Raw genomic sequence first — 206,514 nt, 5'->3', positions numbered from 1 at the left:
CTACGATGTGGCATAGCACAGCGCAGCACGGGCTCTGGTACTGGCTGGTTTTTCAGTCTTTCGTAGCCACCTGGCCTTATTTTTCACCCGGCCAGTCATCATCACCTATGACTCCACAGGTCATCTCCAAGTACAGGAGAAATCTGTCCCTGTTTGCCGTGCACACCCTGGGGATGAGGAAGGAAGGAAGAGTAGGGGAGGGAGGAACAATAGAGCGGCTGCTGTAGCACATCCTCCCTTACATTACACTCACGGCCAAACAAGCACATAGAATAACACGGATGCGCGTGCACCCGCTCTCCCACACAGCACTCTGATAATGATCCACGCAAAGCCGAACAAGTACTTGCCTACTTCAGCTTGAGAGCCCCGGCCCAATACCAATAGTGAGCCCAAACGCATTGTAGAGAGCCTCTCATTCTCTCGGTGGCCTGATTTTTTTTCAGCATGGTTAAGCCTACAATTGCACCATCCCTGTTTTATTTTCATTTCTCTGTTCCAACACCAGAATCATATCAAATCAAAAGGTACCTGCACCAACAGGGGTATTCTCGGAGTTGTCTGCGATTAAATCTTTTTTGTGCACTACACTCTGCGAGTTGACCCTAAATTTATTGAGTTTTTGATCTGTCAACATTCAGCCAGCGTCTTCCACTCTAAGCCCAATGTGTTTATTCCCATTCGGTTCCCAGAAAGAAAAAAACAACAACACCAACAACAAAAGTGGTGTTTAGTTAGTTCTGTACAGTGACAACGACATTAAAAAGAACAAAAGGAACCAGGAATACACAAGAAAGACTTTTTAGGATGAAAAAATAAATAAGTGGGGACAGCAGTGTTTGCTCAAACTTACTCATTATTTAGATTTGTAGTAGCAGGTATAGCAGGTGACAAGCAGACAGAAAAGATAATGGTCCAGAACAAGAAAGGCAGGAAAGAGAGATGTTTCCCAGACACAATAGAAGCTGGGAAGGTTTGTCCGGTGATGAATATGAATGCCTGAAAATGAAATGCCTAAGTCAATATAGAGACAGCGCAGGGACTCAGGTGACAGAGGAGTGCAGTGCTACACCCACCCTGAGGGTATAGACTGGTTATTAGGCCAGACTTTAGCTTCATCCATCTTCAGGGGACTGTGTGCTGGCCATTGACAATATGAGTACAGCGCTGGTGCTGAATACAGATGTGCTTTGGACCAGTGTTCTCCAAATACAGGGTCAGGACCCACTGCGAGTCCCAGGCACAGTTGTACTTTCTGGGTCACAGCTCAAGAGAGGAGATGGAAAATCAGCTCATTGTAGGGGATATATGATGGCGGCTAGTTTTGCCTAAAGATGTATTTTTTTAAAGGCTGCCCTGCCAAACTTCAGTCTCTTTGGAAATGTACTGAAAAATACAAACAAACAGTTTTTCCCTGAGGTAATTGCAGATAGAACTGTAAAAAATATAATATATTTATAAGTTAAATAAATAAATAAATTCTTCTATTTTTTCCTGAGTAGAACGACTCTCTGGCAGTAGGTCAGACAAGGACACGGGACTGTATCTAAATACAGCACTCTCATTAATCTGCCCATGATGCCAAATCTGATGGTACCTGTCCCCTGCTATCAGCACACAGTCTCTTCAGAGATATTCATTACACTTTGCTGACGAAGAGCACAGACACACAGACAGGCTGCAGAAGTGGAAACAACCAAACAAACCAATGCAAATGGACACGACAATACCAGTGTGCACATGCAAGATAGACATAATAAATATTTAGGCTATCGTGTGAGAATGTGAAAGAGATACAAGAGATCTGTTTCTCCTCCTTGGAGAGGCTGCAAAGACGGTGTTGCTGTAGATTGACTCATAAGTCATTAGCTCACATCAGTTCTATTCAAGATTCAAGCACGTTGTTACCATTAATCCAAATAACACAATGAGGAGATTGTACTCAGCATTAAATGAGTAAGAGCATCATCACATTTTTCAAGTGTGTGTGTGTGTGTGTTTATACAAGATTCAGTGAGTCAATGTTAAAGAGGATGTGTTAATGAGAGTTTTACCTGTTATGCTTTATACATTCAGAGAGAACAGATTTTTAAAATGAAAGCATAGAAATAAATAAATTCATAAATTCATAAATTAAAACCGAGATTCGTCTTTTTACAAGTAGTGATTAGATTACAAGTTTCACCTGCTCTTTCACTTTTGGTGGAAGTCCAAGAGACATGTGCAAGCCACAGATTAGCAAACCAAATTTTGGGGTTGAAAACTTCATCTTTTTTTTTGGAGTGCAGTGTCAATAGTTTTGCCCTTAATTCTATTTTTTTTAAAATTGCTGCATAAAACAGACAAAAGAAACTCCATATGTATGCACACTTAAATCTGCACATGTGGAGTGGCTGATTGCAACACACCAAACCACACACACATGCAAGCGCGTGTGCACACACACACACATGTAAGCACAGAAGCACAAAAAAAAAAAACCCCATGTGAAATCCAGTACCATCCAAAATCATGTACGTGCTTGATAATGATTCGCTGATTAATTGTTTTTTTCTTGATGGCCTTGGTGATTAGGATGCATTCATTTGCTTGTGATTAGGGGTCTCTAATCACAGATAAGGTTAATGGGGTTCTTCATTCACTCCCCTACTTTGTTTCTCTTGGAGCATTTAAGAAGCTTTCCTATTAACCGTATGGCCTCAGCCCCCTTCTGTTGTAATACACCTTTCAATTTATGCACCAACCTTTCCCACTGCCGTCAAAAGAGGCGCCTTGACAACAACAACATTTGACACATGGTAGATTGTGTTTTGTATCGCTGAACATGTTATCATGGGGCACTCAGCCAGAGAGGATCATAAAGTAGTTTTCTGGCTACAAATGCCGCATTTAGGAAAAGGACTTCTTAATGAGGAAAAACAAAACTAGACTGACAGCTCATCGCTTCATGTCAGCGCCCAGTGACAGGCTATCCCACTTGTTTTTGTCGAACCGTTTCTCTCAATAGGACACTATCAAAATGCAGCCCTCTGTCTCCTCTGACCTGTCCTTTTCTCCCTTCCCTGGCCTGTGACAGATAGTTGAGTACAATCTATCAACCTCAGTCTGCCTTGGTCAGGGCCAGTGCTTTGTAAGGCTAGGCATAAAGAACAGACATACACACACCACACACACACACACACACACACATATATACACATTCCTGAGTCTGTCACACTAAATGGGATAAACATCCAGTGTTGGAGAGAGACAGAAAAACAGAGGTCAAATCAATCTGCCCTCCGTCTGCCATACACTGATCCCTGTCATAGGCTGACCTCTCCAACAAATGAAACTCCAGTGATGCATTTGAATACCAAGACAGCAGCACTTCAGTCTGGCTTTAACACAGACGATGGGAGTGAATGAACTCATTGCTGGTGGGTCTTGTTTAGTCAGATGATCATTTACTGCTTCTTAAGTGTTGCCCCCTCAGTATGCTGGAACAGGTAATATGACACGGGTTATTATTCAGTTTAATAATTATATGCTCCATTAAAACAACAAACACTTTGATACAAAAAGCTCATTAGATAATAAACTTCCTTATTATTGTAAAACCAACAACAACAACTTCAACGACAAAAAAAGAGAATTTACTTTAAATACGTGGTTTATACTCAGATAACAGCATTTTTTGACATTTTCTCACTTTCTTTTGTTCGTCTCGGCCCTAAAGACTGAATGTGTTGTCCTCTTGTGCTACAAATAGGAGCGGTGAGGAGAACTACTCCGGCAGCAGTACTTTAGTTGCCTGTTTTGATCTCTGTCTCTTGAAAGAGTTCGTCAGTAGAACAGCAGTACACACCATAGTCACAAAACAGATGTGTGGATGAGAGGAAAATAAATGCTGGAATTGAGATGGGTGGAGTGCGAGCCATAATTACTGAGCAAAGGGTGTGAAAAAAAAGAAGATAAAAAAAATTATGTTTGAGAACAATGTTACCCAAATTAGTATTCAACGTATCTCTTCCTGTATGTTCTGGCTTTCATACCACCTCTCCATTCCCAGCATGAAATCGTATGGGGAGGGATTTGTCACCATAACATGGGGAAATATTGTGAAAGAGTCAATTTTGCCCCAAGCTACGATTTTTTTTCTTGTATTTTGGATGCCTAAACCTCATTTATTAACAACATGACACATAAGGTTTTACAGCCAATGGGAAATCTTTTCAGTGGTTCTAGTGTTATAAGCTGTTAATGGACCTCCTGTTTCATGCACTCTACAGTGCAATCTTTCAGAAGTAAGTCCTAAAAAAAACATCAGATATTTTAGTTTTGATTTAGCTTTCCTGCCTTCCTACGAGTCCATTGTTTTCTTAACCACTTATCCAGCTCAGGGTCGAGTCGGGGCTAGCCTATCCTAGTTGTCATGGAGAGAAGGGCCTGAAAACTCAGGAAAGTGTTGACAAGATTGCTTCAGTCCATTTTATGATCTTATGCACAAACAAATGGATCAATACCGCAGAAGTTCTAGTTGACATAAAAACAAAGGGTAAAGCAAAGGACAAGTTGGATGGTAGTTCTGGTCCAAGAAATCAAAGGTGTCATGGCTGTTGTGATCACACTAGAACAGTGGTTGTTAACCTGGGTTCGATCGAACCCTAGGGGTTCGGTGAGCCGGTCTCAGGGGTTCGGCAGAGCCTCCGCTGCGACATGCACGGCTCATTTTGTGCACCATTAAGAAACATATGTATGGCTTGAATTAAAAATAAAATCTTATTTTATTTTTCACTAAAGAGGGGTTCAGTGAATGCATATATGAAACTGGTACCTCCGAAAAAGGTTAAGAACCACTGCACTAGAATATAGTCTGGGGTTCTTCTTTCCCACCAGGGGGTCATCTGATTGTTGGGGTTTTCTGTCTAATGCTGTGGGGTCTTTGCTTTACAATCTTAAACACCTTGAGGTGACTGTTGCTGTAAATTGGCACTATTGCATAAATAAAATTGAACTGAATTAACCTGAATCAGGCAGTCAGCTTCAACAAGGTTATTGGCTGGAAAAAAATGGAATCCTCCTTTGGGTTGGGGAATTCAAGTATTTTGGAATTTTATTCAAAAACTGGGAATTACTAGGAGTGGAGTGAAAACTTGATGCAGCTGCATTGTATCTTGTAGATTAGGGGTGTCCAACTCCAGTCCTCAAGAGCTACTGTCCTGCAGCTTTTTGATGCATCCCTAATCCAACACAGCTGAATCAAATGGTTGGATTCTCTTCAGCATGCCAAGTTTGGCAAAGGCCTGGTAACAAGCCACTCATTTGATTTAGGTGTGTCGGATTAAGGATGCCTCTAAAAGCTGCAGGACAGTAGCTCTCGAGGACTGGAGTTGGACACCCTGTTGTAGATGATACGAGAGCTGAGCATGAACGTTCCAGCTCTTATCTGTGACCACAGGCTGTGGGTGGTGACCAAAAGAATAAGTTTGTGGATACAAAAGTTGGAAATGAGCTTCCTCTGGCTTAGAGTGGGTCGGGCTAGAGCCACTATTCCTACACATCTAATGGAGCAGTTGAGGTGCGAGATGTTTCAGACATGTCCTCTGAAAAGGAAACAACATGGCATGTTTCTTGGCTGGCTTGGGAATACCGAACTGTCCTACCAAGAGAGTTAGACAAGGTGACCGGAGAGGAAAAGTCTGAGTAAATCTGCTTAGACTGCCCCAATGACCTGAATTAGCAGTGGAAAATGGATGGTTGTCCTTGTCAAGCTCAGATTGAAGACAATATAATGAAAAATGAATGATAATGAAAAATGAACAGCCTTGCGAGATGTAAAACACAAACTGGTCATGTGAAAAAAGTTTCTTGTCTACCAACCAAACACTTTTAAAACTGCTTTTTAGAGCTGAACTCTATTTACGTGTTCATATTATAATCTGGTTACAGAATACTAAATACCCAATAGCTGCTATAAATGGAAATTGGATCCAAAAATTCAAAACAGACGAGCTTTTAGGCATTTTTGCCTTTTACTAGAAACCTCAGTGTTCTATCACTATAAGTCTAACAAATGTCATTATCTGAAACTGATTCAATTTAATTAAAGGTGCAATTGTTTTGCTTCGAGATTTTGCATTGTCTTTTCTTATTAATTGCTCTGCCAGCCAAGGGTTGCATTTTGTGATTGAATTTTACCGTTTGGATTTGTTGTTGTGATTTTGCATTTCCTTTAGAGCTACTTTGAGAGTTTGTGCCACACTACGAGGTCAAAACTCTAATTAAAACAGATGCACCTACATTCACATGTTAAATGCTTTCTTAGTATGCATGGGCTGTATTCACACAAGCAGGTTCACACATAGTCTCAGCGGCTCTGTGTGTGATCTCTTTGACACGAGTGACAAATAAAACAATTCACAAGAAGGTACACAAGCCATGAAAGAATATCATGGCAGCAGTCCTTGTAGCTGTTTTTGCTTAGAGAAAGTGTAAATCGGTAGCTGCCAACAGATTCGTTGCACATTTATTATTTAGATAATGACCTTATTTAAGACATGCACACTACACAGCAGATATGTAATCAAGTACACATGCAAATAAACAATAGAATTAACACAATGACCTCCTGAAATTAACACTGACCTTTTGAAAGCAATATTTTCATCCCAGCATGGATCATCAGATCAATAATCATTGCTGTTAGGTCATGTTCAGGGTTATATTGACCTGTTGCATGCTCTCTCTCCCTCTCGCTCTCTCTCTCTCACACACACACACACACACACACACACACACACACACACACACACACACACACACACACACACACACGCACACAGACACACAATTCCTAAATGTCAAAAGCTTGTGCTGCATATGAAATGTGTGCGATAGCAGTAATTACTATTGTAACCATTATTGTACCCACGTTCGGAACACACAGCACTGCTCAGCATTGACTTCTTGACTATAACTAATTGTTAATCAGCGTTGTGTATAATATAGTTATAAGCACTGAGCACAGGTGAGAAAAGCAATTAAGAGTTCAATTTCCATCTCTCTCACCATTACTCCTTAGCATTTTGCAGATCTTTTACTCCAGTTTTGCCCTATTCAGTTTTAGCTGGCATTTCTGCCACATGAATAAAAAAAAAACATGACAACTCAGTTATTATGGATTGTTTCAGGTCACAGACTATGGCTAAATCTTACTGGTTGTCAAATGTCAACTGGATTCATTAAGTGTCACTGGGAACTGCTTCAAGCTGCTGGAAAACCGAGTAGACACTGTATCATTCGTGTTAATTATATATTTGTGTGTTTTTTTTTTCTTTGTTCACTGTGTACACAGCATGCCTGTTGGTAGAGCACTGCCATATCGCAGCACCGAGAACACATCCTGTGGTGCTGCACAACACAATATACTGCAGTGCTGAGCCATATGGTGAGGCCACAGCACAACCTAGTTACCAAGATATGGCACTGCAGTTAGTGATGGCTGCACATGCTGATCTTTAACATTCAACAAACTCTCTGTCAGTGAGGTAAGAAGTATTTGAAACAGTAACAGGTTTCTTGACAAAATGAGATGGAAGTCTAATAATAGTGTCTACTCTATGTGGTGAGCAAGTGACATAGACAAATGGCTGACTTTAAGGTCGGACTCTTTCTGCTTTTGTTTGCTCAGGACTGAAGATCCAAGAAACATTTCTGTTTGTCGCATAGTGACCTCATTGATATGGGTTTGGCTTTAATTCAATTTAATATCAAACATATCCTATGATGTTCAGAGATGCATAAAGATCATAAATGTTTACTGGGGTAGATGGCTATGCAGCAGATTTAATACAGTCAGCATTCCTCAGCCATTCTTGTAAAATAAATAGGAAAATCTGAAGATTAAAAAAAATACAAGACTAGGAAATTTATTTTGGAGGTCCAGAGATTTTCCTTTTTCTTTTTTTTTTTTTAAAGTGCAGCATGTTTATAATTATCTTTGTATTTTTCCTTAGCATTTATCTCTAGTGTTCAGGGTTTCAGGGTTTGATTTCCTTATATTAATTAGTCTTTATGATTTCTTAGATCCAGGTGTTGATCTTTTAGTATTTTCTCTTTAGTTTCATATTTTTCTCTCTTTAATTTTTTCTCGTTTGCTATGCTCTTGGTTCCTGGTTACAGTTTGTTTTCTATGAGCTCTTGTTTCAACAGATTGAATCAAGTTCTCTGTAGTCTTTCAGTTACTCACTTCCTGTTTTACTTTGATAGTCATTTGTCTCCTGTGCCTTGTATTCACTTTTACTTTCTTGTCTCATTTAATTCGTTTCAGCTGTGTCTCTAGCCTTCTGCATCCACTTCCCTTGGTTACCTGAGGTGAGTATTTAAGACCACACTTTGTTTTACTTCTTTGTTGTGTGGTCCTATCTATTGGCTCTGTTTTCCTGATGTGGTTCCTGTGTGACTGCCCAAGTTATTCTGGGTGTTTTATGTTTCTTTTGGTTTAGGTCTCTGTTTCCTTCTGTTTCTTGGTTTATTGTTGTAGATTTAATCAGCCTTCCTATTGTTCCTTATCTTTTTGTAAAGCTTTGAGGTCTGTTTGGGCTTGTTATCCTGCTATAGTAGCACATGAAGTGTTTTCCATGAAGATGAAAACCAGAATGTGTGGTTACTTGTCATTGGTCAGGCTGTAGTTGGCTTGGTGCAGTTCTAGAGTAGACAAAGCCTGAAATTTAAATATTACCTCCACCACAAAGTTTGCCACTTTGACACAATGCCTTTTACCACTTGCTGTCCTGTCTCCTCACATTGATACCTGACAGAAGTGTAAAGCTTAAATTCATCAATAAATAGAAGGGTTTTTTCCCTCTGCACTCCTCCTCTGATTTCTCTGAGGCTCTTACTCTCCGGACAGAACTTTTGCATACTGGAGTCTTGTATTTTTTATAAAGCAAGTTCTATATCACTAAAGAAGTTGGATTTAAAACTCACCCTGAATAACATTTGATCTATCAATCTTCTGGTGGTATGGAAAGTTTGGCTTTCCTTGTTGTGCTTTGGATATGGCTGAGACAGTTTTACGTGCACCTTTCCTTGATCTCTGTTCCAATCTTGTTTTTATCCCCCAGGTTATGAAATGTATTTTATTTTCTTTTTTTTATCAGGAAAGAGCCAAGAAACAGTAGACAGCTTCATGGATTCAGTTCATTATGGTTAGATAACAGCAATACACTCCACCCTTGCCTCAGACAAATAACAACCTTAATAAACTTCCATCCATTCAATCCAAAATACTGTAGCCAACAGCAATGTCCAGTATGAAAGAACACAACCCATCAGTTATTTAAAAATAGAAAACAGACCCAAAAAAGACATTTTTATGTATATGTATATATATATATATATATATATATATATATATATATATATATATTTTTTTTTTTTTTTTTTTTTTTTTTAATTTTTTTTTTTTTGTCCTTTGCAAATTATCTGTATTTTATCTTTAGCCCAACAAAACAACCAATAGTGTTGTATTTTGTCTATTTTGTTCCGTAACAGCAACGCAGCTATCACATTTTACCATAAAACGTGTTGGTTTTTTTGCTTTTTGTTTTAGACCTAAAGATCTGCACTGAATCTAATGTGCTGCTAACAATCTTTCCTCCATTTTTCTTCCTCAGCAGCAGAATCAGTGTGACAGCTTGTTTACTGAGACACTTCAGTGCACTCCTCTGTGTGTGTGTGTGTGTGTGTGTGTGTGTGTGTGTGAGTGAAGGGGAGAAAGAGAAGGAATGCACATTAAAGATTAGGCATGTATTCATTTGGCTGTATACAGACCATTGATGTATTGTATCTTACTTTTACCCCTTGAGCGGCACTGGAGTACCCTTAGCTATTTTGATAGTATCAGTTACATTTCATTACATCCCTTGATTTTTATCGTAATTAAAACCAGTATTACTGATCTCTGCATGTGGGTTTGTTTTTGAATATGAGTATTTGTTATGAAAATGTATCATTTCATTTTTCATGCCTTTCTAGAAAACGTGTGTGTGTGTGCGCGCGCGCGTGCGCGCGCGTGTGCGTGCATGCAATGCTGCACTGTCAAGATTTGTTGAAACAGCTCTAGCCTTGGATTTCCTGTAAATGCTTTCAGAGGAGTGTCATTAAGAACAGAAGCCTTGTGAAAAGTAACCAATAAACCAGGCTAACACTTGAATGTGATAAGGCAACACTGCCCCTTACTGGTGAGAAACATTAACACAATCCATTCTGAAAGAGTACTATACTGCGCAAAAGTCAAGTCACCCCTCATTTCTGTATATTTTGCACGGAAAATGGGAATTGGGTGTAGAGTGTTATTGAAACGGATGGAAATACAGTATGTAAAGTAAAAGGGTTCAACAATTCTAATGATCTTGAAAATCTTGAAGGTTCTATCCCTCAAAACAGTCTGACTCTTTTAGGCAAGCTTTCTTGTCATTGCTTTCAGTAGTCTTCAGGAATAGTTCTCCAGGTTACTGAAGGACATTCAAAGCTCTGGATGCCTTTCCCCCCCCCCCCCCATTCTCTCAGTGATCCCACACTGCTTCAATAATGTTGAACATTGGGCTCTAATGTTCTGTTGAGTGTTTTTCTACCTAGGTATGGTTTTGCTCAACTGGAAGTGTGCTTAACATAACTGTCATTCTGCTGTTGCCAGTCATATGCTTACTAGATGGTTTTACATGGTCTATTAAAATCTGATGGTGTTTTTCTGTATTCTTAATTTCAACAATTTGGACAAGATTCCCCAAAACACTGGGTCATAGATTTAAATGAAGACATGGAAATTTATTTTGTTTTTAAATTTTTACATAAGGCTTTAAAGTATGTTCTTTGGATTGGGATTAGGATTAACAAACAAAAGACTATTGTTCTGAAAATGGTCAGGTACAAAGAGTGAACTGAAAATGACTCAAAAAAAAGCAAGAGAACGTCTAAAGAGTGAACTTTCTGAAAGACCTTCAGAAAGCCTTAAACTATTGAATGGGACTTTCACCTTCTGCTATTACATGATCTCAAAAAGCAAACAGAGAAACAACAACAACAAAACCCCTCCAGTCTTATGTAACCTAAGTTAGAAACAGGATTCCACACATAAAAATGTAGCATCTATAGATGCTACATTTTTATGTGTGGAATCCTGTTTCTAACTGAGCAATTCAGCTAATATATTAGCTGAATTGCTCAGTTCTGATTGTGCCACAGATGTTCCACATAACCAGCTATTTATTTCAGGATCAGTCACATAGGCCATTCAAGCAGATGACAAAATGCGGATACAGTGGGGCAAAAAAGTATTTAGTCAGCCACCGATTGTGCAAGTTCCCCCACCTAAAATGATGACAGAGGTCAGTAATTTGCACCAGAGGTACACTTCAACTGTGAGAGACAGAATGTGAAAAAAAAATCCATGAATTCACATGGTAGGATTTGTAAAGAATTTATTCGTAAATCAGGGTGGAAAATAAGTATTTGGTCAATAACAAAAATACAACTCAATACTTTGCAACATAACCTTTGTTGGCAATAACAGAGGTCAAACGTTTACTATAGGTCTTTACCAGGTTTGCACACACAGTAGCTGGTATTTTGGCCCATTCCTCCATGCAGATCTTCTCGAGAGCAGTGATGTTTTGGGGCTGTCGCCGAGCAACACGGACTTTCAACTCCCGCCACAGATTTTCTATGGGGTTGAGGTCTGGAGACTGGCTAGGCCACTCCAGGACTTTCAAATGCTTCTTACGGAGCCACTCCTTTGTTGCCCGGGCGGTGTGTTTTGGATCATTGTCATGTTGGAAGACCCAGCCTGGTTTCATCTTCAAAGTTCTCACTGATGGAAGGAGGTTTTGGCTCAAAATCTCACGATACATGGCCCCATTCATTCTGTCCTTAACACGGATCAGTCGTCCTGTCCCCTTGGCAGAAAAACAGCCCCATAGCATGATGTTTCCACCCCCATGCTTCACAGTAGGTATGGTGTTCTTGGGATGCAACTCAGTATTCTTCTTCCTCCAAACACGACGAGTTGAGTTTATACCAAAAAGTTCTACTTTGGTTTCATCTGACCACATGACATTCTCCCAATCCTCTGCTGTATCATCCATGTGCTCTCATGGCAAACTTCAGACGGGCCTGGACATGCACTGGCTTCAGCAGCGGAACACGTCTGGCACTGCGGGATTTGATTCCCTGCTGTTGTAGTGTGTTACTGATGGTGACCTTTGTTACTTTGGTCCCAGCTCTCTGCAGGTCATTCACCAGGTCCCCCCGTGTGGTTCTGGGATCTTTGCTCACCGTTCTCATGATCATTTTGACCCCACGGGATGAGATCTTGCGTGGAGCCCCAGATCGAGGGAGATTATCAGTGGTCTTGTATGTCTTCCATTTTCTGATGATTGCTCCCACAGTTGATTTTTTCACACCAAGCTGCTTGCCTATTGTAGATTCACTCTTCCCAGTCTGGTGCAGGTCTACAATACTTTTCCTGGTGTCCTTCGAAAGCTCTTTGGTCCTGGCCATGGCGGAGTTTGGAGTCTGACGGTTTGAGGCTGTGGACAGGTGTCTTTTATACAGATGATGAGTTCAAACAGGTGTGTTACACCCCGGCCTAGGCAACCGGGGTGCAACGTAGAAAAACAAAGATAAGGAAAATAAAACCACGAAGGCCCTCCACTAAAATCCCAAAACGAAGGTGTCTCAAACGAAAATATTAACAAACCCATTCACAACTATTTACAACAGACTATTTATTTACAACAAACACACCAAACTATTTACAACAAACACACCAAACTATTTACAACACGGGGGAGATCGCGACCATGACACACTGAAACACAGGGTTTAAATACCTAGAGGGAGCAATCAGGAAAATGGACAACAAGAGGGAAACACAGCTGGGGCAACTCAGAACTGACGAGACAGGGAAACGTAAACTGAAAAGACTAAGATAACACAGACTTTCAAAGTAAAACAGGAAACACATAACAGTCACGCCAAAAACAACACACTGACAACACCGAAACGTAACAGTTCCCCCCACCCAAAAATCAAACATTTAACACCAAGTGAAAAGTTTGATCCAGACAGACGAAGCCGATGAAGGCTGGAGCGGTCCCACTGACCCTCCAGCAGACGACGAAGGCTGGGGCGGTCCCTCGGACCCTCCAGCGAAGGCGGATGAAGGCTGGACCGGCCCTCGGACCCTCCAGCGAAGACAGACGGCTGAAGCGGTCCCTCCCTCGGACCCTCCAGCGACGGCGGACGGAGGCCGAAGCGGCCCTCGGACCCTCCAGCGATTGGACGAGCCCCCATATGTTACACCCCGGCCTAGGCAACCGGGGTGCAACGTAGAAAAACAAAGATAAGGAAAATAAAACCACGAAGGCCCTCCACTAAAATCCCAAAACGAAGGTGTCTCAAACGAAAATATTAACAAACCCATTCACAACTATTTACAACAGACTATTTATTTACAACAAACACACCAAACTATTTACAACAAACACACCAAACTATTTACAACACGGGGGAGATCGCGACCATGACACACTGAAACACAGGGTTTAAATACCTAGAGGGAGCAATCAGGAAAATGGACAACAAGAGGGAAACACAGCTGGGGCAACTCAGAACTGACGAGACAGGGAAACGTAAACTGAAAAGACTAAGATAACACAGACTTTCAAAGTAAAACAGGAAACACATAACAGTCACGCCAAAAACAACACACTGACAACACCGAAACGTGTCGCTGGAGGGTCCGAGGGACCGTCCCGGCCTTCGTCGTCTGCTGGAGGGTCCGAGGGACTGCTCCAGCCTTCATCCGCCTTCGCTGGAGGGTCCGGGGAACCGCTCCAGCCTTCGTTTGTCTTTGCTGGAGGGTCCGAGGGACCGCTCCGGCCTTCGTCTGCTGGAGGGTCCGAGGGACCGCTCCAGCCTTCGTCGTCTGCTGGAGGGTCAGTGGGACCGCTCCAGCCTTCATCAGCCTTCGTCCGTCTTCGCTGGAGGGTCCGAGGCAGCCTTCGTCTGCCTTTGCTGGAGGGTCCGGGGCACCGCTTCAGCCTTCGTTTGTCTTCGCTGGAGGGTCCGAGGCACCGCTCCAGCCTTCGTCTGCCTTCGCTGGAGGGTCCGAGGGACCGCTCCAGTCTTCATCTGCCTTCGCTGGAGGGTCCGAGGGACCGCTCCAGCCTTCGTCGTCTGCTGGAGGGTCAGTGGGACCGCTCCAGCCTTCATCAGCTTCGTTTGTCTTCGCTGGAGGGTCCGGGCACCGCTCCAGCCTTCGTCTGCCTTCGCTGGAGGGTCCGTGGGACCGCTCCAGACTTCATCCGTCTTCTGCTGGAGGGTCAGTGGGACCGCTCCAGCCTCCACCAGCCTTCATCCGGTTTTGATCAAACATTTCACTTGGGGTTACATGTTTGATTTTTGGGTGGGGGGAAATGTTACGTTTCGGTGTTGTCAGTGTTTTGTTTTTGCGTGACTGTTATGTGTTTCCTGTTTTACTTTGAAAGTCTGTTGTTATCTTAGTGTGTTCTGTTTACGTTTTCCCTGTCTCGTCAGTTCTAATTTGCCCCAGCTGTGTTTCCCTCCTGTGGTCCATTCCCTGATTGCTCCTTCTATGTATTTAAGCCTTGTGTTTCAGTATGTCATGGTCGCGATCTTCCCCCCGTTGTAAATAGTTTGACGTCTTGTTGTAAATAAATAGTTTGTTGTAAATACTTTCGTTTTGGGATTTTGGTGGAGAGCTTTAGTTTTTTCTCGTGTGTTTTTTCCTTTATTTTAATTTTTTTTCGTGTTGCACTCCGGTTGCCTAGGCCGGGGTGTAACAAGGTGCCATTCATACAGGTAACGAGTGGGGGACAGAAAAGCTTCTTACAGAAGACGTTACAGGTCTGTGAGAGCCAGAGATTTTCCTTGTTTGAGGTGACCAAATACTTATTTTCCACCCTGATTTACGAATAAATTCTTTACAAATCCTACCATGTGGATTCATGGATTTTTTTTTCACATTCTGTCTCTCACAGTTGAAGTGTACCTCTGGTGCAAATTACTGACTTCTGTCATCATTTTAAGTGGGGGAACTTGCACAATCGGTGGCTGACTAAATACTTTTTTGCCCCACTGTATATCTCATGCTTTAGATACAATGAAATAAAACACTGTTTACTTTTTTTTTTTTTTTTTTTTTTTTTAAACAAATCGGTTTTATCCAAACACATTATGTCTGGATGGATGGATGACAATGATAGTCCAAAAATGACTCATAAATGTTACAAACAATAACATATCACAAGAGTCTTTGGGGGAATAACAGTTGATGGATATTAAAAATGGGGATACATTATTTTGAGTTATGAAAAATAAAGATATCAGGCTGGCAATAGGTAGGATGATGGAACAGATTTTGAAACTGAGGAGAAGCTGCTCTCAAATTCAGCTGGATGACTCATACTGAGTCATACTATAAGGAGTATACAGTGTGACCTAACGTGGTTGTCATTCACTTAAAGCTGAAATGGCTTTTTTCATCTCTACAGCTCATTCCTCATACTATAAAACTGCAGAGGAAGAGTTTTAAAGAGTTCCGCTTATTCTGGTGATAACTTACAATTTAAAGTGTAACAGTGCAACAGTGTTCCCACTGTTGAACGGTGGATCTCTCCACCCCGTTTAAAGAATAAAAAAAATAAAATGTAATAAACACTTTCTTCCACTTGGCGGCAGCATATACTGCTGTACTGTAAAATCTGAGCCTGATGTGTTTGTGAGCTTTATTTAGTTTCGCTCAGCTCATATAAAGTCGTCTGACAGAGGCGATGAGGGGAAGCCCTTGATCTTAAATACAAGTACTGATTTAAAAATAACATAACTCAGAGAGCCAAGTATGAGGCCCACTGGAAAAGTAGGACAGCGGACGTCTTTAGTTAAATCATAAAAGAGATCAAACCGAGAAAAAAGATGAGTAAATCTGACTAACAAGCCATAAAACATTCGCCAGACATTGCATTTTAGGTCATGTAGGAAAAACAAACCCAAAAAACAAATAGAAAACTGCCTGTGTTTTTGGATAAACTTCCAGACTGGATAACGAGGTTTATAAGTTACAAAAGTTTCTCTCCAATGATTTTATGACTTGTTGGCATGAAAACATACATATAAATATGTGTTTGTTTGTTTGTTTGGTTTTTTTAAAGCTCAAATAATTGTGATTAATCACTTAAGAAAATGACATAACGACTCCCAAATGGTGTTATTTTAAACATTCGTCTTTTAGATCGTGACATGAACATATTTGATGTGTTTGGCATTGTTCCCACTGCACTTGCTGCTGGGAAAATAATATAGAGATCCAATTTGCTGTAACTTCTACATGAGATGCATTTCTTTCACGGCTCCTCGGTGAGTTACATGCATTTTTTTTTTTTTTTTACATACCAGTACAGTCATAGGGAAAGAGTTTTCCACAGGACTGCAGAGATTCCTGTGGAAAACTAAGTTCATCCCATGATTCAGTAGCTTGTAGCTTGTAGAAACACATTTAGCAACAATAACTTGAAGTATTTAATTTCATTTTAGTAATTATTTAATGACTTCTATCTATCACATTATTGTGCAGGAATTTAGTTGGCTTCACATTTGACTGCAGAACACTTTGGCATACAGAGGAATTAATTGTCGACTCAACGCCTGCAAGGTGGCCCAGGTCTTGTGGCTGCAAAACAAGCCCAAATCATCACCCCTCCACCACTGTTCTTGACAGCTGGTATGAGGTGTTTGTGCTGATAGTTTGTGCTGTGTTTGGCTTTCTCCAAACTTGTCGCTGGGCAATGCCATGCTGTTTTTTTTAAATAGTAGAGGCTTTCTCCTTGGAACCCTTCCAAACAAGCTGTACTTATTTAGTCTTTTTCTAATTGTACTGTCATGAACTTTAACATTTAACATGCACACTGATGCCTGTAGACCCTTAGATGTAGTTCTCTGGTTTTTTTGCAGTTTCTCTGAGCATTACACGGACTGACCTTTGGGTGAATTTGCTGACGTCCACTCCTGGGAAGACTGGCAACTGTCTTGAATGTTTTCCCCTTGTAAACAATCGTTCCCACTGTTGAATGATGGATTTTAAATTGTTTGGAAATGACCTTATAAGCCTTCCCAGATCGATGGGCAGCAACAATTACTTCTTTCCTGCTTGAAATTGTGTTAACACACATCTGAATGCTCCAGACCAGCAAACTGCCAAGACTTCAGCTTTTATAGAGGTGCTCACACTCGCCGATGATCAATAAAACAAGAGCATTTGTTTAGCAGCATCTGGCTGATACTTATTCTGTTAGTGCACTTAGCAGTTAGGGTGTACTTGGTTTTTGAGGACAATATAAACACTTGAGCTTTTCTCACACGAGCCCATACATCTGTGGCTTCATGAAGGCAAAGGTACGTGTATTGAGTTGAGTAGACTTGTCCCATTAAGCTGATATTTAACAATCATAAAAGTACAGGGAAGGGCAAACGGAAAGCCAGAAGAGTGAGAACAGTGCAAGTATAGTTGGGCATTTTTGTGCGCTGTAAGTAGAGTGAATGATTGACAGATACTGATTGTGTTTGAATCACAATATAAATGTTTCTGTCTACTGAAAAGAAACTGCAAAGGGTACTAATAATTTTGTGAAATGATTCCCAACATACTTGGGAGTGTACACTGGATAGCGCTTTAGAAATACTTAAATATTGCAGCTCCTACCCGATGGCAAGTTCTTCTGTTTCTCCAGTTTCACACATATATAATTTGTAACTTAATGAGCTTAAGACATGGAGACACCGCACAACTGCACTAAGCTGTTACCTTCTGTACGTATATTATTATAAGCACTTTGGTGTATGTAAAAAGGGTAGCTTTACAGACTCTCATAGGATAACCCTCAAGTATGTGTTAAAATCATCCTGAGGGAGCTGGTTGTTTATCGTCTACACACCGAAACAGGACAAAGCACTCAGTGTGCTCTGAACAGTTCTTCCTGTGTGGCAACACTAGACAGCAGCTGTCACCTCTGACATCATCACCAGAGCCCATTGGCTCTTTTCAGGTGTCAGTGTGCCCCGCTGCACTCTGACAAGACAACTTAGGTAGATGGTTCGATCAACTGGGAGACCCAGCACTTTTTTTCCTAGCTCAAGCTGAGCGATGACTGTGATGGAACACACCAACCATTAAAGAAAAACAGGACACAAGACTGTTGAAAATCTTACAATGTATATAATTGACACAAGATTTCAGGTACAACAGCAAATGAGACATTTTAGATATTTTTCAACCTCTTTCTGGCTTCCATGTTCACCACAAGAACAAACTCTCTGTCGATAACAATGAAACGAAAGTAAAACAGGAAAAATAAAAGTATTTTTGTCCTCATAAACTGGCACCCTTCAGATGTGCCTCCAAGTCTCAGCTCAGTGTGGAGTAAATCTGTTTCGTTTTTCTTCTCTTTTTTTTTTAACGGCTGGATAATCAGCTTTGCATTATTGCCACCTACAGTGATGAACGAAGGCAGGATTGAGGCATACACACTGATTTGAGATCAGTGCCCTTGACAATCTGTTCTCCTTCCTCTCACACTCGGGGGCTTAATGTTTACACTGTTTCACCATACTCAGACAGGAGACATCTTGCCGGGCCATATCTACGTACACACACCCCCCCAATCGATAGTTGTTTCTGGAAGGTGTCGACTCACATATTGATCAACCATCTTGTGATGTCTTTGTGCAGACAATGCCATTTATTGGCCTCATAAAAGTGCAGGTTTTTATAAAAGGGGAGGGGAGCGTGGGGCTTTGAACAACAAATTAATGAGATCAAAAGGTCAAGAAGGAGTGGGCATGGGGAGGGGTTGTGCAAATTTCAGCTAATGACATTGTGAGGCTGTCATTGAAACTGGAGATGTGAGCCTAAAGTTGTAAATCATCTTTGAACTGGAATGTCACCATCACAGTTGAAGTACTTCCTTTTATTATTACAGGGCTGCATGCGCACCTTCACATTCATATTCAGATCTTTTCTAGAGAGTCTTAAAAAGAGGACCTATGTGGCGTGCTTGCTAAACGGTACTTTTGAAGTTGTTGTTTTTCTCCTCACCACCAACATCTTGCATCATAGCATCTCTCTGTTTAAATCTTAAAACTGATCTCAAAGTATCAAAGGCAGTCACAGGCAGATTTCTTAACCAGGGACTAACAGAAAGACAGACAGACACACACGCACACACATATTCACACAGCAACAAATCGTTCATTAATAGAGCATATCAAAAAAGAAGTTACCATTAAAATAACCTGTCATGTCACACATAGGGCAACAACAACAACAACCCCTTTTCAGAGCAGAAACTAACCAAGTATATATCAGATGTACTTCTAAAACTCTGACAGCACCCCACGCTATCCTAAAGCATTCGGAGTATTATCAGCAGGGAGTGCATGTACTGTAAATGATTTTTCACAACATGAATTATATAGAGGATTGTCCCAATGCACAGGTGAAGTAATGACGTACTTTAAAAATCATGTCCACTTGACTCCTCTGCATCCTGTCTCGCTGTTCCATGAAATAAGATTCCATCAATACATATGATCATTTATTACAGTGAAAGTTTTGAAAATGCAATTTCTGAAAAACGAGTTGTATTAAGCTCCTGTTACTGTCAGTTTAATAGCACTCTGTCACACCGTGTTAGTGCAGTACATTTTAGTTCATCTCATTTCTGTGTCATCCGAACTACTGTCGATTCAAAGAGGCGCTATCGTCAATCCCTCTTCTGCGCTTTCAATCAAAGACAAGTACACGCATTCACACGCAAACGAAACACATACGCGGGCATTGTCCCATCATCCTGCACGCAGCACTCCTGAATGAGAACGCTGGCATTGCTTTGAACTAAATTGTGGTACATGTTTTCTCCCTAGCAAGCATCAAATCGGGCGGGGGGAGAAAGCCTTAAACTGTGTTCCCATAACATTCCCAGTAAGGTTGACACATAATGAAGCACTGTGTCATTGTCATATTGCCTTGCTACAACGCAGAAGCACGAGGAACGCTTTAAAGGTCATTATAACTGATGAGTGGGGAAAAGGGCAGAGGAGGTTGGCAAAAAATAGGCACCGATATAGAAATGTTTCAGATAATGAAAGGCGGACATGGATACTGACAGATGATGAAAAAATAAGCAGTAAGAGCACACAACGATCTTGCTTTTGTCAAATTTTGGGAACTAAAAGCATGTTTTTTTTAATTTTTTATTTCCCCCTTCTACAAAATGGCAAAGAAGCAATCAAAAATATAGACGTGCACGGTGTGGCTTTTACTGTTATATGGATCACTGCGGCAATCAGTCATGAAAAAAAAAAAAATCGATGATACTGAAATTATGATGCTAATCACAGGAACACTGGGCCATTGCGGGGAACCCACAAAATTTTATGCATATTATATTTTTGCTCTCCTGTGAATGTAAAAGGAATACTAAAAGAAGTGCAGCAGGACAGCGGAGCCTCTGCTTTTGTGTGCATTTCTGCTGTGCTACAAGACTCCAAGATCATTTCATTCAATCCTTTGTCACAGGGGTCATCTTAACGCGACACCTCCTTTCCACGTAGCACACTCTATAGCGAAAAGCTGCTTCCATCTGAGACCTGTCCCAGCCGAGCACGTGCTTTGCTTAAACCAGAATGTTGAGTTGATGCTACACTGCCAGCAGGTTCTGGAGAGAGGGAGGGAGGGAGACAATCTCGGTGGGGCCGGGGGAGGAGGGTGGGATGGGGAGTGTAGGAATAAGTGGATGGATGGAGTAGAGGACAGACCGTGTTACTCCTACACCGGGCGATCGTGCCAGTGTGACTGTGATCACGGCTATTATTACAGATTACATGATGAAATGGCAAAAGTGCTGACGCTAAGTGCTCTCAACCTCACTGTGTGAGCGAGTGCATACAAGTAATGATACTGTGAGGCTTAATGCATTAAGAGGTTTGATGGGTCATGCTGTCCAGATAATTCTCCTTTTAAAGTCAGCAGATATTTTTTTCTTTTTCCTATAAATATCTAAATGTGATTAAATCATTTTGGGACAAATATAATCATAAATAAACAATTCCCACGGTCACAAGTGGAATACCGACACGTAGTATCTGGGTGCCACTGCAAAAAGCTCGACTCTCCCTCTCCCTATGGTGTCAACACCAACATACTGTTAGCAATACAGTCTCGCACACGCTTTAGGAGCAGATATAACCTCAGAGAAAACCAAACACCAAAAACAAAACATTAGAAGATGCAAAAAAAAAAAAAAAAAAAAGACCAGCTCTAAAGGTGTCATAGTATAGGAAGAATAAAAGATGAGAGCAGAACAAAAAAACCAAAAACGTTTATGAGTACTCATATTTCCATTTTGCTCCAATCCAACACCAAAAGGAAGTCCATCCATGTGATTTATTGTTGTTGTTTCTTTAGATTTCTTTAGTTTTGGCAAGCTAACTAACCCCCAACTTCTCCTCCCTCCCCTTTTCAACTCTCCCCAACCCCCGGTGCCCCAGTCTCAGTCCCAGTTGGCAGATTCCACCTCGTCAATTATCGCCGGAGCAGCAAAATGAGCAGTGTAAGCAGGTAAATGCTGATGGAGGGAAGGTTCTGCATGGCTGAGCCTTTCACCCTCTCGTTTTCTGGAGGGTAGGGAATGGCCACAGGTCGGTCAGTGATGGGGAGAACAAGGCGTGTATCCCGGGAACACATGTCATCCGCACACCCGCTTCCTGAGCCGCTGGCGTCATCACCTATAGACACAGGGTACGGACATGAGCTCACTCTTCCAACAGGAATAAAGCTGTCACTAACCCTATTAACCATACAGTGCACATAAAGTGTTTGTTTAACTGCCAGTAAAAATTTGGCATTGACTGTTCAGGGGCAAAGAGAATACGGCTATGAGTCAACATTGTCATGAGTTACTTAAATTACGTGGTATGAAAAATGAAATCAGATAATCAAAAAAGGCATTCCTGATTTTCACAGGTTTAGTTGTTTTTGATTAATCGTCAATGGACAAAGATGCCCTAAAAAAGCTTTCAGCATAGTGTAGTTGTTGTAGGGAAAACAAGACACAAGACACCTGCAGCTCATGTACAGGAAATGTAAGTTGTAACAGGATATTTTATGCAATCATGGGTATTTTCAGTCTAAACCAAGTGAGTAGCATAAAAGAGTTAAAAAATCTACACAGGAAGCATAGTAGGAGTAGAAGGCAGAACAGACAGGGTGAGTTGCAGGTGAGGTGTGTCTGTTTCTTTATTTTTTATTCTTTAATTTGAGAGAAGTTACAATAATGTAATCATGAGTAGGTCATCTGATTTGAGGTTTCTTGTGGGCTGAGATGATAAAGATTACTCACTGGTGTCCTGAAATTCCACATCCTGGCCATTTAGAGCATTCTTCAGGCGGTGAGTCATAATCTTCAGCTGCATTATTTGTTGGCGTATTGTCATGTCTGGTTTGGTGATGTCAATTTCCACTTCAGGGTTGTTGATCTGACTGGCTAAGCCGTCATTCATTAACTCAGGAAGGTACCTGTGAACAGTTAACAGCCAGCGTGCTCAGCACCAGGTGGAAGTGTGCACAATCAAGCAATTCGTTTTCTGGATTTTCCAGGATTCTGGAGAGTCGCTTTCCTTAAAGATGTCGTCATTAGCTTAGCAGACTCAAGATGAGTGTAACGCAATTAGCTCTTGTGACAAAATGTTTCAAAACAAGAAGAAAGCCATACTTTAAGCTAATGCAACAGGACCACAGAGCGACTGGCATACAACAACACTGTGCATATAGCACCATGGAAAGTATTCACCCCCCTCCCTGATTTCTTAGTGTTTTTGGATCTTTGTCACACTTACATGTTTCAGATTATCAAAGAATTTTCAATATTAGACAGAGATAACCCAAGAAAATAAAAATGCAGTTTTTAACTGATGATTTTGTTCAAAAAAGGGAAAGAAGCTTTGGGGAAATTTTGGCCCCCTCTCCTTTGCAAAATGATCTCAATTGAGCCACATTGGAGGGTTTTTGAGAATGAATGGCCTGTTTAAGGTCACGCCAAAGCATCATAATCAGATTCTCTTTGAGCTTCAGGGTATGAACTGATGGCCAAACATTCTCCATCAGGACTTTCTGGTAGAGAGCAGAATTCATGGTTCCATCAGTTATGGCACGTCATCCAGGTCCTGAAGCAGCAAATCAAGATCTTTTTTGGTAAATGTGAGACAAGAATTTCTGTTCTTTTTGGTAAACAGTGGTTTTCTCCTTAGGAATCTCCCATGGCTGCCATTTCCGCCCAGGCTCTTTTTTTATTGCTGAATCATGAACTCTGACCTTAACTGAGGCAAGTGAGGTCTGCAGGTCTTTAGATGCTGTTCTCCTGTGACCTCCTGGATGAATCATTGTTTAGACCTTTAAGCCTGCTTCACTTTGTCAGACAGATTCTGTATAAGTAATTTCTTGATTCAGCAGGTCTGACAGTGGTTAGTGAAATTGAACTCAGTTTTCCAGGGAATGTGGTAATGGTAGTTTTGGATAGCATTTTTAATTTTATTCAGTATTAAAATTTGTTTGATCATCTGAAACATGTAAGTGTAAAAATATGCAAAAAAAAACAAGAACAAGAAATCAGGAAAGAATAAGGAAAACTTTTTCACAACATTGGAATTCTGTGTTGAAGTAATAATTTCTTCATGGGTTCATATTCCCTACCTGGCACGGTTGTTGCCATTCCAACACTTGTCTTCGGACCCTAATCCAGTGGCCACTCTGTCACTGCAGATGAGATTTGGGAGAGAAGTCCAGTATGGCCTATTGTCCCCCAGTATTATTCTTACATCAGACACCTGAGGCAAAGTTGTTGAGAGCACATTCATGAGCATTTATACTTTCCCCCCCCCCAAAGTCACAGTATGCTGTCACACACCAACAATAAGAAACACTCTGGGTCCCTCAATAACCAACTGCAGTGTTCAGTCATCTGACACATTTATCCTTCCAAGCATTCATTCCCGTCTAATCACTTCATAGTTATCTGTGCGTAGGTGAAATTGAACAGCAAAAGTGGTTCAATTGGCCTTGATGACCAATGACTCTTCCTTTAAAAAACATCACTATGAATGGGACAGATTAGGCCATCAGAGAGCAATAACAAGGTGCCAATTCAGTTGGGTACATACTAACCAATTTTTCGATTTTGTCAGAGCTGGCTTCCAACCTGTCCTCCACTGTAAACGTCCCTCGCTTCATGATTTCATCATCTGTGCTGGTGGTTCCTGCTTCCTTGGGTTTGCCACATGTCTGGAAAAGCTGGGGAGGAAAAGGCAAATCGAAATGTTGAATGAGAAGATAAATGGCATAGCCGTTAATAAACAGCTGAAACAGTCCTAACAAAAAGAGGGTTTCTATTCTTTTTTGTGTGTGTGTGTGTGTGTGTGTGTGTGTGTGTGGGGGGGGGGGGTATGTATTTACTATATCTAATATTAAAAAAAATAAAAATAGTAAAAATAAACCAAGAATAATAACTTGTTTTGTTTATGTGCATAACCTCGTGAGTCAATGACAGCATCACTTTAGCAGAATGATTCACAACTCGGAAAGTATTACTCGTCCCTAGGGGCTTTGGATTTTATAAATGCTACTCAGGGAATACAGTAAAAACTGCAGTCAATCTGTCATCCAGTCTGGCCTGCTTAGAGGAGCCTCAAGACTTTGAACCTTCACACACACTGTAACTATTAAAAAGAAAATCCTATCTTGAGCTGCTATTAATTTTATTATGACTCACACAACATCAAAAATTAATTGATAAACTCCTTGTTTCAGGGTTTGAGTAAGCAGCTTAACAGTTTGGCTTTGACTCAGTTACAGAGCAGTGGCATATATTTCCATATAGGCTACACAGTGTAATATCTGCATTTGGCATAATTCGTCAGGAAAGCTTGTAACACAACATATGGCTTTTGACATCAGTCGATTATGTATGATAGGAAATAATCTATCCAACACTATAACTCTGCGCGCCATATTACATGAAGATCAGAGGCTGAAGCTGTGTGTGATTACATACAGGACCAGGTCAGCGGCAGACCGCCAGTCCACTGCTAACCTCAAGGGAGCCAGCCTCTTAAACAGCTAACCAGCACAGAGGAAGCTTTGTCTTTCCTCTCAACGTCCACGCCGTTTCCCACCTTTACCAAACTAATCAGTCAGTTTTTCAGTGCTGCCAGTTGTTTTTAAGGCTCATATAAAACTGTTACCCAAGCACCATTAAAAAGTTAAGTAATTGCTTGGCCTGAAGGCTCTGTCATGACTCACATGCCTTCATTTGAAATCAAATATCTGGAGCATGATAACAGCATTAATGTAGTGGGAGGAAATGTGTTAACTGCATATACAAAGCAGGGCAATGAAGTCACATAGTGACCCAGCATGTGAACTCAAGTCCAAATGTTCTTTTGGAGGGAACCAATTTCTATTAGTTTGTGTTTTTTTAAGAGATTTCAGATTCTTTTGATTGCTAACTACTATTTTTACGGCATTACCAAGTGCTAAGGATCTTTAAAAAGCCAAACGTCAGCTACCAGTGTTTCTTCACTGACTTTCACCCATATAAAAAAAGCAAACAATGCTTCAATTCACATCTATGTTTTCAAAAGTTTTCCAAATTAGTAATTACATTGTTAGCAGAAACTAGAAACAAGTAGGACCACCTGAAAGTTAGCTTAAGTGTTCATTTCAGTTGTCGATGATGGTTTTAAGACTGTGGCTCAGCTCACAGTATCGTTTGATGTCTTTTTTGAGGTGCACAGTAAATGCTGATCACATCGTTTCGACCTGTATGCGTGTACCAGTGTGTGTTCTGACCTTGCTGTTGATGCTGGCTATATTCTCCATCATGGTATTCATAGCTTCTGATATGTAACTGGGAAGGGAGAGGATCACACTTTCCACACCAGCAGGGTCATCTAAACGGTCAGCCACCTGGATCATTGTATCTAAAGAGCCATGAGGCACAGTTAGTGTGAAGAAAGTGCGAAGTGTTTCATATGTAGGGCCTCAGTGTGTTGATAGCGTGACTCCCCTTTATTAGAATCAGGTGTGGGTTGAACGTTTGAGCTGGGCATATGGTTAAACTGGATTCATATGAGGGAGTGTATGTGCGCCCCACCTGCTAGGTGCCTCCACTCTGTGTCGAGGTCAGCCTGGTTGGCCAGACAGCCCTTCATGACGTTGGTGCAGTAGTTCAGACAAGGTCTAGCAGACGGCATCCCACGGCAGTGGGGACAGTAAGTCATCTTCATTATGGCTCGCATGCACTCCTGGCTCATTGGCACCTGGGTAAGACAGAGATATAAATAAACATGCACCACTTTGATAAAAGAAAAAAATCAAGTCAAATACTGTTTGGTTAAGCTTACATGAGAGACAAAACTTTGCACGTTTGACTATTTAAACTGTTAAACTGCTTTTGTACAGAAGACATGAATATGGAAAATGATCTGTTTTAATAAGATGTGAAAATGTACATTTTGTTTTAGCTACACAATGACAGTGGCAGCAGTAGGAGGTCACCTCCCATGATGACCTTTTTTTTTTTAGTTTGCACCAGGATCTCGTTCATCACAGTTTCCTTGGAAACTAGTTAGCAAGAATTAGCTTTTTGTTTCAAATGTGATGAAAAGGTCCTGACATTCATACAAGTATTTTCAGTCTCTCACTCTATCCTTCCTGTCTCTTGCACTCTTCCCTCTATCCCACAAGGCTGTTCCCCCAGGAAAAGGCCTTCGTGCGTGAAAAGTGAAACTGGGTTAATACCAGTAAGCTCTGTTCACAAGAGAGTACAGCTATGCATACAAAACCTAAGGAAGTGTTGGGTGTGTGTCTGTGTGTGAGAAAGAGAGAGAGAGAGAGAGAGCAACAGAACGAGTCCAGCTACGCATACAAAGCTTCTCTAAGCCGACATCTGGGCCAGCCTAATGCTTTTCCGGGAAACTGCAGTTCCAACAGCAAAGTCATAGTTAAAACCAGCTTTTAACAAATATACAGTGAAAATAGGACAACAATAGGGTTCATGTGTGAAAATAATTCAGATATTTTTCTACAGATGCTTGTTGATATCAGGGGAAACGAAACTGTTCTTATTCATGCTAGCACTGATTTCTGAAGTCCATAGCACTGTTTCCTAAAAACAGCTTCCGAGCAACATTTATGGGTGTGTATTTTAGTACTATAAGTAGTCAGTAACTACTTTAATGATAATATCAAGAAAGATCATTGAAATTTAATCAAAGATTTGACTTGCAAAACTTTATTTTGACACTTTATCAACTCTACATAAAATCTTAAACCACATTAAAAATAAAACAAGCACTGTAAATTAGTTAACACTTGTGTGTAAAAAGGGATCGATAGAATTTGGTAATTGGTCTCAGTTACACACGGACAGCAAAGAAGTGACACAGAAAAAGAATAACCGTGTTCCCAGGCCTGATCTCAAGTCATTTGAGACATGAGTCAGATCCTCGTCCCTGCCCTCCTTTATTCCCTTCCTCCCATCCGTACTCTAGTTCTTGTTAACCAGGGATGAGTCAGAAAATTGCTTTTTTTGGTGAAAGAGAAGAATGGAGTGTGCAGCGAGGACTGGGGAGAATAACTGAAAATGAGAGATACAGATGTTAAAACGCTATTAGATTAACTGAGGGGAATTTAAAAAACAACAACAAAAAAACAAAAACTGGGAGATGTTAATGAAATCCTCCTGAAAAGAGATTAATCGAGTGTTTCCTACATCATCCATGCAGTGTCAATACTGGGAATCACTGGCACTGCACAAGAGACGTGAAATGTGCAGTTCTGCTGTGTTGCTTGTTAGAGGTTAATGTTGACAACTTCCCAAGGCTGGCAGCCTGGAAACTGTGGCACACCTGGCTTTAGGAAAGTAAAAGCTTTCAAATTATAAGTAGTAATACAACCCATATCTTATTCCTACTGGAGTGCAGAAACCCATCTCGGTTTGATAAAGTTCGACATATATTCCTTGATATTTTTCGCACATGCGGATCCTCAATGTCTCTTTCATACTCTAAGTCGTCCTCGCTTCACCCTCACTGCATGCTTCCCATACCTGTTTGTACATTGCCCACAGCAAATGTCCATGAAGACACACCGTCTTTCTTTCTGTTTGTCTCTCCTCTGTAATTAGTAAGGATATATGGACAGCCTCTCCTCCCTTGTGTTACAGAACAAGCTGATCCCGACTCCTTGCCTCCAGAGTGAGCAATTCGCGTGGCCTACTTCCTACTCTCCCCTTACCCGAGGGAATAAAACAGTCTGCAAAAAAAAGTTAAGGACACACGTAACAACTGGTGCAGCCCAAAGCGAAGCAAGGGAGGAATTAATACTCAACCAGAAAGCCAGACAGACCTTCCTGCTGACACCTTTTTTTCTGTCTTATAAAAACATCTCTAAAATTATCACTCTCTCTCTCTCTCTGCTTTACTCTATTCACAGCATCCTTTAAGGATACTCTTTCATCACCTGCCACCACAGCTAAGGCTTATCGGGAATTCATTTCATCTTTCTTATGAAAACAAACTTCTGTGGAGGACTACAAGGATTGGAGGCACACACATACACAGAGGGAATTTTGTCTTATCCTGCCTTAATACCTCCTCCAGCAGCCTACAGTAAACACCTTCAGTTACTGACCTCTTTGCAAGTTTCAGTGCACATTTTTTTTTTCTAAAAAGAGAGGCTGCCTCATTAATGCACATGCATTAATCTACTGCTAATAGAATTTCATTGGAATGGAGGGGAAAGCTGAAATTAATTTATATACAAGATACAGCCACAGACAGAGAACACAGCAGGGTGTGGTTGTGGGAAACAAACAGAAACTACTATTCACAATTTACAAGGAGAAGAGCTGCAGAATTTAAAGACAACACACACACACACACAAAAAAACGAGAGAGTAGGAAGATAAGGATACGAGAGGAAGCTGGATTTTGTCAAAGCTTTCCTATATCTGCCCCCCCCCCCCACACACACACACACACACACATTTTTCTCACTGTTTTAATTTATTCCTATCAAGCGCAGTGCTGTTCCAATCTGCATAAGTACAGCACAACTGTGACTGTGTGCTGGGAGGACAGCGACACAGACAAACGCACAAATTATACATGTGAAGTTGAACAGTTGGCTGATGTCTGCACCTCGTCCAGTCAAATCCTATCAGAGAGGCCTTGACTCGGAAGAAACTTGGCCTTGCGTGTTTTTTAAAACACGCCAAAAATTCTCTTTTAAAACCAGACTGACCAAGTGTGCCCATCGTGACTATTCTTGCACTACAGAGTGCTCTACTCTAAATAGGACAGAAGGCACTCCATGACCTCATTCAGAACGCAGCAGCTCCAATACCCTGGCATTAGCGCTGAAATGACATTCTGTAATTTTGTTAAAAGCTGCGCTAATTATTTACTCGTTTTCCCCGAGCCACCCTTGTTCAGTGAACTCATCACTCACTACTCTTCAGCACTGGCAAAGTGGTCGAGGATCATGCCTTAAAAAAGGCGTAGTAACTCCGGGAGAAATGTGTGTGCACATTTTTAGTACCTTTCAACGCTGGGGTTCAGTCTGTATATGAATATGTTTGTCTAAAAAAGATGCTCATTAAAATAGCATTGATGGATCATGAATAGGAATTGCAACATTCCCCACATGTATTCTGTTGTTTACTCCTCCACCTACTTGCAAAAAGGTCAAATTGTTTTTCTGCATGTGGTACGTTAGTTCAAGAACCCCGGGTCTTTGTACGTCTGACAACGCCCACAAACTAATCACATACATTAAAGTGACAGGAAAGAGCATCACATATATTTGTTTCCTTTGCATCCAGATGTGTCGCACAGTAGTTCTCGCCCTTTACCCTTTCGTGGTCATTCACAGCACAAAGTTATCAAAGAAATACCTGTAATATTCATACTTTTTTACAGGATCTGTTTCCTCAAAGCATTTTTCACTGAACCTCATCTCTCTCCACTCTGCTTGCCCACTGTCTGACAGCAGATATTTTTCACAGGGGCATCAATACCGGCCACCTCCCTGAAATTATTTCTCAGTCTCGCTCTCATCTTAACCTTACTCTTGCCTTTTACAAAGAGGGGATCATTTCTCTTGGGGGAAATTAACCTGCCTCACAGCCTAGGGAGACATTTTTCAGCGTGGAGAGGGAATTAACTGTAGTTGCAGGGGCAAGCTGAGCCCGAGGCCATGCTTCGCAGAGTGTCTTGCTTCTGCGAACGCTGATCTGAGGGGAAAAGAATCAAAACTGAACCCTGTGGAAAAGTATTTTTAATTTTTCTTCTGTTTATTTACTCACACACACACTCCCCCCCCCCCCCCCCTTTTTTTTTTTAATTACATAACTCTGTCATTATACAGTGAATGTGACTCAGGCAGATCTGAAATATGCTCGATTAATTTCTGGATCTCGCAGTAATGTTGTTCGGGTGTCACTGAATGCTACTCGTTATTTTGCAGAAACATTAGTAGAGCTGCTGATGTTTGTTTGTTGCCAGCAGCATTTTTTTTGCCTTACATCAATACCTACAGCGCTGTACCGCACAGAAATAATAAATGCTTCTGAAAATCTGTCGTGATGTTCATGTTTCCACACAAGGGGCAGCGGTTTTAACTTCATTAATTATATCAGCCAGGCCTCTGACAAAGAAGATGCCCCGAGTTCTTCCACACAGCTGACAGCTCAGCTTCTCTGGATGAATCCTGAGCTCCACCAGAGCTGTCGGTACATTTTTATTAAGATGCCCGTTATTATGTACAAAACTAGATTTCGCTGTTTAAATTATGCATTGGGCCTGGAACTGCAGAGGTGAGGGCAGGAAAACAGAGCTGCTGCTCAGTCTAAAGGATCATGCAAGATGAGAAGAAATAGTTTTACCTGGGATACTCTGCGTACGGCTTCGCCCGCAGTCACCAGGCCCTGAACAAACGAACGTGCAGCCACAAGCGTGCGCGTGACTTTCATCTTCATTTGACGGGGTGTGTCTCCAAAAGGCCGCAGTGTGTCTATCTGCTTAGACACACACTCCAGGTAGTCCTCACCTGTAATCAGCAAACACATCAAACGAAATCTTCAAGTAGAAAATCTCACCACTTCTCAAGGTTTTGGGTTAACCCCTGAAGGCTGAAGCTAAAATGATTTAAAAGTAAATAATAAATCATTTATTTTATTTTTTACTCAAAAAAAATCTTACACGTGCATCGGACCTTTTAGCAGTTTCTTTAGACCTGATGTGTTACATGTGTTGCTTTTGATATATTTTAGCCTGCTTCACTTTGTTAGACACGTTGTACTTAAGTGATTTCTTGATTCAACAGCTCTGACAGCAAGCAGGTCATCAGGTGAACAAAAGATGTGGGTAATCACAGTTGAAAGCAAATTCTCAAGAAACTAGAGCTGCTAGCTGCTGCAGTGTGCCAGGTTCATGGTATTACTGTAATAAACCATGCATCGACCAGTTTCCAATATGGTTAACAGAACATGAAATAATCCCAAGCCAAATAAAATAAGTTATTTTTTTTGTTTTTTTACTGTAGCAGAGAGCCAGCGAAAAGCTTTTAGCTGTTATGTGCGTCCAACAAGTGAACTAAATGTACCTATGACATATTGCCCGTTTGCCTGGAAAAAGAGCTTCTCCAGGAGCCTGATCCAGAAGTCATTAAGTGTTTCTTCCAGGTTGATGTTGGCTCCTCGGTAGTACTTCTTCAATTCTGTGTATAACTCGGAGAAAACATCCGAATTCTTGTTGTATAGAGAGCCCCAAGTTGAAGTGAAAGTCTCTTGTAGGTTCAATTCAGAGCGGTTCAGCAAATCTAGAAAGTGACCTGAAAACAACAAAAATTTAAACAGCTGTTATAATGTGAAATATTTGTATTCTCGTGTTTTATTACTTTGCAATGTGCTGCTCCATGTAGACCTTAATGTTACCGTTTCAAAATAAGTCAGAGCCATCAATACAAGATGCGTCAATACAGTACTCTTTTGCAAAAAAAGTCACTTATTCCAACACAAAATTCCACTTATTTTTTAAATGCTTTGTGCTGCATGCCAACAGCCTCACACTGTCAATGAACCTTAAGTTAAAGTATGCGAGAATGCCTCTCTAGGGCATGTCAGGGAACTGACAGTGCTTGGGGGTTTGGTTATATACTGCTCCAAGTGAGGATTTACAGATATGGTTAATGGGCACATGCACACATTCAAGCGCACAAGCAGATAAACAGAAAGAGTCAACTAGGCAGGATGTCACACTTGGAGAAAATCATACAAATTCATATCCAACACTAATGTTGTATTGTTTCACAATACAATCTAATACAGCTTCACCAATAATTACAGACTAAAACATTGCAAAAACTCATAGTAGTATAGACGTACATAATGTTAAGCTTAAGATTGATTTAACGTAAAGCTTTTAGATAGCAATATACAGGAGTAAACAAGAGTATCAGATGAGACAGGTGTAACGGGTAGCTCATTGCTATCCTTGGGCTTGTGTTGAGAGGTGTGCACATTTTCAGTTTGCTTTCATAAATCCCACATTTTCTGTGGCCAGTGGCATAAACAAGTTTACATCCATTTTATGTATGAACTCAGAAATTCAGCCCTGTTTCTGCAAGATTATGACAACAGAAAGTTCAACACGACAACAGTGTGCCTTAACCATCCATCCATTCCAGCCAACATTTGCATTTCTTTGTTGACTTTAGTTACAAATAGGGTTGGCACCTTAGTGAATTTGAGTGTGTGTACATCCTTGTGGATATGGTAAGTGTCTGTGTGCTAGGGAGATGGAGACTGTAGTCTGCAGCAGTATTTATTTTGCATTATAGGTGTCTTATCTTTGGCAACAACCACCCACAGTCGAGAGGCACTGCAAAAAAGGGGGATGCTGCAGCCCCCACATGGGACCCCTTTCCTGGGGTTAGCTTAGTCCCCTGATGCAGTTATTTAAAAAACAAAACAAAAAAAGCAACATCACAGCACTCACAAACATCCATCTCCCACACTGTCTTGCATATTTAAAGAAAATACAAACACACCCTGCCTTGTAGGAAAAACCGTTCCGAGTGATACGGTAGCAAAGCTATAACACCCACATGAGCAGAGCCAATCGGGGCACAGTAAGACAATCACAGCACTTGGTGTTACATAACATGTTAATATGCTAAGTCCATCCTGACCCATCTGTGTAGCATTATCCAAGCTCTGGCCTTGTTGGATACTGTATCTCTGTTCTGCCTTCCCAGTCATTAATAAACCCTAGCTGACTTTGCTCCATAGCTGCTGGTCTTTGCTGCTTTCTGGTAAAAGAAATAAAAGTGTGAGAGATTTGCTCATTTTTAAACCCTTTTTTTGTCTTTCATTCTTCTCGCAAACACTCTGAGGCTTATACTTTTCCAGTTTTGATTTTCCTATTTTGGGTGGTGGTTTAATCTTGGGAACGTGCTGGGATATTTTTCTGTTTAAATCAAGCTGATTTTCTACTTTGTTTTGGTTTCTAAAACGCCATTCCCTGACGCAATAGAGACCATTATCACATTCTTGTTCTCTGCCACATTTAATTGCCTCCTGGAAATGAAAGACAGTGTAAAATGTGGTTTTGGACTGCACGTTTTGAAGCTTCAACATTAGTGTTTTTAGTCTCTGCCATTTTTTTTCCAAGCCAGAAATTACCTTACGTGGATGTAAGGATCTAATGCTAACTCATCAGCTAGTCCCAGAGGCACTACAGTTTTCGCCACATCTGCCTTGGCCTCTTTTTTAAGCTCCAGAAGTTGCCCCTTGCTTCAAACCCAGAATAATGGCAGGTCAGATTGTTTATAGTATGCTTCATGCTCAAACCCTGATGATGATTTCTTAAAACTGGCAGAAAGCAAGCAAGTCAAGTAATTATCTAATTTGAGGGCTTACTCCCTGATGACAACAATGGTAGACCAGGTTAAACTTTGTAATATATAATACTTTAGATAAATGGGGGGTTGAGTAAAACACTGTGATGATTAAAGGCTGAAAAGGTTGGTGCAAACTGCTTCAGCAAGTTACAGAAGACATTGCTAGCGAGCTTCTAATTATAACTACAGACTTCATAGCACAGAGAAAATGTCAACACATCGAATGCCATCTTTGTGATGCAAATCACTTCTTATATTGTAATGCTTGGCGAGATAAATGCTTCTGAAATGTAGCAGCTGTATATCCAGTATTTATTACACAGCAGCTGCATGACACATCGCTCCCCAGTTCCCCAGCCTCCTGTCACTCAAACTATCTGCAAACACAGCACTGGACCAGACTCCACATACCAGCAGAGCTACATGCATGATAGGAGAACTCACATTCTTATATATATAAATCGAATCAGCACACAGAGAAAGCAACTTCCAAGTGACAGCGCATTCATATGTACACAGTGAAGGATCACAGCCCCCGCACGAACACACACACACACACACACACACACACACACACACACACACACACACACACACACACACACACACACACACACACACACACACACACAATCCAGAGTACACAGCAGCAGTCAGACAGACAGAAGGGAAGCTGCTCTGACAGGTGCAGATTTACTTTTAATCTCTATTAGAAATTATTCCTGCTGTGTACTGTCAGCCACACTGTAAATAAGTCTGGCTAAATGAAATGGCTTTCAGCAGAATAGCAAAGGATGTTGTTCAGCTGCTGAGGAGAAGTTGTTTTCGCCATTCAATGCACAATCTGCATTTCTGTTTACAGTTTTTTGCTTGGGGCATGTTTTAAGTGCTCACATGTGGAGGGCAGATCTCGGTAAATGGTACAGTGTTGTACAGTTCTCCTCTGCCCTTTAACTCAAGTGAGTAATAGCCATCATTAGTATGACACAAACCCTCTGTGCATGTGTGTGTGGACGCTCGCTCGCTTGGGCTATTGTGTGTGAAAATGACCTTTCTCATTCTTCATCGGTTTGCATCTCCATGACATAGGGAGTCATATGACTTCCCTCTCTATATACGCCCTTTCTTTTACGCTCACCCACAATCCTCCGCCATCCCTCAAAGCTTAACCTCTACACTTTCTCCCCCGGTGTCTGCTCTCTGGGGGAAAGATTGATGGGAAAGGATGCTTAATTGCCTATATCCCAGCACACCGGGTGTGGAGGGGACAGACGGGACGAATAACATCAGAAACAGCTGCATGCTATTACATGTGTTTACAGTAAAGCTATACATATATGGCGAATGCTCATGTTAAAAATGGAGAAAGATTCAAATAATGAGGTCAGCAAATTTACAAGTAATCCCTATAAGCCAGAAGCTCAGCCTTCAGACCGCTTTAAACACCAAGTTTCTGACAGTGTTTGGCGTACGATGTGTATGATATCGTTAATGCAGTCTTCTCAGGCACACGGCTCTGTCTGTGAGAACACAGCAGCCCTATTTGCAAGAGGCAGCCAGTCAGAAGAAATATCCTAATCTATTTAAAAAATAACTGTTGCTGTCAAGACTTACACATTTATCGGGCAAGAAATAAACATTTATCTGCTGGGAACCTAAAAAGCCAACCTGGTATATAAACTCAAACTCTAATTTGATTGACAGGTCAATACATACACGAAAAGGAGTTTCTCAGCCTCAGGAAACCGTCTGTGTACATAACTATGAGCAATACATAACACTTCATGGCCAACAGAGTGGGTCTAGCCACAAATACACCACGTGGTGCACATCAAGTTTAACAACAACCATATTACAGCTCAAAAACCTCAAATATGAAGCTCACACTTACTACTGATTGTGGCGTTTCGCGATTTGATGTCATGATAATATTGTGTCTGCTGCAAACACCAAGCACACTTAATGCATTTCTTCATAATTAACAGCTATAACTTTCTTTAATGTGACAGCAGATCAAGAAAATCGCTAACATCACCAAAGCGACACTCTACACCCGTCACATTCTTGCTTTCATTCTTTCATCTCTCTAACTGTCTAACACGCACGCGTGAGCTAAGCGAAGCATGTGTGTCTTAATGACTTTCTTCCTGCGCTGAGTGGGAAGTTAATGATTTCATTTGTAATCACTCTGAGCTTCACATCTAGGCCACCTTGACATGTCAGAAGCTTATTTTAAGTCTATTCCTACTTTCTCTTATTTGGATGCTTTGTAACCTCCTTAAATTACATACACGCACGCACACACACGCACGCGCTTTAACACCTTGTATGTCTGCGCTCAGTTATTCTACAGCCCCCTGTATTCTTTCATGCTTTAATACAGTCCTTTAAACCAGACAAACAGCCTCACCTTCCATGTGCCCTCTTCACGTGACCGTCTGTCTGGCTTTAATCCTCTCCCTACTACTCAAGTTGTGTCACTGACAGAAGATTCAGAGAAAGGTACCAGTGATGTTACCCCAGCTGCCAATCACTCTTTCTTAGAGCTTGGACTGATCTCAAATGGTTTTCTCACATCAGGGTATTAACTGACTGAGTATTATGTCACTCATACGATGGGCTTAATGGGCCTGGGAACATTTACCACAGTCTAATAAAATTGGATCTCATGGAAACCATATCACTGAATGAAAAAAGCAAAATAAAAACAAACAAAAACAAAATTACAAATAGGTTCATGATTAGGCTCATTTTAAAAGTGCAAATTCTTTTGCAGTGTGCCTATTATCACCTCCTCTCTCTCTAGTCTCCAGTAAAACTTAAGCGTTTGTTTCCTCTAATTGGAAGGTAACAGTTCCTGGCATGTGCAGAAAATGTTTCAAAGCCCTTGTGACCACGCTTGAACACTGCAAATACTTCCAATCCCAGAATTGTTTACAACAGAATAACATTATAATCGAAACAAAATGGCAAAATAATTAAAGTAGAAGTGAATTCCAATTCTCATCTACTTTAATTTGTACATACTGTACTTACAGCAGCTCATCCACTCACCCCCATATAGCTAGTGTATGGTCGTAAATAGCAAACACAAGGATGTGAAGGATGAGCTGTGTTTTGGCAGAGCACCACGTACTGACAGGGGCCGATCGGACAGATCAGTGAAGGAATGAAAAGGTAATAAAAGAAGAAAACGGTGCTGCCAAGGCAGCAATTGTATATTTCGCTCTTATTTGACAGCCTTGATTCTGTTTGTCCGTTTGACAAGTGCTGAAAAATCACATTAGCTGATGGTTCTTTGGCAGAGAAGAGAGAGACGGGGAGCAAACCATGAAGCATATGCCAAGAGAGAAGGAGGGAGGAAATCAGGTGGCAGAGATAGAATAAAAAAAATAAAATGAGAAAGCAGAGGACATTCAGTACATCTGCTATCGCTGAACACATATTTTAATACTGGAATATTTGTGTCTGTTTCTACTGCTGATGCCCTCTACATTAAAATATAAATTGATTGGTCATGCTTTTAATTTTTGTTGGTTGATGGCTGAGCATTCAGATAGTTTCCTGGGGTATTAAACACTGGTGCAATGATACAGTTGCTCCAGGTTTTTCTTCTATCCTGACCTCCAACTGACAGTGTTTCTAAATGATAACATTATTTTCAAATTATAGAGGAAAAAAGACTAAAAATGTGTTTCCCTTGGCCGATAGCCTAATTTCCACTAAATGAATCTAAATGAAAAACAGATATATGGCTCTGTGATAGACTGCTAGCTAAAAAATATCCAAATAACCAGCAAGACACACCTGAGTGATGCACTCTGGTGCTTTTACTTCCCTTCTCCTATGTATACTACTACCAATAATAATAAATAAATAAATAAATAAAACATGCATAAACAAACAACTGCTGTCTTGGGCGCAGTGAATGCACAAATGATAGTCTGGGAGCCATTAGACTGTTTATGAATCAGACTGGCTCTCCATCAATAACAACACTTATCACACACATTGTGCTCCAGGAACACTGCGAGCCCCTTAGTCAGAATTTAGATGCCGTTAAAAAGCCTCTTATATTAAACAAGCCGACACATCACATAATGCACGTCGTTTATCAGCAGGCCCTCTGCAAAAGCCTTTACTCCACTTTCTCTCTGTCTCCCCTCCTATTTTCCCTGGCTGGCATTATGCACCATTTACCCAAAGCTGTTTCTTCCTTATCCAGCTGGTTCTCTTTTTCAGACTTTTTTTTTTCTCTCTCTCCCTTGGTTGTTTCCACCAAAAGTCCATACCATTGCTTATCCTCATTATCATTTTGTTCTCTTTTATTCCCTTAATTTACTTTCCACTGCATTCCTCAAGACCATCCTTCCTCGCACATTCCTCTCTCCCTTTCTCACTTTTGTCCCTTTTTTTTTTAAATTTTATCATTCCTAGGCGTCATCGCTCCTGGTGAGTAATGTGTTTGGCATAATTAGGCCAGCCTACTCCAGGTCTCCACTGACATGATTTGCATGCAGATAAAATGAACCGATTATGGACCACAATGGGAGTAGATGTCCTTGTCTCTCATGACATCATCAGAGGTGACCCTAAAAGCAGGAAATTAGAAGGTTTTGTGGTTTAGTACAAGGTGGAAGTGAACTGACTAAATAAAAAAACATTGCAACTTAAGTGTACAATTCAGGGATTTTGTGATCAGATGAATGAACATGCTTTGGAGAACCACTGGTCCCTGACAGGTTGTGAGTGGTTCCTGGAGGTTGCTGGTAGTAGCTAATGTGAAACTGATCTCAAAGAGGTATGTGGTGCTGCATCGAAAATCCCCTTGACATTGCTAACAGGTTACCCCGGTTGTTACTAGTTTGCATGGGAAGGCAAATGTTCTCAATTTTGATTTTGTGTCGCACTTTTTCAAGTTTCCCCACAGCTCAGAGAATAAATGACGAGTTTTTGCAGACATGTTTGTATCTTATATTCTCCAACTGGATGTGGAACGCACATTTTTTCCTACGTTGCCAGGGGATCACCAGCAGGTCTCTAGGCCTGTCTGACCTTTCTACTCTACCTGAGCACTCAAAGCACTGCATAGACCTTGCCTTTTTTTACTACTCATTCACACAAGCACTTTTTTCTATGCTGAACCTTTCTATCTAACATTCACACACATTCATATTCCAATGGATGCATCAGAGAGCAACTTGAGGTTAGCATCTTGCATTTATCTATCTTGCCCAGGAATATTTGGCATGCAGACTGGAATAGCTAAGAATCAAACCACCAGCCTTCTGATTTGTAAATGACCTGCTACCTCCTGAGCTAGTAAAAGAAAGTAAATGAGGTTGTGGTCCAAAAGCACCCTAGTTTGTCACATACTTGGGTTTATATAGAACTTTCTTAGTCATACTGACCACTCAAAGTGTTTGAGATTATAAACCACATTTAACCCGACATTCTTTATTCTGCTTTATTCTACACCTTTTATATACCTCATACACGTGGCCAGTTTATCCACATTCATGGGTTTGAAAATACACCCTTTACTACTTTAAAGACATGCTTAAGCTATCAACTCATATGACAGTGGTATAAGATAACAATTCATCAGATGACCGTGAAAATTAAATAGAAGGATCTATGGGAGTTCTATTAGTTTTGGCAAGAAAGAAAAAAGAAACACTCCTTAGGTCACGGTCCAGACAAGCCAAGTCTTAGAGTAGCTCTAGTCTGCAAAGCAGCAGGATCATGACAGGGGTTTTGTAATTGTATAGAGAATGTTGTAGGGGCAGGGTGTGTCTCACACTGTACCAACAAGTTTCGTATACAGTAAAAGTACACTCCTGCATTAAGCTGTATGTTTGAGATATACAGCCAATAACACAACACACACACACATGCACAGTGTGTGCACACAATTATCCAGATGTCACTGATGACACTATTAGGCCAAACAGTGCCTGCCAGGTTTAAGGTTTCCATCTGTTAAACACACCTGGCTGCCATCTAACACACAGCTCCCTTTGGTGCCATCACTCTCTTTGTTCTTCTTGACCTTCTCCCTCTCACTTTCATATGTAATCCCATCTTGCTGTCTCTTTCTGGTGCCCCCCCCCCCCCCCCCCCCCCAACACACACACTCTGCCTTTGCATTCCTTCTCTCTCTTTTATCCCTCAAGTTGCTTCATTTCTGCCCTCATTTCTATTCTCACTGACAAGTATTTGTTTGACTTTAATTTTTTGTTTCTCCCAACACTGGTTACTCATTTAATGCTACATAAAAAAATCCCTTACAGCCAATCATAGTGACACAGAATAAATCACAAACCTGCAAACATACACATCTAAACATATAGTTGCATATATGCAGTGTACAGTCTCTCAAACCCAGAGTCAGCTGATGTGAATATGGCAGTCCTCTAATCTGCGGCTTGGTTGGTGCTTCTTCCAGAGTTCCTGAATCTAAAAAGGCCTAACTTCTCTGGGCTGGAAGAGTAACACCCTACATTTAGCCACATGGTGCAAGCTAGCCCACACCCTGCTAAACAGAGCCAGATGTGGAGAGACTGGAAGCATGGTACCGTGTCAAGTCACTGAACAAATATGGCTAAAATCTACTTCTCCTCATCTGTTTGACCATATCTCCCTTAACTTTGCAAAAATACTTCATGTTTAGGACTCTTGATCCAGACACCCCACTTTTAAAACACTCCAATGCAAAAGAAAATGTAACAGTAGCGGTTTAACCGTAGTCTGACATAGAAGTAACGTGTCTTATTTTCCACTTCACAACAGCAAAGGCTAACAACAGGATGTCTTTAGGAAAAAATTGTTTTATCCTGCCAAACTGCTGGTCATGTGGTTGCAAGTGTGACACATTATGGTCCAATTAACCCCAGTCTATCGTTCAGCTCTCTTTGAGAAGACGGCCTTTAGCAGATGGTTTTCAGGCCTCGAGGTCCCAACACACATATACTTCTCCCTCTGTCAGCTCTGCATCGCCATATGATGCTCACTGGGGTAAGATAAGGGAACACGAAAAACAGGCAGAGAAAAACAAAACTGAAAGGAGTCCGGTGGGTGGGGAACAGAGGCTGTACAAATGTTTTTACATTTGTGATCAACAAAACAGAGCAGTCTAATTAATTTACTGTCTCAAGCAACAGCAGCTATCAAACATTTATAACAGCATGTCTGGCAAGCATACACAAACACAAAACAAGCTCCAAAAATGACCTCATTGTGACAGAACACAACCAACCATGTTCGGGATGTGTGCGTCTGTGTGTGTTTATCTTAGAATTTTTTGGATGCAAATCATTACAATGTTTAGAGACTGTAGCTGAGTGCTGCTTAAATGTGTGCGTCTGTGGACTGTGTTGTTTACTGGCTCTGCTGTGCTAAATGAAGTGTCTCCCCGAAGAATGGGAAAGTTCAAGAACTGTAGGATGACGAGCTAAAATGGAGAGAATTTTGTAGGTCTTGGATTGCTTTCTGTGTGCTTGTGTACTTTTGCTTCGGAGCGGGGTGGCTCACAGCAACGGCGCCGTGAGCGAAAAGGAGGGTCCATGAGAACGAAGGACACAGAGCAATAGAAAAAGAGTAAACAAAAGTCTCTCAGCCACTAATCACTGTGATCTGAAAAGGTCAGGCTAACTAGCCAAGCTCAGAGCCTCGGCTGACAGATCCATTGTCACAGTCTGGCCAAGGGGAAGAAGTGGAGCACAGAGACACCCTTCTATTAACTGGAGCAAGTCATTACACACAAATAATTGCCTTGGTGTACCAATGCACTCATTTAATCTCTCTCTCTTCCCATCCCTCAGACTTATAACATTGTACTTAAAATCTCATACATTTTATATTATTATGATCTTATTGTATCATTTTTCAAGGTGTAGAGCAGATTTAGTGATTGAGACTATAATAATAATCTTATATAGTACTTTCCAAACCTCTAGGTGCAGTGAGTTATCGAAATGTGCAAATATAAATGGAAATACAGAGACTGTATGAATTTAATGCATTTGAAAGTCAATATATTGGGTTAATCACCTTTGTTCTCCAACTCGGTTTGAACTCTCTTGGGCACAAGTTCTTATAATGTCTTTAAGTAGTCTTCAGGACTAGTTCTCCAGACTTTTTGAAGGACATTCAAATCTTTTCTTTGTATATTGGCAGCTTTTACTCTTTTCTCTCTGAAAATGATCCCACAATGCCTCAATAATGTTGAAGTCTGGGCTGGACTGGATCAACTGAAGGACCAGGTATCTCTCAGGTCAGGTCTTTAATTTTTTCTCAATTTTTTTTTTAAGGACAATGCTGAGATACATTTTTCAGCGCTCTAGGATTCACCCTGTTGGTGCAAAAACATTACATACAAAAGAAATGGCAATAAATTATGTGTTTTTATGACAGGGTGCAAGTAAAGTCCTTGAATGCCTGAATGATTCACAGGTCAGTGTTAAGTGGCTTAAGAAACAAACAAAAAAGCCATTACTTCGATAATGATTATCATGTACAAAGGCTAGACTGAAAATGAGTGAATGCCAAAAGAAAAACATTGAAAAGCCTTCAGACAGTCTGGAGAACTGCTATTCAAAAAACGAAAAGAAAGTATGGCTCCTTGAAAAGAAAATATAAAGAAATGAAGGATGGCGCAGCTGTTTTACACTGTAGTGTATCTTAATTTTAGTCTGTTGATGGGGTATACAAGAGTGTTCAACAGTTAACATGATATGACACTTTACTTAATGATTTCCAACTGATTGAACCATTTGCATGCTGTACAAAAAGTAACATTTTTCACACATTAAATAGTGTAGAACGCTATCAACTCACTGTGAAATGTGTTTGTCTTTATCCTTTGTTTGGGCTCAGTCAGTTTCTATGAAGCATTTTAAACCACTGAGCCACCAAAGGTTTAAATGACTTTGTTCATTTTTTGTGGTTCTGACTCTTTGCATTAAATCGTGCTTTGTTTTACTGATATCAAAGCAAAAGGGAAACAAAGTTTTAATTAAAGTTAACTGCAAATTGCTCCTTTTGAAGCATGACAGCAGATCTTTGTAAACTTTGTAGACTTTGAGATAAACTATCATTGATCTCCTTCGCTTTTTGTCAGTTTGTCTGTTGCGTCAGTGAATGTTTAAAATGAAAAAAACAAAATACACAGACATATACTCTGCATCATAAATACAAAAAGCTCACCATCGAAGATTTTGTACTGTCCGGTAAGCGAGATCTGTAAGGAGCGCCCGGCATCTTTGATTACGTTCTCCACTTCGGTGCGGCTCTGCGAGGCCAGTTTGTCCTCCACGTTACTGGTACAGCAGGTGTAACCCTGAGGACAGATGCGCAGGTGCTCGCCTATCAAAGGACAGGTGGAGGCAGAAAAGAAGAAAGTGAAGGTGGTGGAGGAAAGAACAAAAGGGGATAAAAGGGGGTGACAAAGAACAGTCAAGAAAAAAAAGAAAGATGTCATTAGCAGATTCCATGAGTCAGCACTGAATGACAAAACTGAGATTAAAAGCTTTTGTGTTTCCGCTGTTTAAAATACTCTACAGTCGCTATGAACATGACAGGACTAAATTAACTACAGTGGCTGTTTTTATGGCCTTTTTTATGGTCTGCTGGCAGTCAAGGAGGTAGAGCTGCGTGTATTCGCCCCCTTGATTTCCTGGCAAGACGTGGTGAACTGTGTGGCAGTCGTACAGCGGCAATCGGCATTGAGTTTTAATGAGCACTCCTGACACGCATTCCTGTGCCTACATTTGGAGACAAGTGCATGCACACACAAATGCACAACTCTGAAAAAAAAAGGGAAGTAGGTGGAAACTATTTCAGACATTGTGACGTTCATACACACACACAGTCAAATGCCATATACGAGAATTTACTGTAAACAAGGAGGCTGTCAGTGCAATTAAAGCTGCAGTCAAGCTGCAGCTGTAATCAGGACAAATGATGTAAGATGGAAATTCCTTCAATCCAGACATAAGGCGAATGAAATTTTTGTGACGTTTGATGAAAATAGGATAAACTATTTAGTGTTTGCTGAAAAAAAACAAACCATCTGACACCCCCCCACATCCACGTCCACGTCCACGTACATTTTTACATTTCTTTTAATCAGTGTTTTACAAAAGAAATTTTAGTGAAACAGCATAATAATAGCAACACTGCATCAGGAAATGCTTGCTTGGTTAAACTGACCCCATAATGATCCATGATCCCATACAGTCATTCAGTGTGCAGAACTAGAACTAAATATATCTACTGGCCTAAAGATAACCTTAACCCAAACCTAAACCAGCCTAAGCTAATAACTTGTCTTAACCTTAAAATGTGTAAAACCAATAACAAGTCCTGAAAATCAACCCAAACTGAGACACAACTTAAAACAATTTGTGAAATAGTTATAAAGCTATTTTTTTCATTGGTGATAAAGACAAGGTGCTGTATGGAAAAGCTCCTTGTGATTGCTTTGGTTGCCATGGTCGACAGCAGTTTGCATGGAAGCGGGACTTGTCTGCAATCGCTTGCTAACTGCTCGCCAACTGGTAGTGAAATTGTGAAAACCAGAAAACTGAAACGGTCTGCCTTCAACGTTAAAGTTGTGCAATTTGAAATAAGTTGGTTGCATCTATAACACACAGCATTTAATCTCAAGGTGAACATCCTCTGTTCCTGGTTTACTAAATTTTTCAAATTTCACTACAGCTCAGAGGGTAAACAGCGAGTGTTTGCAGAAAAGTAAACACTCGCTAGTTCATGCAAACTATGTGTGACCACTGCAATCTGCAAGCAACCAAAGCAATCACAAGTAGGTTTGTGTGGTGCAGCAACCTCTTTGCAACTAGCAGCAACCAGAGGTTAAGTGATTTCTAAGCCTGTGCTACTGAGGTCTAACACAAAACACAAGAACAATATATTTCACGAAAATAATATGCGCATGACACTATGTGCACTTTTTTAAAATCTTTTATCCGCTCTATCCATCGGTGAAAGACTAGAATCCAATAACAAGTCTAATATAAGCCGATGAATAACTACGTCTTAGTATTTCGTATTAACATGAATTAAATATGTTGTCTAAGCTTTAGTCTGACAAACAAAGCTTTGCTGGTTCTGACACGTCTTGAAATGCATATTATGTCAGCTCACATGGCTGAGCTTCACATGGTGTGCACAAAGGCAAATTCAATAAACACATACTGGTGTTGTATTAATGATTAATGTCCCTCGAGCTGACATTAGCATGCATCTAGAAGACTCTGAGCTCAGGGCAACTCTATAAGCAGAACGTGGAAATCAATGAGATGGACTCTGCCATCTATTTCAACATCAGAGCCAGTGATTTCTGTGCACACTGCCTCAACAGTTACAAGCAAGTGATTCACCTTCATTTACTGTTGCTGTATTTTCAGTCGCCCACTGAGGACCCCCATCCTGTCCACAGCCTCAGTTGTGTATTCCAGCCAGTGGAGTGGGTTTGTGTGTATAACAAGAATCCTTGCATTTCACTGATTAAGTGGCAACCAAGTTCTCTGTCTTTTAAGTGCCTTATGCAGGCCAGCGCTGAAGTGAAGCAATTAAAGGCAATTGTCCCCCTCAAACGCCAAAGTGGAGAACAAGCTCTGCAGACCAGAGAAGGTGACATTGACCGTCTCTCAGCACCCTCTCACTGATAATGATGTGACTCACACCCACGGACCATAGGATAGGAGGACCTGGATAAAGTCTTCGCGATTTGTGCGAGAAATAGGAAATGAAATTTAACAAAGAGAAAGGAGAAAACCGAAGGGCAGACAGCAGACAGGAAAGGTATGCTGTTCTTTTGTGCGTCAAATTGAATGCAATCTACCAGCACCTTCTAATGGACAGCTTTATTGCACATGTGTATTAAGAGACTGCAGACTTTTCTTCCACTGCATCACTAAAAAAAGAGTGGACAAATAGATGCTGACGCACAAAACACTCACATACACACATATAGCAGGAGGTGTGAAGCTTCCAGCTAAAGCCACTTCAGAGGGTCAATTTTTTATGTATAAATTAGTGCTGTCTAAATTAACACGTCATTTTGGAATTCATTTCAAATATTTATTGTACTTTTTTAAATACAAGTGACACAGCTAAATTTGTTTAATTACTTTGAAAGCTGTCTAGAAGTGGGAGGCGCGCTTTATAGGGCTCTGCGAGTCAGGCATTTCATTATGACAAAGCATAAAGTTGTTTATGCGCTATGAACCCATGTCCTTCTAGTTATGAAAAACAGACAAAAAAGTAGACTTGAGGAGGAACTGCAGGAAGTTTAATGTCAGCACATAACACTCAGTTCTAACTTGCAGTGCATCTCTCTCTAGTCGGTCTCACTGAGCTATGTTGGAAGTGCATCTTTTGATCTAGCTGTATAGATAGACGCTTATAGATATTGACATATATAGACATTAATTTTGAGTTTTCACACTTAAATATTCACTTGCTTAAAGCTTCAGTGTTAATCGTGATTAATCACAGCAAATGGTTTGAGTATTGTTTTTGATACCAGCTGTGGTGTAAACAACATTGTGAGGATTTTCACTGTAACAACCACAACACTCGCAGTGGGAACCGACCGAGTCAAAGTCTCACAGCCCTGGAGACACATCTACTGTACAGCGAGAAAGGTCACCTGTAACAGAGCATTATGTTTCCAGTTGACTAACCTAATAGTCAGCTAATAATACAAACAAAGCACTCTCTTCCATTTGACTCAGTAAACTGGAGTGTGTGAGTGTGTGTGTTTGTTTGGGTGCCAGCAACGCTAAGCCACTCTCCAAGTACAAAAGGAAATATATACTTGACAGGAAGTTGTGGCTCTTCTCGTTTTAAAGTCGCTTAAGCACTCACACACATACGCATACACACACTCACATGTAGGCTACACACATATGCACACACACTCCCACAGCTAGAGGATACTAGGTAATCAGCAGAGGAGGATGGGCCATTTTCAAGTGGGAAGCCCCACTCATGTAGAGGGAAAAACATCTAAAGGGTGAAATAATGCTAATGCTTAAAATGGCTATTTAAAAAAAAGAAATCATAGCATCCACTTTCTGTTACGCACTCACTGATGCTGCATTTATTAATGCATTTAGGTAGTAAATACATGTGTTCACACAGTAAGTAAGACTTATACTGAACAGGGAAAATGACGGGGCCATATTTTATTAACTCTTTAATAAAACCAACAAAATAAAAACAATGCTGCTCTGTGTTCCTCTTGCTGAGGATGTGCATACCCTCATCACTGAATGATTGGCCACTGAACGGTAGGTGTAAATAGACTGCAGAGTGTTCAGTGTGGTGCTATCCACTTAGCCAGTGGTTGTTTGATTTCCCCAGTGTCTAATTTCCAGCAATCCTCTTGGCACTTAACCGCATACACCATATTGCTCTGTTTGTGCTCGGGAACCCGATCCTTGGAATGGATTGTTTCCTATTGTTAGATTTAGAACATGTTTTACTACCACAAAACCACTCTTTGTTTATTGCATTGAGATAAAATTAAACCAAACATCTATAAGATCTTAAAAACAGAAACAACAACAACAACAACAACAAAAAACCCTCAAATGGTATTTTCAAACATATGCGAGTTTACAAAGTAGGTGCTCTGCAATAATTGACCACCTTCTGCAAGGCCAATCAGTACAAACATAGCAAGCCAATAATCTGGCACTGCTTAAAATGGCTCACATGCATACACCACCCACCAAATTTATCTGTTTAAAAATAAACTAGGTGTTCACTCCACAGCAATCCCTTTTCTTTTGACAGACACGTCCGTTAAATAGTGAGCAATTCCCTGCCCATTAGCTTATCATTGTTCACCAGGGGGGAAGGGTCCTATTAAACACTAGTCTTGGAAGGCAGAATAAGGTTGTGCACACTGAGATAAAGCATGTGAGAGACTGACGGTCAAAGGCTTGTAGAGATGATGAGACACACAGAGAGAGGCCAACAGGAAATTAAGAATAATTCAAAACACCACTAGTTTGGGAGTCGGGGAGCAGAGGTCAAATTTTTTGTTCTTGTTCAGATAGGTCACCATAACTGAGGCAGTTTTCAGTGATGCTTTGTTTCCTTATGCACGTAGCCACTAAAAACATCTTAATGAGAAAAAAAATACAAATACAAATAAACACCACCACAGCCATTTGTGGCAGTGTATTTCACATAAACAGACACAACAAGTTTTGATGCTATATTTGTCCCACCAGTTGAAAATGTGCTAACCGCTGCAGCTGTTATGCTGACTGAGACACTGTATGCAGTTTTCAGATGGTACATTCAGGCAATTCATGATGTTCATGGAAGATTTAGGCCATGCCCCCAGATGCAAACTTTGGTTCCTTTGTCCTTTACACTGGTAGAAAAAATAATCATGTAAGGTAGTTTTTTTTCATTGATGCCTGCTGAGCCTGTTTTTGAACATTTTATTTGTACTGTGAATAAGCCATTTCAAATAATGTCACCTGGTACTAAAAAAGGCCCATCTTTTTTTCATAGAAAATAACATAGTTGAGGTAGTTCAGGCTTCTCTGCATAGACAGTTTCCCCCCAAAAAAGGGAAGACTAAGATGCAGAGAATGGATGGATGTAGGGATGGATGGATGAAGAAAATACCTGGAATGACATAGAATCCCTAATGCTGCATTTCTGCTCTTACTTTGCAAAAATGCAGTAAAGTCAGCGTCTGAGCATAATATGTATTCATGTTGAGAAGTCAGATCAGTGAATGTATCGAAACTAAACAATCCAAAGATTAAAGCTCTGGAGCTAAAAGCAGAATTTACAGTGAACCTAAAAGTGTTGGCTTTATTTCTTTCAGGCTTAAACTGTCTGCACTGATACTTTGGAGAAGTATGCATGCATCATCGGAATTCAGGATGCATTACATGCAGCAGTTGTTAAATCTCCCTACTTTTCTGCCAAAGCACATTTGACAAACTAGCGTGACTGCGACACACTGACATAACTGACGGCTCCAAGTAATGACCGACATTGCATAACTGATACCGTTTCAGACCACAATGCAGAATGTCAGCGCATCTGCACGCGCGCATGGGTGTGCACGCTTGCTGTGGGATCGGAGAGATTAGCAGCATAATCCCGACGGTAGTGCGAGTGTGTGTGTGTGTGTCGACAACAAGTCGCCGGTGCCGAGGAAAAACATCCATGGAACACCAGGAATCACACGGGCGCGTGCACACCCCCTCAAACACGCTTGAACAGTGGATTAAGGTTAAACAGATAAAGTACAAGAGGACTATTTGGCACTAGAGGTTGACATAATGTCTGACCCACCAACTGTACACAATGAAATTTCACATACCAACCTGACAAATGGTCATTACAGGGTGGTACCATTCTGCATGCCTACTTGTTGTGAGTCAAATAAGTCTGCTTGTCCATCTTTGTCCATACTCCTATACTTAACACATAGAGTACGACCCAGGCTTTCACCTAGACCCTAGATTCACCAGTCTGGTAATGTGAGACCAGCAGCTATATAAATAGCTTCCTCGAGCCAGACAAGGTGGCAGCCACACACAGAAAGCATTACTACTAAGGTTAGGGTTATGGAAGTTCCATGCTGTTTTTTCCTACTGCTCTCTCCCGTCAACCCAGGCCTGGATTCACTTGACTTGAGTGAGAGTCATTTTAACTGACTGTGAAAAGTTTAACCCTCTGATCATAGCTACGGACGACAGAAAAGACTCAATGGATAACGTAACATTATAATCACGTGGAGTGTGGGGGTTAAAGTTAAATTGCTCTGGCTAAGCTGTGCTAACAAAGGGTGGAAAAGAAATGAAGTGAACTAAGGACGCGGGGTAAAGGAACAGGAAGTGCAATGATACAGAAGAGGACAAGACAAAAATATGACAAAGATAATAATGTCCTATTGTCAAAAAAGTGCTAATTGTATAATGGTAGCAAACTAGATACTGTTTAGTGTGGACATTACTGCTTCTCTGGCAATCTAGCAGCACAATGTTGTACAGTGGTAGAAAATGAAAGTGGGTGAAAATGAGAGATAAACTAAGCAAACCTCTGTTTTTTCCAAACACCAATGCATTACATGAATTTTAAGCCCTACAGTGCATGCCTTCTTTATCTGCACTGTTTTGGACAGACTTTACAAGATTCACATCCTGCTTCAGTTTTCTTAGCTGTGATTTATAAGGAACATGATGGATTATAACAGGTTTTGCAATTAAGTTGATGTAGCCCTGAGAAACACTCTTGATGGCAGTCCCTTTGTCCTGGTCCTTCTTTCACTGTCTTTCTCTCTGTTGCTCTCTCACATTCACAGTGAAAAACACAAATCCCAGAGCCAGTGAATAACCTAAGAGTGTAAATGCCAGCAGCATTAAATGATGGGGAGCAACCAGTCACATTCACTTAGCACGTACAGGCAATGTGCTATCAATAATTGGTGCTTTAGCTGTTCAGCAGCCTTCCTCAAGATCATCTCCATTCTTCATCCATTCCCTCAATTTTTTCAACCTAATTTACTCAAGTTAAGAAGAAAAACTTACACACTGAACTTACACTGAGACGGCCTACACACAATGTCCAAGTACTGCTTGTTACAGACATGCCATAACTTGACCTCATCTGTGTGTTTCCTTAGTTACTAAATGTGTTTGCACAAAAAATAAGGGAGACAAGAAGTAGAAGAAATCAAATGAAGATGTAATTCTCAGGAATTTTATCTGGATCATTTCAATGTGCTCATGATATCTTAGAGACAATATATCACAGACCATCCCAAAGTAAAAAAAACAGCAGTTACACTACAGGGAGCTGACCTCATTTCCGTCTATAAAGGACTGTGTGTTGTTTTGGGGTGTGTATGTGTGGGGGATGATCTAACATAGGTCTTTGACAGCAAGTGTCTGCAGTTGACGCAAATCACGCAGAACATCTTGTCACATGATGCGGATGATAAAACGGGAGTGATGCTTCTGTGTCTGTGTTTAAATGCGCACAGCACTGCAGAGCTGGACTGAAATGTTCTAAATGTTTGACTATGTGGGTTTTTAAACACAGGTATCCACACACTTAACAGTTTTAAATTCTGCATTGGCTTTTTTCATTTTGAAATATTGTACTAATCAAATAATATGTAATTATAAACTTTTTTTATTTAAATGTACAATTATTTTACTTTATCGCATTTATTTATATTTCAGATTAGCTTCTAAATTCTTCAGATATTTGTTTTTTTATACCATTCTGTCTTTTTTACCTATTTATTATGTTTTTCTGATTTACCTTTATTTTTATTTTTTTTCTGGGATGAATAAAGCAACAGTTGGGTCCATAAGTTCTTCGATAATGATCCTTTTTTATTTTTTCATTTACCTCTATACACCACCACTGTGAATTTTAAGTCAAATAGTTAAGATGTGATTGAAGTGCAAATCTACAGTGGGTTTAAAAATGTGCTGCACTTGATGCTCAAAAGAAAGCAGCCAAACTAGAATAATCATAAATATAGATACTGTATTGACTGCCTGAAGTCACTTTCAACTGCTGCTTCTTTGTAGGTGTGTCTGCCTTAAGCTTTGTGTTCAGTAACTGATAATCATGCTCCACTCTGTGGAGATCAGGTGACTAACTTGGCCATTGAAGAACATCCTGTTTCCTTGCCTTGATAAACTCTTGGGTGTCATGGTTGGCTGTGTGGCAGGCGGGCAAGCAGGAGTGGTGGATCCAAAATGCAGGACTCAGACACAGAAGTTCAACTTAAAGCGCAGCTTTATTGCTGGAAAACCTCTTACTAACTAAACTCACCCAAAGAAACAAAAACGCTGGTGGACTAAAACACTGAAGCAGAATACTGAACTGGAACTAGAGCTAGAGCTGGAAACAAAACACTGGTAACACTGAGGCAAAACACACACACAGCTTGTTGAGGGTACGACGCAACACTGACACAGAGAAACACAGGGTCTAAATACACTGGGAAGTAACGAGGAGAATGAGACACAGAAGGAGAGCACAGCTGGGGGAAATTAGAACTGACGAGACAAGCAAAGCAGGACACATTCACATAAGTCACGGACCTTCAAAGTAAAACAGGAAGGATCACACAGAGACGCGAACTTGACACAGTGGAGACAGCAACTAAGAAACACAGACGTAAACCATAAGGCAGAGGACTCTAAGAACCGAGAGACACAGAGGGGAACTCAAACATGCAGACACAGACTTACACAGAACAGAGGGGACATAGAGAAACATGAAGGGCAAGGGATCGAAACTAGAAACCATAGAAACTCACACAAGTACAATGATACAAAAATTACAAAGAACTGAAACGCTGGGTCAAGAGACCCAGGACCCTGACATTGGGTTTGTTTTGCAGTATGCCCGAGTCATTATCCTCTGCACAGATAATTCATCCTGCTACTTCTATCAGCATTCACATCATCAATAAACACAAGTGACCTGGTTCAGCTGGCAGCCATACATACCCATGATATTGCCTTCACCACGTTTGACAGACAGCGCAGTATGTTTTGGACCATGGGCTGATTCTTTCCTTGTACATGTTGTTCTCTTTCCATTCTGGTAAAAGTTCATGTTGATTTCATCTGTCCAAAGAATTTCTTTTTGATGCTTTCTAGCAGATTCTAATCAAGCCTTCCCGTTCTTGAGAGTAGAATTTTGCCATCATGCACGTAAGCTATCCTCTCCACAGTTTTCCATGCTTTTTGATGCTGCTGAGCTGGCCAGCGCATTCCTTCATTTTAAAAGCATACCGGACTGTCTTGGTCACTTAGTTATATTTAGAGTTCCAGTGAACAGCTACTAAATGTGGGTTCGATAGGTTTGTATCAACTCCAGATCTTTCATTCAATTTATTTGTCATGACAAAAGAAGGGAGCATCTCTCCCCTGGCCATGAAACAGCTTCTCAATCAATTATCCACCTACTTTGATCCTCTGGGCAGAAAGGAGCAAGCAGTTCAACAATCAGACACACATATTTCAGGGTTTACTTGGGTGAGTATCTTTGGATCTTTACAGCTGCAATATTTCATTTGTTTATATAAATAAAAGCTATTATGACTGCAGTTGGATTAGGATGCTAAATATGTGAACATTAGGTTTCTGGGAGGCTTGATGACAAAGCACTGAAACATCCAATAAAATCAACAAACTTTCTCAGGAAGTTGAGCTTGATCAATCTACCTCAGTGGGTTTTTATCAACTTCTACTGAAGTGCCATAAACACTGTTGTCACCTAGAGCCAAGACTGCATGGAATGCAAGGACGTGCACCACGTAGTAAAGCTTGCCCATCATATCACCAGGACATACTTCCCGAACTTAAATCTGAATCTAGTAGCGTCATCAGAGACTTAACACACCCAGTCTATGATCTGTTTGTCTGGAAAGAAGGATCATGTGATAAGATCCAGGACAAACAGACAGAAACAGATTTTTACAAGAACTAAAGTTTGTGCTGTTTTCTAGACTTGTTTTTCTCTTCCAGCTTTTACACAAACATAAAACACAAATCACCACTCAAGCATCAAAATTTTTTATCTACTGCACTGCATTATTGCACTATTGCATATGCAAAATAACACTTATGCCAAGTATATATTTCTTTTAATTAGCTATTTTCATTTGTACGCTTTTGTGAACAAAAGTTTTTTCCTTTTTCCTTTACCTACATTTTTTAGAGCTATTACCTTTGAATGTGTAAATATGCTGTTTTTTCAGGTAAAATAACTGAAAAACAGGGAAAAGGAGGCCCATTTGTTTTGAAGTTCCAAAGACCTTCAAAACAAATGGGCAAAAAAGAGGGGAGCACGAACATACTTGAGCACAGGTATTTGTGCATGTGTGCCAGAGAGTGCTCATGGCTTGACTACTATACACTTGCAGCCTTCTGTTTGTGGCAGGACTGTCTCTTGATGGTGAAAGAACAAACAAAGCAGCCAGTTCCCCTCTGGCCTTTGCTGCTTAGAGGCAGAGAAGCTGACAGATAGAGGCTGACTTTTTGTTGTTGGGCCCTGTCAAAGCAACACGAGCTAGAACATATCCAGCCAGAACTGAGTCAGATACATGAATGGTGGTAAATGATGCGGCTAAGATTTTGTATGCAAATAAAGAAAGGTGAGCGCACAAAAGTAAAACAGAAAGCAGGGATTATTAGGAAACAGAGAGTCACTGAAAACAATAAGAGTGCTTGAAAATAGAAAAAAGAGCTGATGGTTAGATATTGACTTTAAGCTTAGAAGTAAATTTTAAATGAGCCAGTGCACCTGCTGCTGGTTGAAATGTCACATGAAGCATATGAAGAGGCATTAGAAGCTACAAATAGCTTTTTGGAGGCGGTATTTGGAGCAAAGCACAAGTTGTCCACAATACAACTACTAGATAAAGAGAGAGAAACAGGTGTGTATTGTTCATTTTAATTGGAACTTTTGTTTTGAAAGGCTAGAAATTTTACAGACATCTGGTAAACCCCGAAAAGCAGCTTTAGTATTCACAAGCTTTCATTCTTACAATATAGTACTATTCGGCTAGTCATTGTTGAAAGGTGAAACAATGTGTATTTGTCAGACACGAAGTTTCGGAGTTTGAAAGTGAGAGCTAGAAAAGTTTAAAAATGTTAAAATGTTTTTATTATTTTTTTTATCATTTATTATGAAGTTTTAATAGTGATTAGTGATTTTAATAATAACAATGAAAAAATCCCCCCCAGCAAAAGGTTTGGGAAACAAACAGAAAACCAAAAACCCTGATATAACCTTTGTTTTGAGTCTATTTACACATCAAAATCTTTGTCAGAAGAATGACTCTAGTTGTGCACTCCAATCACATTCACACAAGCACTTTTTTCAACAGCTAAGTGTTGTCTAAGGCTCACACTGTGGCGAACACATCAATAGTCAGCATCTTGCCCAAGGAGCAGCCAGGCATCAAACTACCAACCCTACAATTAGTAGATTGCAGTGACATCGCCGTCAGCTAATGTACAAACTTTGTACAGTCTCCTCCTCTACAGCTTATACTGAACATGCTTAGGATGGATTAAAGCAAGAGAACAATTTTCCCTTTGGGCTCAATAAAGTTTACCTTCCTTATCCATCCATGCATAATCATCAACTCTACCTTTCGATCCTGTGAAATACTGCAGCAATGACACTAGAAGAAAAGCTAACACAGATTGCTGAATGTAACATATGATGAAACTCTTAAATTGTTATTTTTTTATTTAATGCAGTTCATTTCTTTACGCTACTATGATACAAAGACCTCTACAAAAACCATCAGTCATTAGCTTAATCCCTATAAGCACACACCCCTGAGACTCCCACCGAACCATTTTCTAAATCCTAATAAAAAAATGTTGTCAAAGCCTCAATCAGGTCTTCTTTAATCCCCAGTAATGACTCATCAATGAGACATTAAATATTCCGTGATCTTATTATAGATCTCTGCTTGGAAAGAATATGACTGACACTCTCTGCCTCAGTCATCAGATCAAAGCACAAACAAGCCTCTCAGTTCCTCCCTTTGGTTCTCACATATCTCTCTCTCCCTCTCTCCTTGCCCCATGACTCCCTCACACACTCTTCCCTTTCCTTCCTTTGCCTTTGGCTGGGAATCTGGCCAACAAATCTGGGCTTCCAAAGAGCAGATCCATACTTGCCTGGATACTCAAACACTGGCTTGTTTCATGTATTGTCTAAGAGTCGTTAGCTTGGAGTTGTATCTCTGTCTATATCTTTTTGCGTTATTTGTCTACATTCAATATAAATCAAGATATCAGGGTATCATCATCTGTCGTTTGGTAAAAATGTCACGTTAACTAGTTTAAAGAGCGCCAGGTATTGGTTGTGTGGTGAAGCCGCTTCCACATACACTCACAGCATGTGGACATTTTCATAGAAGAGATTTAAATTCTGATGTGCTCCTGTTAACTGACACTCAGAAACAGTATAAAGATGGCTCTGGGCTTCAATAAAGTTCCCATACATCTATTAACCAGTGAGTCATATTAAAAGCCTGATCTGAAAGAGGGTTTGACATGTGAACCAAAGCTGTACAAGGAAAGCCCTGTTTTGGCGATGTTGTCTGTGCATGGTGTGCGTGCCAAGCTGTCTATTTTGAAGTCAGGTCAGGACAGGCTAGCACTTCAGGCCTCTCTCAGTCACTGTGAGTCAGTAAATTGTCTTGACAACAGACGGATAGACACGGCTAACTGACGACCAGACAGAGCGACTGAAAAGAAAACAAACAGAAACATGTAAGTCACATGGCAGGAAAGAAGCGATAAGAGAATTTCAAATAAAGGAGCCAGGAAGCAGACCACAAACAAAGCCTGATGGGAAAGATTCACATTCAGCACACAAACCACTGGAAAGCAACCAAATGCCAAGGCAAAGATGAAGATGTTTAGGGAATGTCAAGGCTATTAAGCCTGTGGTTTCTACTTTCCTCCTCGCCTCCAAACAAGCCGATCTGTCAAACCACCATGTCACTCCATTTTCCACAATCAGGAACCAGGCCACCAAGTCATTGTTCTATGTAGGCCACCATCAGTGATGTCACACATCTCCTGCATTTTGCAAAGCAGCGTGGGCCTTGATAATTTACACATAATGACTGAAGAATCATTCCAGCTGTGCTTGTGCCTGTTGGGAAAAACAGGGGATTTTAGGAAACTGACTCATCGGATCTACAGGATGTTAGTGGCACACAAAGATGTTGAAGATCCGTCTAGTTTACTAGTAGCCTGTTTTATAGAACCCAAACATAGACTCAATTAGATTAAGATTTAAACCTTCCTGTGAAAGAGTGGTCAGCAGTGAGTCAAATACTACATTTAGATTTTAGCAAGGTACTTGAAATGAGGTAACCAAGTACAACGCAATGGATTTTGTTCTATAGCTTTAAATTAAACATTGCTCTAAGCGATTTCAGTAAATTCAATAAAAATAAGTTGAATGTTGACCACTAGCTGCAGCGTTTGCACATAAAGACGAGGTTTTACCAGTGTCCAGACCTTGATAATAAATTAAATCTTAAGAACTGATTCAGGCTTGGACACTTGATCTCTGCCAAACTAAGAAATAAAGGAGCAACATTCTTCTGCTAATGGCCAAAATCTGCAAATACTATTGACTTTGTCATGGGGGTAGCACTTGTTAGCAAGACAGGGCAAGGCTGACTGGTAACACAATGACCCTCTAAGTGTTGGCACAAGCTTAATGATGTGAAAAAATCATTAGCTCCCTAACTGCTTACTGGGGCAGTGGGCAGATTATGTGTAGTTAGAGAATTTATGTTCTGCTAAAAAAAAAAAAAAATCCAAGCATTCGTGATGAGTAAGAACTGCAGAAAATTACTGCTACCTATAGCTGTAATGGAAATTACATCCATGAGAATTTAAAACTAATCTGCAACTCTGATGTTAAAAACTAAGTCTGGAATATACATGTATATATTTTTTAAATGGGAAACATATGCGCATGAGAACGTAGAACCGGAGATATATGAACATCACAGAAGTGTGTTGAAAGAAGAATTTAAGGCACCTTAACAAAGCCACAGAGCATGTATGGTGTTAAGATTTCCACATGCTGCCTATTAGGCCTCTAGAATTCAAAATTCTGGCATATCGCCCATATGGGAGCAGCTTCATTGTACTGCTCTGACAGGTAAATGTAGAAGATGTGTAAAGGAATGTTTCTATCTGTCACTCCCCTGTCTAATCCCCGTTTCAGTCCAGGCCTGAAAGAGAGCTTTTCATGGTTTCATCTATGAAACAAGAAAACCTAAATGCTTGTCAAAGCTGCACTCGTGAACTTGGGAGTGCAGCAGTTCTGTGCTTGTTGCATTCCTCTGACTGCCTGCCCCTGTCATTCGGTTCTTTTTTGACTCCCTTGCTCTGTCATACACTCTTTCATTGTGTTCCTCCATGAGCCTCTGTGCCTGTTGATGTCATATTTTCAGATGTGCTTCTGTTGTTTACCTTGATTTCTTGGTTTTCTTTCCAACTATACCTAAAGGTCTGTCTTGCTTGTGCTTTAGGGTATGGTAAAGTTGCTCCTTTATCAGTTTTAAAGACATCAGATTTCCCCAAAGATTGCTTTTAAAATGTGGGATTTTATTTTTACATTTTTTTTGGTCTTTCTTAAAAATTTTACTACTCGGTTAAGTGACGATTTTACTACTATCATTACACAGATGCTTGTTTCTTGTTTCTTAGCATTAGCTGTGTGATAGACTGATGACCCATCCAGGGTGGGAGAGGCTTCTGCCTTCAAACAACCTTATGTTGGGTAAGCAATTCAAATAATCAGTTGGTGCCTTGTAATACATGGGCATGTATAGTTTTAGCAGAAACTAGGAAATAAACTCCTGGAAAAAAAAACCCAATATAGCAGAAGAAATGTAAGAAGAAGAGGTTGAAGTCTGTGCTGTCCAAAACACTTGTAGTACTGTAAGTCTTCATGGGAAAATTGCAAGTAGCACACATATTAGCTAACATATATGTTTTAAGGGAGAAACAGAGAGGAATCTTATTACATTTTACCAACAGATCAAATTGTTGCTTTCTTTCAAAATGTCATAGAATTTTCATTTTCCTTCAGCTGCTCCAATGCATCGCAGTGAGTGGGACAAAGCTTGTCCACTGTCCTCCTTCACTGGAAACAGTCATTAAAAAGGAGCTGGATTGTGCTGAAAGGGTAGATGGTTATCCTCCCGGAGTGAGATGAAGGCAGAGGAGGAGGGCGGCAGAGAGATTTGGGAAGAAGGCCACAGGGAGACAGACAGGCCACAGGCTTTTGCTGAAAGGGTGGGTGGTTTAGCCATCCAACCAGAGAGGGAGGAGGAGAAAAGGCTGAGATAGAAAAAAAAATTACAGAAAGGGAAATGCTGGCAGGAAGAAAGGAGAGAATGAGGAAAGAAAAGAAATTAAAATCCTTCTCTGTTATATAGCTCATGATTTTCTGCCATGATGCATCAGAGGTCTTGACACCAGTGAAAAGCAGACATGGGTTAGCATGTATTTGGCAACATTACTGTTAAAGTTCTGTGCGCATAGCTATTAATACTCTGGGACCCATTTTCTCTTTCAATATTGTTCTATAAGCATAATAATTGGTTTCTATCGGCAAAATATTATATACAGTTTTGTTAAATAATAAGAAGACTGTGACTAAAACTACATTTTACTTTCATTTTTTAATCTAATGGAATTGTTCAACATTATGAACCGCATATATTGACTTTCTTATCAGGATGGCCCTGCAGCTTATTGCAACTTCATGAAATCACGCACACACATGGAAAAAAACTTATTAAATGCACAAAAATGCTTTATACACATCAAGCAAGACTAAAACCTTAAATGCTGCTGTTGGAAAATGTAATTCATTTTATATTGATAAACTGATTAACATTTCAGAGTAGGCTGAGAAAGAAGGACTGTTTAAGGAGGTAATATAATAAGCTATACTTTACTCCAAATTATCGCCCACCATATTATTAACGGGGAATGTAATTCCTCTTTCGGATTAGAGTGCCACCACCTGTCCCTCCCATCCAGCTGTGAGAAGGTGAATGCTCTTAAGTCCACAGGACATAAATGTGTTGAGTGAAGTCAGATCTTGCCTGACATCTGTAGCCTTTTCCTGCATCACAACTTCTAACAAAGCCCGTCGTTGTGTGGCCCAGCTTGTGCCCTCCGCCCACGCCCATCTAACAACCCAGATCCCACTGAACTGGCATCAGTCAATGGACAAAAACTGCCTTAATTAACTTCAGATCTGTCAGCTACCGCTGAGCTACGCCAAAGTAGGCATGTAAGTTCATGCCCCATTTGATCTTTATGGGGATTTTTTTCCCCTTAAATTAAAAGAGAGAAAGGTACACATATAATCCAGCAACTGAAAAAAAATCCTTACAGAAATTTGCAGCCATACATAAAACATAGGACTCCACTTTGATCTGATGCATGTGCACTTTTGTGCATTTATACAGCAGGTGTTATGTGCGTCCGTGTAAGCCTTTGATGTAGATGTCCTGATTTTCATAACAATATATCATTTGTACAGTGCAATTGTAAGAGCTCATTACCCAGAAATAAAAAAAACACTGCAATAGTTGTTAGAAAAGTCCTGAATCTGTGTGTCGCTAACGTTTAATTAGCAGTTATACAAAATCTTCTACTAGGAGGGCGAAGTAACTGGTGGCAATAGGGGAACAGCAGCTTGATTCCTAGTTAGCAGTTATCTAACAGCTGGCTGGAGAGTGTTGTCACAATGGAAGGCTGGTTTCTTTTCACCTATAGTGCAAAAAAGGAAAAGCAGAAGAGAGGGGAGAGAGAGCGGGTGTTTCCATTGCAGCAAAGCAGCATCGCTTCAGAGAGTAAAGACAGTGAACATCAAAGCTGGCCCTGGGCTAGAAAGAGGGAAGACAGAAGAGGAGGGAAGTTAGAACTCACAGACAGCGGTCCCTACTGAGAATCTTGGGTAAGGAAGAAAAAAAAGGACATGGACTGGTTGAAAAAGATGGAAAGAAAAGAGAAAGTCAAAGCCAAAGAGAAGGTCTTTTTACTTCAGAAAAAGGAACACGAACTTGACAGAACGTTATTAAGGTGGCTGTCTACAGGGGTAGTCACCACTTGACTGCCAGGGCAGATGTCTATATCGCCTAATACTGCTGGACTGCTCAACAAATGCCTTTACAAGGGCTACACAAGGCTTTAACTACAAGGACAGACCTGCTCATAAAAGCACATATCTGCTCCACAATGTTCCACACAGACACATGCAGTTCAAGAGTACAAACACACCACAGAAATGCATAGAGGTTCACTGGAAATCCAAAATCACAAAAGGCTCTGTTTGCTAAACAAGCATGAAGCGCTATCTTGCAGACAAAAAAAGACAGCCACACCTTGAACGGATCTCTACAAGGACAAACAGAGACACGTGCACAAGCTCAAATCGCTTCCATCCACTTCCTCTTTCCCGACCTCAAGCGTTTCATTAACTGTGCTGCAGAGTGAAATGATAATTTCTCTTTGGACAGACTTTGCAGCAGTTAAGGGGGCAGTTAGCCATCTGAGCCTGCTGCTGTGAATGTGTTTCACTGGGTGGCAGATGGGTTCAGATGGCAAGAATTCACGGGGATGCTGAGAGACCAGGAGTGTGTTTCCCAAGGAGCTTAATTGAAAGAGATTGGAATCTAATCTGTGAGTAAACAGTCAGAGAAGAGCAGAAGCTTTCTTCCATCCATCATTTGCTACATCAGCAAATTTGAACAGGAAATCTTGACAAGGATCCGTTCTCACTAAAAACCTCCCAAATTTAGACACCAAGTTATAAAACCTAATACTGGAATGACTTGTGATTGGTGATGACTGAATGGTGTTATAATTATCCAAATGTTTTTCCTGTTGTGGCATGATAGGAAAGGCTATTAAGAATTACAGGTGCCACAGCTTAGACTGATTAAAATATTGATTTGATGATCATAGAGAAGCAGCAGCAGGTTTATCATCACTGAAGGACAACTTTCAACAGAGTATGCACAAAAATATCATTTAGTCATTTAGGTTAATATGAAATATAGCATTTTTAAACACAATCAGTTTAGTTTGAATGTAGATTAATAATCTATACAAACACAGATTTTGGCCCCATTTGTCATTCTGTGGTGTTTTAAAAATTAGTAATAACTAATTCCAAATTACATGAATTGAAGAGATGCAAACTTTAAGAGAAAAAGGCTGATGATTTTACTTTCTAAAAAGTTATTGTGGGTATTATTTTGTAATATACACACATTTTTGTTCTTCATCTTAGTTGTTTTCCAGATAATACCCTGTTGTGTTTTATGTAAGAGCACATATTATGTGCTCTTTTAACTGTCACACTGTCAAAGAGCAGATGCAATGAGAGACTTTGTGCATGTAAATGGGAAATTATCATCACACATGAAACGGAGATCCACAGGGTTCTATGCTGGGACCTATACTTTTTACATTATGTGCATTTCCCTGAAGTAATATTATTATAAAACACTGCATACATTTTTATTTCTATATAAATGATACCCAGTTACATTTATCTATGAAGCCAGATAACAAATTCATTAAACTACAGGCATGTCTGAAAAACCTGGATGACCTGTAATTTCTTACTTCTAAATTCAGACAAAGGCAAGGTTACTGCATTTGGCCCTGAAAATGTTAAAAAACATGGTGTCTAACCAGATTACCTTGGCCTACAGTAGCACTTTGAGGACTTTTGGAGTCATCATTGATCAGGATATTTCCTTCAACATGAATTTTACACAAATAAGTAGGACTGAATAGCATTTTGTCTCAGAGTGATGGTGAAAAATTAGTTCATGCATTCCCTGCTTCTAGGACAGACTACTGTAATTCATTTTTATCAGACTGTTTTCTAAAAAGCCTTTAGTTAATCAAAAAACAGTGCAGCCAGTACTGACAGGGACTTTAACGAGAGATCATATTTCTCCTTGTCTCCAATATTAGCTTGTCTTAATTGGCTTCCTATTACTGTAAATCCAGAATTCCTTCTCTTCACATATAGTCTTTATAATCATACTCTGTCATATCTTAAAGACCTCCCAGTAGCATATTAATCTAAAAGAGCATGTTGCTCTCAGACTCCAGGCTTAAATTTGGCTCCTAGAGTGTCTTAAAGTAGAATTGGAGGCAGAGCCTTCAGCTCTCAGTCTCCTGTCCTTTGGAACCAGCTCCCAGTTTGGATTCAGGAGACAGAAACCCTCTCTGCTTTTAAGATCAGAGTTAAAACTGCCATTTTTTGATAAAGATTATAGTTAAGGTTGGATCAGGTGACCCTGAAGTATCCCTCATTTATACTGCTATAGTCTAAAGCTGCTAATTAGCAGTATGCTAACCACTCATTTAATGTCAGCAGAGTGTTTTGTATTATTATTCATCAGCCATGGAGTGATTAAATTATACAGTGTGGTTCCTGAATTTACAGAAAGGAAAACTGAAGGCAAAGGGCACATTGTATGCATCAAGGTAGTGTGTGTGAGTTTACTGCCTGCCCAGCTAGCTGAGGTGAAACACAGACATTGGCAAATAATTTAAGTTTCTATCAGCTCAGTGTCACACTCCAGTTTCCCATAGTCTGAGCCGCCTCAGTAACCCGAGGCTACACATCACTACCTCAGAGAGTAATGCAGAGGAGTTAGGCAGTGCTCCACCCACAGTTATTTAGTTATTTTGTATCCTTTGATTTTTCTGTTTCTGTTTTTTAATTTATTCATTTACTAATTCTTTTTTTTTTTCATTTTTCATTCATTTAGACATCATTCAAAGTGAGCAGGGCCAGGGAATGAGAAAGATAGCAGACCACATTTGTAAAAAATTCAAAAAAGAGTGACTTCTGGATAAGTGTGACAGCTGTGCTTAATCATGGCAAGCTAACCAAGAGAGATGTGAAGAGAGCAAAGAGTAAAAGAAGGCGAGGAAAGCTGACAAGAGGAAGTGAGAGCCTGAGGGGTGAAAAAAAGGTACATTTAATTTCTAAAGTCATATCGGAAAACACTAGGAGCCTAAAAATGAATGGAAGCTTTAAGAAGAAAGTGGCTTCTTACAGTAATAGAGTTGATTCCAGTAAAAGCACAACTCTCTTGAGAAAGCATCCCAATATGGAACACCAGAACTTATCTTTGTATTTCTTTTATTGCAAAGAAAAGTAAAAAAACAGGAACATTGCTTTTTCTTTTGTTACGTTTTAAACGGGAAAGTAATCTAAAATTGCGTTATTAAATATATATTACTATAATAACTAGTAATTATAGATATATAGAAGTTCGTTTTGAAGAACAAAAGAATTCAGTATGTAGAAGGAGAATATATGATGACCAAAATCTGCCTGGGAAATGACCTACACAAGTCCCACTTACCTCGGTTCAGCCCTTTCAGTCCTCTAGGCCCTGGCCATTCATCAGCAGACATCACATGACAAACCAAAACCATTCATCCTGAGCCACAGCCTCTTCTGCCCAAAAGGATTTGTGATTCAATTTGACTGAGTGATGCCCTGGGCCTCAGGGCTGGGACTGAGTCTGCTAGGGTTTGCTGGGGAAGTAGGGTGCATGGTATAGGGACACGCAAAGGACAGACTGTATGACAGAGCGCTGCCACTACCGCTGCATCACAGCTACATGGTGTTGCTGTTCATAACATTGTTTTTAGAGGACACACAAAGCTGACAAATACAAAGACAAACACACATTTATAAGATGAAAAAATGATACAGCATGCAACTTTTCTTTGTAACAAGACAGATAATAAGATCAAGTGGCTATAAAAGACGTGATTCTTAGTTAAAATTCAAAAAAGGCACACATAAAGAATGACATAATGAAACTGAACGTGTGTGAAAAAGTAATGATTTATAAACCCTTTGAATCATCTCTCAGCTTCTCTTTTTATCTCAGTAGGATGGTAGCAGGAGCATGAAAGATTTAAAGAGAAGGCTTTTAGTTTAAACCAGATCCTGGACTAAATACGCACACTCAGGCACAAAATGAAGAGCAGAGATGCTAGACTATCTCTGACAAAGCTTTCTGTTACAATCACCAATAATGTCACTGGATACAAACGGTGCAAGACAGTTGAGCTTCCCTTAAGGTGTCAAATACGACACTGATGAGTCAGGGATTTCAGCTGAAATACACTGCTGCAAGATACCGAACTCACTGTATCACGTTCTGCATATTTTCAGTCAGCTGAGAGTTTCAGACAGGCTGCAGAGGAGAACAGCGTAAGATGAAAGACTGTGTCTATCCTTGCCTCCTACTGCCATGCCTTTATTACATTCCAGTCAGCTTAAAAACTGGCTGTGTTCCTGTTTCTTTCAACACAACCTTTCCAAACTTCAGGTGGTCCAGAATGCTGCCGTAAGGTAAGACAACACACCATAAACAACTGTCTTTAATACATTCTTTAACATGTTTTTTACTTTACTTTGTTGACTTTTTATCTTTGTACTCATGCTCCATCATCCATCATTTAGAAATATGTCCGATTTAGCTTGAATTATACTGATGGTACAGTTATTTTATATGTAAAGCATTTTCTTTCTGCCATGTCAATAAAGCTATTTTAAAACTTTCTATTGCCACAAATTAGAAAAATGTGTTGTCTAATATGAGTGCTTATTAAAAAAAAAGAACAAAGTAATGCAAGACGAGTAGTTTTTGATAGGACAAATTGAAATACACTCGGATTTACATTTTATATGTTATAATCAGTGATTCAGGCATGCACTAAGGGTTGACAGAGTTCACTGGGAAGATTTAAAATATTTATGCAGGAATACTCTGCAGGGTGGGAAGAAGAGATGAAGACTGCAAAGGACAGGAAATAAGACAAATGAAACACTAATGAGTGATTCCAACTATAATGTTTGGTGTTACAGCTGAAGAGAAGCTGGGGAAAGCTAAATAAGTCATTGGCATTGGCAAGTTCATTTGTTCACTGTTTGCCCTCCTCAATAAACAAGCAGAGAAGAGTAAAAAGGGGGTGTTGACAGGGTACCGTAGAGGAAGCCCTTTTTCAGCATTTTGTTCAGTCATGTGCTGCCAAGTTGTATAGAGCCAAGCAGCTATAACATAGCATGAAAACATATCAGTATTTCCTTACACGTGTTCCAAACTGGCTTTCCCCTACTCTTTTATTTTTAGGCAGACAGATATACAGGAGCACTACTAGCAATTAGGTGGTTCATATGGCATGTCTATTTGGAGGTTACGATGCTCATAAACAGGCAAAGAAAAGGGAGACACACTGAGAAACTGACGAGAGTTAGTAAAATTGGCTGGTAAAGGGAGTGGACAGACGGGAAGGGGAAAAAAGAGCATGTTAAGGAAGAAGTGAATAGTGAGTCAGAAAAGTGGTGGCGGTGGTGATATGTGTGTGTGTGGGGGGGAGGGGGAGCCATAGAGGTAAAGCTTTGGGTAATAAAAACTAATCTTATACTAGCAACCAGGATGACAACTGACAGTAATTGCATATTTTCCCCCTGTAATTATGAGCTTTTTTTATGCGACCCTCTTCTCACAAGGTTTTAGTAATCCTCCGGTCATTTCCTGCTCCTCCATCCTCAGACAGTCACTCTACCTCCAAAATTAAATCGCAAGGGCTGGTCAAGCCAAATAAGCAAACCACCATGAACTACTCAGGCCTTTCTTGGTCACAAATAATGCTTGACAAATGATGTCACATGAAATCAGATCTCACTATTTAAATAGAGAAGAATGTGCTTAGAAAGCACTAAATCTGACAGAAGATGAGAGTTGGAGTGGACTCGGATTTTTTTTTTTTTTTCTAAATGGAAGAAACTGCTTTACCAGAAACTGGATGACAGAGATCTTCAAAAGACTGAAGTGCACATTTAGAAGAACGTATTTGAGTATCCTGTTTGCTGCAAGAACTAATGCCATGAAAGGCCAGTGATCTTTACAGTTTATTGCAATTAGAAAGTTGAGGTCCCAAAAATGTACCAGATGGAGAAGCAAACATGCTGTGGGATCATGGAGTTTTTGAAAGTCTGTTAAAACTGCTAAACTGAAAGTTTCCACTGTAAACACGTTCAAACTAAGAGCAAAGGAAGATGGTGCATGTAGGAAAATAGATTTACAGGAAGAATCGAAATGGCATTAATACTTTTTTTTTATAAAGAAGTCATTAATCAGCCATAGCCAGATCTTTAATTCATTTTAAAAAATCATCGCATGACCTTTATTCATTAGGAGCACACTTTGTCAGAGCCATGCTGAAAATCTAGCCTATGCATTTGTTACTTCCAAGTTGAACTAGCCTACTGTGGTTCCTTATTATCAGGATGTTCCAATAGTCCTATAAAAGCCCTCCATCTGATCTAAAACACAACTGCAGGAGTACTGACAGAAATTAGAAAAAGAGATCATTTTTCTCCCATATTAAGTTCTGCTCAGTGGCTCCCAGTAACAGTCTGAAAAGGTTTTAAAATTCTCCTCCTTACATACAAAGCCCTTAATGGCCAAGCTCCATCATATAAAAAGACCTCTTAGTACCATATTATCCCAACAGAGCACTTTGCTCTCTGAATTCAGGCTTACTTGTGGTTGTTCGAGTTTCCAAAAGTAGAATGTGAAGCAGAGCCTTTTAGTTATCAGGCTCTCCCCTTCTGTAGTACCAGCTCCCAGTCTCTGCCGGGCAGACAGACACCCTCGGCACTTTCCACTTTTACTTTAAAAAAAGGAGGAACCTATATTGTACCATATATTTATCTATTGCTTAAGAAATAAAAGGAAATAAATAAAAAATTACACACGCTTTAAAAAAAATATCTGCTTATGTGCAAGTAAAACCACCTGACTGTATTTTACACTGCAGGTGTGCCTTTTAGTTAAGGTGCAGGAAGAGCACTGGGCCACAGTAGTGTGGGGAGCAGCACCTTATGGTGTGATTGGCACTCCTCTGCGACTTTGCTAATCAGCTTCTCCCTTTTATGCAGTCGCGTGCTGGGGCCGGATGGCACACACAGTGAGACTTCACGGCTGACGCTGTGCTGTGCACTGAGCTAAGAAGACAAATTTCCTTGAGTTTTTTAAAGTTCAGTATGCAGGGCAAGCACACAGTTTCTTTTTGCTTTTTTTTTTTTTACATTTGTGTGTGTGTGTGTCTGCACAGTGGTGAAAATAACCTTTATCTGTGTCGCAGAACCCATGGTAGTGGCAGTCCCTCCTACAACATTATTGACAAAAATTTGAAATAACTCGTAAAAAATCTATACATCCTTCCAAGCTGAAATCTTCCCAGCATGCCTCTTATGTGTGACAGTTCCTATATCACTGACCTTTTGATAAATGCTACACTTCTATATATTTGACTACCAGGACCTCAAAATGAGACACTCTACTTTTCTGCTCTTTATGTATTTATATGCCATTATCCGGTCGTTAAGGACGTCACTAGCCGTGTCTGGGCCTAAACTCCGCTGCAGGTCCATATATCAAACGATCACTATGGCATTACTGAGAGTTGAAAAACTGTCTAAAGTCTTTCATCTTTAATAAAATGATCAGCGTTCTGCTCTACCAGGTGTAACAATTGAGTTTAACATCCAGGCATCCATAAAAATGGAATTTATGACATTTAACGGAGTTAGAAATTAGCAGGAAGTTAGCTTGCTAGCTTCTATCTAAATACAATATAGCATGTCCTGACTGCGGGGTTTTGGAAACAAATTAAAACGTACAGCTCTGTTATCACTTCCAACATAAATGAAGACAGAAAGCTAAACAGCAGTGACGTTTGTAGGGTTACTGAAGTTGGGCTAGCTGGTATATAATGATGTGCTACGTGACCGCTAGCGACACAGCTATATTAGCATAATATAAACAAGCTAACTTTCTTTCCACTCGATAAAAGTTAACGTGAGTGTTCTCGGTGGTCAGGAACAAATGTAATCGCATGGCAGGATGCTGTAAAAGGACCAAACTTCAGCCAGGAGAACAACTGAGATAATCCATCCACAATACCAGGTTAGTCATTCATATACTGCTGCATGGGCTGGGCTGTAGTTACATCCTAAGGATTTAAAAACTGAGCTTAAATAAATGATTAGCGGTAATAAAAGCCGAGGGAGGTCAAAAGTGATCACTGACTGTTTTAGGAGCTTTTTGAGATTAAATAGAAGAAAATACAAAACATTAAACACGTTAACAACACAAAAGCCATATTAAACGCAGACTACTTTAGACCCGGAAGTAGGATTCGTCACGTCATCACTTAACGACCGGATTGCATGTGATATGTCTTATTGTCTCTCCCTCATAGTTTCATAACTCCTTTCTAGTCATTTTTTCTTATGTGTCCATCTGCCTTTGCCAGCTAAGCTGCATGTTAATAATCTGTTATTACTGGGCCAACCCACTGTCCACCTTTTACTGTTTGTTGCTTCTAAATACACGTCTCTTCTCTCTCCACTCGCCTCTCATCAACCAGTCGAAGCACAGGCCAGGTTCTCTTTGAGATGTTAAAAAGTTATTTTTTTTCACAACTGGTTTAATTGTTGGGTTTCTCTCTAAAATATTGTAAAAGATTCAAATGAAATGTTTAAGAAAATACATGTTGTACTTCTTCTCATATTGTTTATGTATCTCTCTACTAAAGCTTGGAGGACAGACAACTCAAACGCAGCTCTTGACTTTCTATAGAGCCAACCATAGAGCCATATGGAGCCATGAAAATCACAAAAGAGCAACAGAAGCAAACCAGCTATGTTTTTGCAGCCCATCTGCAAACATGCAGTAAATTTGCAATGAAAATTAAATGAATTCACAACTTCCTCTGCAGGAGCAGATATGGAAAGAATGAGAGCGATAAAAGCTCAAAGCCAGAAAAGACTTTGGGAAAGAGGAAGTATGCAGCGGGAGGAAATAATTAGAGTAATAGAAAATAGTGTGAAACAGTTTATCTCGCTGAGAGAAAATCTTCAGGAAATTATGAATTCCCCACCCAAAAAAAGCAGTAATAGCTATTGTGTGCAGGCACTTGCCTATAGCAGCTAAAAAATCCTCCAAATGACCAATTAAATTTTTTTTTAAAAGGTCAGAGCTGGAGATTTGATAGAGCAGAAGAGAATGCGGCAACGTGTCTGCATCCAAAGTACGGAAACACGCTCCGTGGAAGGGATTACAGAGAGTGATGTTTACACCTCGGGGGAGAGGATGAGAAAACGAAGACAAAGAGGATATTCACGACTCGAGAACCACCTGGGAAGCCTGCGTCTCTCACACAGTGATTCAGAAACATGTGTACTTGCTGAAGGTTTAATAACTTGCAGTCATGTTTCTGCCCATTTTCATTCCACAAAGATGTCGCCTATGTTTTCCTCAGTGCGCTAATAAAAAGGGGGTGTGCAGTTGTGGGATATGCTGCTATACCTGTGTGTGCAATATTAATTCAGTTTCTACTGTGCATGCCAGATGTCATTGGACAAATTTTAGGTATTCACTTCTTTCTTTCTTTCTTTCTTTTTTTTTAACAACTTTTTATTTTCTCTTTTTATTCACCGGCACAATCTCTCTTAAACGCCCATTTCAGCTTTTTTTTTATATGTTTGTAGATATAAGTCTGACAGCTGTTTCCATGGATTCTTTTAATTATACTGCGTATACAGAACTGGATCTGAAGTGAAGGAAGCGCTTAGGAGTGTGCCGAAGCTTCACAAGAAGCATTAGTGAGAAAATGTAGCTGCCACACACAAATCATTTCAAACAGTGGAATACAAAGCATTTCCTAGTCATATGGCTCAACACTTAGCTGATAGTCACAAGTGCATTCTTTCTCTGCTTTAAAACTAACATCTTGGGGAGTGGGATGGTCTGTAGGAAAAAACAATAATTTGATCATCATCTTGGGCTGTTGTAATCTCTAATCGGCATTTTTTCATAGGTTTCATTGATTATTTATTTCAGGGATTCATGCACAGCCTGTGAGATTTATAAACTCAGGCAACAGGAAAACAAATCAATCAATAAAATATAAAATAAAATACAAGCTGAAGATTTTTCTTTCTTTAGAAATCACTATTTTTGAAGAAATCTGCTCCAAATACCCAATAAACAGATACATGTATCATCAAGACAAATAAATTGGTAATCACAATCAAACAGTCAAATGAATACTCCAACTTCATACATGCATTTGCATCTACTAAATTTGTTGCTGTAATGCTGTATAGGCATAGGATTTCCCCTCTGAGGAGCGTCTTAGCTGAAGTACAAAGATCTCCCAGCATATCCTGTGGTTCACACCTGCAGACGGAATATATGTGTGTTTTCTAGGGTGTGTCACATTGCAAAAACAAGAAAGAAAATCATACTGCATGACCTCAATTGAAACGGCAGTAGCCATTGGTTTGTCTTTGAAGCAGCTGGAGTAACAGAAAGAACGCTCTCATACAGCCGTAGCAAGATCCTTGACACTTCAAATTCTCGCCTAAACTAAAGAAAGCACAGCTGGAGGGGACATGAGTCGCAGCAGCATGGCAATGGTACACATGCACATTAATGTAACTGAAGAAAAAGCTAAATACAAACGTCTGCAGTCATGCACAAACACAGTTTTGCACATGAGGACAGAAAATGAAAAGAAAGCAGTTTTTAAACTCTAGGAGCCGTGCACGGTGCACACATTCACGGCACACCCACGAAGATTCACTTCTAGGCTCGTGGAGACACCGGGTACACATGTGCACACACATCTGCACCCAACCTTCCCCTTTCCCTGCTCCACTATCCCCCACTCGCTTCCACACACATAGAAACATACACACAACTAGAGACACTGAAGGAGCTTGCTGTGATGAGGGAATAATTCTCCTTTTGACACAACCAATTCCTCTGAAGACAAAAGAGGAATCATACACTGACACACTGCAGCCCTCTGAGGGAAGCAACACACAAGCCCCTGATTCCACACACACACACACACACACACACACACACACACACACAGACACACACATGCCTGATGCAAAGACCCCCTGTTATCTGTGCTGTCATCTGTGTGTCTGCTGTTTCTGTGTGTGCGTTCACATAGAGGGCTCTACATGTGAAGTCCTTCTCTTGGATTTGATAAGTGACAGTGAACATAAGACAATGGGAGCCCAAGATGAGAGAAGAGGAAGTGGTGGCTGTCAGTGAAACTCACGTAGATCAGAGAGGAAGCAGATGATGCTTGTCAAGATAGTACATCACATTCTAAAAGCCAGCCGCCAGTCTCTCAGACCACCTCAATTTCTTACCTTTTACAAGGTGTGGGAAATAGTTGTAATTTTCTGACATTAGTCATAGGAAGTGAAAACAAAAATAACAGCAGGTTGGTCAGTCTGCCAAAAAAAATGAGTCAAATTAAGTAGTTGATGCTTTCCTCCGGCACATTTGCATGTTTCTAACAGGCTTTTCGAGAATAAACAGTGATTACACAAGGACTTTTTAAAAAGAGGTTGTTTTCCTTTAACCGTTTTCCTTGTCATAATTTATCATTTTTTTGTGTGTTATATTTATTTATTTCGTTTTCTTACAGTTGGTTAAGAGGGCGGGGCAGGACAAGAAAAACCAAGCAGACCAACCAGGGCAGGCCAAGTCAGTCAGCAGTCCATCTCTCTCTCTCTCTCTGTGTGTGTTAACTTCAAACATGCTGTGGTCTGTTTCATGCTCCCTGCAGCCCATTATGGCTTAATGCTTCAAGAGGCTTCTTACTGACTTCAGCATTTAACAACTTTGGTGTTTTCAGTTGGTACACTAGCACACACACACACACACACACACACACACACACACACACACACAGAAATGCACGCTCACAAACACTCTTGTGCTACACACAAACAAGCACAGACAGGAGCCCAGATGCAGGAATTGACAGACTTTAAACTGCAGCAGAGTTATGAGCCTGCACGCTGTGATACTGAAACAACTGTTGCTTTTGCTTTAATCTGTTTGAAGAGGAAGACCAACAGAAGCATGGGGCTTTATGCTGACATCAACCTTCAAATAAGCTTCAGCTCTCTTATCTTCGAGTCAGTTAATGAGTTCCATTCATATGTAATTCTGTGTGATCAATTAGTTATCCAGCATAAGGAGAATAAGAACACCACATCAGTGGGGATAAGGGATAGAGATAGGGCTAACACTTATCTCAACACACACAGTATTTTCTATTTATGTTTAAGTTTGCTGAGTCCCTTTATCTACAAAGAGTCCTTTATAGAAAAGGGACTACACGTGTGATCATTTATCCATCCGGCTTACATGCTTGCATAACTTGTGCACTGCAGACTTGCACTGTTGGATGTGTTAGTGTTAAAGTGTAACGAAATTCAACCTAGTGAGATAATTTAAGAAAAAAACTATATTTTTTTTCTTTTTCTTTTTCTACTACGTAAGGATACTTAAGGCAAAAATGAGCCAAATACACCTAAAAAACATGTAACTTAAGACATTAGGTTGTTATATTAGTAGAATTTCAAACTCAATACAGATACCCAGAACAATACAAGCTATTTAATACCACTGTCAGAACCAAGGGAAAAAAAATGACCAGTGTGATAGCGTTAAATTGCCATCAACAGACAGACAGAACAGACATTTGGTGCCTAGCACCGACATTAACATTGCCATTTTATTATTAGCCCTAGCTGCTAGCCACTACCTTAATGATAACAGATGGCTAATGTGGCTATGGGGTAACTGCTAACAGTTAAAGAGCTAACAGTTAAAGCCGTGTACCAGCTCAGTTAACATTTATGGGAACTATTCAATACTTCAGTGTTGTTAAAACTGGAGCTTTACTGACTTTAATCTAGAATTCCCACATAAAGTGTTGTTCAGTGTTGTGAACATCAACTACTTCAGCTGGTAGCGAAGAGACAGGCCTGCCTATGTGCATTTGTGAAGTGTGCAAACTGGAAATGCTAAAGACTGCACTGCTGGTATTGGCACTTTTGCAAATGACTAATGTAATCTGATTGCCTTTTTTTTTTTAGAATCCATCAGTGTCTGAGTACCGATTTTTTTATTTGTTTTGACAATCCTGCTTGGACATGGACGTGACAAGAATACGTCCACCTGCAGTCACATTTATGCAACACGTGTATTTAAGCTGAGATGTTGCATTTAAAGCATTATTTCCACAAATATTAACCATACATCTAATCACAGTGCAATTATTTTGATGGCTATATGTATAGAGACTGAGAACAGAGTCCCTAGGACTGCTTTTACCGAGTGTGCTTTCATTATATACTTCACAGCAAAGGAAACTAACAAAGGGGAAAAAAAGTAAATGTAAAATGTAAAACTAATATTTTAATAGTGCAAAGTGCTTAACCAAGCTTGTCTTCATTTCCTGCAAACGCACTTTCATTATAGTATAGCTCTTTGCTGTTACAATAACATAATGCATCCACTTGAGAGTAAGCTAATAAGAACACAGTGGGACAATGATGTCCAAATAATCTGTAAGACTGTGGAATAATTTTTTTTATTATCCTTACTGGCATGAGAGTACATTGCTGAGGGTGCATAAATGATACGACACCACAAGCGTCTTACTGCAACTTTCCAAATATAATCTATATTTTAATAAAATACCCATTTACTTTGGGAGGCTTTTTAGCCTTTATTATGATAGGACAATTGAAAGTCCTATCATAAAAACCCCAGAGCAGATTTGAACATGGGCCTCTGCAATAGCCATACAAAAATAGTGCTGCTCAAGATAGTAAGCAATACTAGCACCCATAATTTCACCATTTACTATTTGTTTGCTGTTGTGGAGTTGATTTTGCAGCCTTTCTGTGGCTTGCCAGCTTTTTTTTTTTTTTTACTGGCAATGGACTTCTTCTACATTTAACCTCTGGCTGAAAAGAGGAGTAAGGGGAAGCAAACACTCTTAGCAGCCAGTATTTTAATATTATTAATTTAATATTATTAGCCTTAGTCAAAGAGATGAGAGGAGTAACCAGCTTTTAACTTCAGTGCTACTTTCCCCCCCTAAATTCTAAGTGAAGCTGTCGAGTTCAAAACATTCTCATACTTCTCATGGTGGGCTGCCATACAGACCAGTCCATATTTCCAGCCACAAGCCAGTCTTTAGTCAAGAAGAGTTCCTAGCAGCCTTGGTAAATAGCAGTCCTACTGTATCATTAGCCAAACACTGGTTATAATGACACTCCAGAGCACTGTGCAACTCACAGTCAGTGTGTAGCAACCAGCAACCAACAACACAAATACAGCATGGGAAAATCAATGGCATACCAAAATGTTACCAGCCTTCCTGCAGATGTCTCATACAGCTTGTCTCTTTGTATAGGCTTATGTGACATTGAGGATCTAACGCTCGGTGGCTGCCAACTGCTTTCAAAGAGTGTCTGGCGCCTCTCTCTTTAAGAGCCGATGAGAGAGAAACACAGAGAGATGAAGAATGTCATCCCCTGAAAGACAACAGGATAAGTCATCAAGACTGTCATGATGGGGTGGGACAGGGAGGGGGCAGCGCAGCGAGGAGACATAAAAATCAATCATCCATTTTTGGTAAACATGGATGAAAAAAAAAGCTGTTTCCAAAACTGATTACACTCTACAGAGCCGAAATAGCATCATCATGCTCATTTAAAAGCATCAATCAGCTCACTTTAGCCCCTGTGAACTTGTTTAAGGAGCTCAAATTATAGTTCCCCCATGGTCCGGTAAGCATTACGTCAACACAGTGATAACAAACAGCTCACCCTTAACTCAATAGCTCTCCTCCTCGTGGCTTTTTCTGCAGGGCAAATTACTTAAGAGTAGGGGACTATCCAAGATGCTAAAGGAGGCACATCCATGTGCATCTAGGAACCTTTATTCACTGCTGACTGAGGATAATCAGATGGAGCCTGTGATATGGGGTCAGATTTACTGCACATGTATACTTAATGCCTTAAAAAAGTCAAATTAACAGAAATGAACTTAGTTCAGAACTTGTCTATCTTGTTCAAATTTGATTTACTTAGATGTCCGCACTCCATGCTCAAGATTTATACATCTTAAAAAAGAAATTTAGTGTTTGGCTCATAACTGCACGAACTGCTTTCCATGCCTGAGTAATAATTATTTCATAAACTGTGCAGTGGCCATGAAAAAAGGATTTCAAAGTACTGAAAGTCGACATCATTTTCACAGTTGGAATGCAACTCTTCCTCCCAAAACTGAGTCACTCAGCATGTGACCTTGAGTCAGGCCCAGCCAATACTTTACGCTGATCGAACCCCCGTGTCACAGCAGGAAACAAACTCTGCAAATGTCAGAGATCAACTGCAGCATTCGGGCGGCTCATATTTTGGAGGAATAAATTAAATCCTTCTTTTTTGGTTTTTTTTTTTTACACGATTTTTAAAATGCCTCAATTGAGCACCTGAAGTGTATTTTATGCTAGAGAACAAAAATATAGAGACACAAGGAAAGTATTGCTGATGTGCAAAGCCTACCCATTGTCTCATCTGTCTTTTTTCTCATCCTCAGTTCCTGTGTCTCCCTCTCCTCTCTCACTGAGGAGGCATTGACCCCAAACTTAAGTAAGCTCCACGTCATTGATTGAAACAAGTGATACAGTTAATGTCGTGACAAGACAGATTCCCTCTTTAAAGCATTATGGATTACAGTCATTTAGAAGAAGGGGGTATCTCTAAGGAACCAGGGCTGGTGTTAATTCCGTCAATTGATTTATTCAATGTGTCTGTCAAGTAAATGAGAAATGTCCACTTACCACTTGGCCCTTTACTGCTAACTAAAGATAAATGGAGTGATTTTTTTTTTTTACAGTTTCATCTGCTTTCTATAGCACTGTCAAATTTGATCTTTTCAACTACCCTACCTAAGAGTGTAATCACTTGAAAGGGTCTACTTTGCGTTATCGTGCTCCCCATTCACACTCATCCTGTTGCCTCTCAGAGAGAGCTCAACATAAAGCAGAAAACTAAGAGAGTTTAAAAAGAATATCTGACTTTTCTAAACCACATCCCCCCCCCCTTTTTTTTTTCCTGCATCCACACTGTGTTGTGTTAGAACTTAACAGATCACAGTTTTGTGCAAGGGTCAAGGGTGTGAGATGCGTGACACTCTTGTCTCGGAACTGTTCAGTCTGTGCTGACCAACCTCTCAATCTTCACAGGGGAGGCGAGTTTATCTGCTGCTGCTGGCTCTCGGGACGGGGAATTGGACAGTGGAGGAAAAAAGTGTATGTCAATCTGGGATAGGAAAAGGTGTCTTTTTGCAAAATCCAAATGTAAATTGAGTAGATTGCTTTGTATGTGTTGCCATCTACTTTTTTTTTTTTTTTTTTACTTTTCTTTGAAAGGCACTTGCTGCATTCAGAGTCTGCGGAAATGGAAAAAGTTCAAAAAGAGTTTAAAAGTGAGTGATGTTCCATTTGAATCTACATAAAAAACGGGACCATGAGCATAGATGTCCTGTCCTTGCATGTGTGATACTGTAACTATAGAGCAGAAAAGTGTGTGTGTGTGTGTGTGTGTGTGTGTGTGTGTGTGTGTGTGTGTGTGTGTGTGTGTGTGTGTGTGTTTATATGCTTGAAAGCATTGCACTGAATTCCAGGGGAGGCAAACATGCAATCATCTAAACTGCAAAGGGGCTTGTGACTGCCTTACATCAGCCCCTGAATGACACAGTGAGCAGCATCATATTTGCATGGTTACAGCACATGGTCAAGTGACTGGCAATTTATAGGCTGGCAATTCCCCACAAGAGGATGACACAGTTTAAAGAAGAGGCAGAATTAGGGAGTGTCTTTAGGAGTTAGCAGCTTTTTTTTGTTTCTCTAATGAAGGAAAACTGAAAGTGAAGCACATATCATATATCTGTGTTTCCAAAATGCTGAGTGTGGGATGATTTCTCATAGTTTTGATCAGGAATCAAATAGACAGATTGCCTGGGCTGTCATACTATCTTTTCAAAGCGGTGTTTCATCTTAAGACATACAGAGCTCTTGTGCTTTACCATGTGACATGAAAGATGGATATCTTCTCTGCTTTCAGTTACACCAGAAAAAAAACCGAAAAACTTTTTGATGAAGGCACCGTTGAGTTACAATTTCCTGTAGATCCTCTGTGTGCACAAAATTAAGAGTTTGTGAACCAATGTCATTTATACACAACTTGGATATACACAGCCTAGTGGTGACTTTGTCCCAATCAGTCTACCATTCTTAGCGGGATTTTGCAAAGAGATTATGATACTGTTTAAAGCAGCTGTGTGGCTCTTACGGGTATAATTAACGTGTTTTTGCGTGTCATTTACAGTTTTAGGGGTAAAGATGAGGTGTAGTGCGCACAACACGAACAAAAGCTTACCTGATATTTCAAACTGAGGGACATCTTCCACAAGGAACCCCTTTCCTTTGTAAAACACCTTGATATCAGAACAACTCCGGGCTTTGCTCGTCCCTTTTTCCCCATAAGCTGGTGCCGTTAGAGAGCACACTGCCAGCGCCGCTATAATGAAGGAATCCATGCCGGCCGACCACATAGAGTCTAATTGTGTCTATGGACTCAGTCAAGTGCAAATCCGACCGAACACCGAGTTCTACTCGGAGTAGCAGACTCCCGGCTTCTTTAAATTGGGGTTGCTTGGCCCTGTTGTGCGTAAAATATCCTCCACCTTCCTGTCTTCCCTCTGCCCCTTCAGTGCGTCTGCTAAGTCTGTGTCTGCAATCCGCACACTGCTGCCGGCACAGGAGCGATTCCTCCAAGCGCAGAGGTCCCGTCTCTTCTCACTTCTAAAGCTGGCCGCTGTGAAGAGGGCAGGAGCTTTCTTTCCCCCCCTCAATTAATCTTCTCACGCAGATTGCCAAAATGAACGGGTCTCTTCTCTCGTATATCCAATGATTTTCTTGTCTTTTCTTTTTCTTTTTTGGCTTACCTGCTCGGAGAGAGGCGGAAGATAAAAAAAAAAAACAGGTTACCCGTTAGCCGCTTTTAAAAACAAAGAAACAAAAAAATAGTCAAAATTGCAACGTGCTGGTTAAAAACCACGCAGCTATGTTGTGTTGATTCATACCTACCGGTGACGAGCTGTGTAAAGAGATGTACAGAGGCAAGTACCGCAGCTCAGGGGTTTCTGGACGATGCTGTGCCAGCGCTACCACTCTGTGGAGTGAGAAGGAGGCGGAGAGAGAGGGAGAAAGGGGAGAGCGAGGGAGAGAGCGAGAGAGAGAGAGCAAGAGAGAGAGAGAGAGAGAGAGAGAGAAGGGGGAGCGCATAGGTTTCTTGATACTCTTCCAATTTTTGTTTCATTCTGTTGTATCTATTAGTTATTTTTGGACACGTTTCAGAGTAAACTTACAGTTTAACAGGTTTGTTTAGCTTTGTGAAGCCTCCGAGGCATCCTGGTAGTCTGTGCACGATAAGGTGGTCTGGATCTGAGTTAAAGAACGTCCTCTACGCCTCTGACAGCTTGTTAGCCACCGACCGGGTGTCACAGATGAATTGTGGGCCCGCCCCTGCGCCCAGGTGCCCACCCACAATACAGGTCAGCCCTGAGAAGCGTCTCCTCCAGTCTGCAGAGCATTTGTGTACATCACTCCTCAAGGTGCAATTACTCCGCCAGCAAGTCATTACCTGCCTTGATGCCGTTCCCGGCTTACCTGTCACCCGCTGAATGCCTTCGTTAACTTCATTTTCTGTACGTGTTAATATCAAGCCCGAGAATGAACAAGCCCGAGAATGTTTTTAAATTGCTTTTAGGCCTCATGTGACCTTTTGGGCATCAAACACGCTTTTATTATATGTCAAGTAATGACCCTTCACGTCCTATTGGTTTATTGTAGCATAGATGTCAAAATAACAAAAAGTTGAAAAGATAATCTACATTTTTAGTTTATTCATTAGATTTAATAGGATCAGTGACTTCAAACACTGCAGGCAGTGTTTCTTTTTTCCTTCCTTCCTTCCTTCCTTCCTTCCTTCCTTCCTTCCTTCCTGCCTTCCTTCCTTCCTTCCTTCCTTCCTTCCTTCCTTCCTTCGGATAGCCAGGAATAGAAAGGGCTGTTAGAAGAGTGCAAGCCTCATACCACACCTACCACATAACCACGCACGTGGGCATAAGATTAAAAAAATTTTAAAAAAAAAGATTATGGGGTTGTTTTAATGCAATAGACAACTTTTTCAAAAAGCCTTCAACTGAGTCAAGGATATGGATGTCTGGATTTACATTGTGTCACATAAATTAAGAGACATATGCAGTTACTTTACTTAAAATAATATCCCATTAGTCATTTCAGTGCGTGAAACTGAATCAGACAGTATTTAATGGTGTCACTCCCGTGGGAGATGCTTTTTAAAGGCTTGTTTGCACAAGAAGATGCCTCTGCAAATCATCTCACCGACACATGGAAAAAAAAAACTCCCGTGCAGTCCGTGCAGTAAGTGGGCATCGTCTGACAGATAGAAAAACCGAACTGAAAGGCAGAGAGAGAGAGAGAATGGGAGAGATCCACATGGCATGCACAGTCATTTCCTGCCTCTAAATCATTCTATTTATGTAGACTGACTATGTTTATGAATCCATTAGGAAATGTGACTCTATAATTAGTCTGTTCCTCATCACTGGATGAGTCCAAACAAAAAGGACAGAATCTCGGATATCACCAAATGACAAATGGCTGCGCTCGCTGCCCATTATTGCAGCTCTAAAGTGAGTGGGCATGAATTACACCTTCGCTCTGCAATGTCAAGTGTCTTCCTCATATTTGCTCATGTGTGGAGTTTTTTTTTTTTTTGGAAAATCACCATTGCAGTTAGTCTGCTAGAAGTTCAGGAATGTGCAGCTCTGTGCCACACAGCAGACCGAACCCACTCGCTAATTATGTGTAATAATGTTGCTTCACTTTTCTTGTTGCGCCAAGGGGAAAAGCAGGCAGCGCTAAGCACATGTGGCCAGAGGTTAAGTCTGGTGGGCTCAAAGTGTGTCAGCAATAATATGTCAGCCAGTATTATATATGGGTTTGTGTATGCCTGACCTTTATGTGTATATGTGTCTGTGTCAAAGGCGGTTGGTGTGTGTAATGTGAGTTTATGTGTCTGACTGGGACCCACATGTGGCCATAGGTCGGCAGAGCTGTCGGAGAACTGATTGGCCCTCTACTGTCTGGCATCAAGATTATGTAATTAATGCTCAGTAAAGCCACAGAACAGCCATGTTTTCTTCAGGCTGCCTCTCATTGAAGTTTTATTGGCTCTGACCATGAAAGGCCCCCTAATGAAGGGCAGGATGCTGGGGGAAGTTGAGGAGACAGGGGAGAGCAGATGAGGGGAGGCAGAATGGTAGCAAAGAAAGAAGAGAGCATGGGGTGAGAGGCCACTCATTTTAGCCTACTTGTGCAGTAATTATGTGGTGAGCATCTCTACAGAAATACTATAGATGTTAGACTAAATCTTCCTAGAAAAAAACCCTCGCGCTTGGTTCGAAACTGGATAGTTGTAAAGGGAAATTCTTACGCTTTCCTTCAGAAAAAAATTGCAGCAAATTAAACGTCTTTTCGTGTAAAAGACACAGCATAGTATAAATAAACTATGAAGAGAAAAGTATTGGGCCAAATATCTTAATCTTTGAATTCAGGTGTTTTTGGTCTTGTTGTCACATGATTATAAAGTCAAGCACCTAGCCGTGCAGTCTGTCTTTGCAAGCACATGTGCAAGAATGAGTCACCCTAAGAAAGCTTACCGAATTCAAGCACGGTGTGTTAATAGGATTGTGGCATCCATTGTGGCAACAAGACAGTTTGGGAAGTTTCTTCCTTTCTAGACATTCCACCATCAGCTGTAAGTGCAACGGGAAGGATTTAGGAACCACAGCCACAAAACTTTAGACCACATAAAGTTACAAAGGGGGGGTTGCCAGCTGCTGAAACGCGTAGTGCATAAACGTTGCCAATGCTCTTCTGGTTCAGTAACTGCATAGTTCCAAGCCTCATTTCACTTTAACATCAGCATGAACACTGAGTACCAGGAGCTGCATGGTGTGGATTTCCACAGCAAGCAGCTCCTGTAGTACTTTTGTTCATATACTGTGTAATAAACTGTTAATAGTTATCAATAAATTGCCCATTTAAAAGGTTACTGCAGGTTACAAGAGTATGAAGAAATCACAGTAGTTTGTATTTTTAAGACAGTTGATCCATAACAGAGTTCATTGGGACCCCACTATTCCATTTTTTGTCCACCCAGTTGCAGCAACAGTAACCCTGAACCACAACTCAAGGGTTATCTTATCAGAGCTGTTGCTGTCTGTTGTCAGTACTTCCTCTCCTCCTTTGTCATTGCAACAGATTTACAGTTGGACCATTTTGTTTTTCGTTAGGGATAGCCATGTTGAAATGTGATACTAAGCATTATTAGGCTCACCTCTGGGGCTTTAACAAGTCATTCTCCCACTGCATTGCCTAATAAAAGATCAATAAACAGAACTGTAATTTGAAGGGAAACACTGGGTAATAAATCACTTTGAAACTGACTCATTTATAGTAATTAAAGAAAATGGCTTTGCCTTGTATAAATATTCATATTTAGGAAAGGAATTTTATATAAAATGGTTTGGAATAAACTTAAATTGTAATTTTATTTCCCCACAGCAGCCTTTAGATTACTGTACAAGGTTCTACTTTCTGCCTCTTAATAACTGGACTGAAATGCGCGTGCTAGAATTCATTGCTGTCAAATGCAAGACCTCTGTGTTTTCCAATTTAGTTTCATTGTTTGTATAAGAAAAGTAATTGTGAAACCTGCACATGTTAATGTCAGCTTTTCTGGGAAATTCCCCATTGACTGTAATGCCTCCATTGCGTGGCACCTTCTGAAAATGAAAACTAAAGGAGTGGAAAGTTGTTCTTGAAACCACATCTAGATTTCAACAGTGTGAGTGCACTCGGGTCTCAAAGGGGTTAAAACATTGCTTGAGAGACAGAAAAAGCAGGCGCTGATGCAAGAGGCAAACAGTGGCAAAATCTCTTATTATGTATTGCCTATTCATTTCTTATGGCATCATTGTATTACTGACTGTGTCCATAGTTATATTGCGCTTATACAGCATGCAATTTCCATATATTTTCAAGTATGTACACAAATAGGCAATATCGTCCTTCTGCTGAAAGTCAGCTTACATATGTTACTGGCGCTCTCATCGCACCCTCTAATAGAGTTTTATGAAGACATTAAAGACAGAAAGAGCAGTTTAAAGCCAGATCTGATAAAAGGCACACACAGACACACACAAACACACACCCCTGACAAAATGTGATGTAGTGAAGGAACTGCAGCAGTGGCCAGTGTACAGGGCTCCCGGCAAGGCCTCCGCATGGTTTTTATGTAAATATAAGTGTGCTGTTTCAACAGATGTAATCGGCCTTTAGAGCGAGATCATTGTGTCCTCTCCCTAAAACCAGTCTCATCCTGGGCTCTTGCAGATAGCATCGATTCTGCATCCTCTCTGGGTTTTTATGTCAACCATTAGCCAGAGTTCAGCACATTCACTGGAGTGCTCAAGTGTGTATGCATCACTCACTTGATCTGTCTCCCTCCTTTCTTGTTTCTCAGTCAATGCCTCTTTGCATCAGTCAGTTTCATTTACATTTTCTCTCTGTTTTGCCATTTTTTTCCTTCCTTGTACGAGCGTGGCGAGTCCAAACGATCATACCTACATCCTTACACGTTTAAACACTTTAAAAAACAAAAGTTTGAGTTGTTTTAAAGCTTGTTTTTTTCTTCTTGCTAGCCATTTTGCATTGCCATTTTTGATCTACTTTATTGTCCCCTTGATCACATTTACCCAGCATCTGTCTGTGCACACGCAGCTTCCAGAAAAACCTAGATTTGCCCATCTCCAAACACGAAGCCCTCCACAGTTGCCAAAGACAGATGATGACAGAAAAAGGAGAAATGTTGATGGTTAGTGCAAAGGGTAGACAGATTATATTGTAGAGAAAAATGAGAAATAGCGAAGGAAACTGTGGAGGGGGGTGGGTGAGCTTATGAGGCAAGATAAGGAGGGGAGAGAATATGATGATGGATGACTTAGGGAAAATGACAGAGAAGTGAGCTGAGGGGAGAAAGCGGCAGGGAGGGATTTGCATTCAGAATGGTGAGGATAAAGTGCAGGAAATAGAAGAAATAGAGAACTTTCAGTGAACAGGAGCGGGGAAAAAATAATTGGAATTAAGTGAAAATGGCAAATGGTCCTTTGATTCTTTGGGTTAATCTCGCAAACAGGCACTGTCGTGGATGAGAAATGTCCCCTGTGGTGTGTTGCGTTGTGCTTTTGTATGTCTCTGTGGGCATCCTGGCACTGTTGCTGCTCAGTAATCTGAGCACATTCCAGTCTTTTCCATGCATGGAGAAAATCTTAGGTACACCCACAAAATGCTTTCCCAGAAATTACCACCGGACAGAGCGGTGTCCATGAAGTCTAATTGAAACACCACTTTCAATACCTTTCAATAATGATCACTGAACACAGTTTTGATTTTGTTTTTTGTTGACAGTATATTTTGCAGTGATATGTGACTTTATTCAAAAAAGGCAAAAAAATCTCTAATGCATACACAATGACAGACTCTACGAATGTGGCAGTGGTGTAACCTCATTCTTCCAACTTCATTCAATTACCTGCACACTATTTTTAGACGATCAGTTCTCCTTTTCTATTTCTCATATGTCTTTTCGAATGAATGAACTGCTCCTCTCATCTGTCTCTTGCTGTGAAAACTCATAAGCTTATGTGAAGAGATGACAAAATCTAAAATTTATGATAACCTCTTATGAATAACTCTCACACAAGTAATGATATATACTTTTAACCGGTGTGTTGGTAAAAGTCCATCTGGTCCTTTTTGGTTCCGATCCCTTTCATGTATCTAATTTAGGCTATTCTATGTTGTGTAAAGCTAAAAAGCATGATGCAGATTTTCCAATCTTATGTTGCTTCTGTCCTAAACTAACATAGTGGCTAACATAGTAACATTTTTCTTTGTGTGTTGATTTCAACCAAATGCAGTATTAGGAAACAAAATAGCAAGTTTGGTGGTTAATATTTTCCTGGGAATATTTTTTTTTTTACAGTGACCTTGATATCATAACAGAAGTTGAAACAGTGATTCTGGCTGCAAAACTTCAATTTTGATACATGCAAAAGGCTCAGAGTCAGCTAAGCACGCATATCTTTTAGTCTGCTTCAGATCTTTGTTCAGATTGGCAGCATCTCCCTCTGTGGCCTCGGAAACTGTGGGAGGCCACATCTCTGTGGTTCTCAGCCCCCCTATGAGAAGTCCTACATTAATTTCCCACTAGAACAACTTCTATCCTGACATTCCTTCAACATTCCTCAGGCCTCCCCTGTAATGAAAGCATTTTATCACATGGCTTTGCCTTCATTTCTCCAATTTGTTTATAAAAAGATAGATTGCATGAAAAGTGGGATGCATAAAGCGTTGCCTGGGTTTGATGAACAGACACATGTACACTAATAGACATTAAGTGCTTTTTCTTACCACAAATATAAATTGTCAGTATTCTCTCTGTTTAAAACAAAACGCTTTTGAGAGCGCCCGAGCTTTGGTCGTGGTTTGTCTTAAGCCTTTTCTCTCGCCCACACTGATCAGAGTGAAGCTGCTAATGGGGAATTGCCATTTAGATGGATTGTTCACTTAGCGTTCCCCCCTTATGGCTATGTAAACTGGACTCTAAAACAAATCTAGTCTGTAAATCTGTCAAGTGAGACACAGTCTTTCTTTTGTTGGATTTTAAATGAAGCTGTATTGATGTGTGTATACACTCCAGAAGTGGAAAAATGCTGGGTGCGTCACCACTGATGAGTTTTTCATCATTTACAGCAGCAAATGTGACTAACATATGGCTACACAGCATGTAATGTTGTCACCATCAGTGATGCATGTGTGCCCATAGTGTATTTCTTTGGGGCCATCTGATGGAAAAGAGGCACTTTTTATGTATGTCACTTCTAACTGCAAGACTATCTATAAGTACAGTTTGACAAGGAGAGTAACACGTCAAGTAAACTCTCCAATAGTTTGATTAATAGGAGGTTTTGGCAAACTTCTTCCATCTTAGCGGTTATGTATAGACCAGAGCTGGTATGTACCCAGTGCTGTTTTCTCCAATTGGGACATCAAAACTCAACTAAGTAAAAACATACAGTTCAAGTTAAAACTTTTTCAACAGGTAATCAGTGAAGAAATCAGCTATAGCACAGTTTTTCTTTAGCTACTTTTATATTTTATATTTATATTTTTTTATATATTATATAAAAATGTTGTTACATGTTTAGTTTACATTTTCAGGTCACAAATGACAAATAAATATTCAATGTGACCACCTTTGTTCTTCAGTGTATCCTGAACTCTCTTAGGCAAGCTTCCTTGTCATTTCCTTAAGTACTCTTCAGGAATAGTTCTCCAAGCTTCTCTGAAGGACATTCAAAGTTCTCTGTTGGATGTTGACTGCCTTTTGTTTCTCTGTCAAGATGATCCCTCACTACTTGAATAATGTTTAGGTCTGTGCTCTGGGGAGACCAATCCATGACTGATAGTGTGTTACATTGCACTGGCAGTGTGTTTGAGGGTCATTGTCATGCTGAAAAATGAAGCCAGTTTAGTGGATTAAAAGCTACCTGTTTTTCTTCCTTATTTGTCGATTGACAGCCACCTTTCCATTGCTGACGAGGAATCACCTCTTTAGGAATCCCCTTGATGGTGTCAACATATCATTTCATGCCTGTGTGTTGTGTTATTGTTGTCATTGTTTTAATTTCAACTAAAGAAACATGATAAATTTATGTGTTTTAAGCTTTTTGCTTTGTGTAGACAAAACACTGGTTCATCGTGGTTTTTATGCTTGAATGATTCATAGATCAATGTTGAGTGGCTGAAAAAAAGAAGAAAATCTTCAGAAAGTCCAGAGTAACAGAAAGTATTGCTCACGATCAGTCCAACAAAATACTTGAAATTGCACGATAATTGCTGTCTCTCTCTTTTGTTCCATGGGATGTTAAGTCAACCTGAAACTTATGCAAGCCAAACTCCATCTGGTATGAAGAAGCGAAGAGAGGATATGTTATAAGTATGAAGGTGAAGCCCTAGTGGCTCTACAACATTGATTTTCTGTCTCACATCTCCTGAAGAGTCACATAGCAACAGAGACCTCTGAATCTGTAATCAGATCCAATCAATGGTGCTCCTGTCCTGGGCCACACACATGTGAACCACCATATAAGTAAATTAACCTGCACACACAAAGCATAACATCTATTCTACCATAATACGACACGCTGACGTTAGATATACAGAAGACAAATGAATGAGGAAAGTCCAAACAAACTGATACAATAGTCAGCTACAATTTTCACCTCCACCCTGACAGGGACAGAAAGATGGGGATAGTGAATTGGAAAGGTGGAATGGCACCCAAGGGAGCAATGGAACATTCACACTGGTGCTCATCCATCTCCAGGACATGAGCAAGCTGGCTGCCTGTAGCATGCCAAACAGAGGACGCCTTATAGAGAATTCAACATGAGCTGTAGGCCAGCCTCGTATATGTGTGGCAGACGTCCTTTTGTACACACATACTAACACACACAGCTGCTTCTTAAACTCCTCGATCTTACATTGCACACCAATGGTGACCCCAGCGATCTAACTGGAATGGGTCTGATGCTGGTGGAGCCACATTTCTCTAGCTGGCCATTGTCACATGAAGACAAAGTTACACTGTTTTGGTAACGGCCAGACTTTCCTGTTGACAAATGTTCAAGCTTCTCTTCACCGCCTTACTAAGGCACACTACATTCTAATCATGCCCTCACCTTACACATCAGCTTAAAAACACTGATTTGAAACCTAGATTAGACAATAAGCAACCTTAAAATTAGGCTACAGCTTTTGTTTTGTTAGCTTGCTAAAATGGCACTATTATATCTAGCACCACTGCTCTAAATTGTGAGTAAAATTAACAAAAAACTTAAAACCGCCATGCTTTTATTTTAATATTATTTATTTCATTTATAAATTCACCATCATTAAGTAAAATCCAACTGAAATATATAAAATAAAATGTTTATTTATTCAAATAATGAATCATTAAGGAAAATGGGCTAGGTGTAAACTAGCTGTAGATCAATCAATTGCCTTTCATTTGACCAGATTCCATTAAATTAAACATTTTGCATTATGCTTAGTTAAGAAACAAAATTAAGGATTTGTTTTTTAAGGAGTTTATTTCAAATCAAAACCTATAAAATGCAACCACAAAGTTGAAACATTTACAGATAGCAAAGCATTTTAAGACTGGTTTAAACAAAGATGCCATGGCAGTTACAGCATCTTGTTTACTCAAGCCCAGAATTTGCATTGTAATTCGCATAAAAAGTCAGCAAATGATAATGCACGACGCTTTCAGAGCATGCTCAGTTTGTTGCTTTTGTTTGTTGCCTTTCTTAATGTTGTAACACCAGCTGCAATGAGATTCAACAGCTCTTGCTCTAGTCACAGTTCTTTCTTTTGCCTCTTCCCATCTTTCCTTGTATGATACTGAAAAAGTGTGACAGGGAGCAAGGTCTGAAAAATCTCTTCCCCTGTGGGTCTTAAGTAAGTAAGTAAGTAAGTAAAATTTTATTTATATAGCACATTTCTAGATAAAAGATCACAAAGTGCTTCACAAGGTATAAAACAAAAACAGTCAAAAGTTGACAAAATGCAATTTTAAAAAGATGTGTTTTAAGCTGTTTTTTAAAAGTAATCACTGAGTCTGCAGATCTTAAGTTCTGAGGAAGAGAATTCCACAGTCTGGCGGCCACAGTAGCTTTTGCTACTGTGGCCGCCAGACTGTCTTATTAGTGAGTGTTTAAAAAGAGCGAGCTGTCCACTGCAAGTGTGGTGATTCAAGTCTGTCTCTATTTTTCTTTCATAATGGAGAGAATAATTTGGGATTCTTATGGGATAGGAAAATATTGCAAAGCTAAATGCCTGTTCATATTTGATGCTCTTCATACACAGAATGGCTGAGCAGAGGGAGTGATCTGATAAGTACAATGTTGAAAACTTTTACAGCTCTTGACATGCACAAAAGCTTTGTCAATGCGTGCTGGCTTTTATTCTGTTTTATGTTTCAGAAATAAATTGTCTATCACTTCACAATAGCATTTTCCCACTATTGGACACAAAATGACAACATCGTCATGCTCAGTGTCAAGAAAAATACACAATTTAATGCTGTCTTCTTGCCCACTGCCAGCAGAACTGTACATGATGTGAAACACAACTGACAAGTGAGGCCAATCAGTGGTTTGGAGACAAAAACAAAACAAAAAAAATCCATTATATCCTATTGCAGATTTGATCCCTGTCAGCATGTCCGAGGCTCTTCTTGATGCAATGTTGTGTTGAAAATGATTTAATTGGACTCAATTAGTCAGCTCAAAAACTCACTGATCATAATGCTAATTGGCCTGCGGAGCAGGGTGAAAGATCAGCATCCTGCAACGATGGCATGTGTTACTTTGTTGTAAGCACTGACAAACCTCTGAAGAGAGCGAAATTGATACATTGACGAGTGAAAGTCAAGAAGGAGAGCTGTGGTTAATGGCAGCCGCAGGTCCTCCTTCGTTTCTCCTCTGCCTCACCCAACTGCCCATTTTTGAAAAGCTATTTCCAGCGCTTTCCTTCTTCCTTTGCTCATCACTGTAATCCCCTTGCTGAAAAGGTAAGACAATCTGGGGGTGGTGGTTGGGGGTACTGTCACTGCCACCCTAGTATTGCACAATCAGCTTGAATTCAGAGAACATCTGAGGAGAAAAGGCAGGTACGAATCTTAAAGCTCAGTTTGCAGTCTGTGACGTGACTGTTCTTCGTCTCTGATTGTGTGAATTAGTGTTAGATCTACTCTTTACTATGCAGTAAAGATTTCTGCATGCATGTGTGCAGTGTGTGTGTGCAAGGATGTTTAAGTGTGTTCTGGCAAAGCCAGTCAGACAGAAGCGCTGATGTGTGCCATAGTTTAAAATAGCCCCGCCAGACAGACAGCTGAGCAGCTGTGACCTCAGGTCCCCTGCCCTGAACTTTCAGTTGCACTCAGTGACCACACTGTTTCTTTCAACGTGCGTAAATACGCAATGAATCATCTATAGTCTTTATCAAAACTGCTTAATGAATAAAAGGAGTGAAATAAAAGTTCCAAGCAATTATCACACTAACTCTATTTTAGTTTCAGACTCATATTTTAGAGTCTTTCATGGCTTTGTTCATCCAATGGCAGGCTTTGGTTTTGTCAGGCAGGAACAATCCATCCCAATTACAGCTTGGGCAAAGAGAAGGCACGCTATGCACAGACAGACTGGGCACCCTCCTCTCTCTCCTCTGCAGCCAAGCAGACACTCAGTTTTATAGCAACAAGCATGAAATAGACTCCAAGGATCAAATACAGCGTGCGTGCAGTTGGAAGTGTGCATTTGCGAGACAGGGTGTGTGAATGAGATCATTGGTGTGTGTGTGCGTGTGTGCGTGACAGATGATTTTTGTGCACGTTGTGTGCTTTAGTAAGGAAAGTGCTATTAGTTATATGTTCCTGGGCTGATGGCTAAAACAGTGGGAGGTGCGGTAAGGCTTGAAGCGCTGCTGTCACCTGATGCATTGCCATTTTGCATTTTTTTAAAATAACTAAAGATCATTGTTACACTGGAGACCAGTTATACCATCAATTCTAAATCCTTCTGACACTATGTAATTATTCTGGCTACATGCAGTGATGCTAAAATAACTCCCAAAACAGCCTCAGCCTGACATACAGTTGATTTAAACCATAGCCTCACGCTATCTCGTTGGCGATTACCGTACTCTCAGCGTCATAGCACAAAAGAAACATGGGCTTCTGCACTCCTTGTGCGTGCTTTGTGTTTGACTAAAAACGATATCAAGACTTCAGGGACAAATTAAGGGTAATTAAACTCGACGAGTAGGCAAAGTTCCCCCTCAGGAGTGGTCAACAGGTCAGTCTCACATGAGTGCAGTGAGCTGACGTCCTCCCTGTCATCATGACTGACGGTGCCAAACTTATTCATGTCTTCTGCACACCGCCTTTGCCTCTATTCCTGGCACAAACACAGACTGATATGTTTAGCAAAAGGCTTCCTAGATGCAAATAGAGAAGGTCAGACTGAGACAGCTTGCCCTGCCCATGCCCTCATAATTCAATCCTTGTCACTGCTGACCAGCTGCAAGCATGAACACACACTTTATCCTAAAAGCTAAGCCCTCCTGGCTCTAGCTGGTGCACCGAGATGATAGCTAGATGATATGGGTCAAACCATTGGAAAACAAATTACATCAACCTTTTACAGGTTCAGAAAGTATCTAAAGTATTGTAACCACCCCCCAAGTTTAAAATTTGTTTTTAAGGAACCAGGGCAACAGAAGTTGAGGCAATACAAAAAAATAAAGCTCCTGATCATACACACTGGCCTTTGTATTTATAATGCAAATTGGGTTGAAGATGGATGTAGGTATGCTGAAAAGTGCATAGGACCAACAACAGGAAAGTCGGGGAAATGACCCAAGAGTATTAAATAAAAACACCTGTGTCGATGTGTAATGTGTGTTAGTCTCTAGTAGGAAGATCTGCTTTGTTCGTGACTGGTATTCTTTAAGGACAGGCTAGAGAAGCAAACGAAAGAGCAGAGCACTTTTAATAGAGCTCAACAACACTATATCATTCCCATACAAAAGAGACGAAATGAGACAAAAAACAAATGACACGTGATGCAAAATATGTACATTTATACACATGCGAGGGTATATGACTGTAAGGAACCAGTGAGTGCAAAGAACATTGGCCTGGAACAGAACATACAAGTAGGAAAACAACCAAATAAGATTACCTGACCCAAAATGTGAAACGTTTGAACTGTTGTAACCCACATAGGTGTGGTCATCTTTACTGTCCATTAACTACAATACTTTTATTGTATGTATGGCATGCCAGCACAATATAGACCTATTGAGGTTAGACACTGTGTCTGTGTAGCTTTTACATATGGTGTAGTCAGCATTTATACTGCATCTTCTTAACAGGGACCATTCATCATCCTCATTTACTGGTAATCTGCTGTGCTAGTACCAGTGGATACAACCAATCTACACAAGAAGGAAAAGATGTATAAAGAGCAAGCCACGTTACTTAGTTTTGGGAGTTTTTTGACAAATTTTTCTTTTGCTCTCTTGTCATGCATGACCTTTGGAAACATCAATACTTCAACTTCATCAATAGTTTGAGACTCTCGGTTTGTTTTTGCTTTTGTATGTATATTTTAAGAAAAAAATGACAAAAGCAAAAGAAGATGGGCTCACAGGCTACTGCTGTAATGAATCAAGCACAAGTTGCCCATAACTTTGTAAAAAAAATGATTTTGTTAAATTAGAATTAAAGCAGTCATGTTTGCTCCTGTTTTCAAATTCCTATTATTTACCACCCCAATTCCAAAAAAAAGTTGTGACACTGTGTCGAATGTAAATAAAAACAGCATCCTATGATTTATGAAAATTAATGGATTTTTGTAAATCAACATATCTCATAAAGATATATTTTTCTTACAGTAGAACACAGAAAAACATTAGGTCAAGTTCAAGTTGATGGCAACCAACATTTGTCAAAAATCTTGGGACACAAAAGGCTAGATAAGTAATTGCTACTAAAAAATAGCTGAAGGAAAATGTCACAGCTAAGTAGGTTAATTGGCATGAGGTCAGTAACATAATTGAGTGTACAAAGACCATCACAGTGTGGCAGAGTTTCACTATTTCACCATAAAATTGTAAAGACTTTGGATATCATACCATCCGCAGTGTGTAATATCAGGAAAAGAGAATCTGGAGAAATCTCTGTGCGCAAGGGAGAAATGCCAAAAAAAATCACTGCTGGATTCCTGTGCTCTTCAGGTCATCAGGCAGCACTGCATTAATAACGGACATGATTCTGACATAAAAATAACAGCATGGGCTCACTAAAACTTCCACGAATCACTGTCTGTGGACACAAATACAGGTTAAAGCTCCATCAAGCCAAAAAGAAGTGATCCAGGAACATCACTTCTTTTTCTGGGCCTAATTTGACTTAAAATGGGAGAAATGGAAAACTGTTCTGGTCAGACAAATTAAAATTGAAAATTCTTTTCAGGAAATATGGATGCCACGTCCTCTGGACTCAAGAGGAAAAGTGTTGGTTTGTTATCAGCACTGAGTTCAAAGGTCTGCATTTTTGATAGCATGGAACTGGTGGCTTGTACATTTGGTGTCCTGCAACCAGCCTCCTCATTTCCTAGACATTTACAGATTGGTGATTGCTACACAGTGGTAAACAGGACCCTGTCCCAACTTTTTTGAGAGATCTTCCTGCCATCAAAGAAAAGTATATATACCATTTTACTGGGTTCTATGGTGAATCGAATAAGGGTTTATGAGATTAGCAAATCATTCTGTTTTCAGTTATAGTTTACAAATTGTCCCAAATTTCTGAAATTAGGGTTATAGAAAGGCAAACCTTGATGTCATGTCACCAATGAGAAATGGTGGGAAAGACTTTGATAGCTCTGTAGGTTATACATGTATTAAAGTGTAATTCAATGAGTAGATACACAAACATGGATGCACAATAGACATGATCAAAATCAACAATGTACAGACTTTGTTCAAATGTCCAAAACCGTCCATTTATGTCATAGGTTTAAGGAGGAAAATTATGCATATTTCTGCATCATTCTTGATAATGCATTTTTAAAAATTTTTTGCACCCTTTCTTATTTTGTACTGAGCGACAAGCACAGCCCATTCACAGCTAACTCAAAAGAACAAAAAAAAAGAAAAGAAAAAATACGAAAACTCTATTCAGCTCAGTCAGTTAAGAGCTTTTTTTTTCCCCAATCAGAACCTCATAAACTCTAGCAAATCTGTCCACCTATGTACACTTACATACTATACACACCTAGTTTATCTGCACAATTCAGCCATGCATGTGTGCCTGTGCTGTACCTGTGTACTTGTTACATTCTTATCACTGCCAAGGCACGCAGTCATTAGAGAATATCAAATCTGCTGTATGAGGCCACATACCTGGGATTGATCTAGCAGTCAATGCATTCCTTAATCCCCAAATATGAATGAGTTGAGTTTTCAAATGAGACGCAGTGCTGTGACGAGGTTTTTAGCATCAAAGGGTAAGTAAACACCAGCAGCAGAAAAAGAACAAAGCGTTTTTGGCAGGTGTTTGTAAGTAAAATCAGAATGATGGCCTTTCATTTTGGATCACAAAGGTGTGTTTGTTTAAGTGAAACAAGGACGTGCATGTTTGCATACACACGTCCAGCCTCGTAGCCTTGTAGATAAGCGTGCATAATATCAGCTTGTCCAAACACCCACAATTGTGATGCTGCAGGACACCAGTCTGCATCTGCCCTGTTCTCCTTTGTATCTATGTAGGTTGAGGATAGCAGTAAGGATTATATCTGTGATATGTATATGAGTTTTTCTGTGCATGTAGGTTCCTAAAGGGACAGAGGTGAAGGTTGATCCGCAGCCTGTGCTGGCATCAGAACAGGATCCACTGCAGGCAAAGTCCAGCAAAAAGCAGTGCAAGGCTGCAGCACTGTGTCCAGCTGGCAGATGAAGAACCCCCTATCATCTTCACTAAGGGGGGCTTAGAGGGGTTTTCTTGTGGGCTGTCACCTTCAGGATGTTTCCCTAATGGTTTACCAGCACTGGATGGTTCGGGTACTGTGGGAGACGAAAACAGAGAGAGACAACGGGAAAGAGAAACAGGAAATAACAAGTTTAGCCTCCATTGAATTCAGGCATATGTGCTTAAATGTTCTTTGGGTTTGTATATTATATTCAATAATCACTTAGTCAAGATTCCCATTACTTCAACTCTAATACCTTTCAAAGACTAGTGGCAGTGGCTGTTTCAGTTCAAAGTGCCCATAATTTGCTTTCAAAAATGCTTTCTTTTTTATTTATTTAGTTTCATTTAGGTTTTTTTTTGCCAGTGCATTTATAATGCTGCTAAGTTGCTTAATAGCTAAAAGTATTTTTTTAATTACACACATAAAATAAAAACTGAACATTTTAATCCTTGACTTGTGAGAGAGGTGCTCTTTCCAGAGGCGGAGGCCTGCTTGTAGCGCTCATCTTAATGATTTACCCACAGAACTTCCAACTGTGGTAATGCAAAGGCCTGCTGAAGATTCAAAGGTTTCGTTAGAGAAGGCAGCTGACTTTACAAGCAGCACAACAGCAGGTTAGTGCAGAATGTCAAATCTCCAAAGAGAGCAAAGAGGAGTCATGTTTTTCTTTGGATGTTGACCTCAAAAAGGACAGCTGGACTACAAGGAAATCCTGCTCAAGATACAAGCTATTAACCAGAAACCAACAGTGCACTTTTTAATGTTGTTTAAAATAACTTCTCTTAAATACATACAGTATACTGGTGTAATTAATACCGTACAAGGGTTAATACTTCCAACCTACGCTATTCAGAACTTACCAATCCTTCAACCTTGCACTCAAGATTACCTCAGAAGTTTAGCTGACCCCTTTTGACTGAGATGTGCCAAAGTATTTAATATAAAAACCCGTTTCTATGAAAGTTAATTATTTTAATTATTAATCAGAATCAGAATCAGAAAGGGTTTTATTGCCAAATGTTGAGCGGGTTTACAACATTAGGAAATTGCTGCGGTGCTTCAGTGCAAACATACTGTTATAAATACTGTTATAAATTAAGCTTAAATAGACATGAAAATAAAAATGAGAATAAGAATTAAAAGTGCTAAGTAGATAGATAGATATATACATGATATATACATGAGTGCAGGTGGTGATCAGTGCCAAACATGGAATGATGCAGTGAACACAGCGTAGGGTCATGTGTTAGTGGTGGGAACAGTCATACGGTTATTGTTCATGTGTCCAACAGCAGAGGGGAAGAAACTGTTCTTATGGCGAGAGGTTCTGGTGCGGATGGACCAGAGCCTCCTGCCTGAGGGGAGCAGGTCAAACAGACTGTGTCCAGGGTGAGAAGGGTCAGCTGAGATCCGAGCTGCACGCCCCAGTGTCCTGGAGGTGTACAGGTCCTGCAGAGATGGGAGTCTGCAGCCAATCACCTTCTCAGCAGAGCGCACAACACGCTGCAGTCTCTGTTTGTCCCTGATAGTGGCTCCAGCGTACCACACGGTGATGGAGGAGGTGAGGATGGACTCGATGATTGCAGTGTAGAATTGCATCATCGTCCGTGTTGGCAGGTTGAATTTCTTCAGCTGCCTCAGGAAGTACATCCTCTGCTGGGCTTTCTTAATGACGGAGGTGATGGTGGGCTCCCACTTCAGGTCCTGGGTGATGGTGGTACCCAGGAAGCGGAATGAGTCCACAGAGGTGATGGGGGTGTCAGTCAGGATGATGGGGGGGAGTGGAGCTGTGTGCTTCCTGAAGTCCACAATAATCTCCACTGTCTTCTGGGCATTCAGCACCAGGTTGTTGTGGCTGCACCAGGACACCAAACGTTCAACCCCCCTCCTGTAGGCAGACTCATCCCCGTCCGAGATGAGTCCAATAAGGGTGGTGTCATCTGCAAACTTGATTAGCTTGACAGACTGGTGGGTGGAGGTGCAGCAGTTAGTATACAGGGAGAAGAGCAGAGGAGAAAGAACACAGCCCTGAGGGGAGCCGGTGCTGATGGTCCGGGAGTCCGAGACATTCTTTCCCAGCCTCACATGCTGTTTCCTGTCCGTCAGGAAGTCAGTGATCCACCGGCAGATGGGATCAGGCACATTCATCTGGGAAAGCTTGCCTCGGAGATGGTCTGGAAGGATGGTATTGAAGGCAGAGCTGAAGTCCACAAACAGGATCCTGGCATAGGTTCCTGGGGAGTCCAGATGCTGCAGGATGAAGTGTAGGGCCATGTTGATGGCGTCGTCTACAGACCTGTTGGCTCTGTATGCAAACTGCAGGGGGTCCAGGAGGGGGGCCGTGAGGGTCTTGAGGTAGGAGAGAACCAGGCGCTCAAAAGACTTCATGACCACAGATGTCAGAGCCACGGGTCTGTAGTCATTTAGTCCAGTGATCCTAGGTTTAGTATTTTAGTATTTAGTATTTATTTATTTATTGTCATTGTCAAGAACAATGAAATTGCGTTTGGGGCTTCCATACAACCCAAAAAAAAGAAGAAAATAATAAATACCCCTTAAAACCCAAGTGTACATATTTAACCCAGTGTGACTCCAATGCAATAAGACAATCCTTAGCAATAATGTTCGTAGAAATTCAGACAAAGACCTGAGAAACATGACAAAATACAACAATGCAACCCATTCAATATTATTGTACTGTGAGATATGATATCAGATATGATAGTTATCTATTTAAGAAAGAGGGGGGGGGGGGGGGCGGGAGGGGGAAGAGAATAAAGATATGATGCACCAATGCAGACCAGTTCATTGCTATTAAGAAGTTGGATATGGTTATTGTCCGTGAGAGGGGGGCAGAGAGTTCAGGAGCCTCACAGCCTGTGGATACAGGCTGTTGGCCAGTCTGGATGTTCTGGCCTGTATAGACCTGTACCTTCTCCCTGAGGGCAGCAGATGGAAAAGGTGGCGCGCAGGGTGATGTTGGTCCCGCAGGATACTGTGCACCCTCCTCAGACAGCGAGTGGGGAAGATATTACTGATCTCTGGCAGACTTGTTCCAATAATTCTGCCAGCTTCTTTCACCACCACAGAGGTTTCTTGGGGACAGGGATTATGGTAGAGGACTTGAAGCAGGCAGGCACATGACATGCCTGCAGTGAGGAGTTGAAAATTAACTGAAAGATTTGATAATTTTGATTTGACAAGGTTGACAACAACATTATTTGTTTTTGCTGTATAAGAAACACTAATAATGACAGTAAGTCATAAGAAAGTAATTGCACTTTTTGTAACAGACACCCCACATAATTTACATCTATTTAGACAAAAAATTCCCAGCTGACATGAAAACTGACTGAAATCTCAGTTGTCTTTAATTTATCAGTGTCATCGCACTGCTTCTGCCATCATATCTCCTTCTCTCTGGGTGGTGACAAAATGTTGGTGTGTGAGAAATCCAAATTACCCACCCTCCCTGACTGACCCAACCCAATAAGCACATGAGTGAATTACTGGGAGCTTAACAGCCTCAGTGCAACAAGTGCACACCCAGTCTCAGTTACATTCCAATTAACCGTCATTACAAGTATTAGATGTCTAGATTTATCTGCTAGTAGGGCTGCTCGATTATGGCAAAAATGATAATCACGATTATTTTCACTGAAATTGAGATCACGATTATTTGACGATATTTATTTAACCCTTTAAGACCTACTATAGAACCAAGTCCACCAGAGCTTTTTTTTTTTTTTTACATGCTGTAGTGCCATTTGTGGGAGCATTTCAAGTTGCTATACATCAATACAACTGTTATAGCCCATATTTTAATAATATGTATGCATTAAGTCCATAGTAATTACATAAATTGCAAAAAAGTGCAATAAACTACAAAAAAAATTGAAAATTGCTTTTGTTTTGTTTACATATATTTCTACTTGGAGAAATTTAAGAGGTTTATCCCTCAAAACTTTAAATACAATAAAGTTGCAAAAAATAGTTTCCCACCACAGGAAATTTATTTTGAGTGTCTTCATAGTTTTATTTTGGAGATACAGCAATTTTTATATACTGCAGGAAAAACAAAAAACAATCCTATGATGCAAATTTGCAAAGAAAACAGCATGTGCATCATTTCACTGTGGGAAGTGTTACGAACAGCTGATAGGAACGGCAAAACGTGTTTCTGGAATATTATGTTTTTGTTCCTGCAAGCGCTTTTTATGCAATTTTTGCAAAGCTATATGTGGAACGAAACCGTGACCGAGGACAAGCTGATGGCATAAGATGTAAGTACAACTCCTCCGGTTTCATATGCAAAACAAATTATTGCGCTAGCTTACACGGTTCAGGTTCTACAGGGATTTAAAAATAGTTACGCAAAACGGAGCATGCTGCTCTGACCGGCTTTAAAGGGTTAACAATGACTTTAAAAAAATAATATAAAATAGTGTGCAACACCACTGAAGTTTTTTTTTTTTAAACTCTTTTCAACCAACGGCAGTCACTCTCCTCTCCAAATAACTTCTGCTTAGCTTTCCGAGCTTCCCTCGGGTCCTCTTAATCAGCGGTCTCCACCCTTTTTTGCGCCACGGACCGGTTTATGCCCGACAATATTTTCACGGACCGGCCTTTAAGGTGTCGCGGATAAATGAGGGAGGGGCTAATAATCGGCTCAGTCATTTTTAATGATCGTTGAAAGCCCAGATCGTAATCGTGATTAAAATTCGATTAATTGAGCAGCCCTATCTGCTAGCAGCACTTAGTGATCCAGAAAGGCTTCTGTGGGCGCTAAGGGAGGAATACAACAGCATCCCATCGACATAAACAGAAGCAAACAGGCACAGAGGTTAAGGGGGATTGACTTTGGCATTGGCATCAGTTTATTTTTATAGAGAAACAGGCAGTGGCGGTCCTAGCCTGTTTGGCGCCCTGGGCGAACACTCCCTCTGCCCCCCCCCCCCCCCCCCCCCCCCACACACACACACACACAAAAAATATTAAGGATTGTACATTGATATAAAAGCAAGCACTTTGGCGACAGTGGGAGGGAAAAACTCCCTTTTAACAGGAAGAAACCTCCGGCAGAACCAGGCTTCAGCAGCGAGCAGGCGCACCGAGGGCTCTCGCGCTCACTTTATAGAATTTCGAAAAAACATCGGTGCATATATAAGTCTGTATCATAATGTCTGGTGTTTTTGTGTTTGTTGGTTTTTTTAATTTTGTTTTATTTTGGAAGTTGGTTATTAGATGCTGCTCCAGCCAGCCAGAGAATCCCCCGTCGCCCCGGCCGCAAGCAGCAGGCGCATCTCGCAAACGGAGGGCGCTCTTACTCCCAGCAAATGGGCGATAGAAAACCGATTGGTGCCTATGCCATTCCCAATATGCGCTGGCATGATGTCGGAGCGGCACGAGTACGAGTAATTTTTTATTTTTATTTTTTTCCCATGCCCGTGATGCCGCCCCCCACCACAGTGCCGCCCCGGGCAACCGCCCGTGTCGCCCGTATCAAAAACCGCTATTGGAAACAGGTAAGAGGCAATAAAGCAGAAGAGTGTTGGATAGACTGTAGTGATTTCTTTGGGTTTAATCAGATATTTATATGTTTACACCATTTTCACTGAAAGCGATTGTTATTTGGTCATGCCAGACTCAGACTGCGTACAAAAATCTCCATACATTTAGCGAGCAAACAAGAGATGACAAGATAACATGTGATGACAAGATCATAAGATAAAACAGAACCTGAGAGAATACTGCCAAATAACACAGCTGGTAAGTTGGAAACGATCCAAAGCCTGAAGGTGTTGCACTCAAGATTACCCCAGAAGTTTAGCTGACCCCTTTTGACTGAGATGTGCCAAAAAAGGTGTCGCTGGATAGCAAAATGGTACAAATAAACAGAGTGAATAGAATAATTTTTGTAGCAACCCCTTTATATAAGTTAACAAGTTAACAATTACTTCTGGAACTGATTTAGGCGAGGCCCTAGCACTGGTTGTGATGGGGATTATGCTCAATATCAGAGTCCCCACACTGAGGCAAAGCCTAATGCCAAGTGGTTTCTTTAAACTGTATCTGTGTAAATAGGGCTAGGCGGGGCTCTTGAGACAAAAGTGTTTTGTGTGCCAATGGTTTTTGTTGTTCCAGTAGACAATAGACAAAGACATCATTTATCCCAAATCAGATTGCTGTTATTGTTTCAGTGGAAATGGGCTGCATCTCATCAGGGGGGTGTAAAAAAACAGCATTTGAATAAGCCAACACAACACTAATACTGCTCTGCTGTTGGCTAACCAACTGGCTAATTAATGGAGAAAGTCCTCGCCAGGACAACCAATTATGACACATTCTGCAGTACTGCCAACCAGTTAATGTCTCCTGTGATCATTTAAATCAAAGAAAATTAGATGCAATCAGTTTTAAAAGGAGAGTCAATACTCAGTAAACTAATAATGTAACCAGGCCTATTTTTGTCAAAGTATTTAAGTGGTGCTCTGAGCTTATTTGACAGCAACTCAACCTGAGCATATTCCATTACCTTTTATAGTGAGGAGGGGGTTTTGCAGTAGAAGCTGAGGTGTTCAGGATGTTGTCTGATACATTTTGAAACTAGGATGGTGCTTTTCTGTGTGGAGTTTGCACGTTCTGCCAGTGTCATGCAAGACTCCGGCAGACCAAAGACATTCACAGGCTTAGGCTATTTGGTCATTCTAAATTGGCAAGTTCAATGTGAGTATGAATGGCTATCTGTCTGCAATAGATCTGTGACCTGTCTAGGGTGTACATTGTCTCTCACTATATGACAGCTGGGATAGGCCCCTGCTCCACTGTAACCCTGAATTGGACAAGAGGAAGAAGATGGATAGATATTGAATATGGAGCTGCAAAGCAGGAGGAAAAAGAGGAAGACCACCACAGAAAAGAATCATGGATGTAGTAGGGAGGATTGGTGTGACAGAACAGGATGCTAGAGATAGGGTGAAGTAGGCAATCCCCAAAGGGACCACGTGAAAGAAGACGAAGAAAAAACTATGAAATCCCCTCAACATGTCGAGGAAGCACCGAAAATTTTTCAAACTGAAAAAAACAAACAAACAAAATAAATACGGACAATGGATATAATTAATAACGCATGGCATTTTTAGAAGTTTAGATAAAACAAAAGAAGCACTATACAGTAAAAACGGGCATCACATTGAGTGGAAATGTTATGCAATAATACGATATGATAATATACGAGTGCCTAAGTTACATAGCAACAGGAGAAAAAAAATGTAATTACAATGGGAGAGAAAAATAAGCAGAAATTTAAAGGGAGAAAAAAGAGAAGAGTACTTGTTCCTTAAAGCCTCCAACAACTTGAGGCACAAAGAAACAGAAAACTGGGGGGCAGAAGACTAATGGAATGTTATGTTGTTGTTGTCATAATGAGACAATGTTAACAGATAAGCCATGCTTCATAAGCTGAGTCATGTGTAAATCCCCGAACAGTGGGAAAAAAGAAGGGAGAACAAGCAAGATAGAAAAAAAAAACACAGAGTGGGAGGGAGTGAAGGATGACATAGAGGGTTAGAAGAGGAAAACATTTAGTTCAGCTTTTCAGTATGAGGATGAATATCCATCGCCACTTGTATCAAGACAGATGGAATCAATCACCTCAGGCGACTTCAAGGCGATGCAATGGCACATCAACATACTTCTCCCATCACAACAGCAGTCAGTGACATATGTTCTTCATCAGTATATGACAAATGGGATTTGATTTTATAGATGTTTTTGTAATAGTCAACAAACAGGGACAGAGAAAATCAAATCAAATAAAAAAAAACAGAACCTAAGACCTTCGTGTCTGGGCAGTTTCTGGATATCGATGCATGGGTCTGTGGGGCCTGTAAACACTTCCATAATACTATAAATAATGTGCTGTAACTTTCAAACTTGCTGTTTAGGGATGCGGTAAACTGTGTCATTGAGATGAAGAGAAAATGGTTTGTGCCATTTTATACAACTGACCACCCAACTTTCACTCTGATATGTACTGCGGTTACTGTGTTACCTAACTACACATACAGTTTAACAACCTCATTGACCTCTGTGTTGGCTATGTGTGTGAGAAACAGTTCACAGTGTCCTCTGCCACTAATGCCTCTCCAGATGGGTAGCTTGTGTGTTTGGAGGAGCCTTTATTTCCCACTGGCCAAAGAGGAACAACAGCTGCTTCTAACAACCCAGGCCAAAGCTCCGAAGAAGAGGTGGACCTCAGGCTCTAGCCAAGAGGGAGGAGGGATGGGAGGGTAGCAAGAAAGAAATAGAGGAATAAAGGCAGGAAGGTGAATAATAAGAATAACAAATGTCTCGGCCATCAAAATTCTGAACGACCAAAAATTGCATGATAATTCTCCGGGCAACCGTGTTAGTTTTCTTCTTTCCCCTGCCTCCTCTTGGTTCCTTTTGGTTTGCCAGCACACAGTGGCTGCTGTCTCACAGATTAAATCCTTAAACATAGGTATGCAAAAGGAAGAACCAGACTGTTGTCAAACAGTTCTCTTTCTGTCTTCAGCTGATAAGATTTAGTCTCTCTCTTTTTTCCTCCTTTGTGTCATGTATAAACTACAGTTGGCTAGAATACTCACACCGACAGCATATAGGGTTGCAGAAACACACACACACACATTAAATAAGTTAACCCTGAAAAATTATGTCTACATTTGTGTTTTGCCTGCCTCTGTATGTGTGTATCATGAGGCGTGCATGTCTGCATAAAACTCTTGGCTCAACCCTAGCTGCAGAGCTGTAATCCAGCGAGGAATGGTGCTACTGTTTATTGGGGCTTAGAAAGTTGTCACACTACTTGATATCAAGATGACAAGACAGCTTTTCTAGACTGAGTACAGACTTTATAGCTACGACAAACATTGATAGATCTCGCTAAAGTTCATTTTATTATTTCACCATACTAAATATCCACCTAGAATGACGTTACAGCAAATCTATTTACAGTGTAACCTACTGTTGTACGTTGCAACTTGATCCCACACTGAACTTACATGAGTAATGAGAAGACTTTGACCTGTTTGTCATGAACTTTAAAACACCTGGTGTCAGTTCACACCTCTGCCCGCTGTGTAGATTTCTAAAGACATTTATAAGGTGAACTTATGACTTACAGTGCATTGATGGGGTGTGGTGAAGGAGAATTGAGGTCAGTATCTTGCTAACCATTTTCTTGACCTTGCAGCTCTTTGGCAACTGCATAGCAGTTAATTGGAGGTGGATGTTGGGGGTGAAGGTTGTAAAGAAGCTCATGGGCCTAGGTTTGGCAAGGCCTCTGGATCTGCCTTGTATTCATGTTTCCCTAACATAGGTGACTCCTTGTCTTTATCAGTTTTTGACTCCAGCTTAAATACAACACTTGTGAGCATGCATCAAAACTAACAGAGGCGCAGTTTATTCGGCTGCTCCTGTATTTCTACATAATGACACTGTCGATTTTCTAGATCAATCCTTATTTACCGTAAGACAAGATCTTTATGCAGTTGCCAAATATGCATTAGTGCATGGGTGCCAGCTGTCTGTTTCAATAATACACTGAACTACTGTAAGTAAAAATGATTTTTACCATTAGTCTGTCATAAATAGGAAGGAAAAACTCACACTAGATCCAGCCGGATTTGTAACGTTGTCAGATATTTGCTACGTGCAGTGTTTCCTTACTTGCGTTCTGCTTTGTTCATTTTTTTATATATGCTTTTCATATAGCACTAATTTCAAGTAAGTTCTGTTGCAGATAAACAGTGTGAAAGATGGACACTGTGACATCAACTGGTTCTGGACTCTGCAATTACACCATGAAGTGCTAACTCATTAGTCATGGCTAGCAAGTTTGGTTAGCAAGCTTCATCCGTAAACAAATAAGGGGAAGGACACAGAGGTATCTGGTAATTAGTGCTAATTACTAGATGAATTAAATACTACAGTTGTTTTTCTCACCGTCACTGGAACACAAACTTATTTGTGAGACCCTGTTACTGTGGGATCTTTAGGTTCCAAGACAACTGTTCCATCCACTTTGTACCAATGTACCAGTACCAATGACAGCAAAACAGGTCTAGAGCGTGATGCTACTTCTGGGTTTAAAAGCCTCACCTTTACACCAAATATGCCTCTTGTTATTGCGGCCTAACAACTAAATCTCTGTCTCATCTGACCATACAACTTTTCTTCAGAGGGCATTTGGCATTTCTTGGTCAGCACCCTCTCAAGCCAATGTAAAAGTTGCTTCACTGTGGAAAGTGACACTAGCAGCAGTTCCAGCAGTTTCTAGTTCGTGGAAGGCTTGAGCATTAGTTTGGTTCCTGGATTGTTTCGGACCAAATTCTTACAAATTTCCCCTCATCTTCTTCTTCTCAATAAGTTGTACTTACACACAAACTGACAGAACTAATGATTTTGGAATCTGCATTTTTTTTCTTAGAAATACTTTATGACTCTGGAACTGTCCCAATTTGTGTAAATATGCAAATCTCCTTCTTAGATCTTCACTGAGTTCCTTGCACTTCCTCATTGGTCTGCATATTGGTCAGTCCAATGAGTGTTTCATTTTTATGCTAGCAAAGAGAAACTACCAGTTGTGGTCAATCACGATCAGTTAACAGGCTCTGGCCTTGTCATGTTAAGACATTGCAGAACCTTCAGTACCACTTATAAAAAGATTTAAGTAAATGTTTGTATATATTTGTGCCCGTATATATAATTTTGAACCTGTGTGGATTAGGAAAAAAAGCTAAAAAGCATACAAACTTGTGCACCCAGTTCTTGTTTTTGAAAGTCATTAAAGATTTATGCTAAACAATTATTCCACCCTTGAAGAAGAAAAGTTCAAAGAAATCATTAAAGGCCTAAAATTACCATAACATTCATGCCCAAGATGAGCGTAAGTAAATTTCTGACTGCAACTGTAGGTATAGCTTAAAAAATAAGAAATGGAGGGAATGACCTAGTTGAATCCCATTTTACCCCTTTAAAAAAAGATGGATACACACAGGACTGCACTTAAACATCTGGCAACTGAAGGAATGTAGCATATAACCACACTCAAAATGTTCAGAAAAAAAGTCACAGCTAATTTCCATTGTGGTATTGTTTAATTATACCACCTTAATCTTGAAGCACTAACTTTAAGAAGATCAAACGTTTTCTTGTTCAAATATACAAAATCCAGACCACACACCATTTAAGTGACCTCTTAAGGTTGCACGCTACATTGTTGTAGATGCAGCTTCACTGAATGTATTCCATGGCTGTTACACTTGCAGTCAAAGTTGTTGTTGTTTTCATGGTTGGGGAAAAACAACATTATTAACTAGCCATATCACTGTCTTCCAATCACAACTTTACACACAAAAAAAACCCAGCCATGCTGCTGTTACCAGCTACAAATCCTGGATATCCCGACGCTGTTTGTTAGAACAGGGAAATGTTAAATTTCTTAAGGCCTCATTTTCCTTGTCTCACATTTACCGTTCCAAGAATTTAAACAAGTCTTTCTTATCTCTTTTCACACACACATTGTCTTACAATGAAAGGTAAGGGTAGAGAGTAAAAAGGAGGGGAGGATGAATTCACACAGTTCATTACTGGCCATCCATCTCTGTGCTGTTGTTGTCCGCAAATCACTCTTTATGTGCTGGCATGTCAGGCAGGGGCTCCTCACTCATTCAAACTAATCTCCCTATTCTGTTTTCTGAGAAACACAGTGAATTCATGCACATCTCTGAGAACTGCCTCCCTGGTTCACAGGCAACCTGTACAACAGGACTGGTACAAGGTCTCTGGCAGGCCACTCAGGGGGCTAAAAGGGCCAAAATACTGGGGCACCAGTGGGGTACGTGTCTTAGCCTAAAGCTAACCTAGCAACAGGCACAGCAGCCTGGCAACTAGCACAGGGATCAGTGGAGTGGAATCTGTCCAGTGTGATTCTTGGCTGTACTAGACTATTAAGCTCCTTGGCAAGATTAAAATTTACACCCTTTACATACACACACAAACACATATACACAGAAACAAATTGGCAAATGGGGCCCTGGGAGGACAGTGACCTCCAGCAGTCAATGTGACAGATTCTCAAGATGGAGTGGAAGATGAGGGAAGTTTAATGCCCAAGACAACTCCTCAATCTCACAAACAAATACACACACCCATCGCTACACACACCAGGGTACTCAGAACACACACCACACCTGTGTGCACTCAAACACCAGCTGCCTCATCACATTGCCAGGTGTCACGTTGTCCTTGTAGAGAGACAAGCATGAAGGATGCAGAAATAAACTGCCATTTATATCCTTTTGCTCTCTCTTTTTCAATTGCATATGCACACGCACGTACGGCCACACACACACGCACAGACAAACAACACATGTTGATAGTTTTTGGGGTTCTTTTTAGTTAGTTAGTTAGTTTTTTAAACCATCAAAATGAAATGAACATGAGGCACAACTCAGGGAAACAATGCCCTCACATGTACCTACTAACCTCACACTTCTCCCCATGGACTTAACTTACTGGTACAGAAGCCTTAAAGGTTGAATTATCCAAAACTTTTTGAGTGATATTAACAAGTCTTACATGTCCCCAACAATGTATATTTCAAGTTTCAGCCCAAAATACCACACCACCCGGAATGCCCTAGGTTTTAAGACCCATTATGGGCTGTTTTAAAGTTTCCACAAGTCATAGTTGTCCCCCTGCTAACACTTACTTTGGCCACATTAGCCGCACTAGGCTACAACCAGACTTTCCTATTCTGGAGGGGACATTTTGATCTGAAGAGTCTCACTTTTTTGCTTTGTTTTTGTTGTTTAGGTGATGGGAAAACATGGGAGAGTTATTTGGTTATTTATAGACTGTATTTAGTTGTTTTTTTATCACTTCACTTGCTATCACACAGTACTTTTTAATATTTTACTGGAGCCATTATTTGTCTTGCATAGTACACAATAACTGGACAATAACTGGACAGGAAAAACACTAGCTTAATCTAAAAGAACACAGTGTTGCTGTGCGCTCTAGTTTTTAGCAGGTTTTTTGTTTATGGTTATACTCACAAACAAACTAACTAATCGATGCAGTGGTAAAGTAGCAGGTATGTGCTCTGAAAGGTCAAATTCCATTATTTTGTTGCTTGTTTTTCCGTCATGTAACTAATAAAGTTAGTTACAAAGCCTCGGTTCCTTGTCAAAAATAGCTGTCCGATAGCAGACCAAGCCCAGAAAACATATTTAATATTGGATACATTTGAACAGAAAGTGATTTTTAAGTTAGCATTTTGGATCAGTTAGCATCAGTGTTAGCAGCATGCTGTAATTCTCCCCTTAGCGCTGACACAGGAAGACAGATGCAACAAGGGAAAATTCTTATTGGCTTTTAAAGCTGGGAGATGGTCTTGTTGCCAAGGAGATGGGTCTTTTATTTTCTTTATAAAAGTCTCATAACACTATAAACCAAACCTTTAAGATTAATGCTTTCACATTTGTGATGTTACTATTGCAATTAAACAGGACTTTGTTTCATTTAAGCGTTCTGCTTTGCCTTGCTGCCTAGACAGAATGCATTACACATAACAATCTCTCCATAACCAAATAAATAGACTGAAATCATTATTTATATTATTTAGTCAATATCAAAAATATTGGCTGTCAAATATGTTTCATATTGTATTTGCTGTAATCCACAATCTTTCTGAAATTATCCAGACTAATTTATTCAGCACTTCAGTGCCTGCTTCAGTGTGTGTAAACTGTCACTGACACTATCTGCTTAGTGACACCAAGTAGCGGTGCACACATAAAAGTTAAGTGCACAGAATGGAATGCAGCCTTGTGTTGCTCCATGTGACGGGCCCCCTCTGAATTAAAGTGATTTAAGTGATACTTGCCTTCTCAACTTCAAAGTGTTTTCACATATCTGAGCGGGTAAGAGGGGAAAAAAACACATTGCGCTGTGATGTTATAAATGTTTGATTTTGTGTGGGCGAATCAAATACTTTGATGTAAACTCTTGGTTGCGTAACTGACTGCAGTTTTAGAATTAAATCACTTAGAACTGTGCACTGAGTACACTGGTCCTTTTAATCTGCAATCAGTTCAATCAGTCAGAGGTCAGCCCTCTCTCAGCCCTCTGGGCTGACAATCTGCACCAGGTTCACTTCTTATTGCCACATTACTTATGGATAAGGGAGAAGGACTTTGTTGCTCTCACCACAGATCAATGGGATTGGGCTCTAATGAAGTGACTTGTCTTCCAACGTGTGTCTCTCTGATGCTTACCTGTAAAGCCTGCACACAGACTTTGCACTCCAGGTAGTAAATAGACTGTTTGCTACCAGAATTCATTACCACTCATGCCATGCTAACATGCTTTTTGCCATCTAAAAACAAACAAACAAAAACAACATACTGTGATTGTCATTTAAAACAAAACTTTGCATTTTATACGTATTACAAAGGATTACCTTCCCACGTCATCAGTGGGAAAATCCCAGCCGATGTTTTTCCGTCTTTCTCCCCTTACCTACGTTGTATTTCCCCCTGTATACTAGGCTGAGATGAGACAGAGGAGGATCACACTCATCCCTGCTTATCCTTCTACTGCATTTTTCAATATCAGTGGAATGTCTGACTTTGTTTGCTCAGTGCTGTGTTACAGCAGGAATGTCATTTTCTGTGTTAGTAGCCAACAATAAGCTCTGGTCAAGGAAAGACAGTCAAGAGGGTCACTCACACCAGCAACGCTGGCCACTGACAACCCATTTCCATAAGTTCATTGAGGTTTACCAAATATTGTCTCAACAGCAATCTAAAAGTATAATCTAAAGCAGATTGGGGCTCGGGGGAAGGGTGGTGTACCAGGTTTTTTTTCACACATTAAACATGAAGTTCTAGCCACTGCACCGCTTTCAATAAAGAACACTTTATGAGTCTGAGCCATCTTTTAAAGTCCATGTACTGCTTGGAAACATGTGCATGTAAGAATGTCTTGTAAGAATAAGAGTTCCTTCTGTGGTTCTGTTAAAGCTTTTATGTGGCTGTGGTATCAAAGCACTAGATCACTAGCACACCCTGTGTTCCTCTGATGATCTGAATTCTAGGTTTAATTTTCACTAATTTCTGTACATACTCACTCCCACCATTTCCTTTGGTTTATTAGCTGTTGCCACACCAGAGATTCTTGGTGTTTCCCGACCAGGCTCCCAAAGGTGTGCTGCAAAAGCTCAATCATAAAGGCCTTACAGATACTGCTAAGAAAGGAAATGATGATGCTGGCTAATGAGAACCATTCTCCTCTGATGACCGTGCGCCTAGGGAGCCTTTCAAGCTAATATGCTTTCAAAGTGCTATAAAACCACAGGGTAGAATATGTCATGCAAGTGAGAAAAAGGAGCCCACTTAAAGGCAAGGTGAAATATGGTATAAAAGGGATGAATAGAGACAGCAGGAAATAGAAGACAGTTGTGACGATTGTAATAAAACTTAAGGACAAAAACTTTGCTTTGTAGTTTAAGTGATCAGGAAGGATGTATTTCATATGTCATTAACTAAACAGAAACTATGTTGACATTTCTCTAAATTATTGGCAAAAGAAGTATTTAGACAACTTTGCAACATTATCCGCAGTCTCGCACACAACAAATGGATGGCCCTGCATATCTGACCAAAAACATTTGACTCACTCCTCCTACATCTATCCGCAAACCAGACCATTCTGCTAATCCTCTCGTTCCTTCTTCAACAACCCTACTCTGCCCTGCGGAATTCTCTCTCAGCCCCTTGAGCTCCAGATGAAAGGCTGAGGGAAATGGCAGTCATACTGGTAATATCCGCACCGGGACACAGCCACTACATCTGCAGGCCAGCCAGCTCTCTATGCACGGCAGTCCTAAGGGACCTCATTCAGCCCAGGACCTAGAAAGAGAAGATCTAGGGTTGGATTGGCTCTATCTAGCTTGCCAGTGCATACAACCACCAAATCCCCAGTCCACCCTTCTAACCCTTTACTCTCACGGTAGATTGAATCATAGGTCTCTATGTTGATTTCGACTTGAAAGCACCTTTGAATCTTTTTATTTCTCCGTTACCTGCGCTACAACGTAAAAACGGACAGCCTTACGCCTTTTACACTCAAGTGCGTTTAGTTTCAGGCTTTTCTTCTTTCCGCTCTCCTTCACATTTGGCTATTACCCTGAATCATCCAACTTGCAACAATCCACCCTTAATCCTTAGCCTTTTCGCCTTCTTTCGTTGTATTTTTGAACAAGAAAGGCAAAGTGCGTGCTGGGTCCTGGACAACAGCAGGCTGTAGCGGGACTGTGGTCGATCCAGTGTAATCTTACTAACACTAGTGCAGGTTGGCTGTATCCTGCCCAGCTATTCATTTCAGAAATGTAGCTCCCTTGCCAGAATGAACAGCTGCTACACACCTTTTTGGCCTTATAGGCTTTGGAGGAAAGTTCTTTCTATGCCTTTGACATTCAGGTAAAAATACACCACCAACAACAAACCCATTACCTTAGTGTGCTGATACTATGTGGCTAAGTTGAACACTTTCACCAAGGTCAGATTCAGTGTGTGTTTGCCTGTGAGTTTGAGTATGTGAGCAAAGTGAGAAAGTGAAATATCCAGCATTGATAGACGTGAGTGCAGATTTTGCCCCTAGAGGTAAATTCAAAACCTGTTGATGGAGGCCTTCTTGTACCATACAGCCACACCTTTTTAACTATGCAGCACTCTATTTTCTTAAGTAAAAAAGCCACCAAACTAGCTGCTGCTAATTTAAGTTAATTATCAGAATTTACAACCTAAGGGTCATATTTACACTCATGCACACACTTGTGGACACACTCACATCTCAAATAAGGGTATGCAAGGATAGACCAGATGCACAATAATCGACTCCTATAACTTTCAATCTAGTCAGATTTTGATAATTACATTCTTTGACAGGACGCCAAAGAGAAACAATCACTGCCTATGGCTTCATGTTAGACACGTTTACCCACTGAACTGTAAAGTTTGTGAAAAAAATGCCAGGGGGTGTTTTTGTTTTCTTGATGAGCTCACCAGCATTCCTGACAGATGGTGTTTGTTACCAAAAGAGAATTTTACTTTCATGGCTGTACGATTCACACTTTGTCACTGCACATCCCTCCGGCTCAATCACAGGAAATGTTTATCCATGCGATTACTCGTACTCCTCTGAGATGGATAACCTGCCTTCATCTCCTTTTTGTTTTCGTGACTTTTCACACAATACCTGGTAGACTGCCTCAACAACAGCTTTAACGCTATAATAACTTTTCTATTTGAAGTCAAATACAACAGATTTACCAGTGGGATGGAGGGTTTTTTCCCCGTTTTTTTTTCTTCCCCAAGTTCAATCTTAAACTTAAGACTTCATTATAAACTAAAATCCCATTCTTTTAAACTTGACATTTCTCTACTCTATCTTTTCTCTCTTTTTCTCTGTTTCTGTGTGGATCTTCACAGAAAGCAAGAGACGACTGCCTAATCTGCCAGACTCAGACTATGCTAGTGGACAGACAAATAAAGCACTGTTCCAGCTTCTGATGTACAGAAATTTGGTGTCTCGTCTATTTTCCTAATGGAGAGATAGTGGTTTAATGTGCAATTGTGGGCATTTTAGAGATTAATACGTTAATGAGCTATCTACAAATGAATAGCTCCTTTGGAAGAAGCAGTGCAAGTGTTTCGGGTAATACAGTTAATAAGCCACAGTCACGCCACAAAATGTACCACACAAGGGGCTCTCATAGCTGCAGGGGCGATGGATAATATGGTTCATTAAAGAATCACAGATTTATTCCCCTGTTCATGGCTGTGGCTATGGCAGTCCGAACATGACCAGGCCTTCCTTATCTGGCGCACAAAGTACACTTGTGTGAAAATCTCCAGGCGAGAGGAGCAGGATCTGAGCCAAGATCAAACCAGGCATTACATCATGCAATCACACTGCACAATGGTATGTCTGATAAGAAATTTTCTTTACCAAATCTTGCCTTGACTATTTGTAATGCTTTCTTTTTAGCCAGACAGTGTAAAGTAGAAACATTGTACTACCAGTTTATAGCTCAGTTTTTTAAAAAGCTGCCTAGTACAGTCCTTTAGTTTTTTTACAGTCATAAATCATAGAAACATCTGTATTAGCAATCTTAAACAAACTGCATTTTCAATATGCAGGAATTGTATCGTCTCAGTAAGACTTGCAGCAGTTTCGTGCCATCTGTGCGATGGCACAGACTGAGAATCTGTTCTCCACAGATTAGCGCTGTTCATTTGCTTCGTAATGAAGTCTCTCTTAGCAGAACAGTAGGCGGTCATGCCCCCTTTTAACATGGACCTTGGGAGCTCTGGCACTGTTATACAGTGGCAAACAACTGCAAAAACAGATGGAAATAAAATAATCTATGCCTACAATGTCCTTTATCTTGACCCAGCTGGGAAATTACTTTAATGGTTGCCAAAGTTGATGTTCGGATGAATGTTTAGTCAATATATGAAACGCCATAAAGGCAGTATCTACCAGTCCCACTTTGTTAATTCACAAAGATCACAGTAAGAAGTGAAGAAGAAGAAGTAACTTCGTAACAGTTAAAGAAAACTGAACTCTTAGGAGAATTTGAAAGCGAAGAATGTGAAAGAATGCCCGTTAGCATAGTTGATATACACCAGACAGCTTCAGCCAAGTAGTTGAGCAGACTCACAAATGAGTTCAGCCTTGTGTGGTGTGATGTGCGTCTCTAATAATGTTTGCTATCTCTTGGCATTAGACTTCAGAGAAGCAAAAAATTCTGTCTTACAATCAATTAATTAATTAATTCTGTCTTCTTGTATTTGTCTAATACAAGGGCCAAATGTGTAATATTACTTTATAGCCCATTACCTTGCCAAAAGGTGTGATTTGATGGAAAACACACTTATAAAGCTAAAAGACAGTAAACAATGGGTCATTTTTTGAAAAATTACTGGAGGTAGTTTAGGAAATCCCAGACAGCATTTTGCATTGATTATCTGGAATACTGGTGGTAGAACTCTGACCAACACTGGATTTTTTCATCCGCACTGTAACAAGGAGCTGGGCTGAGAGGATCTTTCCAGAACTGCGTGTAACTGGACTTTTTCAGTGATATTTAACTGTACCGTATTGTTTTATTTTCCTCTTTTCTTCTAAGTACAAACAGTATTACACTGTTCTGATTAAATGTTCCCTTACTTTGGGATTGTGCCTTCAGTGCAATCTTCAGGACCTCAGTTAAATAGAATTACTTTGTCTTGTCTTAAAAACAGGTAGAGAAGAAATTGCTAGCAGTGTCGACCTTGAGGTTACAGGGCTGAACTGAACAATATGGGTTGTGTTTGTTTCAATAAACAGCAGTTAAATGTCATTTAAACAACCTGTTAAAATGACAAAGCTTTGACTGCTGCAATCTAGAAGAAAAAGGCCATGCAAAAAAACTGCTGGGTGTCTAAAAAAAAGTGTGGCCATGTTGTGATAGTGTTAAGGGGTAAGTGAAAATGTAATGAAAGGAAACGGAGAAAGACTGACAAGCAGTATGTAAATTTGCAATTATAGTCACAATCGTAAATACACTTCAGTCTGTGTTGTACTTAATTGCTCGTCATTAAAATATATATTTTAATGTGCATGCAGTCATCCAAATGTACGACATGTGCTTGTCTGGGTTTGTGGTGGACAGAGTAAACATGGTACATGCTACATATTGAGAGACTGCTGAATCAGCAGCTGAAACGCTGGCAGTCTGAGCCAAAGAGGCTCAGCTTACTCAGCTGGGATTTTATTACTTTCCCTCTTTGTATTGCCCGTCCACTTCCTTCTAGCTCTCACTGTATGGTATCTCCAAATGGTCTATTTACCAGGTGCATTGAAAAAAAAAATCAGTTTTAAAGTACAACAAGGCTGACACTAACACTGGTTGCAGTTGTCTCTTTTTTCACTACATTGCTTGGGAAAAACAAAACACCATGGTAATATGGTGTTAAAAATGTAAAATCTCTGCAGGAGATAAAATATTCATTAAAATGAACACGAGGTCCAATAGAGTGTGTCTGTAAGTAAGCAAGCCATCTTTTTGATTTGGCATCTGGTATATAAGGTACTTATATGCCACCACCTTTGCTGGAGCCTCAGCAGAGTGTGAAAATGTGATTTGAGGTGAATATCCTTTGCCAGGTAGGAGATGAATAAAAGAGAGAGTTTGTGACAGTTCTTAGAAAACAATAACAGGGTCACTTAGCTGAAAAAAAGAAAGCACACTGTCTCTCCAGAGGCAGGCACTTCCTTAGTTATATAACGCAATTGATATTCTAAATAAACACGCAGACTTCGTGTGGAATTGTGCTTGTATAGTGAGTGTTTTTGCATGGAAAGGTGTGACTTACAGTGTTTGTCTTGACCGTCTCCTGAGGCTTGACAACCATCTTCATCATCACACTCTGTGGTGCTGCCCTCCTCCCTTTTCCCACTGCCCAGCTCTTCCCAGTCTTCCATTTCTGCCAATTCTGGAAACATTTCCTCTGTGTCCTGCATATGCACAGAAATATGGTTAATGCATAAGATTCCAATATCCTGCATGTGAAACACTGTGAGCAACTTTTAATATAGATAACATATGATATACTTTAACATAAGTTTCTTTTTGATACTGCAAGCTGCAGATCCTTCAAAAATCTGTCATCTGTTGGACTGTTGGATCATAGTGGAAGATCCCATTACTCCTGTATAAATCTCAGGACACTTTCTGAGAGCAGAAAGGTTCTGAAATGTAGAAAGGTTTGGCAGAAAACAAACCAATTATACAGTGGCAGTTGTTAATTCTTTTGGTGAATTATTCTAATTTATATTAGGTATTAGTCTATATACAGCTGAAATAAGACTTTATCAGCCTGGCCCATCAGGACCATATCCTTCCCTCCTGCTGTGTGGCCACCTAATTGGCTTTGTTGGCCCTTCATGCTGTCCATCATCATCAGGGTGGTCTCTGCTCCATAACACCATGTCTGACAAACTCTCATGACACAATAAGAAAACTGTACTTTGCACATTAAGTTCAAAATAAGGGCATAGATATCAGAACTTTGGAATATGTGAAATTATAGATGGATGCATTTGCACACATGTGTGAATACACTGTTAAACCTGCTTTACAAAGTTTACAAGATCATTCCTGGGACTAACTGACCTTAAAGGGAAGGCACAACCAGCGAAGACATGTTGAGAGGTGAATGAGAGGCATGGAGTTGGCCCCATTCCTCTCATTCACCTCTCGACATGTCTTCAGGTGTTGTGGGATTACAGATGTCTTTGCTATTGACACCACCCCAGTGACTCACTCATACACCTGACAACAGAAGAACAAGTTCTCTCCTAAGCCTTCAGTGCCCCAAAAGAAACATTTCACAAAACCAGACAAGTTTATTTATAAGAATTAGAGTGCAAAGCTTAAGAGAAACAAGACAGAGAATCAGACATGCTAGTGGTCCAGTGATAACACACTCATCCCACGTGATGTTTCAAACTACAGTAAACGTTAACATGCTATCTTCAACAAGCTTAATGTGCTTCTACAAAGGGTGGCTGTCAGTCTGCAACATGTTCCAAGTGTGTGGATTCAGGAAAAAAAAAGTTTCCTGAAAAGCTTGTTGTTCATATAAGTAACACAAAGAAAAACCAATGTTAAGTGGGCTCACCATGTAGGTCCAAAAAAGTGTCTGCACAGACTATCATGGAATTTACATTCTGCAAATTCCCACAGACCCTTACAGACTAACATAAAGGAATCTCAACTGTTAAAGGTATGTGTCTTAAAATGTATATTTTGACTTGATGATAGCACAATAAGAAAAGTCTCATGGTCCCAAAAAAGATGCATAAGGATAATCTAATAACCTCAACTAGCAGGAAAAAAAAGCAAGGAAACAGATTAATCGCGCTCATGGCAACTAATTTATTTGCTAATGGCAAAGAAAGGTTTAATTTTCAATTAATAAGATGTTTCATAAGAGGTTTACTTAAAACAAAAACTAGATGTCAAGATAGTCAAAGCCCCAAACTGACAAACAGAGAAACTGAAGCACAAACCAAGGAAGCTACACGGAACTGAATTTAACTTAAGATAATAAATAAATGCTTGTTTGGGTACCAGAGTTATTCAAACAGACATATTAGTATTCTTTTTTCCTTTTTCTTCTTCTATCACATTAGTGATTGCAGATGCTAGAGAAAGACATTTAGAATGGTTTTGACTCAAGCTGGTACTTTTACATGATAATCGGTATACTCATTACTTCCATCATGTTTCACATTCAACCACATTCAACCAATGTGAAAGTACATCTTCTCACTGTGGCCTGAGAGAGTAAAATGAGATGATACAGCTATAACCACTTAAGTACAGGCTGATAAACCAGATCTTGTACATTTCAGGTAAAAGTGAAAGTCATTGGTAAAACTGGATGTCTTAATTTTCACAAGTGTGAATAAATTACAATAGGAGGGGAACAGGGTGAACAATATTTGACAGTTGTCATATTTTATAGTATGAGTTAATTCATATTACAGTTTGCTGACAGACTAATGACTGATAACTGAGACAATCTGGGAAAAAAGAGAAAGCAATGTTCTTGAATAAGATAAACCCATTATGATTTTTCTGTCATGTAAAGCAACTAAATAAATTCAGTGTGCATTACAGCAGTTCACACCCAAATGCTCTGCTAAGCAGCATAATGTTCGCCATCACTTGATGCCAGCGTGATATTAAGCTTATAACTATGGCACTGAGTGGATGTTTGACACAGTGTTGCTTGGCCCAGCTGTCCTTAAAGCATGTTAATTAGGGAGTGAATCAATTAAGGTGTTGTTGCTGTGGAAACCACGGTTAGTATAATTGTTGGTTTGTTGCTGTCTACTGAGTGCAGGGTGTTGGGTTATTTTTGTTAAGTCGTGATTGCTAAATGGTCAAACTAAAGTCCTTCCTTTACAATTGTAACATAGCGAGGAAGCAAATTTATAATTTGTCTGTGGAGCTAGAGACAGATATGAATAACATGAATGTATAATGTGATAGAAAAAGACTGCTTCTGCTCTGGATTTCAATGAGCATCTTAAGCACTTTCTTAAAATGGTTTGTATTTATTTAATTTTCCTTCTCGCTTTAGAGCAGAAGCCATCAACACATCAAGGGAGCGTTTGTTCACAGGCAGCCTGCTAAGCTGTGTCAGTTTTTTTCAAATATAAAATATGCTACAAAAAGAAAACAACAAAGAAAACCGTAACAATATGTTCAACAACACAAAGGTTGATCTGTTTATGAGAAATAACAACAACGACTCAAAGGGTCATCCTCCTGATCTGTCTCCAATGAGGTACAATGAGTAGACAAGTGGGAACAATATCTCAATAGCAGCAGACTTTACATTATGGATAAGTCAGAGATTTACTGTGCCTTTGAGATGCAGACAGATGGTTTTGTTCTAACATGACTCGTCACTCTCTCTGACATGTCTGTGTACCGTTGGGTTAGAACGACCTATTAGAATTGAGAACATGTATATGTATTTACATTTCATTTCAATTTAAACTTTCAATAGTTTCACTGAAATGAAGACTGACAAGCTATAATTTGCGAGCGCAATTAACTTTACAATGTTTTATGATAATCAGAAGTTATTATCGTTAATGCCATCATCTATATATACTGAATGCCAACAGTTTCCGAGAAACAACAAAGACAAATGAAAGATTTTCAAGTCTGGGAAAGAAAACTGAAACATTTTGTTGTTTTTCTTTTTAAAAAAGGAGCACAGACAGGCGCTTGAACAACTTGCAGTTGTGTAAGCTGATGGGTACGGCGAGGGCACAGATACAAGATACAAACCTTTTCCTTTAAGGCTTACCTTGAAATTACCCTGGCATCCAAGGGCAAATCAGGTATTCCAAAAAGGCTTTGAATAAAATCCCAAATCATGAAATATTTTCTAGTTCCCCTCTCACAGTGCCAACTAATGCACCTCTCTCTTTCTTTTCAAAAGCATTCTTTAGTTAGAGGATGATGCGGCAGGTTTGAGAGAATCAAGGGCTGAATTCCTGCATTTTTAATGCTTCCTAGTCACGCTAAAATCTGTACTGCCAGGAGTAACCAATCACCTTGGAGTCTAGAAGAAAGACTGAGCTGTATAGATTCTGCTGTAATGTAGACATAAATGGGACATCTAATCATGAAATGTAAAAATGTGAAATGTGACCACTTGGCATATGATGAAACCTACTGCAACAGTTACAGTAAGCATTTTCATATGGCTATGCATACATTTAGGGTATGATTGGCAACCTTGCGGACAAGGATCATAAGTCCTATCCTCCATGTGCCCACATCTGCTCTTTTTCAGCCCTGTCTGAAACAGTATCACCTCATCGAGGGCAGTGGTGATAAAACTGCATATGCGGGCAGAAAAAAAAGGAAAGCAAAGGAAATTCTGGAGGATACTGAAGGAAAAACTGACAGCGGTGAATGTCTGCATAACATAAGTACTCTCAACTTGTTGAATGAAATTGGCTACATTTTCTCACATACTGTTACGGCCAACAATGCTTTTAAGTAAAAACAAACATCAGCTGGGAGACAAAATATGAGTGTTTAAATATCCGTTATGTCTGTGTGTCTGTGGATGTCCCCAATTAAAGAGGAACTGGATGCAATTATCTCTATTTCTCACACTGCCTGACAAAGAAAAGGCGGCTGGGAGAGAGACGGAGCGAGGGAGAAGCTTCTTCTAAAAGTATAGGAATGAAAAGATGAAAACGGTGCATCCTAAGAAGAGTGACAGGTTCAAAACAAACTCTGGACAGCCGCAGTGCTCTGCCATCCATACCTGCAGTAGCTGTACTGTGCTGCTTGTGTATATTAATTATACCTGTTATGGTCAACAAGACTGTTCATAACTATAAAAGAGCCTTATCCATGTGTATGTAGAGCAATTGTTATTTTCTGATGGCAGCAGTGGTTTCATTATAATATAGTTTATCATAGCTTCGTTTTTATAATTTAAATTACTCCGTCTGTCTACAGCAGCCTTCATATTCCCCACATGTTAAGAGAGAAAAAATCATGTTTGGATGCAATTGCAAAATACAATTTGGGCAAATTTATAGGGGAAACACAGAGAAAAGCTATAGAAGGATCTGTCTTGGTGAACCAAATCTTGAATATAATGAGCCAGAGGTGTTCACATGGACTAATTTTGCATGACATTTTATTAAATCAGTATGAAATCTGAAAACAGATGCTGTTTGTGGAAAAAAAAGTCCACCTAAGTTTCTTAGAACTCTGAGCAATGTTTTCAACATTTTTCAACAACTGCCGAGCCACACCTCCACTACAAGCTAGCACAAGCTGATTGAGTTTGTCGCTGTTAGTGACACTCTGTTGGACATGCCCTCATGTAACCCCCATTACCTAATCGCTGCATTGGATTGTCACACCCTGCTCCTGTAAGGTACTGACTGAAACAGCTCGTGTGTGGAATATATGCGCACGGGAACAAACTTTGACTTCTAACAGCTAAGTGATGGAGATGTTATTGAAAAATGCGTGGCAGTTTCGGTGACATCAGCATTTTTCTGAGTGCATGTTCTGACAGCTTCCTGCGAGAGGTGTGCGGGTCGAAAGACAGCGAATGGTGCTCATTTGCTGCTGGGAAGCAGATTTTTTAGACATGAAAATCGGCTTCAGATGTCCTTATAAAGGAGCAAAAGGTTTGAAGAGCTGACTTCAAGGCACCAATCCAGTTTACACACCATGAATACCAAACATTATCAGGATAATCAACCCACTTACTGGGTCAAATCAGTGTAGCTTCTACACTACTTGTGCTTTTACTAAGGCCAATATGCTGGGAAAATTAAATTAGATTGTGGCTTACTTTTTCTCTGAGATATCCATTTCTCTTCTTTTTCTATTTCAAGATTTCTCTTCTTACCTGAAGCCTTTGAAAATATGTTTATTTATCTAATGTAAAGTAAATTAAATCAGTGTGTCTCGAAATGAGATATTCAGAATCCCAACTGAAACAGATCAGGAATTTAGTGCCAATTTGCAGCGATATGATCAATTTCACTTTTATGCCCCATCATCCCAAATGGAAAAGTGAATAATTTCACATAAAAACCCAGCATCTCCTTGATTCAATAACATTTACTAAAAAGGAGAAGCCACATGAGTCTGTAATCCATCTTGGTGATAACCTTAAGAAAACAGTCTTTAATATGGTTTTACAAATGCATACCATAGCAGATTGAAAAAGATTAAAAAGGGGGATTTGGAAAAGGGATTTTTGAAACCGTGTCCCAAAAACACAACCAGCCACATATTTTCTTAACAGGACAAGAATCACTGTATTAAAATTATAACCCAAAAGGCAAGCAAATACAGTATTACCCAGTGAAGAAAAACATCCACAGTTCACTGAATTTTTATGAGCTTTGCATCTAATTATGGCATTTAAAAAAAAGTTATATTTAAATTACAGTCTGGGTTCATGAAGTCTGGTTGCCAAGTGAACGGAGAGCTCTGGGCAGTGAGACTTGTTGCTGTATCGTTGCCACAGCAGCAGTAAAGAGCAGCAGAGCTCCTGTGAAGACCAACTCCATCATCTTCTTCAAGTGGAAAGAATTTGTCCCCTCCCTGTGACAGGCTGCCAGCTCAGCCCGAGCTCTTTCTTCATCCCTGGACTCCACTAACTCTTGAGAGCTCAAACCCTTTCACACTGCTGCAGGCATTGCTAAATCATAAAAGAGATGTATACTGAAGTCAGAAAGTCCGCTGAGAGCTGTATATCTATAAAACCGATATACTTTAAAGAATCAGCTGTTTATCTGTTTATTTTAACCGTTTCTAAAAAGCAAGCACAATTAAGTCTATCTAACAAAGGCACATAGAACTCTGAGTCTCTGAGTCTGTGCAGCAGCTGATAGGGCCATGGACTGACTGGACCCACAAAGAGGATATGCACAGTGTGGGTCTAAAACAAGCGTGGCTTCTCTGATGTGGAACCTATCTGGGCCACTGGCCAAACAAGACAGCAAAGCTGCAGTCAGTCCCATCAATCACATGTCAGCCTCACTATATTGCATCTTTATGCTTTCCAACTCTCTATCCTGCAACCGCTTTCAAAATTGTTAATGCTATTGCCCCTTTATAGGCGTGAGTCTGAGTGAAATAAAGATAGAAATAAAGCATGAGAATCAGCGTCTGAGTGTTTTGGGGTTTTTTTCCTACCCTGAATGTTGCCGCTGACTTTTCATTTACAAAAGTGCAAAGTGACAAACTGACAAATGATCTGGACTTAATAATCACATGGAAACAGATAGACCGTTGTGAAATGATCCCCACCCAAAAACAGCTGGACTGATGGCTAAGAATCAGAAATCTACTTTGAAGCATTTATTGTCCGGATTAGCAACCTTTACAGGCAAAAAGAAAGAAAAGGAGAAAGAGGAGAGTTAGAGGAGGTACACAGGGGAGGACAGGGGAGTTGGCCTACTCATTTAATGGACTATTTTATAGAAGGTCAAGATTTAGCCTTGTCCCGTGTGTGTGTGTGTATTTTAGTTTTATTTCTAGATGTTATGTCCTTGATTTAACGTGGAAATGTTGTGTGCATGTCCTCTAGCTCTATCCCCGTGTGTACTGTATGTGTAGGGTTGTGTGGGTGAAACTCACACACATACTCATTTTGTAAAGGGATCTGAGTGCTTAAACAGAAGGGTGCCATGGTTAGATGATGGGTCATAGTCTGCGATATATCAAGAGTAGTTTTCCAATCCTCTTAGTGCCACAGTGCTCAGAGTGTAACTGCTCTTCAGTAGGTAAAAATATACACGTCTTTAAGCCCACTAATCCCGGAAATTGAAGTTATTCAAATCTGGAAAAAGCTGAGATTAGACCTTCTCTGAAAAACCTGCAATATCTTTTAAGCTAAAAAAAAAAGAAAATATGGATATGATTTAAAAGCAGTCGGTGTGCATTTGTTATTTGTCAGCATCTAATTTCCATTTAAAATGAAATAAATATCCACAGTAGTTCAAAGGATGAAAGAAGACAAACGCACGGCCTAATTATCCTCCTAACATCGACACACAATCGAAATCTTAACCCTAAACAGTCGTTTGAAGAAGTGAGGACTTAAAAGTGTTGCGAGCATCTGAAACTCAAAGGAGTTTTTGAAAAGATGAAAGTGGGGGTACAAGCATGCACGGAGGACCAACACTGTGCAGGCTATGCTTTGAATCATCTAGTCCATGAGAGTAAACCAGGCAGACTTTTTTTTAACCTTTTGTTACTGTCACAGTCACACATTATACTATCAAACTATTTTTTTGTTGTTTAATATGAAATCAGATTTAACATAAAATCAATCAAACTCATTATTTATTTATTCAAAGATAAAAATTGATAGTTTGCCTGCACTTTTAGTAAGATAACCTTTACTTTTATGTGCTTGCAGCTCTTCCAAGAACAATGACAATCACATGCCTGGCTGGTTTTTGGTTATTTATAGGTTTGCTCCATGCTCCCAGGCCCCCTCAGCAGCCCACTGTATACAAAGCAGTGTGCGTCTTTCCAATAGCACACCTGAATCTCAGAGCAATGAAAAACTTCCTTTTCCAGTCCTTGTTTATGAATGCAGATAGATTTTAAAAAGCAAATTAATTTTCAGGTATTTCAGGTAAATTGCATGTTGCATGTTTTGTGCCTTTACTTATCAACTGTTTGCCAGCATCCAGCAAAAGTATGCTCAAAGGTTATTGATGAATTGAAGCTTCTGGTTCCAAAAATGTTCAGAACATTCAGAACAAAACCACTTTTATCTGGCCTACAGTATTTGTCTAAATAGTGACCATCTTTGCTGTCAGGCATAGATGAACTTTAAAAGTTAATATGCAGTATTTCAGAAAACATACAGTTTTATTTTCTCTTTTTTAGTGTTCCTATGTCTGCAAATCTGCATCTTAGCAAGCAATCTGTTCACACAGGTATGAGCACATGTGATGACTTGTGCTGTAATCTCTAGTTCGACTGGTTGATAGCTTGGTTGATATTTGTTTATTCAGCCAAATTCTCACTGATCAGCCAATCTTGTCACCTCCTGCGTGTTTTAGTAGCTTTTAATTTTCCCAAATGAATGTATCCTGTTCAATTAACATTTACATTTTGTCGGTGTTATTATGTTCAAACAACTTCCCCGTTTAGGCTCAAGGCTTTGAGTGCAAATACATCAGAACTCGTCGATTTCCGTGTTTGCCCTAATAATTCATTTATAACAGCATTCACACCAAACCACAGATTCACTAGCTCCTCGGTCTCGCAGGAGCACACACCTACACCGAGACCAAGCTGAACGTTTCTTCTCTTATCACCCCCCACCCAGTGCCGCCAATCGATTGGTTTGAGAGTAGTAACGATTCCAGTCGACCAAGACTTTCTTTGGTTGACTGTCACTTCATGCAGGCTAACACTCTGTGATACTCTCTCTTATCTGGCACAAACATAAAGCTCAGTCAAGCTCTGGCACCTAGTGTAGATGCAAGGTAGGCTTTTCAAGTCTGTAAATGTCAACAGGACACCCGCTCAACTCTGCATAGTTTCCATGACAACGAGGCACTTGACAGCCACCAGCACAATGGGATGTTGTGGTCTAACAGGAATGATCTTGAACTGCCAGTTAACAGGTTGAGTGATATATAGTGTGGCTGCTGTACAGATGAAAGAGTAACGAGTGACACTATCGACTCAAATAAGACTAAAACAAAAATACAGTTAATACAGAGAAAAAGGGAAATCCATAAGATGGAAGCATGGGAAACCACACAGGTATAAAAGTGGTCAAACGGAAAAAGCAAAGTGAGATATAGAGATAGAGCTCTAGTCATCGCTGCACTTTCTATCTGTGGCCATAATTTTTTCAGGGCAACAAAAGGGCAGGCGGGCAGAGGGGAACCAAATCCTGGCCCGTTTGTCTCCTCAAATGGCCTCTAGGGACTGTCTGAAATGGCCCTTTTCTTCTTGGTTCTTTTCAGCCCTAAACCCCATCTACATGACAAACAGTGTCACTTTGAAGCTGCCTGTGTCATCTATGCTATCTGTCACTCATTCATGACCTTTTGCTCCTGCCTCTCATCTTTCTTTTTTTTTTCTTTCCACAGTAATTCCCTTTTTTGTCACTGTCTCCCTTTCACACACTATCCTTTTCATTTATCTTTGATATCTGCCTCTGAGCTCAAAACAAGTCTTTGGATCAAAAGAAAATGGCAAGGACATTTCAGTAGTTCTTTTGACAATGTGTCATAGCATTTGAGTCCTTATAAGACTTTGAGTTGCATTTGTCCACAACCAACAATCATCAAGTCTGTATTATTAGCATTATTATTATCTTCTTAATTCCTCTTGTTATTAATTACAAAACACAACAATTAGACCATGTGCATCCATCACAGTTAAGCTCTTTACTCAAAATCTGAGTTTTAATGCTAAAATATAAATATTGTTGTTATTCATAAATTGTCAAACAACTATTTGACAAGAAAGCTGAAAAATTGACAAAAAGAAGAGAAAAAAATTATTAGATTCTGAATTACAGCTATTTACTTGCATTACTGAACAGACCAAAATGGGTTTAGTGGTTGAATGTTATTAATATGTCCAGTGTGCTGGCTCACATTTTAGTGTTAAAACATGAATTCAGTTTGTTATTCTACTAATGAATAAGCACACATTTTATAGTTGTAAACACATTTTTGACAGATTTCTATTAATATTTTCTTGTTTTTATGATAGCTGGTCTAATAAAAGAATTAAGCTATGCATATGATAACTGAAAAATCCATCCTACCGTGTTGAAGTTCTCCAGCCTCTCCTTAGCTTCAGCGACTGCGCACTCCACATTGCGAACTTTGACCTCTGGGTTATTCCTCTGGGCATACAGACCATTTCCTACAACTCTGCCTGTATAACTGTGACAAAAAAGAAAGCCGGAATCAATTTAGTCGCCAACATCATCTTTATGCTGTTAACATGCAATGCTGAATGTATTTGTTAATATCAGAATACTTATTGCTAATGTGTTATTGCTGTGAGTTGCACAATTTAATATGACTCTGTGATTTATCACTATGGAAATATACCTCGGACGCTACAACCAATCAGAAACACACACTATGCCAGGCTCCTGGTTAGACTCCAGCGTCTTTATAATTTGCCTCATTTGTCAACAACATATCGTTAAAAAGCTCCATTATGCATCCTCTCCTGCATCAACACTGAAATCTAATCCAGATCATTTAATGATGCTTTTCATGGTCTTGTGTGAGGAAATATTTTAATGATAGCTGAGCTCTGCCTTGTAAAAATTGTGATTGAGACAAATGCATGCTGGGCCTTTTAAACTCTGGCATGCTCTGTGGCCCTGAAGCTTGGCAGGAACTATAGCTGTTAATTTCTTCAGAGCTGTTGTTGAGCTGATGTCAGAGAGGCTAAACTTTTCTAGCGGCCAACCTGAATTAAATAGGAAGCGTTTTTGATGTCTAATAATAGATTGGAAATTTGTCCGTAAAGAATCGGTGATTTAACGTTTTGATGGTTTAAATGCTGAACAGTTGGAGCTGATACTGAGCACTGCAGTGTCTCGCACAGGCGTTCAAAAACAACAAAAAACAATGTGTGCCCATTTCCTGTAACCTCCACCAGCACTGGCTCGCTCTTTGTGTCATTAATCTTATTTTAGTCTAGTATTATTGTGGCCAATACCGTAAGCAGTTGACCTCACGGGTGAGGGTGAGATATACAAATTGACTTTCGATGATGCGATGCACTTATCCCTCATTTTCCTCCAAATTAATTTTAGAATTATATATTGATGCTAATCTTCCATACTTGGGAGATTTAACGGCACTGGAGAGGAGTGACATGTACTGGCAACAAATCAATTGATGCTTCAGCAGGCAGCGCGAGGCTGATAAAGTGATTATGGATGGTTTAAGCGAGCGTGTTTGTAAGGATGTCTTTATGGGTATGTGAGTGCTTTTGTCGTCGTGCTTGCATATACTTGTACTTGTGAATATGAGTCGAGGCAATCATAAAAGTGCTGACCCTTAAAAAATCTCTGGCCTGTGATATAAGCAGTGTCTTGATAAGGTCGGTGCTCCTTCATCTTGCTGAAACAGCAAAATGATGCAAAAAAAAAAAATCCTGTGTAATCCTCTGACATTGCAGATTAACTTTACATCTCGTTGTTTGTGTATTTGATTTTATGCTTCATTTTCTTCCTTCAAGTGCTTATTTTACTTTAGGATATTTACCAACCAGATTTTCTGTGTGCCACACACACACACACACACACACACACAAAACAAACTGCTTGGACAACAACTGAAAATTCTTATTTGCTGCCAACTCTCAGTCTTCCGAACATGGATGCTATCAATAGCTTTTGGACTTACAGCTTCTCCCCTCTGACACAAGAGATTAATTGAAGAATCAAACAGCCCTCTAAGCAGTGGTTTAAAGTGGGGGGCTGTGTCTTAGGGGTCTGACTGTCTCCAGGCTTGGCTTGTGATAAGAGTGTTGGTGCGGAAATGAGCTCATCAAATTGGATGCTAATAAAAGGGAAGTGTCATGGTGAGTCTGGCAGTGCGTTTGGCCTGGAACATTTCATTGCAGGGCTTGTTTGATACTACATAGGGGATGTAACCACTGACACAGCAGGATATCCCAGAACTGATTACGCGATAGACATACAATTAATGCAGCAAATTTCAAGGCAGAATTCAGATGTTATAAGTTTGCTCTGAATGGCAACAGTGAACTGTTTTGGAATAAATTTCACTCGAGCGCTATAACTCAGGGGATTAAACACTGAGCACACAGTACAGCACAAATGCTACAGCACCCAAATGATGACTCCTTCTTTTTTAGAATTAGCTCTTCTGCCCTTCTGGTGGCCTCAAATGCAGAACCTCACCAAGCATTTGAAAACTCTTTCTACACATTTATGGCTTCTGACTCAGAGCCCTTTTTCTATGGAAGTGACTCACTCCCCCGTGAATGCACAATTGATGCGCACTCTTGAAGGCAGCTTTGTCTGTTCGCGTCCTTTCCCTCTGCCTGAAGCACAGACTAGCAGTGACCTGTACTCCCTGATGCTGACCCCAAAATGAAATGTTTTGCTCTTTTCAAAGCCTGAAGGAATGCTCGTGGGCTTTGGGGCGAAGCATGAAAAATCATTATTCATTTTTAAGGTGTATGGGGGGGGGGGGGTCATCTTGAGAATACCCAAGGTAAAGGATATTTTCATGTATATTGCATTAATTGAATTACAAGGATGCGTATTTGATCTGGAATTTGAATTGCCTTTTGCTACTGCGAGGGATTGATAGCAAAGTGACCCATGGTGAATCTGATTCTATTTTATCTGTTAAACCCAACTGCCTAAGCTTGTAACATTCACACATTCACAAAGGACTTAATTACTCTTCTTTTTGTTTTAATTTATTTATTTTTGAGAGCACTTGTGGCTGCTCTTGCTCGTCACATGAAAAGAAACATAAAACAACTAAAAACTACAGATTCTATCTTTCAGAGTTTTCAATGATTTATGACCCCAAAAGACTACTGTATAAACATAAAGCATCACTGGTAAAAGAGATTACACATCTGTATTTGCCAGGCAAATAAATGATTGTAGATCATTTCTTAAACGATGGGAGCTTTATTACTTCTTTTGCCAAGGACTCCTCTGGGATTGACATTAGGAATGAAGACATTCAAATGAATGGATAATCTAGATCTTTTCTTGATTCATTAGAATCATCTTATTTAATTTATGTACATGTTCATCAGCAGGACGCTTTGTGACATTCTCCTGAAGTTTATTAGATGCATGCCTTGTATCAGCAGGATCCTATTATTCAATTGTGAAAAGACAAACACTGTGCAAGCTAAAACAGTCTCAGTGTGGATGTAAAGACTAAACAATACGTCTCCTACTGGAGAACAATCTTAGCACACATTACTGGTACTGAAATCAACATTAGTTTTTACTGGAGTAGACAGTCACTCAAGAATTATCAAAGTAATCTGTCTGGTCTAGTAATCTGTAACTGAAATAAATCTTCAAACTGAAAAGAGACTCTCACAGTTCATGGCTTACTTTGAAGTAAAGTTTCACTACAATATGTCTCACTAATTATAACAGTGTGCAGCACAGTGCACTGATTAACAGATTGTATGTTTAAACTGGTGTAGAAATCTCAACAAATTCAGTGCTTAGCATTCCGACCTGTTTTAGTGACATAAAGTGACAGTAAGCATTATTGCAGATTTAGCAACAATGTGGAACCCAGTACACAATCACTTAGATCACCTAGAATGAAGTGTTTTTTGGAGACAAGAAAAAAAAGTAAATGGCTTTATGCACACAAAATTAAGTCTATAGGTAACAGACACACGTCTTCTCTTTGATAATGTCAATATTTAACTCCAGTAAGTACTTGAGTGATTTAAACCAGAATTTCTATAGGTAAATGGGCTTGACTAATATCTATGTAGACAATCAATACAGTGCAATACAAACTGCAGCAGTCTCTTTTCTCAGTCCTATCTTTGTTCTTTTTTGTAATGTGGAAAAATGCTATAAATATTCTCATGCTTAGCTACTTAAATACCAAAATTACTGCTGCAAAGCTTTATTTTTGTAAGGCAAATGGAGCATTTCTTTGATAAAATGTGAATTTGTGATACTTGGCTATCTCTCCTCTCAATGCATCAGTGGAGCAGAATCTGCTACTGAGGCTCTGTTTGGGGTGCAGAATTCATGATAGACTAAGAGTGCAGAATCTGCTATCACACCAAAGCATTAGTGGGTCTGTTGCACACTTTAGCTTGATATTGCTTCATGTAGTAAGAAGACACACTGATAAAATTACAAAAACAAACATTTAAGGTAAAAAATATGATAGAAACATTTTAGCATACATGGACTGCATTAAAAAAATAAAGGGCTGCTTAATAATACTGTTTGTGTGCATTATTAATGTTCTATTTCCATGCTTTCACGCTGAATTCCTTCCAGAACAATCCACCGTGAACTTACTTCTACAAAACATAATGTTAAAAAAATACAGAGCATTAGTGACTAGTTTGTGATTATTTCATTAATTGGTCTATACTAAATAGACTGGACATATAACTAAGCCCTTTAGTGCTCACATTAGTGCATGTTAATTTCCCTAGCTATAATCATTTCTGTGAAACAAACATCAGACTGAATTAGAGCAAGGCGAGGAGGGGAATAATGTCAGTGATTAATAACTGAGAGGAGAGGAGGCTGTTTACTATGACTGAGAGTGTGTATTTTTGTGGCTGTGGGTGGCACCATTTCAGCTGAAGAGGGTACTGCACTTGGGATGATGGCACTGCTATCAAGATAACCAGCAAATTGTCGGTTCTGCATGATTAATAAAGCTTTTCCCCACCCCCCAGCTGTTGTGGGAATTGAACATGTGTTGAGTTACTCATGGGGAAGTCCTGTGATTAGTACACAGTGGGTTATATCAGCTGCTTTTTTTAAAGTTCTCCTGTTTGATGATTTATGTTTGTTATTTTTTTAAGACAATCATGCAATTTTTGCTACTTAACATTCAAAAAATGTCAACAATCCAATCTTAATAATTTTTTTGTTTAAATAAAACTATTGCCATATATATTTAAATTTCCTAAATCACAGATTGAAAAAATAGTTAATGTCCAAGGTATTTAAAAGTTTTTCTTTGGAGACTCGCTTCTTTTCCCCCTCATGTTTAGTTCAATCCTGGTACCTGACCAAACGAGTCACTTAACAATAACATATTAATCTATGAAAAATGTCAAAGAAGGTGATTCTCAAATACATTAGGCAGAAATTTGGATATCTGAGCATGGGGTGCAGTGAAAAATCTGAGGAAACTGGACAAATGGAGGAAAAATGTCTTAAAAACCCATGTACAGCAGCTGAAGAGTATCTGAAAGTCAAGGCACTTTCAGATACTTACTTTCACAAAGATCTGACACAGGATCTGAGAGATACACCTGGTCCTTCAGCTGCAATGGTCTCAAGGGAAGGGTGGCTGTCTAGAAGCCTGTCATTTTTAAGGAAGGGAAACAGGAAGAAAAGCTGAGGTATGCCAAATTACACAAGAACTGGACTGAAATAAGTGGCAAACAATCTTCTCAAAATTCATTTCATTCATTTCATTTATTTATTCATTTTCAGGCACAACAAATACCTATATTGAACATAAAATACACAAAACAAAAAACAAAACTTGCCTGAAAAAGGAGTGGGACGAAGAAAACTTATTAAATCCCACCCCTATACTCACTCATCAACAAAAAAAAACAATAAACTTCCCGCAGCTACGCCCATCATTGCATACAGACCCATCAACAGCCCCGGGCAGATACAAGCATCTAAGCAGCAGCTCGCAACCAACAATTAGAGCCTTCATAACTGAATACAGAATATATAAATTATAAATTGCATTACCACAGGTAACAGGCAGTAATAACTACAAGTAACAAACACACATACATATACATACATATATATCTACACACACAAGTACATATATGTACATACATACGCACACTTTATTTTTATTTTTTTATTTTGGAATCCATACCAGCAATGGTAAGAGGACAGACATTACAGAGCACACTAAAACCCATCATTGAGTATACTGTGACCAGACCAACTGTTTGTAGAGAAATTTAAATCTATGAATATTTTTGCATTGTTTCAATTGTAAACTCAGACTGTTCCAGATTTTCACACCACATACAGACACACAAAAGCCTTTACGGGTTGTTCGAGTTCTGGGTAATTTGAATTCTCCAAAGCCTCTCACATTATAAACCTTTTCTCGAATTTCAAATCTAGTTTGTAAATTTGCCGGTAAAAGTTTAGTAAAAGCTTTATACAAAATTATGGATGTATTGTAATTAACCAGATCCTGGAATTTAAGTAACTTTGCCTGAAGAAAGAATTTGTGAGTATGATCTAGATAACCAGCCTTGTGAATAATACGCAGTGCTCGTTTCTGTGACTAATGGATTAGTTGTATTTTTATATGTATTTCCCCACACTTCCACACAATATGTAAGATATGGAAGAACCAGGGTACAGTACAGAGTACGAAGTGCATCTTTATCAAGGAATTGTTTCACTTTGTTCAAAACTGCGAGGCTTCTAGAAATTTTGGTTTTTATGTGTCTGACGTGGGGTTTCCATGAAATTTTGTTATCAATTATAACTCCCAAAAATTTGTTTTCACTCACATTATCAATTGGTACACCTTCAATGATAATTGGTAATTCTATATTATATTTTAAATTACCAAAAAACATTGCTTTAGTTTTATTTATATTTAATGATAATTTATTTATGTCCATCCATTTTTTTATTAATTTTAGCTCCCTGTTTACAGTCATTACAAGATCAGTATAATCATCGCTACTGAAAAATATGTTGGTGTCATCTGCGAACAGTATGAGTTTAAGTACTTGAGAAACATCAAAAATATCATTTATGTATACATTGAAAAGTTTTGGTCCCAACACTGACCCTTGGGGAACACCACATGTAATACCAAGTTTCTCTGAATGGTAATGCCCTATGCTAACATATTGTTCCCGACCTGTTAGGTAACTTTTTAACCAGTTACCAGCTTTCCCTCGAATACCATATCTTTCCAATTTATCCAGTAAAATTGAGTGATTGATTGTGTCGAAGGCCTTTTTGAGGTCAACAAAAATACCAACTGCATATTTATTTTTATCCAGTGTATCAGTAATTTCTTCTACTGCCTCAATTATCGCCATTGAAGTGGTTCTTTGCGTTCTGAAACCATACTGACCAACATTTATTATTTGATGTTTTTCAAGGAATTTTTCTAATCTTGAATTAAAAAGTTTTTCTAGAATTTTTGAGAATTGAGGCAGTAGAGAAATAGGCCTATAATTGGTAAAACTGTGTTTGTCATTACTTTTATATAGTGGTATTACTTTCACAATTTTCATTTTTTTTGGAAAACAACCGGACTGAAATGATAAATTACAGATATATGTTAAGGGACTAGCAATATTCAGAATAACCTGTTTAACTACAGACATATTTATGTCATGATAATCCATTGAAGACTTACTTTTACATTTTAATGTGATATTTATTACTTCTTGCTCATTTGTAGCTGAGAGGAACAGTGAAAAGGGATTTGATTTTATATTACTGATATTTTCATTTTTATGACACGGGATGTCCGCTGCTAGTTCAGGGCCAACATTTATGAAGAATTTATTGAACCCATCGACAATATTACTCATGTTGTGATTTTCACCATTTGCATCAGTAAAATATTCAGGATATGATGTTCCAGAAGATCCTTGTTTAATTAAGTTGTTTAACACATCCCAAGTTCCTTTTATATTGTTTTTATTTTCATATAATCTTCTTCTATAATAAAGTTGTTTGCTCGTTCTTATAATATCAGTCAATTTATTTCTATATGCTTTATATCTTTGTTCCACTTCTTTTGTTTTTACTTTGATAAACTGTTTATACAGATTGTTTTTCTTTTTGCAAGCATTAATAATTCCTTTTGTGAGCCAAGGACTTTTTATCTTTTTTTTCTTTGTCATGTGTTCGTTTACAGGACAATGTTTATTGTACCACATAGTAAAAATATCTAGAAAATTATCATAAGCCTTGTCCACATCTGACTCTTCATACACCGAACTCCAATCTTGTTGTGCTAAATCGAAATTGAAGGCATGAATTGCTTCTTCATTTATTGTTCGCTTTGCTATCATGATCTTGGTATCTATTTTTTTTAAATCACAGTCACACAAAGTAAAAACTGGTAAGTGGTCAGTTATATCACAGACAAGCAGACCACTATTAATTTGGAAATCCATGACATTAGTAAAAATGTTGTTAATTTATTTTACATGTTTTTAATCAGTCTGCACAGTATATGCTGTTCACATAACATTAGACCCATACCGCTGAAAAAGAAATCTAGACCTTTCTCTTATGCCCTTTCAAACAAGTGTGTGTGTGGGGAGGGGGCGCTGAGCAGATGCTTGTAGCCAGTGAACTTTACATGCAAGGCTTGGGCATATTGAAATACTCTGAACAGGAGGTTTTGTTCTGAAAGGCCAGACTGTTCTCACATGCTGTGAACTTAGTAGCCATTTACTGTATGGCAAACAGCCTCAAGCCCATGAACAGGCAACTTGTCAGGAGCCACTTGACAAACATTTACTCGCCAACCCACATAAGGTCATCCATAGGCAATAAACATAGACATGAGCAAACACATACAAATGCTCTAAAAATCTATGGCGTGTAAGGCAATTTGAGCCTATACAAATGGCAGTCTCGGGCTTGCCACAGTCCCTGAAACCCAACAGTTATTCCCAAAGATAACTGCACGCTAAAAATAAATGCTTTAAACGTCAAGCATTTAAAAAACTAAGCACTGATAAATTCTTTGGTTGATATCTTGTCCAATCTCTTCATAGTAGTTAGTGTAGTCAGCTGTACTCTAAGGACAACTGCACTAGACATCAGAAAATGCACAAGGGGAAACAGCACGCAAATCAGGAGAGGTCGTTTGCAGGGCAGACAAGCTTAAACAGTGTGGTTTCTATTCAATGCTTGATTACTCTTATCCACCATGCACCCCCACCTATTATTCTTTGTTTTTAAATGATCTCTCCAAGTCTACAACAAGACTTTTGTTGAAGTCATCTTTTTTTTTTTCTTTCTGTTCATTTCCCTCCCGGCAAATACAGACACTGCAGAATCTTGCTTTTTCTTGTCGCTGTCATTTGTAAGCCAGCTGGTGACAACATGAACATGTCATCAGCAGCTCCAGTCACTTGGAGTTCTCAGAAACACCTGGGCAAGCGGCCTTGGATGTTTTTGTTTTGCTTCTGTTACTTTTTATCAGTCTCCTCCAACCTCCTCCTTGTTCCAACTATCAGTTGGGTATTTAAAAACAAAAAAATTCCAGTTTTCCCTAATGATACACAAACCTGTGAAAAAGTTATCCCCAGTTCGATTAGAAATATGACTAAAATCCGGAAACATGACAATTGTACCTTAGTTGCCTGTAATACCCAATAAAGACAGACAATAGGATGGGTCTTGTACTGGGATTCTCCTCCTCCCTCAGACATGCTATGTGAACCTGAGCTCAGTTAAGTTCTACTCTGTTACTCATATGAATATATTCCAATGCCTCCTGCGCGATATTCGACTGCTTCCTTCGAGGGGTCACCACAGCAGATCATCTGTCTCCATCTCACCCTATACCTATCATCCTCTTCTTTTACACCAGCCCTCTGTAAGTTCTCCTTCACTACATCCGCGAATCTTCTCTGAGGTTTTTCTCTTTTTCCTCCTGCCTGGCAGCTCCATTTTCAACATCTTTTGTCAAATATATCCACTGCCTCTCCACCGCACATGTCCAAACCATCTCAGCCTTGGCTCTCTAACTTTAGCTTATCATACTTATAAGATTTATTTAAATATTTTTAAATCCAGCTCTTTTTGCACAGAGCTGGGTAATAATACAGCACACTTATACCACTCTATTCTGTTATAAATGATGCTGCAGAAAACAAAGTGAGTTGAGCTCAGTGGGACAAAAGCATTGAGTTCAGAAAAAACAGCTACCCATACTTGTGCTGCTTTGTTGCATATTCGACACCTTAAATTGACCGTTTTTTGTTTGTTGGACTACTGTGAAAATAGTCTTCATCACAATCTTGATTCAACAAGTATGCCTCAGGAAAGACAAAAGGTTAGAGGATTCCAGTTTAACCACCCTAGTCTAATTCAAGCCTTTGATTCATTCGGTCACATGAGTCAAGGCAGTTGTTCTTCTGAAGCTGAAGCTGATCAAGTGTGGAGAAAGGTACTGGTTAAGATGAATCATCTGCATATGATCGAACAGCCACATCACCTTCTGCCATTAACCATTATACCCGAAGCAAACCTATTTGGCTGTTTTCTGTCAGAAGACGTTCTTTTACTAATGCCTCTTTCGAACATGTGCTATCTTCCATTAATCTGACGACATCTGAACAGATTGGCTTCAAGTCAGCATCCTGTTGACTGTTTTTGTAAAACTGGGGGTGGCAGTCTAACAAGGTATTTACATCTATTCATCACATGTTGCCCACTACATCTGAATTGCTCATCTCACTAAAAATATGGCCTGAACAGCAATAACATCCTAGACCACACTTGTGTTTATCTGTTATGCTATAGTAAGAAACCTCTAGCATTATGCATTTTATATCACACAGTGTGTATGTATGCCAACTATTGTTGTACTGTAGCCTCCTTTGTCACTTTCATGGACTTGTCTGGACCATGTCTGGATCACAGAATGCACCAGTAATGTGAAAGACTCTACAGCTGAGAAGGGTTAAAAGGTTTGTTAAGGGGTACATGCTTTTACCGAATATCCCTTGTCCCAGAATGTCAGTGTCATATGCTCTTTGTATTTATAAAAAGTTCCTATTTCTTAAGAAGAGGGTGATTCCATTGAAAATTGCACCAACTGTGCTTTGTAAGTGATCAATCCAAAGTAACATGGGCCAACATGTTTCCAAATATGCAGACCTATACCAAATACACAGCAGTGGTCAAATAAAGGAAGGTATCATTACACATTCACGGTCATTCCAGCCAAGATGAAAGATTTTTCTCCTTCTCCTTCTCCTTCTTTAAAGTTTCGGAGTTTACCGGAGGCACATCACCTGTGCTGAACTGGTGGCATGGCTTTGTGGCACTTTAAGCCAATGAATTATGGCTGTTTAGGGCTGTGGGTTAGGTTGGAATTACACACCACTACGTAGGGCTCAACTGCTTTACCACTTCTTAAGAGGTCCCAGGGTGATTTTACCAAGACCGAGTTAGCTTATTGAGTGGCTGCACTGTCACAGCTACATGGCTGGAGGTCCTATGGCTCAAATTACTCGTGGCAATCGTGCACTAAAAGCCTGTCCTCTGCTGTGCAATGAAAGGTGTTACTGCACATGCGAATGCTCCTCTTCGTACTGTTTTTTTTTTGTATCTTTTTTTAATGCTATTGAACACCTGTAAATGGCCTTTCTTGACTCACATTAAGCATCCCATCAGTATTTATTCTGAATCCTATTTTCAGTTTGCTTAATTGCTGCCAACACTCTCTGAATATTTCTGTTAGAAGCTTTCACACCCAATCACTTGGGTCAGATTTGCTTTCTCGCTTTTTGTGGTGACCAGAACACCAGGTCTTGTCTCCATATTTTCTGTAGTCAATATGGACTTTATCCACCCAAGACTGTTGGGTGGATAAAGATAAAAGTCGACCCTACTCACAGCAGACCATGATCTTATGATATAGGCAGGCTGGGATGCTTCTTAGCATTGAGATAGCCGAGATGGTCCAAGATGGATTTTTTCTTTTTATTTAAAAAAAACTAAAAAACATTTTTTTAAATGGAAGAAATCCCAACTAATCCAACATTGAGATTACTGGTAGGAATTGCAGTTTGGGATCAAGTTGGCTAATGCTAATATGTTGTCAAACAAGCTAAAGAGATACTTGATAACCAAAATATATTTTCAGAAAGAAGAGATACTTCAAATGAGTGCTGCATCTGAAAAGGCAGCTCCCTTTGCTCCACTGTCTAGATGAAGGAAGCCAAAAATTGAACTTTGGGTCCAGAAAGTTTGAAACCACTCCTCTATAACATCTAGCTTTAGGCTAATCCCGAGGATAGTCAAGGAGCTGAAGACACTAAGAGGAATAGAATTCAGTTTTAGGGTAGAAAGAAAGATGGGGAAATGAGATATGGCAAGCTATTGTGAATCACTTAGAATGTGCATATACGTACTGGTAATCACATACTGTGATTATCTTGTAGCTTGGAGGTGTTTGATGTCATTAGGGTTATTCTACCCATTTATTTCTATTTCCTACTTCGGGCTAGGTGAGACACTATCTCGTTTGGCTCATCATCGGCCCATTACTATCCTCCAACCAGCCAAGCATATTTCATTTCAGTGCTACTCCAGGCTAATGAACATGTATCGATTTATCTAACAATCGCAGTAACTGCAAAGAGCTGAATTAATTTGGTGTAATTGACCTACTCCAAGCAACTGACTGCTCTTGGTCTTGGTTTCTTTCTCATATTCCCCCACATACGCTCTATCTCTGTCATCCCGATGGCTGTGTAAGCAATTCCTGACATTAGCAAATCACAGCTTGTAGCACAGTGTAATATAAGCACTCTTGCTCAATAAGTGAAGGAAACAGATCTAACATGTACTCTGTAAACTTGTTTCCTCCTCCAAACCCTGATATACCCATGAGTGATTAATCTACTTTGTCATTTGGGGGGGAAATACATGGTGTATATTTGTGAAGCTGGACTGCATGTGTAATATCTTCAGACTTAGCAGATTGTCTGGTAGAATATGCTTTCACACTGCACCCATGTGGCCACTATTATGTACTGAAAGCATCCAGCATCCAATGAAGCATCAATATTCTGAGCTTTAAGAATAAGCTGAGGGTATGACAGAACTGATACTGTTATTCCATTGACGTATATCAGCATAATTTCCTTTGAAGCTTATATTCCAGTCTGTCATTCATGAGTCTTACAGTCTTAATAATAATAATAAAAAAAATCTAACTTCTTTCTCTGTGCTTGTATAACTGGAACCAGCTGTGGAGCAGAGACTTTCAGGTCTCTGTCAAACAAATTTTAAACAAACGATATTTAATCTTTTAAATGCAATTCACAAGTCAAATAAGCTTATTACAGCCTGTGTTTGCAGAACAGTTTATGATTCATAATTTTTAAAGCTGTTTATAGAGACCATGTTTCCAGGAAAATATGCAAAAGCTCCTTTTTAAGAAATCATACAATAAATTCTCATTAAGTTCAATTGTTTTAAAAAAAAAATACAATTTCTATGACAAAAAAGAAAAGAAACCTGCAAAATGCGATTTTGTTATTATTTATTTTCCACTTGTACTAAACCAAATAATTAACATTAAAGCAACGAAATTTAAATTGACGTTTTTATTTTCCTCTAAGTGGAAGGGCCACTATGTTCTCATTCAACAACTACAAATTTATGTCATTTCTTGGTTACATGAAAGTTAAACAAATTACAAAATAAATGGTGGCCATTTGTCAAAGTCTGTCTCTAGTTTTAGAGACAGACAAATGGAAACATACAGTACAGCTATGGAGTTTAAAGCTTTAATAGCCTCTGGTGGCAATTATATAGATTACAGCTATAATTGGCCCGTGGTTTGCTTTGAGGACATTCCCAGGCCTGAGTGTGTCTGTCACTGGGTGTAACTGTTCTCCACCTCAGTGTGTCGCCTGCCTCGATGTACCAACAGACATACTGTAGGCTGACTCAATAGACCACACAGACTTCTGGGAAAACATAATGCAGCCCCATTAGATTGGAGGAACACGAATGTCATGTCCAGGATGCCCACACACGAAAATCACAAGCAGGCAAGCATCACTTCCTGACAGAGAAAACTATTTTTTGCACATTTGAAAAGTCACATACACTTTTCTTTGTATTTCTTACAAACTACAAATACAAACTGTTTTCAAAGCAATAGAATTACAATACTGTGTAAAAGTCCTGAATCACAATCATTGCTTTGAATTTTGTTAGGAAGATAGGAAACAGGTGCAGTGGTTTATAAGACAAAAACAGAGTATTGAAAGTCAATATTTGGTATGACCTTTATTCTTCAACACAGTTTGAACTTTCTTGGGCTAGCTTTCTTGTCACTTCTTTAAGTAGCCTTAAGGAATAGTTCTCCAGGCTTCATGAAGAACACCCAAAGCTCTTCGTTGGTTTTTGACTGCCGTTTGTTCTGTTCTATGTCAAGATGCTTCAGTAGCGTTGAGGTCGTGGCTCTGGGGAGGCCAATCCATGACTGATGCTCCATTGTGTGTTTGTCTATCCAGGCATGTTTTCACTGCAGTGTGCTCGGCATCATTTTCATGCTTAAAAATGAACCTGTTGCCAATCAGATGTTTTCCAGGATGTATTCCATGGTGTATCAAAATTTTAGCACATTTTCACAATTAAAATTAAGATCCCCAAGACCACAGCCCCAAATCGTGGCAGTGCTGTGTTTTACAGCCAGCTATAGACACTAACGGTCATACCTCTCTCCTAACCTCCTCTGTACAGACTGATGATGATTTAGGTTTCACATTTGGATTCATCACTCCATCAGACCTGTTGTCACAGATTTGTAGTCGATTTCTTGTGTGATTTGGCATATTCATGCCTTTTCTCCCTGTTTTCCTTCTTTACAAATGGTTTCTTGGCACTGACACCACTAATGAAGGTTTGGCAGACAGTAGGTCAATCAACTGATGGGCAGGATGCATCTCCCAGGTCTTTTCTTCCCCATCTCATAAAGACATAACCTTCAGATACTGGTCATCTAATGCAGATTTTTTAGGCTTGTCACTTATTCTTTTGTCCTCGAGTTTCCCTATTTTGTTTTTTTATGGACATAATTTATGTGTTTTTGTGACAGGTTGCTTGTAACAATGATGCAGCCTAAAATGTTTCTTGGCTAAGTTGCCTGTTATGTGTTGACATAACACTGGTTCATCAGTTTAGTTTTTTGTGTGTGTGTTTGAATGACTCACATGTCACTGTTAAGTGGTTTATCGAACAAAACAAACAATTGGTCAGGACTGGACAAAAAATTAGTAAAAAAGGAGCCAATGCTGACAAATCTAGAGACTAGAGACTAGAGAACCTCTGCCCAAGACCATTTTAAAGAAATTACAGGAAAGTCTGGCTCCTTGGAAACAAAATATTAAGAAGGTGGTTCAAGACTTTTTCACAGTACCGTAATCACTAAGATCCTAAAGTTTAATGAAGGATATAGAAGTTCTGAATCAATAGAACCTATTACAAGAAGTATAAGCCAAGTGACTTATAGTACAAATGCCTAATACAAACATTTTCCACCAGGTAGGGAAAGCACAACTAATGCTGTACTTTCTCAGGAAACTACATCAGGCCCAGTTACCCCAGAGACTGTAGTAAACTTCTACCGCTCCACCATCGAGAGTCTTCTGACTTACTGCTGCACACTCTGGTTCAACTGCTGCACCGCGGAGGACAAGAGGAAATTGCAGCGGGTGGTGAGGGCAGCAGAGTGGGCAATTGGCACCTCACTAAGCCCCCTCAGAGACATTTATAAAGGCAGACTTCAGCAGAAAGCCAACATCATCATCAAAGACCCCTCGCACCCTGGACACTCACTTTTTTCCCCACTTCCCTCTGGTAAATGGTACAGGTCCATCAGGACGAAGACAAACAGACTCAACAGAAGTCTTTACCCACAGGCTGGCAGACATTGGCAGACACCCTGATTGGAGGATAACTGCACTGCCAACACTCATGGCCATTACACCTTATTTATAATCCATATTTCTATGTATACTTTAATGCAACCAACATTCCTACCTCTTTAAACTGTAGTTATTATAACACTATTTATTATAGTTGCAACAGCACCCCCCCCCCCCCCCCCACGCCAAACTGCCATTGTTTTTGTAACAATGACAATAAAGAGCTATTCTATTCTATTCTATTCTACCAGTAGGTGGTAGCATTGCCCAATACACATTTCACATGGTCGCGTAGATAAGTCACTAGTCACAGTTCAAGAATATCATGTATGTGCATTAGCAACAATGGGATGAAGGATGAACAAAAGAGGAAGTGACAGAGAGCTGAAAACATGAGTGGGATCCAACTCAGGCGTAAATGCACATAATATAATACAGAAAGAAAGAAAGAAAGAAAGAAAGAAAGAAAGAAAGAAAGAAAGAAAGAAAGAAAGAAAGAAAGAAAGAAAGAAAGAAAGAAAGAAGAGTGAATGTGTGAAAAAAGAAACTGTTGCCAGACCTAATTTGATGAATGTAACCCCTCCTTCCAGTCACATGCCTACATGCCGAGGAGAGCATGGATAACTGAGGCCAGAGGTCTGGGGGGAAGCTAGTGGGGCAGTTGGTGTTTGGAAGGCAGACAAGGGCAGGCAGGAGCAGAGCCAGGAGGGTAAACTATGCCACAGAGGACAGACGGGTGGAGTGGACCATGATCCTCTGGGGTGGTTCGACCACCTGTTTGTCTGTCTGTCTGTCTAATCCGGGTCAGAATGGTGTGATCTAATGCTTAAGGTTGACAGCTCCAGGGTAAACTAAAACCCAGTCATGGGGTCCACCACTCGTAAGCTGAATCTGCACAATCCACATTTTATATTTTTCATATGTATGTAAAAGCTGGCTTTGTGTTCACATAAAGGTTCAGTGACCAAAATATATAAGACACAAGGACAAAAAAAAGAGGAAGGGATAATGTCACATACTGTACTGTAGGCCTCCATATTCCCTGTATATGTAAAGGGCATTAAGTGGTAATGTTCAAGGCATTAAAAAAAAACACATCTTCATATGCAGACATACCCACGTACAGAGTAGAGGGGATTTGTGGGAGTGCTGACGGAGGAGGTCGTGGTTCAGATTCTCTGCTGCCGCAAAGGGCACATGGGAGTCAAACCCATCGTCTGTCATGAACCTATGCACACCCACTCAGAGCATGCACAGACGGCCACAAAGTACATTCACTGTGTCTATATGCAATCAATATACAGATAGATAACCCACAAGCACTCATATATCAATAGCGATTGACCAATAGAAGGAGTCAGCTCTAAGTGCAGCTTACTGACACCAGAATAACATATATATATCACAATGTTGTGCAAACTCTTGTAAAAGTCAAGAAGTAAAACAGAGTGACTGTACTGCAGGCAAAAAGAAGAAGGGCAAAGTTCAGGGAGGTGTTATCCAAATGAAGTCACGCAGATGGTAGCACTGACAAACACATTGACAAAATGGCTTTCTTGGCAGAATTCCCAGCCATAGCTATCATGTTTGTCATGAGCAGGCATATGTGAATAGCTTTAATAAGGAATTAATCTTCTTAGGTGTCTGTGATTTCATTATCATTCGTCAAGCTGGTGGTCTTTTGGGACTTTAGTAATGTCAAAATCTTGATTTTACACAGATATGCAAATAGATGTTATTGTATTCTGACTTATAGTTCATTACAGGAGATATTTTAAAAGCACTGCTGCATGTGTTGCAAATCACTTAATTATCTGGGCCAAAGCACATTTCTAATCTTCATGAAGTAAGTAAGTAGCACTGTGAAAATCCTAAGGCACTCAGGCTTTAAGGTTCTATGTGCTGTGCTCCAGCTTACAGGAAGTGACTAGAGGCACTGCACTGCATTGGCCTTTGAAACCTCAATCCTTCTGCAGTCTGACTCTGGCACTCTCAGGGGAGATTCCTCTCAACCAGGCTTGTCTGCATGTGTTCTGTTTTGTTCCGCTCTCTCTATGCTAAGTTATTTGTGTCTTTGGTGAAGTAAGCTACTTTTTCTACTCTTACAAACTTGTGCTGTCTCTCTCCTTGTTGCAGTGTGTGATAGTACCTTTACTCATGTCCTTGAGCCAGATCCTAACCTGAAATTAGCCCCACTTTAAAACCTAAAGGGAAGCACGACTGCACCATCACCACTGATGAAGCTGAACGCCACGGGGAGCTGGAGGATATATGAGCTGTTACTGGGCAAGAGGCAGGGCACACCCTGGACAGGTCAACAGTCTATCGCAGGGCTAACACGGACAGACAACAAATCACACTCACATCCATACCTACTGCTGATTTGGAAACACCAGTTAACCTAACAAGCATGTTCTCACACTGTGATACGAAGCCTGAGTACCTAGAGAGAACCAATAGAAGCACAGCGAGGACACACAGAATGCCCCAGCCAGCAGGTTTAACCCAAAACTCCTGATGCGTGGCAACAGTCCCAACAACTGCAGGCCAACTGTGAGCTAAAAATGCTAATTTTTATCTTTTATCTTTTTAAATTTTTGTTATCATATCATTAGGGAAATTGGTCAAACCACATAATTTCACATGTTACTGGGATTAATAAATGAGCTCTGTGTGTCCCTCCCCCACATACAGTCAGCTACTGGACTCTTATCTGATGCCTACTGCACTCTGTTAGCTCACCTAGGCACAGCACACCCATCAATTAAGTGTTGTATTGAGGTTCGCTTGCTTAAATACATTGTAAGTCTATGATTGTATGCCGTTTGACCTAGTACCTGAATTACAAGCTACTATTATTATTTAACAGTTATGGCCAAAGGGTTGATTGTGCTCCAGCTTACAGGAAGTGACTAGAGGCACTGCACTGCATTGGCCTTTGAAACCTCAATCCTTCTGCAGTCTGACTCTGGCACTCTCAGGGGAGATTCCTCTCAACCAGGCTTGTCTGCATGTGTTCTGTTTTGTTCCGCTCTCTCTATGCTAAGTTATTTGTGTCTTTGGTGAAGTAAGCTACTTTTTCTACTCTTACAAACTTGTGCTGTCTCTCTCCTTGTTGCAGTGTGTGATAGTACCTTTACTCATGTCCTTGAGCCAGATCCTAACCTGAAATTAGCCCCACTTTAAAACCTAAAGGGAAGCACGACTGCACCATCACCACTGATGAAGCTGAACGCCACGGGGAGCTGGAGGATATATGAGCTGTTACTGGGCAAGAGGCAGGGCACACCCTGGACAGGTCAACAGTCTATCGCAGGGCTAACACGGACAGACAACAAATCACACTCACATCCATACCTACTGCTGATTTGGAAACACCAGTTAACCTAACAAGCATGTTCTCACACTGTGATACGAAGCCTGAGTACCTAGAGAGAACCAATAGAAGCACAGCGAGGACACACAGAATGCCCCAGCCAGCAGGTTTAACCCAAAACTCCTGATGCGTGGCAACAGTCCCAACAACTGCAGGCCAACTGTGAGCTAAAAATGCTAATTTTTATCTTTTATCTTTTTAAATTTTTGTTATCATATCATTAGGGAAATTGGTCAAACCACATAATTTCACATGTTACTGGGATTAATAAATGAGCTCTGTGTGTCCCTCCCCCACATACAGTCAGCTACTGGACTCTTATCTGATGCCTACTGCACTCTGTTAGCTCACCTAGGCACAGCACACCCATCAATTAAGTGTTGTATTGAGGTTCGCTTGCTTAAATACATTGTAAGTCTATGATTGTATGCCGTTTGACCTAGTACCTGAATTACAAGCTACTATTATTATTTAACAGTTATGGCCAAAGGGTTGATTGTGTTAATCTTTTGTTTCTGGCTAACAGAAGAAAAGAAATTAGCTAACTGGAGCTCTGTTAAACTGAGTGCTGTTGATTCTCCTCAGCAGGGGGCCATTTGTGAAGCAGCCAAGTCAACACCTTATATCACTGATCAAATCTGGCAGTTATATTATGAACCAGATCCAGTTTTCATTTATCACTTGGATCCAAAATCATAATTGTGAGTTCCTGTTTCTCTTTATTCTTCTACCTTATTATTCTAGTTGCTCTGACCTTTGCTGGTTAACTAGTCCCCCAGTTTTCAGCCGATTTTCACCATTCAAACTTTAAACTGTTCTGCTCTTTCTGCTGAAGCGTGCTGTATCTTTTGGTGCTCATAACTTTTATACTTTTTGAGATATTAAGCTTTTCATGCCATTTTTTGGCCCATTTTGCTGAATGGGACCACATCATCAGTTTTGCCTGCTGGGCTGATTCATGTTTTAGCTCAGTGAGATGAGCAGCCGTTCTCAGAGCAGGAGGGCGGGGTTCGAGTCCCGCTTATGGCAACATTTTTTTCAGTTAAAAGTTAAATCTTTTCAACTCTTTTCAATGCAAATGTCAGCTTCTTCACCACTTTTCAGCAAAATTTTCAGTGTTTTCACCTCTTTTCAGCACAAATTCCAGATTCTTCAGCTAATTTCAGCACAAATTTCAGCTTCTTTACCTCTTTTTTTCGAAGAAATTCTGCTAATTCACCTGTTTTCAGCACAAAGTTCCGCTTCTTAACCTCTTTTCAGCAAAACATTCTGCTGATTCACCTCTTTTCAGCACAATTTCAGCCTCTTCTGCTCTTTTCAGCACAAATTTCAGGTTCCTTATCTCTTTTTTGCTGAACATTCAGCATTTTCACCTCTTTTCAGCACAAATTTCAGCCTCTTCAACTCTATTCTGCACAAATTTCTTTTTCTTCACCTCTTTTCAGCCCAATTTTTTTGTTTCTTCATCTCTTTTCAGAAAAAAATTCAAAAAGTACACATCTTTTCAACAGAATTTTCAGCTTTTTCACCTTTTTTCAGTTACTTGAGATCCAGTTTGGCTCAGTGAGATGAGTAGCCTAAAAAATTTCAGCCTCCTCTGTTCTTTCATCAAAATTTCAGCTTTTTCACCTGTTTTTAGCATACAGTTCTGTTTCTTCACCTCTTTTAAGCACAATTCAGCTTCTTCAGCACCCTGCATATTTTTTTCTCTCACCATATCTCTCATTGGGACAAGAACTAGTTTGGTTTGATTAGGTCAAGACATAGAAACTAGTCAAATATATTTTGAATATATAGTTCATGAATTTGTTTTCAGAAGTGTTCTCCTTTACCTTTATTTCATGTATATATTCCTTAATTGGTGTGTGTGCGTGCATGCATTTACATGGCAGCAAGTGTATATGAATGTATGAAAATAGGGCGGGACTTTCCCTTTATTCTGTTGCTCTTCCGTGGAGAGGCCGCATTCCCAGCACCACTCAGGGGGTTCCAGTGAGCGAGCCATGACACCAAACCCACCAGGAATTCTAGGAACGTTTTCCCTGTGGTTTCAGGTTACCACATACACACACTGAACACAGATCACAGGCACACACAACAGCCTCCACAGTAGTGGACTGTACTTTTGTTGTTTGTACAGAGCTGGTTTTGTTAGCTTTCCTTCTCTCCTCCCGTGCCGGTCATTCTTTTTCATTTTAAATTCATATACCTTTGCAGTGGGTTTCAGTAAAAGCTTGGCATAACTCTTAAACTTGTAACTAGACTCAAAGCAGACATCTTGCTCACATTCTCACTTTGATTGTAAAAAACACTCACTGGAAACTGAAACTTGTACTCACATTTACACAAAAACTCTACAGGGAATGTTGCCAATACTCACTGTATGCCCTAAATTTAGGCCTACAGGTAAACATTACCTCATACAGTAGGAAGATATATGTGTACATATATATCAATGTCTTGCCTAGGTCAGGTCTGGATTTTATGTGCAAGGTCTGATGAATCTGTTGGGAAAAATGATAAAAGTGTTTCTATAAATAGTTATGACAGAGGTGCTTAGCTCTGAAAGTCAAATTTGATCACACTGTGTGATGCAGTTGTGTGTTGGATGTATTACAGTACTTAAGCTACCCCTCATGTCTTCAAATAGCTGCAGTGATTTATTGAAACGTGCAAATATAAAATAAAATACACAATACAAGGCGATAACAGAGCTAGACTCAAAGCAGCCAGAACTTTCTTAGTAAGCTTCCTTGATATTTCTTGAAGTAGCCTTCAGGAGTTGTTCTCCAGGCTACTTGAAGGATGTTGGCTGCCTTTTGTTCTGACCTCTATCTTTATAGATATCACACTGCTTCAATAAAGTTGAGGTCCTGGCTCTAGAGAGGTTAATCCATGACTGATAGAGTTCCACTCTAACCATGCATGCCTTTACTTCATTAGTGGTGCCTTTGAGATCATCTGTATGGTGAAAAATGTAGTTGCTGCCACTCTGATGCTTTCCAGATAGTACTGATGGTGGATCAAAATCTGACAGTACTTTTCTGTGTAAAGTATCCCCAAATCATGACAGAACCTCCACCTTGTTTTACATAAAGTTGTAGACACTCATTGTTGTACATCTCTTCTGACCTCTTCTGTCCATATTGACAACAATTTAAACCAAAAACTGGTCACTTTGATTCATCACTCCAATTCACTGTTGCCAGTGAATTTCAGCTCAGATCCTTTTCTCCTTATTTTTCCTGCTTTATGAATGGCATTTTGTCAACTACCCTTCCACTGAGACCAATTCTAACGAGTGAGTGGTCCGCAGGTGCGCATTTGCTGTCAAAATAAAAGACGCGCCACAGATAAGAAGTTGCAATGCGCGTTTGTGTACATACGATTTTCTGGAGGAGGACAGACATTTGTTTAGAACTCTTAAAGATGTCGAAGAAGCAAGCTCCTTTAAGCAATTGCTTTGGTGTTCCTCCACCTCCAAAGAAATGTCAGAAGGAGTCCGAACCGCAAAAGAAGTGTATTCTCGGAAAAGTGGCTGCGGGAGGTGAGCTGGCTTCAAACAAATGATGAACGCACAGAGATGTGGTGCAGAATATGCCGTGAAAATCCCACTCTAGTGGACAAAAACAGTGCCTTTTATATGTACACAAACGCGCGTTGCAACTTCTTATCTGGTGCGCGTCTTTTATTTTGACAGTGAATGCACACCTGCGGACCACTTATGTGCACCCATGACTATAGGTCTTTGTTGGATTTTTAGCCTATTTCTTAAAGACACAACTTTCAGATACTCTAGCTCCTCACCTTCTTGGTGTAAAATTACTATTTCATGCCTGTCACAATGCGTTGTCTTTGGCATTTATTGCTGATTTAACCAGAGAAATATGAATGATGTGTGCAGGGGGGGCATATATAGGCAGAGAACTGGAAGAGGACTGTATGAGGTGTGGTCTCGAACCTGAAATACAGATAAATGATTTCGAATTTAAAATTGATTCTTCGTTAAGTTGCCTGTTATGTGCAGACACAACAATATTGCACTCCTTGAGTTATTTGTCTCTTTTACGCTTGAATAATTTATAGGTCAGTGTTAAGTGGATTAATAAATGAAGAAAAAAGCATTCATCTGAAAATGCACGGGTAAAAAAATAAAAAGACAGAAAAGAAAGAAAAAACACTTCAGAAAGAACGAAGAACTATTGCTCAAGATCACGTTAAAAAATTACAAGAACGCCTGGCTCCTTGGAAGCAAAATATGAGGAAAGAATGAAAGTTGGCTCAAGACTTTTCTACAGTACTGTATGTGTGCTGTCAGCAGACAACAAAAATTGTGAAATCCATATAGCCACCATCATCATGTGGCCACATAGATATGATATGTCTGCCTGGAGTAGATTTTCTATAACGCTGATTAGTGCAAACTTTACATTGAACATGAGAATATGAGTGTGTAGTTCTGATATAACTGTCTCTTACTGTGGACTGTATTACTTGAGATAAAGTTTTGTCTTTGTTTTCTCTGCAGTATGTCCCTTTCATAACAACATGTCGCAGTCGCACATGTGTAGCACTGAATGGCAAAACAACTGTTTGGTGTGGTAAAACTCTATAAATATAACTGTGACACATGCTGTGACCTTGGATTTTATTATATTAAAGCAAAAAGTAAGTGAATTCTCATTATAAGTTCTTTAACAATAGATATGCACAGAGTTGTGACACTGTAACATGATAATCATGGAGTGTATGCTAAGTGAGTGAATGTAAATAAGAGCTTCACTGAGTAACTGTAAAGTCGTTCAAGGCACTCCGATACCGTACAATAAAACTTTGTTTCAAATGCATCCCCTTTTGGTCCATTTAACTGCATATTGCAGCGGTGTTGACATCATGGAGATTTAAGCTTTCTTTGTCCTTTCTTCACTAGTTCTTTACACTTAAATGTCAAACTGAACCGAATTTCTTGAATGCACAGTACTCTCAAACACACACAGAAGACAGTGACACACTGACCACTATTGGCTGCCAACCAGAGAAACAGTGCAAACTTCAAACAGGCTCATAGAGTGAATTAAGCCACAAAGACAGAGGGTTCTCCTTAAGCCGCTGCTTCCTGCTGCCACTGACCTATATCTTCCTTTCCCCCCTCAACTATCCATGAGTTCATCTGCCATTCCATCCACTGTTTTCTCTTTCATACTTCCTTAACCCTCTCCCCACCACACATATCCTCTCCTTCTCATCCTTTCTCTTCTGCTATGAGTTTGATGCCTTGCCAGTGGGCAAGCACTGAGGTTAGTGAGTGCACAGTGTCTACCTCGCCCAGTAGGAATTGCTCCAGTAAAACATGCCAATCTATTGTGGAAATTTAATTATATTAGCTCAACCGAGTGCACTGACTGACTCTAAGGGAGAAGTTGCATCTCCTCTATAAAAACAATCAGAATAAGACTGAAAGAAGTTGGAAAGAAACTTTATAAATATACAGTGTGCTCAAGGCACACCATAAAACCAAAACTTGAAGAGACTGAAACTCATAAACACTTTTCATGCAGGAACCACATTGGCAAATAGCTGTATATGCCAACAGAATTACATCTGCTGACATCTAAACTTGTCCCCATTTTTAGAAAATCCATGAATCCAAACTCAGAATCCAAGCATTTCTTCAGAGAGTATAAATACCTCACAAATACTGAAATATGATCACTGTTGTTTTCTCTTTCTCTCGAGTGTGCACACATATACACACCCACACCACAAAGACGCAGGCCCAAAGAGAAAAGAGTCAAAGCAATGCAGCGTGGGTCATACTAAGGTCCCAGGAAGTAGACCAGGGTTATGGGAAAGGAAGGGGCTGCTGAATAAGAGCTTAGGAAGTAGAATAGGGGAATTGAGGTAGTAAAAAGGGAAGCTGTTGCACACAATGGCAAAGGGTTAAAGGGTAGGTGTAGAGGCAGAAAATGTAAACATATGTAGGCAATTTCCAAAATGCTCCACTTTTTCTCTGCAAACAAATCATGACTCTCACAATTCCACCATGTCTGCTTTATCATATTATTGCAACTTTACATTTTAAATACAACAAACTTCTATCGTCCTGCTTGTCACCAAAACACAGGTCTTGAGGCACATATGTGAAGCACACAGACTGCACACAAAGCGGGGAATGTCTTCCCTCTGCATATGGTCATTAATTTATAGTTCCCTCTTTCATTATCCAATTCGCTCGCATTTTTTGGAACTGAACTCTCCTAACCCGAGAGACAGACACAGAGAAGGCTATAACTGGATGGGACCAGAAGGCGTGAAGAAAAACGAGTGAGAGCATGAGGGGTGAACGTTTTGCCCAGCGCAGCGCTCTCTCTGTTACTCTCTGCAATAACAGAATGGATTCCAGATGTCAAAATGATAAACAAATGGATTGTCATAACCTTATAAAAATGCAAGGCATTCAGAAAGACTCACACTGCTGTATTGTACGTGGACCATCTCTTGAGCTACTCCCAATACAGTGGAATCGTTTGTATTGGGTCATATAATATAAGTGATAGAATTATCTATTCTTAAAAAACTTTTATAATAATTAGAATAATACACTAAAAAGCACCTACACCTCTCTCTGCAGAATTCCATAGCAATGAGGATGCACTTATAGTATAAATATGAATAAGTTAGGTATACATGAATATTGCATTTAAAAAAAAAACCAATGGGGGTTTGTGGGATTTACTGTTACTGTTGCAATGATTATTGCTCCTCATAAAGGCCAATGCAGAGAGAGTGGGCTATGCAATAAACACAATGATTTCTGACTGCAGGGAACGTGGTCGTGTGATGGTTAGCACTGTTGCCTCACAGGAAGAGAGTTTAAGGTTTGTACCCGCTGGCGACTGGGGTTTTTTCTGTGTGGTATTTGTATGTTTTTGCTGTACCTCCGTGGGTTCTCTCTAAAGTCCAAAGACATGCCTGTTAGGTTAGCTAACTATAGATGCGAACTCTTATCCTTGAATTGTGAGACAGATGATTTGCTGTAGCGACCCCTAAAGGGAGCAGCTGAGTCTGAATTATTGTTTCTCTGTGTTAGACTTGTGATAGACTGGGAACTTTCCAGGAAGTACCCCACTTCTTACCGTATGACAACTGGAATAGGCTTCAGCACACCTGCAACCCTAAGTTGGATAAGGGATCATGTTAGCATTGCTGTCATGCTAACATGTTTAGCATGTTTAGATGCCATGGTAACATGTGTAGCATGGTAGCATCCTCCTTAACATGAGGACGCTAGGATCCATGAAGGGACAGCTAGTATGAAACAGTTTGTTTTTCTCACAGAAGTATTGTATGCAAGTATCTCCATCTCTTTTCTGAAACAGTCTAATTACCAGCTGGAGCTGTTTTTTTCAGACATGTGTGCCTTTCAGCCTCCTTCAGATTAAAGAAGCCACGCTGTTCGGCAGGGGTTGCCATAATAAATAACAGACAGACCAAAAATCGCTTGGAAGAGTTCAACACTAGGTGGCTAAGATTTGTGTCAGGTTAACTTCTTAAAATATTTGTAGAAGCATACTCACAGAGCAAATGATTCCCTTATGTTTTGAAATATATCCAGTTTATGTGTCAAATATAGTAAACCCCCCAACTACAATTAGATAAGTGAAGAAAATTAATAAAGCATCGTGTGAAAACATGCACACAGTATCTCTAAGCATACCTGTAATTATGTAATTAAAGTGAGTTATTTCACTTTGTAATAACACCACCATAGCTATCGAGTGAGTGGCTAACCTAAAAAAATAGTAAATAAAAAAAGAAAACTGTGATCATTTTGATTGAGCTTATTTTTCCGGAAAAGTTGAAGCAAAGTATTCGCACCTGTGTCGGTGTAAATATTCTGAGATTTTGAACATTTGCCAAAACACATTTTTAGTTGTTAAGTACAACTGCTTGCCCCCCGCTTGCCACTCTGTTATCAGTTGCTGAATAAAGAGAGGAAGGGAATTTCAATCCCAAATGCCTTTGATGTACTTTGAAGTATTATAGCTTGGAAGTGTGTCTGTATGTGTGTGTGAGTTTCCACATTTAGATGTGTGTCTCGTTGCCTGAGCACATTATGATTGTGTCTGAATGAATGACTCCCCTGCAGTTGACTAGCATATGGATCCCATGTGGACTGATATGTGAGAGTGTCTGCATCTGTGTCCTGTCCACTGGGAAAACCCGCTGAGCCCCGAGTGGCTTTGTGTCCACCATACAGGAAAGAAGACTATCATGTGGACAAACACAACAGCACATGTCCATAAAGGATAATACTTTTTTTTCATCTTCTTGTATTTTTAAAACAAATCGTTTCTCTTCTTTGTTTCTCACTGTCTTCATTTCTCTCTACTTCATTGCCATTTTCATACAACTTTCCCAGGCATGGTCAGTAGTGGCAGTAAGTAATGGCAGTGATGTCCAAGCCTTTCCCATGCAGCTTCATAGGAGGGTCTTTGTTCACCCTCCGGGCTTTGGGGGTCCCCACAGCAGGGCTGTGCCCCTCTCCACTGACTTCACAATGGATCTTTATGCTGCCAAGGCTTCCCTCGCCATGATCACTACACCATGCTTCCCTCATCAGGGGCACTCCAAGGCACAGGGGGCACCACGGCACCAAAATGGCAACCCTTTTCATGCCCTGTCCTGCCCTCCTTTCACTGTAATACATGCCAACTGCGTCAGATACAGTGAAAGAGGCTAGCTGAATAGCCACTGGCCAAGCTGAACAGTTTATGAGTTGTGCCAAATGTCTCAGTAGGGTACTGTTTTCTTATTCAAACCAAGAACACTTGACACCATAAGGAAAGACCTGGCACCCACCAGGGAGTGTGTGACAACAAACTATTATAACCCATTACCGTTGCTGAAAAATCTATAGTCTTCATAGTAGTAGTAGTAAAATGACACGCACACACTGTCAGTAAATACAAACAAGGATCACAACCACATTAGTTAGACTCTCTTGTACAGGGAGTGCAGAATTATTAGGCAAGTTGTATTTTTGAGGAATAATTTTATTATTGAACAACAACCATGTTCTCAATGAACCCAAAAAACTCATTAATATCAAAGCTGAATGTTTTTGGAAGTAGTTTTTAGTAGAGATGGCACGATACCACTTTTTTATGTCCGATACCGATACCGATATCATAAATTTGGATATCTGCCGATACCGATATGAATCCGATATAGTGTTTTTTAATCAACAAAGCTGTTTTTTAAATATCTTGCTGCATTTTGTATAAGTTCATACTCAAGTTTAAAACAACAACTACACTAAAGCTATTCTGTTATACCTGTATGCAAAAAAAAATATTTCATAGTTCAGCAATACTGATCAATCTAATAAACTTAAACCTACACCATCCTCCCTATTCTGGTATTTTAAAGAGTACTTAGCGTAAATATTAAGCAACCTAACTAATAGGGTTCCAACTCCCAGCAACAACAAAAATAAATAAATAAAAAATAGGGAACCACCCCTCACGCTCCACCTCATGATGCTTAATCGACGTAATCAACCTTAATTTGATGCAGTGTGAAAAAAAATGCACAGAAATCAATTATTTTTCAAGAAATATTAAATAGATTCAACATCTTTCTTCAACAAAATTGCAGACTGCACAGATAGTACCTTCCCAAAGGAAAAAGTACTATAGCTTACTAGGGTATATACAGTATATATATATTAGACTTAATAGTCACTATATACAGTAATGGACTTCTATTCATTTTGCATCAAATTAAAACTTTGGGTGTCAGATAATTATTTATTAAAAGCTCGACATTTTAAATGAGAATAAGAAAGAAAAGTATGTCTTTGTGCCCCCTTTTCCCTGTTAATGCCCTATCGGCCCCCCTGGCTAAACTTTGCTAGATCCGCCCCAGCACAGTTACCAGCGTCAGCTACGTAGAAAAAGATCCTCGAGTAGAAAGTAATATTAAATAAATTCTAACAACAGCTGATCAAGCTTAAACGTGCTGCTGTTGTTTATCCGCTGGTTTCCTCTTTCTGGTGCAAAGTGGGCCAAAAGCAAACTAGAGACACGGACTCGCGACAGAAAAGCCAATCAGCTGATCGTTAAGCAGTTTCATGATTGAAGTAGCAGCAAGAAGAGGCAGTCGCTTGTTAAGCTTAATGCAGGAATGCTTTACAAACATTCAGAGGTGGACTTACACACTTGCTTTACTTCTCTCGGGGATAACTTTGTCGGAGATGAAATGCCGGGTTGCTAGCGAAGCTCCACATGCTATCCAGACCACCACAGGTCCCGCATGCCACAGCCGCTCTATCACGTGATGCATACTGCTCCGACGTGCTAACGTTCTGAGGCGAGTTACGGCGTGTCGCAAGTTTTGTGAGCTGCTTTTGTGATATTTAATGGATCGGATTACATTTTTTATTTTTCTCCGATATCCGATCCAGTAATTTAGGTCAGTATCGGACCGATACCGATACGTAATATCGGATCGGTCCATCTCTAGTTTTTAGTTTGTTTTTAGTTTTAGCTATTTTAGGGGGATATCTGTGTGTGCAGGTGACTATTACTGTGCATAATTATTAGGCAACTTAACAAAAAACAAATATATACCCATTTCAATTATTTATTTTTACCAGTGAAACCAATATAACACCTCCACATCCACAAATATACATTTCTGACATTCAAAAACAAAACAAAAACAAATCAGCGACCAATATAGCCACCTTTCTTTGCAAGGACACTCTAAAGCCTGCCATCCATGGATTCTGTCAGTGTTTTGATCTGTTCACCATCAACATTGCGTGCAGCAGCAACCACAGCCTCCCAGACACTGTTCAGAGAGGTGTACTGTTTTCCCTCCTTGTAAATCTCACATTTGATGATGGACCACAGGTTCTCAATGGGGTTCAGATCAGGTGAACAAGGTGGCCATGTCATTAGTTTTTCTTCTTTTAAACCCTTTCTTGCCAGCCACGCTGTGGAGTACTTGGACGCATGTGATGGAGCATTGTCCTGCATGAAAATCATGTTTTTCTTGAAGGATGCAGACTTCTTCCTGTACCACTGCTTGAAGAAGGTGTCTTCCAGAAACTGGCAGTAGGACTGGGAGTTGAGCTTGACTCCATCCTCAACCCGAAAAGGCCCCACAAGCTCATCTTTGATGATACCAGCCCAAACCAGTACTCCACCTCCACCTTGCTGGCGTCTGAGTCGGACTGGAGCTCTCTGCCCATTACCAATCCAGCCACGGGCCCATCCATCTGGCCCATCAAGACTCACTCTCATTTCATCAGTCCATAAAACCTTAGAAAAACCAGTCTTGAGATATTTCTTGGCCCAGTCTTGACGTTTCAGCTTGTGTGTCTTGTTCAGTGGTGGTCGTCTTTCAGCCTTTCTTACCTTGGCCATGTCTCTGAGTATTGCACACCTTGTGCTTTTGGGCACTCCAGTGATGTTGCAGCTCTGAAATATGGCCAAACTGGTGGCAAGTGGCATCTTGGCAGCTGCACGCTTGACTTTTCTCAGTTCATGGGCAGTTATTTTGCACCTTGGTTTTTCCACACGCTTCTAGCGACTCTGTTGACTATTTTGAATGAAACACTTGATTGGTTGATGATCACGCTTCAGAAGCTTTGCAATTTTGAGACTGCTGCATCCCTCTGCAAGATATCTCACTATTTTTGACTTTTCTGAGCCTGTCAAGTCCTTCTTTTGACCCATTTTGCCAAAGGAAAGGAAGTTGCCTTATAATTATGCACACCTGATATAGGGTGTTGATTTCATTAGACCACACCCCTTCTCATTACAGAGATGCACATCACCTAATATGCTTAATTGGTAGTAGGCTTTCGAGCCTACAGCTTGGAGTAAGACAACATGCATGAAGAGGAAGATGTGGACAAAATGCTCATTTGCCTAATAATTCTGCACTCCCTGTATAGGAGTTGAATTATGGATGGCGTGCACAGTTTTTGCTTTCTCGTGTATATCTGATCACAAGCATGTGGCACACACTTTGGCTTCTTAGAGAAGAGAAGAGAAGAGAAGAGAAGAGAAGAGAAGAGAAGAGAAGAGAAGAGAAGAGAAGAGAAGAGAAGAGAAGAGAAGAGAAGAGAAGAGAAGAGAAGAGAAGAGAAGAGAAGAGAAGAGAAGAGAAGAAGAGATCCAAATAAAAACAAATAAGATTTGAAAGTACAGCTAACTTCAATGAAGAGTTTTATCAAAATACTGCTATCCAACGAGGATAATAAAAAGGTTCTTCTTAGAATGTGAGTCATCTATTCCTGCACAAGATGTTATTCCATGTACTCGTGTCCATGTTCCATGTACTAGAAAATAATGCATACCTCAATCTGGGCCAAAAGATCTGATAAGCACTCATGGGGGAAGCCATCATTTGGTCCTCTGTTTTTCACTGTCAAAGCTAATACTCCCATAACAGAGCACTAAGTTGAAATGCCAAGGGGGGCCAGTTTAAGGCCACCACAGTAGAAGCAGCACATAATCTTGTCATAATTGTGGACCAAGCTTTCACAGCTTTTAAGAATCAGATCCAGCAGGGGGAATCATTTACAGACTCGCATTGGCTCAGTTATCTGTATCATTTGTCTGTTCTTCTTATGCTGATGGAGTAATGCATAACCACACACAGTACTTAACCATGAACAGGAAAGGGGTTTTAGGGCCACACCTATAAATCAGCAAAAAATAAATATCTCTTAAACTATTGGAAAGAGAGAAAGGCATAGTTAACAACTCATAAAATGACTCCAGCACAAAGGAAAGGAGCGCCTTCCAACCATTTGTGCTGCCTGCATTTATTCAGTGCAGAGACTGATTTAATGACTTACTTATTTCCACAGTGATTAGCGAGAGCCAGCCACGCTGACTCATAACATTATTCCACACAAGCGCACAAACTTAAACACAGAGGTCACTTTCTGTCAAATCTCAGGCAAGGTATTACATCTCTGTTTGAAATAACACCAACAAGCCTGCATCCATGCAATACTGCAATGTCGTTTTGCAAAAAAGAAAGCTCTTATCTCTAACGCAACACATTTCTCTTACCTTTTCACCACTCCATCTCTGCTCCAGCAAGTGGACTCATCATTCGCCACTTCGCATAGAAGCTCTGGTAACATGCCAAAGAAGGACTTATAGCGATCTAGGGTATTCAAAAAATACCTGGGGAAAAAACCACAAGTATAATTTTTATACAGACGTATATCTTCCTCTTCACAATCAGTACACTTAAAATTGAAAGTTTAAAATTGAGAATTGCACCGTGCAATTGTACCATTAGTGGTCACATTTTTGGGGCAGCTGGTGGTGAGGCACTGTGTTTCCGTACAATGACACTAATAACCAGTGTTGGGTAGTAACGGAACACATGTACCGCCGTTACGTACTTAAAATACAAAATATGAGTAACTGTATTCCGTTACAGTTACCGTTTAAAAAGGTGGCATTCAGAATACAGTTACTTTGCTGAAGTAAAGGGATTACACGGCGGTCTTCTCCTGTTTCATATGTTAGGCTATGCCATCTCTATTTTTGGTAATTCCACGCCGGTGGAAACCCAAACAAAACACGCATTAAGAGGCTCAAATGCCTGTGTCTCAATCTCGCCTCTCATAATGACGTAAAGAAATATTTTTAAAAATTATTTAATATGAAGGCTATAGGCAGAGTGTTACAGGCATAGCCCTAAAGAATGTAGCCTCATGGGCAGTGTAGTCCGTGCTGTAGGGAGAATGGACTGCCATAACCGTTATGTGTCTGTGAGCGCGAGGGAGGGAGAAAAAGTGGAAAAGTACGAGCTGTCAACGAGCAGAAACGGGAGCTGGAAGCATGTAAATATAATAATAACCACTGCAGCCAAGAAGAGTGCCTGACGAGCCCAGTTTTAAGTAACCTATTAAGACTCGACTGTACGCTGTGTTCGTGTTTTCCCCCGAAACAATAAGTTTCGCTGGAGCAGCCTTTCAACGCCTCTCTCTGTCTCTCACTAGCAAAGTTGACCCAGACAACAAAGTAAAGCTAGTTTTCGGCTACGAGCCCGACACAGAACCGACGCATTAGCCAGAGGTCACTTTACTACGGTTCGGAGCCGTGGACCTGTTTTATATACGCGCCGAATAATCTTCTATACGAGATGACTGCAAAAAGTGCAGCCTTACCTAATGTCCACCTACTGTTACTCATTTTATATTAAGATTTAAAAATCTAGTTGGTATTATGGCGAGTAACCTTCAGTAATAGTAATAAATCACACAGCAATAGTACATTCATGTAGTTGTAAAAAAGCATGATAATATATTAAGTAATCCAAAGTATTCAGAATACGTTACTCTCATTGAGTAACGTAACGGAATATGTTACAAAATACATTTTGGGTCATGTATTCTGTAATCTGTAGTGGAATACATTTTAAAAGTAACCTTCCCAACACTGCTAATAACAAGCATGAAAGCATGACCTGCACCCATGTGATGATACTGATGGTGGCAGGAAATGAATGGCTTTGAATGTGACCACTTCACTGCATCAGCACATTTTTCTCAATGATGCTGTGTGGTAATTTCTTAGCTTCCCAGAAATGCTAACAGATGCTATCAATAAAGACACTGTCATCATGAACAAAACAATGGCATGATATTTTGATCGGACACACATTGCCGCCACCCGTGAGAAAGAGGCTTAAAAACACATGGGGTCATATAGGGTAATGTGTTGAGTCCATTGATAAAACCGCTGTTTGTAAGACATGCAATATGCACCCATCTCCCAAAACACAAAGTTAATCACCTGTTAGCAGTATCTGAACAATCTATACTAGCACAATACTGTACCACCTTCCATTTCTAAAAGAAAAAAGTGTGTCTCTTGGGTTCATGCTTACCTAGAGAGGATTTCCAGATTTTGTTTATTTTTCTTGAAATGTTTCGGAGGGAATGAACTGGGAATGATGGGAGTTGGAGTCCCGGTGAGATTGTTGCAAGCAAGGAGGATGCAGGGAGGTGAAATGGGGATTGAGGGAAAGAAAAAAAGGGAAAAAAAGGGTGACATGACAGGAAACACGGGGAAGAGGGAGAAAAGACAGTCATTTGACCCTGGAAGAGAGTGATTAATCATGCACATGCAGACACTGAGTATACCACATATAAATCGAAACCTATTTTTCCCCACACCACATCAAAATTGAGACAGTAAATGGAATGAATTTGTCAAGTCAGTAAACAAATGCATGCAAACATATGCACATGTGCAAAGATTTAAATATATAATAAATATAAATGTTGTTTTACTCTATCATGTTTCATATTTTTCAGCTGTACACGAGTCTCCCTTTACTGCACTTGGTGCTGCCGTGCCTCTGATGTGGTCAGCACTCACATGTGCGCTGGTCAGTGTTGGCAGCAAGCAGTGAGCTGGATTGTGTTGCCATGAATGGTGGTGCTAGTGCCAGGCCAGACCTGTCAGCTAGGCTGGCATCACTGCAGTGATTCATGGTAGACAACACTGCAAGAGGGTGTCTGTGTGTGTGTTTTTGTGAGTGCTGCTATGTAATCGAGGCCGGCTAGTGTGCAGAGTTGGTGGTATGGCTGTCTGGGTAAACAGGAAATTGTTGGTCCGTCAACATTAATCTTACCCACACTTCACCTCACTACCAGCTGCTGTGGGCACAGGATGGTTGCCTCAGACTGGGCCAGGTGGAGGGCATGGACTGTGCAAACCCCTTTCAAAAAAGCTGGACCAGGCACTACATTTACAGTGTGTGGTTGTGAATTGTATCCAACTAGCCATTTGAAGAAAGCAAAAAGTGACAGCTGTGAATAGACACTGGCCAACCCCTTAGGTCGTGTCATATAGGCCTAGTCAATTTTTATTTAAGTGGAGTTTACATTCCATCTAGTAGTGTAGCTAAGTAACAAGAAAAAACATTGACTGTAAAAAATGAAGAGCCAGTAGTAAAGTTTGGAATCTAACTAAAGGATTGAATGTTTGTAGCTTTGCCTTACCTTTTTAAGTGACCTAACTGCCCCTGCAACTCCTCTAATGAAGGATGGGAGGAAGGGGAAGATGGAAAAGGAGAAGATAAGGTCAGTGTCGAGGCTTTGACCTCAGGTCTAGTAGGATGCATGTGTGTGGCTTCCCCTGTAGACAGGTCACACACCTTGTCCACCTGTGGGGAGGACAGATAACAAACACCTGTTAAGAAAGAAATCTTATAAAACTATGGGAGGAACAGCAGTGAGGCTTCGAAACCACCCACTGACACCTATACAACTCTGAGAACTTACTTGCAATTAAGGTAATACCTTTCATCGCACTCATACAATCACCGCTTTAAATGAAGGACAGCTATATTAAAGTGAATGATAACAGAGGGAAGAAAGGTGAAAAGAACTATGGAACAGCCAAGTTCAGAGTAATGGAGAGCATGGGAAAGGAGTGGCCATGAAGTGAGGGATGCGATGAAAGAAACAGTTTGATGAGTGAGTTACTGCCAGGAGGTCTGACAGTAAATGCCGACTATTCCACTACTTCATGGAGGTGAATGCATGTGTGCAGACTTGGAAACATTGGCAAGTATTCCCAGCGGGCTATTAAAGCCAGCGGCAGAGAGGAGGAGACAGCAGGGTCATGAATAAAGGGGCGTGTGCCGCAAAAACGATAGATAAAATCAATGACATCTCATTGGCTTAAAAGCCTCTAGGCAGCGTTATTAAGTGAGCCTCAATTAGCCAGAGAGACCGACTGTAATGGTTGGTGCAAGCTGAACTAAACAATTCCTTACAGTGATCAGTGCGTATATTGCTTTGACTAGAAAGATGAGTCACTCTACCGTGTAAGGACATCCAAAAAGGACTACGTAATATTTAGCCTTACAGTAAGAAACAGCGGAAGAGAGTCAGTGACCACCTCATTCTTGGTAAACAAGGTAATTTGAATTTACAGTAAAGAAGATTTAGACTTTAGAATCTTAGAGAAGCAAATCCATCCTGGCGACATGTGTGTTTAAATTTTTGCTTGGAGGGGTGTGTCCACATGCTGGGAAGAGTTTGGATTAGTTTTGAAGCAGCTGAAATATGTTAACAGTAACAAAATGTGTCTCGCAGTTGCACTAAAAATATTCTTTTCCCTCCACAGTGAGGCAGATGTGTCAGCTCATGTGCTGTTTAAATGAAAGCTTTCACATACCAACCATGCAATAGGCCCATCAGTAGCAGAGGACTCAACAATGACATCCCAATAAGTATCTGATTTTTTTTTTCTTTTTCACTAAAAACCTTCTACTTTATCCATAGTTTATTTCTTTACTGCATTCTCGTGTCAAATCCTCTTTTAAGGCATACGCTGGGCACGCGGAAGGTGGTTTTACTGCATTAACCTTAACTCCCTTTGGACCCATAAAACACGCTCACATGTGGACGGCCTCAACCACACAAGAGAATGGCCGCACATATGCATGCAAACACGACACACACATGCACTACATTGCGGCGGTGAGAAAAGATAGACCATAGCAACTGTTTTGACCATGTAGCCTGTCAGCACTCTGAGCTAAATGCTGTTTGCATGCGCAGCAATGCTTCTGTGGACAGTCATTGTTCATCTCGTGTGCACACGCTCACAGTGTGTTTAGAAATGTATTAGAACACAGATTTGAACATTTCAAAATAAAGCCTGACAAATGAGATTATTTGATTGCTCTGACCAAAAACACAGTTAATTCTAGGAATTACTACTGTTATAAATGTCACGACAGTTACTTGGCCAATGCAACAGCTCCTGCTGAATTAAACAATGTGCCTCTTTCTCATTTAGCAAAATAAATACAGAAATGAATAAAGGAATAATAATCTATAAATCCAATTCCAGAGATTCATTACAACATAAAATCTTATGACATCATGTCCAGACTGTAGAGTTTGGGAGGTCTACTGCACTGTGCATATGGAAGTGTGTGTGTGTCTGTGTGCGAAACTGGGGAAGCTGGCAAGCCTTTGCAACAGCCATGTAAGCAAATGGTGGAGCAGAATAGTCTGTAAAAAAGTTACAGGTTTTGCTTAAGAAAATAATGTAGTTATGATGCATTAGTTGGATGTTTAATGCTCATTTTTATTATTTGAATTTTTTGTTAGGTTAATGTAACCTTGTTATGACTGGCTAGGAAGAAAACTATTCTGGGTAAAAATAATAATAATACAGGGGAAAAAACCACTACATACCATGAAGGAGTCGCCATAACAGAAATAATAAGCACAAAGTGAGTGATAAAAAAGAGACAAAAGGGGCCTTTCTGACTGCTCAGGACCTCAGAAAATACACTGCATATATATATATATATATATATATATATATATATATATATATATATATATATATATATATATATATATATATATATATATAAATGAGCTGAAACTTATTAACAGGACATTTTTTTATTAATACTTCTATTAGGAAACTCTCTCAAAAGTTTTTTTCTTTAATCGCATGAGACCAAATGTGCTAAATAAAGTTCAGTGTGTGACAAATGAGGGCAGTGCTACAGGTTATCACAACTCTGCAGTGGTGAGAAATTAAGATAGGGTGTAATCCTGTCATTGTGAACTTTTCAAAGTGCCATTTCTCATCTGCGTTTCTCAACATTGCGCTATTCTTTCAGACAAAAATGTAAACATCTGAGTAAAATATGAACATCAAGAGGGGGTCACTCTCAGTTTTGTTTGCATTACCCCATTTTTTTTGCATTACCAAACCACAGAGAAGAGGTTCAAATGTTATACTTTTTGAAGAGGTCCAAAAGAAAGACCTACATTTCAAAACAATAACACTAACACAAATCATTTTTATGCCTAACTAAACATACAGTGTAAACTGAACACAAAGTGACTGTCAGGAAAAATAAACAGGATCCTCTTAAGGATACTCTTGAGAAATACAGACATGCTCTTATAGATTGGCTCTGATAACCACATAATCCTGAAAGCCAATCAGATGACAGGCTGAATAATGACATGAGCTAAAACACGGCCATAAATCAATTATCTCATGACCTGATGATGGCGTGAGAATGGAAATCCCATTTGGGCCCAGCGTGAGTTTTTGGTTTTGAGTGTGTATGTGTGTGTGACCACCTGCTTGCCCTTGTTATACCTTCACAATTTCAGCTATTTTACAGAGCATTCCTTATATGATTGCCTGAGGACAGAGACTGATGGAGGGGGCAGATTGATGGGATGGATCTTCTCCACGTGGAAGACTTTAGGGAAATACAAGGCATGTATTCTATGTGCATTTGAGCTACCCAGTGAAATTTGATTTCTACTGCTGCAGGGAGGGTGGATTAGTGTTTTTACAACTACACTGCATGTGTACAGTATGTTTTACAGGTGTGGATTTACAGTTTTGCATATCAACACAGTTGCACATAACCCCTTTCCAAAGTGGATAAATTTATTTTATTTTTTTTTAAATCTCACAAAGGTCTAAGATATGATCTATTTTCATGTTTTCTATGTTGTTCCAACTTTATGAAGAACTGTGCATTACTTAAATATCTTCCTAAAGTAAGAGAGTGAAAAACAGAGAACAGCAAGATAATCGCTTCCAAGCTAGCCAAGCCCATTGCCATCACTTCTCTAGGGGAGTATTAGCTTACAGATAGCAGTGGTGGTCTTTCCTCCCAGTTTATTTATCAAGGGATTATCCAGTAAAGCCTGGAGAACTTTCTCAGCCCCCCTGACCCCAAGCACAACACATTGTGAGATGAGCATTAGCTTGTCTGTTCAGTGAAGACCCTCTTCTTCCGATGGGGTATGTGCTAAATGTGCATATAAACAATCACATGTCATTGCCTAATGCTACCAACTGTTTCTCTAGGAATCATACCATATTTGTAAGCGGCGCCAAAGTCATCGTCAGTTAAATGCCCTTTCTAGGTGAGCTCAGAACTTCATATAAAATATTTCCTTTTCATGGCTCTGATGGTAGATGAGAGAATTGAAAAAAATAAAAATAAAGAAATTTTAAAAAAGGAGCCAAGATTGGATTATATCATCAGTTCCTGACCTAAGATCAAACAATGTCCACTTTTGAACCATCTGACAGAATTATAAACTATCATGTACACTAATCTCCATTATGCACACTCTTGGCCTCTACTGGAATACTTTGACATCACAGTTCTGATTAATCCTTGTTTATCTTACACTGGGCCTTAGTGCAGCCTTTTGTTCATCAACTATCCGAAACTAAGCTATTTCAGCAATTCTCCCTGAAAGCCAAATTTCTTGTGAGTGCCTGTCTTTTGATTGGGAATTTGGAAGTTTGTATTCGTAATCAAAGCATCCTGTGTGAGATCAAGAATATTCCCTCTGTTTTATAATACTTATATAAAAGTAATGAACTGCCTGATCCTAAGCATTTAGTGCAGCCTGAAGCCTGACTTTTTGAGGTATAGAAGTTTTCAATACTGAAATATTAGCTACCTTTGACGTGTTTATCCAACATTGTAACAGAATATATATGAAAACAAATAAGGAAACTTCCACTTCAGTGATTATAGCAAGGAACTTAAACTTCAAATTTCTTTCGTTTTTGGTGATATCATTAAAAACTGCTCATAGGATCAAACCATCATCCAATCCTTTCATTGAAGTTTAGAAATGGCACACCAACGTGTAGTAGGAGAAGAGACATTGCCTTTGGAACAAGAATTTAATTTAATTTCATATGAATGTTTCAATGAGCATTATGTAACAAGCTACCAGGCTGGAAAAAGCACTTGCAAGATCAAAAGTAAAGAAGTTGTTAAATTAATTGACTTGATTCACTGTGGTTTCAGACTAAAGGAAAACAAAAAAGAAAATACTCACAGTAGTACAGTCCTATCATAACAGTGGGAAAGCAACCAGCCACTGGTTAAAATATTGGTAACATGGCTGTATATTATATTTATTATGTTTTCCCCAAAGAGACCGCAAAGAATTTGTGCCGTTGAGCAGCATGGTAACTATGTAGAAGAAAAAAAAAACTGCACCGCTAATTGCTACACACATGAAAACAGAAAAGGAAGGCTCATTATGTGCGCACAAGTGTTTACATTTCTTTTTTTGCTGATTAAACGTTAATGTAAAAACAGAAGAAATACATAGACTCTAAGGTATCTTTTGTTCTCCCCCGAAATGACTTGGTGAGGAACAACACTGGGCACAATGTGTGAAAGTCTGTAATAACAATATAACATTATCCAAAAATAACACATAAACATGTATGTATAATACGGACTTTGTCTTTATTTTGCCAGACTAGCGGTACTGTGGCAGAGGCCTCGTGGTTAATGAAGCAGGGTTGCAACTGGATACTTGCCAGTTCAAACCCTGACCCCTCTGGGAACATGTGGGTGGGTTAGGGGAATAAGAAAGCCTCTCTCTTCCCTCAGCAGCACTGCCAGGCTGTGTTATATGGTTAACCACACACTGACACAGATCTAGGCTATAAGGTGTTACTGTGACATCAGACAGTCTATACAGATTGATAAATATTGCATTATTATTATTATTATTGTTATTATTATTATTACAAGAGCCCAGGTTCAGTCCAGGAAAGAGATACAATTCCCTTTTGGGTTGTGTGGAGCTACCCCCTACCCCTGTTGTGACCCCTTGTTAATAAAAGCTTTCTATTCTTGTTGTTGTTAATAATAACAGCAGCATAGCTGGGTCAAGGCATGTATGTCAAAAGCTGATTATCCACAATGATTATCTATGGTTTCTTTTGTGGATGAAGGAGATTGCTTTGTAAATAATGTGTTGTTTCCATAAACTGGAATGTACAAATTATATACATCTGCATACCTCAAGATGAGCTCTTTGCTGGTCAGGGTTAAATATTGTGATTAGATCTGCTTATGATGGTAAGCTACCAAGTTTTGAATGATAAACAGAAAGCAGCATTTATAGTTTGTTTACAACATATTTAAGCTGAATTTAAGTTTAAATATTATTTATTAGCACCATTTCTTTTATTTTTAAATTGGTTTTAATTTTAGTGGGTTTTCTTTTCCATATTAATTGTGTGAGCTTAATAAAGCACCTCTATGTAAAAACATTGTGTAAAAGCTGACCATGAAACATTAAGCCACGTATACACAGGAAGTGATTTGAAGCTTGCTTGCAGACATCCCAGGCTCTGGTTACTGTTGTGACCTTATAATATATTTATTACCTGGTCATATATCAATAAACGGTGTTCTGCACTTTCATTGGCAGTACCTTCAGTTTCTAACCTTGAAGTTAAAGAGAGTTTTTTCCACTCCCGCATATCTTTCTGTGGTCTCTCACAGCAAATTGTTTCCAGTGTGTAACTGGCTTTATGCCGCTATAGGTGTAGGCTGCTGGAGGACTTCCCATGATGCACTGAGTATTTGTCCTCCGCTCACCTCTTTTCAATCCCCACATCTTTATATGGCACGTCATTAACTTTTTAACCGACCATTCGCCGCAGATAGCCACACCTCCCTGAGTCTGGGTTTGTCAGCGGTCTCTTCCTGTTAAAAGGAGATCTTCTTTTCCACCATTGCCAAGTGCTGCTCATAGTGAATGCTCTGTTTGGTTGACTTTTCTGGCATCTTTAGCAGTTTGTGATGTTTTTTTTTCAGTATACAAATAAAACTGAATTTAACTGAAGTGAGTATGATTATGTGTAGTAGCTAAAAACAAAATGTTGAACAACCTACTTTTCTTTCTATAGCAATCCTCCCACTCATACAGGAAGATCTCCGACAACCCTGACTAAAAGAGTGTAGACAATTTACACTGTTACACGTCTCCCCTGTGTGCCCTTTGCCTCTCTAACAGTTCTTCATTGCAGTCTTTGTGGGGCTCCATTCATTTTGTCTAAATCATTTTGTCTATTCTTTCTCAGTCTCTGTTGAGCTGTCCTCCCCTCTCTCCTTTTTCCGTTGTCCAAACGATGTCAGTGCTAATTAAAGAGAGTTGCAGTCACTCGTATATCACAGGAAAAAGTCCTTCAGATTGCAGTCTGTAAGGAGCACACTGAGTTCCTCTCTCCACACTGAGGCTTGTTTACCCTGATTAAATCACTCGCAGATGATCTAAAAATGAGAGCCTCTTGTTTTTTTGTTTTTTTTTTTTTTTCTTGTGAATATGGGTGTTACTGTGGAGTTTGTTGACAACGTTTATGCAAAACTGTAAATACATTTCTGAGAATTACAGATACCGAATGTGCCAAGACGTCTCAGTGGATTCAAGTAGTGTTATATATAGAGAAAAAGAAAAGAAAGCAAGAGAAAGAGACTGGGAAAGTCAAGTGAGTTCATCTTGTCTGTCTCTACAATATATTGTGGAACATACGGCCACAGGGAGAGAAAATAAGCATCTAAAGAGAAACTGGGAGCCCATGTGTTCATGAAGGCTTCTAATGGGCCAGCGTTTACCATGAAAATCATAACACAGATGCAGCAGGCACTTGTGTTAACATTGCAGCAGCTGCTGCCTGATATTATTATGGTAGCTAGTTCAAAATACAGGATTCAGGAAGCACTATAAATAAGAATCACTGAAGTGTGATTTTTGTGCATTCAGCGTCAGAAAATGTGTTTATGTTTATTTAATTAGGAGAGACGTCTAACTTTTGGCTTAAGCCATGAGAAGGTATCAGGAATTTGTGTGTTGTAAAGAACAAAAAGTCTCATCAGGAATCCGACTTTTTTTGGATCAATATGAGAGGTAATATGACTTGATGAGGTATTCTGATTTACTATGTAATAGACAAAAAAAATAAATAAATAAACAAACATGATTTTATTACATTGGATGGCACTATTGAAGTTTATTACACAAATCTGGACTTTGATTGGAGAAGCTTACAGACTATGATCAATATACCAAAGTGCTGGAAACATTCTTTCATTTATTATACTGATAAAGTTTCTTTTTGTTGCCTGTTTTCTGTCTGTACAAACAATCCATCCAGTAGCCGACCACGAGCTCTGAAGAAAAACCACACACTAGATTCCACTAGATTGATCCAAGATGGTGTGCCTTCTGAAACAATATGATTCTGTCAATCCATCACTCCAAAGTAAAGATTACTAGAGAAAGATATTAAACTGAGTGCAACTGCTTTGTGTTCAGAGGCAAAGGCATTCCACTCTCAATCACATTTATGGCTGTTATAACAACATTTATTTATTCATTTGTTTGTTTTTATATTTCTTGTTTGTTTGTATATTTGTTGTGGTGTGGCTGCACATGATCAGCATACAGTATTACAGTGAGAGAAGTTGAGAGTGGCAGAAATGTGTGAGGGCGACTGAGGATAAGATGGGCTGCATCAACCATCATTAGCTAATGGACTGCTGACTAAGTCAGTCACTCCGCCTGATGTTTAGAGGCGTGCCAAAGGCACACGCAATTTAGAAAGATGGTTTAAGCATATAGATTTGCCATCTGCATTATTTGGCAGCAAACATTAAGCTAACAGTCTGAAATATCAGATACAGAAAGTATATATAAAAGCCTGAGCATGTGTGTCATATAAGATGATTAAAAAAAAGACCTTCTGAACTGTTTTCATCAGCATATCTGAAACAAATGATGAAAATGGTCTGAAAGTACATATTTTACATATAAAGTAAACATATTTTTTGGCATCACCTCCTTTTTAATCACCTTTCTAATTGTTTGGGAACTAAAGATTTCAGTTCCTTCGTGTATTACTATTAAAAAGGGTTTGATCTTTGTACTCTCTTGGTCACAGAACCATGTGCTGTTGCAACATGTGCAGAATGTAGTTTGCTACTGTCCTGCTAAAATAAGTAAGACATCTGAACGACAGCACATGGTGCTCCTAAACCTGTTTACATTTTTTCAGCAAGTGGAACTTTCACAGATGTGTGGGTTACCCATGCCACGTGCACTATAAAGTACCTAAGACGCTGTCTTTTGAACCACACACTGATACAGAACAATGTCTTTAGACCAGATATTCCATTTAACTTTTAAGAACAACAGTTCTCCACTTTGCCTAACTCCAAATTAAATGAGCACAAACCCAGATAAGATGGTGGATTTTGTGGATCTTCTTTATATCTGACTTTATCTTTGCATAATAGTTTTAAATTGCATTTGTGGATGCAGCAACACAATAAATTTACTGACCTTTTTCACATGTATTCCTAAACCAGTGAAGCCACATCCACCCCAGAACTGTGTCTATTTTTAATGCAGCACTGCCTGAAGATTTATCTCGATTCTCTATTTTAACAATACTATAATAAAACTATCATATAAAACATTTTTAAAGCTAACTAAAAAGACATAAAGATTATTTTTAAATAGCTTAACTATTTGATGAGACAACCTTTTACAGCTGGGTGAATCCCTCTTCATCTTTACTTCTAAAACACTCAGCCTCTTTGGTTTGATCATTTGTGTTACTACTTGTTGACAATTAACCTAAGTAGTTGTAGGATGGATCCATGTGTGTTTTAGTTGCAATCAAATTTGTAATTAGCATACTTTTTAATTTAAAAAACAGTCCAATTTCTCAGTTGCAGCATTCAGTTCTTAGTCTTTGTTCTATTTACAATGAAATATAGGCTTCAAATCATTTGCAACTCGATAAATTCAGTTTTATTTATATTCTGCCTACTATCCCAACTTTTGAAAGTGAGGTTGTATTTTCAAACCAATGATAATCCTTAATTTTATTGTTGCCAAGTGTAAAAGAAAAAGTGCTTGCTATGTAAACTTCTGCAGTCTACTGAGGTGCCGCGATGGTAAATGGAAAGCTTCCAATCAACCCACGAGCCCTTGTTTCCATTATCTAAAGGCCCAGTCTGCTATTATCATTCCTCCGTAAGACCGTAATGAGAAGGTGTGGTAAAACCAACAAGCGGATAAGGTAGACCTGCATATAAACTGTTCTAATATGGACCACTGTTGCTATTTTCTCATATACATACCATAAAGAGCTTAGTAAGCAACTGAGTCACTGAATGAATGTGTGAGAAAAAAAACATGCTTTTATGTGTTAAGAGTTATCCTAGTCTGGCCATCATAACCACACATGAAGATATAAGGTTTCCCTGTAGGTCAAATGAGCCATATCATTTTTGTAATGATCTCAACAAATGGCCTCAGAAGCACAGCTGAATCTGGAGAAACTTTAAGATGAATTAAACACAGCTGTATTCTGAGAAAGCCTCACTGAACATTGGTGCTGCTCTTTGCATCAATAAGAGTAACTGTTTTACTGCATATTTGTTCATATTTTCCCTAATGGTGTCTACTTCTCATAATCCAACTCTAGGATCTACCAAAATCTATAATCACTTCCCTTCAACCCACCCACAGTTAGGCTCTATATCAATAAAAGCAGGAATGTGTTAGACCTAGGTTGCTAGGTTGGGCTAAAAATGTCATCCTTGGGCAATCCTCTGTGTATGCGTTTGTGTGAGTTTGTATGTACAATGTGTTGTATGGCAACGTATATTGGAGACCATGTAGTCTGCAGCTAACAGAGTAAATGAAAGCGCAACCACAAATGGCTTGGGACAGCATCCCAGAATTAAACCGCACAGTCAGAATAATTCCTTTAATAACAACTCCATATAATACTCTGACTGGGCAAAAAAGAAGCAGAGTTCGTTTTTTTCAACTCGACTTTAGTTAAGCACATTTTTGCACTTGTACCACAGTTTAACATTTTTTAGTGGGTTCGATGGGTATTTCGTAGAACTCGTAGGCCTTTTAGTGTGCGGGTGCGTGTGTGATGATTTTTTACACATGGGTGCTCATGTTTATGCTCCAACCTTGGTGAGTGTTTACTCAAACATATGAAAGCCACTAGTATCCAGATCCTTTTTTTGTCAGCTTACTAGGTGTAGATTGTATGGCCTAGCTGGAACTCTTTCAATTCTGTACCACTTGTCCTCATGCTGCTGAGTCCCCTGCTCTGGGCTTGCCTGCCACCCTATGAATACCAAGCAGGCACACGTACGCGCACATGAAATACAAGCTTGGTCTCTCTCCCCGCATATTTTTATTAGGTCAGTCTTTAAGCCTGGCACCTAACTCTCCTCTGTTACACACAAACAGAGAAAGTTATAAGCATCTGTGCAGGTTATAACTGTCTATGCATTAATATGGATCCATTTATGTTTTGTAGTATTCCTCCACAACTAAAGAGCCACACTGCTGGTTTCACATGTTGAAGCACATAAGTTACTTACTTAATATGCTGCTGGCCATTTGTCACCAGAATTGCTACAAGTATGAAATATGTTTTTCTTACCTTCTAGATAAATATTATTTGAAGTTTAGGCAAAGAAAAATTATTTACACAGATGTTGCTAGGCAATTACAATCTGGTGCTTTGAACTTGTGATAATAATGGCCTGATTCAAAAGCTATTTTGTCTGAAACCAATAATCAAAGAAGACTACTCAATATGTATTATAACCTCTGTACTACTTGCTAAGTTGCCTAACTAGGTACAGCTTAACTGTAATGCTTGCTGTCATAAAAGAACAGGTTTAGCTTCAGGTTTCTCTGGCAGCAGTTTATAAAACTCTGTATATGCTGTTGACAATATTAACTTGTGCACACATATTGCTTAAACCATATGGTAGCATTTATAGCATGCAAGTGCACTCACTTGCATACGCTTTATCCACTTTTTGTCTCAGGTTCACCATAGTCAATGAGCAATATTTCCACAGTCAGAATGTAAACAATGGAGATTTTTAGCTGCCTTACCATTTTGAAAAATTATTCCTCTAGCCTCAGTTAACTTGGTGGGGGCTAAAGTTCTTTTCAGTATAAACATTATTTTTCTCTGAAAAGTTTCAACGTAGCAGAAACATTAATGTAGTGTGTAGGGTTCTTTGTTGCACTGCTGGAAAAAAATAAGTCATAACTGACAAGCAAGCTGCAAAAGCTTTCCAATCAATATATTAAACTTTGCCAAGGTACATGTATAAAACAAAGATATTAAACAAACAAACAAAAAGAAGAAAAGTTTTGGAGGCCTTTTCTTGTGCATTAAAACCTATGATCGATGTTTCACCAGTGTGTACTCACCGTGGCAGTAATGAGTGGACCATGAAGCTCTGTATAAAGCAAGGCGTCATTAACGTGCCCTCTGACGCCCAGCATGGCCAGTTCCAAACTGTGCTGCTCGGCCATGGCATGGGTAAGTTTCTCCACCAACCTAGTGTATCTCCTCCAAGGCTGATCCAATTCTGACACGCAAGCCAAGCAGCCTCGCATTACATTCAGACAGTAGCCCCCACAGGGCTTGATCAACGTCAGACCTCTGCAGTGGGAGCAGTACATCATCTTCACCAGGGACTTTACGCACTCCTTGCTCAGTCTGGCATATTCGGTTGCGTTCATGACCTCCAGACCTTCTTCCAGGGCCAGACCGAGTTGCCGCCCAACCCCCAAAGCCCCAGCCAGCTTCTGGGCCATGACGACAGCGTGATTACCAAACGGGTTGATATCTGGCCGGATCATACGGAGACAGTCACCCATTTTACTGCCCACCATTATGCTGCCTTCAACGCCTGGATTTATAAGGCGCGTGTATGCAAGTGGGAAGAGGTTGTTAAAAAAATGGTGGACTTCTCCCTCCACAGAGACATTACCTCCACGGAGGTAGAGGGAGAGGGAGGAAAAAAGCTGATTTACATGGGGTAGTGCTTGCTGGGACAGAGATGGGAAGCTTCCCTCCAACAGCGAACTCAGGTGGCCTTGAGAGAAGGATAATAGGGACTGGAACATGTCTGAAAGAAGAGAGACACAGAAATAAGACAGAGGGAAAGTAAATAACATTTCATTACTATCATCAATAAATCTTAAATTACATGATCTACAAGCTCACCAGGAATTGCATAAGGCATTTCAACTGCAAACACATATCAAAACCCTGGAAACTAAACAGTTAGGCTTGGTTTATGTTTATCAAGTTGAGGTGAGAATTGCAGTTGGATAAAGTTATGGAAAATATTCGCAAAGTATGCATGTCTTAGAAAAGATGCCTCTGCTTTTCTACAGAGAGAGAAATAAAGATTTAATAATATGCTGACCATTGTAATCTGCTACGTTATTAAGTACATACTTACAGTTTTTTACAGACGCTAGGACACATTTCTCAATACTTAGGTCACGTTTGCAAAACTCCTCACACAGTGAGCACAACAGAAGTCTATGTGGGCTAAACTGAGGACCAGTTATCATTGTTTTGGCACAAAATGCATTCAATGACTACATCTCTCAAATTTCATGAATTATCTCCTCACTCAGACACAACAACTGCCAAAAATCTTTGTACGTACAGGACATTTTGCATGTGCTTACATACTGTTTTCAAAACTGTTAAACTTATGGCCAAAACAATAACATAATGCAAAACTTAAAAAGACAGCAAAATCCAACAGCAATATTTTATTGAAACATATTTTAAATCTAAAAATGCAGTTTAACCAGCCACAGCTTATTCTCATTGTAGATGAACATCTACACAGGTGTTACTCCTTCAATTTTTCAACTCCTTCAATTCTGGCAGCCAGAAGATTCTTTCCTAGGTGTATTGCTCTAGATGACATAAGATGTGATGTGGATGAGAACCTGTGGCCAAATAGGGAAGACCGAGTAGATTAGCATTACTATTGTATGTGTATCAGTGGATGGTGTGTATACAAATTCTTGTATTTTGGGATTACTTAGTGCAAAAAAATAAAAATACATAAACAAATATTAACGAATTCTGCATGATGTCTGATTCATTCCAGTAACATATATTGAAATTATAAACAGAGATGGGTCCTTGTTTTACACAAGGAAACACTGTGTAATGCTACATGTTGTTAGTGTTTTTTAGGTCATTGTTTTGTGGGTGACAAAGTGTGTTTGTCGGCTGTCAACCTTTGCTAGTGTTCTGGAAGAATGAGTTTATTTGAGACCTGAATGAAGTGTTTTGGTAGTTGTAGTGCATTTTGAATGTGAAATGAACTGCTTTGCCAAGCTGACGGTCAGTTAGGAGGATTGTGTGAAGAGTTTTGCAAAAGTGACCTAAGTATTGAGAAATGTGTCCTAGCGTCTGTAAAAAACTGTAATACAAATTAGCAGGTCTACGGCTGAGCTGCAACCAAATTAATTTTCTTTCTTTTCATTTTACTAAAATGTTGAACTTTTTCTCTGCTAATTGATATGATTTCCCATTGAATGCAACTTTAAAAAATGTTAACATTAATTATTTCATATTGCAATCTGAAATCTGAAGGTTATTCAACCTATTTCACCTACATGACTCAAAACTCTACACTGCGCCCATGATCTTACTTCCACCATCTTTCCATATATTTTTTTTTCCATTTAAGTGTGTGGGTTCCTGTGGGTTTCTGTCTGTATGTCGCGGACTCAACCCTCCTCTCTTGGTGTGTGATGTCACCTTGAAAGCATGACCAAACATGAAGGCACAGTAGCAACTGTACAGACACTGAGAAAAGAGAAAGAGGGGGCCGACGCACATATTCTCACTCCAACAACCATGCACACACGTGTATGTAGGTACAAACACATATACATGTACAGTAGTCACTGAAAAGAACATTAGTCTCCAGTACCTGTTCAGTACTGTATGTGGGACCGAAAACAGACGAATAACAGATGAAGAATTAATGAGGCATTTTGGACTTTTAATTTTATTTATTTATTTATTGATAAACATCCGGAATAATGTTAATAAACTGGAATAAACTTAACAAGGATGTTGATTCATCAGACTTCATTCACCAAAGCAAATCTATGTGTGTGTGTGTGTGTGTGTGTGTGTGTGCGTGTGTGTATGTGTGGGTGTGTGTCCAGCCCCTCCCATCTCACAGACAGAAGGATAACAACAGCCATGTCCTCCTCAACAGCTGCACTAATATGACCGCCGTCTGTGACACACTGGGACTCCCCACAAGCCAGTAAAAAGCACAACTCATTTGTAACACACCCGATAACAACATCACTGTGATCGGGGCTGCTCCCGCTAACATTTAACGTTGCTGCCTATAAAATTGGCCTAGAAAACAAAAGAATGTGTGATTGAACTAAGGGCGAGAGACATGGGGAAAAAAATCCTCTGTTAGGTAATATGACTGGAAAGCTAAAGGGTGACAAGTTATAGCCGGATTGCTTGCTGAAAGCTGTCAGAAAAGCCTTCAAAGAGGTCCTGCTAAAAAGAGATGTAGAAGAGAAGAAAAATAGGAAGCCAAGAGAGGGAGTGGGCAAAGAAAAAAATCGCAAGACTGCCAAAGAAGTTGTAAAGACAGCGTTTTAGTGCCATTTCACTGTCTTCTAAGCCTCCGGTCCTGGTCTACAAAGTTGTTATCAATGTGAGGTCTGCCTGCTTGCCTGCCAGTCAAGGCCGCAATGCTTAATGGCCGCAGGACATTTATACCACAAGATGCAACCACGGGTTTAGATTACACGGCATTACATAGTGTTATTATAACATTATCATGCTCCGAAATACCGTGGTTTAATCTTTCTCTCTGTGAGACAGAGCGTCTTTTCTACATAAGAAAACAGAAGTTTTCTCAAGACAAGAGGTGAACAAAAAATGTCTTCTAGCTCTCAGCAGCCCCATAAGTGGATGCAAATCATTCAGTGGGTTTATGACAGGATCACTGAATCCTTAAGGCATTCCATACTTGTTAAAAGAGCTTTTCATATTTGCCAAGAGAGTGACACGGAGAAAGAACACGAAAGAAGAAAAAGGGAAGAGAGTGGGAAACTGCCAGGAAAAATGGAATAAAGAAACGACTGAACTTTTAAACAAGGAAAAACAACTACCGTACAACCCGACTCCACCTTATGAACATGCTCTGACATCTGGATTCATTTGGCCCCTGGGCTCATTGGACTTCCCTGTCTCTCTGCGGCTCTTACTTCAAACGTGTCCATGTCCGAATATATAGAATTGGAACAAAAACCCACCTTTCTTCCTTTCCACACTCCCCGTGACAAACAATAAGTGATAAGTTATGACTGCTATGTTATGTTATGATTCTACTCAAACCTCTCTGGGTGACAGCTTGCAGTGAGGTGCGGTTTAAATTATTCAAACATTCCAGCAGTTCAGATTTTAAGCAAAGCTACGAGGCAGGGAACACAGTGTTTTACCTCATTCTTATCCTTCTGGGGGCAGAGGTTATAGTTATAACCTATCATTGCCTTTTGCTCGATTAACTTGGTAGAACAACCCACACATATATTCATGCAGCCACAAAAATCTGGAGGCGAGTCATATAAACATAAGCTCCCAGGGAGTATTGTAGATTCACAATACATAATTGAAGGTACAATTTATAAGTTATACCTAGAATGCAACTTCAGTATAAGCTGTAATTTAACCTTCAAACGTTACTGTTCACCTACTCATTACTAAGATGCAAATCTTCCATCTTGTCACTCAGCATATACCAGATAAGAGAAGGGCTGCAGACTTGTATAAAGGAAGTTTATATAACAGAAGCCACAAAAGACCTAATGCACTAACAGCAAGAACCATGAAGGAACCTGCCTCCATAGAAAGGTACAGTGATGACCAGGCACAGTCTGGTTTAGGCATAAGCTGCCTTATACCATACTCCACAAGCATTTGATTTTTCATATACAGTGTGAACTGGATCCCATGACTCATTTTTAAATTTTTATTCATCTGTGATTTTCGAAAAAGTTGTCTCCTATGGTTAGACAGATCTAGATTCTCATTCTGTGATAAGTCAAGCATGACTGTTGTGGGCTTCTCTGCATTTTCCAGTTCTGGGAAATATACTAAGAACAAAAAACAGGCCACTTTTTAAGCCACAACTAGCATTGCGTGGAACTCAGTGGGGTTTGATTGTTCTGTCTAACCACTGTACCTAATTCTGGATTTGACCACACTCAGTTCAGACACACACTCGTGGGTGGCTATCATTACTATGTCACAGCCTCCCATCTGTGATCCTGTTGGGAAATGAAGCCTTACTGGATTATTTTGGAGGATATTTTTTTACGAGGCAATTATCTTTAATTTGCTAGGAAGTCCTAAAACACTGAAATTCAAAACACATAATTGTCACGCTAACTCTATGGAAACAAATGAACAGACCTTGTTTGTCTGTGGCCGTGTGGTGCAATCTGACATCTTCTCCGTTTGGAATAAACAATGTATTAAATGTGTAAAATAGCAGCCAGCGGCAATGAGGAAGACGCCTTTGCCCTACAGTGGCTTAAACTGAGAATGTATTTATGACTCTATAATAAGGTATTGCACCACATCCAAATGCTATGCCAAGGTCATTCTCTAAAATACTGGATTTAAGTCATAGGAGGTTATTTCCACTTTACATTCTGCACGCCAACCCTTTGTTTAACTGTCTCAATTAAAGCTAAAGTGTCACCATGAAACTGCCACAATCACCAAGTCAAAAATAAGCACAGCACTATGGTTTTGTCACAACTTGCTTTTGCTACACAGTTGTTACTGTATGGATGGATTCCTCAGTCTAAATCACAATGCACGCATGCACAAGATGTGCATATGTTAATTATTAAAGGTTAATTATTCTGTCTGACCAGTAGATTGACTGCTGTTGCATTATAGAGGCTATTGTTAATTATTTAAAGACTCTGTGAGCAGTCTTTGAAAATTCCAGACTTTCTTTCATCCATTGGTTTATAGATTATAGACAATGGGTTGCTGGTGGACATTCCAGGATACATCTGAATACCTTGGGTGACTCTCTAATAAATAACTGTTCGAGCAACTATCTGTTGCTCGTTAAGGTAGCATTTCAAATGTTTGCCTTCTGTTTGAAATAGTTTAATTCATAAGTGCTCACTTCACTAACAGTTCTTTTGCCTGTTCACTTCACATCACTGAAACTCAGGTTGCTGCACCGCTGATAGTATCCTCTTGAAAATTATGAATTCGTAAAATAACAGGCAAAATTCCACCAAATCTGCTACACAAATACTACGTCCAGTTCAGTTATAAACAGGAGAGAAACAGAATAAAAGGAAACATATTAAGTTCAAGGTTTAACCCAACTCCCAACCTAAAAGCTGGGATAGATTCCAGCCCCCGGGTGTGCCTAAATTGGGCAAGTGGACAAAACAATGGATGGATGGAATTATATATGTTTGCATTAGGTAAAAATACTCCAAAAAATGTATTTTGTCCCCTGAGGGTATATCTAATAATGGAAGTGGCATGCTTGTAGAGGTGTTGCATTGCAATCTAACTTTGTTCTGTTATCCTGGCAAATTGAGTTTCTGCCAGAGGTTTCTTCCTCCTAAAATGGAGTTTTTCCATTGTCACCAAGTGCTTTGATTGTTGGGTTTGCTTTGTATTATTATAGTGTCTGTACCTTATATAAAGCGACTTGAGGTGAGTGCTGTTGTGATGTGGCGCTATATAATTATAATTCAATTCAAATTAATTACTGTGGGATAGCTGGTGGATAAACAGTAATAAAAACAAGTGTTGCATGATGCACTTGAGGGCTCAAGTTCTTGCGTGTGTGTGTGCATAAAAAACTTTGTAACCCTACAACCATTATTGGACTTTACATCCAAATCCCATTATGAAAACCTGAGATACAGGGTATCACAGATGACACTGATTTCAATTTTTGCGCGAGCACAAGCAGAGAGAATCTACATATTTGCTTCTATGTATGTCTATTTTCAAGCATCTATATGTGACCCTGTAGATGTGTGTGTGCTTCCGTGTGCTTGGAGATGTGGTAATACCGTGATAATGAGACCGGAGACACTGTTCTCATACCATGGAGTTGTGGGTCATTCCTATCTTGGCAATCAGTCCTGACTGAACCTGACCAACCATGTTCTCAGGCAAAGCATTTTAATCCTACACGCTTGGGTTTCAGACAGGTCACCACACAGTTATGTGACATAGTGACATATGTGTAGATTACATATTCTTGTTTTAATTAGCAGAAATACTGTATATAGGTCCATCATCGCCCACGCACTGCTGGTCATCTTAGGTTACATGGAAGAGCTGCAGTGTCACACAATCTCCCCGTTTAATGGTAATAAACTATTAATAAGTCTTTGAATTAATCTGTTGATTCATCATACTTGTGCAGCGAAATCATACATCTAAAATCTAAAGTGGTAGCATGACTCATCTGTCAGACACCAGGCGCAAACATGCTGCTCACATAAGTTTGACCTAAAAGAATCAGAAAACTGCCCCTTGCCAAGAACACTTTGAGTTGAAAAACCTCTTTGAAAGCCCATATACAATCAAAATGTATGTGCACATAATGTAGCTGACCTTTGGCTCCAAGTCCCAATTTGCCTGTCTTGTCCTATCAGGAGGTGAACGTTTGGAATAATGAGGGAGGGGTGTGGGGGCTTTATATTTCACTGTAAGCATTCCGGGAATCTAAATGGCAACCCTGCTGTGTCAATAGGTAAGGAAAGAAAAATTTAAAAAATGAAAAATTCATATCCTGCAGTGTCCACAGTGCACTGCCCTATAATGTGGCAGGGAGGCAGACTGAACATGGAGACTGAATGGTGGCGGAGGGGGGGCAATGCTTTCTGCTTTGGCAAAAGAGGGGAAACATGATCGACTGCAGGGAAATGAGCAGATGAGCAGATGAGAGAACGACAGGGACAGAGGAGACAGAGCTCAGGAGCTGTGGGTGAAGGGGGTGAGGGGAGAGTGGTGGGGTGGTTGCTAAAGTGGCTAATACCATAAAGGGGAAATGTAGACAGTCAGCACTGGTAGACACTGTTGACAGATTGATGGACAGAACCTCTGGTACTTATCATTAAGAGGGCCATAGGAGTTTAGTCATGTCCCATTTTCTCTTTAGTTTATTGGTATATAGATTACAAGTATGCGCATCTAAATGCAGCAAGTGTTACTAGAAGTGTGACCATAGCAACAAAATATATTTTACCCAGTCAACACCATGGGAAAAGTGATTAGACAGCATCCATTCTGAGTAACTGTATGACGAAAGAAAAGAGAAGGACCAGCGAGTGACATACTTTTTCTAACTCTGGCTTAGATTGTGAAAAATGTAGCATTGCTCCATGCAGTAAGAACATTAGTTCATACAAAAGTTTCAGATTGTGAAACTTTCTAAAGATGTGAAAGGAAATGAAAAGGCTAGGGAACACAGTGGTTGGGATGCTGATAGGGGGCTGCATGAGTGCAGAAGGTGTAGGGATGGTCATATACGCAAATATTCAATAGAAAGACTGATTTTTCTTTCCCAGGATTCATGCCACCAAATTATTGCCTTTAACTCTAAAAGATTAAAATTCTCTGTTTATTGTAGTTCACTAGCAAAAACCTGCTCTATGTGCAGTTTTTGCCAAACCTCCGGTGCTTTTTCAAAGTCTTCACTTTGTATTTAGTGGTGACTCAAACAAAATTCCATGGCGTATGCCAGTGGTTCCCAAACTTTTTTTGCTAGGCCCCCCCCCCTTATTTTACAAGAAAAATCTTTTTTTTTTTGCGTTTACTTGTGGACGAGGAATACAGAGTTTGTCATGCAACGTCAAAGGTACAAGAGATGAATTACAGAATGGCAGATAGAGACAAAATACTGTTACTGTTAATCTGACTATCTTCAGGTTTTACACGCTTACATATACACACGCAGTTACTGTCCCTCCATTTAGAAAGGTGTAATTAATTTATGTGTAGTTGTTTTTTTCCTGTGTAATAATATTCAACATTGCTATCGATACATTTTTCAAAAAAATGCCTCTCTGTACAAAATGGGTTCAAAAACAGTACAGTAACTTTACTGTATAAAGAGCTAACATCTCCAAACTGTCAGGAGTAGTTAGTCATTACAAGAAGTGTTTGTGAACTAAAAATCAAGAATGTTTGATACTGTTTGTCTGTGATTTGGAGAGCCCAGCGCGTGCTCCTGACACAGGGAAAACCAGTTCTGCAGGGGAGACCTACCTTGGCACTTGTGCAGGTGAAGCCAAAGGGAAGATATGCTTCACCATATTTTCTAGTCTTTGGCTTGGAAGAAAGTTGGTTTGGAAACATATTTGGCCATGCTTCATCTCCTGCTTTGCGTTTGTGTCAGGTTGTGTTAAAAACATGTCCATTGTGTTAGCAGTGTCCAAGTGTCACTTTGTTTTTTCTTTTCACCCCCCCCCCACCACAATGGCCGCACCCAGGGGGCGGGCCCCACACTTTGGGAACCTCTGACATATGCTAATTTTGGTTCAAGTTTGTAAAAATGCTGCAACTTCAGTGGTGTGGAGCTGGTTTGGCAGATACACACCAAAGCACATTTTTTGGTAGAGCATGCAAGTGGGCTGTCGTTATTACCGTTATTACCGTTATTACCGAACCGATTTTATGTCGCACACGGCGCTTAAAAATCTGTCAAAAATTGTTTTAGTACGACTTTGCTAAGCTATGAACCCGCACCGCTTGATGGATTGTCAGAGCATTGCAGCTACCGTAGTCAGGAGCCTCGTAATACCTACGGTGCTTCAACATAATATTACCGTATTGTTTGTGTATAAGGTCTTTTTAAGTTCTGTGGATATTATACATGGTTATGCTGAGGATATGTTGGCCAATTTCCACTGGAAATGCCTTTTGATTAAACTGTCAGCAAGGAATTTGCATTTGCACTGTTACATTTTTATATAACTTTAATGCACATAAAAAAACAGCTGCTTGTTTAAGTGAAAATACATTGATGGGTTTTTTTTTTTTGCACTAATAAAGTTGTGGAGTTGTAAAGTAATTTGTCCTGCGTCAAATATATTGTCAGTTATATCGTTATCGCAAATTTTCAAATATATATCATGATGAGTATTTTTGGCCATATTGCCCTGCCCTACTTGGCAGTATGCCTTGAGCAATCACAATACACAGAAACAGTTTGCATTGACAATCAAAAATTTGCATAACCGTATTGCACTTACAATATTATGGAACTTAATGTTTTATTGCCAAAAATTAAGTAGTGAAATGATTCCATTTGCAAAAGAATATAGGTCCGGTGCAACCTCAAATTAGCCGGCGATGCCTTTTTACATACACAGGTAAATTGAACAAAAGTGCCTAGCTAAACCTAACTAAATGCATGACTCTCTGTAGTTTGCGACAAATTTTAAATATGTCCAGGTAATAAACCATTACTTAAGTGGAAACTGATGAAGACTAAACTAGAGACAGCCAGGGAAAGAGACTGGACTCCAGATATTCATAAAAAAATGAAAGGAAACATTTAGGCTAACATATGATTAACATGAAACAGACCCTTAAACGGACTGAGGTGTTAAACAAATCCAAGATGAAAGGGACTCTAATAAAGAATTTTCCACTTTTCTAAGCAGGTGTGGCCTCTGTTTTCATTTATCAGCTTTATCATAAATCAGGCATACAGGAAGGTGCAAGCGTATTGTTTAAATTAGGGGCCAAAACTGGTCTGTATAAATGTCTAAGTCCAGTACGCTATGAAAACAAAATAAAATGCTTGTATTTTCTGACTACAATAAACAAAAGGATGATACTAAATAATCAAGACCTACGCAAAACAATATTTCTTAAGATAAGATAAGATACCTTTATTAGTCCCACGAGTGGGAAATTTCATGTTAAAGGGCAAATTCCCATCACAATCCCAAAACCCAAAGTGGTGACAGTTTACCAATGATAGACTGCACTGTGCTTGACTTAAAGGCTTAAACCTGTGTTCATCTTGGCTTACAATGCAGCAGATACAATCTATCACTGATCATATAAAGAGGACACAGCTGGAGAGAGTCAGAAGACCATTTTCATCATTTACTGCAACTCCTCCCCTAATACAATGGATGAATGACCTGGGAATTTGTGACTAAATCCCACTGTGGGGACTCGTTAATGGTACAAAGAAGCCACAGAGGCAAAAAGGAAACAGAAGAAGCAGAGTGTCTATGACAGGGTGTAATGAGCAAAATGACTTGACTTGAATGTGGAAGTGATCTGCTAAATCATTCCCACACCCAGCTGGAAAAGAGGCACAAGAGAAAGACAGCTAAGTCCAACCAAATTTGGGCTGAAGCAAACATGTGAGTCATACTACAGAGGCATATGCTGATCACAATGTTGATCCACTTATGCATTAAAAGCATACATTCTCCCACAGGTACTGGCTGAAAACAGCTCTCCTTCACAGGAAGTCTGGCCAATTTGCAAAGTACAACACGCCATTCCCCCAAGCTCACCAATATCCCCTTATGTGCCTCAGCATGACCTTATTATGGTCGAATCCACATTATTAATCTCCCTCAAAAATATCTCCTCGTCCTCAGAGATATTAAACCGCTGTGGTAAGGGTTCTGGTTATTAGGCATTTTCTCAAAAACATTTTGACTGACAGCTGCTGTGTAAGGACACATGTACTCACATCTACATCTAAGCTTTGTGTAAGCAACCTTACTAGGTCAGATCTAGAAACATTTAGCAATCACTGTACAAGCAGTTGGATTAACAGATGCATTCAAAAAATGATTCTTGGCCGTTATAAACATGAAGCAATAATTCTCGATAAAATGTAGCTGAAATATATAAAATCAAAGGTCTATTTATTCAAATAATTAATCATTGAGTGAAATATGCTGAGTATACACTGAATATATACTAATCCCGCACATTTCATTTAACCTATCCCATTAAATTTAACATATTGTACTGTATTAATGTTGCAAAATTACATGGAAAATTTACAATCAAATTACTTAAAGTACACATTTTGGGCATAAATATTGTTTTTAGTGTAGACATGTGGGGTCGTGCAAGATTATGACCCCACACCCAAAATTCCTCAATAGCTCAACAGTTTCTTAGGAACTCTGGAGGCTTTTGGCTGAGACGGACAGTGACTTGAAAAGAGAGGGGGTATGCATTAATGTGAAGAGAGTTTATGAAGACAGCATTTATGAAAAAGCAAGCAGGCTACACAGATGGCAATGTGGAAGGTAACTCGTGGGTCTCAGACTCTGAGCATGAATCTTGACGTCTCAGACTAAGGTCTTCAGAAAATCCTAAGCAGGATGTCTCTTCTTTTCTTGACAACCTTGACCCTCACAGCATCAGATGCCACAGTACGGTCCACTCTGTCACTTTGATTATGTCTGAATGAAGTCATGTGAAACGTAACATAGAAGTGACCTATGCCTCAGCAATGTGAGTTATCCCATGTCTGAAAAAAACTACATCTCTCTCTCTCTCTCTCACACACACACACACACACACACACACACACACACACACACACACACACACACACACACACACATCAGCCAGTGAAGCATGAGTGCAGCTGAGTGAGACATAAGAAAATAACATAAGAAAAAGCCAGGCTGAACCTATCAGCAGCAGAGTATGAATCCTATCAGCCAGCCAGACAGAATCTGTTCCAGAAAAGCCAAACTGTCTTGGACTGGTAACAAGCACTGGGAAATATGACTTTGTCTTATTATCAAGTAATTTCCTGAGTGTGATGCTTATTGTGCTCTTAGTCTTACCAATAGCCTCACAACTATTTCTAACAGGAATGTAGGAAACAGTCTTTATTAAGCAGCCTCAGAAAATAATTTGTGAGAAGGGGAAAAAATTGGATATTTATCCAAGGTTCCTTCTAATCATTGCAATAGAACTTGGCACAAGGCTGGACAGATATCTAGACCGCTATGGTATTTGCTTAGGCATTCAATCTAATATTGTGATGCATGCGTGCTTGCTGAGGAAGATGGTGGCTAATGAAGAAAAACAAAAGAAGACTTTTGGATTAAATATGACAGCGGAGAACAGAGATGTGTTTATGGTTATGGTTCTATTTTGCAGAGTGCACTGTTGGCAGCCATGTTATCTTTAAGACATGAGAGCGCTCTGCAGCACACATGCCAGCCAGCAAGTTCAAGATACTGGCACGCTGCCCACTTGGGCCCAGCATGCTCTTGTTAAGCAACCAATGCTGACAAAGCACGGTTCACAGAAAGCGAGAGAGAAGGAGAGAGAGACACCCGGGACGATAAAAAAGGAAAGTTGTCAAGAGGGTAGCAGCACGTAGTGACTCTACAGAGAAAAAGCCTGTTCACTCAGTGGTTTTAAAGGTATACATATGCATTAAAAGCATGCATTCTCCCACAGGTAGACACCTGACAGAAGCACATTCAAACACACCTGTGCACACTTCACTGTGCTCCTTCCTTTAGCAACAAGCCCTCCCTTCATCTTATTTCTCTCTGCTCACTTTCAAGGCCCCAGTCCCTGCTCTCTGGGTTCTCACACATTCATGAGGTGAGAAGGGCAAATGAAAAGCAGAGGTAATTAGGACAGATTTGAGCCCAACTTCAAGACTTTATGGCACGTTGAGCTTCTCCCTTGCTCCTCCCTCTTTTCCTTTTGTTATTTCCCACTTTTCCCCAGTGAGGCCGAGTTCTCCAAACTCTGAAAGCATCCTTCTTGCATCCTGTCCTCATGTGTCATGTTTACTCAGGAGACTAGAAAGGCATTGCAATAGAAACACGCTTAGTACACACGCACTTCGAAAGACACAGTGCATTTGCTCCAATGTTAAGTCTATAAACACAGTCTCCCTCCACCCTGTAGACTAAATGAGACATGTAGGGACCGATTCCGGATATCCTCCCTAATTTGAGCATGAGCTCATAGCGCCGAGCAATGTCATTCTGTGTCCAAACGTCAGCCTCTAGAGCAATAACCCTGTCGTTTAAAACATCTGCAGAGAAATATACACGCAGACGTGAAGTGAGAGAACAAAAATGATGATGTGAGAGAGGACGGGATAAAATTAGTGAAAGACATTGCAGACAAATCCAGAGATTGCAATAAAGATAGAGGGACCTGAATCTGATGGATAAACGATGCTTGAAAACAGGATGTAGCAGTCAAGTGACTCACTCTTCCAATCATATGCAAAAGCAATAAATCAAATCAAATACATGCAATAAATGAACCTGTTGGCTCAACAAAGGCTGCGTTGTGTGGGCCACCCAGGATGATTCTGACAGTTAAAATAAAGAAAGCATTAAGCAAACTTTTTAATTAAACTAAAACGCTTCAGGCTAGGTATTCTTGTTTGCCTGTCAGTGCTGAGAGAGAGGAAATGAGAGGCATGGGGTTGTGAGTGCAAAGAGCAACTAACATGGAAACTACTGTCTAAAAAGGCAATTAGAAGAGCTGTAAATTCCCAAAAGGCAGGGGGACAATTACTGTAGGCAGAACTAAGCCACCTGGGAAGACAAACAATCTCACAGTGACTCACTTATTATTGTGCATTCCCATTATCTATTCCCCCCATTAGTTCGTCTTCTTATTCTGCATTATGCCTTTAAAAGCCGAGGCCTTCAAGTATCTTCAAGTCTTCGATTGTGGTTTTCGATCACATTGGGTCTGAAATTCATGTGCTGAAATACACGCGCACACACACGCACACAGAAGCACACGCATAGCCTGCCAGGCGTCTGGAGAGTTCCTGGATGATGAAACAAGGATCAGCTAATTATGCCACCTCAGTGAGAAAAGTAATCGTTCTTTATATGGCGTGGTTTTCAGTCCCTGTCACTCTTTCTCAAATTAACTCCTTGTCCTCAAAGGGCACGTACTGCAAAGTTTCAAATGTAGTGCACTCACTTTGTATGATATTTAAGCCAAGAGAGTACATTTCTCTGAAAAAGTATTTGTCAAGTCTTGTGAGGACAACTTGAGCCTCAAGGTGGCCACAGTGTCTAGTGAAGGTGGTAAATATTGTACATGCTTACATGTCTTTGGTGCATATGTATATGCTCACACACAGACACACAATATCCTGCACATGTAATATACACATGTTCAAAATTTCTATATTACACAAACATTAATGGCCTTTAGCTGTGAGTCAGGCCCCCCCCTCTCATATCGGTGTCACTAGTGATCAAAAGTGTCAGCATTTTCCTGACATCTGCCATCCCAGCCTCGTGACTATATACCCAGATACCTACTCTCTTGCTCATCATTCCCACCTGTCGTTCACACTCTCACACACACGCAGACACCACACACACAGACAAACAAACACATGAAATTCATTTTCCTTTTCAACAGCTTGCAAACAAGAGTTCCCTGAACAAGAATCTACTAAAATCCTAGTAAGAATCCTTTTACAACAAGCAAGAAAACATTAGGCCACAGAAAAGTTTCCAAGCGAGATCACGCCAGATCTGATTGGCTATGGCAGGGTGACAGCCGAAAGCCCTTGATGGCAATTTTAAGCTGACCGAGCTTAGAGCGGGCTCTGTGGTTCACACCTACCAACCATCAGTGCCCAATGACCATTCCTTATCAGCTATGACATGGATTAGACTATGACTGTTTGTGCTATGGTTGAGAGAGGGAGAGTAGTGAGCTGACCTAGGTGTATCTGTGAGGATCCTGTGGGAGGTTTAATGTTAGGAAGAATGAATGATAAGGAAGAGAGGGGCTGATGCCTGAAAATTAATAACCTGGCTGTGGGTTTTAGGGCTGTGGGTTTTACTGGTATGATGAGGTGGAAGGACTATAGCTAAGGTTAATTGTATATTTTCAAGATTTTGAAGCTAGCAGGCAAACCTGTTTATTCACATTATTACAGGAACACAAGCGCACATGTGGTCTGCATTTAGGGGGTCATACTCATGACATGGCAACTCCCACATAAGACAAAGCACAGTAGGAAATTTAAGGCTGTCAAAACAAACGATGTCCAACGAAAGCACATATACATGCAGACACACTCCTCACACACCCCCATGTAACTTCCAGTGTGCATATCCTTTTGGCTAACCTTACCAATCAGCATGAGAGCTTTGAGTTCAAATAATATGAACAACAGTGTAAAAAAACACTCAGACACTGCACCCGTCGTGAGATTTGCTGCACACACCTGAATATAAGCTGAGAGCAAACAAAAAGAAATAGGAGGAAAAGGTGATCCACAGACAATTTCCTATCATTTAGAGTTTAAATAACAGCACCAATGTTATCAGACAAATTCATATTCTTGTTACTTCAGTATATGAGGCACCGGCTACTTCACATTCCACTACAGGCTCTCAGACAGCTCAGAGACTGTCCTTAGAAGGCCTTGAAAATTAAAGCCTAGTGACATCATCATTTTCGGCACCATCCAGTTTCTATTGTTATTCCATTGTTATTTTCCATCTTGGCCTTTTCAGGATATGTTGAACACCTGATCTTCATTCACGAGGAAGGCTCAGACATGAGGTAAGGAGGGAGGAATAATAATAACCCTGAAAAGGACAAACACAGCTATTTCACTTAATTGGTTTATGAGCATGCTGTAAGAGGAGCTTATCTCTAGAAACGTTTAAACACTTATAAAAATGCTTTGTGTTCAAGCAGTGGAATTTCACATAGCTTTCATTTTAGTTCAAGAAACATTATGGGGATGAGTATACACTTTCCAGATGACATACATGAGTTAAACGTGAGCAGTAATTTCCATGGCATCGATGTACAGGACCGTTCCCTTACCCGTTATTACTCCATTATTTCATATTAGACACCAAGACCAGCAGTGTTTCTTGCTTCCTTTGTATCAAAAATCTGGCCAATGCTGCATCAAAGCAGTTTGTGGCCATATAAAACTAATTGCATGGTACTAAAATTCCTGTAGCACTAAAACATCCGAGGCATGTTTCCTACCGAGTGGCATTGTACTGGAGGAAAAACCTGGTCTGTTTTAGATTTGTTTTTTTTATTTAAATGACACTGCAATTAGTGGAGGAGGGAGGGCAAACTTGGGAAGCTGGTGCACTGCTTGATTTAGTTGTGTGTAGCACAAAGACCTTTAACTTCCAAGATAGGCTTTTATCTACAGCAAAGATTTTTTATATCAAAGAGGCATCACAAACAAAAATTATATAAATAAATAAAGAACAAAAGCAAAAAGAACTATTACTTTCAAGGATTGTTACACCCTACTTCAAAACTACTATAATTTATTTTTCCAAGGACTGCAGTCATTGTTTTACTGTCCCAGGAGCAGGACTGGACCGTTCTGAAGCAGACCATCTTCCACAAAACACTAGAGGCTAAGAAAAAGACCTCCATACTCTCTTTTCCCGTCTACCCTCAGTGATCCTGCTTCATATTTCTGTTGCTGCCAAACCCAGAGAAGAAGTGGGACCATGCCCATTTCCTCAGTTACACTTGCCTGCACGCCAGTTACCAAGGTCCTGGGAATCTGAGTGAAAACTTACAAATAAATATTCTTGCCTGGAAACAAGCAAATAAACTTAGATATTTGCTTATTTTATTGTTTAATCTGGATTCTAGTAGAGGAAATAAAGTTCAGTTACAGGTCAACAAACGCTGGGTTTTCTAGCTTGATTCTTTGCAGAAGCCAGCCTCTCTGGGCTATCAGTCCCATGCAGTGGCAGGTACAGTGTGCTGCAGGTATGTCATACGTAGGTGAAGCATAACAACTTACCAACACGCTGAATAATTATACTATACATAAAAAACAGTTTCAGGTCAATTCAGCCCTAGCTTGACCCCCATTGTATATGAACTTACCCTGGAAGGCATCGACATGGAAAGCGATCACATGCTTAATCTCATGGGTGTAGGCCTGAATGTTATGGAGAGTTTCCCGTTTTACAGCAAACTGGTAGCTCTCCTCCATCTTCCGGGTGCAGCAGGATGGGCCTTGGTGCTTACAAAACAACAGATCTGCATCTAAGAAAGTAAAAAAGCAGGTTTAGTTTATTTGCTGTTCTCTTTTTTTGGTCAATCCAAATTTAGACAAGCTATAACGTTAACAGACAGAAGAGCCAGAGGACAGGAAGTGAAAGTCATCATCCATGTTTCCAGCCATAATATTTTCCTGGTAAATATATTGTTGTCTCAATTTGATGTGACTGAGCACATCGGTCATATCAGGATGTACACTGGTGCAATGCAAACACACAAAGGTTTACACACAAGCACAAACACAAATACAAGCAACAACGGTGGGGAATCACATCTATAAAAAAACCTCCTGTTAATCACAATACTCCAGTTCATCAGCTAATACAATAAAAAAAGAACAGTTTAATTACAATTTAATTACAAGCACATAGTTTAGTTCAACTAGAAATTTGTACAGTAGTACTCTACCAGTGTTACCTACTTCTCACCAGTGCTTTTAATACTTTATAAATACAATTACAATGTCACTGAAACGGCCCTTTCCCACATTTATTTGCACAAATGCACATGCTCATTTTCCATTTTCATAATGTATAAGTCTGGTATGATAACTCATTTTACTGGGGGAAGGGCTGAACAGGAGTGGCTGGAGGCAGGTGTTGTAACCAGAGCCTAAAGCATGGCCTAAGGGCAGACCACAAGACCAGTGCCTCACTGTCCAAATCCCACCATGAAACACAATAGGGTTTCATTCTGAATCCCTCTTTCCCTTCTCCTCCCTCCCTCCCTCATCCCCATTTGCCTGGCATATCCTTGTGAGGCCTGGGTGTCTCTTAATTACCCAGTGAGGCTCCATTTGTTCCCATCTCAGAGCCAGATGAGTGAAGTCATAACTGGCTGTCCTGCCCCTTACAGCTCATTATCTCTATCTCTGTAGCAGTCCAGCCCTTCTGTATTGGCCCTGGCTATTATTACATGGAGCCTAATATTGAGATTCTAATCACTTTAAAAGCCCAAATCAAATCAAAACGCTCATATAAAGCTCAAATTGGGTAAACAGACCCAAATTGATCTAACATTTATTTGTTTGCAGAGGGGTAATTTAAACATACACATCCCATCTTCCAACAATGATTGACTTAAAGCTGACATCCTCCACTGCACAAAAGTCATGAACTTTCTGAGAATGAAAAAGTTAAGAACCATCCAGCAACTACTACAGTAAACAACCTTTAAGAAGCAGAGCAAGCATGTGCTTAGAGTTAACTCGTTTGTTCATTTCATACACTTTGGATTAAATAGGTCAGTCACTGTATAGATTTTAAAATCTCCACCCAGTTCGGACCTCTTTAGCGTGGACAAACAGTTGAGTTCTAGAACAAATGACATGCAAAAAAAAGCTCAAACTGTTAGTTTTAGAAGTGCTTCACAAACATTTGTAGCGTTTGATCCTGTAATAAAACATCCAATAACAATTTTAGTGTCATTTATTACTCTGGGAAATACTTGAATTAAGCTTAATTTATGCTTATTTGACATTAAAAATACATCAAGTTTTTCTTTAAAGATTTCTGAAAGGACAAAGTATTGTTTTTGCTCCATTTTTAGGCTAAGATTTCCCTATATGTGGTGCATGTCCTCTCTCCGCTTCTGTCCCTGACCCTGCTCAATTCACTGGCTGGCTCCTTCTCTCTTTTGTGTTTGCGTGTTATCTGTGATATGAAAGTAATATCCAGGGACTCATAGTGGAATTCAGCCTGGCTTCTTCGTCCACTGAGCGTAACTGTGTGGAGTAAGTGATACTCAGGAAAACTTTGACTCTTAAAGCCACCGCAGCAGACAGGACAGGCTGACTGTGTACCAAATATACTGAGCCATTTCCTGCAATCAGCCCATGCCACTGCTTTCCCCCCCTGTCGTAGCAAACAACTCCTGAATTTGTTCTTTTTTATCTTTTTGAATATTTATTTGGTGCTTTCTACATGAAGGAGAAGTATGGAACCTGTGAACGCAGGCCCACGACTCACTGAAGTCTACAATACAGGACATATTGTACTGTATGTATCAATTTTCATCTTTGTGAAAATGTTTTAACCATAATGCCTTTGTAATTGCAGTATAGCCAACATACAAATCTTTAAAACCCATCCTATTTCTGTCTTTCATTGCTGCGTGACTGGTTAACATTAAGTCACTTGAATGTAGCATGGGTCTTAAAAGGCTGCTCAGTTACAACATGAATGAAAACTTCTGCAAAGTCAAAAAACAAAAGGACACATTCGGAAAAAGCAACAGTTGATAGCAACAATAGCAAATTTCCCCCATTATACTTGGCAAACTACCCAGCTCTGTCAAAGTGCTTGAGGATGTTGACTTAACAGCAGTTTCCCAATCATGCCTCAAACCTTCAGGTGGAAGGATTCATATGTTGCACAGTGTCAACGCTGTTGCCTTTAAGGCATTCCTGCATAAAATCACATCTATATATAATTTTTTTGTCATTTGGCTCTACGTCGTCACAGTGCATTTTGAATCAGATAACCCAAATTTGAGCTTAACAAACTCAAGCAAAAACTTTGTAGGATTTACAGCCGTTTTATTTTATTATTTATTTTATTGCTGGGAAATAAGTAAGTGTCCAGATTTTGTTTCTCTTTTCCTCTATGATATAAAACAGCAATTGTCTCTGCAATCTCAGCCACGGCTCGCAGCTTTACACAAGTATCGTGGTGGTCACTCAGTACTGACCCTTCATTATGTAATTGTTAATTTTTTGTAACCTTGTTATGAGTTTGCAATCTTTGTTCATCTTCATGATGCTGTTTCTGTCTAATTAAGTGCTACTTTTTTAAATTCCTTACACAAACTTTTGCAAATCAGTGACTCCAATTCTTGATTACTTACCAGTGATCCCTTTTCAACTGCTATGCCCTTGTAAGTACAAATACATTTTTTATTAATGAATGAATGAATAATGAATACTTATGTACTGATGATTTTCTTTGTACCATCAAAAACACATTGCAAGGGTGCTGGAAAAACTTCTTTCACAGCGCATCTGCCTCCACCTCACCCTATCCCTATCATCTTCCTCTGTCAACCTCTGCATGTTTGACTTCCATGAACCTCCTACCTGGCGACTCTGGGTTTTTTTTTTTTGCCTTATATACTGTATTTCCACATATGTTTGCACATGTTTCAATAAAGCACTCTGCCCATTCCAGCTTAGCTTCCTGTCTTTTTATTAGTGCCAGCCTCTCCAAACTATACACCACTCTACTACCTCCACTCCACCCAAAAATGAATTAATTCATTGATTAACTGCATATTTAGTATATCTTGAAAATCTACAAGAACTGATAAACTCTCATACCAGCCTTTCCAGGCAATCAGAATGTTATATAAGAAACATGCAGAGAATACTGCGGTGCAGAAATACAGCAAGATTTTCTTTGTACACGGTCTACAAGTTGAAGGTATGTATTTTTTATGTGATTCTACACGCAATCCAATTGGCCATTATACTGAGCTCTGTAATTAGTGCCTAATCTACATACTGCTCATTCTGCCTGGCTGAACTTTAACACACCCCTCTAGACGTCAACTTTGATTTCTAATCCCCTTAATTGTCCTCAGATGACAAATACCTCTGGGGTAATTTACCATTAATGACATGGCTCAGGGGTCTTGATTTGTTAGCCATGATCCCTTCAGCAACATCTCAGCACCCTTCATTGAACAAGCCAAAACATCTGAGTGAAGAAACTCTACTGCTGTTTACCACTGTTCACATGCCACGCCTATGTAGTACTAAAGTATCACATTTGAGTTTTCTACAGTATAATGCTTAGAAGAAGAAGATATGTTGCACCAACTCTGGTACTAATTTATTCATAGGTAGCTCACATCGCCTCAGTATGGTATGGAAATGTTGTTTGGATTTGGTATGCACTAATGAGCAGGTGGTTTGTGGTTTCCTGATACTGCTGTTTTTTTTTCTAATATTTTTCTGAGAACAAGAATAACTTTGTTAGAAAGTGAGAAAGTGAGTAATTAATGCAGTTACCCTTCTCCTGCCTCAGGAAGTTAGTTCCCTTTGAAATCCAAAGATCCACTGAACTTTCAGGATATTTGCTCTATACAGATTTGTGATGCTTTGGATAGGCCATGTTGAACCCAAACACATTTCAAAAGGGTCTCTGCCACATACCTGCATTTTTGGACTACTTTGAAACTCAAATGAAATGTTTAACTTTCCCATACCCCAATCTGGAACAGCCTACAGTGAGAGTCTAAAGAGTCTAAAACCACACTAAAGGGCACAGACAGAGCAGAAAGAGAGATGTTAGGCTGGCAGGCAAACAGATGCAACCTGATGAAGCAGCATAATATCAGATGGGCATGCTTGTTTATTTTTCTGTTGATCATAATCAAGTAGTTGATACATACTAAATACTGATATTCAAGCTTGTTGCAATTGCAAAAACTTTCTTGTTGCCTTATATACTATATTTCCATGCATGTCCTAACATGTTTTAATAAATCACTCTACTTATTTTCCATTTTCCTAGGAAAATATAAAGAAATGTGAGGTGGCTTGAGACTTTGCACAGTACTGTACATGGTTATATTTGAGAGGTAGATAAAATGACATCATAAAATCACATTTTCTCCCACCACATAAGTGAGCCAGGAGGGTAACGTAGACCACAATCATCTGAAACACAAGACTGGGTCAGACTGAAATCCAATAAGATGGGAAAACCTACTCAGACAGGGTAATCTCACCTTCAGTCTGGACAGCACTGGCTGGAGTATCTAAGTAAAGAGATCAAAGACCATGCAAGATTTTTATTTTATTTTTACGATTTTACATCCTCAGTTTTAAGAAACTGGAGATTTTGGGTTTTTTATGTTGTTATTTGTTTGATTTTCATTCCAACTTGGGGGAAAAAATGGTTGAGAAACTGCCAGACAGAAAATGGACTAGTGCTCAATAAAGTCTGTATGGAGTAGGTGTGCTCCATGTGTGCACAGCTTCAGTAAGAGAAGCCAAGTTAAAAAAGTAATCAACATAGCCAGAGCCAATCAAAGACTGTGGTGCACTTTGAGAGCTTGCCAAAGCCTTTAACACTGTAAACGGTTAAGGATGTGGCGACATGTGATAACACACTGAGTTCCCGTTCGCCTTTCTATTAACACGGCCTCACCCCTTTTGCATTAAACACACAAGACACTTTCTCTTTCTCTCTAAAACAGTTGTTAATGACTCAGTGAATTAGCGTGGCGATACGAAAATGGGAGGGAAACGTGAGTGTGGTGCGCATACAATCCTGATCAAATAGCTTGCTTAAAAGGTTTTAACTGAGCTGTAAAATACTTTGATCATATCTAAAGAATTTATCCAGGAACCCAATTCATCAAGTTATGTGTCTGCGAGCAGCACTTCTTGCTGTCTACTTTCCAAATGATCTATCTCCAAAAGGGTTATATCAGCATGCCGTAGTAATCACAGTATGGAGTGTTTGGCTCTCCACCACTGCACCTAAGAGGCCATAAATCAGAGGATAAGCAACTTCATGTCACTGATTATCAAAGTTCCTTTGATGATGAATCCAGCATTGAGACAGTCTCTCCTTACACTATAAATTGTAGCCAGGGGAATAAATATTGTCTAAAAAGCAAATTGTTTGGTAATGAAACATCATATTGGTGTTAATATAAATTTGAAAACATCAAAGTTCTTTTAAAGTCTCCTCAATTAATTCAGCCAGTCCTTACATCTTATATTACTCACTTGGGTTTTACACAGAATTATTGCTTCATCAATGCAGTTTTAATTTCATAATTAAAGAATATGAGTCCTTCTTACGCCACAACTTAATTCACTTGTGCTGTCCTTGAAAACAAGAAATACAGACTAAACAAATCTGCAGAAAACATCTCTACTGTAAAGTACATCTATCTGAAACGGGATCATTCAATTGGACGGACCTCTGGCTGCCACACTCCTGCCACTTTGTGAGAAATCAGTTCACCACACATGAAATGCAGCACTGTATCCTAAAGCAAATATCAGACTGTGAAAAGCACTGAAGTCTTGCCACTTCAAATTTCAAGCGTTGCTTTTGTTGGCGTTTCATCTGAGAACTGAAGCAGAGTAGCATAATTGTGTACACATACACACATATACACCAGATCTTACACTCTGACAACCCCATCCATTGGTGAGCACTTTGAAGACAAGACTGCATCTAACCCAAAACACCCACTCAAAGAAAAAAAGAAAAGAAAAACAAGCTGTAAGCCCAAAATGCAACAGTGAAACTAAAGCAATGTTTTATTAACTTATGGTCCAGACTAAGGAGTTACAACTGCCTCATTCTGCAAAATTAAAACTGTTACAGTTAAGAAGAAAGACCATTTCATACCATCGCATCGCTCTGTGTAACATCTTTTATTCTCAGGTGGCAGAATGAGATATTTATGTAGCTTCTTTGAGAAGCTGAGCGTGCAAAAGTTTGTGACAGAAGTCTTGTCTCAGACTGCTGACGTGCTTGGAAGGTCCTTTCGTTGTCATTAAGCGCTAACTACTGCTTGCAAAGGAATATTCTCTGTTGCTAATAGTGACACCCTACTAAACAAACATATCGAGTGGTTTGGATGCACCTCTTGGTATGTTTACCACTCAGCTATCAGTTGCACTTCTCCCAGTTACAGCATGCAGACTCTAACTGGTTGATACTTAAGCTGCCACCAACCTGCATGTGACTACTGCACTGAGCATTCTGGCCTGCAGCAATATACAGACATTGAATGCCAAATAATGATCACCTCTGGTCAAATAACATACCGGTAACTGATTTTTGCAGTGACAAGATAAAAATGCCTCATGCAGCAGACATACATCAAATGTTTTAGTAATAATAACAGTACCAATAACATAACACACACACACACAAAAAGAGTAGAATAGGGTGAAAAGGACATACTGATGACTGTTAAACATAGGAGATTGCTTTGTTGAATTAAAATATATGCATTTAGCAGCCACATTCTTCTGCAACTCTGTGTATTTAAGCATGGTCAAGACAAACTGAGCATCAGAAAGGAGAAAGAAAGGTGATTTAAGTGACTTGAACGTGGCATGGCTGTTGGTGCCAGATGGGTTGGAGTGAGTATTTCAGAAATTGCTGATCTACTGGGATTTTCCCACACAACCATCTCTGGGGTTTACAGAGAAAGGTCTGAAAAGGAGAAAGGATCCAGTGTGTGGCAGCTATCTGGATTAGAATGGCCCTACTTCTTCAAAATGATAGGAAGGCAATGGCAACTCAAATAACCACTGTTTACAACCAAGATAAAGAGAAGAGCATATCTGAAAGCATAGCACAGAAGCAGAAGATCACACCAGGTGCCACTCCTGCCAGCTAAGTAAAGAAAACTGAGCCTATAATTCACCCACGCCCACCAAAATTAAAAAATAGAAGTCTGTCAGAATTGGTCAAATCAAATCTGCCTTATATTAGGCTGGTGTTGGTGTAATGATGTGGGTCTAATAGTAAAATGCAACATGTCACAAAGCTGAGATCACCTCAACCTGGTTTCTGGAGCATGCCAGTGAGTTCACTGCACTCAAATGGCCTCCACAGTTACCAGATCTCAGCCCTTAGAGCACCTTTGAGCTGTGGCACAACAGGAAATTCTCATCATGGATGGGTCGCAACTGTGTGATGCTATCATATCAGCATTAAACCAATTTTAAAAATCCCTGAGGAACGTTTCAGCAACTTGCTGAATCTGTGTTATGCATAATTAAGGCATTGTGAAGGCAAAGTGTAACTAATATAGTGGCCAGTGACTGTATATAGTCACTGGCCACTAATTTGCTCCATCTTAAAACTGACACCATCCTTATTTAATAGTGACAACATATCACAGTATTACTACCAAAAAAGCAAAATTACCACAGCAGGACTAATGTCTAAACTGGTTTATAAACGTCTCCAAGAAAAGATTGAACTGATGTTTATCCTCATAAATTAACTCTTTTTGTTTTTCTATTATTCTTTTTCGGTGTGCAGGAGGAAAGCACAGACCCCAAAACCTTTAAGGCTTTTAAAACAGTTTCCAAGCACTGCTGTAGCTATGTAGAGAAATTATTCATATAAAACGCTCTAAGTTTGTGTGAGTCAATCTTTAATAATTGCAAAGAAACCAGGAGATTTCAAATCAATCACTATTTTCACTGTCCTCATCATATGATACTATTTGCGTCACACTCGATCTGTTGTAGCTCACAAACCCTGTCTCAGCTGGATGGCACGTGAACCTGCAAATTTTATAATATTAGACCAATTAATATCAGACAAGACTCACACATATATGAATAGCTTAAATGTGTACATAATAGCTGAGAGATATGATTTATAAAGAAAACACAAACGCAAGAATGCAAGATGACAGACATATTTGACTTGAAAGAACAGACAAACATGTTCAGACAGACTTCACTCACTTTAAGATCATGTCAGATTTGTCGGTATGTTACACTGTTTAGAACAGAAATCATCCTAGGAAAGTGGACACGCAATCCATCGTATTATTATATACACATGCTCTGGTCGAAACTATTTCAAAATTCTCCATCTAATATGACCAATATGGTAAAAACAAGATAGATGCAATATCTTCTTTCACCTCAGTGAACTTTTAACTCTTATAAGGCCATTCACAGTGATCCACATTCGCAAGAGCAATGTAATCGATATCAGGAGCCCATTCATTAAAGGACTTTTATTTATTTATTTTTTAAATTAAAGTCAAATCCTGGGCTGATTTAACATGACATCATCTACACCTTTTAAGTATGGCGTTTGCTTTAGTGTTATGACTTCACTCGTTTTAAGACTAAAATGCTTCTGGAAAGCTATCAGACGCACATAGTGCGCTTTAGCCAAAGTGCTCCACGCCATGGGTGCCAAACCCACTCGCTCACCTGTGACAGGTGTCTCCGGTACCCGGTTCAGCGGCCCGACCTGCTGGAAAGCGGTCCTCACTTCATAACAGCTGTACGTGTCCACGTCGATCACTTTCACCGCAAACGTGAGCAGCGAGAAAATCCAAAAGCATCCGACAGAGTTTACGCGTGGGCATATTCCTCGCGACATTGCCGCATCTCACACCAGGTATCCTCGTGGATAGCGTACTGTAACCTGACTGTAAACTGTGTGACAAGGTTGGGAAGAAGAAGAAAAAAAGACGGTACGTGTGTCTAATGAAGCGACGATTAGTTTAAACATCTGACAAACTTCTCCGTCTGGTTTTCACATTATTGGTGAGTGTGACCGCCTCACAGCAGAGATTCGGGGTCTTCTCCTGGACAGAGGAAGAGTGGTGTGGGCTAAACCCTCTCTGTCCCGCGCTTAACACTTTGCATTGGTCTACTGCCTGCATGCCTATTTCCAAAGCCTTGCGCACTTTCCCCTCCCTTGCATTTTACTTCAGCTAAGTGCCCTTACTTAAACTCACTTCAACACTGCTACAGCAGATCGAAGCGTCTCTATCCCTTATGACATTCTAAATCCTTAATAGTAAAATATTTAAGATGCCACTTGCTATCAGTGCTCTAGCACACTAGACTTAGGGTAATATTTAGGCTAAATGGACCTCTCACCAGCATAATATCTTTAAGACACACAGAAAATTAAATGAATGTGGGGTTAAAGATGACCAGACATTCTGTTCAATTTGAAAGTATCACAACTGGCTCCCAGTAGATTCTACCTGCATTAAGGAGCGCTGGGATAGAGCTTTACTTGTTTAATTTACATTGGCGCCATCTTCTGGCGAAATGTTTAGTAGATGTGGTGGTGGCATTAAGTGTTCCAAAAAAACTGTTACAAAAGATGTCGATTATTAATAAATAGCAAATTAAAATTAGATGGAATGAAAACAATGCAATATGAAGTGTTGGCTTGTTAGAGCTACTTTTTTATTGCATATATTTTAACATGCGACTGTGTGGGGACATGTATTGGTTTACACATCGGCCTAAAAGACAAAAGCTCCCTGATTTAAACCTGGCAGGAGACACATTGGATTAGGGTTGTGTAAAAATGTGCAAAAAGTCATACAACTGCTGTAGTGAGCAATTATGAAGAAGGGTAAAGCTGCAAGGAGTTCATTTTAATCTGAAAACTTTTCTGTAATAATTACATCTGCTAATATTTTTGTGGCACAAATGATTGAAAAGAAAATCTTCTTAGGGAGTTGAATCCATTGTTTTCTTGACCAAAGAGGGGATGTACTTACTTTTTCCGATGACTGCATATAGTCACAGTGTAAATGTCACCCAATGAAACCATCTTCAAAGCTTGATGTAAGAAAAGCAAATGGCGTGCAGCGCAGGGGGTGATGACTATGACACCTCAGAAACAGTTCAATGGGAGCACCTGTAAAGAATTTGGTCACTATGGTTTCTGAGCATCAATAACAGCTCACTCACAAAAAAAATTCCCAATAGTATATTAAAAAATGTTTTAACAAGTGCACATCAACAGAATGTCAGCTCTTTAAATGATGGTATGTTTTAGGTCAATACCTAAAATTATATTTGTGACTTTATACTTTACTTTTTTTGTAAGATCTGACCACACCATGTCAGCATAGATAATGTTGTATATAAACAGAGAATTCCCTTGTTTTTTCCCTCAGTTTATTGATGTTTTGGGGCTTTTTTTTCTTTTCTTTTTTTTTTTACCCCTGCCGCTTTATTAGTTACACTTTTTCATTTCCAGCACCTTGATGAATCTACGCCATGAATAATTAAGCCAGCTCTAAAAGCAAAAAGGGGTCCAACCTGGTTCCAGCAAGGGGTACCTAATAGACTGATCAGTAATTGTATTTATTTATCATTTTATTGTTATCTGAATGTTGGCCTGAATAAAGGTACGATTCTGAGTTCCACAATAAGATTGCACTTCAGTCCAGTTCACTTGTTCTGAACTAAACAACTGTGTAGGGGAGTTATATGAACCCTAGTAATGAGAAGATTCAGACTATATAGCATATGGTCCTGGTACCATACCCTTCCTGTCTAGTTTATAGATACTAACAGCACTGGCTCATTGCTATGTAAAGTAGAGCAAAAGACTGCTTGGCAATTAGGTATACTGTTAGGGAAATACTGGAGAATTATTGATTCAGAGGTCATGTTCTGCCCCCAGTAGCGTTGTAGAGTCTAGTAACACAAATACACATTACTAGAATGCCCTACCTTCCTACATAAATACATTTTTTAACTGGAAGCTGTAGCTGTATGTCTTGGCCATACTCTCCAGCTCAAAGGTATTTGCTTCAGGTCTCAATATGGATTATGTACATGGTCAATAAACATACTAACAATACTACTACAAGTAATAATAGCAGTAATAATATTAAAATCAGATCCATGTCTACAAGAAAATAATCTGTCACTAAGAAATTGCTTGAAGTGAAAGGCAGTTGCTGGTATGAAAAACATTACATTTTATAAACAAGTTTAGCAGTTTTGGGTCTGTCTTTGTTCTCAGATGTATGAGTATTGCTCAAAGTAACCTGGGGTAATTTGAGACAACTACTGGAGATAACATTAAAATTCTGCATTCTGAAATTCTTTGGTGGAGGTAATGGCATATTTTCTTAATTGTGCAAAAGTATGTTCACAAGAAGATGAATTATGAAGTTTCTCACCAGGTAGTTATATACTCCTGCGCCCCTTATGTATAAAGCTTGTGAAAGTTTAACACAGACAAAAAAAAAATACCCCCAAAAATCAGCTGAGTCTCAGAATTAATGCTACTAAACTGCTCAAACACCTGTTCAAGCTAGCTAATAAACACGACTAGCTGTGTTTTTGCAAGGATGCTAGCAGGTAGCGCAGTCTTACAATAAAACAAGCGAGGTAGAAGATTTGGGGGGCTTGAAAATCTGCCATTATTTACAAAAATTGACAGCTATGACTGCTATGATTATAAGCAAACTAGGGCTTGGACCATACACTACTCTACACAGGTGTTGCTAAGCTAGCGTAATGAACGCTGAACAACAAGAAAGGTGAGAGATGAATATTTCCCCACCTATGCACTCACACACGCACGCACACACATTTGGCCACTGATGTTTACACACAGATAGACAAAGATATGCAGAGTGCAAAGGTTGTTGGGAAAAGGTAAGAAATAATGAGTTTCTGCTATTTTTACAGCAGATGGCGCCAGTCACCTAACTTGTCCTCTTTCAGATGACATTCAGTCCCCATTTACCCGCAGGTTTTCTCTACAAACATGTATCACAGTATAACAAAAAGCTCAACTGGAGGCACGAGAATACCATGTTTTGTTCTTTTTTTTTTTAATTTTCGATCGTGTGTTTTCAAAAAACAAACAAACATCTGAACTGAAATAATCTCCTGTATTCTAACACAGCTGTGAGCAGTGAGTCATCTGTCACCTCTGGTATTCTCACAGTCATTTTAGGATGAGACAGACATGATAAATAACATCAGCTGGTGATTACAGAAGAACAATATGTTCTAGTATGTACAGTGCACCGTAAACCAAACCTCAACCAAATCATGTCGTGTTAAAAACTGATGTATCTGATCCCGTTGAACTCAGTTCTGTCTTATGACTTATGTGAAACGACCAGGAAGCTGCAGCAATTATGTTTGTCATTTGTCCTCATGCTGTGTCTGAGACCAGCAGCTAGTACACCGTCTGTGGGGGCTTTAGCCCATCAGTCCTGGCCCTCTAAACTGGGGATTTAAGGGGCTTACAGGGGGCTAAACCCCCAAGATTGGAGCCCTCAACCGCCTGTTTGAGAGATTACAGTCTTCAGTCTCTTATTTTCACCTCTCTGTCTTGGTGGAACAGCGGGAAGTGCGGAGGGTGGTCGTTAGAGACATGCCTCAGCTTGACATCTCCAGAGAGAGGAAGTGCAGATAATTGTTGTGTTAGTGTTAAGAAGGTTGATGAAGACTTTTAAAAACAAAACAAAAAAAACAACAACTTTCAAACTAAAAAGCTTTTTAACATTTCTAAATATATTGAGTTTGGAGATGGGAAGAGGTGTATATTATTGTATGCACATATGGATCAAGGCCGTATGTAAAAAAAATATATATATATAATTTCTACTCCTATAATAAACAATTAGGTTAAAACATTTACAGTGGGGCAAAAAAGTATTTAGTCAGCCACCGATTGTGCAAGTTCCCCCACTTAAAATGATGACAGAGGTCAGTAATTTGCACCAGAGGTACACTTCAACTGTGAGAGACAGAATGTGAAAAAAAAATCCATGAATCCACATGGTAGGATTTGTAAAGAATTTATTCGTAAATTAGGGTGGAAAATAAGTATTTGGTCACCTCAAACAAGGAAAATCTCTGGCTCTCACAGACCTGTAACGTCTTCTGTAAGAAGCTTTTCTGTCCCCCACTCGTTACCTGTATGAATGGCACCTGTTTGAACTCATCATCTGTATAAAAGACACCTGTCCACAGCCTCAAACAGTCAGACTCCAAACTCCGCCATGGCCAAGACCAAAGAGCTTTCGAAGGACACCAGGAAAAGTATTGTAGACCTGCACCAGACTGGGAAGAGTGAATCTACAATAGGCAAGCAGCTTGGTGTGAAAAAATCAACTGTGGGAGCAATCATCAGAAAATGGAAGACATACAAGACCACTGATAATCTCCCTCGATCTGGGGCTCCACGCAAGATCTCATCCCGTGGGGTCAAAATGATCATGAGAACGGTGAGCAAAGATCCCAGAACCACACGGGGGGACCTGGTGAATGACCTGCAGAGAGCTGGGACCACAATAACAAAGGTCACCATCAGTAACACACTACAACGGCAGGGAATCAAATCCCGCAGTGCCAGACGTGTTCCGCTGCTGAAGCCAGTGCATGTCCAGGCCCGTCTGAAGTTTGCCAGAGAGCACATGGATGATACAGCAGAGGATTGGGAGAATGTCATGTGGTCAGATGAAACCAAAGTAGAACTTTTTGGTATAAACTCAACTCGTCGTGTTTGGAGGAAGAAGAATACTGAGTTGCATCCCAAGAACACCATACCTACTGTGAAGCATGGGGGTGGAAACATCATGCTATGGGGCTGTTTTTCTGTCAAGGGGACAGGACGACTGATCCGTGTTAAGGACAGAATGAATGGGGCCATGTATCGTGAGATTTTGAGCCAAAACCTCCTTCCATCAGTGAGAACTTTGAAGATGAAACGAGGCTGGGTCTTCCAACATGACAATGATCCAAAACACACCGCCCGGGCAACAAAGGAGTGGCTCCGTAAGAAGCATTTGAAAGTCCTGGAGTGGCCTAGCCAGTCTCCAGACCTCAACCCCATAGAAAATCTGTGGCGGGAGTTGAAAGTCCGTGTTGCTCGGCGACAGCCCCAAAACATCGCTGCTCTCGAGAAGATCTGCATGGAGGAATGGGCCAAAATACCAGCTACTGTGTGTGCAAACCTGGTAAAGACCTATAGTAAACGTTTGACCTCTGTTATTGCCAACAAAGGTTATGTTGCAAAGTATTGAGTTGTATTTTTGTTATTGACCAAATACTTATTTTCGAATAAATTCTTTACAAATCCTACCATGTGGATTCATGGATTTTTTTTTTCACATTCTGTCTCTCACAGTTGAAGTGTACCTCTGGTGCAAATTACTGACCTCTGTCATCATTTTAGGTGGGGGAACTTGCACAATCGGTGGCTGACTAAATACTTTTTTGCCCCACTGTATATAAAAAAACACTTTTACTTATGGAAGTCGCCTCTTTTCCTTTTTCCTCAAATGCAAGTTTATTATAATAATTAAGTAAGAATCAAGTTCACACTATTAAATCATAGTATAAGACATGCAAGTCTTTAAGACTATATGAAACACTGACATTTACTCTGTTATTTTCTGCTTCTCCTCCATTTGGGAGTGGTCAGATGTCTGCAGATTGCTGGTCAGAGCATGAAGCTTATGCTCTATTTCTCTCTTAGAGATGTGAGGAATGGAAGTAAGCCATGCTGCATCTTTAATGGGAGTCTGACATCTTTAGTGCCGCTGTCTCACTATCTGTCTTGCCAGTGCCTTCTTCAGCATCACCTTCATGGCACTTCCAGAGCGGACAGAATACAGAGAATGCCACAAAGCATCACAGGCCCTTTTAAGCATATGAATACCGCCTCACGCACTGTTGAGAAGTAGAAATCATTTTCTAGTTTTAGATAGCAAGAAACAGCACCTAATAAATCACTGGAAAGAATTGAAATGATTCTGTCTCCTCAGTGACATTTAATTGATTGGCATAATGGTTTTTATAGACTCTTCATTAGCCTGTTACAGCACTGAATCAATGCAACATCATTACAAGCATGATTGAACTGAGTACCAGGCATCTGCTGCAGGGCACATTGGTCTCTGTTTGTACAGTCATTAATGTCTCACTACACACATGAACTGGCAAGGTTATATACTTTACAAGTGACTTGAATCTGAATGACTGAGTGCATTTTATTGGCTTGATACTAAATGAGGAGGATGTAGTCTAAGCGCTAAATTGACAACAACAACAAACAAAGGACATCTATTGTTCACTAAATAGGGGTAAAAATGTATCGTGTCCACTGGAAATATTTATTGACTTTGTTATTGTCACATTTAAAATTCTGTTTTCGTTTAATTAGCTTTTTTCCCCCTCAAAATTTAGCATACAACAACTGCCACTGAACCTAAGCAACTTTAAGCTCATGCAAATGTAACCTTATATTTAGTCTTGCAATGATTGAAAAAAATAAGGTGTTAAGAGACGATTAAATTAAATTAAGAGAAATGATTATGGAATCTAGACATCAGCATAACCACACCAAAAGCTTTAAATTGTGTTCTTTATTTCCACAGTGCAAAAATGATATATTCATTATCACAATCTAACCACCTTACTTCATTTCAATTCAGTAAAACTTGCTTTTAAGCATCTATTTAGGCATTCTTAATGCATTTTTATGCAAGTCATTGTGTGTCTGTAAGCGTGCGTGTACTGAAAAGTTAGAGGAATTGTATCCTATTTCACCCTCCATTCTGTCCCAGAGGGAGTGTCCTCCACTGTTCACAAAACAAAGTACTCCTGCGCACGTGGTGGAAAAATTAGTTTAACCCATTCACCCCTGAGATTTCCATACAGTCTGTGTTCATTGAGCTCCG

The 206,514-nt window shown here is 39.8% G+C and overlaps 2 protein-coding genes across 5 annotated transcripts; both read right to left on the bottom strand.

Moving 5' to 3' along the window:
• Positions 1–21,378: 21,378 nt before the first annotated feature.
• Positions 21,379–79,169, bottom strand: gpc1b (glypican 1b). Of its 3 annotated transcripts, none has more exons than XM_026148683.1 (12): positions 79,074–79,169; positions 78,789–78,877; positions 78,083–78,650; positions 43,286–43,444; positions 31,781–32,008; positions 31,062–31,225; positions 26,268–26,433; positions 25,964–26,094; positions 24,281–24,406; positions 23,810–23,943; positions 22,461–22,636; positions 21,379–21,846 (listed from the first exon to the last, which is right to left on the bottom strand). In XM_026148683.1, the coding sequence occupies exons 3-12, from the start codon at positions 78,255–78,257 to the stop codon at positions 21,644–21,646; spliced, it is 1,662 nt and encodes a 553-aa protein (XP_026004468.1). In that variant the 5' UTR covers positions 78,258–78,650; positions 78,789–78,877; positions 79,074–79,169; the 3' UTR covers positions 21,379–21,643. The 3 variants fall into 3 exon arrangements, with proteins under 3 accessions (XP_026004468.1, XP_026004467.1, XP_026004469.1); XM_026148682.1 differs by having other exon boundaries at positions 78,793–78,877; XM_026148684.1 differs by lacking the exons at positions 78,083–78,650; positions 78,789–78,877; positions 79,074–79,169 and adding an exon at positions 49,465–49,636.
• Positions 79,170–91,457: 12,288 nt separating this feature from the next.
• gpc5c (glypican 5c) lies at positions 91,458–199,816 on the bottom strand. Of its 2 annotated transcripts, XM_026148956.1 has the most exons (9): positions 199,256–199,816; positions 190,141–190,302; positions 172,596–173,299; positions 160,497–160,660; positions 159,377–159,433; positions 157,543–157,659; positions 125,444–125,564; positions 114,935–115,076; positions 91,458–94,554 (listed from the first exon to the last, which is right to left on the bottom strand). In XM_026148956.1, exons 1-9 carry the CDS (start codon positions 199,425–199,427, stop codon positions 94,370–94,372), a joined length of 1,824 nt encoding a protein of 607 aa, XP_026004741.1. In that variant the 5' UTR covers positions 199,428–199,816; the 3' UTR covers positions 91,458–94,369. The 2 variants fall into 2 exon arrangements, with proteins under 2 accessions (XP_026004741.1, XP_026004742.1); XM_026148957.1 differs by lacking the exon at positions 159,377–159,433.
• Between the last annotated feature and the right edge of the window lie 6,698 nt (positions 199,817–206,514).

The sequence above is a fragment of the Astatotilapia calliptera genome, chromosome 18 (assembly GCF_900246225.1).
Source record: "Astatotilapia calliptera chromosome 18, fAstCal1.2, whole genome shotgun sequence".
In the NCBI taxonomy this organism is placed as follows: domain Eukaryota; kingdom Metazoa; phylum Chordata; class Actinopteri; order Cichliformes; family Cichlidae; genus Astatotilapia; species Astatotilapia calliptera.
This window is presented reverse-complemented; position numbering and strand designations above follow the sequence as displayed.

Excerpts from the sequence above, each read along its gene's own strand:
- gpc5c (XM_026148956.1), bottom strand. The coding sequence starts at position 199,427 with ATGTCGCGAGGAATATGCCCACGCGTAAACTCTGTCGGATGCTTTTGG. Across the intron at positions 190,303-199,255 it reads ACCGGAGACACCTGTCACAG|ATGCAGATCTGTTGTTTTGT; the intron begins GTGAGCGAGTGG and ends TTACTTTCTTAG. Across the intron at positions 160,661-172,595 it reads GTCCACTCATTACTGCCACG|GTGGACAAGGTGTGTGACCT; the intron begins GTGAGTACACAC and ends TCCTCCCCACAG.
- gpc1b (XM_026148683.1), bottom strand. The coding sequence starts at position 78,257 with ATGTGGTCGGCCGGCATGGATTCCTTCATTATAGCGGCGCTGGCAGTG. Across the intron at positions 31,226-31,780 it reads AAACGGGCAATATGTCATAG|GTGAGGACTACCTGGAGTGT; the intron begins GTACATTTAGTT and ends TGCTGATTACAG. Across the intron at positions 23,944-24,280 it reads CTGACAAAATCGAAAAATTG|GTGTCTGATGTAAGAATAAT; the intron begins GTTAGTATGTAC and ends ACTTTGCCTCAG.